Below are 288,358 nucleotides of genomic sequence, written 5' to 3'. Positions count from 1 at the left end.
GCTAGTGTTGATTCATCCCTGCTCTGAAATGTTGCAGAAATCAGTGCTACATGATATCTAGAAATGTGAAGTCGAGCAGAGGTCAGAAGGATAGGGTTTTGATTGAACGAAAATACTTCCAAGCACATGATCAATCTCCCCATCCTCTACCCTGACCTCTAACTATTCCATAGCGATCTGAAAAGCCCAGCTAACCTCCCTATGCTTGCAGGTCAGCGTACAGTATGTCTGCAGTGTGCTGACGTTGAACAGAGCAGAGCAGGGGAGCATTGTGTATATCTGAGCCCTGGCAACACAACACTGACTCATTGAGGTACCAACCCGCATGACATCATCCAATCCCCACTCTCTTGCCTCTGGATCTCACCTAAACTCACAAACACACACACACTCCCGTTGTCTGACATGTCTCCTTACATCATCACAGAAGCACACACGCACGCACACACTCTCCCTAACAAATCTGACACGAAGCCATTGTAATCTTAGTAGAAGATGGCTCCGACATATATGGCAGCTCTGCTTCTAGCTCCTTAGCAACTTTGCAGTATTTAGTTTTTTTGTGTGTGTTATTTTACAAGCATTTCGCTATACCAGCAATAACATCTGCTAAATATGTGTATGTGACCAGTAAAATTGGATTTGATTTGATCTTGCTCACCCCCTCACCGTGCGTACTGATCTTGTCCGCCTTGCCCTCTCTGTGTTATTTATTCCCTGTATCAGTGTTTTATTTATTCACAGCAGCCATGTAAGTGATCAGGGAGTCTGTGGCGGCGTGCAGTGACAACCAGAGCCGGTGATATCCAGCCTATTAACTTGTTGACACTTTGGGGTCAGGCTGACGCTGGGCTAATGTCGAGTGTGACAGAGTGGAACCTCTTCATTATCCCACTGTATTGTTCTCATTGCTGAGGGCTTGCTCACTGCCTCTCCTTTCTCTCTCCTCTCTTTCTATCTCTCCTTCTGTCTCTCTAACTCTTTTTCTCTCTCTCCATTCATCCCTGCCCCTCTCATCTTGCCCATCTTGCCTCTTCATCTCTCTGACTGGGTAAAAGTGAGTGTCTGCCAGGTACTCTTTTTTTTAACTCACTTTTTCCACTTTCCCTCTTTTCCATCCAACCCATCTTTTTTACTCTCTCCATCCCTCCCTGATTCTCTCCATCATTTCAGTCCCTTATTTCCTCATCTTTCGCTCGCCTACTTTCCCTCGTTTTGCTTATTCTCATTTTGCTTTTCCCGTCTCTGCCCTGGGATGGTCCCGTCAGTCTGCTCTCTACCCTGGGATGGACCCGTCAGTATAATCTCTACCCTGGGACGGTCCCGTCAGTCTGCTCTCTGCCCTGGGATGGTCCCGTCAGTCTGCTCTCTGCCCGGGGACGGTCCCGTCAGTCTGCTCTCTGCCCGGGGACGGTCCCGTCAGTCTGCTCTCTGCCCTGGGACGGTCCCGTCAGTCTGCTCTCTGCCCTGGGACGGTCCCGTCAGTCTGCTCTCTGCCCTGGGACGGTCCCGTCAGTCTGACAGGACCGTCCCCGGGCAGAGAACAGTCTGCTCTCTGCCCGGGGACGGTCCCGTCAGTCTGCTCTCTGCCCGGGGACGGTCCCGTCAGTCTGCTCTCTGCCCTGGGACGGTCCCGTCAGTCTGCTCTCTGCCCTGGGACGGTCCCGTCAGTCTGCTCTCTGCCCTGGGACGGTCCCGTCAGTCTGCTCTCTGCCCTGGGACGGTCCCGTCAGTCTGCTCTCTGCCCTGGGACGGTCCCGTCAGTCTGCTCTCTGCCCTGGGACGGTCCCGTCAGTCTGCTCTCTGCCCGGGGACGGTCCCGTCAGTCTGCTCTCTGCCCTGGGACGGTCCCGTCAGTCTGCTCTCTGCCCTGGGACGGTCCCGTCAGTCTGCTCTCTGCCCGGGGACGGTCCCGTCAGTCTGCTCTCTGCCCTGGGACGGTCCCGTCAGTCTGCTCTCTGCCCGGGGACGGTCCCGTCAGTCTGCTCTCTGCCCTGGGACGGTCCCGTCAGTCTGCTCTCTGCCCTGGGACGGTCCCGTCAGTCTGCTCTCTGCCCTGGGACGGTCCCGTCAGTCTGATCTCTGCCCTGGGACGGTCCCGTCAGTCTGCTCTCTGCCCTGGGACGGTCCCGTCAGTCTGCTCTCTGCCCTGGGACGGTCCCGTCAGTCTGCTCTCTGCCCTGGGACGGTCCCGTCAGTCTGCTCTCTGCCCTGGGACGGTCCCGTCAGTCTGCTCTCTGCCCGGGGACGGTCCCGTCAGTCTGTTCTCTGCCCTGGGACGGTCCCGTCAGTCTGCTCTCTGCCCTGGGACGGTCCCGTCAGTCTGCTCTCTGCCCTGGGACGGTCCCGTCAGTCTGCTCTCTGCCCTGGGACGGTCCCGTCAGTCTGCTCTCTGCCCTGGGACGGTCCCGTCAGTCTGCTCTCTGCGCTGCTCCCCCTCTATTATTTGTACATATTTTTCCCGTCTCTCCTCCTGACCTAACACTCTCTCTATTTGTCTGCAATTTTCTCTTTCTTTCTTTCTTTTTTCTCTCTTTCTCTTCCCCTCTCGGTGCAACACAAAACACTCACTTGGAGGTCTGATAACAAACTCACCCCAGCCTGCTCTCCAAACCCCCTGTCCCAAAGCCTTCTCCAGAATTCCAAACCCTAATGCTTTTTTGTGACTGGCTGTATGTCTGTGTGCATTGGCCAGCTGCTGTAGAACCTACGGAGAGAGTAAACAATAGCAGAATCAGTATGCATTACAAGCACAATGAGTAATTCTGAACTGCCAAGATAAATCTTTCACTCTCTCGCCACTTCCTCTCCTGCTCTGTCTCTCTTGTCACTTGTTCTCTCTTCCTATATGTCCTGAATGATGCAGGCATAAAATGTCCACTTTTTTCATTTTCAACTTTTTTTGTAAAACTGTATGTCAATGTTTTGTGCAGTTTTCATTGTGTGTGTGAGAGAGAGAATTTGTTAGGTTGCTGCAACACAACAAATATCCAGTAGGGCAGATGATTCTACAATGTTTCTTTTAGGGTGCAAAAAACCTTCACCTTCATTGCAAGAACGTTTCCAGAACACATTTTGTCTGTTCCTTAAAGGTTCCCAGAATGTTTCATTAGGTTGTGGGAACATTGTGGGGATATGACAAGAGATAGTGTAGGTTCCCAAAACACTAAAACTGTCCAGTTCTGCTGACATTCTGTCATAATCGTGTATGTAGGTGGCAGGGAAGTCAGGCGCAGGAGAAACCAACTTGGTTAAACTGGAGTATTTAATAACAAAAAACAAACTCCAAAACCAAAGTACAAAAATAACATGGGTAAAAATAACCCGTCGCACACCGATACAAAATACACACGTACATAACATCACAAACAATCACCGACAAGGACATGAGGGGAAACAGAGGGTTAAATACACAACATGTAATTAATGGGATTGGAAACAGGTGTGTAGGAAGACAAGACAAAACCAATGGAAAATGAAAAACTGATCAATGATGGCTAGAAGACCAGTGACGTCGATCGCCGAGCACCACCCGAGCAAGGAGCGGCATCCACTTCGGCAGAAGTCGGGACACATTCAGATAATATTTGTATCAGAGTGCAAAAAACATTCCTTTGATGTTGCAAGGATGTTGATAGAACAGCCTTTCTGAGTTCTTTAAAGGTTCCCAATTGGATACATTACTAGAGATAAGTTCCCAAAACACAAAATATGCTCAAATATACATTTGACCTCGTCTTGGAGGTCCTCAGAACATTTCAAGAACATTTAGTTTGACATAATATTACCACAACAGGTTCAGCATTCAAATCTGTAGCTCCTTAAAGCAGATTAGATTACATCCCCATTATGTTTCTCTTCAGATTTAATGGCAATTCACATTTGAGAATTGTATTGCAAGCCCACTACAAGGTTATATAGACACACAGCATTTTAATTTCATTAAAATGCAACCATATTTTTACACTTCAGGTGTTGACATTCTGCACATCATTTAAACAACAATTAATCATACAAATGCAACCATATTTTTACACTTCAAATGGTGACAATCTGCACATCATTTAACTCATAGGAAATTAGAACAGCATTTCATCATACAAACACATTTTTTTACACTTTATATGTTGACAATGATCACGTGGGATTTGAAACTATGATGTATGGTTTCCAAGCCAGGTTTTTCATCATCTGCGCCACCAGGGAAGCTCACTTACATCTTATTTTTTCAGTTTATAGCCATGGCAGTATGGTCAATCAGGAAGTCCATGGTTCCTTTTTAACCTTCTTAGAGATAACTAACCCTGGTATTGTCGTGGAAAGTTTTACACAGAGACACTCAAAGTCAATCTTAACTGAATCATTCTTTATTATCGGCACACTGGAGAGGTTCCAACTCAGTGCACCAAGTACACATGTCGATCAGGAGCTCCGTCGTGGCAGTCCCGTTAGTTCTCTTATATACAGACAAGTTCTATTTGCATGATTTAACTTATTCATCATTCATAATTAACTCATCATTAACATTTTCTTCATTCATATGACCGACCAATACTGGGTCATGCATGTGACAGACCAATACCTCATGAGGCTTCTTCTCTCTAAGCTGAGACCTTGAAACTGAGATATCGTTCTCAAAACAAGGGTCTGGGCATACTGCCAAATTGCTGATACTGATAGTGAGGATTCGTTCAATCAGTCACATGCATGAACACAGAAATTGGTTATTAGAAAAGCACACTTAGAAATGTCCATCACATTATGTAGGGTGGCAGGTAGCCTAGAGGTTAGAGTGTTGGGCCAGTAACTGAAAGGTTGCTGGTTTACATCCCAGAGCCGACAAGGTGAAAAATCTGTCGATGTGCCCCTGAGCAACGCTCTTAACCCTAATTGCTCCAGGGTCACTGTTGATAATGCCAGGCCCTGGCTGTGACCCTACTCTCTGAGGTTCTCAGGGAGAGTGGGATATGCAAAAACATGATTTCCAAATCACACAAGTGTATTAATACACACTTGTACATGTGTGAAATAGGACAAATATAAGCACCCACCTATTTATTATTACACCCCTGACTTAGAGTCTCCCTTCCCTGTACAAAGTCTCCTTATCTAGTTGGCCAGGGCACCAGTCCAGTGAGAGTACCTGCAGTACTCCCCCCCCCCCCCCCCCACCCCCCCAGCAGTGGTCCAGTGTGAGGATGGGTGTGTGTGAGCTGTGCTCTCTGCTCGTTTGGGGCAGGGACAGGGCCGATGGGTTATTCATTAGCGTAATGAATTAGGTGTCAGAGTCGTTCAGCTCCGCCGTCATCCAGAATGATTTCTCTCATTCTGCCTCCACCCTGCCACACGCAGCCCTTATTGATTATGATGAGGTCATCATCTCTCCAATTATTAAAATATTGATCTCTGGAAAATGGTCGAAGAGGAGTGTGACTGGAGATGGAAGAAGTTCTGGAAGGGGAAGCGGAGCCAGGCCTACTGAGGGGGAGTTGGATAGATGGTATGGGAGGAAAGCACACAATCAAAGGAGGGTAGGGTAATAATGAGTCAGTGTGTGGGGCAGGCCTGTGGTGATGTGACCAGGGAACAGAAGTGTAGATCTGAGTAACTATGGATTGCAGTACTCAGTTTCCTTCCAGTTTGCCGGTAAATGCATCATGTCGATGTGCCCTTGAACAAGGCACTTAACCTGAAGTAGAGATGGCACCGACAGAGAGGGTCGCCTCGCTTCTAGTCCTTAGGAAACTTTGCAGTATTTTGTTTTTTGTTTTTTGTTTTTATTTCTCACATTGTTAGCCCAGAAAATCTTAAGTGTTATTACACACAGCCGGGAAGAACTATTGAATATCCGAGCGACATCAACTTACCAGCACTACGACCAGGAATACAACTTTTCTGAAGAGGATCCTTTGTCTGAACCACCCAAGGCATTTGAACTGATTCCAGAGGCTGACCCAAAACAACGTCGCCGCAGAAGAGGGAGATGGAGCAGCCTTCTGGTCAGACATCGGAGTCGCACACACCACCCACCGCTTCCGAGTATATTACTCGCTAATGTCCAGTCTCTAGGTTACAAGGTAGACGAAATTAGGGCAAGGGTTGCTTTCCAGGGAGACATCAGGGATTGTAACATACTCTGTTTCACGGAAACATGGCTCTTGGGATATGCTGAGTCGTTACAGCCACTTCTTTGTGCGTCATGCCAACAGAAATAAACATCTCTCCGGGAAGAAGAAGGACGGAGGTGTGTTCCATGATTAATGACTCATGGTGTAATTGTAACAACATACAGGAACTCAAGTCATTTTGTTCACCTGACCTATAATTCCTCACAATGAAATATTATCTCCCAAGAGAATTCTCGTTGGTTATTGTCACAGCCGTGTATAAGCCCCCTCAAGCCGATACCACGACGGACCTCAAGGAACTTCACTGCTCTATGCAAACTGGAAACCATATATCCTGAGGCTACATTTATTGTAGCTGGGGATTTCAACAAAGCAAATTTGAGAACCATGCTACCTAAATTCTATCAGGTTATTGATTGTAGCACTCGCGCTGGCAAAACACTGGACCACTGCTACTCTAACTTCCACAATGCATACAAGGCCTTCCCCCGCCCTCATTTCGACAAATCTGACCACAATTCAATTTTGCTCCTCCCTTCCTATAGGCAGAAACAGGATGAACCCATGACAAGGACTATTCAACACTGGTCTGAACAATCGGAATCCACGCTTCAAGATTGTTTTGATCACGCGGATGGGAAAAGTTCCAGGTAGCTTCAGAGAATAATATTGATTTATACGCTGATTCGGTGAGTGAGTTTGTAAGTGCATAGGAGATGTTGTACCCACTGTGACTATTAAAACTTACCCTAACCAGAAACCTTGGATAGATGGCTGTTTTCGCGCAAAACTGAAAGTGCGAACCACTGCATTTAACCATGGAAGTTGACTGGGAATATGGGCGAATACAAACATTGTAGTTATTCCCTCCGCAAGGTAATCAAACAAGCAACATGTCAGTATAGGGACAAAGTGGAGTTGTAATTCAACGGCTCAGACACGAGATGTATGTGGCAGGGTCTACAGAATGACTATTGCCCCCGTAGCACTCACTTCTGTAATCATGAAGTGCTTTGAGAGACTAGTCAAGGATCATATCACCTCCACCTTACCTATCACCCTAGACCACTTCAATTTGCATACCGCCACAATAGGTCCACAGACGATGCAATCGCCATCACACTGCACACTGCCCTATCCCATCTGGACAAGAGGAATACCTATGTAAGAATGCTGCTCATTGATTACAGCTCAGCATTCAACACCATAGTACCCTCCAAGCTCATCATTAAGCTTGAGGCCCTGGGTCTCAACCCCGCCCTGTGCAATTGGGTCATGGACTTCCTGACGGGCCATCCCCAGGTGGTGAAGGTAGGAAACAACACCTCCAGTTCGCTGATCCTTAACACTGGTGCCCCACAAGTGTGCGTGCTCAGCCCCCTCCTGTTCTCCCTGTTCACACATGACTGTGTGGCCATGCACGCCTCCAACTCAATCATCAAGTTTGCAGACGACATAACAGTAGTAGACTTGATCCTCAACAACAACGAGGCAGCCTATAGGGAGGAGGTGAGGGCACTCGGAGTGTGGTGTCAAGAAAACAAACTCTCACTCAACATCAACAAAACAAAGGAGATGATCGTGGACTTCAGGAAACAGCAGATGGAGCACCCCCCTATCCACATCGACGGGACAGCAGTGGAGAAGGTGGAAAGTCCCTTGGCTTACACATCACGGATAAACTGAAATGGTACACACACACACAGACAGTGTGGTGAAGAAGGCGCAACAGCGCCTCTTCAACCTCAGGAGGCTGAAGACATTTGGCTTGTCACCTAAAACCCTCACAAACTTTTACAGATGCACAATTGAGAGCATCCTGCTGGGCTGTATCACCGCCTGGTACGGAAACTGCACCGCCCATAACTGCAGGACTCTCCAGAGGGTGGTGCGGTCTGCACAACGCATCACCGGGGACAAAATACCTGCCCTCCAGGACACATAAAGCACCCAATGTCACAGGAAGGCTAAAAAGATAATCAAGGACAACAACCACCTGGGCCACTGCCTGTTTACCCCGCTACCATCCAGAAGGTGAGGTCAGTACAGGTGCATCAAAGCTGGGACCAAGAGACTGAAAAAAAGCTTCTATCTCAAGGCCATCAGACTGTTAAACAGCCATCACTAACACAGAGAGGCTGCTGCCCACATACAGACTTGAAATAATTGACCACTTTAATAAATGGATCACTAGTCACTTTAATAATGTTTACATATCTTGCATTACTCATCCCATATGTATATACTGTATTTTATACCATCCATTGCATCTTGCCTATGCCACTCGGTCATGGCTCATCCATATGTTTATATTTTCTTTTTTACCCCAATTTCACGGTATCCAATTGATTGTTACAGTCTTGTCCCATCACTGCAACTCCCATACAGACTCAGGAGAGGTGAAGGTTGAGAGCCGTGCGTCCTCCAAAACACAACCCAGCCAAGCCACACTGCCCGCTTAAACCGGAAGCCAGCCACACCAATGTGTCAGATAAAACACCATACACCTGGCAACCGTATCAGCGTGCATTGCACCCAGCCCGCCACAGGAGTCATTGGTGCGCGATGTGACAAGAACATCCCTGCCTGCCAAACCCTCCCCTAACCCGGACGATGCTGGGCCAATTGTGCGCCATCCCGTGGGTCTCCCGGTCGCAGCTGCCTGCGACAGAGCCTGGACTCAAGCCAGGATCTCTAGTGGCACAGCTAGCACTGCGATGCAGTGCCTTAGACCACTGCGCCACTCGGGAGGCATATGTATATATTCTTATTCCATCCCTTTACTTAGATTTGTGTGTATTAGGTATTTGTTGTGGAATTGTTCGATAACTTGTTAGATATTGCTGCACTGTCGGAACTAGAAGCACAAGCATTTCGCTACACTCGTATTAACATCTGCTAACCATGTGTACGTGGCCAATAAGATTTGATTTGATTTGATGTCTGGGGAGGATGTCATCTTCATCTCCTTCATTCATATGTGTGGCTGTTTGCTCTCACCTGAGCTCAGCGAATCAGAGAGCCTGTCTCCCTCCAAACCCAGCCTCCCCTGGAGTGCGACCTCAATTACAGAGGCGGGCAGATTAGGGGCCAGAATTAATACCACTTTTAATCTGTAAACACCCTCGTCTCGCTCTCCAGCTCCCTCTATCTCCCCCTCCTCTATCGCAACTTCATTGTGAGCGTGTCGATCCAATGCCAGTTTCATTCAGTAAACAAGAGATAGCTTGACCGCTCCATGCACTCTCCCTCCTCAGCCCCTCCATCTATGCCCACTTCCTCTACCATGTCTCTGTCTATCACACACACACACACACACACACACACACACACACACACACACACACACACACACACACACACACACACACACACACACACACACACACACACACACACCTCTCCACCCACCTCCCCAAACTTTTTCTCCTCCAACACCCTCCGCTCTCCTCTAACCCCCCGCTCCTCCATAACCCCTCCCCTCTCATCCAACCCCCTCTGTTCTCCTTCAACCCCCTCCCCTGAGCTCAAACCCCCTCCTCTCTCCTCCAACCCCCTCCTCTCTCCTCCAACCCCCTCCCCTCTCCTCCAACCCCCTCCCCTCTCCTCCAACCCCCCCCTCTCTCCTCCAACCCCCTCCTTTCCTCTCCAACCCCCTCCCATCCCCTCTCCTCCAACCCCCTCTCCTCCAACCCCCTCCGTTCTCCTTCAACCCCCTCCCCTGAGCTCAAACCCCCTCCCCTCTCCTCCAACTCCCTCTCCTCTCCTGCAACATCCTACCCTCTTGTCCAACCCCCTCCTCTCTCCTCCAACCCCCTCCCCTCTCCTCCAACCCCGTCCCCTCTCCTCCAACCCCCTCCTTTCCTCTCCAACCCCCTCCCATCCCCTCTCCGCCAACCCCCTCTCCTCCAACCCCCTCCCCTCTCATCCAACCCCCAACTCTCTCCTCCAACCCCCTCCCCTCTCCTCCAACCCCCTCCTCTCTCCTCCAACCCCCTCCCCTCTCCTCCAACCCCCTCCTCTCTCCTCCAACCCCCTCCTCTCTCCTCCAACCCCCTCCTCTCTCCTCCAACCCCCTCCCCTCTCCTCCAACCCCCTCCTCTCCAACCCCTGCAGCTCTTCATCTTTCACTCATTTTCTCTCTCACACTCTTACACCTACAGACAAAGGTCTCCACATAGCATACACACACAGAGACACAACAAACTCACACACACACTTTGTCCCTGGCTTTGCCTGTGACACAGGCCACTGTTGTGTGCCATGGGCACCCAGGCAGCGTGAGAGTTGAGAGGAGAGGAGAGCTATTAAAACATGACACCATCCATCAGAGACGCGTGTTGTGTTCCCGACTTATCTCCCTGCTTTCATCTCTCTCCGCAAACCGCATCACTATAAAACAACAACACTGGCAACCATGAATAAAGAAGAGAAATGTCACCGCTTTGGGGAATGTCAAATCAGAAAGTAATACAGTCAGGTTCAAACATGGAGGCAGAAAACTGAGTAAAGAGATGAAACAGGAAGGGGCAAATAGGTGTGGAATATGAAGCGACACAGAAAGGTAGAGGGAGAGAGAATGACACCATGGGATGTTCTGAGAAAAACAAAAAATAAATGTTTTTTATGTGTCTCCATCTTCACAGGAGAGTAATTACCCCCCCCCCCCCCCCCCCCCCTCACCACCACCACCACCACCGATACACACACACTATCACCAGTCGTCGGCCTTCCCCCCTATCCATTCCCTTGGGCCGTAATAAAAAAGTAAGAGCCTGGAGGGAGAGGAGGAGGAGGAGAGGAGTGGAGGAGGCAGGGGAGATGGAGAGTGGGAAGCAATGCTCTTAGTACATTTTTTATTTCCAATTAATGTGCATAATAGATCAACTGCTCCCTCTCCTTACACCTTTTCTTCCTCAATTTCTCTCTCCGTCTCACCCATTCTGTTTTACTCCCAGTCACCTCTCATTCTCCCTTTCCCAGTATTTCTCCCCACCCTCTTTCATTTGAGATGAGCAGCACCAATCTGTCCTTTTACTAATTGAATCAACTCTTATCCACTCATCATGTGTTGCTGCCAGGGCTCCCAGTGCCAACCCAAATATTATTACTGACAGAGACGTTATGTACAGATTTACAGGCCAGAGGGCATGGGTGATATATGTTGATGTCATGTCTCCCCAGAGAGGTGGGAATGCACGCATGGTGACACCAGAGGCAGACACACTGGGGGGACGACAGGGTGGAGATGGGGTAATGTAGCTTAATGGCATACAATACACTGTTGCTGACCCCAGTCACAATGGTTATTACCTCTCTTCAGTCTGGACTGAATAGGAGCTCCTAACTTATTGGTTTATTCCTTGGCTCAACAAACCGTCCTTTGTCAAACCTCCAACCACAGAGGAAATCACTAACACATACATCAGATAAGCATAGCTGAATTCAAATACTCTTTGGATTATGTCAGCACACTTGCATGACATTTGTATACTGTGAAGAACTCCTTTCAATCATCCTAATTACCTCTGCGACCAGCTGGTAGATGTGGTGTGACTGCACACATTGTTCTCATCTGTGAGCAGGTCATCATGACCAAGACAGCTCTGCTCCACAGCCATATGAGGCTCTGCTCTTCCTTTATGGTGACCCTAGTCTCTGTCCCAAACACCACTACCAGTCATTCACCTACCTTTACCTGGGCTTCTAGCCAAACACTTACATATGAATGATTATTGGGCATATGGAGATGAATTCTCTCTCTCTCTCTCTTTCCTCTGCTCTCTATAATTTTGTCAGTGTTTTTTATGTCAGGGCTATAGGAGATGAAAGGTAATGATCAACAGCTGTTTCTCGGCGTTATCACTGCTTAATGTTTACTTCATTCACTTCACACAGAATTCAATTTGAAAAACCCTGGGGTGTGGTCTATATTTAATAAAGTTGCATTTGAGAGTGAGTGTCTCTGGGTGCGTAAGATGTGTGTGTGTGGGTGTGTGTGCGCTGTCTGGGTAATGGAGTGACCAAGCAGGCCAAACCGGGGCAGGGATTCAATTACTTCAGTCTGGTATCCTTCATACAGCAGGCCTCCCAACGCTACCCATCCTGCCCAGCCTACCCATTCTACCCATCCTGCCCAGCCTACCCAGCCTGCCCAGCCTAACAAGCTTGCCCAGCACTACCCAGCACTACCCAGCACTACCCAGCACTACCCAGCACTGCCCAGCATTACCCAGTACTACCCAGCACTACCCAGCCTGCCCAGCCAGCCCAGCACTATCCAGCACTACCCAGCACTAGCCAGCACTACGCAGCCTGCCCAGCACTATCCAATCTGCCCAGCACTACCCAGCACTACCCAGCACTACCCAGCCTGCCCAGCCTGCCCAGCACTACCCAGCCTGCTCAGCCAGCCCAGCACTATCCAGCACTACCCAGCACTATCCAGCACTACGTAGCCTGCCCAGTACTATCCAACCTGCCCAGCACTACCCAGCACTACCCAGCACTACCCAACCTGCCCAGCACTACCCAGCCTGCCCAGCACTATCCAGCCTGCCAAGCACTATCCAGCCTGCCAAGCACTACCCAGCCTGCCCAGCACTATCCAGCCTGCCAAGCACTATCCAGCCTGCCAAGCACAACCCAGCCTGCCCAACCTGCCCAGCACTACCCAACACTACCCAGCCTACCCAGCACAACCCAACCGACTGAACACTACCCAGCCTATCCAATACTACCCAGCTGACCCAGCACTACCCAGCCAGCTCAGCATGCCCTGCACTACCCAGCCCACCCAGCACTATCCAGCCTGCCCAACACTACCCAGCCTACGCAACACTAGCCAGCCTACCCAACACTACCCAGCCGAACCAACCTGCCCAGCACTAACCAGCCTGCCCAGCACTGCGCAGCCTGCACAGCACTATCCAGCTTGCCAAGCACTATCCAGCCTGCCCAGCACTACCCAGGACTACCCAGCACAACCCAGCCTACTGAACACTACCCAGCCGACCCAGCACTACCCAGCCAGCCCAGCACTACCCAGCACCACCTAGCCTGCCCAGCACTATCCAGCCTGCCCAACACTACCCAGCCTACGCAACACTACCCAGCCGACCCAACACTACCCAGCCGACCCAACACTACCCAGCCGACCCAACACTACCCAGCCTGCCCAGCACCACAGGGACAGGAGAGGATCTCTGCCTCATCTCAACTGCTCCAACCCTTTGTTTTAATTCAACCAACTGAAACACAACTCATCATATCATTGACGTTTTCTACTCTTCTTACACAGGATGTTAGAGTGTGTGTGGGATTGTGTGTGTGTGTGTGTGTGTGTGTGTGTGTGTGTGTGTGTGTGTGTGTGTGTGTGTGTGTGTGTGTGTGTGTGTGTGTGTGTGTGTGTGTGTGTGTGTGTGCAGCGTGTGCAGCGTGTGCAGCGTGTGTATGCATACGTGCAATATATGGACTTTATGGATGGGAGTTGAAAGTATATAAAAAGCATATAAAGTATATAAAAGCATCAGCAGATGGATGAAGGTGAGGATAAAAACATCAAACAGAGAGGGACTTAGGAGAGAGGAGAGAGAGAGAGAGAGAGAGAGAGAGAGAGAGAGGACAGTGACAACAATCAAAATTGAATGTGAGCTAAAACATATAGCAGATTTGATCATCCATCCAGGAATCAATACTTGTCGCTAGCGAGCCAGCACAGAGAAAATTACATTTCCATTGAAGAGGCATCGCTATTTGTTGCGTTTTCATTTATATGGTTTTAACTTCATTACTATGAGGTCTTACAATAAAAGGGCCATCGCTTCCAGTAATGTCCATGAGAGGCACATTGTTTCAGAACATCCACCCACTCAGAGCAGTTAGGCTCAGGAGTCTGTTTGAGCAACCCTGATCTGTTCTATTATGGGGACAGTGTTCTAGTAACAGGTCATCAGCTACACACTCTATAACAACTATTAAACATCTGTATGAACTATGGAATGTCTAGGAGCATTACATTTCAGTGATTTAGCAGATGCTCTTATCCAGAGCAACTTACAGTAAGTAGTGTGTGAATACATTTTTCATACTCATCCCTTGTGGGAATCAAACCCACAACGCTGGCATTGCAAATGCTACGCTCTACCAACTGAGCCACACGGGAATGTATGGCTTCAAGAAGATAGAGGATTACCCAGTGGCACAGTCCTAATCTAATGTGCCACATTTTGATCTTGTGGGCCTAAAGTTTTCAGCTGTATTTGAATGACATGCAGAAACAGCAAGGGTAGGGGTGTTTTTATCCATTTAGCCTATTTCTGGCACAAAGGCAGTAGCTAATTACTGGAGATGTACCTTAAGCAGGTTAGTCCAGGAGGACCGGGAACACCTGACCACATCTACAGCAGGCAGCCCTGGAGACATGCTGGGAGGATCTCAATGAACTTCATAATGGACATAAGCTTTCTGGTCCAGTGTTTTAACCACTGGTATTGACCACTAGTTTGTTGTGTAGTTTGGTACTTCAGATTAAAGGTATAAGGTCATCAGACCTCAGATAATGACACCAGCGCAGAGCTCCACTCTCTTTTACCATCGACTTGAGAACATTTTTCTGCTTCTCCTAATCCTTTTGTGCCCCTCCATGCGAAAGTGCAAGATGCTTATGGGCAGTGTAGAAGTGTAATGTGTGTGTATGTGTGTGTGTGAGAGAGACAGAGAGACAGACTTCTCGGCAGGATTACGTCTCTAAAGCCCCTGGCTCCATCTTTACCCCTGAGATACCCCATCTCCCCTCCTCCTTCCTCTCTCTCTCTCCCTTTTTTGCATCCCTTCATCCCCCTGCAACCCTCTATAATCCCCAAAAATGCGGTGCTTTCTCTCCATCTCAACTTAGAAGCACAGAGACGCGTCTATTAAATTGTTTAATTTACCCACAAAGCAAAAAGTCAAAAAAATGGCCACTTCCATTCAAATGAGTGCATTTCACTACTGTAAATGTGCTTTTGTGCACCACTCACCAAGCTAGGCAGGAGGATTTAAGGTGTAGCATTAAGGCCAAACCTCAGACATGGAAGCCAAATCCCCACCCGGCCACTCACCCCATCTTCACAGAGTACGTAATGCTCACACAGAGATTAAATCACTTATGGCCCAAGTTTGGCACAAATTGATTTCACAATAGAAAATCATGGGGTGTACAATAGCAACATATCCTTAGAGCAGTTTAAGGAAAGTGTGTGTGTGTGTGTGTGTGTGTGTGTGTGTGTGTGTGTGTGTGTGTGTGTGTGTGTGTGTGTGTGTGTGTGTGTGTGTGTGTGTGTGTGTGTGTGTGTGTGTGTGTGTGTGTAGCACATGGGGCTGTGTGAAACTCCTCAGCCTGAAATGTCCCCACTTCCGCCATCAAATGCTAGATTTTCGCGCGGTGCCAACTGATAAGACGCTTCAGGAGAGCGGTTAGGTAATGTGCTAGCAAGGTAACGGTCATGGGTTCGAGCCTTGGTGTGAGCAAAATCAGTGGTCCTCGCTAAACAAGCAGTGTGATGTCCTTTACATATGTATACTCTTGTATAGTAGCGTGAAATCTTTGGTAGCAGGATGGCGCTGGCGTTCCCGTGAAACACATTCCAATAGAATCAAATGCACCATCACACTGGCCTTTAACCATACCGTCACTCACACTGGCCTTTAACCATACCATCACTCACACTGGCCTTTAACCATACCATCACTCACACTGGCCTTTAACCATACCATCACTCACACTGGCCTTTAACCATACCATCACTCACACTGGCCTCCTCCTCACACGGCCACCTACCATCACTCACACTGGCCTTTAACCATACCATCACTCACACTGGCCTTAAACATACCATCACTCACACTGGCCTTTAACCATACCGTCACTCACACTGGCCTTAAACATACCATCACTCACACTGGCCTGAAACATACTATCACTCACACTGGCCTTTAACCATACCATCACTCACACTGGCCTTAAACATACCATCACTCACACTGGTCTGAAACATACCATCACTCACACTGGCCTTTAACCATACCATCACTCACACTGCCGTATTAACCATACCATCACTCACACTGGTGTACTTACCATTCCATCACTCACACTGGCCTTTAACCATACCATCACTCACACTGGCGTATTAACCATACCATCACTCATACTGGCCTTTAACCATACCATCACTCACACTGGTGTATTAACCATACCATCACTCACACTGGCCTATTAACCATACCATCACTCACACTGGCGTATTAACCATACCATCACTGTCCGTGTGTATGTGTGTTCTTGTACACGTGAGTGTTGTGAAAGTTACCATAATAACAGAAAGTTACCATAACAACAGAAAGTGCAGTGAAGAAAAACAATGGATAGGCATGAGGAGTGATAAAATTATAAAACAGAGGAGATGAGGAAACTGGCTGATTACATCTTCATCCAGGACTCTCTACAAAATGAAAGACTACACGCCGTTTTTCTAGTCAGGATGCGTCAAGGTCAGATCATAGATAATGTAGTTAAATTACATTTTGACTTCACATCATTAGTCTTCAACTTCAACCCAAAATACAGTTGAAGTTGGAAGTTTACATACACCTTAGTCAACTACATTTAAATTCAGTTTTTCACAATTCCTGACATTTAATCCTGTCTTAGGTCAGTTAGGATCACCACTTTATTTTAAGAATGTGAAATGTCAGGATAATAGTAGAGAGAATGATTTATTTCACCTTTTATTTCTTTCATCACATTCCCAGTGGGTCAGAAGTTTACATACACTCAATTAGTATTTGGTAGCATTGCCTTTAAATTATTTTAATTTCAGGTAGCCTTCATCAAGCTTCTCACAATAAGTTGGGTGAATTTTGGCCCATTTCTCCTGACAGAGCTGGTGTAACTGAGTCAGGTTTGTAGGCCTCCTTGCTCGCACACGCTTTTTCAGTTCTGCCCCCAAAAAATTCTATAGGATTGGGGTCAGAGCCTTGTGATGGCCACTCCAATACCTTGACTTTGTTGTCCTTAAGCCATTTTTCCACAACTTTGGAAGTATGCTTGGGGTCATTGTCCATTTGGAAGATCCATTTGCGACCAAGCTTTAACTTCCTGACTGATGTCATGAGATTTTGCTTCAATTTATCTTCCTCATGATGCCATCTATTTTGTGAAGTGCACCAGTCCCTCCTGCAGCAAAGCACCCCCACAATATGATGCTGCCACCCCCGTTCTTCACGGTTGGGATGGTGTTCTCCGGCTTGCAAGCTTCACCCTTTTTCCTCCAAACATAACGATGGTCATTATGGCCAAACAGTTCTATTTTTGTTTCATCAGACCAGAGGACATTTCTCCAAAAAGTACGATCTTTGTCCGCATGTGCAGTTGCAAACCGTAGTCTGGCTTTTTTATGGCGATTTTGGAGCAGTGGCTTCTTCCTTGCTGAGCGGCCTTTCAGGCTATGTCAATATAGGACTCGTTTTACTGTGGATATAGATACTTTTGTATCTGTTTCCTCCAGCATCTTCACAGGGGCCTTTGCTGTTGTTCTGGGATTTGCACTTTTCGCACCAAAGTACGTTCATCTCTAGGAGACAGAACGCGTTTCCTTCCTGAGCGGTATGACAGCTGCGTGGTCCCATGGTGTTTATACTTGCGTACTATTGTTTGTACAGATGAACGTGGTACATTCAGGCGTTTGGAAATTGGCCTTGGCTGATTTCTTTTGATTTTCCCATGATGTCAAGCAAAGAGGCACTGAGTTTGAAGGTAGGCCTTGAAATACATCCACATGTACACCTCCAATTGACTCAAATGATGTCAATTAGCCTATCAGAAGCTTCTAAAGCCATGACATCATTTTCTGGAATTTTCCAAGCTGTTTACACGCACAGTCAACTTAGTGTATGGAAACTTCTGACACATTGGAATTGTGATACAGTGAATTTTAAGTGAAATAATCTGTCTGTAAACAATTGTTGGAAAGATTACTTGTGTCATGCACAAAGTAGATGTCCTAACCGACTTGCCAAAACTATAGTTTGTCAACAAGAAATTTTGTGGAGTGGTTGAAAAATTTGTTTTAATGACTCCAACCTAAGTGTATGTAAACTTCCCACTTCAACTGTATATTATGATCAAGGCCAAGATCTACTGTATGTCATAAATCGGCAGGTTTAATTTGGCTTTATTTTGATGAAAAGAAGTGAATCATTCAAAACAAACTTCCTATCTGAACAGCGTGACATTATTCTACTGACTTGGCAGGAGACCCAGACTGCTGAAGAGGATGATAGGTAGAAGTAGAGGCCCAGACCCCAACAACACTGCTGTCTGTGGTAGAAGTAGAGGCCCTGACTGCAACAACACTGCTGTCTGTGGTAGAAGTAGAGGCCCTGACTCCAACAGCACTGCTGTCTGTGGTAGAAGTAGAGGCCCTGACTCCAACAACACTATTGTCTGTGGTAGAAGTAGAGGCCCTGACTCCAACAACACTGCTGTCTGTGGTAGAAGTAGAGGCCCTGACTTCAACAGCACTGCTGTCTGTGGTAGAAGTAGAGGCCCTGACTGTAACAACACTGCTGTCTGTGGTAGAAGTAGAGGCCCTGACTGTAACAACACTGCTGTCTGTGGTAGAAGTAGAGGCCCTGACTGTAACAACACTGCTGTCTATGGTAGAAGTAGAGGCCCTGACTGTAACAACACTGCTGTCTGTGGTAGAAGTAGAGGCCCTGACTCCAACAACACTGCTGTCTGTGGTAGAAGTAGAGGCCCTGACTCCAACAACACTGCAGTCTGTGGTAGAAGTAGAGGCCCTGACTCCACAACACTGCTGTCTGTGGTAGAAGTAGAGGCCCTGACTCCACAACACTGCTGTCTGTGGTAGAAGTAGAGACCCTGACTGTAACAACACTGCTGTCTGTGGTAGAAGTAGAGGCCCTGACTGTAACAACACTGCTGTCTGTGGTAGAAGTAGAGGCCCTGACTCCACAACACTGCTGTCTGTGGTAGAAGTAGAGGCCCTGACTGTAACAACACTGCTGTCTGTGGTAGAAGTAGAGGCCCTGACTGTAACAACACTGCTGTCTGTGGTAGAAGTAGAGGCCCTGACTCCAACAACACTGCTGTCTGTGGTAGAAGTAGAGGCCCTGACTCCAACAACACTGCAGTCTGTGGTAGAAGTAGAGGCCCTGACTCCACAACACTGCTGTCTGTGGTAGAAGTAGAGGCCCTGACTCCACAACACTGCTGTCTGTGGTAGAAGTAGAGACCCTGACTGTAACAACACTGCTGTCTGTGGTAGAAGTAGAGGCCCTGACTGTAACAACACTGCTGTCTGTGGTAGAAGTAGAGGCCCTGACTGTAACAACACTGCTGTCTGTGGTAGAAGTAGAGGCCCTGACTGTAACAACACTGCTGTCTATGGTAGAAGTAGAGGCCCTGACTGTAACAACACTGCTGTCTGTGGTAGAAGTAGAGGCCCTGACTCCAACAACACTGCTGTCTGTGGTAGAAGTAGAGGCCCTGACTCCAACAACACTGCAGTCTGTGGTAGAAGTAGAGGCCCTGACTCCAACAACACTGCTGTCTGTGGTAGAAGTAGAGGCCCTGACTGTAACAACACTGCTGTCTGTGGTAGAAGTAGAGGCCCTGACTGTAACAACACTGCTGTCTATGGTAGAAGTAGAGGCCCTGACTGTAACAACACTGCTGTCTGTGGTAGAAGTAGAGGCCCTGACTCCAACAACACTGCTGTCTGTGGTAGAAGTAGAGGCCCTGACTCCAACAACACTGCAGTCTGTGGTAGAAGTAGAGGCCCTGACTCCACAACACTGCTGTCTGTGGTAGAAGTAGAGGCCCTGACTCCACAACACTGCTGTCTGTGGTAGAAGTAGAGACCCTGACTGTAACAACACTGCTGTCTGTGGTAGAAGTAGAGGCCCTGACTGTAACAACACTGCTGTCTGTGGTAGAAGTAGAGGCCCTGACTCCACAACACTGCTGTCTGTGGTAGAAGTAGAGGCCCTGACTGTAACAACACTGCTGTCTGTGGTAGAAGTAGAGGCCCTGACTGTAACAACACTGCTGTCTGTGGTAGAAGTAGAGGCCCTGACTCCAACAACACTGCTGTCTGTGGTAGAAGTAGAGGCCCTGACTCCAACAACACTGCAGTCTGTGGTAGAAGTAGAGGCCCTGACTCCACAACACTGCTGTCTGTGGTAGAAGTAGAGGCCCTGACTCCACAACACTGCTGTCTGTGGTAGAAGTAGAGGCCCTGACTCCACAACACTGCTGTCTGTGGTAGAAGTAGAGACCCTGACTGTAACAACACTGCTGTCTGTGGTAGAAGTAGAGGCCCTGACTGTAACAACACTGCTGTCTGTGGTAGAAGTAGAGGCCCTGACTCCACAACACTGCTGTCTGTGGTAGAAGTAGAGGCCCTGACTGTAACAACACTGCTGTCTGTGGTAGAAGTAGAGGCCCTGACTGTAACAACACTGCTGTCTGTGGTAGAAGTAGAGGCCCTGACTCCAACAACACTGCTGTCTGTGGTAGAAGTAGAGGCCCTGACTCCAACAACACTGCAGTCTGTGGTAGAAGTAGAGGCCCTGACTCCACAACACTGCTGTCTGTGGTAGAAGTAGAGGCCCTGACTCCACAACACTGCTGTCTGTGGTAGAAGTAGAGACCCTGACTGTAACAACACTGCTGTCTGTGGTAGAAGTAGAGGCCCTGACTGTAACAACACTGCTGTCTGTGGTAGAAGTAGAGGCCCTGACTCCACAACACTGCTGTCTGTGGTAGAAGTAGAGGCCCTGACTGTAACAACACTGCTGTCTGTGGTTGAAGTAGAGGCCCTGACTGTAACAACACTGCTGTCTGTGGTAGAAGTAGAGGCCCTGACTCCAACAACACTGCTGTCCGTGGTAGAAGTAGAGGCCCTGACTCCAACAACACTGCTGTCTGTGGTAGAAGTAGAGACCCTGACTCCAACAACACAGCTGTCTGTGGTAGAAGTAGAGGCCCTGACTCCAACAACACTGCTGTCTGTGGTAGAAGTAGAGGCCCTGACTCCAACAACACTGCTGTCTGTGGTAGAAGTAGAGGCCCTGACTCCAACAACACTGCTGTCTGTGGTAGAAGTAGAGGCCCTGACTCCAACAACACTGCTGTCCGTGGTAGAAGTAGAGGCCCTGACTGTAACAACACTGCTGTCTGTGGTAGAAGTAGAGACCCTGACTCCATCAACACTGCTGTCTGTGGTAGAAGTAGAGGCCCTGACTCCAACAACACTGCTGTCTGTGGTAGAAGTAGAGGCCCTGACTCCAACAACACTGCTGTCTGTGGTAGAAGTAGAGGCCATGACTCCAACAACACTGCTGTCTGTGGTAGAAGTAGAGGCCCTGACTCCAACAACACTGCTGTCTGTGGTAGAAGTAGAGGCCCTGACTCCAACAACACTGCTGTCTGTGGTAGAAGTAGAGGCCCTGACTCCAACAACACTGCTGTCTGTGGTAGAAGTAGAGGCCCTGACTCCAACAACACTGCTGTTGTTGAAGTCACTATTGTTATTCACTGCTGCTCTTTAATTATTTGTTTTTCTTATCTCTTACTTTTTTTGTGCTTTTCTTTTGTTGGTATTTTCTTAAAACTGCATCGTTGGTTAAGGGCTTATAAGTAAGAATTTCACTGTAAGGCCTACACCTGTTGTATTCGGCACATGTGACAAATACAATTTGATTTGATTTGTCTGTGGTAGAAGTAGAAGCCCTGACTCCACAACACTGCTGTCTGTGGTAGAAGTAGAGGCCCTGACTCCACAACACTGCTGTCTGTGGTAGAAGTAGAGGCCCTGACTCCACAACACTGCTGTCTGTGGTAGAAGTAGAAGCCCTGACTCCACAACACTGCTGTCTGTGGTAGAAGTAGAGACCCTGACTCCACAACACTGCTGTCTGTGGTAGAAGTAGAGACCCTGACTCCACAACACTGCAGTCTGTGGTAGAAGTAGAGGCCCTGACTGTAACAACACTGCTGTCTGTGGTAGAAGTAGAGACCCTGACTCCAACAGCACTGCTGTCTGTGGTAGAAGTAGAGGCCCTGACTCCAACAACACTGCTGTCTGTGGTAGAAGTCAGAGGGGGGACAGGGTTGGGAGCCCTGGACGCAGGGCAGGCACAGAGAAGCCTGCATTCCAAACACAGCTGCCCACTGAATAAGTCAGGACACCCAGAGAATTAGAGGAGCAAAACATTTCCACATACTATATTAAAACAACAGCATGAGAGAGAAAGAGTGGGAGGGAAATGAAAATCTTCTCTGTTTCTCAGACATTCATCAATGCAGTACATTGCCTCTGCATATACAGGTCACCAAAGGTACAGATGTACCTAGTGAAAGACTAGCAGGAAGAGTTAATGAGACACGAGAGAGAGAAGAGAAAGAAGTGATGGCATGAGAGGAGTGAGAGACATGAGGTGACAGATGAAGTGAAACTAACCAGAGGGCTGACAGAGAGGTGACTCTCCAGAGAGAAAGCAAAGGAGGGAAAGAGAGAGTAAAGGAGTGAGCAAGAAAGAGAGAAAGAGAGAGAGAGTAAAGAAGAGAGAGAGAGAGAGTGAGTAAAGGAGAGAGCGAGTAAAGAGAGAGAGAGTAAAGGAGAGAGAGAGAGTGAGTAAAGGAGAGAGAGAGTAAAGAGAGAGAGAGTAAAGGAGAGAGAGAGAGAGTGAGTAAAGGAGAGAGAGAGTAAAGAGAGAGAGAGTAAAGAAGAGAGAGAGTGAGTAAAGGAGAGAGAGTAAAGGAGAGAGAGAGAGAGAGTGAGTAAAGGAGAGAGAGAGTAAAGAGAGAGAGAGTAAAGAGAGAGAGCGTAAAGGAGAGAGAGTAAAGGAGAGCGAGAGATTGAGACCTAGATGTAGAATTATACAGAAAGGGAGAAGTCACAGCAGGTGAGACAGATCAGGTGTGTGAGTAGCGGAGAGAAAGAGACTAAATCATAAATGTCCTAAATTGTTAGAATAGATTTGTTTCACCTTATTACACACACCAGAGGAAGAGAGCTTATTAAGAGGAAACAGAGCTGGTGGAATGCGTGGGAGACGAAGTATGTTTGTTTTTGAGACAGCAGGTGTTATAAACAAACACTTGAGAGATTACAGGGGTTAGCAAACACTCCAGAATTTACAATCTTAATAAAAAATACCTGTCACGATAGGTGAGTTGTAATGATGGGGAACAATCTTGTGGCTCTGCCAAAACATCTGCAAATTGACAGCTTGATCGACTCCTGTTCCTATGGAGTGACTTGCCTCTACTCTTGTGCTGATACATTTATGAGTCATATATCTAGACACCTAGCAATAGAGTTGTTTATGTTGAAGCCAGTATTGCGATATTACTATAACAATATCATAAGTAGCTACTCTGAGCTTGTATTAATAAACGGTTGTGGCAGTAAAGTAGTAGTACTATAATGGATGTGTTGTAATCAGATTAATAGATTTATAATAAGGTAGGCTAGTCTTTAAATTAAGCAAGTGACAGACAGCAATCGCAGAGCTCTACAGCTCATGTAATCAGAAAATTGCTAAAATGCAGAAAGCACCATTTGGTAAATACTGCAAGAGCAGAGCCTGGTGTAGCAGTGATGGGGTCATCTGAGGGGACGGAACTCAGGTCTGGACACAGATTGGAGGTCATCACCCTCTAATTGAAAAATATATTCTATTCCAACCCAAGTCTTCTTTTGTGGGGGATTTGTATCTTGTCCAGGCAAGAAGGCAATCTGAATGTGCAAAACATGGTTTTCTCCTGTTCACTGGTATTCACCTGTTTAATCTCCTCTGGTTGAGTTTACAACACTCCAAAATAGGAATCAATATTATGGAAGTTGGAAAAGAACTGAGTCAGAGGTAAAGAGTCCATTCCAAAAAGCAAGAGGAGAAGAAACTGCTTGCTTTTCATGATTGTTGTAAGGGCTGTCGTCGCAAGAAAACCAAGATGCAGCGGAGGTTGTGGATTCATTATGAATATTTAATAAAATGAACCACTATAAACAAAACATAAAACAGCAACGACAGCAAACAGTCCTGTCTGGTCAAAAATGAACGAGACAGAAAACAATCACCCACAAAACCCAAAGGAAAAATAGGCTACTTATGTGTGACTCCCAATCAGCAACAACGAACTTCAGCTGTGCCTGATTGGGAGCCACACACGGCCCAAAACAAAGAAATACAAAAACATAGGAAAATGAACATAGAACACCCATCCAATGTAACACCCTGGCCTAACCAAAATAAAGAACAAAAAACCCCTCTCTATGGCCAGGGCGTTACAATTGTAGACATGACTTTTAGCTCTTGGCCAGTGGAGAGTTTTATTGAGTTTTAGTATCAGGCATCCACTCAGAAAAGCATTAGCGGAATCAGAAATTGTCATCGCTGTAGCTGTACTCAAAGATCATAAGATTTATCAAGTGACAGAAAAACTGACCAAAAGCATGGGAAGTGGCTGTTACAAGTGGCTGTTACAGCCCATCAAAACAGAACTGTGCTCTGTTGGGTATTACACATCCAGAGTAATGTGTGGCTAATTCAGTGTTGCCCCCATAGGAGAACCATTTGAAGAACCCTTTTTGGTTCCAGGTAGAACGCTTTTGGTTCCAGGTAGAACCCTTTTGTGTTCAATGTAGAACCCTTTCCAAAGAGAGTTCTACATGGAACCAAAAAGGTTCTCCTATGGGGACAGTCGAAAAACCCTTTTGGAACCCTTTTTTCTAAGAGTAGCACAGCATAGGAGCCACTCGGCTACCATCAACCAGCACCCAAAGGGTTACACCTCATCCTTCATATCGCTTTCTCCAGGCCCTAGCGGCCCTCTGTACTCCCCTCACTCCTCACCCCTCACCCAGCTCCCTCTCTAAAGTAAGTTATTCGTTCACTTATTTATCTTTTTCTGCTTGCTCCAGCAGGTACATTTAATTTCTTTACATTTTATCAATTTTGTTTTCTTCTGAGAATTTGTAAGGGTTTCACTTGGCGACTGCAAGGATAGATAACTCTCAAACCCTTTCACGTACACACATGCAGGGCACATACTCACACACGTGCCACACACACACACACATGAACACACCCACGCGCACACACACACACACACACACACACACACACACACACACACACACACACACACACACACACACACACACACACACACACACACACACACACACACACACACACACACACACACACATGAACACACCCACACACACAGTTCCCCTTGCTTTCTCCCTGGGACATGCATTTCCTGGTGGGAGTCGGTCTGTCTCTCCTGATGTGATACAAAACATGTGCAGTTCTAAAAACTTCTTAAGACATTCACTCAATTTAAGTTAAAGTGGAAACAACCCACTGGGCACACACTGATTGAATCAATGTTCTTTCCATGTCATTTCAATGAAATTACTTTGAAACAACATGGAATAGATGTTGAATTGATGTCTGTGCCCAGTGGGAATCTTTTACACGTGTGCCTCCCAGCCATTTCTGCCTGCCGTCATGAACAAGGGCTATGATCACACTACCCTCATCCTTTAACCTTCTTCTTTTTTCCTGATTCCACTTTTAGTCTTTTCTGCATCCTGAATTAGCTTAAACAAAAATGACGATATGAGCACTCATCCAAAAGGATACTTTGGAAGCTATGATTTGTATAGAATAGATAGGCTCACCTATATTCTCATTGAAATGGGGGGGAAAGGGATTAGCCTAGCACCTGGACACACCACCTCATTTCAACGTGAATAATATTTGTTTGAGATGTTGATCAATGTGAATACAACCTCTTTTCACCCACTCAAAATGTTGTTGAATTCCCAATGTGTTACCACTATGATTTCAACCATCTAAAAGCAAAACCAAATTCTAATTGAAAATCTTTTTTTATGATTACATAAGAAGACATTTATTGTTACAGTAACCTCAAAAGTTGGCCTTAACTGTAAGATGGCCTTAACTTTAGGCTATTTACTGTATTACAAAAGTAATATTGAATTGTGTTTGGTTGACAAAGCAAACAAATATCAACATTTAAAGGAGATGTAGCCACTGCTTGAATGGTTCCATCTGAGCCACTGGCTTAATCCCATTCTTTACCTTTTATTTTTGGTTGAGATGGAGATGTGAATCCAACATATCATTTGTTGTATAGCTGACAAGATAATAGGCTATTTACTGTATTGCAAAAGTGATGTTGAATTGTGTTTCGTTGTCAATGCAACAAAATATCAAGATTTAAACAATATGTATTTTCTGGTTGGATAGTTCCATCTGTGCAACTGAGTCTGGCTTTAATTCCAATTTGTCTACAAATGAATAATTGATATGATGGATTCACGTCTCCATTACAACCAAAAATCAGAGTAAAATCTAAATCAAATCAAAAATCAAATCAAACTTTAAATGCACTTTAGATACAGGGAATGCTGCTGTTTTACGGGCTCCTAACCAACTGTGCTATTTTGTGTGTCTTTTCGCATTGTTTGTAACTTATTTTGTACATAATGTTGCTGCTACCGTCTTTTATTACCGAAAAGAGCTTCTGGAAATGAGAGCAGCGATTACTCACCTCGAACTGGACGAAGCAAAAGATATACTTCTCCCCCGAGACTAGGCCCAAATCCCTGTTATCGCGTGAAGAAAAGACGGAGATACAGGGGGCGGAGGTCGGGGTGCCTTGTGAGAATTCGTCGGCAAGTGGGTAAACCGCCTCTACCATCTGTCCTATTGGCCAATGTGCGATCACTGGGAAATAAACTGGATGATCTACGATTAAGACTATCCTACCAATGGTACATTAAAAACTGTAATATCTTATGTTTCACCGATGGATAATATAGAGCTGGCTGGGTTTTCCTTGCAGCTACATCTGGTAAGATGAGGGGCGGGGGTGTGTGTCTATTCATCAATAACAGCTGCTGTGCAATGTCTAATATTAAAGAAGTCTCGAGGTATTACTCGCCTGAGGTAGAGTACCTCATGATAAGATGTAGACCCCACTATCTACCGAGAGAGTTCTCATCTATATTATTCGTAGCCGTCTATTTACCACCACATACCCATGCTGGCACTAAGACCGCACTCAACAAGTTGTATAAGCCTTTAAGAAAACAAGAAAATGCTCATCCAGAAGCGGTGCTCCTAGTGGCCGGGGATGCAGGCAAACTTAAATCCGTTCTACCTCATTTCTACCAGCATGTCACATGTGAAACCAGAGGAATATTCATTCTAGACCACCTTTACTCCACACACAGAAATGCATACAAAGCTCTCCCTCGCCCTCCATTTGGCAAATCACACCATAATTCTATCCTCCTGATTCCTGCTTACAAGCAAAAACTAAAGCAGGAAATACCAGTGACTCACTTAATACGGAAGTGGTCAGATGACGTGGATGCTACGCTACAGGACTGTTTTGCAAGCACAGACTGGAATATGTTCTGGGATTCATCCAATGGCATTGAAGAGTATACCAACACAGTCACCGGCTTCATCAATAAGTGCATCGACGATGACGTCCCCACAGTGACCGTACGTACATATCCCAACCAGAAGCCATGGATTACAGGCAACATCCGCACTGAGCTAAAGGCTAGAGCTGCCGCTTTCAAGGAGTGGGATACTAATCTGGACGCTTATAAGAAATCCCGCTATGCCCTCAGACGAACCATCAAACAGGCAAAGTGTCAATACAGAACTAAGAGTGAATCCTTTTACACCATCTCTGAGGCTCATCAGATGTGGCAGGTCTTACAAACTATTACGGACTACAAAGGGAAACCCAGCCATGAGCTGCCCAGTGACGCAGCCCCCAGGTGGTAAGGGTAGGTAACAACACATCTGCCACACTGATCCTCAACACTGGTGCCTCTCAGGGGTGGTTGTTTAGTTCCCACCTGTACTCCCTGTTCACTCACAACTGCGAGGCCAAGCACAACTCCAACACCATCATTAAGTTTGCTGACAACACAACAGTGGTAGGCCTGATCATCAACAACGATGAGACAGCCTATAGGGAGGAGGTGAGAGACCTGGCAGTGTGGTGCCAGGACAACAACCTCTCCCTCAATGTAAGCAAGACAAAGGAGCTGATCATGGACTACAGGAAAAGGAGGATCGAACAGGTCCCCATTAACATTGACAGGGCAGTATTGGAGTGGGTCAAGAGTTTCAAGTTCCTTGGTGTCCACATCACCAACAAACTATCATGGTCCAAACACACCAAGACAGTCGTGAAGAGGGCACGACAACACCTTTTCCCCCTCAGGAGACTGAAAATATTTGCCATGTGTCCCCAGATCCTCAAAAAGTTATACAGCTGCACCATCGAGAGCATCCTGACCGGTTGCATCACTGCCTGGTACGGCAACTGCTCAGCATCCGATAAGGCGCTTCAGAGGGTAGTGTGTACGGCCCAGTACATCACTGCGGCCAAGCTTCCTGCCGTCCAGGACCATATACTAGGCGGTGTCAGAGGAAGGCCAAAAAAACTGTTCTCTCTGCTACCCCCCTTTGTTTTTACACTGCTGCTACTCGCTGTTTTTTATCAATGCATAGTCACTTTACCCCTACCTACATGTACAAATTACCTCCTCTAACCTGTACCCCTGCACACTGACTCGGTACTGGTACCCCCAGTATATAGCCTCCACACTGACTCGGTACCGGTACCCCCTGTATATAGCCTCGTTATTGTTATTTTATTGTGCTACTTTCTTTTTTTTTTACTTTAGTTTATTTAGTAAATATTTTCTTAACTCTATTTCTTGAACTGCATTGTTGGTTAAGGGCTTGTAAGTAAGCATTTCACGGTGGTATTCGGCGCATGCAATCAATCAAATTTGATTTGATTTGATTTATTAATTTTCTTAGACTTATGTTTGAGATGGAGATGTGAATCCAACATATTTATCATTAACTTGTAGATTCCATTTGAAATCATCTAAAGCTTGAAAACCTAGGCCTACAGTATATGTATTGTCTATTTTTAGATGAATCCTGAGCTGAATTTAAGAAAATTGCTGTTGATAACTCCCAAAATGCTATATAGGCCTAAATAGCCTCATTGATGATATATGATTGATAAAGTATGGTTACATTTCATTTGCTCTGTTAAACCTACCCTTTGGAATTACTTTGATAGCAACAATTAATCTATTAAGTGGAGATTTCGCAACAATCATTTTCACGATAGCACATTGGTAATAGTCAGTGACAAATATCAATGCTGAGCTTGGTTAAAACCCTGGATGGGAGACCGAAGGGATAGCTGTAGATAGATCGACTCTCCAGTAGGAGGTGCTGCCCAGCCTATTGTTTTTTTTTATTATAGTGGATATTACATTGAAGATCTGATGTTTTTTCAAGGGTAAAATTTCAACATATTTTATACAAGGTTTGCCTATATTGAAAATTGGGTTCCATGTTACATAATCCTGTGGTTGAAATTTCACCCTCAAAACAACAGTCGATGGCTTTCCAGTGTATTTTCCACGTAGATTCCATGTCACAATACGGTGGCAAATTAAGTTGAAACAACATTGATTTAAACAGTTTGTGCCCAGTGGGTACTGTGTCTAATGTCTTCAGCGAAAGAGCCTGCAGGTGATGCAGATGATTCTAAGTGATGTTTTCCTCCATCCACCCGTTTAATCAGGCCAACTCCAACTACAGATGTGCAGCAGGGATCATGCATGCCTCATTCTCTTGTACACACCTGGCTGGTTGGCTGGCTGGCTGGCTGGCTGGCTGGCTGGCTGGCTGTGTGCCCACCAATCCTTGGACTTTCCTCACCTCGGGCTGATAGTACAATATCTGTACAGACAGACATGCTGTCACAATAAAACATGTTTTAGGGAGTTATTTACCCAGTCTCACACCCACATTTGAAAATCCCTACAATATTTGGGCTAGGCTACTCCTTATGTGGTCACTCCCCCACCCTGCATGCATCAGAAAATGTATAGGCCTATTTGAATCCCAGAGAATGATATGCTCTTATTAAGGATATATAACCAAATAAGGGCCTATAACCTACATTAGGCACGTGATGTGGCTCTAAGGCCTACATCTAGTCTGAGAATTCGTCTCACAGATGCAGGCAGCTCTGATAGAATGGCGCCCATTACACAAAGCCATTAACGGATTAAAAGCTTTCCGTCGTCTTCTGGTTGCGTCACCAACCTCGTGCTTTAGCGCAGTCAAAGTAGAAGATGGACTCCCCGGAGAGTTGAGCAAAAAAGGAATCAGAAGATATTTCACTGTGAGCGAGGTGAAGACTGTTGATGGCGGGAGTGAATCCGCTCGAAAAGGGCGGGAGAGATCCCAGGTGTGGAGGCTCTCCCGTCTAGAAAATTACCATGGTAAGTACTTATCAAGCACTTTCGCAGGGTAAATCATCGTTCCCCACCATGGCAGCGATATAGACGTGAGGAGATGCTCAGTAGTTGAATTAAATCCAGCTTCTCTGCATTCTAGAGCTATGGGTTGTGGATTGGGTTAGACTACTAGCAGAGTCAACACTTTGGGTACATCATTAACTTTTTCGTTTTCTACGTGGTTGAATTTGACACAAATTAACAGAGGCTTTTTAGGTTGTTGTCAGTGCTGCACTGGCCAATAGTCATGGAAACAAACAGGATTTGTTCTACACCTAGACTAGTTCTACACCTAGGCCTAAATAGGGTATATTTCATTTTAGAGCTTAAGAACCAGTCAAGGCTTTGGTTATTAACAACAAACATATTAGTCAAGGCCTTGATGATTAACAGCAAACATACTAGTCAAGGCCTTGATGATTAACAGAAAACATACTAGTCAAGGCCTTGATGATTAACAGCAAACATACTAATCAAGGCCTTGTTGATTAACAACAAACATATTAGTCAAGGCCTTGGTGGTTAACCACAAACATATTAGTCAAGGCCTTGGTGGTTAACAGCAAACACACTAGTCAAGACCTTGGTGATAAACAAAAAGAATACTAGTCAAGTCCTTGGTGATAACAGCAAACATACTAGTCAAGGCCTTGGTGGTTAACAACAAGAATACTAGTCAAGGCCTTGCTGATTAACAACAAGAATACTAGTCAAGGCCTTGGTAAACAAACATACAAACAACCATTGGCAGGAAGTTAATTCTCTGTATAAGTAACAAACCACTTTTATTTTCACTCTCCAGTACTGGAAGCTTACCTAAACATTTCCAGTTGTTTTCTGTTTTTGTTACCACAGGATATCTACGTTATGAGATTCCCTGATCAGCAACAATATGTTTCCCGTGCAAAACAATAATTCTATAGGGCCCTCAAACTCAACTCTGGACCTCGAAGCCAGTTCCACTGCGTTTTTTCATTGTTGCTTTCTAATCAGGGACTCGTTTAGACCTGGGAATGGATAGAGTTAGGGTTAACTTTTTCGGCCAAAACAACAGGCTACAAACCATAGACAACAGAATATGAGCTGCATGTATCACTCTGGTCTGGCCATATCTCCTGGTGACCAGGCCAGATTCATACTGGGTGTCAGTGAGAGACCGTATCTCCTGGTGACCAGGCCAGATTCATACTGGGTGTCAGTGAGGGACCATATCTCCTGGTGACCAGGCCAGATTCATACTGGGTGTCAGTGAGGGACCGTATCTCCTGGTGACCAGGCCAGATTCATACTGGGTGTCAGTGAGGGACCGTATCTCCTGGTGACCAGGCCAGATTCATACTGGGTGTCAGTGAGGGACCGTATCTCCTGGTGACCAGGCCAGATTCATACTGGGTGTCAGTGAGGGACCGTATCTCCTGGTGACCAGGCCAGCCGGGCGCAGCCAGGGTCGCCCGCCAGCCGGGCGCAGCCAGGGTCGCCCGTCAGCCGGGCGCAGCCAGAGTCAGCCGCCAGCCGGGTGCAGCCAGGGTCACCCGCCAGTCCTCCGGCGCAGCCAGGGGCGCCACCTAAGTGGGCTAAGCCGAGGGTGGAGCGGGGTCCACGACCCGCACCAGAGCTGCCGCCATAGGAAGGCCCACCCGGACCCTCCCCTTTAGTGTCAGGTTTTGCGGCCGGAGTCCGCACCTTTGGGGGGGGGGGGTACTGTAACGCCCTGGCCATAGAGAGGGGTTTTTAGTTCTCTATTTTGGTTAGGCCAGGGTGTTACATGGGTGGGCGTTCTATGTTTATTTTTCTATGTTGGTTTGTTTCTTTGGTTGGCCGTGTGTGGCTCTCAATCAGGAACAGCTGTAGTTCGTTGTTGCTAATTGGGAGTCATACATAGGCAGCCTGTTTTTCCTTTGGGGTTTGTGGGTGATTGTTTTCTGTTTAGTGTGTAACCGGACAGAACTGTTGCTGGTCATTTTGTTTATTTTGTAGTGTTCATGCGATTTATTAAAATTCCTAATGATGAACACATCCTCCGCTGCACCTTGGTCTCTTTCTGACGACGGCCGTTACACCCCCCCAGGGGCAAACCTGGTGTTTTTAGATAGAATTCAAGCTATATTAGATGAAACCCAGACAATAACTATTATTTTGGCAGGTGACCTAAATCAAGCGTTCAGCAAGTTAGACAGACATAGCAATAAAAAAGGGAAATTCAAGGAGGCTCCAAAGAGGCTGAATATTTTCATCTCTACATATAATTTACAGGACATCTGGAAATTATGATTCCCAACTACAAAAGACTATTCCCTTTTTTCTCAAAGTAAGAAAAGCTATTCAAGAATTGACTACATTTTTATTTCCAAAAATTTTAATGGTAGGTTTATTTGAACAGTGAGAGACAGAATAACAACAAAAAACTCCAGAAAAACTCATGTCAAAAATGTTATAAAATGATTTGCATTTTAATGAGGGACATAAGTATTTGACCCCTCTGCAAAACATGACTTAGTACTTGGTGGCAAAACCCTTGTTGGCAATCACAGAGGTCAGACGTTTCTTGTAGTTGGCCACCAGGTTTGCACACATCTTGGGAGGGATTTTGTCCCACTCCCCTTTGCAGATCTTCTCCAAGTCATTAAGGTTTCGAGGCTGACATTTGGCAACTCAAACCTTCAGCTCCCTCCACAGATTTTCTATGGGATTAAGGTCTGGAGACTGGCTAGGCCACTCCAGGACCTTAATGTGCTTCTTCTAGCTAGTTTAGGGGTGTTTTTGGATTATTGTTTCTTTCCTTGGGTCCACCTTTTCTCACACCCCACACCCTCATCCCCCCTAGACTGCCGGGCCAAAGGGATTCGTAACACACTCCTTTGTTTCCTTGGCCATGTGTTTTGGGTCATTGTCAAGCTGGAATACCCATCCACAACCCATTTTCAATGCCCTGGCTGAGGGAAAGTTCTCACCCAAGATTTGACGGTACATGGCCCCGTCCATCGTCCCTTTGATGCGGTGAAGTTGTCCTGTCCCCTTAGCAGAAAAACACCCCCAAAGCATAATGTTTCCACCTCCACGTTTGACGGTGGGGATGGTGTTCTTGAGGTCATAGGCAGCATTCCTCCTCCTCCAAACACGGCGAGTTGAGTTGATGCCAAAGAGCTCCATTTTGGTCTCATCTGACCACAACACTTTCACCCAGTTGTCCTCTGAATCATTCAGATGTTCATTGGCAAACTTCAGACGGGCATGTATATGTGCTTTCTTGAGCAGAGGGACTTTGCGGGCGCTGCAGGATTTTAGTCCTTCACGGCGTAGTGTGTTACCAATTGTTTTCTTGGTGACTATGGTCCCAGCTGTCTTGATCATTTACAAGATCCTCCCGTGTAGTTCTGGGCTGATTCCTCACCATTCTCATGATCATTGCAACTCCACGAGGTGAGCTCTTGCATGGAGCCCCAGGCTGAGGGAGATTGACAGTTCTTTTGTGTTTCTTCAATTTGCGAATAATCCCACCAACTGTTGTCACCTTCTCACCAAGCTGCTTGGTGACGGTTTTGTAGCCCATTCCAGCCTTGTGTAGGTCTAGAATCTTGTCCCTGACATCCTTGGAGAGCTCTTTGGTCTTGGCCATGGTGGAGAGTTTGGAATTTGATTGCTTCTGTGGACAGGTGTCTTTTATACAGCTAACAAACTGAGATTAGGAGCACTCCCTTTAAGAGTGTGCTCCTAATCTCAGCTCGTTACCTGTATAAAAGACACCTGGGAGCCAGAAATCTTTCTGATTGAGAGGGGGTCAAATACTTATTTCCCTCATTAAAATGCAAATCAATTTATAACATTTCTGACATGCGTTTTTCTGGATTTTTTGTTGTTGTTATTCTGTCTCTCACTGTTCAAATAAACCTACCATTAAAATTATAGACTGATCATTTCTTTGTCAGTGTGCAAACGTACAAAATCAGCAGGGGATCAAATACTTTTTTTCCCCTCACTGTACCTGTATTGTATGTAGACGTATGCTGTAGTTGTTCATGCTCATAGATACATTGAGTTTACAAAACATTAGGAACACCTGCTCTTTCCATTACATTTAAAAAATGAAAATAATAATTTAACCTTTTATTTAGAAAGTCAGTTAAGAACAAATTCTTATTTACAATGATGACCTAGGAACAGTTCAGGGGCATAACGACAGATTTTTACCTTGTCAGCTCTGGGATTCAATCTAGCAACCTTTTGGTTACTGGCCCAACGCTCTAACCCCTAGGCTACCTGTCGCCCCTGACCAGGTTAATTCAGGTGAAGGCTATGATCCCTTATTGATGTCACTTGTTAAATCCACTTCAATCTGTGTAGATGAAGGGGAGGAGACAGGTTAAAGAAGGATTATTAACCCTTGACACAATTGAGAAATGGATTGTTTTTATTTTATTTCACCTTTATTTAACCAGGTAGGCAAGTTGAGAACAAGTTCTCATTTACAATTGCGACCTGGCCAAGATAAAGCAAAGCAGTTCGACACATACAACAACACAGAGTTACACATGGAGTAAAACAAACATACAGTCAATAATACAGTTGAAAAATAGGTCTATATACAATGTGAGCAGATGAGAGGGAGGTAAAGGCAAAAAAGGCCATGGTGGCAAAGTAAATACAATATAGCAAGTAAAACACTGGAATGGTAGATTTGTAGTGGAAGAAAGTGCAAAGTAGAAATAGAAATAATGGGGTGCAAAGGAGCAAAATAAAGAAATACAGTAGGGGAAGGGGTAGTTGTTTGGGCTAAATTATAGATGGGCTATGTATAGGTGCAGTAATCTGTGAGCTGCTCTGACAGCTGGTGCTTAACTTCTATGGGCTAGGTGGGACGTGACCGTCCCACCTGCGGGACACACTATTCAACAGCCAGTGAAATAGCATGGCGCGAAATACAAAACAGCAAAACCCTCATAATTTCATTTTCTCAAACAATCAACCATTTTACACCATTTTAAAGATAAACTTCTCGTTAATCTAACCACATTGTCCAATTTCAAAAAGGCTTTACGGCGAAAGCATAAAATTAGATTATGTTAGGACATAAACTTCACAAGAAAAACCACACAGCCATTTTCCAAGCAAGGACATGAATCACAAAAACCAAACATACAGCTAAAATATTCACTAACCTTTGATGATCTTCATCAGATGGCACTCATAGGACATCATGTTACACAATACATGTATGTTTTGCTCAATAAAGTTCATATTTATATCCAAAAAACCCATTTTACATTGGCGCGTGATGTTCAGAAAATGTATTCCCACCAAAACACCCGGTGAATGTGCACATCAATTTACAAAAATACTCATCATAAATGTTGATGAAATTTACAACAGTTATTGAAAGAATTATAGATATACTTCTCCTTAATGCAACCGCTGTGTCAGATTTTAAAATAGCTTTAGGGAGAAAGCACATTTTTCAATATTCTGAGTACATAGCTCAACCATCAAAGCAAGCTATACAGATACCCGCCAAGTTCTGGGGTCAACTAAACTCAGAATTAGTATTATAAATATTCTCTTACCTTTGCTGATCTTCGTCAGAATGCACTACCAGGACTCCTACTTCCACAAGAAATGTTATTTTTGTTCAAAATACTCCATATTTATGTCCAAATACCTCCGTTTTGTTCGTGCGTTCAGATCACTATCCAAAGGCATAACGCGCGAGCCCAGTACCAGAGACGAAAAGTCAAATAGTTACATTACCGTTCGTAGAAACATGTCAAACCTTGTTTACAATCAATCCTTAGGGTCTTTTTTAACATAAAACGTTGATAATATTCCAACCGGACAACAGCGTATTCATTCAAGAAGAAAAAGAAGGAGGGGTGCGCTGGAGGGCTCGCGCATCACCAAGTCCTTTGTTCTCAGGTAGTCCACTCATTGACTGAGCTCCTATTTTCTGCCCAGTAACAGGAGAAGGATGAAACACGTTTCTAAAGGCTGTTGACAGCCAATGGAAGCCTTAGGAAGTGCAACGTGACCCCACAGACACTGTAGTTTCGATAGGGATTCAAAAGAAGAACTACAATTCTCAGATTTCCCACTTCCTGGTTGGATTTTTCTCAGGTTTTTGCCTGCCATATGAGTTCTGTTATACTCACAGACATCATTCAAACAGTTTTAGAAACGTCAGAGTGTTTTCTATCCAAATCTACTAATAATATGCAAATATTTGACTCTGGGCCCGAGTATTAGGCAGTTTACTCTGGGCACGCTTTTCATCCGAAAATGAAAATACTGCCCCCTATACCTTAAAAAGTTAAAGCTAGTGAGGGAGATAAGTGTTTCCAGTTTTAGAGATTTTAGTAGTTCGTTCCAGTCATTGGCAGCAGAGAACTGGAAGGAGAGGCGGCCGAAGGAGGAATTGGCTTTGGGGGTGACCAGAGAGATATACCTGCTGGAGCGCGTGCTATAGGTGGGTGCTGCTATGGTGACCAGCGTGCTGAGATAAGGGGGAACTTTACCTAGCAGGGTCTTGTAGATGACCTGGAGCCAGTGGGATTGGCGACGAGTATGAAGCGAGGGCCAGCCAACGAGAGTGTACAGGTCGCAGTGGTGGGTAGTATATGGGGCTTTGGTGATAAAACGGATGGCACTGTGATAGACTGCATCCAGTTTATTGAGTAGGGTGTATGTGTGACGTTCTGAGGACAATCGAGAAATGGGTTGTGTATGTGTGACATTCTGTGGGTGAATGGGTCCCGTGTGGCTCAGTTGGTAGAGCATGGTGTTTGCAACGCCAGGGTTGTGGGTTTGATTCCCACGGGGGACCAGTACGGAGCAAAAATATGTATGAAATGTATACATTCACTACTGTAAGTCGCTTTGGATAAGAGTGTCTGCTAAATGACTAAAATGTAAATGAATGGGCAAGACAAAAAAGTGTATTTGAAGGGGGTATGCTGGGTTTTTCACACTCAACAGTTTCCTGTGTGTATCAAGATTTGTCCCCAACCCAAAGGACATCCAGCCAACTGGACACAACTGTGAAACACTTTCGACACCTTGTAGAGTCCATGCCCCTGACAAAGGAGGAGGGGGGGTTGTTCTTAATGTTTGGTACACTCAGTGTATATTACATACAATGTAGACACATAGCTTTTAAATAGGTTAAAGGTCCAATGCAGCTATTTTTATCTCAATAAAATGTTGGGGTAACAATTAAGTACCTTACTGTGATTGCTTTCATTTAAAATTGTCACAAATAAACAAAATAGCTTCTTAGCAAAGAGTCATTTCTCAAGCAAGAATTTTGTTAGGACTGTCTGGGAGTGGTCTGAGTGGGGAGGAGGAAACTGAAAACTAGCTCTTATTGGCAGAGAGGTTTGGAATTCTTTCTTATTGGTCTACTGATGATGTCACCAGGCAGGCCAAAACTCCATCCCACAAAACAGGCTAAAGGTTTTAGGCTTTTCAAACAGCTCTTACACTAAAACAATTTCAATTTGACAGTATTATTTCAACCTCATAGTGAGGAAATATTTTATTAAATCTCATTTTTGACTGCACTGTGCCTTTAATAACATTTATTTGATCTATCATCATGCCAATACTGGTCCTATTCATTAGGGCACACTGTAGCAAAACATTTTACGGAAAACAAAAATGAGCATTTCTTATTGGACATGTTCAGGTAGTCCCTCCCTGTTTCTGCCAGTTTCGTTCTGTTTGGTGCCTGTTATTCGCTATTCACTGATGTCATCACCAGGCAGGCCAAAACTCCATCCCACCAAAACAGACAGAAATTGCAGGTGGTCTTTTCAAACAGCTCTTACACTAAAGGGGCATTATCATCATTTTCACAATTTCACAGTATTATTTCAACCTGATACTGTGGAAATATATAAAACACAGGGCAAATCATGTCAAGGCTTTTAAATATCAATTCGATTTTTTTTCATGCGTTAACAGGGGGCAACAATGTGAATGAAAACAGTGATTTTCCTGGAGGTCCTAAGATCATTCCCAAAACCAAAATAATTTGCTGAAAAAAATGTTGGGTCCTTACTGCTATTAGCCCATACAAACGCATTGAACAACAGATTCAATACATGGAACAACAGATAGTCCCCCACAAAATCTAAAGGACGTTTGTTCTGAAGTGTCTGTCCTATTTTTTACATGTATTTAACCCTTTCATTTTGTCACGAAACATTCTCCATATACAGTATACCTCCATTCATTTCTTTACAGATACAGATGTTGGCAGATCGGCTGTACAAACTTCAGACGAGTCCCAAGATGCTTGTGCGGATCGTAGAGCAATAATAATAGTTTGAAGGCCAAACCGTTCCGACTCTACAGATGATTTTGTGAGAAGACCGATTTCGGGATGTCTTATAGTCTGACAAACATCGCTCTAGCTCACCTTTCACCGCAGATATGGAAGTGCATCCAATGCAACAAAAAAAAGATATCTCTAGCTTAAACTGATGGATTTTAAATGGAGATTTTTTATTATTATGCTAATGAAATTTCCGTGGCGGCGGGGACATCGAGTCTAGGGGGTTCTAATAAATGTTTCTTTGTGCGTTAGACCATGAGTTCGTTCAACCAGTTATATAACAGTCACCATCTGGAAACCATGAATAATGGAAACAGCCCTAGAGGAAAAGCATAGTTAGGATTTCTAAGCAGATATTATTGTTGGAATGACATTTATACCCATCGTTGACTGACTCCAGAGGAGTCTGATAATTATTACCAGAAGAAGAACTTTCAGTGTACTGTAATTCATTACTGCGATTTCCTGTTTTTTCCTCCATATCAGTCTTGAATGGTATGATAATGTTTCCCAAGCAGAACAACCAAACAGGCCATGACAATATTAGAGCATAGAACAGCACAACAACGACTTGCCAAATGAAGTGCATTGAAAACAAGATAAATTGGTTAGCTGCAGCATCCTCTTCACAATCGGAGAAAACATAAGCATATGTGCTAAAGTCAACTGGCAAAAACTATTCTCCGGTTTGTGGTCTTTGTCATGACAGATGCACCATTGAGAGCATCTTGACTGGCGGCATCACTGCATGCTATGGCATCTGCTGCGCCATCGATCACGTGGGGCTACAGAGGGTAGTGAAGACAGCCCAGTACATCACTGGGGCCAAGCTCCCTGCCACCCAGGACCTCTATGTCAGACAGTGTGAAAGAAAGGCCCGGAAATTTGGCAAAGACTCCAGACACCCAAGCCATAGAGTGTTCTCTCTACTTCCGCACGGCAAGCAAGCGGTACAAAAGCAACCAGTCTGACACCAACAGGCTCCTGAACAGCTTCTGTCCCCAAGCCATGACTGCTAAATAGCTAACAAAATGGCTACATAGACTGTCTGCATTGAGCCTTGTATTTTTTTTTGCACTGACTCTATGCACATCACAGGACTCTACACACTCACTCACACACACTCACACTCCAACACACACACACATAATACGCACACATATTCATACTGACTCTACACACACACATGCTCACACACTCACATACAATCATCATATACGCTGCTGCTACCCTGTTTATCATATATACCGATGCCTGGTCACCTTACCCCTATACATATCTAACCCTACCACTCCAGTATCCCTGCACATTGTAAATATGGTATTAGCACTGACTCTGGTACTGACCCTGTATTTAGCTACTGACCCTGGAAGTGACCGAGTATTTAGCAACTGACCCTGGAACTGACCCTTTATTTAACGACTGACCCTGGAACTGACCCTGCATATAGCTTACTTACTTTCTCATGTTCTTCTTATTTCTATTTCTCGTGTGTTTTTGTTCTCCTTTACTTTATTTTATAGTATAATATTTTTACTACTGATATTGATTACTGCATTGTTGGGAAGAAGCTTGCAAGAAAGGCAGCTGGAGGCAAGGCTTTCTCCTATAGAGCTACATTTTTATGGAATGGTCTGCCTACCCATGTGAGAGATGCAGACTCGGTCTCAACCTTTAAGTCTTTACTGAAGACTCATCTCTTCAGTGGGTCCTATGATTGAGTGTAGTCTGGCCCAGGAGTGTGAAGGTGAACGGAAAGGCTCTGGAGCAACGAACCACCCTTGCTGTTTCTGCCTGGCCAGTTCCCCTCTCTCCACTGGGATTCTCTGCCTCTAACCCTATTACAGGGTCACTGGCTTATTGGTGTTCTTCCTTGCCGTCCCTAGGAGGGATGCGTCACTTGAGTGGGTTGAGTCACTGACGTGGTCTTCCTGTCTGGGTTGTGCCGTGGCGGAGATCTTTGTGGGCTATACTCGGCCTTGTCTCAGGATGGTAAGTTGGTGGTTGAAGGTATCCCTCTAGTGGTGTGGCGGCTGTGCTTTGGCAAAGTGGGTGGGGTTATATCCTTCCTGTTTGGCCCTGTCCGGGGGTATCGTCGGATGGCGCCACAGTGTCTCCTGACCCCTCCTGTCTCAGCCTCCAGTATTTATGCTGCAGTTGTTTATGTGTCGGGGGGCTAGGGTCAGTCTGTTATATCTGGAGTATTTCTCCTGTCTTATCCGGTGTCCTGTGTGAATTTAAGTATGCTCTCTCTAATTCTCTCTTTCTTTCTTTCTCTCTCTCGGAGGACCTGAACCCTAGAACCATGCCTCAGGACTACCTGACATGATGACTCCTTGCTGTCCCCAGTCCACCTGGCCGTGCTGCTGCTCCAGTTTCAACTGTTCTGCCTGCGGCTATGGAACCCTGACCTGTTCACCGGACGTGCTACCTGTCCCAGAGATACTCTCAATGATCGGCTATGAAAAGCCAACTGACATTTACTCTTGAGGTGCTGACTTGTTGCACTCTCGACAACTGTGATTATTATTATTTGACCATGCTGGTCATTTTTGAACATTTTGAAGATCTTGGCCATGTTCTGTTATAATCTCCACCTGGCACAGCCAGAAGAGGACTGGCCACCCCTCATAGCCTGGTTCCTCTCTAGGTTTCTTCCTAGGTTTTGGCCTTTCTAGGGAGTTTTTCCTAGCCACCGCGCTTCTACACCTGCATTGCTTGCTGTTTGGGGTTTTAGGCTGGGTTTCTGTACAGCACTTTGAGATATCAGCTGATGTAAGAAGGGCTATATAAATACATTTGATTTGATTTGATTCTTGTCGACATGACAATAAAACTTGAAACTTTGTCCAAAGTTTCCTGTCAATCTCACTCAATCTTCTTCAACAACATACAGTACATATACAGTACATGTCTGAGTAATTATTTTTGGGTCATCATTTCTCACTGTTTCAATATTCATAATGTAAAAATGAAAGGAAAATATGTGTTATATCAAAGGCGTCCAACAGAATTCAGTAGTGAACTGCTACCTACAAATTAAGAAAGAGTCAACTTCAAATGTTAACATTTTCAGCCACAATGACAGATAACACTTGACTTAACTTTTTGTTCTTACTTTCCGTAGGTTTGACCATGGAGAGTAGAATCCTTATCCAGTCTCTCCTGTTGTTCTGTACCCTGACTACCCTCTATTCATACCCTAATAAAACCCTCGACTAAATCCAAGATCTAAAGGACTTAGATTTTGATTATCCCATCCCCCCACCTTGGCTCAGTTTGCTCTACTGGCTCACCAGCAACATCAACTACATATACAACAACAACATCATGAAACTCAATTTTGAGCCAACCAGAGGAGACTATGGCTCTCATTATTATGGAAACATAGAAGAGGTGTTTCCTTCTCTTTCTAAGAACATTGGACCATACTACTCCCTGGGAAAATTCACATTTGAAAACTCTACAATTCCCAGATTATGTCACTATAACATTTGACCATTCAGAAAGACCTGCTGAGAGGTTACAGAACAACAGATGCAGGCTCATCCTCAGAGTCAGAGAAAGAGGGAACAGAAAGAGTGATCAGAATACATTGATGTTCATCACAGTAGATCAGGTCTACCTCACTCGGCACTATCCACCCAACTGGGGGAGAGGTTCTGCATACGACCCAGATAACACCTACCGCATCACCCCCAACCTCCTGAGAGAGATCCAGACGTTCCAGACCCTCTCGGCGACTGATATCCAAAACCAATACGGCATACATATAGGCCCAACATATCAAATCAAAGACCCCTTGAAGAGATTAGTATTATTTCTCAATATTATATATCATTTAAAAAAAGATGTTGTCAGTAAGTGCTATTTTAATCCTGGGCAACGCCGTCACCATGCAGTGAGTAATGAAGAGTGTGATGATTTGAAGATTAAGCTGGAGGTAAAGACCACAAGTGAAGGGACAGCCAGGATCAGCTGGGATGACATCCCTAAGAAGCACTTGAACCAGGATGTGTTTGTGGTGCTTTATCAGAACAAGGACAGTGAGATACAGCTAGCCAACACCAAGATAATCGAGGCCTCTGGGAACCAACACCACTGAAGTGCTGAACCCTGGCCTGCAGGTCAGGCTTCACAAGAGCAAAACCAACTGTAAGAGACAGAAAATTGCCGGGGAGGAGCTCTGGAGAGGTCTTGAGTTTCACGACACCAACAGGGAGATTCCTGTTGACATAAGAGGTTATGACGCCAGTCTGCAGCTCTACGTTAAAGACAGCAAGGCCAGCGCTCACTCTTTCACTGACTATTGGGTTTAAGAGCTCCTGGGTTGGTTTCTACTCCAATGGAAACACGGCACCTCTAAGTGTTATACGTGGCAGTGGGCTGTGTATTTCTCCAAGGAAACCCGCTCCGACATACCAGAGTATGATGTGTATGTGTATCAGTCTAGTATGGCCACGTCTCCTGGCGTCCATGCTAGATTCATACTCTGGAGAAAATCTGGAGAAAAAGCCCGTACCTCAGACTGGGAAATACAGAGATCTGCCAATACAAACACTGATATAAACGGTTACCACGCCAGTTTGCAACTATTTGTTAGAGAAGGTTATGCCTGCGCTCGCCTGTACATCAAGAAGTCCTTCAGTGATTGGATGGATGTATTTCAGAACTCCTGGGTTGGCTTCTAAAGGCACCCGGGATACCGAGCAGTGGCAATGGACTGAGTATTTCTCCATGGAAAGCCAGTCTGACATAACAGACCATGATGCTTATGTATACCAGTCTGGTACGGCCATGTCCCCTGATGTCCAGGCTAGATTCATACTGGATGACAATGAAATGGCCCATACTCTACCCTGGGAAATACAGAGACCTGCTGATAGTAAGTCTCCCATTGATATAAACGGTTATGATGCCCTTCTGCAGCTCTTCATTAAAGACAACAAGGCCTGTGCTCGCCTGTACATCAAGAAGTCTTTCACTGACTGGGAGAGTAAGTTTTACTACTCCTGGGTGGGTTTCTACTCAGATGAAAATACATCTAAGCATGACTCCAAACACTGGCGATCAGTAAAGAACTTCTCCAAGGAAACCCGCTCTGACATACCAGATTATGATGCTTATGTGTATCAGTCTAAAATGACCATGTCTCCTGGTGTCCAGGCCAGATTTCTACTGTCTGACAAGATTGAAAAGGCCCGTACTCTACCGTGGAAGAATTAGGGCTTGATTGAATCTGTATGACCAAAGTTCAGCGCTAATGCGCAATATGAATTTAAAGGTAACTTGCGATTGAGCCCACAAATGCAGTGTTTACTATGAATGCAAACTCCGCCAACTTTGCCTTTAAATTTATATTGCGCATTAGCACTGAACTTTGGCCATACAGATTGAATAAAGCTCTTAGAGAAGTCACTTAGTGAGAGAGATGAGCTGTAGCCAGAGAATCAACAGATCTCCAAACCAGTTCCCAACTGGCTCATTCAAACCCTCTCTTTCCTGTAACGTTTTTATTTCTGACATTTCAATGTATTTTATTTTCAAGCATTAAAATTATCAGAACTTGCTGTTTTTTAAAGTAACTTATCTAGATTCAGAATGTGCAAGTGTGTGAGAAATGTACGCTTGCTACGAGGACAATGAGTAGTCGCAGATTATCCTTGTATCACATTTTTTTATAATTTCATAGATTTATTGATTTTTTTTTTTTTTTCTATCTCAGCACTCCATGTGTATTACTCTCATTATATTCATATTGCAATAACTGTTTATCTGATGTTAATTTGTATTTGGAGCATATTTTAATTACATCTTAATATCACTTCTGTATCATTTGTAGTTGATATTCATGTTAATGCATTCATTAGTCAATAGATCATTATAATTTATATTCTTTTTTTAATGTTTAACAGATTTCCTTCTTTAAAAAGTGAGGCGAGCGAGCAAATACAAAATTATAAGTAGACCCTCATTTTAAAATACTATAACAACCTTAGTTCAGCACCAAAACCTAATCAAGAGATTTTAGCCTCCTGGGAAAGCTAAAATAGGCATAGTTCAGCAATAATCCAAGAGGTAGTTGTGTATCTCTTTAATGGAAATTTGAGGGCATTCTTTTTGCAATTATCATGCAATTTTCCAGTCCAACTTTTGAAAGGTGACAAAGCTAGAGCGATGTTTGTCAGACCAAGAGACATCCCAAAACTTTTATTTTTGAGTAAAGTGAAGATGGGCTTCCGTTTAAAAAATGCAATAATATTAATTTACCATTTTATAATTGACAGTGATTTAATTACAATGTTGTAGAGATAACAGTTAATGCGTTAAAGGCAGATAACAATAGATAATAATAGATAACAGTAGATAACAGCAGATAACAGTATATAATAGTAGATAACAGCAGATAATAGTAGATAACAGCAGATAACAGTAGATAATAGTAGATAACAGCAGATAACAGTAGATAATAGTAGATAACAACAGATTACAGTAGATAATAGTAGATAACAGCAGATAACAGTAGATAATAGTAGATAACAGCAGATAACAGCAGATAACAGTAGATAACAGCAGATAACAGCAGATAACAGCAGATAATAGTAGATAACAGCAGATAACAGTAGATAATAGTAGATAACAGCAGATAACAGTAGATAACAGCAGATAACAGCAGATAACAGTAGATAACAGCTGATAACAGTAGATAACATCAGATAACAGCAGATAACATCAGATAACAGTAGATAATAGTAGATAACAGTAGATAATAGTAGATAACAGTAGATAATAGTAGATAACAACAGATTACAGTAGATAACAGTAGATAATAGTAGATAACAGTAGATAATAGTAGATAACAGCAGATAACAGCAGATAATAGTAGATAACAGCAGATAACAGTAGATAATAGTAGATAACAGCAGATAACAGTAGATAATAGCAGATAACAACAGATTACAGTAGATAATAGTAGATAACAGTAGATAACAGCAGATAACAGTAGATAACAGCAGATAACAGTAGATAATAGCAGATAACAGTAGATAATAGTAGATAACAACAGATTACAGTAGATAATAGTAGATAACAGCAGATAACAGTAGATAATAGCAGATAACAGTAGATAATAGTAGATAACAACAGATTACAGTAGATAATAGTAGATAACAGTAGATAACAGCAGATAACAGTAGATAACAGCAGATAACAGTAGATAATAGCAGATAACAGTAGATAATAGTAGATAACAACAGATTACAGTAGATAATAGTAGATAACAGCAGATAACAGTAGATAATAGCAGATAACAGTAGATAATAGTAGATAACAACAGATTACAGTAGATAATAGTAGATACCAGCAGATAACAGTAAGTGGGGACATTTAAGGCTGAGGTGTTTCACACAGCCCCATGTGCAACACATACACACACAAATCAGTGAATCTCATTGGTGTATTTCATTGCTAACTAAGGCCAGAGAGAGAGAGAGGGAGAGAGAGCAAGCAAGTGGGAGAGGGAGAGAGAGGGAGAGGGAGAGGGAGAGAGAGAGAGGGGGAGAGGGAAGGGACAGGAAGAGGGAGGATGTACCAAAACCACAAAACCCTATTTAACCTCTAACCTTCACCACATCACATTTTGCTGTTGTTTAATTGGTGAAGAACCTGCTGGGTCCAGGTGTTCTATCATACAGGCAGTGGGACAGGTGTCCCAGCAAACATTACCCCATTTGCCCCATGTGGGTATTCGGTGGGCAAGGTGGGCACGGGCTAGCCCAGACCAAGCCCACGCCATCCCAATACGTGGTTACTACGACCACACAAAGCCCACACCAGCCCGACACAGGTTTCCACTAGATTCTATCACCACAAAGTTAGATTCCACAGCCACAAAGTCAGATTCCACAACCACAAAGTCAAAATTGGTTACATAACTTGGCTTTTTAGTCTTAATTTAAGGTTAGGGTTAGGCATAAGGTTAGCAGTGTGGTTAAGGTTAGGGTTAAGGTTGCGGTTTAAAATAAACGTTAAGAAGATAAATTGTATAAATGGGCAAGGTTTATGACTTTGTGGCTATAATAATAATAATAATAAATATAGCTGTGATCAGCAATGAATGGGGTTCACAGGATGACAGATAGGGCACAAGATCAGTTGGATAACGAAGCAAGCACTATCATGTAGGAACTATCTTCCTTTATATATTTTATATATTCACCTGTACATAGCCCATCTATAATTTAGCCCATAAAATTCCCTCTTCCCCTACTGTATTTATTTATTTATTTATTTATTTAGCGCCTTTGCACCCCATTATTTCTATTTCTACTTTGCACTTTCTTCCACTGCAAATCTACCATTCCAGTGTTTTACTTGCTATATTGTATTTACTTTGCAACCATGGCCTTTTTTTGTCTTTACCTCCCTTATTTCACCTAATTTGCTCACATTGTATATAGACTTATTTTTCTACTGTATTATTGACTGCATGTTTGTTTTACTCCATGTGTAACTCTGTGTTGTTGTATGTGTCGAACTGCTTTGCTTTATCTTGGCCAGGTCGCAATTGTAAATGAGAACTTGTTCTCAACTTGCCTACCTGGTTAAATAAATAAAAATATATGCAATCATGAGTCTAACTAAAAAATCTGGAGTGAATCTGTCTCCAGATTATGTTTTTTTTTTACCATTATTTAGGCAGGAAGTAGATAAGCAGAAGATGATTACAGATTATTTTGAGCATTAGCTTTAGATATGCAAAGAATGGGTTGTTAATAGTTTCCTTGATATTTGATTTTTGAGATATCAATACCAAATTCAGTGTGGTTCATCATAGGTGTCACGTCCTGACCATAGAAAGCTGTTATTTTCTATTGTAGAGTAGGTCAGGGCATGACAGGTTTTTTTTCTAGTTTGGTTTTTCTATGTTGTGATGTTCTAGTTTTGTATTTCTATGTTGGGCTTTGTATGGGATGATCTCCAATTAGAGGCAGCTGGTCATCATTGTCTCTAATTGGAGATCATACTTAAGTAGGTGTTTTTCCCACCTGGGTTTGTGGGAGATTGATTTTGAGTATGTGTATGTTAACTCTTCGTCACGGTTTGTTGTTTTTGTTCGTTCAGTTTATTTTTGTATGTATTGCATAATTTCACCATTCAATGAAATATGTGGAACGATAATCACACTGCACTTTGGTCCGCTTCATCCTACGACAACCTTGACAATAGGGTCATCCATGATTGTGATGACAAGTTTTAAGTTGATAGACCACTGAGGAGTGGATTTTCAGTGGCTTAAATGGACACATCAAATCTGACTTTTGACCAATCTCTTAGCTTTTCTCAAACTAAGTTAAGACATGTACTATGGGCCTACATTCCACATTTGCCGTCTTTTCGTCCTATGATTCACGAGAAGAAGCATATTTTCAGCATATTAGCATATGTACTAATTTGCATCTACTGGTATATAGGTTGGCCATTTTTTTATACATCAACGTTATTTTCTCTTTAGGGACTATTGTGTTGAGGCCAAAGACCAAATTTGGAGTGAATGTGACTTTTAGTCCATAAGAACATTTTTGATGATTATTTTAAGCATTACATAGTCAAAACACTGAATTGTTAATAGTTTCCTTATTTTTCTAAACTTAACATGATTCATTATGGTAATGTCTTTGATGATCCCAAAAAGTTTCAAGTTGATAGGCCATTGTGAAGTGTATTTACAAAGGATTTCATGGACACATAAAATCAGATTTAAAAACTCAGCCATCTCTTAAATAATCCCACCGATAGAAAAATTGGAGTCATTATTTTTGACCAAGTTACTTATGGCCTCTATTCCCTGTGTGCCAAACTACAGAAAAAAAGAAAAAAAATGTACAGTATGCTTGAGTTATTTGACCATTAAAAGCATCTTTATAAAAGTGTGGGATTTCAAAAGAGGCACTGATAGAAGCTAGTCACAACCACCCGACATGGGCCCGCCCACAACAATCCCAACACAAGCTAGCCCACACCAGGCCCAGCGTTGTGGGCGGGGCTTACCTGCCTTACCGTACCTTCTTGCCCGTCCAAATAAAATACATGTTTGAATGACATTTTGCGCACTGTATAATATATAACCCATTTAAAGTTTAAATTACCCCAAAAATATATATTATTAGGCCTAAACTAAATGTAATATGGCTCAAGTAATTGACTGGGTTTTAGATCTACCATAACTAGGTAACTAGGTCATAACGGTAAACTATAGGCCTACATAACTATAAATGTTGGCGAGCATCAACACTAGAGTAAATGTACAGTACACCCATGTCAATCAACTAATCATGTTCAGTTGGGGCGATTGTGATAATGTAATTTTATACCCTGGAAAAGTTAAATGTTTGCATCAAATTTCCGACTCCTTGAAAGTTGTGTATTGATTATATACAGTTGAAGTCGGAAGTTTACATACACTTAGGTTGGAGTCATTAAAACTCGTTTTTCAACCACTCCACCAATTTCTTGGTAACAAACTATAGTTTTGGCAAGTCAGTTAGGACATCTACTTTGTGCATGACACAAATTATTTTTCCAACAATTGTTTACAGACAGATTATTTCACTTATAATTCACTGTATCACAATTCTAGTGGGTCCGATGTTTCCATACACTAAGTTGACTGTGCCTTTAAACAGCTTTGAAAATTCCAGAAAATGATGTCATGGCTTTAGAAGCTTCTGGTAGGCTAATTGAGTCAATTGGAGGTGTAATTTGAGTCAATTGGAGGTGTACCTGTGGATGTATTTCAAGGCCTACCTTCAAACTCAGTGCCTATTTGCTTGACATCATGGGAAAATCCAAAGAAATCAGCCAAGACCTCAGGAAAAAGATTGTAGACCTCCACAAGTCTGGTTCATCCTTGGGAGCAATTCCAAACGCCTGAAGGTACCACGTTCATCTGTACAAACAATAGTCTCCTAGAGATGAACGTACTTTGGTGCGAGAAGTGCAAATCAATCCAAGAACAACAGCAAAGGACCTTGTGAAGATGCTGGAGGAATCAGGTACAAAAGTATCTATATCCATAGTAAAACGAGCCCTATATCGACATAACCTGAAAGGCCGCTCAGCAAGGAAGAAGCCACTGCTCCAAAACCGCAAATAAAAAATCCAGACTGCGGTTTGCAACTGCACATGGGGACAAAGATCGTACTTTTTGGAGAAATGTCCTCTGGTCTGATGAAACAAAAATAGAACTGTTTGGCCATAATGACCATTGTTATGTTAGGAGGAGAAAAGGGGGAGGCTTGCAAGCCAAAAAACACCATCCCAACCGTGAAGCAAAGGGGTGGCAGCATCATGTTGTGGGGGTGCTTTGCTGCAGGAAGGACTGGTGCACTTCACAAAATAGATGGCATCATGAGGGAGGAAAATTATGTGGATATATTGAAGCAACATCTGAAGACATCAGTCAGGAAGTTAAAGCTTGGTCGCAAATGGGTCTTCCAAAAGGACAATGACCCCAAGCATACTTCCAAAGTTGTGGCAAAATGGCTTAAGGACAACAAATTCAAGGTATTGGAGTGGCAATCACAAGGCCCTGACCTCAATCCTATAGAACATTTGTGGGCAGAACTGAAAAAGTGTATGCGAGCAAGGAGGCCTACAAACCTGACTCAGTTACACCAGCTCTGTCAGGAGGAATGGGCCAACATTCACCCAACCTACTGTGGGAAGCTTGTGGAAGGCTACCCGAAACATTTGACCCAAGTTAAACAATTTAAAGGCAATGCTACCAAATACTAATTGAGCGTATGTACATTTCTGACCCACTGGGAATGTGATGAAAGAAATAAAAGCTGAAATAAATCATTCTCTCTACTATTATTGTGACATTTCACATTCTTAAAATAAAGTGGTGATCCTAACTGACCTAAGACAGGGAATTTTTACAAGGATTAAATGTCAGGAATTGCGAAAAACAGAGTTCCAATTTATTTGGCTAAGGTGTATGTAAACTTCCAACTTCAACTGTATAGCATTTGCCTTTGTGATGAATGACAATCGCGGGCAATCAACTGCAGTATCATATTATTACCCCATATCATGGAATTGTTACATCTGCTCCTGCCACGCCCTCTATTTCTCATCCTGGACCTCCCTAACCTGCCACCACTCCCCCAGTGAGCTCTCTCTCTCTCTCCCTCACTCTGTTTGTGAATGTGATTGTGTGAGTGGAGACAAGTGTGCTGGAAGCAGAGCAAATTCCCACCAGCTGCAACCTGTTCCATAATCAAGAACCCTACAAATACTCATCCCTGCCACTTCCACACTGCCATATTGTAACCTCTACTCAATCAGTCTGCATTTCTAGCTGTTTGTTCCTGCATAGATTTTGTTATCCTGTTGTGCCTGGTTTCCCTGACCTTATGCTGCTTTTTCTCTCCGCTACAGTCCATCTGCTCTGACTCTGGTACCTGTCTCCAGTCCATCGTCTCCTCAGTCCTGCTTCCCTGCCCTGGATCCCCGCTCTACTCCTTCATTGGATTCCGCTCCAGACCTGCTTACCCGGTTCCTAATCTCCTTGCTCCCAGCCTCAGCCTCAGTCCGGATTCCCTACTACAAAAAGTTGAAAAACATTCGGAGATTGTCAAGCCAAGCCTTTGATACTGGATAAATCTGTAAGGTAGGGAGGATGTATTTTCTGTTTGTCATGAGCTCGTCTATGGTGGTCAGCTTACCCTCAACCTTCTGGGCCGTAGCCCTGCGTGGCATCAACTGCGCCACAAAAGCATGCTGAAGTAGCAAAGTCAATTTCAATGTTTGTAAACACAGGGTCACCACAGTTATTATTTGTGATCGTAAACATTATTTTGAGTTCATTCAATGAGGGGGAGGGTGTTCCATGTATTTTACAGTACAAGGGGAAATATGTGAAAATAATTGTAACGTTGGGAGGGGGTATATTTATTTTAATGACACCTTGAGTTGGACCCCACACCAGTAAATGTCAACATGTCCCTAAGCCCATGCAGCCATGCAATCCCCTTTGGTTCAGAGCATGTGTTCATTACATGACAGGAATGAGCATGTAGCTCTCATGCACTAAATGATGGCAGGTTAGAATGTAAGGATTCAGTGTCTTTTTCTGTTGGGAGAAGACTGTAGCGCGTTTATTATGCATGTATTAGCCATACATTGACCCTTCGAGTCCAAAACGGGAAGTTTTAAAAAATGAGGTTGTTTTCAATCCTCCAGAGTATCTCTAATGAGTGGGTAATTCTTTAATGCATGAATCTAAACTGATGTCCTTGAGATTTGTTCTTAAAGCTTTTTGAAATATGATATTTCTCAGTTCATAGATTTTTGGGTTTGGCAAGGTCTGTCCCCGCCTTTGTCCTGATTAGTGTACTTAATGCACCTGCAATAAAACTGCATCACCCAGTCAACAAACCCATCAATTCTTCTGACATTTCATCTGCTCAGATAAGACTGCAAATCAGTGTTGATCTATGTTCCAGAGAAATGGGTAGGAATGTTGGTAAAAACATGAGCTTCAGATCACCCAAAAAGTGTAGACATGCAAAAGAATGCACATAGAAAACATGAATTGAAGATTCTTTTATTATTGTATGTAGTCGTTTTTTCACACAGCATTGTACATTTCTCACTCTTGATGAATAACCACAGAGCTCACACCTGATTGTAAACCCATTTCACCAGGTAGGAATCAGGCTAGGCTGAACTCATGGCCAAGGAGGTGGTTGGATGGTGACACAGGTAGGGGTGAGCAGTGCACTGTGTGGCTTAAAACAGCGCTGATGGCTGGGACATTTTGGCATTCCTGAACTTTCTGAAAACCTCATTATCAAAACAAGGATGAATGTTTCTGCTAATCCAGTGGCTGTTACATGTTCAACTCAGACCACCTAGAGTTCTTCGTTCCTCGCTCCAACTGAAGTCTTCATAGGCACTTCAGTGCAATGCGCTTTACTATGTTACATGTATCATTTAAGTCTTTCACTGGCCTCAGCCATAAATAACAGGTCCATTTTCTAAATGTCGACCATTTTGATACTAATGGACAGAGCCCAGAACTGTTCTAGAAGGCTGCCAGAGAGGAAGGCAACTGCTCAAGTTGAACGTATTAACCAGCTTGCCAACTGAGGATCATGTTCAAGAAATGGTCTTACACCATTTCCACAGAGTGCAACAACTCTCAGGAGTGGTGTGATTCAGACAGCTAATCCTATTTCACACGACTGAGAGGGGCTTGGTGGCATTGGCTGAGTAAACGAGCAGTTTGATTCTAATGTGGAACATGATGATCATCATATACCTGACTAAAAATGACCATCAACATCAAGGTCAAGTTATGGAGGTGCTGTCGTTACTGTTTTATACCTGTGCCAACGCCAGCAACACAAACAGAACACTGCAGAACAACAGGGTTACACTGTTACAGACAGAGAGACTGACAGATGCTTGACCATAATCAATGCATATAAACACTTACAAGAGGAATTACATAAGATCCGATATGTGATGTAACAGGGAAGACACAACCCTATATGGCACAGCCCACTCTCAAGGATTATAACGACAACAAGAGAAAACAAAACCATACAAATGTATATACATTTTCGGTTTAAAGTGTACATACCAACAATAACAAAACAATCTTTGCACGTATTTGATGGTACAGTGTTGTTTCCACATGAAAGGAAAAGATGAGCAGTAGTAGACGTAGAGGCATGTTGTCTGAGGGGTAGCAGTTGATCGTAACATGGACCTGAGGACAGACAGTGATGGGAATGTACAGTATGTATAGGAGAGTGGCGCTGTCTGTCTGTGAGGAGAAACTGAGGTGAAGGCACATCAAAGCACAGCAGTAGTGCAGTGGAACAGACACTCGCCTCGTAGCCACAGGCACGAAAATACATCTCAGAGGCTTGACTACAACACTAATGCCACTGAGAGCCTTAGGAGCCATTGCCGTCTTTCTCTCTCTCACTCTCTAAGTCTCTCTGCATCTATGTCGGTCACTCTCCCAAATCCCCCACTGTCTCCCTTTCTCATTCCCTCCCTCCCCACCTCTCTCTTTATCCGTGGATTTATTTTAGTACGAAAACACTATATCAACTCTGCATTGGGTATGGTAATAGAACGCAAAATCAGACATCTTTGGATATTATTAAAAGCGTTTGTGCCGGGGAGGGAAATATGTGTACAGCTGTACAAACAAAAACAAACGTTAAAAATTCAGAGTTGGCACGCTCGATAACTCTTGCTGTTTGCTTGTTCGGCTTATGCTCATATTTACTTAGGATGTTTCAGTGTGTAAATCAAGGCTTGCCGCTCCCATATCCTCTCTGGTGCTGTCACTCACTTTGACGATCACTACCATAAGGATCCATTGCCAAGGAGTGAGAAATTACTGCCTATTAAAAAACAACAGTCATCATGAACGTCACTGTCCAGATTGGAGAGGGTGTTGGGCTCCACTAATGCCATCTTGCCTGCTTAATTAACACTCAGAATGAAGTCACAGCTACTCCCCTCACCCTGGTCCCATCCAGTCTTAGACACTGGTGGCAGATGATGCAATTATTTATTTATTGACCCTTATTTTACCAGGTAATGTGGCTCTCCGTAGCCGACGTGAGTAAGACCTTTAAACAGGTCAACATTCACAAGGCTGCAGGGCCAGACGGATTACCAGGACGTGTACTCCGAGCATGCGCTGACCAACTGGCAAGTGTCTTCACTGACATTTTCAACCTCTCCCTGTCTGAGTCTGTAATACCAACATGTTTCAAGCAGACCACCATAGTCCCTGTACCCAAGAACACTAAGGTAACCTGCCTAAATGACTACCGACCCGTAGCACCCACGTCTGTAGCCATGAAGTGCTTTGAAAGGCTGGTCATGGCTCACATCAACAGCATTTTCCCAGAAACCCTAGACCCACTCCAATTTGCATACCGCCCCAACAGATGATGCAATCTCTATTGCACTCCATACTGCCCTTTCCCACCTGGACAAAAAGGAACACCTATGTGAGAATGCTATTTATTGACTACAGCTCAGCATTCAATACCATAGTGCCCTCAAATCTCATCACTAATCTTAGGACCCTGGGACTAAACACCCCCCTCTGCAACTGGATTCTGGACTTCCTGACGGGCCGCCCCCAGGTGGTAAGGGTAGGTAACAACACCTCCGCCATGCTGATCCTCAACACGAGGGCCCCTCAGGGGTGCGTGCTCAGTCCCCTCCTGTACTTCCTGTTCACTCATGACTGCATGGCCAGGCACAACTCCAACACCATCATTAAGTTTGCTGATGACACAACAGTGGTAGGCCTAATCACAGACAACGATGAGACAGCCTATAGGGAGGAGGTCAGAGACCTGGCCGTGTGGTGCCAGGACAACAACCTCTCCCTCAACGTGATCAAGACAAAAGAGAGGATTGTGGACTACAGGAAAAGGAGGAACGAGCACACCCCCATTCTCATCGACGGGGCTGTAGTGAAGCAGGTTGAGAGCTATAAGTTCCTTGGTGTCCACATCACTAACAAACTATGATTGTCCAAGCACACCAAGACAGTCATGAAGAGGGCACGACAAAACCTAATCCCCCTCAGGAGACTGAAAAGATTTGGCATGGGTCCTCAGATCCTCAAAAGGTTCTACAGCTGCACCATCGAGAGCATCCTGACTGGTTGCATCACTGCCTGGTATGGCAACTGCTTGACCTCTGACCGCAAGGCACTACAGAGGGTAGTGCTTACGGCCCAGTACATCACTGGGGCCAAGCTTCCTGCCATCCAGGACCTCTGTACCAGGCAGTGTCAGAGGAAGGCCCTAAAAATTGTCCAACTCCAGCCGCCCTAGTCATAGACTGTTCTCTCTGCTACCACACGGCAAGCAGTACCAGAGTGTCAAGTCTAGGTCCAAAAGGCTTCTCAACAGCTTCTACCCCCAAGCCATAAGACTCCTGAACAGCTAATGAAATGGCTACCCAGACCCCTCTTTTACGCTGCTGCTACTCTGTTTATTATCTATGCATAGTCACTTTAAATCTACCTACATGTACATATTACCTCAATTACCTCGACTAACCAGTGCCGCCGCACATTGACTCTGTACCGGTACTCCCTGTATATAGCCTTTTTTACTGCTGCTCTTTAATTATTTGTTACTTTTATTTCTTATTTTTTACTCATCTATTTTTTACTTAACACATATTTTTATTAAAACTGCATTGCTGGTTATGGGCTTGTAAGTAAGCATTTCACTGTAAGGTTATATTCGGCACATGTGACAAATACAATTTGATTTGATGGCATGACATTGGGAATTTAGCCAGGACACCAGGGTTAACACCCCTACTCTTACAATAAGTGCCATGGGATCTTTATTGACCACAGAGAGTTAGGACGTTTTAAAGTCCCATCCAAAAGACAGCACCACATGCAGGGCAATGTCCCCTTCACAGCCCTGGGATCTCCTTAGAGGGAAGAGCTCCCCCTACTGGCACTTCAACACCTCTTCCAGCAGCATCTGGTCTCCCATCCAGGACCAACCCTGCTTAGTTTCAGAGGCATGCCAGCAGTGGGATGCAGGGTGGTATGCTGCTGGCGTAGATATCTGTAGCACTGATATGCCCAGTAAATATTTATCTCTTTTAAGCATCATGTATTATCTGTGAGAACATGAGTCTTATCTAACATCTCCCTCAAGAAGGGAAAGATGTCGATGAATAAATGTCACGTTCACAATTCCACAGTAAAGTAGGTCTCCCTTTAACCATCACCAACAGTATTTTACCTACTTCCCCTCAGGTGGGAGCTAATTTTCCAAGTTCACAAGAAAATGAGTGATGCAAGAAAAAAAACCATTAAAATCAGCAAAAGATTTATCAGGCAGAGAGAGAGCGAGAGAGAGAAAGGCTCAATGTGATGCTCAATGATCAGAGATTTATCAGGCAGAGAGAGAGAGAGAAAGAGAAAGGCTCAATGTGATGCTCAATGATCAGAGTTGCCAGAGGCTCTATAGTACCCCATCTCCCCACTTTCTCCCTGATCAAACACAGTCAGGAAAAGGATGGCTAAGTGTGATATTGTCTCTCCAAAACTATAACACCTAGAGACAGAAAGCATTTGTGAACCTCAGACAGCAGTAAATTGGTTCCTCTCTCCCCTGAGCCCAAACCCAGACGGCCTCAGCACCTGCCCGCTGAGCTATCTGATTTCATGTTTTATTGCTTATTCCGTTTTCCACGACCATTGTCATTACTAGAATTTTGTCTCATTGTGCCTGTGGTGGATTTTTCAGACCTCCTCAATATGTGGTGTATGAACTAGAGAGGGGAAACAACGGGCCAGTGGCATCTAGTCTGAAGTGGTGAAGAAGGAAGCAAACAAAGGGAGCAACATAGAGATAGGAGGAAGAACTACAGAACTACAAAACAACATCATCCCTCAATCTATCTTTTCTTTAGTTATTGGCTTATGGCAAAGACAACATAGACAAAGTGGCTTACCCAACAACCCTACTATCCAAGGGAACATAGCATGATGAAATAAGGGAAGAATACAAAGGAGAGAGAAGATATGAGGCATGGCCCGAAAATCAAAAGGAATGAACTATCATGGTTCCACCAATCATTGGTCATGTTTTCTTTGAGATAGGTGCTGTTACTGGCCTTGGGCGATGTGGGCTCCTCATGAAGAGGGAGAGTGGAGCTGGATGCCCAATCTTGAGGCAGGCACTGGACAGACAGCCACATCGATTCATCCAGACAGACCTTATTAATTCATCCATTTATTTATTTATCTGCACAGCTTGTTCAACTCCATGTGTACTGATGTGAGAGAGAAGAGCTAAGAGATGGGCAGCTAGGACTACTAAAGATCATGAGCAGTCTGAGCAGGAGAGATATAGATTGCAGAAACATTATGATGGAAAGTAACAAAGGAAAACAGAAAGCATGAAACGAATGTAAGACAGAGTGCCATAGGAGAAAGGTGTGAATGTCCATTTCCTCATTGTGGTTGTTCTTCCCTCAGCCTTAAGTCTCCTCATCAGTCTCAGTGCCATGGTGGAGGTGACCCAGTGAATGTGATACTGTAGCTGATCGTAAGAGGGGTAGTATGGGGGCTCGTTATACCGGACACCACCAGCCCAGCATAGCAGCAGGCAGCAGCAGCAGGGGCAGCATGGGTGCTGTGTGGCTTGCCGCTCCTCTACGGCCTCCTCGGGTCCCAGAGCCCACACTAGACTTCTCCTTCTCAGAATACAGTGGGATAACATTGAATTCCTGGCTTTCCTCCTCTACCTCCTCTTCCTCACTGTCCTCCACCTGAAAGACAGAGGGGATGTAATATAATAAATCATTTGTTATTAAAGTAACTGCCCAGTGAAAATCTCACTTTTAATAGTTGATATTCTGTTAATTCATATCCAAATAATGCTCATCCTATACTCGTATTTGTGGCCAAAGCATAAATTGGAGAAAAACCACATCAAAAACCCCAACTCAAACATGTATCTCAAACTGACCATTTAAAAAATGTTTGCTATTTCCTCATAGAACATGTCATCTCCCTGAGGAGAATGAGTTGGCCAATCAGCGGTCTAGAGGATGAGCTGCCCAATCAGTAGTCTACTCGCATTAATATTTTTAATGACTGGTATACGCCCACAACATTCCAACACAGAAAAGCTGCTTTTTATTTCATGGAAATCTGGAAACACTGGGCAGTTACTTTAAAATAAAGGGAGCAGAACTTGCAGGTAACTACCGCACATTGTGCATGCTGTATCTGCTTGGTAGAACTAAATAGTGATAGACAATTGGATTAGAAAATCAAGCTTGGAAGAAAATAAGATCCATTATTTGCAGTGAGTAGTCATGAGCTTCCTAACAGACACGAATGGCAACTCAGCATTAAACAAAACATGTTGTACTTAGGTGTTGAATTCAGAATCCAAAAGGTGTCAGCATCTTTTTTTATTAGAAAGAAAGGTGAGAATCTTGGTCATGGTATTGGATCAACAGAGTGAGAAGTGTATTACAAAGGAACATCTTGAACCTGCACTCAGGGGGAGGGAGGCTTACAGCCTCTTCACACTTAATACACTAGTAGGGTAAAAATACCATCGGCTACACATATTACTCAAATGTAAACTTGCGTACTTGCTATGTCTTGAACGATACCGCCGAAGGTAGTGCACGACACTCCCCCAACAGTTGCCCCCTTGAAGCAGGGCAGCGTAAATAGAATTGTCTCATTGAGCCAACACTCCTACAGTATAAATGGTAAAAGCAGAGCAATGTTTTTGAAACAGCAGCAATGTTTAGACAATTTCCGTATTTTTGAGACTTGTTTTTCATTTGTAACATTGTGTGGTGATTTCAGAGTTGGCAGGTCCTGGAGCGGTAGGGGGGAAATTGTTTTCCTGGGACCTAGCATTTTTCCTGATCTGTTAGTAGGCTAACTTAACCAACTCCGGACCCTAGTTGCAGCATAGGTCATAGTAATAAATCAGCGGTAAAAAAAAAAACAGTTTTATATGGGTTATGATATGGCCTATGATATGGGCTATGATGGGACCAGATTACTTTTCTAATCAGGTTATATGGTTTTTAAAAAACTACTGGAAAAACTCCTCGTCCAAGGGAGGATGAAAACATTAAAACCCTTTACACAGACGAAGAGACAACAATTTCTATCGGACAAAAACAAACAAAAAACGAACAGGGCTGTCAGGGATTTCTTCGTCGGAGGACGATATTACGAAATCATCGTCGGAAAAAGATGACCAATACGCAGCAGAGTCGATATAGTTCCTTTTTGAACATTTAATAAACTCAATATGGATATACAAAAATAACAAAACAAAACTCACGATAAACTGACAGTCCTGTTAGGCTTACTTACACTATACACGGAACAATCACCCACAAATAACAAACACAAACACACCCTAATATATGGGACTCTCAATCAAAGGCGGATAGACAACACCTGCCTTCAACTGAGAGTCCCAACCCCAATTAACCCAACATAGAACCAGACATACTAGACTGAACATAGAATACATGGAAACCAAACAGTGCCCAAAAACCCCGGAATACTAAATCAAATGCCCCTTCAACAAACACACCACCACCACCCCGCAGTCTGGCCACTCCGGCAGTTCAGGGCAGTCTGGCCACTCCGGCAGTTCAGCGCAGTCTGGCCACTCCGGCAGTTCAGCGCAGTCTGGCCACTCCGGCAGTTCAGCGCAGTCTGGCCACTCCGGCAGTTCAGCGCAGTCTGGCCACTCCGGCAGTTCAGCGCAGTCTGGCCACTCCGGCAGTTCAGCGCAGTCTGGCCTCTCTGGCGACTGTTGACTGGCGGGCAGCTCTGACGACGACTGTTGACTGGCGGGCAGCTCTGACGACGACTGTTGACTGGCGGGCAGCTCTGACGACGACTGTTGACTGGCGGGCAGCTCTGACGACGACTGTTGACTGGCGGGCAGCTCTGACGACGACTGTTGACTGGCGGGCAGCTCTGACGACGACTGTTGACTGGCGGGCAGCTCTGACGACTGTTGACTGGCGGGCAGCTCTGACGACTGTTGACTGGCGTGGCTGGGTTGACGCACTTGAAGGCTAGTGCGGGGACGCACTTCCGGGTCCGCACGAGAGACAGGAGCTGGAAACCCAGGGCTATGGAGGCGCACAGTCGGTCTCGATCTTACCTCCTGCACAACCCGTCTTGGCTGGATGGAACTAGTAGCCCTGTACGAGCGGGGTGCTGGTACAGGGCAGACTGGGCTGTGCAGGGGCCTGATGGTAGCCGTGCGTAGAGCGGGAGTTGGGTAGCCTGGTCCTCGGAGGCGTACCGGTGACCAGATGCGCTGCGCAGGCATCCTCCTACCAGGCTGGATGCCCGCTCTAGCACGGCACCTGCGAGGGGCTGGAATAACGCGCACCGGACTGTGCGTGCGTATGGGTGAGATAGTGCGCTCCTCAGCGAAACATAGCGCTCTCCACCCCATACGCTCCTCCATATAACCACGGGTAGCTGGCTTCCGGCTCTTCCTACGCCTAGCCAAACTACCCGTGTGCCCCCCCCAAAAAAATTATTGGGGGTGTCTCTCGTGCTTCAACGCCAGTCTTGATCCTCGGAAACGTTCCCGGTCCTTTCCAGCCATACTCCATGGGCCTTCTCCGGCCATAACCTGCTCCCATGTCCATCTCTCCCCATAGTCCGTATCCTGAGAGTGCTGCTCCTTTCTCCGCTGCTTGGTCTTGGTTTGGTGGGTGATTCTGTCAGGGATTTCTTCGTCGGAGGACGATATAACGAAATCATCGTCGGAAAAAGATGACCAATGCGCAGCAGAGTCGATATAGTTCATTTTTGAACATTTAATAAACTCAATATGGATATACAAAAATAACAAAACAAAACTCACGATAAACTGACAGTCCTGTTAGGCTTACTTACACTATACACGGAACAATCACCCACAAATAACAAACACAAACACACCCTAATATATGGGACTCTCAATCAAAGGCGGATAGACAACACCTGCCTTCAACTGAGAGTCCCAACCCCAATTAACCCAACATAGAACCAGACATACTAGACTGAACATAGAATACATGGAAACCAAACAGTGCCCAAAAACCCCGGAATACTAAATCAAATGCCCCTTCAACAAACACACCACCCCGAACCACATAAAACGAATACCCTCTGCCACGTCCTGACCAAACTACAATACTAATTAACCTTTATACTGGCCAGGACGTGACAAGGGCTGAGCTGGCTGTATGCAGGGTTGCATCGTTAGGTCTTTGATGGGTAATTAAAAAGACACTCATACAGTATGTCATCACTATTGTGTTGATTGATTAATTCAATCTAATAATTATGACACACCCCTCACTATTGTCATTGGTTGCACTGGTTGCACAAGCACTCATGACATCACCCTGAAGAAGGCACAGTGATGCCGAAACGTTGGTGATTTACCCAATAAATTACTGGGAGTTATATATATATATATATATGGAGTGTGCGACTCTCTTTGTTTTTTTATAGCTTACGATTGATTAATTCCAGTCAATAACTTTGTATTAAAAAAGGCCTATGTCGCCTAGCCCCCCGAAGTGTGAATATAAACCACATTCACATTTCTCAGAATACAAATAACTGGGCCTATTTTAAGCTATAAATACATACAGTTGAAGTCAGAAGTTTACATACACTTAGGTTGGAGTCATTAAAACTGGTTTTTCAACCACTCCACAAATTTCTTGTTAACAAACTATAGTTTTGGCAAGTCATTTAGGACATCTACTTTGTGCATGACACAAGTCATTTTTCCAACAATTGTTTTAAAGACAGATAATTTCACTTATAATTCACGGTATCACAATTCCAGTGGGTCAGAAGTTCACATACACTAAGTTGACTGTGCCTTTAAACAGCTTGGAAAATTCCAGAAAATGATGTCATGGCTTTAGAAGCTTCTGATAGGCTAATTGACATCATTTGAGTCAATTGGAGGTGTACCTGTGGATGTATTTCAAGACCTACCTTCAAACTCAGTGCCTATTTGCTTGACATTATGGGACAATCAAAAGAAATCAGCCAAGACCTCAGAAAAAAAATGCTATGTCTTGTTCATCCTTAGGAGCAATTTCCAAACGCCTGAAGGTACCACGTTCATCTGTACAAACAATAGTATGCAAGTATAAACACTATGGGACCACGCAGCCGTCATACCGCTCAGGAAGGAGACGCGTTCGGTCTCCTAGAGATTAGCGTACTTTGGTGCGAGAAGTGCAAATCAATCCCAGAACAACAGCAAAGGACCTTGTGAAGATGCTGGAGGAAACAGGTACAAAAGTATCTATATCCACAGTAAAACGAGTCCTATATCGACATAACCTGAAAGGCCGCTCAGCAAGGAAGAAGCCACTACTCCAAAACCGCCATAAAAAAGCCAGACTACGGTTTGCAACTGCACATGGGGACAAAGATCGTACTTGTTGGAGAAATGTCCTCTGGTGTGATGAAACAAAAATTGAACTGTTTGGCCATAATGACCATCGTTATGTTAGGAGGAAAAAGGGGTAAGCTTGCAAGTCGAAGAACACCATCCCAACCGTGAAGCACGGGGGTGGCAGCATCATGTTGTGGGGGTGCTTTGCTGCAGGACGGACTGGTGCACTTCACAAAATAGATGGCATCATGAGGAAAATGATGTGGATATATTTAAGCAACATCAGTCAGGAAGTTAACCTGTTATGCAAGGGGGCAGTATTTTCACGTCCGGATGAAAAGCGTGCCCAAAGTAAACTGCCTGTTACTCAGGCCCAGAAGCTAGAATATGCATATAATTAGTAGATCTGGATAGAAAACACTAAAGTTTCCAAAACTGTTAAAATAATGTCTGTGAGTATAACAGAACTCATATGGCAGGCAAAAACCTGAGAACAATCCAACCAGGAAGTGGGAAATCTGAGGTTTGTTGTTTTGCAAGTGATTGCCTAGCCAATATCCAGTGTAAATGGGGTCAGATTGCACTTCCTATGGCTTCCAGTATATGTCAACAGTCTTTAGAAAGTTGTTTCAGGCTTCTATTGTGAAAGGGGAGAGAATAAGACCACTTACAGTAAGTGCCTCAACTGAAAGCTATGAGTAGTTTATCGCGCGCAGCCGTGAGCACGAGCTCCGTTCCCTTTCCTTTCTAATGACAAAAGGAATTGTCCGGTTGGAATATTATTGAAGATTTATGATAACATCCTAAAGATTGATTATATACATCGTTTGACATGAACTTTAATGGACCTTTTTTGACTTTTCGTCTGGACTTAGTGCCCGCGCTTTGTGCATTTGGATTAGTGAACTAAACGCGTGAACAAAAAGGAGGTATTTGGACATAAATATTGGACTTTATCGAACAAAACAAACATTTATTGTGGAACTGGGATTCCTAGGAGTGCATTCCGATGAAGATCAGCAAAGGTAAGTGAATATTTATAACGCTATTTCTGACTTTTGTTGACTCCACAACCTGGCGGGTATCTGTATGGCTTGTTTTGGTGGCTGAGCGCTGTACTCAGATTATCGCATGGTGTGCTTTCGCCGTAAAGCTTTTTTGAAATCTGACACAGAGGTTGCATTAAGGAGAAGTTTCTCTAATCCTATGTATAACACTTGTATCTTTCATCAAAGTTTATGATGAGTATTTCTGTAAATGGATGTGGCTCTCTGCAAATTCATGAGGCAAAACATTACTGAACATAACACACCAATGTAAACAGAGATTTTTGGATATAAATATGAACTTTATCGAACAAAACATACATGTATTGTGTAACATGAAGTCCTATGAGTGCCATCTGATGAAGATCATCAAAGGTTAGTGATTTAATTTTCTCTATTTCTGCTTTTTGTGACTCCTCTCTTTGGCTGGAAAATGGCTGTGTTTTTTTGTGACTAGGCACTGACCTAACATAATCGCATGGTATGCTTTCGCCGTAAAGACTTTTTTTAAATGGACACTGTGGTTGGATTAACAAGAAGTTTATCTTTAAAATGGTGTATAATACTTGTATGTTTGAGGAATTTTAATTATGAGATTTCTGTTGTTTGAATTTGGCGCCCTGCAATTTCACTGGCTGTTGTCAAATCGATCCTGTTAACAGGATTTTAGCCAAAATAAGTTAAAGCTTGGTCGCAAATGGGTCTTCCAAATGGACAATGAACCCAAGCATTCTTCCAAAGTTGTGGCAAAATGGCTTGAGGACAACAAATTCAAGGTATTGGAGTGCCAATCACAAAGCCCTGACCTCAATCCTATAGAAAATTTGTGTGCAGAACTGAAAAAGTATGTGCGAGCAAGGAGGCCAACAAACCTGACTCAGTTACACCAGCTCTGTCAAGAGGAATGGGCCAAAATTCACCCAACTCATTGTGGGAAGCTTGTGGAAGGCTACCTGATACGTTTGACTCAAGTTAAACAATTTAAAGACAATGCTACCAAATACTAATTGAGTGTATGTAAACGTCTGACCCACTGGGAATGTGATGCAAGAAATAAAAGCTAAAATAAATCACTCTACTATTATTCTGACATTTCACATTCTTAAAATAAAGTGGTGATCCTAACTGACCTAAGACAGGGATTTTTTACAAGGATTAAATGTCAGTTCTTGTGAAAAACTGAGTTTAAATGAATTGAGGCTAAAGTGTGTGTAAACTTCCGATTTCAACTGTAGCTTAGGCTATAAAAACATGACATTACGTTTCCCCTGGCCAGGCCCAGATGGGATCAGAGTGCCTAGGCTTCTCTAGGATGCCTGCAGCTGTAGTTGTTATCAGTAGGCTACAGTTGATCAGACTGAATCACAGACTAATTGTGCAAGTTGGCAAATCATGAGGTATTTTATTTATATTTTTGGTGGCGGGTATGGGCTGCCGTATAAACGAGCTTGTCGTGGTGAATTCACTTATACCCATGTTTTCAGTCACAATTTGCTTTTACCACATGTAATGATTTGCATGATATTTTTCATTTTACCTTTATTTAACTAGGCAAGTCAGTTAAGAACTAATTCTTATTTACAATGACGGCCTACCCTGGCCAAACCGTAACCCAGACAACGCTGGGCCAATTGTGCGCCGCCCTATGGGACTCCCAATCACGGACGGTTGTGATACAGCCTGGAATCAAACCAGGGTCTGTAGTGACACCTTTAGCAATGAGATGCAGTGCCTTAGACCGCTGCGCCACTCGAGAGCCCTATATTATTGAAAATGAAGCCTGGTTTGTTGTAAGGTAGGCCTACTGTACTTTTCTAGTCGTGTGATCAATCATGATCAATCAATCATTCATTTTTGATAGGCTAACCGTACTTGATGAAGGCTGTCATAGTAACTCTGTGCTTTTGTCTTGAAGTTAAAATGTAAAGAGTGTAGCCTACAGACAACAAAAATAAACCCTTTAATTGTCTGCACATACATGCTTTGAATTATTGCATTATTGAAGAGTGTAATATGGTTTGGTTGCATTATTCAGTAGTGTAATATGTTTTAGAAGATAGGTTTCTGTCATTGTTGAATAGTTTGTGCTTACTGGCTAGTGGCTACTGTGATATTTACAGTCAATTTGAGCTGCATACCAAGAATGTTGTGTTGCCAGCGACAACGAAAGGTAAGGCAAGGATGTAATGTGAATTCAAAAGTAGAATTCTCTTTCGCCACCCAGCTCCTCAGACGCTCCTTCATATCTTGTTGTGGGAATAGAGACTTAGAGGTTAGCAGTAGAGAAGAGAGAGAGGGAGGGATTGGAACTGTGTAAAGGAGAGGAGAAAGGGAGTGAGGAGGATTAGGATGGCAAGAGAAAGGAGGATAGGAGAGATGGGTGTGAATAAATGAATATCAACAACTCAAGAGGATTTATGCTCCCTCCTGCAAACACCTCTGCCTAATCCTCACACACTGTGAGAGAGAGGGAGTGAGAGGAAGCTAGGGACAGAGAGATAGTGAGAAAAAAGGTAAGGAGGAAATCCTGGGTCTCTGTTCAATGCGTCAGTAATGTGTTGACTGTGAGCCTTGTGTTGAGACAGATGTGTTGGGAGTGTATCTCAGGTCAGGTCTGTGAGTGAGCTTCGACACTCAGGCAGCACCGTTGGCGCTCATGTCACACCATGGGTCATCATGCAGTTCACAGAGCATCTCTGACCCAGTGAGAACCCACTTTAGAAAAACCCACGGAACAAGCATTTTGTCCACCATTGTTTTTAAGTTAATGTACAGCCTTTATGCAGACTGGGTTTGGTAAGGCAATGAAGAATACTTACGCTCACACTGTTGCGTTCTGATAAAATGTTGACGTTGACATTGATCTTGTCCTTGTCCTGAAAGATGTGTGGAGAGGGGGTGGCTGATGCGTGGTGACGAGGGGGCAGGGTCGTGCTCTCCACAGGGCGAGGGGAAGAGCCACCCAAATAACTGATAGCATTACCTGAGACAACAACAGACATCATCATTATCATCACCATCATTATCATCATCACCATCCATCATCACAATATCATCATCACCATATCATCACCATCATCACCACCATCCATTATCACCATCCATCATCATCACCACCATCCATTATCACCATCCATCATCATCATCATCACCATCCATCATCATAATCCATCCATCATCAACATCCATCATCACCATATCATCATCACCCATCATCATCACCATCCATCATCATCATCATCACCGTCACCATCCATTATCATCGTCACCATCACCATATCATCATCACAATATCATCATCACCATATCATCACATCCATCATCATCATCATCACCATCCATTATCATCATCACCATCACCATCCATCATCACCCTGTCATCATCACAATATCATCATCACCATATCATCACCATCCATCATCATCATCACCACCATCCATTATCACCATCCATCATCATCACCACCATCCATTATCACCATCCATCATCATCACCACCATCCATTATCACCATCCATCATCATCACCATCCATCATCATCATCACCATCCATCACCACCATCCATTATTACCATCCATCGTCATCACCACCATCCATTATCACCATCCGTCATCATCATCACCATCCATCATCATCATCACCATCCATCATCATCACAATCCATCCATCCATTATCATCATCACCATCCATCATCACATCCATCATCACCATCACAATCCATCACCATCCATCATCATCACAATCCATCCATCCATTATCATCATCACCATCACCATCCATCCTCACATCCAACATCACAATCCATCACCATCCATCATCATCACCACCATCATCATCGTCACCATCATTATCATCACCCTCACCATCGTCATAATCATCATCGTCACCATCATCATCACCATAATCATCATCACCATCATTATCATCATCGTCAACATCATCACCTCTATTTTACCCACTGCTGATGGTGCAAATGTCCTCAAAATTAGTCATAGTAGTCATGAATTTATTAATCAACTGGGCATTGAACCCTTAAAGGTGCGGGGGGGGGGGGGTTAATGGGTGTGTTCACTCTTGTGTGTGTGGCAAGCATTTGTACATTCACTCTGCCTAAACAGTACACAGTAAGTCATTCACCCTTCTAGATAACTTGAAACAGTCTAAACAGGTCTTGCGTCTTGAAGTCGCCAAGGATAGCTTGTGATAGCCAAATTCCTTGGCCAATTAGCTTCAGCTGGCTGGTGTGTGATCGTGGCAAAGTTGGTTTAACATTGGATAGTCTATCTCTGGGGCTAGTCAGGTACCGTCAATGTAAATGAGACAATGTTTTCATATTGCACATCTTTTGGTTGTCTCATTAAATCCTTTAAATATTTGTATATGAATTTCTACAATTTATAGTTGGTTTGAGATTTTCATATAAATTTGGAGCTATTGACATTTAAAAATATGTACATTGTGTAATTGTCCCTAACGAGCCCCATAGGGATATCCTATGTCAAACCAAATTGACCATGGGCATTATGATCCGGTCGTGTACAGCTGCACTCTGAATTGATTATTATTTGAGTGCTGCCAGCTGTGGGCATGTGGGCAGGATTTAAATAAACCCAACCAAAGAAAAACTGTCACGGTACTCTTCATTCTGTTACAGTACCCTTCATTATGTTACGGTACCCTTCATTATGTTACGGTACCCTTCATTCTGTTACGGTACCCTTCATTCTGTTACGGTACCCTTCATGCTGCTACAGTACCCTTCATTCTGTTACAGTACCCTTCATGCTGTTACGGTACCCTTCATTCTGTTACGGTACCCTTCATTCTGCTACGGTACCCTTCATGCTGTTACAGTACCCTTCATTCTGTTACAGTACCCTTCATTATGTCACGGTACCCTTCATTCTGTTACAGTACCCTTCATTATGTCACGGTACCCTTCATTCTGTTACAGTACCCTTCATTATGTCACGGTACCCTTCATTCTGTTACGGTACCCTTCATTATGTTACGGTACCCTTCATGCTGCTACGGTACCCTTCATGCTGCTACGGTACCCTTCATTCCGTTACGGTACCCTTCATTCCGTTACGGTACCCTTCATTCCGCTACGGTACCCTTCATTCCGCTTCGGTACCCTTCATTCCGCTACGGTACCCTTCATTCGGCTACGGTACCCTTCATTCCGCTACGGTACCCTTCATTCCGCTACGGTACCCTTCATTCCGCTACGGTACCCTTCATTCCGTTACGGTACCCTTCATTCCGTTACGGTACCCTTCATTCCGCTACGGTACCCTTCATTCCGCTACGGTACCCTTCATTCCGCTACGGTGCCCTTCATTCCGCTACTGTGCCCTTCATTCCGCTGCGGTACCCTTCATTACGCTGCGGTACCCTTCATTCCGCTGCGGTACCCTTCATTCCGCTGCGGCACCCTTCATTCCGTTGCGGCACCCTTCATTCTGTTGCGGCACCCTTCATTCTGTTGCGGCACCCTTCATTCTGCTGCGGCACCCTTCATTCTGCTACGGTACCCTTCATTCTGTTACGGTACCCTTCATTCTGTTACGGTACCCTTCATTCTGTTACAGTACCCTTCATTCTGTTACAGTACCCTTCATTCTGTTACAGTACCCTTCATTCTGTACATACAATTTTTTTCTATCATCTTATAAATCTCCGTTTTGGAAGAGACTGACTTTATGACCAAATTGAACCCAATTACTACTTGTAGCACATTTGGACACTAGAATAAATATTTCTGACTCATATCATTGCCACACAGGCCGTTTTTCAATATGAGAAGTCGCTCTTTAATAAGGTACCCTTCATTCCCTTCATTCCGCTACTGTGCCCTTCATTCTGTTACGGTACCCTTCATTCTGTTACGGTACCCTTCATTCTGTTACGGTACCCTTCATGCTGCTACAGTACCCTTCATTCTGTTACAGTACCCTTCATGCTGTTACGGTACCCTTCATGCTGCTACAGTACCCTAAATCTCCGTTTTGGAAGAGACTGACTTTATGACCAAATTGAACCCAATTACTACTTGTAGCACATTTGGACACTAGAATAAATATTTCTGACTCATATCATTGCCACATAGGCCGTTTTTCAATATGAGAAGTCGCTCTTTAATAAGGCTTGGCAATAATTAAGTTATTTAGTTATTTACCTCATTTGCATGCTCAATATGTAAAATCATATGTGAATAAAACGTTTTCATTTAACAACGCTGTCCATCAACATTTGTAATTAAGCGCTGTGCAACAGTATACCATACAGAAAAAGTAAGCAGCTCTCTAGGGCTACTGGGCTACAGACCGCCCGCTAATGTATTTGTGTAATCTGCTGATTTCAAGTAGGCTCACAGGACCAATTTATAGTTGGTTTGAGATTTTCATATAAATTTGGAGCTATTGACATTTAAAAATATTGTCCCATGTACATTGTGTAATTGTCCCTAACGAGCCCCATAGGGATATCCTATGTCAAACCAAATTGACCATGGGCATTATGATCCGGTCGTGTACAGCTGCACTCTGAATTGATTATTATTTGAGTGCTGCCAGCTGTGGGCATGTGGGCAGGATTTAAATAAACCCAACCAAAGAAAAACTGTCACGGTACTCTTCATTCTGTTACGGTACCCTTCATTATGTTACGGTACCCTTCATTATGTTACGGTACCCTTCATTCTGTTACGGTACCCTTCATTCTGTTACGGTACCCTTCATTCTGTTACAGTACCCTTCATGCTGTTACGGTACCCTTCATTCTGTTACGGTACCCTTCATTCTGCTACGGTACCCTTCATGCTGTTACAGTACCCTTCATTCTGTTACGGTACCCTTCATTATGTCACGGTACCCTTCATTCTGTTACAGTACCCTTCATTATGTCACGGTACCCTTCATTCTGTTACGGTACCCTTCATTCTGTCACGGTACCCTTCATTCTGTTACGGTACCCTTCATTATGTTACGGTACCCTTCATGCTGCTACGGTACCCTTCATTATGTTACAGTACCCTTCATGCTGCTACGGTACCCTTCATTCTGCTATGGTACCCTTCATGCTGCTACGGTACCCTTCATTCCGCTACGATACCCTTCATTCCGCTACGGTACCCTTCATTATGAGAAGTCGCTCTTTAATAAGGCTTGGCAATAATTAAGTTATTTAGTTATTTACCTCATTTGCATGCTCAATATGTAAAATCATATGTGAATAAAACGTTTTCATTTAACAACGCTGTCCATCAACATTTGTAATTAAGCGCTGTGCAACAGTATACCATACAGAAAAAGTAAGCAGCTCTCTAGGGCTACTGGGCTACAGACCGCCCGCTAATGTATTCGTGTAATCTGCTGATTTCAAGTAGGCTCACAGGACCAGTGCTCTTGCTGCAGCAGCCTGTAGGGGGTGTCATTGTGGGTGGGGGAGGGAGGGAGTATGACTCACGCAGACAGACGTTTCTGTGGAACATGTTCATGATGCGCAGACAGTCCTGCCATTGGTTCCCACTTCCCTCACAGGTGCACCACTGGGACACGTCCATACTGAGATTGTTGGCATAGTTGGGGGTCATGATGGTGCCTGGTTGACAAAGACACACACAGGAGCAGGTTGGGGTCACAGAGATGTGTCAGCAGACCTGACTTCCATACGAACTTGGAGCGAATGATGAAAAGCCAATTGGCAATGAAATGAGTGCCTACCTACACCTTAAGGTTAGCAAAAGCTAACAACAATGACCTGATTAAAAGGCCCTTGGAGTCAACTCAGCACTTCTTCTCTAATATTGTAACTTCCTTGTGTTGTTAATCCCTCTTCCATCCTCTCCTTTCTGCCTCCCCCTCAATCCCTTTCTCTCTCCAGCTCACCTATGAGCCCGGCGTAGGCCTTAAGGCAGACGGCTCCACTCTCTCTCATGCAGCCAGAGGGAGAATGTGACGAGGGCTGGCAGTTGTGCTGGAAATCAGCCAGACGAGATCTGATAGACACACACACATTCACACAAGCACACACCCATACACAAACACACAAAGGGAGAAAAACATAATTGTACACAGGTGCCAAGACTGGGTTGGCAACTTGGCAGTGTAATTTTCTGAGGGCATCTTTACAATTATGTTTTTTGGATGCAGTACCTATCGAAAGGCAAAATCCGAAGCACATGAAAGCATAGAGGAGAACGTTCCAGCTTGGAATCGTGTGAGCACCCGCAATGTTTCTTAATACACATTTTTCAAAACATTGACCTAAAACATGAGACTCAAGGTGCTGCAATATTATTCTGAATATTAGATTTTTTCCTGTATATATATCATATTTTCTGAATATAGACTTGCTTTTAATTATTTGTTACTTTTATTTCTTATTTTGTAGGTATTGTTCTTAAAACTGCATTGTTGGTTAAGGGCTTGTAAGTAAGCATTTCACTGTAAGGGCTACACCTGTTGTATTCGGTGCAAGTGACAAATTACATTTGACTTGATAAGAACAATGGGACTTGTCTGCTAGTCAAACCCAGTTGTGTATTCATAATTCCCATCTAGGTCACATTAACACCTCTCACCTGCTCCACAGGCATACTCAACCATACAAAACACCACTGAGCAGCCAGTGGAATAAAAACACTGCAGCCTGGGTCAGAGTAATCGCAGAGCCTTATCGACATATCATTGGTCCTTATTATTCTGGATGTTATCAATGATGAAGATTAGTGAACAACTTCTTCCCTATAGGGAACTCAAACCTTGGAACTATTTGTACTGTAACTATTTATCTGAACCTCTTGCGCTGAGAGGATTGAAAACATTCAAATGGTTGATGAAATAGGGACATCCAGTCATCTCCACCTCTGTCTGACCTCACACTCTATAACCTATTTGCATTGTGATTAGAACTGTTCATGTGCCTCGATACAGGACTTAATGTGGAGTGGAAAAGTTTAGCCTGATGTCACACACCTCCCAGAATCCATGTTTCCCCAGCCAGCTCAGCTCACCTACACAGCTCATCCCTGGCACAGTAGCCCTGCAGGCTGAGGCAGTTGGGTTTGCCGTCTCTCTCCTCATAGGAACACGACGGTACGATGGTCTTCCGCCGGCGCTCCCCACAGAGGGCATCAGAGCAGGGACAGAATAGCAGGGCGAAGCTGTACTCCTCTGGTACCCGCTCCAGGAAGCGCCGCAGCGCCCGGTGGCACTTCTGTCTGTTACAGCTGCCGTCGGAGCCCGGAGCCCGCTTGGTGCAGGCCACAACATACTCTGACCTCAGAGAACCACATTTCTCATACAGACCACAGTCCTGGGCTGCTTTCAGACACTGGTTCTGCCCATCCAGAGGAAGAGAGGAGGCTGGGTGGAGGGAGGAGTGGTAGGGTGAGGAGAGGAAGAAAACAGAGGAGAATGGAGGAAGGTGGGGTTTTGGGAAAAGGGGCAATAAATAAGAGAGAAAGAAAGACAAAATCATAAGACATGATTCTGGACATCCCAGACTATCCTAGTCATTATTCAGAGAGGAGGCAGATGTTCCAATAAGAGCGAGCTGTGTAGTGACAGGAGTGAAGCAGTACCTGCCATGATGGAGGCCATGCGTGACATCTCTATGTGCCTCACAAACTCCACCTCCAGATCCTCATACGGAGACACCTCGTACTCATCATACACTGCAGCAACAACACAGAGACATTCAAGAGAAAAACATCTCACACAGAGATACAATGAAACACATAAAAAGACAAAAAACACACAGTGAAACTCACCAGCGAATCTGACGGTCCAGTAGACCCTGAGGCACAGCTCCTCCCGGCGGGAGCCGCGCTGGCACTTGCAGGCCTGGAGGGGGCGGTACTGCTGCAGGGTGCTCTGGGCCTCCAGACACTCCCCCCGGGCGTCTGGGCCTAGGGGCGACACGGCCTCCTCAGCAGCACAGTACTCCAGCACCCTGTACACTGCCGTACAGTCCTGATCCTGTACACAGCCTCGCTCAGCCTCCTGACAGTCTATGGAGCCTGACAGCACGCTGCCTGGAAGAGGTGGAGGATGGGGAACAAGATTATAGTTGGTCACCGGTGGTCCTGACCAGCTATTTTTACAGTTTCGTTCTGTCAGTTAGCACCTGTTTAACAAAGAGCTTCAGTGCTTATTTGGTGAAAAGCAAGAGCCTCACGTCAGAGATGGAGTCGAGTGACAGTGTACAAAACACTTTAGAGTATTGATTATGTTCTGTGAAGAACTGGCAGCCCCATCAGTTGTCAGGATAAAGGCCAGGCAGAGTCACAGACTGAAGAGGTTAAGTAAGAGTGGATAGCAACGTTGTTTAATTCACAACTGTCCATTTTCAGTTAAGGGGAACTTCAATTCAGCTCATTCGTGGTAGTATTGAAATAGTTTGTGCCAAGTGGCAAATGCAGCTTTTTCCCAGATGGTTTTAAAGGTCCGACTACAAATGGGATCCGGATTTGCAGCTATGCAGCTATCAGCCATTCAAAATGTTATTCAGACTCTTTGTCTCTCTTGCTCACACATACCTGCAAACAAACAAACCATGTATATAGCTATAGGCCCACACACACACGCTCCTACACACACACACACACACACACAGACACACACACACTAAGGGGCATCCTGATTAAATGGTCACACGCTTCAATTAAGCCCATGCTGGCTGGGAGCGCACAGTACAGCTGAAATCAGATTCCAGTGGCGTGTGGTTACAATCACAGACGCCCCATGAGGTCCACATCTCAATCGGGCAGGAGACACATCAAAACCAGAGGGATACGGTCCGTCACCGCAGGCAGGGGACCCTCGCAGACGAGACTGGCAAGGCAAGCGCTTAAACTCTGGATCTCTCACCAAGATACAGGACCACGAGCCATGTAACGTTATATGGTAATGAGATCAAGAATGTAAGTTTACCGGATCATATTAAGAACACCAAGCACTTAAATACATTAATATTAAACTAACTGCAAAATGTGCATTTTTATGAACATCTAGAACGGCATATACATCCTAATGAAGCACAGTCAATTGAATAAATCACATGCATTCTAAGCTCATTTGATAGGTTGGGGAATGTGGAGTCCTGTGGGGCAGCCAGCATGTTCATACAGATAAGAGCGCTGCCCTTTTCAAAGTCCTCTGGTTACAGAGAGAAGTTATTGAATAAATTGAAATGTGAAGAACATTAATTCCCAAAGAGTTTAACTCGTCAGTTTGGAGAAGACATTGTTATTGTTGTCTTTTAGCTACTGCCATGTTCATGTCCCCATGAAAAATGTGGTGGATGAGGAGTATTAGGAGATGTGGCACACACACACACACACACACACACACACACACACACACACACACACACACACACACACACACACACACACACACACACACACACACACACACACACACACACACACACACACACACACACACACACACACACACACACAATAAAGTAGAATCACAGAAAAGCAGGCATGGCCCCCGGCTGAGGTTGTGCAATTAAACAGCCTGCCAGTAATCTCCATTATGGCCAGTGGTTTGTACATTACTCTCCACTCCAGCATGTACACTCCCTAAGGCTGACCAAGACCAAGATAGACACCATCAGCAACTTTTGTTTCAGAGGGCCTATCTTAATACACAAACACATCATTACAACCCATATCAGGTACAGACCAGCTCGGTTAAATCTTGTCAGGCAGAGAAGTGATAATTATGGTAATGACCTGAGCGTTCTTTATTGACACAATGATGAACAGTCGCCACGCTACATTGGGCAGTTTCACCGACGACAAAATGGGTGGAGGGAGGAAGGGGTGTGATGGGTGAAAGGTAAGGCGTAAGAGGAAAGGACTGAAAATCTTAAGAGTGAGGAGGAGAGATGAATACCTGTGATATGTAAGGCGTAATGCGCTCTATTGATTTCTCAGTGGGGCGAGTTATAGAATTTGTGAGGCAAGGCTGATGGCTTTCTAGCTCAGTGACCCGCTTGAGGTTAATGTCATAAGAGCAGCCACAAACCACATATCAACACACACACACTGTTCCACATCATTTGAAGTTCACACACATTTATTTATTCATCCATTCTCACCCATACACAGTAAGTTAAACACACAAAACCCCTACACTGCCTAGTCACAGAGGGAGTAGTTCTGCAACCTGTGGATTCTACCATCTAGCTTCTCTCGTCTACAACAATTCCTTAGAAGGCATCTTGGTAACCATTTTGGAAACACTGGAGGAGTTTCAGGATCTAATATGCTCAGTGCACACCAGCCTTGTTGTTCTGGGGTAATTCAGGGTTGACTACTGGATAATAACTGCTACAAACATACGGTGAAAGAGAAACAAAATGAAAGAAATTCGCTCAACTTTAGTGAACTCTGTAAAGTGGTGATGATGACAAAAATGTTGGGAGGGTCCACTTCAGAGGTTCCCACTCCCGGGGTTTACATATCACAGGGCTACAAGGTCGGCCCAGTATAAGGTTTCAAAAACAACTCTTTGCCGTGGGGAAAGACATAGAAATACAATAATGAGCAGAACAAGCAGTACTTCCTCTTATAGCAAGCCTTCAAATATCTGGGGTGAGTTGAGTTATTATGTTTCAAAAAGAAAAGCAAAGTAAAGTAATTAAACCTGTAGACATATACAAAAAGGTAGATCACTTGTTTTGTCATTTTGACCAGAACCATAAGTACGTTGAAAAATGATTGAATGAAAAAGAAAACAGCATCCTGAAATCACTGATCATTCATTTTATTTTGCAGGCAAAGCCAAGATGGCCTATTTGCTTATTCATACCGACAAACAAAGACCGAAGGATGAAGATAAGAGGGACACAGATAAGAGGTAGGGTAAAAAGATAATTACTCCTTTACTTTGTGTTCCTAACGGTCTTTAAAAAAAGGGGAGAAAATATGCAATGATTAGTCAGATGAAAAGAAACATGAAAATACATCTACTGGGATTTGTGGAAGTTGGTCTTGTGCTCTTGTAAGTGTTATATATTTTCAAGACTTGTAGTTTTAATAAGACTGACCAGACATGTGCAGAAGCCCTTGATAGGGCAGGGAATGACGGGTGCATCTTGTGGGGGGGGGTCATACACAGCCAAATACTGGCACACACTCACAAGAGCGCACACATTCTCACCTAGGCTAAAACTGTGAGCTGTGTTTGATGTGCACAAATACATACACGCAAAGATGGCAAAACATCTCTCAGAAAACACCTGACGCACAAACACATAAAAATGCAAGACACACACACACAAGGTACACACACACACACACACACACACACACACACACACACACACCACACACACACACACACACACACACACACACACACACACGGCCACTCTGGGCTACCCTCCCAACCATGGATAGAGCTCTGTGCCATCTGCTCCTGGAGTTCCAAATCAAGGTTATCAACAAAATACACACGCAAACGTTCCCTCTATCGACTGAATGCCTGACTGACTGTATGTCTTTTTCTCTCTACTGGTTAACTCTCTACTGGTTAACTTTCAAACATCTGCGTTTATTGGTTTTACACATCATGTCAACATTACTGCCAGCTGCCACCCAGTTTGTGACTCAGTGGTGTCCAAGAAGTCTGTGATGGCACTCTTTAAAGGTGACATCATTCTGTGTATCAATCTCCAGAGATTAGTGCATATTGTACATGGCTCCTGGTAGCGTGCAGTGAAGTAATTATATCACAGTGTGTGTGTGTGTGTGCACCCCACCAAACCAACATTTGACATGTCCTGTCTGCGATAGACAAAGGGGTTTACGGATGGGATTTTTAGTCACTACGGCTGCGTTTAGACCGGCAGCCCAATTCAGATGTTTTTTAACTAATTGATATTTTGATCAATCAGATCAGCTCAGAAAAATATCTAATGTTAAAAGATCTGATGTGATTGGTCAAAAGACCAATTAGTGGGAAAAAAAGATCAGAATTGGCCTGCCTGGATGAATGCAGCCAGATTACTGTTTAACAACAACAACAAATAGATTTCTGTACAGCACTTTGAGATATCAGCTGATGTAAGAAGGGCTATATAAATACATTTGATTTGATTTGAAATAGATACAAAGGAAGTCCTCATCGGATACGACAGACTAACATAAGCAGCAGCAGCAGTGTGTGTCCACTTTTCTGTAACAGGTTTGACTTTTAGAGATATTGACAAGACACACTTACAGTATGTTGTTGTGGTGTTATTCTGACGGTGTACTGAGGTGGTAGTGTAGTTGTGGTGGTGTTCTGACGGTGTACTGAGGTGGTAGTGTTGTGGTGGTGTTATTCTGACGGTGTACTGAGGTGGTAGTGTTGTGGTGGTGTTATTCTGACGGTGTACTGAGGTGGTAGTGTTGTTGTGTTGTTATTCTGACTGTGTACTGAGGTGGTAGTGTTGTGTTGTTATTCTGACTGTGTACTGAGGTGGTAGTGTTGTTGTGTTGTTATTCTGACTGTGTACTGAGGTGGTAGTGTTGTGGTGGTGTTATTCTGACTGTGTACTGAGGTGGTAGTGTTGTGGTGTTGTTATTCTGACTGTGTACTGAGGTGGTAGTGTTGTTGTGTTGTTATTCTGACTGTGTACTGAGGTGGTAGTGTTGTTGTGTTGTTATTCTGACTGTGTACTGAGGTGGTAGTGTTGTGTTGTTATTCTGACTGTGTACTGAGGTGGTAGTGTTGTGTTGTTATTCTGACTGTGTACTGAGGTGGTAGTGTTGTTGTGTTGTTATTCTGACTGTGTACTGAGGTGGTAGTGTTGTTGTGGTGTTCTGATGGTGTACTGAGGTGGTAGTGTTGTTGTGTTGTTATTCTGACTGTGTACTGAGGTGGTAGTGTTGTGGTGGTGTTCTGATGGTGTACTGAGGTGGTAGTGTTGTTGTGTTGTTATTCTGACTGTGTACTGAGGTGGTAGTGTTGTTGTGTTGTTATTCTGACTGTGTACTGAGGTGGTAGTGTTGTGTTGTTATTCTGACTGTGTACTGAGGTGGTAGTGTTGTTGTGTTGTTATTCTGACTGTGTACTGAGGTGGTAGTGTTGTTATTCTGACTGTGTACTGAGGTGGTAGTGTTGTGGTGGTGTTCTGATGGTGTACTGAGGTGGTAGTGTTGTTGTGTTGTTATTCTGACTGTGTACTGAGGTGGTAGTGTTGTGTTGTTATTCTGACTGTGTACTAAGGTGGTAGTGTTGTGGTGGTGTTCTGATGGTGTACTGAGGTGGTAGTGTTGTTGTGTTGTTATTCTGACTGTGTACTGAGGTGGTAGTGTTGTTGTGTTGTTATTCTGACTGTGTACTGAGGTGGTAGTGTTGTTGTGTTGTTATTCTGACTGTGTACTGAGGTGGTAGTGTTGTTGTGTTGTTATTCTGACTGTGTACTGAGGTGGTAGTGTTGTTATTCTGACTGTGTACCTGAGGGTGGTAGTGTTGTGGTGGTGTTCTGATGGTGTACTGAGGTGGTAGTGTTGTTGTGTTGTTATTCTGACTGTGTACTGAGGTGGTAGTGTTGTGTTGTTATTCTGACTGTGTACTGAGGTGGTAGTGTTGTGGTGGTGTTCTGATGGTGTACTGAGGTGGTAGTGTTGTTGTGTTGTTATTCTGACTGTGTACTGAGGTGGTAGTGTTGTTGTGTTGTTATTCTGACTGTGTACTGAGGTGGTAGTGTTGTTGTGTTGTTATTCTGACTGTGTACTGAGGTGGTAGTGTTGTGTTGTTATTCTGACTGTGTACTGAGGTGGTAGTGTTGTGTTGTTATTCTGACTGTGTACTGAGGTGGTAGTGTTGTGGTGGTGTTCTGATGGTGTACTGAGGTGGTAGTGTTGTTGTGTTGTTATTCTGACTGTGTACTGAGGTGGTAGTGTTGTTGTGTTGTTATTCTGACTGTGTACTGAGGTGGTAGTGTTGTGGTGGTGTTCTGATGGTGTACTGAGGTGGTAGTGTTGTTGTGTTGTTATTCTGACTGTGTACTGAGGTGGTAGTGTTGTTGTGTTGTTATTCTGACTGTGTACTGAGGTGGTAGTGTTGTTGTGTTGTTATTCTGACTGTGTACTGAGGTGGTAGTGTTGTTGTGTTGTTATTCTGACTGTGTACTGAGGTGGTAGTGTTGTGTTGTTATTCTGACTGTGTACTGAGGTGGTAGTGTTGTTGTGTTGTTATTCTGACTGTGTACTGAGGTGGTAGTGTTGTGGTGAAGAATGTGTACTTTTATTTAACCTTTCATTTTGACAGGGAATCGATGCTGAGACCAAGGTCTCTTTTCCAGATAAGCCCTATACAGCACCACAACACACATTAAAATACAATATACTCATTAAAACTACACCTTCATATACACAAGAAAATCAACATTATTATACACAACATAAGTTAAGCAAACATAATCATAAAAAACTGAAACATTCTTCAGTAAAAATGTCCCCTAAGTGTATTGTCTATCATTCCAAATGTAAGGTGCAAGGAAATGAAAGGCTGAGATACCTTCCTCTCCAGACACCAAAGGAGTCTCCAAAGTTAACCAACCCTGTGAACGGGTTTGATAACTTGTCATTTCAAATCTTAACAGTGATGTTAGGGAAGTCTGAAGTTTGTGGAGCAGGACTTTGTAAACAAAGGTGGTAGTGTTGTGAGGTTATTCTTTATTTTAATTTTTGTTCTTTTTACCCCTTTTTTGTGGTATCCAATTGGTAGTTACAGTCTTGTTTCATCACTGCAACTCCCATACGGACTCAGGAGAGGCGAAAGTCGAGAGCCATGCGTCCTCCGAAACACAACCCAACCAAGCCGCACTGCTTCTTGACACAATGCCCACTTAACCCGGAAGCCAGCCGCACCAATGTGTTAGAGGAAACACTGCACCTGGCGACCTGGTCAGCGTGCACTGCACCCGGCACGCCACAGGAGTCGCTAGTGCGCGATGGGACAAGGACATCCCTGCCGGCCAAACCCTCCCCTAACCCGAACGACGCTGGGCCAATTGTGCGCCGCCCCATGGGTCTCCCGGTCGCGGCCGGCTGCGACAGCCTAGACTCAAACCAGGATCTCTAGTGGCACAACTTCACTGTGATGCAGAGCCTTAGACCACTGATCCACTCAGGAGGCCCCACATTACAACTGGGTTAACCGTATTGGTGCGAACGGTGTTTGCATTTTACACCAGTGACCCGGGTTTGCGCCCCACTCCCGCTGTTTGCTATATTGGTGTCAGAAGTGGGATGGTGGCCATGGGCCCATGGGAATGCACAGCCTGGGTTGTATGTGGGGGCTGAGTTTAGTCGAAGCACGGGGACGTGCCTTCCCGTTTGGAGGGATTCTAAGTTTGATTCAAGCATACTTCTAACTTTATTATATTGATCTCAGAGTAGGATAGTGACTGATGACCAGATCAATGAACAATGACAACGACAACAACATGGTTTATTGTTCAAGACAAATTTTATTCATCCCAAGAGAAACGTCCTGAACAAACACAGCAATTTGAATACTCTGATTGAAATATGTGAATGTTGAAGAGATGTGATTTATGATGATTTATTGGGTCATTATAATGCATTCTTCACAGGGCTGTATTAATAGCCACAATCTAAACAATCAGTCTGGCAAGAGCCTGATAGCAGGGCTACCAAATAAGTTTGTTTTGGGGTGGCAGGTAGCGTAGTAGTTAAGAGCATTGGGCAGTAACTGAAAGGTTGCTGGTTCAAATCCACAAGGTGGATAAATCTGTCGTTCTGCCCTTAGCAAGGCAGTTAACCCATGACAAAACATTTATTTTTACTGCTCTAATTATGTTGGTAAGCAGTTTATAATAGCAATAAGACACCTCTGGGTTTGTGATATATGGCCAATATACCAAGGCTAAGGGCAGTATCCTAACACTCTGCGTTGCTTCATACATAAGAACAGCCCTTAGCTGTGGTATATTTATACCACACCCCCTCGGGTCTTATTGCTTAATTATACCAGCCTTCTGGCTCACACCTTTGTGATAATTTGTCTCGGAAGAGCAAGCCAGTGTTTTTTCCAATAACATCACAATTAACTAAGGTAGGTGTACAATGTTGATATCTATCTGGAAAGGTAAAACAACGCCATGAAAACAAGACAGGAAAGCACTGTAAAACGGTTAAAGGATGAGGCAGAACACTTGTTCCTGTCTGGTTGTGTAAGGATAAGAGCAGGATAAGACCTCCAAAATGATGTCATCGAGCTATGGTCATAACTATATCTATAACCATAGATCTCGCGCTCTCGCATGCCTTGATTTAAGTGCTTCCGTTTCAGGTACAGAGTCTTGGTATGAAAGATGACGTTTTATAGGACCAGCAATTAAATATATAGCTCATTTGTCACCAATAGAAAGAGAGGACACATATATGAGTTTCCTAGACATGAAATATGCTAAATTAAAATGAGCACAATAGTGAATGGAATTTTGTATTTGCATCATGAACTTGAAACTAAGGACAACACTTCATGCAATTCTTTAGTGACTTGCAATTTCCTTGAAAAAAACACGTAACACTTATCCATATTGCTCCTAAAAAGAGTACAAATTATAAAGCTTATTGATTTAAAATGACAAATTATAAAGCTTATTTTTTTTTAAATGGGCGACTGGGCTGAAGTTAAATTGATTTTGGTTTAGCTAAGACTAATAATCGGTCTAGCCTACTGTAAATTATTCATATTGTCTTACTATAAAGGATTGTCAATACTCTAGCCAGGCCTGCATTGTTTAAAAAGTCAAGTAAAACCATTGTAGACTATTTAACTTTTTGTCTCATCCCAATGAGTGCTTTCTGAACCAATGACCTGCTATATTTAGAAATAGAAGCACCGCAATTATGATCTCTGGAGATCCCTTAGAAAATGAAGTCCCCTGACCGACTGTCCGTCGATTGAACCCCTATATTCGAAAGTGACAGACAACCAGAAATGGTGTTAAAGGCTGTTACAGCGTAAGTTTAGGAGAGACTGGCTTTTCTCAACAAGGTGCACAATGAAGTGCAAAATGCGCCGGGTAATTTTTTATCAATTCAGAATACACTAGTACAAGATGGAGAATTTTTTTTTCTTTGTGGTTGAGTGTGTCGAATTTCGCTTACCATGACTGAGGACATTCATAAGTATTCCAAGGACAATCATCATGCACGGCATCAGGTAAGAGAGGTCGGGAGTTGGGGACTTCGTAGAGGTACTTGGTCCTCGCGCTCACTGACCCGCCGCCTGCAACATCCAGCCACACCGCGTTTGTCCCAGGATCGACTGAAACAAGGTAGCCGATACTTGCAAATGTGTGACAATTCCTAAACCTGGACTCGCAGGAAGGTAGTGATTGCAGTTGTCACGTGTTTTTTTTAAGAGAGGGTGGCAGTAAAATAAATTACATGTATATTTTGATTGGCCTGCAGTGGTCAAGAATACTCAAAAACCCGTGCAAGCGTTCCGTGGTCTTGTGTCACCACCAATTTAGAAAAATGTCCCTCCAAAGTTTCCAGAAGCTGTCAAGCGACACAGAGGCCAGTCCACTTGAATTAGTTTTGAATAATTATCAATTGCACTTATGTCGCCTTGCGTCGTCGGTCCTTAGTTGCGTTTGCAAGAGTTGAAAATAGATTACTCAGACTGCATGGCGCATCTCAAACATCAAGCAGTGTTGTGATTGGCCCCCAAGTAAATGTAATACACAGACAGAAAAAGTGTGCATAGCCATACCCCGATGTGCATAGCCATACCCCGATGTGCAGCCTGGTCTCATAGACTAGACGTAATATAGTAAATGTAAATCCGGAACATTCAAATTTGTATGATATGTTACATTTGGTATGGTTGCATGAGATAGATAGTTACTTAAGGCAAAAACTAAAGTAGGGTGGTTGGTCAAGGTATAACGGGAACATCTAGCAACCCAAAGGTTGGGAGTTCGAATCTCATCACAGACAACTTTAGCATTTTATCAACTACTTGCTACTTTTTAGCTACTTTGCCACTACTTAAGCATGTTAGCTAACCCTTCCCCTAACCCCACCTATTTTAGCCAATTGTGAAAAGTACTTGAGTAAAAATACTTTAAAGTACTACTTAAGTAGTTTTTGGGGATATCTGTACTTTACTATTTATATTTTTTACAACTTTTACTTTTACTCCACTACATTTCTAAAGAAAATAATGTACTGTTTACTCACATTTTCCCTGACACCCAAAAGTACTAGTTACATTTTGAATGCTTAGCAGGATAGGAAAATTGTCTAATTCATGCACTTATCAAGAGAACATCCCTGTTCATCCCTATTGCCTCTGATCTGGCAGATTCACTAAACACAAATGCTTTGTTTGTAAATGACGACCGAGTGTTGAAGTGTGCCCCTGGCTATTCATAAATAAAAATAAGAAAATCATGCCGCCTGGTTTGCTTAATAAGGAATTTGAAATTATTTATACTTTTACTTTTGATACTTAAGTATATTTTAGCAATTACATTTACTTTTGTTCTGAAGTACATTTAAAACCAAATACTTTTAGACTTTTACTCAAGTAGTATTTTACTGGGTGACTTTCACTTTTACTTGAGTCATTATCTTATTAATCTATAATTATTTGAATGACAATATTACATTTTAACAATGTTTTCGAATAGTAATTTTGTAAATTGTAGCGCTGATTCACCGGAAGCATTTGAGGGAAAATATTTTCCGAACGTCACGAGCCAATGTAAAATGCTGTTTTTATATATAAATATGAACTTTATCGAACAATAAATGCATGTATTGTGTAACATGATGTCCTAGGAGTGTCATCTGATGAAGATTGTCAAAGGTGAGTGCTGCATTTAGCTGTGTTTTGGGTATTTGTGATGCATGCTAGTTGCTTTGAAAATGGCAGTGTGATTATTTTTGGCAGGGTACCCTCCTAACATAATCTAATGTTTTGCTTTTGCTGTAAAGCCTTTTTGAAATCGGACAACGTGGTTCGATTCAGGAGAGGTGTATCTATAAAATGGTGTAAAATAGTCATATGTTGAAGTTATAGCATTTATGAGGTATTTGTATTTCGCGCAACGCGATTCCACTGGCTGTTGACTAGGGTGGGACGCAAACGTCCCAGGTTCCCCGACAGGTTAACCTCTTACATCTAGACGTTCCGCCAGCGGAACACCTGCTCCAATATCCAATGATAGGCGTGGCGCGAATTACAAATTCCTCAAAAATACAAAAACTTCAATTTTTCAAACATATGACTATTTCACAGCATTTTAAAGACAAGACTCTCCTTTATCTAACCACACTGTCCGATTTCAAAAAGGCTTTACAGCGAAAGCAAAACATTAGATTATGTCAGCAGAGTACCAAGCCAGAAATAATCAGACACCCATTTTTCAAGCTAGCATATAATGTCACAAAAACCCAGAAGACAGCTAAATGCAGCACTAACCTTTGATGATCTTCATCAGATGACACACCTAGGACATTATGTTATACAATACATGCATGTTTTGTTCAATCAAGTTCATATTTATATCAAAAAACAGCTTTTTACATTAGCATGTGACGTTCAGAACTAGCATACCCCCCGCAAACTTCCGGAGGAATTTGCTAACAATTTCCTAAATTACTCACGATAAACGTTCACAAAAAGCATAACAATTATTTTAAGAATTATAGATACAGAACTCCTCTATGCACTCGATATGTCCGATTTTAAAATAGCTTTTTGGTGAAAGCACATTTTGCAATATTCTAAGTACATAGCCCAGGCATCACGGGCTAGCTATTTAGACACCCGGCAAGTTTAGCACTCACCAATATCAGATTTACTATTATAAAAGTTTGATTACCTTTTGTTGTCTTCGTCAGAATGCACTCCCAGGACTGCCACTTCAATAACAAATGTTGGGTTGGTCCAAAATAATCCATCGTTATATCCGAATAGCGACGTTTTGTTCGTGCGTCCCAGACACTATCCGAATGGTAAAGAAGGGTCGCGCGCATGGCGCAATTCGTGACAAAAAAAATCTAAATATTCCATTACCGTACTTCGAAGCATGTCAACCGCTGTTTAAAATCAATTTTTATGCCATTTTTCTCGTAGAAAAGCGATAATATTCCGACCGGGAATCTCCTTTTCGGCAAACAGAGGAAAAAATCACAAAGACGGGGGCTGCCAGGTCACACGCGTAAGCCCACAGTCCCTTGATCGGCCACTTGAGAAAGGCGATAATGTGTTTCAGCCTGGGGCTGGGATGACGACATTCTGTTTTTTCCCGGGCTCTGAGCGCCTATGGACGACGTAGGAAGTGTCACGTTAGAGCAGAGATCCTTTGTAAAAGATAGAGATGGCAAAGAAGTTCCAGAAATGGTCAGACAGGCCACTTCCTGTAAAGGAATCTCTCAGGTTTTGACCTGCCATTTGAGTTCTGTTATACTCACAGAATACCATTCAAACAGTTTTAGAAACTTTAGGGTGTTTTCTATCCATATATAATAAGTATATGCATATTCTAGTTACTGGGTAGGATTAGTAACCAGATTAAATCGGGTACGTTTTTTTATCCAGCCGTGAAAATACTGCCCCCTAGCCATAAGAGGTTAAGGTATCTTTACTTTTACTCAAGTATGACAATTGGGTACTTTTTCCACCACTAATTTTAGCTAACCATTTCCCCTAACCTACCTTCTAAACTTACCCTAACCTTAGTGTTAGCCACCTAGCTAGAATTCGTACTATCATACGATTGTACATTGTGCAAATTCGGAACATATAATACAACTTGTAATTCGTAACATATCATACGAAATAGGTGATGGACATCCACAAATTAATACATACCATATGATACGTAACATATACTAAATGGAATGGCCCGGATTTACATACAGAATAATACGAAATGCTCTGAGACCAGGTTGCAGCGTGATGCACAATGATGCTGCAGGCCTGTCTGTGTGTGTTTACTTAAAATAATGCTACACATTTTTGTTATAACTGTAATTACACTAAAGGAAAACAGATGTACCGCAATACTTCAGAGAGGGTTGAGTAAGCTACATATGTGCTTCAGCATGATTAGCTGGAATTATTTTATTTTTTTCATCGACCAAAGGCCTCCATTGCGCATGCATATATTGTGTACAGTATGTTTGGAGAAAAATATTAAAAATATGACAAATCGCAAACCCATGTCTGGAAAACGAATTTCCGAAAAAAGACATGATTACTACACCTCAAATATCCACCTCACACACACACACACTAACTGACTGAATAACATGATTCTCACACACTTCAAATACTTCGACAGAGACCACAGGGTCTTTCCATGTCATTTCAGCAAACCATGACATTCACCATCTCAGATTGTTCTGAAATTGTTGCTGTAGTTAGAAACAAATAAGCATGACGGAAACATTATTTTGTTGAAATATAATTTGATCTGAGAAAGTAAACGAACGATTGCACTCAAAGGCAATTTTAATATGATTGTACCTAACATCCAATTTGGACAACATTTTTTTTTTAACAATCAGTTAGACATGAAGAATCCAATGTGGTCAAAAGCCATCCACGATCCCCCACACCAATCCCACCCAAACAAAGTGTATATAGTATCAGTTCTCTATGTTTGACAAGTAGTATGCCGCTGCGGCTCAGAGTATTGAATCCAACAACTTCAATTACTAATCTCTCTGAACGGGGGGGGGGGGGGACATCACCAAATTCACTAAGAATGCATTACATAGTATGAAGAAACAACACTCAGAGCCACAGCTCTATACTACTTGCCAAACAGGGAACCGAGACGATATATTCATTGTTGAGGTGTGATTGACATGGGGTGTGGAAGTTTCCGTGGGTGGTTTTTTACCATTTCTTTGGATTCTTCTGGACTGTCTAACTCATTGTTAGAAAAAAAGTGTGGTCCAAATCAGATGTTAGGTAGTATATTAATTGAATATTATATGAAACCTATAAATTAAAAATGGCCAATTTGGGCACAATCAATTAGCTTAATTTATCAGAGATAGTTATATTTCAACAACAAAAATGTTGCAGGAATGATAATCTTATCGGTTTCTAACAGAAACAATTTCAGAACAATCTGAGATGAAGGGTGTGTAAATACTTTTTCTTGTGCTTTTTGAGGTGGAACTACCATACAGGATTATCACAACACTGCCACCAATCAACTAGTGATTGAGGTGTAACAGCAAGAGCAGGGCTTGAACCTCTTGGCAGAGGCCATAGTAAAATCTTACATACGGGATGTCCACAATTATTACAAACATGATGGCCTTCTCTATTGAAATGTAATTAGACCTTCTTTTTTTTAAATAGCAAATTGTAGTCAGCTATTAGGTTGGATTTCCTCTCACTGTTAGCAGTTGGGCTTTTCAACTGGGCTTCCCGCATATTGTGCTGATGGACAACAACTAATCTCTCCCTCACCGCCACGGTAATAATGCCACTTTAATCAAATGGATCATTTCACTTTCCCTACTGCTCCATTCTGGACTGCAGGCCATGTAGACCAGGGATTAAGCAACTCTCAAAATCCACTGGCTCAGTGGAACTCAGCTTGTATATTCCATACATTACACTATGCCAAAAAGCACTATTAGACAGACAGCCATGGTAGCCTACAGGATGATTTTGTTGAGCAGGTGGCTTTTGAAAGCTGCATCTTGAGACCCCCAATTGGACATAAAGGTTGATAACATGTGATTTCTTAATCACATAGCCTGGGACTCGGAGTTGTTGCTGCCAGTGACTTTTGGCAGCAATCAGGGATCAGAGTATGTAGGCAGCCCCATTGGTGGTATTAAAAAAAAGTTCTGACTGTCAAAAGGCCCACCACTCCAACAGCCAGCACCACTTCATTCCTCCTGGGACAGGTCTGAAGTCTGACCCATGGCCATTCCCACCCTATCCGCTTTCAGAAGCCAGATCCCACTTTCTGGGGCCTGTGAAATCCCACAGTTCCGCATTACAGCTGCTGTGCAAAGAAGGGGGGGGGGGGCTTTTAACAGAGAGGGGCATAGAGTTAACCCAGCTGTGTGGGGGGTGAAATCACAGCTGCAGCACTGGCAGGGAGGGATCAGGACTCAGCATATTCACACAGGCTCTTCAAAAATACCACTCAAGATTTTTCTCCATTATGTTATGGTTTCTACAGTCCAGGGACCATTTCATATGATACCCATTAAAATAGTTACATTTTGTTGTGTGTTTTTTAATTATACATCATTGTTAATGCAGAAATTAATTAATTTTCAACTACCTGACAATCAAAACATTAAACTAAGTTATTTAAAAACATATTCAACCTAAACTCCAAGGTCATTCACCCTGGTTAAAAAAAAAAAAACAATTTAAAAAAGTGTTATTCAGAACAGTTCAAATAAAATCATGATCCCCAATAATAATAAATATATATCCATGATTGACACTGGAAATAATGCCACCCTTTCTGCTCTACAATGTGGAAATGAAATTAAAGCAATATCAAATGCTGAAAAATGAAAGCCCTTAACCGGGGGACTCTACTGTAATTAAAAGACAGTGAGATCAGTGGATTACATATCCTGTTCAACTGGCAGGCAGTAATGAATATGCGTGGACAGTGTTGTTATTATTCATGGCCATCCAAAGAAAATAGACAAAACTAGGCAGCAGTGATCACATATGCACAGTTTCCATGGCAGCATATGAAAAAGGTTATATTTGGAAAGCTGTCAAACAACAAAAGGCCAATTTGTTATCACACATTCTTTTGACAAAGATAATTAAATTGACAATCTTTAGGTCACCGTTTGGACTCAGCTGTCCCTCTGAGTGGCTGTTCCCCCCCCCCCCCCCAACATGACTGCCTCAGAGTTTGAGTTTGACGAGAGTTTGAATGTGGTGGCGTCTGCGGCGCTCCTCGGCCAAGGCTCTGCTGTGTGTGCGGCACCGCAGAAGCTCCTCTCTGTGGTCCTCGTGGTGCATGGGGCAGTAGGACTGGGGCTCACAGTGCTCCTGAAAGACACACAGACAGAGGAGACCAGGGGAGTGAGAAATAAACTGACTACAGCCTAGCCCAACCGACCACAGTCCATTTCCGTATTGTCAGGTTCATACCTGGTGAGAGTGATAGAAGTCTCTGTAGCCACCCTTGAGGACATAGAGCTCAGGGTAGTGCAGGGCTGGGTACTCGTTCATACTGCGGTCCACACTGCGCAGGAGGTGACACCTACAGAGTGAGACGGACACTCGCTCATGAGGAAGGACTTAATCTCAAATGGAATACATGCAGAAAGCCTAATTTCTGCTGATTTCACTCACACACACACACACACACACACACACATGACTGAAAGGTCTGCATGTCTCACGTTCTGGGTGCTCTTTCGGAGGAGAATTCACAGTGCAGCACTAGCACAAGCCTCTTATCAGGAGAGTGGGCTTTTAGCCTCTGGGATAGCAGTTGATCCACTGCCTTGTCTGTGTTGGGAAGGCTCAGCGCCCCCTGCAGGTGAAGTCAGGGATAACACTAACTCAGAAGAACACAGTACCATCTCCCACATCGAGATAAAAAAAATGTCAGAACTGTCCAGGGACTAATTCTGTTCATCTCTCACCTTAATGTGTCCTCCCTGATACTCATAAGGGTAGCGGCAGTCCACCACGACAAAAGACTCAACCAAACAGCTGAACTTCCCTTCCAGAAGAGCACTCATCTGGGACAATGAGAGAATTGCGATTTTGTTGTTAATATAATTGCTCTTCCTGTAACATGCACTGTTTGGCACGCTACATATCATTGGGCTTACTGTGTCAACCGTGATGTACTTCAAGCCTTGATGTCTCCCTGTCACAGTGGGTAGGGCATGCACCTAAAATGCAACAGTCATTTTAATTCACAGGACCATGTGATTGTGAAACTGTTTTTAGTGTGGATAACTAGTTGTAGTCTCAATATACTACCTTGCTGAAGTCTCCAATGAGTTCTGCATTGATCCCATCCCCACCCAGCTGCTGCTCCACGTCACACAAAGAGTGGGTCCTCTTATGCAGGTGCTGCTAGTGAGCGGAATACGAGTCAGAAGAGAAACTACCCTCCTCCCCACTACCTTCACAACCACCCTCCTCCTCTTCCCCCCTCCGTCTAGCTTCACAACCCTCCCCCCCTCCGTCTATCTTCACAACCCTCCTTCACCCCCCCCTAGCTTCACAACCCTCCCCCCCCCCCCCTAGCTTCACAAGCCTCCTTCACCCTCTAGCTTCACAACCCTCCCCCCCTAGCTTCACAAGCCTCCTTCCCCCCCTAGCTTCACAACCCTCCCTCTACCTCCACAACCCTCCCTCCCCCCCTCTACAACCCTCCCCCCCCCCCACAACCCTCCCTCCCCCCCCTCTACCTCCACAACCCTCCCTCCCCCCTCTACCTCCACAACCCTCCTTCCTCCCCTCTACCTCCACAACCCTCCTCCACAACCCTCCCCCCTCTACCTTCACAACCCTCCCCCTACCTTCCTTCCTCCTCCCTTCACAACCCTCCTCCCCCCCTACCTTCACGACCCTCCCTCCCCCCCTACCTTCACAACCCTCCCTCCCCCCCCCTACCTTCACAACCCTCCCTCCCCCCCTCTACCTCCACAACCCTCCTTCCTCCCCTCTACCTCCACAACCCTCCTCCACAACCCTCCCCCCTCTACCTTCACAACCCTCCCCCTACCTTCCTTCCTCCTCCCTTCACAACCCTCCTCCCCCCCTACCTTCACGACCCTCCCTCCCCCCCTACCTTCACAACCCTCCCTCCCCCCCTCTACCTTCACAACCCTCCCTCCCCCCCTCTACCTTCACAACCCTCCCTCCCCCCCTCTACCTTCACAACCCTCCCTCCCCCCCTCTACCTTCACAACCCTCCCTCCCCCCCTCTACCTTCACAACCCTCCCTCCCTCCTCCCCTCCACCTCCACAACCCTCCTTCCTCCCCTCTACCTCCCCCCTCTACCTCCACAACCCTCCTTCCTCCTCCCTTCACAACCCTCCTCCCCCCCTACCTTCACGACCCTCCCTCCCCCCCTACCTTCACAACCCTCCCTCCCCCCCTACCTTCACAACCCTCCCTCCCCCCCTCTACCTTCACAACCCTCCCTCCCCCCTCTACCTTCACAACCCTCCCTCCCCCCCTCTACCTTCACAACCCTCCCTCCTCCCCTCTACCTCCACAACCCTCCTTCCTCCCCTCTACCTCCCCCCTCTACCTTCACAACCCTCCCCCTACCTTCCTTCCTCCTCCCTTCACAACCCTCCCCCTACCTTCCTTCCTCCTCCCTTCACAACCCTCCGCCCCCCCTACCTTCACGACCCTCCTCCCCCCTACCTTCACAACCCTCCCTCCCCCCCCTCTACCTCCACAACCCTCCCTCCCCCCTCTACCTCCACAACCCTCCTTCCTCCCCTCTACCTCCACAACCCTCCTCCACAACCCTCCCCCCTCTACCTTCACAACCCTCCCCCTACCTTCCTTCCTCCTCCCTTCACAACCCTCCTCCCCCCCTACCTTCACGACCCTCCCTCCCCCCCTACCTTCACAACCCTCCCTCCCCCCCTCTACCTTCACAACCCTCCCTCCCCCCCTCTACCTTCACAACCCTCCCTCCTCCCCTCTACCTTCACAACCCTCCCTCCTCCCCTCTACCTCCACAACCCTCCTTCCTCCCCTCCACCTCCACAACCCTCCTTCCTCCCCTCTACCTCCCCCCTCTACCCTCCTTCCTCCTCCCTTCACAACCCTCCTCCCCCCCTACCTTCACGACCCTCCCTCCCCCCTACCTTCACAACCCTCCCTCCCCCCCTACCTTCACAACCCTCCCTCCCCCCTCTACCTTCACAACCCTCCCTCCTCCCCTCTACCTCCACAACCCTCCTTCCTCCCCTCTACCTCCACAACCCTCCCCCTCTACCTTCACAACCCTCCCCCTACCTTCCTTCCTCCACAACCCTCCTCCCCCCCTCCAACTTCACGACCCTCCTCCCCCCCCTACCTTCGACCCTCCTTCCTCCCCTCTACCTCCACAACCCTCCTTCCTCCCCTCTACCTCCCCCCTCTACCTCCACAACCCTCCTTCCTCCCCCCTCTACCTCCACAACCCTCCTGCCTCCCCTCTACCTCCACAACCCTCCTCCACAACCCTCCCCCCCTCTACCTTCACAACCCTCCCCCTACCTTCCTTCCTCCTCCCTTCACAACCCTCCTCCCCCCTACCTTCACAACCCTCCCTCCCCCCCCCCTACCTTCACAACCCTCCCTCCCCCCCTCTACCTTCACAACCCTCCCTCCCCCCCTCTACCTTCACAACCCTCCCTCCTCCCCTCTACCTCCACAACCCTCCTTCCTCCCCTCCACCTCCACAACCCTCCTTCCTCCCCTCTACCTCCCCCCTCTACCTCCACAACCCTCCTTCCTCCTCCCTTCACAACCCTCCTCCCCCCCTACCTTCACGACCCTCCCTCCCCCCTACCTTCACAACCCTCCCTCCCCCCCTACCTTCACAACCCTCCCTCCCCCCTCTACCTTCACAACCCTCCCTCCTCCCCTCTACCTCCACAACCCTCCTTCCTCCCCTCTACCTCCCCCCTCTACCTCCACAACCCTCCTTCCTCCTCCCTTCACAACCCTCCCCCCCCCCTACCTTCACGACCCTCCTCCCCCCTACCTTCACAACCCTCCCTCCCCCCCTACCTTCACAACCCTCCCTCCCCCCCTCTACCTTCACAACTCTCTACCTTCACAACTCTCTACCTTCACAACCCTCCCTCCCCCCCTCTACCTCCACAACCCTCCTTCCTCCCCTCTACCTCCACAACCCTCCCCCTCTACCTTCACAACCCTCCCCCTACCTTCCTTCCTCCACAACCCTCCTCCCCCCCTCCAACTTCACGACCCTCCTCCCCCCCCTACCTTCGACCCTCCTTCCTCCCCTCTACCTCCACAACCCTCCTTCCTCCCCTCTACCTCCCCCCTCTACCTCCACAACCCTCCTTCCTCCCCCCTCTACCTCCACAACCCTCCTGCCTCCCCTCTACCTCCACAACCCTCCTCCACAACCCTCCCCCCCTCTACCTTCACAACCCTCCCCCTACCTTCCTTCCTCCTCCCTTCACAACCCTCCTCCCCCCTACCTTCACAACCCTCCCTCCCCCCCCCCTACCTTCACAACCCTCCCTCCCCCCCTCTACCTTCACAACCCTCCCTCCCCCCCTCTACCTCCACAACCCTCCTTCCTCCCCTCTACCTCCACAACCCTCCCCCTCTACCTTCCTTCCTCCACAACCCTCCTCCCCCCCTCCAACTTCACGACCCTCCTCCCCCCCCCTACCTTCACGACCCTCCCTCCCCCCCTCTACCTTCACGACCCTCCCTCCCCCCTCTACCTTCACGACCCTCCCTCCCCCCCTCTACCTTCACGACCCTCCCTCCCCCCCTCTACCTTCACGACCCTCCCTCCCCCCTACCTTCACGACCCTCCTCACCACTGCCTTTACAACCCTCCTCCCCTACTAATATACAGCGTAGCACTCCTGACCCACCCTTACCCTCCTATCATTGTTGATTCCAGCCCCTTGGTCTCCCTCTCCCTGGCCCACCTCCTCTGAGACGGCGGAGAAGGTGCAGTGTCGTTTGAGTGGCCGGGGGTTGGCTGGGGAGGGGGAGGTGGAGGTGCGTTTCAGTGGACGTGCCAACCGCTCTGGCATGGAAGGGGATCGGAAGAGACGGCGTCCCTCCTGGCGACACACTGAAACCTAGTGAATGTACATGACCGGTTACTCCTCGCGCCCAAGTAAAGTTCAAATCAACTGCAAGTTTGTGGATGTGAGTGATGATGGGAGAAGAGGAGACTTACAGAGGAGAGATCCACTTCCTGGTTCATGAGGGGTTCAGACAGCAACTGTGCCATGCTACATGACATGGCGACAGCAATAGAACCCTGGGGGAGAGAATGGACATGAGGAAAGCGCAGTGGAGATATTTAAAATAAAGAAAGGAGTCATGTTGGAAGACAAAAAAAAAACATAAGTAGTAGGGAGCATTAAAGATGTAGCAACCGAGATTGAACTGTGCATTGAATACAGGAGCAGGAGTCACACTGGTGCAGACCTCGCTGCATGAACCGTTCAGTGACATGGATTAACAGAATGGGACAAGAGGTAAAGACGTCAGTCTATGAGATCCAAATCACCTCATCAGCTTCCTGCTCCAGGATTTCCATGAATCCATCTGCATCCCCTGGGGAGTGCTGGGTTCGGGAGGGAGGTGCAGGGAAGATGGGGCTCCCCAGGGCACAGGGCTCACCATCACCTTGGAGCTGGGAGTCTGGAGCAGGCAGCAAACACTCTGGCTTGCCTTGCGCTCTCTGCCCTGGGGCCACCTGAACATTAAAAAAAAAAACACAGCAGTGCAGTAATTGTAATTCAGGTGAGAGAGAGAGAATGTGTTGAGTAACTCCTCAAAAACACATCCACATGCAATTCTCTGTTACATGCAACCTGTCTCTAGAAAAACTGGTTGCCTCCCACAATGTTACAGCATAGTGCTGTTGCTCTACGTCTGGAAGTTACATGGCTATACAAGAGCAAGAGGTGAAGAAAATTGAGCAATCGCATACTGTCGTCTAGTGGCCATAATTGAATAAGCCACAAAGGGCACTGAGCTGTTACTAGACACTTTGTTTAACTAGGCAAGTCAGTTAAGAACAAATTCTTACTTACAATGACGGCCTACCGGGGAAGAGTGGGTTAACTGCCTTGTTCAGGGGCAGAATGACAGGTTTTTACCTTGTCAGCTCGGGGTTTTGATCCAGCAACCTTTCGGTTACTGGCCCAACGCTCTAACCACTAGGCTACCTGCCACCCCCTTTATAGATTTCACAAATCTTGTACGGTATATGCCCTTGAGAGCTGCAATCTCTGATGGCACAATTGAAATAGGGTATTGTAGTAGAAGAAACTGGACAGCATTTGCATGTGAATATAAGTTAATCATGCATAACCCTGAATGTGAAAATACATCCACTCACATTCTCCTTGTAACTGAATGGATGTTCACTGGGGTGAAACTTTGGACTGCTACACAGCAACCTGGGCTAAGAGACAGAAGAAATAGTGTGTTAATTTAACTCACACTGAGATAATCATACAAAACCCATTGATATGGAGAGTAAATCCATAGACTGTTCTTTACCAGGAAGGACTGCAACATCTTCATGCGACTGTTTCTGGAACAAATGAGAACATTACTTTGGATGATGCAGGTAGCAACACAGTACCACTGTCATCCACAGGGCCCATGGGGAGCAGGTACTCATCCCTCCACAAATCATAATCATATTTGTGTTTCCAGAATGTTTGGAGCATGGGGATTGCAATGCCAGGTTTGTGGGTTCAACTCCCGGGGCCACCCATACGTAAAATGTATGCATGCATGACTAAATCACTTTGGATAAAAGTGTCTGCTAAATGGCATATATTATTTTAAACACAGGGTTCAAGTTGGTGTCCTTGAAGGTGAGAGGAATAAGCCTGGTACCTTGGTGCGGGAGAGTCCAAGGCCACTGGAGAAGTAGGCTTGTCTGCAAACCAGCAGGAAATAATGTGCAAATAAAAATGGTGAGGACGGGGTGAAAACAATATGTTGCGATGGGCTCAAAAATGCAATGACAATCAAAGACAAACAAAAGTTTAAAAGCAGTGTCAACTGAAATTAAAAATGGTGCAAAAAGTAGCTGAAAGTGAAAAGCCTCTGCTACAGTACCTACCTAAGTTGGTGGAGAGAATATGCATTGCACACCAGCATAGATAAGATAGTCACACTCTGAACTTCAACCCAGTCAAGAGGAGCCTGGTTTTTCCTTGCCATTGTCGCCTCTGATTTCTCTTTGGGGTGTCCCCCTGAGTTGCTTTTTGTTGTTGTGAATGACTATACCTACGGTATGCAAAAAGCATTGCTCACCTTTGTGTGGTGATCCCTGTGCAGCGGCATCGTCTACACTCCCAGTGCTGAGGTTGGACAGGTCCAGACATCTCCGAGGAGTGTCACTGAGTAATGCAGGTGATGTATAAGATAAACATGGGTAAATATAGTAGTATAATGACCATGAGTGCAGTTTATTTCTGCAAGGCATTTTGGACTCTCAATCCTTGCCTAATCTTATTCACAATCCATGTAAACATGGCACATGATCATGGCAGAGTATGAGTGTCCGGTAGCCTTTCCCTCGAGTGTCAGATAGCCACCCACACATGAAATCAGCCAGCCAACTAATGTAGTTCAAGGATAATAGCTTTTACCCTGTGTGAAAGGCGCTGAGTCCCGTAAAGCAGTTGGCGAGTTCTGACATTGGGGAGGCATGGTAGTCCGGTGAGTGAGGGCCAGGCATAGATAAACTGTAACCATCCATCGGTAGGCTACGTGGGAGGGGGGAAACACATGATGTTGTTAGCTAAATATTTTCATTAGAGCAGGAGCAGACCTACATCAGTTAAACGTAGATAGATACTGAGTGATGTAGTTAGCTACCGTTAGCTAGCTACTGTAGATGTTTTATGTTGTTGTCTAGCTATTTAGCTAGCTAGCTAGAGATTATTAGCGCGCTACTATAGCTTACTCATCATGACACACAATTATTACATAAGACGTTAGTTATGTTATCTAACAAAAAACTATACATAATATATTTAGCTAAATAACTTACGATTCAACAATATCCGTAGCTAAAGAGAGTAGACAAATGGATTTTAAATGTGTCGCCAAAGAAACAACCAATGGCATGACGTCAAACGTCACTTCCGTGTTGCCGACTCATCGATTTGTCAGTGAAAATCGCTCATCAAATCAAAAATGTGTCCAAAAAAAGTTTTACAATGTACTGTTATAAGCTAATGGTAAAAATATGCATAGGCTATTTCAGGCAGTGCTGTCCAATCTCTAAAATGTGCAGTCTTGTGTTTGTTAGAGACTGTCACAAAAGAAGCAATAGACTCTCATTCTATATTGAACCAAAATATAAATGCAAAATGTAAAGTCTTGGTCCCATGTTTCATGAGCTGAAATAAAATATCCCAGAAATGTTCCATATGCACAACAACAAAAAGCTTATTTCTCTCAAATTTTGCAAACAAATTTGTTTACATCCCTGTTAGTGAGCATTTCTCCTTTGCCAAGATAATCCATCCACCTGACAGGTGTGGCATATCAAGAAGCTGATTAACCAGCATGATCATTACTCAGGTGCACATTGTGCTCGGGACAATAAAAGGCCACTCTAAAATGTGCAGTTTTGTCCCACAACACAATGCCCCAGATGTCTCAAGTTTTGAGGGAGCATGCAATTGGCATGTACACCAGAGCTGTTACCAGAGATTTGAATGTTCATTCACTACCATAAGCAGCCTCCAACGTCATTTTAGAGAATTCGGCAGTACGTCTAACCGGCCTCACAACCGCAGACCACGTGTAACCACGCCAGCCCAGTACCTCCACATCCGACTTCTTCACCTAATCGTCTGAGACCAGCCACCCGGACAGCTGATGAAACTGTGGGTTTGCACAACCGAAGAATTTCTGCACAAACTGTCAGAAACCGTCTCAGGGAAGAACATCTGCGTTATCATCTTCTTCACCAGAGTCTTGACCTGACTGCAATTCGGCATTGTAACCGACTTCAGTGGGCAAATGCTCACCTTCGATGGCTACTGGCATGCTGGAGAAGTGTGCTCTTCATGGATGAATCCTGGTTGCATTTTATTGATGGCAATTTGAATGCACAGAGATATCGTGACAAGATCCTGAGGCCCATTGTCCTGACATTTATCTGCCGCCATCACCTCATGTTTCAGCATGATAATGCCTGGCCCCATGTCACAAGGATCTGTACACAATTCCTGGAAGCTGAAAATGTCCCAGTTCTTCCATGGCCTGCATACTCACCAGACATGTCACCCCTTGAGCATGTTTGGGATGCTCTGGATCAGCGTGTTCCAGTTCCCGCCAATATCCAGCAACTTCCCACAGCCAAAAGGAGTGGGACACCATTCCACAGGCCACAATCAACGGCCTGATCAACTCTATGTGAAGGAGATGTGTCGCACTGCGTAAGTCAAATGGCGGTCACACCAGATAAGAACTGGTTTTCTGATCCACGCCCCTACCATTTTTAAGGCATCTGTGACCAACAGATGCATATCTGTAATCTCAGTCATGTGAAATCCATAGATTAGAGGCTAATTAATTTATTTCAATTGATTGATTTCCTTATATGAACTGTAACTCAGTAAAATCTTAGAAATTGTTGCATGTTGCATTTATATTTTTGCTCTGTGTAATTCTGTGGGTAGAAGTCTCTACATGAAGGATGAGCAACTTTGATGGGGGTGGGGGCCACAAACAATCCTACATATTTTGCCATGTGGTGTAGAGAAAATGTTGCCATTTATAAGCTACAGTGTAGTGTTCTGCAATTCCACACATTTTTCCACATTTGCCATCAAAAGGGGGGCACGGGCCACCAGTCGCACATCCCTGCTCTAAACTCTAGCAGGAAGGAAAGGTTCAGGTAGGGCTACAGTCTGGTCCTCAAATCAAATGAAATTGCATTTGTTAAATATTTCGTAAACAACAGGTGTAGACTAACAGTGAAATGCTGACTTACAGGTCTTTTTTCAACAATGTAGAGTTAAAGATTTTTTTTAAATAATTGAAATAATGACACAATGAATAAATACACAGTGAATAATGAATAACAATGACAAGTAAAAAAATAACATGGCTATGTACAGGGAGTACCAGTACAGAGTTGATGTACAGGGGTATGTGGTAATAACATGGCTATATACAGGGAGTACCAGTACAGAGTTGATGTACAGGGGTATGAGGTAATTGAGGTAGCTATGTACATATAGGTAGGGTTAAAGTTACTAGGCAACAGGATAGATAAGACAGTGGCAGCAGTAGGTAGTAATTCGATTAGCTATTTAGCAGTCTTGTTTAGCAGTCTTATGGCTTGGGGGTAGAAGCTGTTCAGGGTCCTGTTGGTTACAGACTTGATGCACTGGTACTGCTTCCTGTGCGTTATCAGAGACAAGAGTCTATGGCTTGGGTAGCTGGAATCTTTGACCATTTGTTTAGGCCTTCTTCTGACACCACCTGGCATAGAGGTCCTGGATGGCAGGGAGCTCGGCCACAGTGATGTACTGGGCCTTACTCACCAACCTCTGTAGTGGCTTGCAGTAGCCATACCAAGCGGTGATGCAGCTAGTCAAGATGATCTCAATGGTGCAGCTGTAGAACTTTTTGAGGATTTGAGGGCCCATGCCAAATCTTTTCAGCCTCCTGAGGGGGAAGAGACGCTGTCGTGCCCTCTTCACAACTGTGTGGGTGTGTGCGGACCATGTTAATTCCTTATTTATGTGGACACCGAGGAACTTGAAGCTCTCTACTTGCTCCACTACAGCCCCATCGATGTGGATGGGGGTGTGCTCGCCCCTCCGTTTTGTGTAGTCCACAATCAGCTCCTTTGTCTTGCTGACGTTGAGGGAGAGGTTGTTGTCCTGGCCTCCTCCCTATAGGCTGTCTCATCATCATCATCTGTGATCAGTCCTACCACCGTTGTGTGGTCAGCAAACTTGATTATGCATTATGGGTGGGTCTTAGGGGGCCTTGTCTGCCCTACCATACCTTCTTGCCCATTCAAATAAAATGTTGATCATTTATTTGACCGCGCCAACATAAAGACGCATCAATCTTAGTTTAAGTATCCGGACGAGCGAAACAGCGCCCCTCTGTCTCAGTATGTGTAGACCATATCTGGCCAGCACAAATCAGTTGAATGAGCCGTTGATTTCCATAGGCGGGCACGTTTTTCACTTTGTTTGTTGTTGATGGGTGTTATAGTAAAGACCAGGCAGCTCGTGAATTTCAAGTTTGGAGAAGCTTACAACTTATCCTACCATTTCTAACGATCTGAGTGCCAGTTATGATTATTTTTATATATGCATTTTCATGGAACAACTTAATTTCAATAATACAATTTACATTTCTCAAAATCATTGTCACGTGGTTAATAATAAAAATCTGAAGTAAATGATAAAAATCTCTAAATTAAAATTAATCTAAGGCAAGAGCACCAACCTCTGCCATATGGACACATTGATACACTGTGATCCATCTTCAACTAAAGCCTAAAGCTGACAAATAAAAACAGTAGAAAATACCCTGATGAAAATTCTGTCTCTTTCAATCACATTCATCGCTCTACTCCACCTGTCTGACTTCCTTTCTCTCTTTCTTGACTTGAGCTATTGCTAGTGAAGTGCAACATTGTTTTAAATCATCAACTGGGTCCAGCCTGAATTTGTCACTGTAGCGAACTTGCAACATTGTATCAACTAGCCTATTCCGGGCACTCTGAGTTTCCCACACCAGTGAGCTCAGGACAGCTGGTTTTTTTTTAGGAAGTTTTCGCTGGATATATGGAATCATCAGATCAATATATTTTGCTCTTTCACACCGAGACTTGGTGTTGGAAAGATTTTTCAAATACTGAGGAACTATCATTGCCAATGGATGTTAAAAACAAACAGACTTTGTTGATTTACTGTGTGAGGTGAAGAAAAAATTATTGAGAAGCTCATCTTATTAGTGGTGGACGTGGGGAGTTATGACAACCAGAAATCAGACATTGCCTCATACTAGTACATGGGAGTATGGCTAGACGGTACAGTGTCCTTCTCTCAGCTCATATCAAAGCTGCAGGCTAAGGTTAAATCTAGACTTGGTTTCCTCTATCGTAATTGCTCCTCTTTCACCCCAGGGGCCAAACTAACCCTGATTCAAATGACCATCCTACTCATGCTAGATTACAGAGACGTAATTTATAGATCGGCAGGTAAGGGTGCTCTCGAGTGGCAAGATATTCTTTGCCATTCGGCTATCAGATTTGCCACCAATGCTCCTTATAGGACACATCACTCCACTCTATACTGGTCATCTCTGTATACCCATCGCAAGACCCACTGGTTGATGCTTATTTATAAAATGATCTTAGGCCTCACTCTCCCCTATCTGAGATACCTACTGCAGCCTTCATCCAACACCCGTTCTGCCAGTCGCATTCTGTTAAAGATCCCCAAAGCACAAACAACCCTGGGTCACTCCTCTTTTCAGTTTGCTGCAGCTAGCAACTGGAATGAGCTGCAAAAAACACTCAAACTGGACAGTTTTATCTCTTCATTCAAAGACTCAATCATGAACACGCTTACTGACACTTGTGGCTGCTTCGCGTGATGTATTGTTGTCTCTACCTTCTTGCCCTTTGTGCTGTTGTTTGTGCCCAATAGTGTGTGTACCATGTTTTGTGCTGCTACCATGTTGTGCACCTGCCATGTTGTGTTGCTACCGTGTTGTTGTCATGTGTTGCTGCCGTGCTGTGTTGTCTTAGGTCTCTCTTTATGTAGTGTCTCTCTTGTCATGATGTGTGTTTTGTCCTTTTTTCTTCTTTTTTTTATCCCAGCCCCGGTCCCAGCAGGTGGCCTTTGCCGTTTGGTAGCCCTTCATTGTAAATAAGAATTTGTTTTGAATAAATAGTTAAATAAGAATCACATTTTAAAAAATGGGCACTTTCCTACTTTTGTATGCAGCAGGCCTACTTCTGTGCGTGCTCAGGCGCACACACTCCCTCAACATTATTAGGACAGAGAAACCAGACATTGTTAAAGCATCAGAGCAAGGGAAACGGCACCCCTCTGTCTCAGTATGTTTAGACAATGTATCTGATGCTGTCTGGACCAAAAGAGTCAGAATTGGAAAAGATAGTTAGCGGGTGCACAGTGCACTGTCAGGATGCTGGATTGCCGTAAAATAAATGGATGTTTCGCCAAAATTATATAATTACTCCTGTCTAAATAAAATCATTCAAAATACTTCACCAGGTAGGATGACTTAGCCAACACTCCCAACCTCGATAATCACCAAACCTCAGTGGGAAAGACCAAAATATCAGGAGTGCATTATAACTGCAGTATGCTGCAATTTTTTTACTGCAGTAATTTCGATATGACTGTGTCCAAAATACCACAGTCAACTGCAGTTAGTGCACTTTTACTGCAGTTTCAAAACTAGCTTTTTTGTACGGGATATATCCAGTGGAAACGTCATAAACACATGTCTGTCCTGAGCTCACTGACACAGGAGACTGAGCGCCCGGAATAGGCTAGTTGAAAAAAATGTCAAATTTGCTAGCGACAGCTTCCGGCGAACCCAGTGAATATTTATTACAATGTTGCACTTCACTAGCAATAGCTCAAGTTAAGACAAATAGAAAGGGAAGTAGACAGGCAGAGTCGAGAGATGAATGTGATTGAAAGAACCATAATATTTTCTGTTTTTATTTGTTTGCTTTAAATCAAATCAAATTTATTTATATAGCCCTTCGTACATCAGCTGATATCTCAAAGTGCTGTACAGAAACCCAGCCTAAAACCCCAAACAGCAAGCAATGCATGTGAAAGAAGCACGGTGGCTAGGAAAAACTCCCTAGGAAAAACTCCCTAGAAAGGCCAAAAACCTAGGAAGAAACCTAGAGAGGAACCAGGCTATGAGGGGTGGCCAGTCCTCTTCTGGCTGTGCCGGGTGGATATTATAACAGAACATGGTCAAGATGTTAAAATGTTCATAAATGACCAGCATGGTCAAATAATAATAATCATAGTAGTTGTCGAGGGTGCAACAAGCACGTCCGGTGAACAGGTCAGGGTTCCATAGCCGCAGGCAGAACAGTTGAAACTGGAGCAGCAGCACGGCCAGGTGGACTGGGGACAGCAAGGAGTCATCATGCCAGGTAGTCCTGAGGCATGGTCCTAGGGCTCAGGTCCTCCGAGAGAAAGAAAGAGAGAAAGAGAGAACTAGAGAGAGCATATTTCAATTCACACAGGACACCGGATAAGACAAGACAAATACTCCAGATGTAACAGACTGACCCTAGCCCCTCGACACAAACTACTGCAACATAAATACTGGAGGCTGAGACAGGAGGGATCAGAAGACACTGTGGCCCCATCCGATGATACCCCCGGACAGGGCCAAACAGGCAGGATATAACCCCACCCACTTTGCCAAAGCACAGCCCCACACCACTAGAGGGATGTCTCCAACCACCAACTTACCGTCCTAAGACAAGGCCGAGTATAGCCCACAAAGATCTCCGCCACGGCACAACCCAAGGGGGGGGGGGGGGGGGGGGCGCCAACCCAGACAGGAAGACCACGTCAGTGACTCAACCCACTCAAGTGATGCACCCCTCCCATGGACGGCATGGAAGAACACCAGTAAGCTAGTGACTCAGCCCCTGTAATAGGGTTAGAGGCAGAGAATCCCAGTGGAGAGAGGGGAACCGGCAAGGCAGAGACAGCAAGGGCGGTTCATTGCTCCAGCCTTTCCATTCACCTTCACACTCCTGGGCCAGACTATACTTAATCATAGGACCTACTGAAGACATAAGTCTTCAGTAAAGACTTAAAGGTTGAGACTGAGTCTGCGTCTCTCACATGGGTAGGCAGACCATTCCATAAAAATGGAGCTCTATAGGAGAAAGCCCTACCTCCAGCCGTTTGCTTAGAAATTCTAGGGACAATTAGGAGGCCTGCGTCTTGTGACCGTAGCATACGTGTAGGTATGTACGGCAGGACCAAATCGGAAAGATAGGTAGGAGCAAGCCCATGTAATGCTTTGTAGGTTAGCAGTAAAACCTTGAAATCAGCCCTTGCCTTAACAGGAAACCAGTGTAGGGAGGCTAGCACTGGAGTAATATGATCACATTTTTGGGTTCTAGTCAGGATTCTAGCAGCCGTATTTAGCACTAACTGAAGTTTGTTTAGTGCTTTATCCGGGTAGCCGGAAAGTAGAGCATTGCAGTAGTCCAGCCTAGAAGTAACAAAAGCATGGATACATTTTTCTGCATCATTTTTGGACAGAAAGTTTCTGATTTTTGCAATGTTACGTAGATGGAAAAAAGCTGTCCTTGAAACAGTCTTGATATGTTCTTCAAAAGAGAGATCAGGGTCCAGAGTAACGCCGAGGTACTTCACAGTTTTATTTGAGACGACTGTACAACCATCCAGATGAAATGTCAGATTCAACAGAAGATCTCTTTGTTTCTTGGGACCTAGAACAAGCATCTCTGTTTTGTCCGAGTTTAAAAGCAGAAAGTTTGCAGCCATCCACTTCTTTATGTCTGAAACACAGGCTTCTAGCGAGGGCAATTTTGGGCCTTCACCATGTTTCATTGAAATGTACAGCTGTGTGTCGTCCGCATAGCAGTGATATTTAACATTATGTTTTCGAATGACATCCCCAAGAGGTAAAATATATAGTGAAAACAATAGTGGTCCTAAAACGGAACCTTGAGGAACACCGAAATTTACAATTGATTTGTCAGAGGACAAACCATTCACAGAGACAAACTGATATCTTTCCGACAGATAAGATCTAAACCAGGCCAGAACTTGTCCATGTAGACCAATTTGGGTTTCCAATCTCTCCAAAAGAATGTGGTGATCGATGGTATCAAAAGCAGCACTAAGATCTAGGAGCACGAGGACAGATGCAGAGCCTCGGTCTGACGTCATTAAAAGGTCATTTACCACCTTCACAAGTGCAGTCTCAGTGCTATGATGGGGTCTAAAATCAGACTGAAGCGTTTTGTATACATTGTTTGTCTTCAGGAAGGCAGTGAGTTGCTGCGCAACAGCTTTTTCATATTTTTTTGAGAGGAATGGAAGATTCGATATAGGCCGATAGTTTTTTATAGTTTCTGGGTCAAGATTCGGCTTTTTCAAGAGAGGCTTTATTACTGCCACTTTTAGTGAGCTTGGTACACGGCCGGTGGATAGAGAGCCGTTTATTATGTTCAACATAGGAGGGCCAAGCACAAGAAGCAGCTCTTTCAGTAGTTTAGTTGGAATAGGGTCCAGTATGCAGCTTGAGGGTTTAGAGGCCATGATTATTTTCATCATTGTGTCAAGAGATATAGTACTAAAACACTTTAGTATCTCCCTTGATCCTAGGTCCTGGCAGAGTTGTGCAGACTCAGGACAATGGAGCTTTGGAGGAATATGCAGATTTAAAGAGGAGTCCGTAATTTGCTTTCTAATGATCATGATCTTTTCCTCAAAGAAGTTCATAAATGTATTACTGCTGAAGTGAAAGCCATCATCCATTTGCGAATGCTGCTTTTTAGTTAGCTTTGCGACAGTATCAAAAAGAAATGATGTATTGTTCTTATTTTCCTCAATTAAGTTGGAAAAATAGGATGATCGAGCAGCAGTGAGGGCTCTTCGATACTGCACGGTACTGTCTTTCCAAGCTAGTCGGAAGACTTCCAGTTTGGTGTGGCGCCATTTCCGTTCTAATTTTCTGGAAGCTTGCTTCAGAGCTCGTGTATTTTCTGTATACCAGGGAGCTAGTTTCTTATGACAGATGTTTTTAGTTTTTAGGGGTGCAACTGCATCTAGGGTATTGCGCAAGGTTAAATTGAGTTCCTCGGTTAGGTGGTTAACAGATTTTTGTCCTCTGAAGTCCTTGGGTAGGCAGAGGGAGTCTGGAAGGGCATCAAGGAATCTTTGGGTTGTCTGACAATTTATAGCACGACTTTTAATGCTCCTTGATTGGGGTCTGAGCAGATTATTTGTTGCAATTGAAAACACAATAAAATGGTGGTCCGATAATCCAGGATTATGAGGAAAAACATTAAGATCCACAACATTTATTCCATGGGACAAAACTAGGTCCAGAGTATGACTGTGGCAGTGAGTAGGTCCAGAGACATGTTGGACAAAACCCACTGAGTCGATGATGGCTCCGAAAGCCTTTTGGAGTGGGTCTGTTTCCATGTGAATGTTAAAGTCACCAAAAATTAGAATATTATCTGCTATGACTACAAGATCCGATAGGAATTCAGGGAACTCAGTGAGGAACACAGCATATGGCCCAGGAGGCCTGTAAACAGTAGCTATAAAAAGTGATTGAGTAGGCTGCATAGATTTCATGACTAGAAGCTCAAAAGACGAAAACGTCATTGTTTTTTTTTTTGTAAATTGAAATTTGCTATCATAAATGTTAGCAACACCTCCGCCTTTGCCGGATGCACGGGGGGTATGGTCACTAGTGTAACCAGGGGGTGAGGCCTCATTTAACACAGTAAATTCATCAGGCTTAAGCCATGTTTCAGTCAGGCCAATCACATCAAGATTATGATCAGTGATTAGTTAATTGACTATAACTGCCTTGGAAGTGAGGGATCTAACATTAAGTAACCCAATTTTGAGATGTGAGGTATCACAATCTCTTTCAATAATGGCAGGAATGGAGGTCTTTATACTAGTGAGATTGCTAAAGTGAACACCGCCATCTTTAATTTTGCCCAACCTAGATCGAGGCACAGACACGGTCTCAATGGGGAAAGCTAAGCTGACTACACTGACTGTGCTAGTGGCAGACTCCACTAAACTAGCAGGCTGGCTAACAGCCTGCTGCCTGGCCTGCACCCTATCTCATTGTGGAGCTAGAGGAGTTAGAGCCCTGTCTATGTTCGTAGATAAGATGAGAGCACCCCTCCAGCTAGGATGGAGTCCGTCACTCCTCAACAGGCCAGGCTTGGTCCTGTTTGTGGGTGAGTCCCAGAAAGAAGGCCAATTTTCTACAAATTCTATCTTTTGGGAGGGGCAGAACACAGTTTTCAACCAGCGATTGAGTTGTGAGACTCTGCTGTAGAGCTCATCACTCCCCCTAACTGGGAGGGGGCCAGAGATAATTAATCGATGCCGACACATCTTTCTAGCTGATTTACACGCTGAAGCTATGTTGCGCTTGGTGACATCTGACTGTTTCATCCTACATATACGTTATAGCCCTACTGCTGCATTGGCCATAGGCTATCTCTGAGTTCTATGCTCTTATTTCTTTAGCCGACAATGGATCACAGTGTATCAATGTGTCCATATGAGTCTGGTTCTCTCGGCTTAGTTGAATTTTAACTTTCCGATTTTTATCATTTGACTTCAGATTTTTATGATTAACCACGTGACAATGATTTTGAAACGTTATTATTGAAATGAAACTATTCCACGAAAATGTGCATATAAAAATAATCATAACTGCCACACAGATCGGTTGAAATGGTAAGATAAATTGTAAGCTTCCACAAACTTGAAACTCAGGAACTGCCTATGGTCTTTACTATTACATCCATTTAAAAAATGGTGAACCCGCAAGCAAGCCTGTGCACACATAGGAGGTCCCGTGAAAAAATGTGCCACCTATGAAAGTCAAAGGCCATTCCAACTGATTCGTTCTGGTGCATGCTCTGTGTTTGATTGATGTGGCCATGCAGTCGTGGGTGAACAGGGAGTGCAGTAGGGGACTAAGCACACACCCCTGATGTGTTTCTGCCCACCCTAACCGCCTGAGGGCGTCCTGCCAGGAAGTCTAGGATCTAGTTGCAGAAAGAGGTGTTCAGTCCCAGGGTCCTGCGCTTGGAGGGGACTATGGCGTTGAATTCCTGAGCTGTATTTAGTCAATGAACAGCATTATTACATAGGTATTTTGTCCAGATGGGTGAGGGCAGTGTTGGTTGCAATAGAGATTACATCATCTGTGTTAGGGTGGTATGTGAATTGGAGTGAACGGGTCCAGGGTGAGGGTGTTGATGTGAGCCATGACCAGCCTTTCATGGCTACCAATGTGAGTGCGTTCTTGGGCACGGGACTATGGTGGTCTATGGTGGTCTGCTTGAAACAAGTTGTGTACTAAATATGTTTATTTTTTATTTATTTTCATATACACTGGATAGGTGCAGTGAAATGTGTTGTTTTACAGGGTCAGCCATAGTAGTACAGTGCCCCTGAGGCAAATTAGGGTTAAATGCATTGTTCAAAGGCACATCAACAAATGTTTCACCTTGTCAGCTCAGGTATTCGAACCAACAACCTTTTGGTTACAGGCCCAACACTCTAACCTCCAGGCTAGTCTCCCTAGGCCTAGGCAGAAGGACTGGCTCCCACATTAACAACGTTACAGGTTAGGCCTCCCGAGTGGCGCAGTGGTCTAAGGCACTGCATCGCAGTTGCTAGCTGTTCCACTAGAGATCCTGGTTCGAGTCCAGGCTCTGTCGCGACCGGGAGACCCATGGGGCGGCACACAATTGGCCCAGCGTCGTCCGGGTTAGGGGAGGGTTTGGCCGACAGTGATGTCCTTGTCCCATTTGCTCTAGTGACTCCTGTGGCAGGCTGGGCACATGCACGCTGACACGGTTGCCAGGTATACCAGGTGTTTCCTCCGACACATTGGCTGGCTTCCGGGTTAAGCGGGCATTGTGTCAAGAAGCAGTGGTTGGGTCAAGAAGCTTGTTTCGTGTGTTTCGTGTTTTCGGAGGACGCACGCCTCTCGACCTTCGCCTCTCCCGAGTCCGTACAGGAGTTGCAGCGATGAGACAAGACTGTCCAAGACAACCAATTGGATACCATGATACCACAAAATTGGGGAGAAAAAAGGGTAAAAAAATATAAAAATAAATAAATAAAAAATAAGAAAAAAACTATTATATAAAATTCTAAAATAAAAATAACAAATAAAATAATGTTACAGGTTTGAAATTTCCGAGACGGACCCTGTACAGGCCAGGGCTTGCACATAAAGGTCAAGACCTCTTAGAGGGCATAATGTTCTTAACCATTTTCTCAATATCATATGCATCTACTTTTCTTTCATTTTCAGAATCTGTGTAGGTAGGGCATCATATTCAAATAATAAAGATAAATAAATAGCCTGAGCTAGGAGGATGTGTAAGTCTCCATGACAACACCACGTGATTTAAAAGAATGGAAAAGGGAGATAGGGCAGCCTTTTTCAGTGCTGCAGAGCAGCAAGTTATACTTCAGCGGTTTGAGGACCTAAAACATATTTTCAATCACAAAAATAATACAACTGCTGCTGGTAAAGCGAGACAGGCAGCATGGCAGAAAATTGCCGATTCAGTCAACGCGTAAGTAACGTTAGCTGCCATATCATTTAAATACAGTACCCAGTGAGTGTAGCTAGCTAACTAAGTTAGCTAGTGATGAATTGGTTGATAGCTCTCTGGGTAAAGAAGTGGGCTGACTAACAAGCTTGTTACTCTAGCTACGTTCAATAGTTAGCTACCTACAGTACAGTCTGACAAGGAACCATGAATGGCTTTGTAATTCCTGTCTGATAGCAAATTTAGCTAACTAAGTTAGCTGTCTGACCAGCATCTTCGAACAGCTGGTATAGCTAGCTAGCCTTATTCTAAAGATAACGGTAACTGATAAGGTTACTTGCTTTCCCTCATCCATGGTTATCCATTGAAATTGCAAGATGTCAACCAATGGCTTGCGACAATATTGCAATTTCAAGTCAAACAGTCAGTGGAGATGAAAGTTACAAACACAAAGTAAACAATCCAGTTTTTGGATAGGCTATTTGTTGTGTGTAGAGAAGATGTTGTAACTACTCATTGATTCAGATTAAACTATTTCACCTACCTGACAGGGTTAATCCATCTGGAGTAAAACGAAGTTGGCTGCAGGTCAAGGTGAAATACAAGAACATGGTACAAACAGGTGAGCTGCACAGTCCGTGCACTGCCCCATAGACTCCACTGTGACATTTTGTCAAGATACTAATTTACAATGTAATCTCTGATTCCAGCCAAAAAAGCAGATAGGCGGAAGACCAAGGAAGGCCCACTGCAACCTGTATTTTCTGCTGCAGAGGACCTGATGGCTGAAACCCATAAATTCTGTTCCACTATAGACAGTATCACAGAGGAAACCTCTTCCACAGAACTCGAGTCAACACTCTCCTGCTCAAACTTTGTGAGAGGCAAGTCTAATCCATTGGGGTCACCACTGCGTCTTTTTAGATCTGGCATTGACCTCACCATTGTTTTAACACAAGCGTTATACATTTGCAGCGCTAGCAAACCACATGACATCAGAGGAGATCACAGCAGAATCTGGGTCCGAAGTGTCATCGAATAATGTGAGTTGTCGAAAGCTACAGAAAACATTCAAGCAGTTGTTTCTCAGCCTACCATACTTTTGTTAATTTGACTACTTTGTATGTTTCAGGTACCAGTCGTATACATTGACAATGCAGAAGAAATCACGTCAGATTCCTCTATACATGAGGTAGGCCTAATATGGTTTATTCAGAAAAGATGTGTGGTTGGAAAATGTTCAAGTGGAATTTGTTAAATTAATGTATTTGATGCGTATACAGTTATTATATAAAGTGAAAAAGTATTCTGGAAGTGGCCTAATCAGTTATCAGACCTCATTGATAAAGATAATGGCCTAAACATTACACCTCCATAGGGTCCAGGCATAAACGAGACCACACGTGAGGCCACACCATCCACCTCTAAAACATGGGACAGAGAGGTAAGATAACGCAAAAATATTTATTTTTTTGCCATGTAAGGTCTAATATTTCTACATTATGAATACAATATACTGAGAAAATTATGGGTGTAATGGCAGCCGTTAATACAAATTATGCATTTGATTAAATCTCAATGTTTTTAAGGGGGACAAACCAAGAAAGCCCTCAAATGTCAAAGTGAAGGACTTGTATATGAAATACTTGCAACAGGAGATTGACTACAGGAGATTAAAGATGCAAAAGATGTCCTTGGAGATGAAATTACTTGAGAAACAATTAAATGTAAGTTCCACTTGAGAAACAATGAAATGTAAGTTCCACAACTTAATGTTTACAAGATGTCATGTCATGTCACACAAACAGCATCATCTTAGTAGAATTGTAGGACAGTTAAATAAACAATCAACTTAGAACTTTCGCATAAACAAAGTCAAACTTGGTGGTAAAAGGCCCAGGATTGGGGAAAACTAACAGGATAGCTGTTCAGAATGTAAATTAACCTAAAACCATCCACATCACTTCAACAACCAGTTGTCATATTTCTAATTTAACCAATTTTGGACTTATTCTTCATGAAATTTCTTTCAACCTTCGCTCATGTTTACATGTTTCTCTTTTCTTCGCAGTCATGAACGGAAATGAATCATGCTTATGTACAGTTATTGCAATCTTTCAGTTTTACTTTTTGAATAAATGTTCCTCCCCCCCAAAAGTGTCAGATTCCTTCTTCCGATACCATTTACTGATCTCTGGAGGGCATATCTCTGGAGTGGTACAGTGTCTATACGTAGTCAGTGGCCTTTTCTCATTTGGGTAAAAGTCTAACCTCCTCCCGTGACCCAGAAAGTGGTTGAGGAGTGTGTTCATTTGTTAGTAGGCAAACGGAAGACTGTCCTCCCCTCCTCAATAGCCTCCTTTTGGCGAGGAAGCACAAGTGTATCCTACCAGAGTCCTTTACAGAAGAGTTTTTTTTTTTTGGGGGGGGGGGGGGGGGGGGTTAAAATGTAATTGTGTGAAATTGTCATAACACCTGGCTGCATGACACAAAGAGCTCAGCAGCAATGCTATCCCTGATTGCTGTACCATCTTGGTATTCACAGTGAACAGGCTCTGGGTTTTTCCAGGGTATCCAACTGAAACAGGGTGGGGCCTCCTAACGAATGATGGCAACATTATGAAGGACCATGCATCCCACTATTATGTCACACGTGCTCTGTGGCGACACTCGGAGACCCTTCAAACAACTAAATCGGGACCTTAACGTAGTGAATGTTGTCTTAATGCATGCTCTTGTCTCGTACAGTACCTCATTGAAGCAGCTCTCTGCACCTGGTTTTGGATTCAGGTATGGCGTCATCAAGAATGGAAGACAGGGATACTCATTGTCAGCCACAAGCTGCCCATCAAAACAACCTGAAGTAGGGGAGGTAAGAGAGACATGCTGAAATCATAGAACTTGGAAGTTGTAACATTTGTGATTGTGTAATGTTGTCACCTTGCTGAAACTGATGGTACAGCACACTCTTTTGGAGTATGTGGAAGTCATTGACAGATCCAGGCCACTTTGCCTCAATGTTTGTGATGAGACATTGCGAATCACAAACCATCTGGAAAAGATTTACAATGCAGTGAGTTTCCAAATGAGATTCTCTAGGAATATATTTTTTTAATATAGAATTTCTTTATCACAGTTATGCATTTACACCTTCCCCAATATTACCTGCACATTTATGCTGTAAAATGATCTCTGATTAGTATAATCAGATGCCTCTGGTCCTGAAGGCGCTTTGATGGGTATGTGAGTGGAGTCCACCACACCAATTACATTAGGTAGTCCTGCAACGATCACAGGCGTTGAATTATTTAGCTAGTTTACAGTCTAACTTACTAGTACTAACAAAAGCATTAGCCTAGTATGAAAGAATACATAACCTGCTATTCTATAAAAGCCGTCTTTAACTTCTTGTTGAGAGCAATGACCAGGGAACTTCACGAAATCAGGGAGAATTCTCGCCAGTGCGTTGTATACTCTCCGTATGGCTCAACAAACTGTGGATTTGCTCAAGTTTTCAGCGTCACCGACTGCATGCATATATTCTCCACACGCGAAAAAATGTAAACCAATGCAGAGTGTTTGCATTACTGTAAGCGCACAGCTGCGGAGTGTATCGTTGCTCAATGAAGGTGTCAACAGATCGGCCAGGTATACTATACAATGAGACGAGAAGTGATACCTCTCGTTAATGTATTCTTAGGAAAAACTTAGAGGATTTTGTCTGTCTTTGAACAAACGCTTAGTTCGTATTGTTTTTCTCACAACTTGTGCCCCGATGTCAATTGGATCTCGTAAAAAAGGGCACGCCATCGTTCAAAGCAAAATTCTTGGATGGAAGAAACGTTCATTTGTTTTCTGTGCTGACGGAATATCCGGAATGACATCTTCAAAATAAAAGCCCCCAAATTAAAAAGCCATAAGATCCGAATATAAAATGGTGAATTCAACAATAAAAAAAATCTATTAACTGTAATAATTGTGTCAACTATTAAAACAATCACAAATTAATAATAGCAATAAAAATATATATATATTCAGTTTGTTTTCCCATTCACTTCAGTGTAAATACTCTCACTTGAGTCCAGAAATAGTGGAAGATTAGCTAGCTACATGTTATTTTCTCCCCCAGTCCCCATGAGGGATGTATTTTGAGTATTTGTAAATACCAATGGCATGAATTGCTAACTTGAAATTGAAATACTGTTTGTCTCTGAATATGTAGTAATTGCATAACTCTGCATGAGCAAGGAAAGCTGTGGTGACTGAATGCAATCAATACGCGTTGGCATGATCATCAATGGTTTTTGCTCTCAGCTGTTAATGAAGGAAATTGCGTACTTACGGTTATGATTAGTGGACAACGCATACAGTGCCTTCAGAACGTATTCATACCCCTTGACTTATTCACATTTAGTTGTGTTACAGCCTGAATTAAAAATGTATTAAATATTTTTTCCCCACCGATCGATACACAATATCCCATTACGACAAAGTGAAAACATGTTTTTAGAAATGGTTGCAAATTTATTGAAAATGAAATACAGAAATATCTCATTTACATAAGTATTCACACCCCTAAATCAACACTTTGTAGAAGCACCTTTGGCTGAGATTACAGCTTTGAGTCATCTTGGGTATGTCTGTATCAGCTTTGCACATCTGGATTTGGGGATTTTCTCCCATTCTTCCTTGCAGATTTTCTCAAATTCTGCTAAATTAGATGGGGAGTGGCAGTTAACAGCAATCTTCAAGTCTTCCCACAGATTTTTTATAGGATTCAAGTCTGGGCTTTGGCAGGGCCACTCAAGGACTTTCACATTCTTGTTCTGAAGCCATTCCAGCGTTGCTTTGGCTGTATGCTTGGGGTCATTGTCCTGTTGGAACGTAAATCTTCACCCCAGTCTAAGGTCGTTTGCACTCTGAAGCAGGTTCACATCAAGGATTTGCCTGTATTTGTCTCCATTCATTGTTTTCTCTATCCTTACCAGTCTCCCAGTCCCTGCCGCTGAAAAGCATCCCCATAGCATGATGTTGCCACCACCATGCTCCACAGTAGGGATGGTGTTAGATGGGTGATGTTGTGCCTGTTTTTTTCCAGACATAGCGCTTGGCATTCAGGCCAAATATTTAAATGTTTGTCTCTTCAGACCACGTAATATTTTGCCTTATGCTCTTGAGTCTTTCACGTCCTTTTTGCAAACTCCAGGTTTGTTGTCATGTGGCTTTTTCTCAGGAGTGGCTTCTGTCTGGCCACTCTCCCATAAAGCCCAGATTGGTAAAGTGCTGTAGAGACTGATGTCCTTCTGGCAGGTTCTCCCATCTCTGCCAAGGAACTCTGTAGTGGTCATTGGGTTCTTGGTCACCTCCCTGACCAAGGTCGTTCTTGCCTTGTTGCTCAGTTTGGTCGGACAGCCAGCACTAGGCAGAGTCTGGGTAGTTCCATATTTTTTTTCAATTTCCCAATGATGGAGACCACTGTGCTCTTGGAACTTTCAACACTCTAGAAATATTTTTAAACACTTCCACAGATATATGCCTCATCACAATCTCGGAGATATACAGTACCAGTCAAAACTTTGGACACACCTACTCATTCAAGGGTTTTTATTTATTTTTACTATTTTCTACATTGTAGAATAATAGTGAAGACATCAAAATAAGGAAATAACACATAGGGAATCATGTAGTAACCAAAAAAGTGTTAAACAAATCAAAATATATTTTATTTTTGAAATTCTTCAAAGTAGTCACCCTTTTTATTGATGAAAGCTTTGCACACTATTGGCATTCTCTCAACCAGCTTCATGGGGTAGTCACCTGGAATGCATTTAAATTAACAGGTGTGCCTTGTTAAAAGTTAATTTGTGGAACTTCTTTCCTTAATGCATTTGAGCCAATCAGTTGTGTTGTGACAAGGTAGGGGTGGTATTTGGTAAAAGACCAAGTCCATATTATGGCAAGAACAGCTCAAATAAGCAAAGAGAAAGGACAGTCCATCATTACTTTAAGACATGAAGGTCAGTCAATCTGGAAAATTTCAAGAACTTTGAAAGTTTCTTCAAGTGCAGTTGTAAAAACCATCAAGCGCTATGATGAAACTGCCTCTCATGAAGACCACCACAGGAAAGGAAGACCCAGAGTTACCTCTGCTGCAGAGGATAAGTTCTTTAGAGTTACCAGCCTCAGAAATTGAAGAAATTCTTTAGTTGCCAGCCTCAGAAACACAGAGTATGTGAACGGATTATCTCCGCATGGGTGCTTACCACCATGAAGCATGGAGGAGGTGTGATGGTGCTTTGCTGGTGACACTGTCTGTGATTTATTCAGAATTCTTAACCAGCATGGTTACCACAGCATTCTGCAGCGATACGCCATCCCATCTGGTTTGCACTTAGTCCCACTATCATTTGTTTTTCAACAGGACAATGACCCAACACGCCTCCAGGCTGTGTAAGGGCTATTTGACCAAGAAGGAGAGTGATGAAGTGCTGCATCAGATGACCTGGCCTCCACAATCACCTGACCTCAACCCAATTGAGATGATTTGGGATTATTTGGGGTGCAAAGTGAAGGAAAAGCAGCCAACAAGTGCTCAGCATATGTGGGAACTCCTTCAAGACTGTTGGAAAAGCATTCCAGGTGAAGCTGGTTGAGAGAATGACAAGCGTGTGCAAAGCTGTCATCAAGGCAAAGGGTGGCTACTTTGAAGAAACTCAAATATAAATTATTTGTTTAACACTTTTTTGGTTACTACATGATGCCATATGTGTTATGTCATAGTTTTGATGTCTTCACTATTATTCTACAATGTAGAAAATAGTCAAAAATAAAGAAAAACCCTTGAATGAGTAGGTGTGTCCAAACTTTTGACTGGTACTGTGTGTACAGTTCCTTGGACTTCATGGTATAGTTTCTACTCTGACAACTGTGGGACCTTCTATATAATAACAATTTGGGGGGTGCTTATATCTGTCCTGTTGCAGGCAAGTGTGTAATCTAAATGTTGTTTTTTTTCCCGCCTCCCAACTCCCCGAGACACCCGCAGGGAGTGGGGTCACGGTAAGGGTAGCCATTGTACAGTGCCCCTGGAGCAATTGGGGTTAAGTGCCTTGCTCAAGGGCACAGTGACAGATTATATATTTTTGACCTTGTCAGCTCCAGTATTTGAACCAACAACCTTTGGTTACTGGCCCACGCTCTAACCTTGCACGACAGGTGTGATTCTTTCTAAATCATGTCCAAACAATTGAATTGGACTCCAATCAAGTTGTAGCGACATCACAAGGATGATCAAAGGAAATTGGATGCACCTGAGTTCAATTTGGAGTGCCATAGCAAAGGGGTGTGAATACTTACATATTACTGTATTTCATTTTCAATACATTTGCAAAAAATTCTAAAAACATGTTTTCACTTTGTCATAACGGGGTATTGTGTGTAGATAGGTGAGGGGAAAAAATATTTAATCCATTTTGAATTCAGGCTGTAACACCAACAAAATGTGGTATAAGTCAAGGGGTATGAATATTTTCTAAAGGCACTACATGTGTGTCATATTTTGGGCCTTGTTGCTAAAGTGCATTTGTCAGAGCAGAACAGATGTTGAGGATTAGGTTCATGTGTCAAATAAAGCCACTGCCCCATGGCTGCTCCACGGGGAACCCAGCAGTGCATCAAGACTGTCCACCGAGGTATGCAGTTCCGTGAGGAAAGTCTTCCAGTTTCCTAGAATTAGCTGACAGAATGACCGTGCAAATGCCTGACCATCCATGAGACATCTAACTAATAAGGAGGGGGAGCAACCTTGCTGTTATGTAAACCCGGCAACACCACTACATAGTACACAACACTTGAGAGAAAGTAACATAATTGTAGTACAGTACTATTGATTCTGGGCCTGCAATTTTTTTTTTTTAAATTCCAGATACTAAAAATGCTTTTTATTCCGCATGTAAAAACTATAGATAAATGTTTTACTTTACAGAGTTCATGCATAAAGATAATACATATCATTAGAATATTGCATTATCGGGTTCATGTTCACACTGCTTAAGTTAACATTCAACTAGCACCATCTTGTATAAAAATTGATTTGAAATGAATAAAAACTAAACACATTATCTTTAGTAAGAAAAATGGAATCTGTCCTTTAAAAATTGCTTTCGTACATGAATACTTTTAGGCAGAAAACTTGAAAAAAGGGCAAATTCAGAAAGTTATGAAATCAGTTTAAGTTGTTTTACCCCTTGTGTAAGTAAAACATCCAAACCCTGGTAGTTGTCCCAACATGCACAAAACAAAGAAATTAAGCATAAGGTTGGAGGGATATTGTTGCCGCGTGTAGCTGACAAACCAGGTCTTGAACCCTAACCGAAACATTCTCCAGGCCTCTCTTTCATTGTAGCTAACATAATTATTTGTTTGAAGTCATCCCATCAAGTTGATGCGGGTGCTTAAATGACTGATTTTAATATTACAGCAAAGTTATAACTTGGTTTAATTTACTACTGCATTGAGCCGGCTCTGACGCTGCTGTCCCGTAAAGAACACTTCACAGTTTGTTCTTCTTCAATGGTTGCGGTTGGTCCATTTCTGACCTGTCGCCACTGGCAGTGAAAGGGATTCTTTGGTTAACTCTTTTCCCAATAGTCTCCACCTGGAAAGGACAAAACAATTACTTTGGAAAAGTGGACTGTCTATTACTCAACTTTTTTCAAATACTAATGGGACTCACTAAGCATGCTGCTGTGAATGGATCTTTGGCTTTTTGCCAACACAGCCTTCCAAAAGCAAAGACAACCTTTTTTTTGGTCCTAGGGTGTTTTCATAATCTCATCAGAAACCTAGACATTGTTCACAGGTAGCCTAGCGGTTAGAGTGTTGGGCCAGTTCGAAAAGGTGAAAAATCTGCTGATGTGCCCTTGACTAAGGCACTTATCCCTAATTTGCTCCAGGGTTTGCCATACTACTATGGCTGACCCTGGAAAACAACACATTTCACTGCACCTATCCGGTGTATGTGACAAAACATATATTTTTTAGTGTGGCCGTGGTTACTCGCCTGGAAGCCAATATGCTGGAGTTGGTCGTGCAAGCTGTCCAAGATCCTTCTGCCGTCAAAGATGAAGGCGGGTTTCAGCATGGCTTTATGGATCCTCTCATAGTCCAGCTCCTGCAATACAAATATAGACTTCATGTTTTACATTGAGAGCGCCCTTTCATCAATGAACTGTGCAAATACGTTATGTTATTATATAAGTGGAACCAAAATATCTGTGTGGTCAGAGTCATCTCCTTGCCATTTGATGAGTGAGTAGCTTAAAAAATTAAATACACACCGTGAACATATCCCACTCTGTGCAGATCACAATCGCATGGGCGTTCTCACAAGCCTTGTATGGGTCTGTGACGATGGTGACTAGACGAGAAACTAGGATGAGTGAGGATAAACAAGGATTACTTCATGCATATAAATACAACTTTTTCACACAATTGTACAACAAACATTAATCCCATCTCATTAGAATGAGCAAAAAAAGTCTCCCACGTTATGGCAACTAACACCTAACGCAGAGAACAGAACACCCCTTGAAATATCATTATGCATTCAATAAAGGTATTCATGTTAATCTTCTTGATGATTTACTATTATATTAATTTACAGAAAGAACACTGTGGCTACCTGTGGCAGTGTCATGTCTTTCTGAGGGTGTGGGCTTAGTCAGGTCCTGCATGATCTGCTCAGCTTTAACCTTTGGGTCATAGATGTGTAGACAGGCTCCCTCCTCCAGCAGGTAGCGACTAATGTAGATACTAGAGGATTCCCTGAAAACAAAATGCACACAAGGATATAAGTATATGAGCTTGGAGGGGGCAACAGGACAATACGCTCAGAGCTTTGGATGTAAGCAGAAAAATATTTTAAATGCCCCTCCATACCTTGTATCACCAGTGTTTTTCTTGAAAGCGAATCCGAGCAAGGCTATCTTCTTGTCTGTCACTGTGTTGAAGAGGCAGTTGATTATCCGTGAGGAGAATCGTTTTCGCTGGTAGTCGTTTATCTCTATAACCTGGGAGATGCAACAATGAGATGTTCAACATGTCATTGTGATACTGTATTTACTGACTGTAAAACAAAAAAGTGGTACAGGAATGTCTTATCAAATGAGAAGCGAGTTCTGTATTACACTACTTTGAGTTGATGATAAAAGCACACCTGTTGCCAGTATCTTGCAACCTCGGGTAAGTTCACCGACTCGCATAGGTACACAAGATTGAGAACGTCTTTCTGGAAACAGCTGCCACCAAATCCTGTGAAACAAACACAGAATGTATCATGACTGAACTCATCCACTCATATCCCACTTTTCCATAACTGAAACCCAATCACTCAGTCATCCAATGATCTCATCTAACCGCTCAGTCATCCAATGATCTCATCCAACCACAACTTAACTGTTACTGCCCCACAACTCAACCACTCCAGCCTTGCTTCTCTCCCACTCACCTACGCTGGCCTTCAGGAAGCGGCTGCCTATTCTCTGGTCTGTCCCAATGGCATGCGCCACCTCCTCCACATCAGCACCGGTTACCTCACAGAGGGCACTGATAGAGTTGATGCTACTGATACGTTGGGCAAGAAAGGCATTGGCTGCCTATGGAAAAACCAGGAAACATTGCAGGAGGTGTCTCAGATCGTAACGCTGCTGACCTGAGATTGTTATACAGTAATGTATAGAAGGACATATAAATACCAGCTTGGAAAGCTCAGAGGACCAGGTATTGGTGGTGATGATCTTGTTCTTGGGGACCCAGTGTTCATAGATGCTCCGCAAGGCCTGAATAGCATGTTGGCCCTCGGGGGTCTCATCCCCCCCAATCAATACCCTGTCTGGATTCTTCAGATCAGTGATGGCTGTTCCCTCAGCAAGAAACTCTGGGTTTGAGAGAACCTGCAGGAGAACAAGATCATACTTTTAAAGACCTGAAGACATGGCAGGTAGATGAAAGTAGACGTTTGATACGCAGTCCATCCACCCATGCAAGCCTGTCCCCTGAAATCACCTGGAAGCTGAGGCTACTCTTGGTGTTGGCATTGAAGATGCGGCGGATGCTCTCAGCAGCACGTACAGGAACTGTGCTTTTCTCCACAACAATCTTACAGCCACTGGAGACATCGGCAATGCGCCGGGCACATGCTTCTATGTACTTCAGGTCCGCTGCTCGACCCTTACCAATCCCAAACGTCTTGGTAGGTGTATTGACCTGGCAAAGGAAAGGGGAAATGTTTCAGGTGGATTCAATCATGGATCTTTTTTCATCACTGCATTTTGGGCGGCAGGTAGTCTAGTGGTTAGAGTATTTGGCCAGTAAACTAAAGGTCACTAGGTCGAATCCCCGAGCAGACAAGGTGGAAAATCTGTCTGTGCTGTGCCCTTGAAAAAGGCACTTAACCCTAATTGCTGACCCTGGTCGTGACCCCCAGAGGTTGTCTTAGGGGGAGATATGCAAAACAACATTAATCTTTTCTTTTTTTAAATACACACGTGTGAAGTTTGACAAATATAAGCAACCACCAAATTATTACTATTACCTTCAAAGAAAGCAAAACTGAGACGCATGTCTCAACAATACTTCACATAAGAAAGGAAAGTGTTGAAAAGGAGTATTTACAGATATGAAGACCAGGTCTGCATTTTTTATGGCCTCATCAATGTCTGTGGAGAAGAAAAGGTTGACCCCGCGGCATGAGTCCACCACTTCCTGGAGTCCAAGCTAGAAAGAGAGAGAGGTTGTTAGAGCACAAGTGTCAAAAGTATCATGAGAGCTCAAAAGTCAAGTGGCCAAAATGAATGACTTTACGTGGCAACACTAGTAGCTGGAAATATTGGAAAGACCAATACAAGTTAGGACAGATCTTTGAGAAACCTGGATATGAATGAATACAGTTTTACTTAATTTCCTGCAGTTGAGACAAGTTCTACTAAGTTGAGATCTATTCCGATAGTTTCTTGTACTAATATTGTCTCCCACTCACCTCAAAGATGGGAAGGCTATCAGAATTCCAGGCACGGATGCGGTCCTCATTCACATCAACCACGGTAACCGTCACTTCAGGGCACATCTGGGCGATGACGCTGCAGGTGGGACCGCCCACGTAGCCAGCCCCAATACAACAGATCCTCCTCACCTCCATCATTCTCCCTCTCGAGAAAGAAAATACAATCATGTAAGACGGGGGTCTACATAGTATTTTTTTCAATGAATTGAGTGATAAAATAGCAATTTCTTCCCCAACATTTCCATTTAACAGAAACTAAGCAAATACAGATGGGTCTGTCATTTATTTTAACTCCTGGCACTACTGACATCCTTTACCAAGCAGGGTGTCAGTTACATACAGTGAGGGAAAAAAGTATTTGATCCCCTGCTGATTTTGTACATTTGCCCACTGATAAAGAAATGATCAGTCTATAATTTTAATAGGTTTATTTGAACAGTGAGAGACAGAATAACAACAAAACAATCCATAAAAACGCATGTCAAAAATGTTATAAATTGATTTGCATTTTAATGAGGGAAATAAGTATTTGACCCCCTCTCAATCAGAAAGATTTCTGGCTCCCAGGTGTCTTTTATACAGGTAACGAGCTGAGATTAGGAGCACACTCTTAAAGGGAGTGCTCCTAATCTCAGTTTGTTACCTGTATAAAAGACACCTGTCCACAGAAGCAATCAATCAATCAGATTCCAAACTCTCCACCATGGCCAAGACCAAAGAGCTCTCCAAGGATGTCAGGGACAAGATTGTAGACCTACACAAGGCTGGAATGGGCTACAAGACCATCGGCAAGCAGCTTGGTGAGAAGGTGACAACTGTTGGTGAGATTATTCGCAAATGGAAGAAACACAAAAGAACTGTCAATCTCCCTCGGCCTGGGGCTCCATGCAAGATCTCACCTCGTGGATTTGCAATGATCATGAGAACAGTGAGGAATCAGCCCAGAACTACACGAGAGGATCTTGTCAATGATCTCAAGGCAGCTGGGACCATAGTCACCAAGAAAACAATTGGTAACACAATACGCCTTGAAGGACTGAAATCCTGCAGCGCCCGCAAGGTCCCCCTGCTCAAGAAAGCACATATACATGCCTGTCTGAAGTTTGCCAATGTCACAACGTCTACAGACATGGCGCCTCTCCCCGTTCGGGCGGCGCTCGACGGTCATCGTCGCCGGCCTACTAGCTGCCACCGATCTCCTTTTCATTTGGTGATGTCTGTTTTATGTTAGCACCTGTTTTGAGTTAGTTCGTTAGTGGGGGTATTTAGTCTGTCTGTTTAGGTTTGGGATTGTGCGGGATTATTTGTGTCTACGTTTGTAAGGTTGGGGATTGGGTTTTCCTCTGCCGTTTATATATTTGGGCATACGGGTTTCGTGGGCTGCGTTCCGACTCAGTTTGAGGGCTCTTGCCTATTACTGGATGTATTGTACCCTGCCTTGTATTTTGGCATTTTTTGGACTGGTGTCTATTAAACGTGTTTTCACGTACCTTGGTCTCCTGTGCCTGACTTCACCCCTCCTGCATGTTAGAGAATCGTGACAGCCAATTAACATCTGAATGATTCAGAGGACAACTGGGTGAAAGTGTTGTGGTCAGATGAGACCAAAATGGAGCTCTTTGGCATCAACTCAACTCGCCGTGTTTGGAGGAGGAGGAATGCTGCCTATGACCCCAAGAACACCATCCCCACCGTCAAACATGGAGGTGGAAACATTATGCTTTGCGGGTGTTTTTCTGCTAAGGGGACAGGACAACTTCACCGCATCAAAGGGACGATGGACGGGGCCATGTACTGTCAAATCTTGGGTGAGAACCTCCTTCCCTCAGCCAGGGCATTGAAAATGGGTCGTGGATGGGTATTCCAGCATGACAATGACCCAAAACACACGGCAAAGGCAACAAAGGAGTGGCTCAAGAAGAAGCGCATTAAGGTCCTGGAGTGGCCTAGCCAGTCTCCAGACCTTAATCCCATAGAAAATCTGTGGAGGAAGCTGAAGGTTCGAGTTTCCAAACGTCAGCCTCGAAACCTTAATAACTTGGAGAAGATCTGCAAAGAGGAGTGGGACAAAATCCCTCCTGAGATGTGTGCAAACCTGGTGGCCAACTACAAGAAACGTCTGACCTCTGTGATTGCCAACAAGGGTTTTGCCACCAAGTACTAAGTCATGTTTTGCAGAGGGGTCAAATACTTATTTCCCTCATTAAAATGCTAATCAATTTAACATTTTTGACATGCGTTTTTCAGGATTTTTTTGTTGTTATTCTGTCTCTCACTGTTCAAATAAACCTACCATTAAAATTATAGATGGATCATGTCTTTGTCAGTGGGCAAACGTACAAAATCAGCAGGGGATCAAATACTTTTTTCCCTCACTGTACAGTGCATTAGGAAAGTATTCAGATCCATTTACTTTTTCTACATTTTGTTAAATTACAGACTTTCTCTAAAATTGATACAATAATTCTCCCCCTCTCAATCTACACACAATGCCCCTTAATGACAAAGCAAAAACACTTAAGTTTAAAAAAATGGAAATATCACATTTACATAAGTATTCAGACCCTTTACTCAGTACTTTGTTGAAACGCCTTTGGCAGCCTCGAGTCTTCTTGGGGATGGTGCTACAAGCTTGTAGCGTTCAAGTCTGGGCACTGGCTGGGCCACTCAAAAACATTCAGAGACTTGTCATGAAGCCACCCCTGTGTTGTCTTGGATGTGTGCTTAGGGTCGTTGTCCTGTTGGAAGGTGATCCTTTGCCCCCCAGTCTGAGGTCCTGAGCAGGTTTTCATCTGCCAAAGAGTTCAATTTTGGTTTCATCACACCAGAGAATCTTGTTTCTCGTGGTCTGAGAGTCCTTTAGGTGCCTTTTGGCAAACTCCAAATGGGCTGTCATGTGCCTTTTACTGAGGAGTGGCTTCTGTCTGGCCACTCTACCATAAAGGCCTGATTGGTGAAGTGCTGTAGAGATGGTTGTCCTTCTGGAAGGTTCTCCCATCTCCACAGAGGAAATCTGGAGCTCTGTCGGAGTGACCATCGGGTTCTTGGTCACCTACCTGACCAAGACCCTTCTCCCCCGATTGCTCAGTTTGGCCAGGCGGCCAGCTCTAGGAAGAGTCTTGGTGGTTCCAAACTAGAGGTCGACCGATTAATCGGAATGGCCGATTAATTAGGGCCGATTTCAAGTTTTCATAACAATCAGAAATCTGTATTTTTGGACGCCGATTTTTTTAGACCTTTATTTAACTAGGCAAGTCAGTTAAGAACACATTCTTATTTTCAATGACGGCCTAGGAACGGTGGGTTAACTGCCTTGTTCAGGGGCAGGACGACAGATTTCTACCTTGTCAGCTCGGGGATTCAATCTTGCAACCTTACGGTTAACCAGTCCAATGCTCTAACCACCTGCTTTACATTCCACTCCACGAGGAGCCTGCCTGTTACGCGAATGCAGTAAGAAGCCAAGGTAAGTTGCTAGCTAGCATTAAAGTTATCTTATAAAAACAATCAATCAATCATAATCACTAGTTAACTACACATGGTTGATGATATTACTAGTTTATCTAGCCTGTCCTGCGTTGCATATAATTGCTTGGGTACACGTTGCTCCAACCATAAACATCAATGCCTTTCTTAAAATCAATACACAAGTATATATTTTTAAACCTGCATATTTAGTTAATATTGCCTGCTAACATGAATTTCTTTTAACTAGCGAAAATGTGTCACTTCTCTTGCAAACAGAGTCAGGGTATATACAGCCGTTTGGGCCGCCTGGCTCGTTGCGAACTGTGAAGACTATTTCTTCCTAACAAAGACAGCCGACTTCGCCAAACGGGGGATGATTTAACAAAAGCGCATTTGATAAAAAAGCACAATCGTTACACGACTGTATCTAACCATAAACATCAATGCCTTTCTTAAAATCAATACACAGAAGTATATATTTTTAAACCTGTATATTTAGCCAAAAGAAATCCAGGTTAGCAGGCAATATTAACCAGGTGAAATTGTGTCATTTTGCGTTCATTGCACGCAGAGTCAGGGTATATGCAACAGTTTGGGCCGCCTGGCTCGTTGCAAACTAATTAGCCAGAATTTTATGTAATTATGACATAACACTGAAGGTTGTGCAATGTAACAGGAATATTTAGACTTAGGGATGCCACCCGTTAGATAAAATACGGAACGGTTCCGTATTTCACTGACAGGAAAAACGTTTTGTTTTCGAGATGATAGTTTCCGGAATCGACCATATCAATGACCTAAGGCTCGTATTTCTGTGTGTTATTATGTTATAATTAAGTCTATGATTTGATAGAGCAGTCTGACTGAGCGATGGTAGGCAGCAGCAGGCTCGTAAGCGTTCATTCAAACAGCACTTTCGTGCATTTGCCAGCAGCCCTTTGCAATTCTTCAAGCATTGCGCTGTTTATGACTTCAAGCCTATCAACTCCCAAGATTAGGCTGGTGTAACCGATGTGAAATGGCTAGCTAGTTAGCCGGGTGAGCGCTAATAGCGTTTCAAACGTCACTCGCTCTGAGACTTGGAGTAGTTGTTTCCCTTGCTCTGCATGGGTAACGCTGCTTCGAGGGTGGCTGTTGTCGATGTGTTCCTGGTTCGAGCCCAGGTAGGAGCGAGGAGAGGGACGGAAGCTATACTGTTACACTGGCAATACTAAAGTGCTTATAAGAACATCCAATAGTCAAAGGTATATGAAATACAAATCGTATAGAGAGAAATAGTCCTATAATTCCTATAATAACTACAACCTAAAACTTCTTACCTGGGAATATTGATGACTCATGTTAAAAGGAACCACCAGCTTTCATATGTTCTCATGTTCTGAGCAAGAAACTTAAACGTTAGCTTTTTTACATGGCACATATTGCACTTTTACTTTCTTCTCCAACACTTTGTTTTTGCATTATTTAAACCAAATTGAACATGTTTCATTATTTATTTGAGGCTAAATTTGAGTTAATTGATGTATTATATTAAGTTAAAATAAGTGTTCATTCAGTATTGTTGTAATTGTCATTATTACAAAAAAAAAAAAAAAAAAAAACGTCCGATTAATCGGTATCGGGTTTTTTTGGTCCTCCAATAATCAGTATCAGTGTTGAAAAATCATAATCGGTCGACCTCTATTCCAAACTACTTCCATTTAAGAATGATGGAGGCCATTTTTGGTATCCTTCTCCAGATCTGTGCCTCGACACAATCCTGTCTCAGAGCTCTACGGACAATTCCTTTGACCTCATGGCTTGGTTTTTGCTCTGACATGCACTGTCAACCTTTATATAGACAGGTGCTTGCCTTTCCAAATCATGTCCAATCAATTGAATTTACCACAGGCAGACTTCAATCAATTTGTAGAAACATCTTAAGGATGATCAATGGAAACAGGATGCACCTGAGCTCAATTTTGAGTCTCATAGCAAAGGGTCTGAATACCTATGTAAATAAGGTATTTCTGTTATATATTTAATCAATTTCCAAAACATCCTAAAAACGAATTTGCTTTTTCATTATGGGGTATTGTGTGTAGTTTGATTAGGAAAAACATTTATTTACTACATTTTAGAATAAGGCTGTAACATAACAAAATGTGGAAAAAGTCAAGGGGTCTGAAGACTTTCCGAATGCACTGTAAATGCATTTTCTTATAACTTGCCGTAATTGTACAGTTTACAACAATAGTAAAGTTTAGTTTGTCATGGTGTACAACATTGGAATCTAAGAGCTGAATTGCAGTGTACAGTCCATACCTTAATAATTATATAAACAAAGCAATAAACTGTCCTTGTGAGGAGGGAGGGAGCATCACGGTCATAGCCAAGGGAAAGCCTCGAAAATATATATTTTTTAGACCAGCACATCAACCCATGGTTTCAGTCAAGCCTTTGAGTTTTTCCTTTCCCAAGGATGTCTGGTATCCAGCATGTCATTGAGAAGGGCTCCAGCCTCGAGGTCAAAACGTTGGCAGGGTTCTCACCGGGATTTTTTTAACAAGGTGGTGCTGCCGAATATAGCTGGGGTGGAGGCCCGAGAGATTTGTGTTTTTGAACACCTGCCATCTACAGCAAAAAAAATTGCCTTATGACAAGTAAAAAATAAATATATGTTTTACATAGTGGCACAGCCAGTCAAAAAGGTGGCACAGTGCCTCTCATTTTTGGGGGAGAACCCTGGTTGGCTTTATGTGCTGTGCTATTTGAAAGTCAATACTGACTATCAAAACAAAAATTATTTTCAAAGCATAATCTGAATGTTTCATGGCAATACCTTCAAGATTGAGTTGGATTCCCCAGTGGGTATCAATGGAAAATTCTGTGTAGCAAATTAAGCCACCTCTATTTGACCAGTTTTCCCCTCACTCTACCTATGCTGCCACGCTGTCTCTAAATCACAGAGGGCTCTATGTGCAGTCAGATGGAACTTCCTGGGACTACTGTCAGTCAACACACGAGCGTGCGCACACATAATTGGCCCCTAGCCCTCCATCGCACTAGATACAAATTATACATTATTCCCAACTTTTACCATGTACAGGATCTGCCAGATATGAGTATAAACATGTGCAACTGGCCGCCGTATGCCCTTTATCAGTAGTAAATCAGTTATTATTATTTATTTATTTTTTATTTAACCTTTATTTAACTAGGCAAGTCAGTTAAGAACAAATTCTTATTTAAAATGTAGGTCTACCCCTAACGACACTGGGCCAATTGTGCGCCGCCCTACGGGACTCCCAATCACGGCCGGTTGTGATACAACCTGGAATTGAACCAGGGTCTGTAGTGACGCCTCTAGCACTGAGATGCAGTGCCTTAGACTGCTGCACCACTTGGGAGACCAATCATCACAGTAACCAGACCAAAGTCAAGAATCTTTAGAGGGATGATTAGGAACAGATCTGGATATTGAACGACCAAAAGAAACCATAGAAAAGTATTCTGTGAATAAAACTGCATTTCACAATCAGAACCCCTTTTGTGGCTGGTGAGGAACCAATAACCCAAAGCACACAACAAAATCTACAAAGAATGGTTCATTGATCACAAAAATCAATATTTTGCTATGGTTATTTGTCTCCGGACTTGAACCCCACTGAAAACCTGTAGTATGAATTGAAGAGGGCAGTCCATATGCGCAGGCGAAGGATATCAAGGATCTGGAAAGATTCTGAATGGTCTAAGATTTCTCCCAATGTGTTCTCCAATCTCATAAAACCTTTAAGAAAAAAGCTCAGTGTGGTTGTCCTCGTAAGTGGAGGGTGCTGAAGTATTGATTACAGGAGAGACTCTTAACTTGTTATACAATTGCTCTGAGAAAGATTTTGTTTAAGTATAAAATAACTTTTTTTGAGCATACAATATAGCTACTGTAGCTCAGTATTTGTATTTATTTTTTACAGTCTTATTTCAACATCTTTATCAAGGGATCCAATTCCGGAACAAACTAAAGTCTGTAATGTATAGACGTGGGGGTTTAAAACTTCCCACACGGTAATTTAGAAGGTTTAGAACTTGGCCACACGTTTCAGTGGGAGCAAACACTTCGATGTTATTTGCTAGCTAGTTACCTAACGGTATCTCGGTAACTTGCGCCTGTACACCAGTCACATATAATTTATCCATACCTGTTATTTACATGAATGTATCCCCATCTAGTCGATCATCAATGTGTTTAGCTAGCTAACGTTACAAAGCTTATTTTGGGGGGGCTAACTAGCTAGCCCACTAACCACAAAACACTTACCAGTGTTTAATGATGGGTGCGCTGTTCAACCGAATACAATTTCACAGACTATCAACCACAAAGTGATCCCGTTTTATTTTCTTCCAGGGGTATGATTGCTGGTCTGTGGTGATGATGATCAGAAGTGGTGTGGACGCTTGCTCCAGTGAAAAGAGTTTGGTATGCTGAGTACCACGGTGAGACTTCTATCTAAATCTCAAACAGAGGGCAGGGTTTCACATTCCTTTAACGTCACATCCCCACTGATGCTTACCAGAAATGTGTTCATTTAAGAAGACGCAACCATTCAGTCTATGGCACCAAGTTACAGAAGTTCATATTATACAATTTATTACAGGGTAAGTACATTGTTATGCCAATGTGTGGCTGAAAAATCTTGTTGTTCGAAGGGGTTTAGGATTTAGTTCTTTGAGATCCAATTCATGTAGGCGAAGTATTGATTGCCTATCACTAGTTAGTACATGGGTGTGACAGAAACATTTGCAAATGTAATGAAAACACATTATTTCACATATTGAGTATTATTTATAAACCTTGGAGACAAAACATGAAGCTGAGCAAAAGACAGCTATAGCAGAAGGCATATGATGAGATTTGTCTGGGAGAGGTGGTGGGAGTGTACTACAATCTATTAGTCCAATGATAATACAATTCCATCACACTGACGGATGAATGGAGAACAGCATAGAAAAACATACAGTGGAATTTGTAACAGTGTCACAAAAGCAATCCACTCATCGTAATGATTTAATCGTAAACCCCTGAGGCACAACCCAGCTCAATTTGAGATCAAACATGCACAGACCACAGCTGCGGGAGTGTCCATCCACGTTGTTATTATAGCGCGAGTAACTCAGCTGGGTGAAGAGAAAAACAGTACGTTTCGTATCCAGTTTTTTTTATTCTATATTTTCCTTTCTGCATTGTTGGGAGGGGCTCGTAAGTACGCATTTGTAATTTGCAAATAAAAGCCATGGGAATAGTCTCACAGCCCAATCGTAGTCTCTCATTCCATACACATTACCGTAGTGTTATGCTAAGAAACCGTGGTGCTGTTCAATAAGGATATTCTAAAACACTCATTGCTGACGTGTTACGGTGCGGGGTAATTTCACTAGTCCGTCCCCCTCAGCATCATGACTGCTGTCTTTGTGCTGTGTTCCTAAGGAAACAAGGCGAGGGTCCACCCACTCGTCAGATTAAGTCATACCCAGCTCCCCCAAATCGTTACTAACCCAGGAAAAGTTAGGAGTCATTACACACAATCAAAGCACTCTACTCATTCACTTCCCTCTCTCTATCCACCCTCAGGGCAAATGTAATTACCTTAGCCTACTTTTAGGTGCCCCTTTGTCCTAAGCAGAGAGCAGTGCTGGAACAAGTACCCAATTGTCATACTTGAGTAAAAGTAAAGATACCTTTATAGAAAATGACTCAAGTAAAAGTGAAAGTCACCCAGTAAAATACTACTGGTGTAAAAGTCTAAAAGATTTTGGTTTTAAATATACTTAATTATCAAAAGTATTTGGAACAGCTCAAATATACAGTCCTTAAGTATCTAAAGTAAACGTATAAATCATTTCAAATTCCTTATATTAAGCAAAACCACATGGCATAATTGTCTTATTTTAATTTACAGCTAGCCAGAGGCACACTCCAACAGACATAATTTACAAATGAAGCATGTGTGTTTAGTGAGTCCGCCAGCTCAGAGGCAGTAGCGATGACCAGGGATGTTCTCTTGATAGGTGTGCGAATTGGACCAGTTTCTCTCCTGCTAAGCATTCAAAATGTAACGAGTACTTTTGGGTGTCAGGGAAAATGTATGGGGTACATTATTTCCTTTAGGAATGTAGTGAAGTAAAAGTAGCCAAAAATATCAAAGTACAGATACCCCCAAAAACTACTTAAGTAGTACTTTCAAGTATTTAAAAAAATATATATAACTAGGTAAGTCAGTTAAGAACAAAATTCTTATTTACAATGTTAGCCTACACTGGCCGAACCCAGATGACGCTGGGCCAATTGTGCGCTGCCCTATGGGACTCCCAATCACAGCCAGTTGTGATACAGCCTGGATTCGAACCAGGGTGTCTGTAGTGATGCATCAAGCATTGAGATGGAGTGCCTTAGACCGCTGCGCCACTTATTTTTACTTAAGTACTTTACACCACTGGTAGAGAGTATCCACTAGACACCCCATTCTTGAGAAACATCTGTTCTAGTTAACATTGGTCAAACTTCCCTCAAAAAAGAGCTGTGTAGATTAGACAAAACAGAAAATTTGATTTACGATGCCGCCTTAACAAATTCTGGGCCACGTAATACAAACCAAGATGGTGAGACGCTCTATTGAGGGAGCCTTATGGGACCATTAAAATGCTGTTGTCCTGTAGATCCCAGAGTTTGTGTCCTCTAAGGACTGGTTGTGTCAGTTTGTCTATCTGCACAGACAAAGCTCTTGGAATGTGTTTCCTATTCTGGCACTGCTCTCTTTAGTACTATTGCGGTCTCCAATTGCCAACAGAACACCAAACTTCTGCCATCACTTTACCTGGTCCCTAAATTGTAAATAATATTTTGTACAAGATGCCAATGAGTGATATACTTTAAAACAGGACATCAATCGAATCGAATGTAAAAATTGAACATTTTATTTCCATGTCTTTTTAAACGATGTTATGCTGTACATTACATACATGTACATGATGTCATGCTACTATACTGGTAATAAGGCAAAGATACTACAGCAAACCAGGCCGAGGGGTTTCCTCTTGCAAGACAAATCTGAACAGTGACACTTGACCTCTGACCCCATAAGCAGCCCCAGACTCTTCCTTGATCCTGAGTTTCCATAGCTTAGCTCTCCAATGGCAGAATCCAACCAGATCTATGGGACTAATTTCTAAGGGCTCTACATTTAACAAATGTGTTTTACAACATAACATATTTTAACCTGGGATTGCACCAGACTTTTGAAGAGTCATGTTTCAGGAGAAAAACACACTGCAAGCAGTGGATGAAACAGGCTGTTCTCATCTCCAAGGCTATGCCCCAAGCATACGCCATCTAAAGCTTCCACTCTGCCAAGATGCCTCTTTCAACAGTGCTGGCTGAGAAGAGTTTATTGGTGCAATGGCCAGGAGTTGTTTGACCAATAGCACACAACACCTCTGGCAACACATGATGGGCATGACTTCCACAAGTATCTTTTAATCACTGTCGCTGTCACTGTCTCCTTCATCCTCTTCCTTTTTTGCCTCAGTCTCTTCCATCAGTCCAGAAAAGAAATCATCCCCACCCCCATAGGCTTTCTTGCTGAGGGACTTGAGGTTCCCATCTTTCTTCTTCCGCTTCCGGTAGTCACTGACTGTCATGTCGCGGAGACTTGAAATGTCCCAGAACTTGATCATCTGGTCGTGGGCACAGCTCGCCAGGAAACGTGAGTCGCGAGAGCGGGCAATTTGCTCAATAGGCTCCCCAACATGCTGCCCTATGCAGCCCAGTACCCGATTGGGCAGGAGGTTTATGGCACTGTCAAGAGGGAGAGATAGATTCTAATTAGTCTAAGTAAAAACTTCAGTACTGTATCACTGAAAACTAAAAATGGTCCTAAGGAAAAATCAAGCCATGTCATAAGTATATTTGGCATACTCTTGCCCTCTATAGGAGATTTGAAGAACACCACCTTGCAAAAGAATCTTCCTCAAATCTGTGCTTTGCATGTTATCATCTAATGCAGACGACAACTAACTTAACATACTACTTCTAAATAATTAAAGTCTCCAAAACCATTAAACTCTTTAGATCCTATATAAAATCCAACTGAACACTTACCGTATAACTCCATCCATGGAGGCAGCACACAGTATACTGTCTGTAATGGGAACAATGCAGTCCACAGATTCTGCCTTCACAGCGAAGCGGTCACTGGTGGCTCCAAAGCCATTCCAGTTGAAGATGTACATAGTCCCTTCACTGGAGCCACACACCACCTTCTTCCCTCGCTGTGTGATGAGGCAGAGAACAGTGGACAGCTTAAGTTATTGACTCAGAACGTCTTTTTAGATAATGCAAGGATTTCAAGTGTCTCAGCCAGTAGACTAGCCAGTCCTGAACCGTCAGATAAAGAGGATGAGACACTCACTTTCATAATGGCCACCGAGGTAAGGTCCCCACTCTGGAACTCTGACAGGAGCTCAAATCGCCGCCTCTTGATGTTGAAGACCCCCATCGTCCCATCACCACTGTGACATAAAACATAATTCATGTCAGTTGACAAGTCACAGCTGTACATGCTAGTCTCAATGAATAGAGCCACTGAAAACACTTATTCAATTATCCATCCCCATCCCGTGTCTGAACTGAACTCTCACCTGGAGGTGAGAAGCATTCTCTTGGCCTGGTCAATAGCAATGCCGCTGATATAGTCATCATGATGCTTCAGGTCCATGAACGATGTGCCCTTCCTCATGTCCCAAACCTTCAGTGTCCCCCCATCATCCCCGGTGGCGAGCACATTCTCATCCACCAGCAGCAGTGCATTGATTGGGACACTGGTCAAATATGGGTGAAGGTGAGGAACACAGACATTGCAACCACAATAGTGCAATAGTATCATTAGGCTCTCTCTGCTTTGGACAGTCTCAGAGTTAAGCAATTGGACAACAGAACATGGATCAAGTGAGGGTGTAGAAAGAAAAAAATTAAGAGCCCTAAACTAGTGACATCAATGAACTAAAGAGACTTTACCTGTGGGCTTTGGCGATGCGTGTGACAAGTTTTCCCCCTTCCACATCCATGAGATGGACTGACTTGTCTTTTGAAACGCTGAACAGTTCTACATACACAGAAAAGGAAATACTGGTTGATGTTTAACCATTTAAAACATAACATTAGACAGAAGGGCCCAGCAAGTTGTGTGGACCAACATGATGATAAAAATGTATCACAAGCTAAATAAATGCAAGGCAACCAAACCCTACCAGTGATCACACTTACTCTGTCCATCATGAGAGAAAGCAACTTCCCTGCAGGACTTGAGGTGATGTCCAGACGACCATAGCTCCTTGCTCTCCCCCTCTGTGCACGAGTAGGAGTATCTGGGGATGCAAAACAATGACGTTCACATCCACAATGGCACTTACATTTATGTAAATGTTCATAAGCATCACAAGTGGTTGTATTTCTTACACGTAAATATCACCGTCAATATCCCCGGCAGCAAAAATATCTTGTTTTGGATGGAAGGCCAATGTGTTGACAATTGCGTCGAGTTTGATGTCCTCTGGCGTTTCACGGATCCTTGGCTCTCTTGGTTCCTCTGCCGGTTCGTCTTCCTATGAGAATATGATAGAGAAAAGACTACTATAATAGGCTGTCATTAAATGTGATGATACCGAAGCCTTATAACCTAGTTGCATGCATGATTGTTAATTACCTCAGAATCTTGATCTTTTTTCAAATCATATTTTGTTTCCTCTGCCGACTCATCCTATAGAATGGGATAGAAAAAGACTGTCAGATTGGCTTAATAAAATAGTTGAAATGTGGTGATGTACACATTCGGACTAGAGCTGAAGCATGTATGAATGGTTAGCTAATTTAGCTACCCCGGTATCTTCTGTTCTAAAATCATCCGAACCAGTCATTATCGAAATAGCCCCGACTTCCTGAATAATGTAGGCAAAAACAACACCATTGATAAGTCACAATCACGTTTAGCCATTGACAAAAACTTGTTTAAAGAGGGCTAACTCCAGAATTGTCGTATGATAAAGATACTCGTGGTCTCACCAAGGAAGCCGCCATTATGCATTCTGTAGACGTCAACCAAGCCAAAGATGCATTCAAACGCGCACATTTTGCAACGTTTCTAATGTTGCGAAATTAACCAAAACGTTGCAAAATGAACCAGGCATACCCTCGGTTGGGCCAAAAGCGGACAATGCCCATTAGGGCAGCAACAAACGCAAACAGAAGGAAAAAAAATGTATTTCATAAAAATACATTCAGCTAAATAAATGTATCTAGCTAGTTACACTGAAATAAAACATTGAAACTTTTTTCGAATGACTCCAACACATAGACTGTAAAAAGCTCCAACGACTGCCACACGAGGTCTCCCTCTGCCAAATCCTACACAATTTTATACTGTTGCAATGGTGGATTACATTTCGTTGCTGAGGTTCATATCACATCCCTTTGCTCCTCATGTAGCCTACTGCTCTACAGATCATGGGTCCCCAGATCAAGGTTTTTAGTGGCCCTAAAGCAAAATTTGATCTTTGGGCCCAACACCTTGTGACATCAACCATTGATCTCGAAAGGTTGCTGGATCGAAACCCCAAGCGGACAAGGTAAAAAGCTGTTGTTCTGCCCTCGAGCAAGGCAGTTGACCCAGTGTTCCCCGGGCACCGATGATGTGGTTGATTACGGTAGCCTCCGGCACCTCTCTGATTCAGAGGAGTTAGGTATCCCTTTTTCCTTTCCCTTTATTTCTTGCAGACACCCATTTGGGTCACGGCGCCATGTGACTGACTGCGGTTCTAACCAGGATCTCCTGTGCGCCACAAGTCTGCTGAGCTAAAGGCAAGGCATCATCTCAGGGAGCTAACACAAGTCTTCAGGTCTCAGACGAGGTTAATTACCAGAGCATTATTCACCGAACAACTTCTGTTAATGACTGGGTGCACATTTGTGTTTTTGCCCTAGCAGTACACACCTCTCCACAGGAACAGGATTAAGAAACACTTCTGTAGCAAATGGTGGTGGGAGAGTGTATATTGCATTAGCGAGAATTATAATTGATTGATTAATGTTGATCACATCTCTGAAAAATAGCTGCCATGAGAAAACACATTGTGGATATTATTATTATTATTTTGTTTTATGTTTGTATTCTGTTTAGGCTATCTTCATTTGGCTATCACATCCCCCCAATAGAATCCCCATACTTTAACGATGACAGCTTCTCCATCCTAGAGGGGGAGAGCAACAATTTCCTGCCCCAGGGACACGTACTAGTCTGTGGCGACCTAAATGCCAGAACTGGACAAGAACCTGACACCCTCAGCACACAGGGGGACAAACACCTACCTGGGGGGGGCAGCATTCCCTCCCCCATATGGGCCCCTAGACACAACTACGACAACATAACAAACAAAAACGGTCACAACTCATGCAGCTCTGTTGGACGCTGGGTGTGTACATACAGTGGCTTGCGAAAGTATTTACCCCCCTTGGCATTTTTCCTATTTTGTTGCCTTACAACTGGGAATTAAAATTGATTTTTGTGGGGTTTGTATCATTTGATTTACACAACATGCCTACCACTTTGAAGATGCAAAATATGTTTTATTGTGAAGCAAACAAAAAATAAGACAAAAAAACACAACTTGAGCATGCATAACTATTCATCCCCCCCAAAGTAAATACTTTGTAGAGCCACCTTTTGCAGCAATTACAGCTGCAAGTCTCTTGGGGTATGTCTCTATAAGCTTGGCACATCTAGCCACTGGAAATTTTGCCCATTCTTCAAGGCAAAACTTCTCCAGCTCCTTCGAGTTGGATGGCTTCCGCTAGTGTACAGCAATCTTTAAGTCATACCACAGATTCTCAATTGGATTGAGGTCTGGGCTTTGACTAGGCCATTCCAAGACATTTAAATGTTTCCCCTTAAACCACTCGAGTGTTGCTTTAGCAGTATGCTTAGGGTCATTGTCCTGCTGGAAGGTGAACCTCCGTGAAAGTCTCAAATCTCTGGAAGACTGAAACAGGTTTCCCAAGAATTTCCCTGTATTTAGCGCCATCCATCATTCCTTCAATTCTGACCAGTTTCCCAGTCCCTGCCGATGAATAACATCCCCACAGCATGATGCTGCCACCACCATGCTTCACTGTGGGGATGGTGTTCTTGGGTGATGAGAGGTGTTGGGTTTGCGCCAGACATAGCGTTTTCCTTGATGGCCAAAAAGCAACATTTTAGTCTCATCTGACCAGAGTACCTTCTTCCATATGTTTTGGGAGTCTCCCACATGCCTTTTGGCAAACACCAAACGTGTTTGCTTATTTTTTTCTTTAAGCAATGGCTTTTTTCTGGCCACTCTTCTGTAAAGCCCAGCTCTGTGGAGTGTACTGCTTAAAATGGTCCTATGGACAGATACTCCAATCTCCACTGTGGAGCTTTTCAGCTCCTTCAGGGTTATCTTTGGTCTCTTTGTTGTCTCTCTGATTAATGCCCTCCTTGCCTGGTCCGTGAGTTTTGGTGGGCGGCCCTCTCTTGGCAGGTTTGTTGTGGTGCCATATTCTTTCTATTTTTTAATAATGGATTTAATGGTGCTCCGTGGGATGTTCAAAGTTTCGGACATTTTTTTATAACCCAACCCTGATCTGTACTTCTCTGTAACTTTGTCCCTGACCTGTTTGGAGAGCTCCTTGGTCTTCATGGTACCCCTTGCTTGGTGGTGCCCCTTGCTTAGTGGTGTTGCAGACTCTGGGGCCTTTCAGAACAGGTGTGTGTGTGTATATATATATATATATATATTATATATATATATATATATATATATATATATATATATATACTCAGATCATATGACAATTAGATTGCACACAGGTGGACTTTATTTAATGAATTATATGACTTCTGAAGGTAATTGGTTGCACCAGATCTTATTTAGGGGCATCATATCAAAGGGGGTGAATACATATGCACGCACCAGTTTTCCATTCGTAATTGTTTTTAATTTTTTGAAACAAGTAATTTTTTTAATTTCACTTCTCCAATTTTGGCTATTTTGTGTATGTCTATTACATGAAATCCAAATAAAAAATCAATTTAAATTACAGGTTGTAATGCAACAAAACAGGAAAAATGCCAAGGGGGATGAATACTTTTGCAAGGCACTGTAGTCAATGTTAGGCTTCGAGGGGACTCCTATGGTAGGTACACATATAGCTCATCACTTGGCAGTAGTACTGTAGGCTACTTTATCACTGACCTCAATCCAGAGTCTCTTACAGCATTCACAGTCAGTCCACTGACACCCCTATCAGATCACAGCAAAATCACACTCTACTTGAACAGAGCTTTGCTCAATCATGAGGCATCAAAGCCAAAGGAACTGAATAATATTAAGACATGCAACAACAAATTCAATCCCTTCTAGACAATTTCCCAGACAAAATGTTTCACTGTAATAGTGAAGGTGAAAACTTAGAAAACCTAAACAGGGAAGCTGAGAGGTCAAATATACTATCAAATCTAAAAATGTCAAGCAGACAACCTAAGAAAATGAACAACAATGACAAATGGTTTGATGAAAAATGCTAAAACCTAAGAAAGAAAATGAGAAACCTGTCCAACCAAAAACATAGAGACCCAGACAACCTCTTTGAATCAAATCTAATCAAATCAAAGTTTATTTGTCACATGCACTGAATACAACAGGTGTAGACCTTACAGGGAAATGCTTACTTACAGGCTCTAACCAATAGTGCAAAAAAGGTATTAGGTGAACAATAGGTAGGTAAAGAAATAAAACAATAGTAAAAAGACAGGCTATATACAGTAGCGAGGCTATAAAAGTAGCAAGGCTACATACAGACACCGGTTAGTCAGGCTGATTGAGGTAGTATGTACATGTCGATATGGTTAAAGTGAGTATGCATATATGATGAACAGAGAGCAGCAGTAGCGTAAAAGAGGGGTTGGCGGGTGGTGGGTGGGACACAATGCAGATAGCCCAGTTACCCAATGTGCGGGAGCACTGGTTGGTCGGCCCAATTGAGGTAGTATGTACATGAATGTATAGTTAAAGTGACTATGCATATATGATAAACAGAGATTAGCAGCAGCGTAAAAAGAGGGGTTGGGGGGGGCACACAATGCAAATCGTCCGGGTAGCCATTTGATTACCTGTTCAGGAGTCTTATGGCTTGGGGGTAAAAACTGTTGAGAAGTCTTTTTGTCCTAGACTTGGCACTCTGGTACCGCTTGCCATCCGGTAGTAGAGAGAACAGTCTATGACTGGGTGGCTGGGGTTTTTGATAGGTAGACAAGTGAAAATTATGGTCAGTAAAGAAAACTTTAAGTTCGTCTCGTCATACAGAAGTGCACTGGTTATCAAGAGGCAAAGTATTGACACGATTTTTTGAATTGATGTAAAAGCGTTACATGGTCGCTGCCCATATCATTGCATAATGCAGAAAATACACAAGAGTTCAGGGGCCTTGCTTTAACAAAGTTAACCATTTTCACTGTAGTGTCCAAAACGTCTTTCAAGCTGTCAGGCTTTCCCTTGGCAGCAAGAGTGTCGTATGGATTAGACCAACACGCAGCGGGAATGTGTATACTCATCTTCTTTTTATTAGGTAGAAAGAAGGAAAACCGAAACAAAACACACGTATACAAAAACACAACACCGATAACAGTCTTGTCAGGCACACAGCTAAACAAGAAACAACTACCCACAAAATCCCACAGCAAAACACCCCTCTTAAATAGGACCTTCAATTAGAAGCAACTAGGAGCAGCTGCTTCCAATTGAAGGTCAACCCCATTAACTAAACATAGAACTAGACATACTAGAAAAACGTAGAAATATACTAACATAGAACATAGCCCAACAAACCCCGAAACACTCTAAACAAACACACCCCTGCCACGTCCTGACCAAACTACAATAACAAATAACCCCTTTACTGGTCAGGACGTGACAAAGAGCCTCTCGGTGGATGCTGCAGTGTACCCAAATGGCGTCGGGAGCAACTGCTTGCACGCTCGTTACCACTCCACTATGTATTCCTGTCATGGCTTTTGCGGCATCAGTACAGATACCAACACATCTTGACCACCAAAGTCCATTTGATGTCACAAAGCTGTCCAGTACTTCAAAAATATCCTCTCATATTGTCCTGGTTTCCAGTGGTTTGCAGAAGAGGATGTCTTCCTTAATTATCCCCCCATAAACTTAGCAGACATATACCAGGAGCTGTGCCAGGCCCGCCACGTCTGTTGACTCATCCAGCTGTAACGCATATAATTCACTGGCTTATATGCGAAGCAGTAATTGTTTCAAAACATCTCCTGCCATGTCACTGATGTGTTGTGAAACAGTGTTGTTTGATGAAGGCATTGTCTGTATAGTTTTTTGGGCCTTTTCTCCCAGCATTGTCCCTGCCATATCTGCGGCAGCAGGAAGAATTAAGTCCAATAGTATGGGGCTTGCCTGTCCTAGCCACTCGGTAGCTCACCATATAAGATGCTTATTGTCCCTTCTTATTATTGGTATCTTTTACTTTTATACATGTCTTACTACTCAAAAGTCATCTGTATTCTCGCAAAAAAAACTCCTATGGCTTATTTTTCAAATTGTCATGTTTAGTTTCTAAATGTCTGCACAAGAGTGAAGGTTTCCCACGAGAGAGTAACGGTTAATGTGATTGGATGTTAATTATTTGACTAGGCTACCTGTATTTGACATTGTGTTGTTATTTCACTGAACACTAGATGGTTTAATTTTATTTTTGGCAGTGAAACGAGGCTACTCAGGCGAGAAAAAACCTCACCCAAATGTATAGCCCCGTTGGAAAATATAAATGTACTGTTTGAAAATGTGAAGAAAATGTTATAAATAAAAATGTGAATCACATTTTTATTTGGCATTGCGAGTACCCCAGTTTGGCAATACCTGCCCTAGAGCACACAAAAAACGATACATACCTCGGCCTAAACATCAGCGCAACAGGTAACTTCCATAAAGCTGTGAACGATCTGAGAGACAAGGCAAGAAGGGCCTTCTATGCCATCAAAATGAACATAAAATTCGACATACCAATTAAGATCTGGTAGACCTGGCTCTCAAGAGAAGACAGGCTATGGAAACTGAGCTGCACTTCCTAACCTCCTGCCAAATGTATGACCATATTAGAGACACATATTTCCCTCAGATTACCTCAGACTCACAAATAATTTGAAAACAAACAATTTTGATAAACTCGCCATATCTATTGGGTGAAATACCACAGTGTGCAATCACAGCAGAAAGATTTGTGACCTGTTGCCAAAAGAAAAGGGCAACCAGTGAAGAACAAACACCATTGTAAAAACAACCCATATTAATGTTTATGTTTAACTATTTGCGCAGCACTACTACGCTGTTTATAGATATAATATGACATTTGAAATGTATTTATTACTTTAATGTTTACTGTAAATTTGTTATTGTTTATTTCACTTTTGTTTATTATCTATTTCACGTGCATTGGCAATGTAAACATATGTTTCCCATGCCAATAAAGCCCCTTAAATTGAATAGTTAAAATACAAGGACTTGTGAAGGCACTAGGACCCAGGACCTTTTGTTTTGCCTTTTGAATGCCACTGAACTAGGAGGCGGGTGTTGTTGGGAAAGAGGTGGGCTGTCTGTCATAGAGGTTACTATCATCAGTTCGTGATAATTAGCGGATTTTGATGACTTGATAATGGCAGAGGTGTTATCAGGCACATGATATGTTATAGGCTTTTGCTATTCGGCAAACACTGGCGGCCGGACAAGGTCGAAAAACGGAAAAATAGAGCACGCATCTAATTTACACCATGGCTACTGAGTTGACCATTTCAGAATCAGCAGTCCCGTTGAGTGAGCCCCATCAGGTTGAAGACGAAGAACACTGGCTGTATGGGGGTGAATATACAATGTATCCAAATGGATACACAAGGCATGCGCTAAACAGTTCCCTCAGATGTTGATCAAGATTAATTGATACAGTTAACAAACGCACAACACCAACCACCGGCTTCACCGATGATGCTTGGTCCAAAACACATAGGAATTCTGCGTAACGCACATTTTTGCACATCTAGTGGTGTCTTTTTTGTGGAGTGTTTTGATTTATCTTAGGATGCACACCTAAGATGATTTTATCATGTACATTTTCCCCTGCAAAATCTGCAGTGTGGTTTGGCAGCTCAGACCAAAACAGATTAGCTCCAAAACGCTCTCGTCTTTAAATGCTAGGCGACTGTCATCATATGCCATGATGGCAATAAATGCATCGACCTTCAATTATCATGTCATCTTTTCTTAGGGGAAAACACCAATAAACAAAATGCCCCCGAGGGTTTGCCTGGGTAAGAATGTATCTTTCCTGCTCACTTGATCCTCTCACCCAAATTCACTCAAGGCACATGATGTTCCAAATATTATTTGACATGCTATTACAATGTAACTACAATAATTTCCCCCTCTGCTTATTAGGCCTGGTGACTCCCTTCAGCTGACTTCAATGGGCAATACCGAAGAGAAGGATGCTGCATCACAGGCACGGCATGGGGGCAATATCATCTACATGTCTTATCACATAGATAAATAGTTCGTTCTAAAACGTTTTCACAATGTAGGCTGAAGAGTAACCATTGTATCTTAACAGCTGTTGTAAGTTGTTACATAATAGTACACACGGTGTTATTAGTTGCATAGCTTTTCTCTCTGAGAAAATGGATATTCCAAAACCTCTGATGGTTCATTCATACAGTAACACAGCGATGAGATCCAACCAATGGAAATAGAGGAACCTCTCATAGGCAACCAATGAGGTGTGTGTTGGTTAACGTAATGGTGTGCAGGTGTGAGCGTTCATTTTGTAGCGTTAACCCTATCAGTCCCGAGACTCCAGCAAAAATCTGCTTATCTGACTTTCGTTTATCTGCATGTCCAGACTTTATATTTAGCCACACAATTAAGTGTTTTATCATTTTCTTTTCAGGACAACCAGGGCTATAAGTAGAACACAAAACGATTTAACATAAACAGTTGTATTCATGCGTTTTATTGACAAATGCAGGTTTGCAAAAACCTGAATAAAATGTATTTAAATGAATGCTGTAATTACAGAAATGGTTTGCTTACTGGGAAATGAATATCCAACTTGTCAGTGACAACTGTGTGGAGTTTGGAGTTCATGACAGCAACTATATGTGAGCTTATTACAGTATTATAGACCCTATGTCCTTGGATTTCCTATGATCTATGTAGAAGAACCCCTTACCTTCTAACGACTCTTCCCTTACGAAAGAATATTGTAGTTAGAGTGCAGTGTAACTGCAGTATGCTGCAAATACTGCGTCCAAAATAACACAGTTTTTTTACTGCAGTAATTTTGCAGTGTAACTGCAGTTAGAGTGCAGTATAAATGCAGTTCAAGTGCAGTGTAGTTATTTTGCAATTACTGCGTCCAGAATACCACAGTCGACTGCAGTTACTGCACTTTTACGGCAGTTTCAAAACTGCATTCTTTGTTTGTAAGGGTTGTGTAGCTTGTTAGCGTCACAGAGCAAAACATGCTTGTGTTTGTGAGAGTCTCATCTTTTCATAGATAGCTTTTAATAGTTTGTAGCATAAACCATTCGGACCAATCGGGATCTGCCCTTTTATCAGAAACACTGCTTTAGCTCAGCCCTCGTTAATCACACAGACTAATGGTTGGTATCTACAGATGCAGAAGAAATAGACTAATCCAATGGTACAACCTACTGCAGCTCAAACACACAATGTTTAAAAGGGGCTAGAAATCCAAAATGGGCGACTCAACGGGGTTAATGTTACTATGCTCCTCCCTTTTTTCAACAGGAAGCCAAAGGTACTGAAGGTGAAGAGGAGGAGGACAGTGACAGTGATGACGATGATGATGTCAAGGTCACCATTGGTAACATCAAAACTGGTGCACCTTCCTACATGTAAGTGTACTTGCGGATCCCGAGAGACAGTTGCTTTTCCAAAAAACTGTGTTAAGTCAGAGGGTTAAATACAAAGCCTTCAGAAAGTATTCACAGCCCTTGACTTTTTCCTCATTTGTGGTGTTACAGCCTAAATTTAAAATTGATTAAATTTAGATTTTGTGTTACTGGCCTACACTCAATACCCCCATGATGTCAAAGTGGAATTATGTTTTTAGACATTTTTACAAATTAATACAAATTTAAAGCTGAAATGTCTTGAGTCAATAAGTATTCAACCCCTTAGTTATGGCAAGACTAAATAAGTTCAGGAGTACATTTTTATCTGTAAGGTCCCTCAGTCGAGTAGTGGATTTCAAACACAGATTCAACCACAAAGACCAGGAAGGTTTTCAAATGCCTCGCAAAGAAGGACACCTATTGGTAGATGGGTAAAAAAAGCAGACATAGAATATCCCTTTGAACATGATGAAATTATTAATTACACTTTGGATGATGTATCAATACACCCAGTCACTACAAAGATACAGGTGTCCTTCTTAATTCAGCTGCCGGAGAGGAAGGAAACCGCTCAGGGATTTCACCATAAGGCCAGTGGTAACTTGAAAACAGTTTCAGAGTTTAATGGCTGTGACAGGAGAAAACTGAGGATGGATCAACAACATTGTAGTTACTCCACAATACTAACCTAAATGACAGAGTGAAAAGAAGGAGGACTGAACAGAATAAAAAATATTCCATAACATGCATCCTGTCTGCAATAAGGCACTAAAGTAAAACTGCAAAAAATGTGGCAAAGAAATTAGTGTTATGTCCTGAATACAAAGCATTATGTTTGTGGCAAATCCAACACCACACATCACTGAGCACCACTCTTCATATTTTCAAGCATGGTGGTGGCTGCATCATGTTATGGGTATGCTTGTCATTGGAAAGGACTAGGGAGTTTTTTTTATAAAAAGAAAATGGAATAGAGCTAAGCACAAGCATAATCCTAGAGGAAACCCTGGTTCAGTCTTTTTTCCAACAGACTCTAGGAGACAAATTCACCTTTCACCAGGACAATAACCTAAAACACAAGGCCAAATATAGAGTTGCTTACCAAGATTACATGTAATACTCCTAAGTGGCCTGGTTACAGTTTTGACTTAAATCAACTTTAACATCTCTGGCAAGACATAAAAATGGCTGTCTAGCAATGATCAACAACCAACTTGACAGAGCTTGAAGAATTTTAAAAAGAATAATGTGCAAATATTGTATAATCCAGGGGTGCAAAGCTCTTACAGACTTACCCAGAAAGACAGCTGTAATCGCTGCTGAAGGTGATTCTAACATGTATTGACTCAGGGGATTGAATACTTACGTAAATTAGATATTTCAGTATTTCATTTTAAATACATTTGCAAAAATGCCAAAAACATGTTTTCACTTTGTCATTTATGGGGTATTTTGTGTAGACAGGTCAGGGTAAAAAAATGATTTAATACATTTTGAAATCAGGCTGTAACACAAGAACATTTGGAATGTCAAGAGGTGTGAATACTTTCTGTGGGGCTGTGTATACTGCTGTAATGAATAATAAAGACAGTATCACACTTGATTTAAAATCTGGGGGACTAATGAAGGCCACAAGATACATTTTAAAGAAATCTTTCTGAATCTCTGCAGGGGAACGGGCATGAACCTGAGCTTGAAACCAGCTCGTGGCTATGCCTCAGCAGCCAGTGAGTGAACTCGTCCTGTTTTGGAGGATTATTTAAGGTGGGCAATAATGGTTTTATTCTATTTGTTGACTAATTCATGATGTTACTGTTTTGCTACAAGTTAAGCTGCAGTCCAAAGGGATAGATATAGAGACACTAGGGGCCTTCAATGGTGCACCAGTTGTGGAGGTGGAAATGGACATCTTTGAGGACAAACCATGGAGAAAGCCAGGTAAGGGTTTTGCTTACGTATACTGAACTGACCGTTTGAATCTTTGAAATAAAATTGCTGCAGATTGCTACAACATCAATTCATTGTTTTGTATGTTATTCTGTCTCTAGGTGCCGACCTCTCAGACTACTTCAACTATGGTTTTAATGAGGAAACGTGGAAGGGATACTGTGAGAGACAGCGCAGACTACAGCTTGGCCTGGAGCCCAGTGCTCCTCTCAGTTTTGAAAACAAGATAACAGTGAGTCCTCAAAACATTGATTAATTATACCAACTTTTCACACTACTGGAAAACTTTGTGTTTGTCTCCAAACAGTGATGGTTAAGAGTAATTAACCTTTAAGCTAGAATCCTTAAGTGATACATTAATAAAGAGCCACCCTGCCTCAGTTTTGGTAAAAAGCTGAGAGATGGGCCTGGAGAAATGTAACCACTCTCAAATTCATAGACAAAGCTACAAAGTTATTATTACAAATTATATTTTAACAATGTTTTCAGGCTATGTAGTATTTGTTTACATTTACATTCTTTACAAACACTGGAGTGAAACAAGCTTATATTTTGGGTTCTGATAGGGTATGACAGTTGAACTAAGCTCATGAGGCATTTCTAAGTTATATTCTTCAAGAATGAATGGGTATATACAGTGCATTCATAAAGCATTCATACCCCTTAACTTTTTCAAAATTTTGTTGTGTTACATCCTGAATTTAAAATGAATTCAATTGAGATTGTTTTTGTCATTGGTCTACACACAATACCCCATAATGTCAATGTGGAATTATGTTTTTAGATATTTTTACAAATTAATAAAAAATGAAAAGCTGAAATGTCTTGAGTCAATAAGTATTCAACCCCTTTGTTATGGCAAGCCTAAATAAGTTCAGGAGTAAAATTGTGCTTAATAAGTCACATAATAAGTTACAGGGACTCACTCTGTGTGCAACAATAGTGTTTAACATGATTTTTGAATGACCACCTCATCTCTGTACCCCACACATACAATTATCTGTAAGGTCCCTTAGTCGAGCAGTGAATTTCAAACACAGATTCAACCACAAAGACCAGGGAGATTTTCCAATGCCTTGTAAAGAAGGGCACCAATTGGTAGATGGGTAAAAATGTAAAAAAGCAAACAGTGAATATCCCTTTGAGCATAGTGAAGTTATTCAGTACACTTTGGATGGTGTATCAATTCATCCAGTCACTACAAAGATACAGGCGTCCTTCCAAAGAGGAAGGAAGCCGCTCAGGGATTTCACCATGTCAATGGTGACTTTAAAACAGTTCCAGAGTTTAATGGTTGTGATAGGAGAAAACTAAGATGGATCAACATTATCATTACTCCACAATACTAACCTAATTGATAGAGTGAAAAAAGAAAGCCTGTACAGACTAAAAATATTCCAAAACATGCAGGCGCTAAAGTAATTCTGCAAAAAAAATGTGGCAAAGTAATTCACTTTTTGTCCTGAATTCAAAATGTTATGTTTTTGGAAAATCCAATACAACACATTACTGAGTACCACTCTTCATATTTTGACGCATAGTAGTGGCTGCATTATGTTATGGGTATGCTTGTAATCGTTAAGGACTGGGGAGTTTTTCAGGATAAAAAAGAAACGGAATGGAGTTAAGCACAGGCAAATCCTAAAGGAAAACCTGGCTCAGTCTGTTTTCCACCAGACACTGGGTGATGAGTTCACCTTTCAGCAGGACAATAACCTAAAACACAAGGACAAATCTACACTGGAGTTGCTACCAAGAACACGGTGAATGTGTCTTAGTGGGCGAGTTACAGTTTTGACTTAAATCTGCTTGAAAATCTATGGTCAAGTCTTAATGGTTTTCAGCAATGATCAACAACATTGAAGAATTTTGAAATTTAAAAAATAATAATTGGCAAATATTATACAATCCAGGTGTGCAAAGCTCTTCGAGACTTTTCCAGAAAGACTCACAGTGTGTAATCGCTGCAAAAGGTGATTCTAACATGTTTCTAACACTCAGGGGTGTGAATACTTATGTAAATAAGATATTTCTGTATTTAATTTTCAATAAATGTGCAAACATTTCTAAAAGCATGTTTTAACCTTTTCATTATGAGATATTGTGTGTAGATGGGTGCGAAAAAAATAATATTTCATTCATTTTGAATTCAAACTGTAACAAACACAACAAATGTGGAATAAGTCAAGGGGTATGAATACTTTCTAAAGGCACTGTATCATTAATTTATAAGTAAAAAATGTATGTAGCAATTAAGGATTCTAGCTTTAGTCATCAAGAAAGACAGGAAATGTAATTATGTGAACTGAAATAAAATAGACTGGCCCAGCCAAGGAAAAGCTGCTGTTTCCTGTGTCAGATTTCTCATCCCACACTTAAATAAAGACCAGACCCCACTGTATTTGGCCCCAAGTCAAATAATACATTAATAATTCCATTGCTATAATATTACTAACGTTAATATAAAATAATAGTCTATCTTATTTCTAAATATGATACAGTACTAACATAGATTTGATTATATTAACAGTGATATTTTGTGGGTGGGAAATAATTGGATAATTGTTTTATTTTCGAGGTTCAGCAGGGAAGGGCAACCACTTTAGAAAAGGATACAGAACCGTCTTCCATCAAGCCTGATTACAAGCCAGACTTTCTCCCTGCTTCAGTCCTGGCCCTCGCCGCCAACAGACTGAAGGCAGGACCCCCACCTAACAGGTAAACATGTAAGAGGGGTTCAGACTGTTAAACAGCCATCACTAACAGAGAGAGGCTGCTGCCTACATACAGACTTGAAATAATTTGCCACTTTAATAAATGGATCACTAGTCATTTTAATAATGGCACTTTAATAATGTTTACATATCTTGCATTACTCATCTCATATTTATATATTGTATGTTATACCATCTATTGCATCTTGCCTATGCCGCTCTGTCATTGCTCATCCATATATTTCTATGTAAACTCAGCAAAAAAAGAAACGTCCCTGTCTTTCAAAGATAATTCGTAAAAATCCAAATAACTTTACAGATCTTCATTGTAAAGGGTTTAAACACTGTTTCCCATGCTTGTTCAATGAACCATAAACAATTAATGAACATGCACCTGTGGAACAGTCGTTAAGACACTAACAGCTTACAGACGGTAGGAAATTAAGGTCACAGTTATGAAAACTTAGGACACTAAAGAGGCATTTCTACTGACTGAAAAACACCAAAAGAAAGATACCCAGAGTCCCTGCTCATCGCGTGAACGGGCCTTAAGCATGCTGCAAGGAGGCATGAGGACTGCAGATGTGGCCAGGGCAATAAATTGCAATGTCCATACTATGAGACGCCTAAGACAGCGCTACAGGGAGACAGGACGGACAGCTGATCGTCCTCGCAGTGGCAGACCACGTGTAACAACACCTGCACAGGATCGGTACATCCGAACATCACACCTGCGGGACAGGTACAGGATGGCAACAACTGCCTGAGTTACACCAGGAACGCACAATCCCTCCATCAGTGCTCAGACTGTCCGCAATAGGCTGAGAGAGGCTGGACTGAGGGCTTGTAGGCCTGTTGTAAGGCAGGTCCTCACCAGACATCACTGGCAACAACGTTGCCTATGGGCACCGTCGCTGGACCAGACAAGACTGGCAAAAAGTGCTCTTCACTGACGAGTCGCGTTTTTGTCTCACCAGTGGTGATGGTCGGATTTGTGTTTATCGTCGAAGGAATGAGCGTTACACCGAGACCTGTACTCTGGAGCAGGATCTATTTGGAGGTGGAGGGTCCGTCATGGTCTGGGGCGGTGTGTCACAGCATCATCGGACTGAGCTTGTTGTCATTGCAGGCAATCTCAACGCTGTGCGTTACAGGGAAGACATCCTCCCCCTCATGTGGTACCCTTCCTGCAGGCTCATCCTGACATGACCCTCCAGCATGACAATGCCACCAGCCATACTGCTTGTTCTCTGCGTGATTTCCTGCAAGACAGGAATGTCAGTGTTCTGCCATGGGCAGCGAAGAGCCCGGATCTCAATCCCATTGAGCACGTCTGGGACCAGTTGGATCGGAGGGTGAGGGTTAGGGCCATTCCCCCCAGAAATGTCCTGGAACTTGCAGGTGCCTTGGTGGAAGAGTGGGGTAACATCTCACAGCAGGAACTGGCAAATCTGGTGCAGTCCACGAGGAGGAGATGCACTGCAGTACTTAATGCAGCTGGTGGCCACACCAGATACTGACTGTTACTTTTGATTTTGACCCCCCCTTTGTTCAGGGACACATTATTCCATTTCTGTTAGTCACGTCTGTGGAATTTGTTCAGTTTATGTCTCAGTTGTTGAATCTTGTTATGTTCATACAAATATTTACACATGTTAAGTTTGCTGAAAATAAATGCAGTTAGGACATTTCTTTTTTTTGCTGAGTTTATATATTCCAGTCCTTTACTTAGATTTGTGTGTATTATGTAGTTGATGTGGAATTGTTAAATTACATGTTAGATATTGCTGCACTGTCAGAACTAAAAACACAAGCATTCCGCTACCATCGCAATAACATCTGCTAACCATGTGTATGTGACCAATAACATTTGATTTTATTTGAAGAAAACCTGTGAATAAAGTTATGCTTAAATATGGAAGTACTAACCTCTACCTGTTCAAGCATCACACCAACTCAGTCTTGTCTCCCACAATATTCCAATGTTCCAGCTTAACAGTACAGTGGGGGAAAAAAGTATTTGATCCCCTACTGATTTTGTACGTTTGCCCACTTACAAAGAAATGATCAGTCTATCATTTTAATAGTAGGTTTATTTGAACAGTGAGAGACAGAATAACAACAAAAAAATCCAGAAAAACGCATGTCAAAAATGTTATAAAATGATTAGCATTTTAATGAGGGAAATAAGTATTTCACCCCTCTGCAAAACATGACTTAGTACTTGGTGGCAAAACCCTTGTTGGCAATCACAGAGGTCGGACGTTTCTTGTAGTTGGCCACCAGGTTTGCACACATCTCAGAAGGGATTTTGTCCCACTCCTCTTTGCAGATCTTCTCCAAGTTATTAAGGTTTCGAGGCTGACGTTTGGCAACTCGAACATTCAGCTCCCTCCACAGATTTTCTATGGGATTAAGGTCTGGAGACTGGCTAGGCCACTCCAGGACCTTAATGTGCTTCTTCTTGAGCCACTCCTTTGTTGCCTTGGCCGTGTGTTTTGGGTCATTGTCATGCTGGAATACCCATCCATGGCCCATTTTCAATGCCCTGGCTGAGGGAAGGAGGTTCTCACCCAAGATGTGAGGGTACATGGCCCCGTCCATCATCCTTTTGATGCGGTGAAGTTGTCCTGTCCCCTTAGCAGAAAAACACCCCCAAAGCATAATGTTTCCACCTCCATGTTTGACGGTGGAGATGGTGTTCTTGGGGTCATAGGCAGCATTCCTCCTCCTCCAAACACAGCGAGTTGAGTTGATGTCAAAGAGCTCCATTTTGGTCTCATCTGACCACAACACTTTCACCAGTTGTCCTCTGAGTCATTCAGATGTTCATTGGCAAGCTTCAGACGGGCATGTATATGTATTCTTGAGCAGGGGGACATTGCGGGCGCTGCAGGATTTCAGTCCTTCACGGCGTAGTGTGTTACCAATTGTTTTCTTGGTGACTATGGTCCCAGCTGCCTTGAGATCATTGACAAGATCCTCCAGTGTAGTTCTGGGCTGATTCCTCACAGTTCTCATGATCATTGCAACTCCACGAGGTGAGATCTTGCATGGAGCCCCAGGCCTGGGGATATTGACAGTTCTTTTGTGTTTCTTCCATTTGCGAATAATCGCACCAAATGTTGTCACCTTCTCACCAAGCTGCTTGGCGATGGTCTTGTAGCCCATTCCAGCCTTGTGTAGGTCTACAATCTTGTCCCTGACATCCTTGGAGAGCTCTTTGGTCTTGGCTATGGTGGAGAGTTTGGAATCTGATTGATTGATTGATTGATTGATTGCTTCTGTGGACAGTTGTCTTTTTTACAGGTAACAAGCTGCGGTTAGGAGCACTCCCTTTAAGAGTGTGCTCCTAATCTCAGCTCGTTACCTGTGTAAAAGACACCTGGAAGCCAGAAATCTTTCTGATTGAGAGGGGGTCAAATACTTATTTCCCTCATTAAAATGCAAATCAATTTATAACATTTCTGACATGCGTTTTTCTGGATATTTTTGTTGTTATTCTGTCTCTCACTGTTCAAATAAACCTACCATTAAAATTATAGACTGATCCTTTCTTTGTCAATGGGCAAACGTACAAAATCAGCAGGGGATCAAATACTTTTTCCCCCCACTCTATGTTTATAACGTCAGTTTAGCATAGAGGAAAGGGCGGAGTTGGGACATTCGGCTTTCTTACGTCACTGCCTTATCCGCTTTTTGCGTTATCAGCTTGTTGCCCTAACGTAAACATTCCCTGACACAAAATAGTAGCTAGCAAGATGGAGATCACAGGGGTTATTTTTAATGAGTGCATTTCGCAAGTGGCTAGTTTGCATCAACCACCTTCACTAAAACCACTGCAAAGGTTTTGCCTGCAAACTTTGGTTTCGAATCGTAACATTCTGGCATATCTGCCTCGTGATTTATTGGCTTTAAAAAAAAATTGTCTCAATCATTAATCCCAGACCAAGTGCTGTTGCTGCCCTAGGTCCGGAATCTCCGAGACTAACTCAGATCTTGTACAACATTTTCCTCAAAAGAACTGGATTGTAAATAGCTACGCTTGTTAAATACTTATTTTACACTTGGTAGAGAAAGCATGTGAAGCATAAATGGCTCCTGCCTGCAGTGAGAGAGAGTACAGATGTCTGTCATCTTTTTCTGTAGGAAATTGGGTGGAACTATTGATGTGATTGGTGGACAGACAGGAGCCATTCGCCGGGTTGAAGGCCGAAGGAGGGAAATGCAGGAACAGAATCCGATCCAGGTTAATCTGTTCACACATTCAGTGATTTTATTTGATGAAGTCAAAGATGACTGCAGGCTAAGGAGTGTAAGACACACACCTACACCTATTGTTCTGCATCATTCAATGTTCTCAACAACTCTGCAGGTGCTCGGAGACCATGGTAACAAGGTACAACCCTTGGTTCCACCATCAGGACCTCCCCCTCCTCTTCCTCTTCCAATGGGTATGCCCCCACCACACTTCCTGCATCCTCCTCCACCAGTATCTGGTATGCCCCCACCTCTTCACCCCCCAGGTAAGGTATCATCCTTTATCCAGACCATGAATGAAAGCATACCAAATGCATAGTCTTGTGATTATGATAAGGAGAGCCATGAGGAATTATAACATAATGTTATAATACCTTTACATGTTTGGTCTCATTCTCAGGTATACCCCCACCTTCCATTACAGGTAAGTTTTTATAACTGGACCACAAAACTCTGTGTAGTCCTTAGTTTCTCAGAGGATGCAAGAGAAATGCATTTTCATTGTAGTATGATAATATTATACAACATGCTTTGAAATGTCTGTAAACATACATAACCATTAATCTAGAAATGTCATCTGAATGTGTATGCTACATAGTTATACTAAAGATCAAATATTTGTTGTTGGTGATGATTACATACTGCTTTTCCCCTAGGCCTGTTCCCACCTCCCCTTGCTCCTCCCCCTACCTTGATGATGCCACCTGTGGATAGGTATGTGAGAGTCAATAGACTAATTAAAATGTACTAATGCATTAATAAAGCAATACGTTCAGACGCTGCTCTAAAGCCACGCCCAACTCCAAAATGTCTGCAAACCGGTTTGACGGGCCACACTTTTGATGATAGGACAGGTACCTCTTCTGTGCTATTGACCATAGCCACGGGAAGTAGGGGTGCTGAGGGTGCTGCGGTACCCCCTGAAATGTTCTTTCTCTCACAAAAGTAGTGCACTGGGCATTTAATAGTCCTGTATTAGCATACCAATATAGCAGTCTGTAGCGCATGCTAAAAAATCTATCTGAAACAATTCGCAGCACCCCCACCCCCAAACATCTTCCTGCAGCTCTGCTATGGACTGCAGTGGGGCGTCAGACTCAGAGAACTTCTGTTTCATAAGCAGTACCAGTCAGAGCCTCTCTTTACTCTGCCGCGTTTGTGTGGATGTTTAAGTGATGGTCTTAATCCTGACAATTTGTCCCTCCCTGAATTACAGCAGTAGAGCCCCTCTTCCTTTTGGATACAATAGTGGAGGTATGTGTCGTGGTTACCTGGCAGGTTCAAAATACAATTGTCATGCCTTATTCTCCACACATCAAATAACTTCCCCTTGTATTGCAGTTAATGCAGTGTATTTTCTTTCAGAGTCAAGCTTCATTAGCTACCCTCCAGTCTCATCATCACACATGCCTTGGGGCTCTGTGCTGGAGAAGGGGGGGGAAGACAGAGGACGAGGGCATTGGGAGTACCAAGGAAGTCATAGAGAAAGAGACAGAGAGAGGGATCAAGAGAGAGATCATACTCCAACCACCAGCGAATATAAGTGCGTAAACAAAGAAAAAACATGTTAAACAGTGTGGATACAGATCCATTTGCTTATGTTTTGTGGTGAAATTGAACCTTTTGCATGCCTTAACTTTCTCTCATCTGTCCTGATATCTGGCCTAGTGAGGATGACCGTTACCACTACTACAGCCATGATCGAGAGAGTGAGCGAGAATTTGAGCACAGTTACCTTCATGTTCACGACAGCAGCGGTGGACGTAGCAGGGAGAGGGAGGAGCATCAGCGAGACAGACGCCATCGTGACAAGGAGGAGAGTGGTAAACACAAGTCTTCCAAACGGTGAGGGAAAGTTAGTATTGTCAGATTTGAGAAAAAGGAAAATGCAGTAGGACAGACAATTTGTGGTTTATTGCAAATATATTGTGCACACTGGTTAGGTTTTACTTTACTGGCCTACATTTATGAGATTGATGAACATAAGCTCCATTGATAAGCTTGTGGTTCTTTTTAACTAGCAATGTGTGGTTACTCACTTTAAGACTTAATATAAACGCTTACAAAAAATGTTAACAGAATTATATTATATTATTAATTTCCTTACAGCAAGCAGCATGATGATGAGGGGGAGGGGCATCGCAGACACAAGCACAAGAAAAGCAAACGCAGCAAAGAGGACAAGGATGTCCCAGAGGATATGGTGGGGCGTGGGGAAGAGCACAAGGACTGAAAAAAGCAGAACATTGCGGCTCCATGGCGAGTTCTTAATCTTTGTAAAAAGAAAATGACCATGGCTAGACAATTTTGATTTCTTGTAAGGAAAAATTGAATATGAAATGTCCATTTTAAGTGAAGTGATTGGAATCAAAAGAAAGAGATTCCAATCTAATGGCTTCTTAAGTTGTTTCAATGGTGTGTAGCCTAAAATACAAATGTTATCATACTAGAATGATGATTTTTACTCATGCATTGATCATGGACATTCTCAACTGCATCATTACATTGTCCAGATTCATAATTGTCACTGTTAGGACAGGCCCCATCTTGCTTTGTCATATTGTAAATATATAGAATGTAATTTCTTTGCCAGAAGCCATTTCAAACACTGTGTTGATACCACTTTTTCTATAAACAATATTAGTTGATACAGATATGTCATCATGTAGATTAGATTCAAACTATAAAAATGTGTCCTATCTTCTGACATTCTGGCACAGAGTAGCAAGGTATAATATAATGTAATACTGTATACTGTTGCCTCTCTTTACATTAAACTAAATCCTGACCTGGGCTTTACTATTTTTTTGTAATCTGTGACCATCGACCACTTAAACTATGCGTAGCGTAGTTTGTAATCACAGCAGGGTTTGAGGCCTTGCTTTATTGCATGGATTTTTCCCACAATTCACCCAATAAAAATGCAGCAAATTCAAATTTTGGCAATGTCCAACAATTGCATGTAAAGTAGTGGTGATGAACCATCAGGTCATGGTACTGTAGACTTCTCATTTGACATTTGTTACATTTTGAAGGGTGCTATGACAATGTTGACTAGGCATATTCAAATTGATTTCATGGGGTTTATATTATAATAGGAAATCATGTTGCATTTTATCTGCAATGTTTAAAATGCCTGTGCCCCTTCTGAATAAACCCCTTATTACAAAGGCATTCGGGGGAGGTAGAAGTTGCACCTTCCACTGATACAGGGTCAGATATATTTTAGGTCCCATTGATTGTTGAGATTAAGGATGGGTATGACGATCTAATCCTAGATCTGGGTTGTCACAAATTACCACAGCCACAAAATCGTAAAAAATCATGAAAACAAAATGTTCCTTTTTTTCTCTTCAGTTAAAGTCAGGGTTAGGCATAAATTTAGCTGTTTGGTTAGGTTTAAATCAGATTTTAAGAAGATAAATTGTAGACATAATTATGATTTTGTTCTTGTGGTAACTAGTGACGACCCTAAATCTGTGATTGCGGATAATTTCTCCCCTGCGCCTGTCGTCAGATGACAATGGAATATGAGTTCCCGCTGTGTCTCGCGATCTGCTGAATTCATAAAATTCCTACGCGTCTATAAAATCGGCCATTTCGTGGTAGGCCATCCGCTGTTGCAGGGCAAGTGTTCTTCTGTCTGCTAGTCAATTTATAACATCGCACAATGAATGAGACCGCAGTTTCATTTGCCAAGGATTTCTTGGCTGGTGGCATCTCCGCTGCCATCTCCAAAACGGCGGTTGCTCCCATCGAGAGAGTCAAGCTTCTCCTTCAGGTAGCTATTGGTCCATGACTAGCTAAAGTTATGCCGCCTCTGCTGCATGGCAAGCATCAGCTAGCTAATTTAGCTGTTATCACTGGCTAGAGAAATGCACGCTGCTTATCACCCTTGCGGCAACTTACATTTCGCTAACTATGTCTTTTCAATGTCTTAAGACTGTTATATTGATTTGATATGTTTAATAAACGCAGGATGGTTATCTAGCATCTTCTGCTGGTTGCCATAATTCGAGGTCATGAGATGTTTCAAATGACCTACACGCTAGCCGGCTGGCTAACGCAGTCAGTCATTAGCACAGGTTGGCTAGCTCGGCCATTCAATGCTAACGTTAGCTAGCTAACAAAGCCAGGGCCAGTCTATGACATTGGGCAATTCCTCTTTCTGGATGGCACCTGATATAGCTAGCTACACAACTCATTTACATGTAACAATTTAGTTACGTTACTCGACTAACTAGCTTGATTTCGTAGTAAATCATACCAGTAAAATATACATTATCACGAATTGAACAATCGAGCAGTTGGGTAGGTACTGCAGCCACAGTGGTAGAACGGAGGTTAAACTAGGTACCTGGCTGGCTTTGAAAGTCTGCATGGTAATTGACCGGCAAACAGTAACCAAGTGTTGGTCTGTCTTGTTCAATTAAATAGTTGATGCAAATCGTTAGCAACCAGAAAGACCGGATTTAAGCAGGTGGCAAGGTCGAGACGAGCAGCGCTCAGGGATGACTGCAGGGCAGAAAACGTCACTTTACCAGCATGCATTTAAAGGTTTATATATTTTATCATAGGTGTAATTCAAGTGTTCTCCTATTCTTAACAGGTCCAACATGCCAGCAAGCAGATCAGCAAAGAAATGCAGTACAAGGGTATCATAGATTGTGTTACCCGCATTCCAAAGGAGCAGGGCTTCCTTGCCTTCTGGAGAGGTAACCTGGCTAATGTCATCAGATACTTCCCCACCCAGGCCCTCAACTTTGCTTTCAAAGACAAGTACAAGAGTGTCTTCCTTGACGGTGTAGACAAGCGAAAGCAGTTCTGGAGGTACTTCGCTGGCAACCTGGCCTCTGGTGGTGCTGCAGGAGCCACCTCCCTTTGCTTTGTCTACCCTCTTGATTTCGCCAGAACCCGTCTGGGAGCTGATGTCGGAAAGGCTGGTGCGAGGGAGTACAACGGTCTGGCAGATTGCTTGGCGAAGACGTTCAGGTCTGACGGTATGAGGGGTCTGTACCAGGGCTTCGCAGTCTCTGTCCAGGGCATCATCATCTACAGAGCTTCATACTTTGGAATTTATGACACAGCTAAAGGTATAGACTTTAACACTGATGACAGCTTTTCACAGAAAGTTGTTGGTTTGTGCGATATGCATATGTAATATGTGTGGTATGTAACAGGTATGCTGCCAGACTCCAAGAACACTTCCATCTTAGTGAGCTGGGCAATCGCTCAGTCTGTAACTGCTGTGGCCGGCCTGACCTCCTATCCCTTCGACACTGTCCGTCGTCGTATGATGATGCAGTCTGGACGTAAAGGAGGTGAGTTTTCCTCGTCACCCAAACCATCCAGTGTTGCCATGTTTAAATGGTTAGGGAGAAATTGTACATCTGGAAGACTAGTAGAAACATGCAATTCCAAATACAACTAAATTGGCATTATGTCCTAACTTGCGTCTTTTTTTTCTCCAGCTGATATCATGTACTCTGGTACCATTGACTGCTGGAAGAAGATTGCTCGTGATGAGGGTGGCAAGGCGTTCTTCAAGGGAGCCTGGTCCAATGTTCTCAGAGGCATGGGTGGTGCCTTTGTGCTGGTCTTGTACGATGAGCTAAAGAAAGTCCTTTAAATTATTGTTTTTTAACATCACTGTTGAATTTACATTAAATGGCTAAATGTAACATAACTTTCCACTCCTATGGATCCTGCATTCTGCCTTATTTATGTGAACCAGCTAGTGGTCTGCTACTAGTTGAGGGTGGCGGCTGTAAGTTGTGCATTTTATCTTTCAAACGTTCCATTCTCATTTACCAATGTCATTCCTGTATAAGAAACCTCAAATACTACTCCTGTCCTCCAGCGGGTATGTTTCTAACCACCACTTGAATAAATTCATTATAATGGACAAACCTACAATGGAATGATGTCAGTGGTGTTTTTGTTTTAATGCCTGGGTTTTAGGTTGTGTGAAATGTGCACTGATTGGATAATCAAATGAATGATGTGGATTACACCACTTACAGCTATAGTTGTGTGCTTATCAACTACTTAGCCTTATCGCCTACTTAGCCTCTGACTTAAGGCTATGGTTATAGTCTACTACAATTTAAATGAAATGACTTTACCAGCGTTGTAGCATGTAATACACTGTTCCAGGATGTTTTCAGCAGATGGAATGTGAAGATTTTGAAACATCAGGAGACTTTGCAATGTAAACTGAACCTTTTGCATGAATTTGCACTACCTGGTTTAACTGGTCTGTTGCCCTACGCATAGTCATTCATACTTGGATTTGGTTGAGTTACGGTGTAATGATCCAAGAAGTGAAATATAGTAGCTGACAAGTGTGGACAGACTTAACATAATATTTAGTTCGTGCCAATAGTGTCCGGTGCCTTGTTGGCTAGTCTTGCTATAGGCATGTTATATGATCCCAGCACACTCCATTTTGGCTTGTGACAGCACAGTTCTCAATTCTACAGTTGTAGTTTAACTCCTGTCCACAATTTGTTGTACTTTACTCCATTAGAACTGAAGGAGTCTGGTGGGAAATCTGATATTGTTGCCTTACATATGGTAGGCAAAGTGCCCTCTAGTGTAAACCAAACTCATTGTCCAGCTTCCCCCATTTATACCTGGTTCTATGCTCACGTTTTTACATGGGTGTAGACTAAAAGACATTGAGGTATTTAAATAATTATGTGCCTTCAAACAAATTGACAAGTGCCACCATTGACTTGTTAATCTGTTTGGGAAGGTTAAAATAAATAGCATACAAGGTGGAACCATGAAATCTGGTCACAATGCGGACACAGTGGACAGAAATTTCATTTTAATGCAGTGTGTAGACATATTTCTGACAATCTGGGCACAATCAGAAACTGGACAATATCAGGACACACGTTAGCAAGTATAAGTGAGGTTATAGTGACGTAAAATAATTAGAATGGATTTTAGTCCCCAATTGAATGAAGACAAAGCAAATGTATCACAAACGGCTGCATGATACTGCACCTTTAATCAGTAAAACGTTTCTATGGAAAGTACTTTTTTCTAATACAATATATATTAATTATGCAATCAAAATATTTTTTGCAATGAAAGCGGGTGATGCAAGCTGCTTTGGTAGAATCAAAATGGAATGGAACTATCTTGGGAGCATCTGTGACACCAGCATACATAAGGCAAGGAGCAGCAGAAATCCGTTACTGGCCATCCCTGGATTTCCACCTGTAGCCAGACCAATGCCCTCTGATCCTGAGACACAAGATACAGTAGAAAGAGGTCAGCACAGACCCCTGGAAGAGAAAGTGAAATGGATCATAATCTAATTTACTGTAGTACATTCACACCCACCTTTGATCAAAGTTCCTGACCTGATATTCAACCAGTAGACAGTGCGCTGTTGGGCTACAGTGGCCCTGAAAAAAAAAGTGCAATGCAGATTAATGAACGCTTGCATGTCAATGTGCTGTGTGTGAGAGAAACAGATTTTTTTTTTGCTGACTTTTTTTTGCTGTACCTTTATTCTTTGAATTCTTATAATACATGACATTAGTTAACATTGTCATATCATTTGTGTAATACGTGCGGAGCAAAACGGATCATCTAGTTTTATAGACTCATAAAGGGTTCAAGATTAGATTTAGGGCTCTATTCAATCTGGATCGCTGAAGCCTAAGGATTGCGCACTGGAAATGTAAAGATTATTCCCGATTGAGCAGACATATGCAGTCTTTACCGTAAATGCAGTCTCCGCTAACGCCTGAACATTGCTTTTAACATTTCCTCTGGAGGTAGTGGTCGAGATTTAGCAAATACGCAAGTTTACATTTGAGTAATGTGTGTAGCCAATGGTATTTTTACGAAAAGTGTAGTAAGGGTGATGAGGCTCTAAACTTAATAATGTAACACTGAACTTCAGCTATACAGGTTGAATAGAGCCCTTGGTGTTATGTTCTTACATGAAGTAGATAGTGTTGGTGTTGTTGGGTGGTATCCAGGTAAACACAGTAGTGTCATCTTTTAAGTTCGTATTGGCATGGGTGATGGCACCTTCTTTATTTCCTGAGCACTTGGAGACACAATCATTTTTGTCAATCTCTTTCTAGAATGTTTAGTTTACTCGTGGAATTTTCACCCCAATTAGGTTATACATGGGAAGCTATTAACTTACCTGCAGGAATTTGGTATCTGGAGGAGGAAGTTGCCAACTTCCTAAAGCATTAGTGCTAGCGCTGGCTGCCGATCGGGCCTCCAGAAGCACGCCTCTGTAGTTTGTTCCAGTTATGGTCACTTATGGGGAAATACACCAACAAACAGTACAGAGTGATACAAATGTGCTATTGCGTTCCCCTTCATCTGCAGAAATGTGGTATCTTGAATCAATGTTAAGGCATGATAACAGAAAATGTAAGAAGCCTCAGACACACTGTCTTACTTAAAAGTGCCTAGTTGTGACCATTGTCACTGGCCTGCCTTATCCCTTCCACTATGAATTAAGAACTGTAATTTTTAAGACCACACATTTTTCTAATTTGTGAACTATTTGTTAGGGTTATTTCATAATGTCAGCAGATAAGTGTTACTGGTCCGATCAAATTAGAAATCACATCTAGTTCCTTGGGCATGTCCAAAGCTGTAAGGTGTAGGTAGAATGTCCAACATCTTACCTGTAATGGGCTGGCCAGTCTGAAGGGTCCTGGTGCTGGTGAGGATGGTGTAGGGTGCTGGGGTGGGCTGTGGCTGCACCCCAGTGTGGCGAGGAACCATGTCATCACAGGCGGAGGTGGGTGCACCGTTGGGAAAGCCAAAGCAGGGAGAGATCCCTTGTAGAAGGACCAGACCAAACATCAACAGCTCCATCAGGTCAAGTCAAAGTAATCCAGCACAGCAGCACTACATACAGAGGGCAGGTGGGGGAAGAGTGAAATGGGAGCCTTGAATCAAGAGATGGTCTTTTGAAGCAAATTACTGCTGAGTCACTCATGCACATGCCTGTGCACTAACAGGGGTGAACCCTTGACATGCGCAAGAGCAACAGTCCCCATATTCTATTCCCCCCCCCAAAAAGGTTTATTTTCTTCTCTTTTCATGGCAAGACAAAGCAACTCTTCTCCACACACTGCTGTGAAAAATGAAAATTTCTCACCAGACTCGTGCACATGCCCATGCACCAACAGGGGTGTCAGGTGAACCCTTGACCACATGCAAGAGCAACAGTTTCCCATTCTATTTCCCCAAAAACATGTTTTTCTCTTTTCATGGTAAAACAAAGCAACTTTTTCTTCTCCACATACAGCCATGAAAAATAACAATTATGCTCACCAGACTCGTGGCTTGATGTCAAATTCTCTGAACTGCAATGGAAAGTTATTGTGCAATGTGACCAAGTAAACTATGTTAAATCTCCTAGTCATGTCATCAAGCTTTTACACCATGAGTAACTCTAATCTATGGATTACTGACCATTGCTCTGGATGAGTCGAAAAAGTATTTTGCTACTAGTGGAATATCTCTCAAGAATCAACCTTTTCCAGCAAATGCACTCCATGTAGCAAAATGTTATAAACATAATGGTAAAAGAAAACAGCACCTCATACAGAACAGTCCTGAAAGGGCCAGACAGAGATTTATTAGGTTTCATTTGTCTTTTATTAAGCACTTTAAACCAACAAAACAATCTCATAAAAATATGTTTTCCTATGAAAGTTTACTTTAATATCCTCCGTTTGAACACCGGTTTTGTGTTGATATATCAGTTTCACAATATTTCATGACATCATGGCCTCATTTCAAGGTTTTATTTATTAAAAAAAACAAAAAAAAAACTATCAGGAGTGAACAACTCCCCAAGAACCATCAGATCAACTGGCTTTCCTTACAGTGGCAGGTATGGTAATTAGTCAGAATTGCCCAGAAAGCGCACAGCTTGGTTCCCCTCATCGGATTCAACCACTAAAATAGACATAAATCAGTAGACACAGAACCCTCTATTCAAATTCAACCGGACGGCTTGATTCAATCTGTAGCATGATTGACATTTAAAAGGCAACGTGTCTGCGTTCACAGAGACGGCATATACGATAAATGCTGTATGTCAGCTCAATTGGAAATTAACTTGACATTTCAAATCGCACTATAGCGCTGAACTTCAGCGATACGGATTGAATCAAGCCCCTAACCTAATGAGTTCTTATCAACAGTCTCAGACATTTCAGCGATGACAACCAGTAGGACCATCAGTTTTTTTTGCGTTTGTGTTTCTTCTTTTGCTGCGAGCGTCTTTTCTTCTGAGGGCCTTGGTCTGACTCCAGGTTAATGCTGGTTCCTGTGACTGCCTGTCTGTTGTCCTTTATTAAGTCCTCCCGAGCAATTGGCTCAATGATGGCACCTAACTGGGTGACGACCTTTGGCGCTGTGATCTTCTGCACTGTGTTTTGGGTGTTCCAGGTGCGGCCAACAGGAGAACGGATGGTGCGCTCGAACTGTGTGGGGTTCTCAAATGGGAACGGTAACTGACACACCTGCAAGAGATGAAGAAAGAAGTTAATACAGAACTCATTATCATACTTTTTTTGGGGGGGGGGGGGGGGGGGAGACCATCCTCATCTGACAACGTCATATCTTTGTAGTAAATAGTACGCGAGCTAGGTCACCTGGTGTGCAGCAATGGAGGAATCCCGCTTCTCTGAGATTATGATGTTAGGGAGCTTTTGGTCTTGTCTTGGTGGAGGTGGAGCAACTTTTACCCGGAATCTTAAGTCGGTGAAAACGCAAACCACGTTAGGGGGACAAACTCAAAAATACCTTCACTAAGCCTGCATGATACTACTTGGAGCAGTTTGTCAAAAGACCACAATTCAATACCTTTGCCATCTACTTACCTCTTGCGTTTGCTACGAGAAGGTTGGAGACCGAGGCCCCCCCACTCTCCCCATCCAGGCAATGTCAGGTCAATAACCTTTGGCCTTCCTGCCTCCTCCTGTTTCCTTTTGTCCTTCAGGAAGTCGGAGACAACATCATCCCCTGCAAAGGCCTCTTTAATGATGACCCTCTGTTCCTCCTTGTCCTGAGATGGCAATACATGACAGAAAAGGCAGAGTTTCATTTCCCAGGTAACAGCATAGGATACATAAAGATCTTTTTGCAGGAAGGTGAGCTGATTGATGCATTGAAGTCTCCTGCAGATCGGAGGGCACTCATTTCAGATGCGCCTTGAAAAATACATGTATTGGTCTTTGAACTGTGTCCCTTACCTCAACATCCTCGACAGTTGTTGGAGCCAACGTCATTTCGATGACCTTTGCTTCCTTGGTCAGAACCTCATTGGGATCAATCATTTTCTTTCTCTTTCTCTTTTTGTCTGCCTGTTGAGTTGCAGACTGAGTGTCTGTTTCGTCTGTGCCCGGAGTCTGGGTGGTCAGAAGTGCTGTGTCACTGGCAGAGATGTCCTGACTGAGCAGCTCCACATCCTCCAGGGTCCTAACCCGCACCAGGCCCTCCTCCAGCAGGGCAGGGCTCTCCCCCTGGCTTACACCTGGGCCTGCCTTGGGCTGGTCAGCTGAAGGCTCCATGTGGTTCTTCACTAGCCCATGGAACAGGCTGGTGAACTTTGAGAGCCCAGCCTCATCAGAGATCTCTACAGCCTCTTCGTCATCTGAAATCTCTACAGCCTCTTCGTCATCGTCAGAGAACTCTAAAATCTCAGCTTTCTTCCCATCTGGAGTTTGAATGGAAAAGGAGTTGTACTTTGTGAGAGACAACACAAACACAAAACTGGGAACTTGTCCCACGGACATTTCACCCCTGATCATGATAGAGTGAAACTAATCTGCAAAGACCTGATGCTACATTGTGACACACTATATCAATCACTTGACCTTACCGTCATTCTCCTCCATAGACATAGGTGCAACCTCAACATCTTCAGTTTGACGCAATTTCCGCCTCTCCTCAAACCCTCTTAAAAGTGATTCTTCTTCAGTTTCCTCCATCTGCTCCTCATCCTCCTCTTGGTTGTCCCGTCCTTCCCCTGGTTTTCCCACTTCTCTGGGCCAAACAGGAGGATCTAAACGGTTGCTTTCCTCCTGCACCATAGGCTCTGTAGAAAGCTTGCCTCTCATCCATGGATTCACCTGGTCTAGTATGGGCTCTACGTCATTCACAAAGTCTGGCAAGGTCTCTGCTGACTCCTCTTCATCCTCCTCGTCTTCGTCAGCAGGGATTACCAACTTCTGGGTCAGATCTTTGTTCACTTCCAGCTGTTTCTGCATGGCTTTGCGAGCCTGGGGACCAAGAGAAACCAAATTAGTCTCCAATTTATTTCAGTCTCATGACACATACCTATGGCGATATATTTTTAACATTTTGATAGAAATGAAAGTAGTGAGTCAAACAAAAGTGTTGTGCAAATATAGAATGCAACTTTTAAAAAAAATATCTGTAAATTTGCCCGTATATACACACTGAACAAAAATATAAATGCATCAATTTAAGATTTTTACTGAGTTACAGTTAATAAAAAGGAAAATAATCTGTCAATTGATATAAATTCATTAGGCCCTAATTTATGGATTTTGGGTCACAGATACACTATACTTCTTTTTAAAGGTATCTGGTGTGACCACCATTTGCCTCACGCAGCATGACATCTCTTTTGCATAGAGTTGATGAGGCTGTTGATTGTGGCCTGTGGAATGTTGTCTCACTCCTCTTCAATGGCAGTGCGAAGTTGCTGGATATTGGCGGGAAATGGACCACGCTGCCGTACACGTCGATCCAGAGCATCCCAAACATGCTCAATTGGTGACATGTCTGGTGAGTATGCAGGCCATGGAAGAACTGGGACATTTTCAGTTCCCAGGAATTGTGTACAGATCCCTGCGATATGGGGCCGTGCATTATGCTGAAACATGAGGTGATGGCAGTGGATGAAAGGCACAACAATGGGCCTCAGGATCAGGATTGCTGTACATTCAAATTGCCATCGATAAAATTGTTGCCTCCCGATTGGCACCGTAGTCTAAGGCACTGCATCACAGTGAAGCTATGCCACTAGAGATTCTGCATCACAGTGAAGCTGTGCCACTAGAGATTCTGCATCACAGTGAAGCTGTGCCACTAGAGATTCTGGGTTCGAGTTCAGGCTGTGTCGCAGCTGGCCGCGACCGGAAGACCCATGGGGCGGCGCACAATTGGCCCAGCGTTGTTCCGGGTTAGGCCGGCAGGGATGTCCTCGTGCACTAGCGACTCCTGTGGCGGGCCGGGCGCAGTGCATGCTGACATGGTCGCCAGGTGTACGGTGTTTCCTCCGACACATTGGTTCAGCTGGCTTCCAGGTTAAGTGGGCATTGTGTCAAGAAGCAGTGCGGTTTGGTTGGGTTGTGTTTCGGAGGACGCACGGCTCTCGACCTTCGGCTCTCGAGTCCATACGGGAGTTGCAGCGATGAAACATGACTAACTACCAATTGGATACCACAAAATTGGGGAGAAAAAGGGGTAAAAATAAAATAAATAAAATGCAATTGTGTTCGTTGTCCGTAGCTTATGCCTGCCCATACCTCACCGCCACCATGGGGCACTCTGTTCACAACATTGAAATCAGTAAACCGCTCGCCGACACAACGCCATACACATGCTCTGCGGTTTAGGCCAGTTGGACATACTGCTAAATTCTATAAAACGTCGCCTCACACATCTTATGGTAGAGAAATTAACATTAAATTCTCTGGCAACAGCTCTGGTGGACATTCCTGTCAACATGCCAATTGCACGCTCCCTCAAAACATCTGTGGTATTGTGTTTAGAGTGGCCTTTTATTGTCCCCAGCACAAGGTGCACCTGTGTAATGATCATGCTGTTTAATCAGCTTCTTGATAGTCCTTCCACCTGACAGGTGTGACATATCTTGACAAAGGAGAAATGCTCACTAACAGGAATGTAAACTAATTTGTGCACAACATTTGAAAGAATTCAGCTTTTTGTGCATATGGAACATTTCTGGGATCTTATTTCAGCTCATGAAACATGGGACCAACACTATACATGTTGTGTTTATATTTTTGTTCATTGTAGTTTCACAGTATATCATGATCCAAAAGCCAAGGAGTCATCATTAAGGAAAACAGATTAGCAAATAAATGCAAGATAGCTTTTTTTCCTGGCTAATACAGTACAATTTACAAACATATTTCTTACTTTACAAACACAAGTGATCGAATATGTTTTTGTGAATGTGACTCCACAGATTACTTGTGTGACCGGCATTTTACATATTTGAAACTGGCATTACATTTTGACTGCCATTCCATATTTGTGAGTTTGTGCAGATTAAAAGCACAGCATCTATATTAGGGCTTCCTCAGGTGGGAGCCTTCTGGCAAAAGCAGTGCCCACAGAGCTGGAGTGGGCCCCATATTGGACAGGTCAGAGGTCAGCCCTCACACACACACACTTTTTAATGAAAAAAAAAAACCTACAGAATTTTAAACTAGAAATGAAATTGCCATCAACTTTGGTGACTGATTACATTATGTAAGATTGATAAAGAGTAGTATAAACAATTTACCGTTTGACCAGTCAGCATGTTTACATGCACACCATCTTTGCATTTTCTCATTGTCATTTGCAGATTATATTGATTTTAGTCTTGAAAAAAACGTTGGTATCTTTGTGACTCACTACTTATATTATAAACATTTTGATAAATTTCTATCTCCATATGATACCGCTCTTTTCTGAAAACACCAGTTCTCTCAAACTGCCCGCCATTAAAAAAAAATTGCTAATAAAATATTGCGACTGGTAACGTAATATCCTTTAAACAAACATCTAAAAACGGTTTAAAAGCACATTACCCCATCATCATATTTTGCCATGATGGCCTTGGACTTGGCCCATTTGCCACTGTTCTGGTGCTTCAGAGACATTCGCTCCTGTGGGAATAGAGATGAAACAGAAAAAATAAGCAGGTTTAATGCTAATAATCAGTTTATTCTTAGGTTCTTTCAAGTTGTTTCCATCACTCTCTTCTTTCATGTAAAGGTCTCACAAAGCCTACTACCTTCATTCTTGACAGTTCCATCTTCTTCAGTTCCTCCAAGGCAGCAGCAGGGTCTGTCTTAATCATTTCATCAAACTGTTTTAGATACTCCTTACGCATCACTTTCTTCTGTACCCGGTGGTATCTGGGGAAGAAATGGGAATGTTATTCATCCTGTAGTGCCTCTGATGTTCCCTTGCAGTGATGTTACACCATTCACATGCCACCTTCCTTCCACCATCTCAGTTAATCAACCTCCTCCTGGATCAGCTTTTACTTCGCATTGCTCATCCTCCAGCAGAATTTACAGCTACAGAAGTTAGGAATTTCTTCTCACCGCACAATTTAGGAAAATCACTATTGTAGTGCAAAATAAATAAAGCGTCAAACCCTCGTTAATATAGGGAACTACATGGTAAGGATATCAAACCCTCATTAATATAGGGAACTACATGGTAAGGATATCAAACCCTCATTAATATAGGGAACTACATGGTAAGGATATCAAACCCTCATTAATATAGGGAACTACATGGTAAGGATATCAAACCCTCATTAATATAGGGAACTACATGGTAAGGATATCAAACCCTCATTAATATAGGGAACTACATGGTAAGGATATCAAACCCTCATTAATATAGGGAACTACATGGTAAGGATATCAAACCCTCATTAATATAGGGAACTACATGGTAAGGATATCAAACCCTCATTAATATAGGGAACTACATGGTAAGGATATCAAACCCTCATTAATATAGGGAACTACATGGTAAGGATATCAAACCCTCATTAATATAGGGAACTACATGGTAAGGATATCAAACCCTCATTAATATAGGGAACTACATGGTAAGGATATCAAACCCTCATTAATATAGGGAACTACATGGTAAGGATATCAAACCCTCACTTTTTGCTTTTTATTTTTCTTTCCCTTTTGGCTTTTGCTTCATAATAAGACTGTAGTACTCTGGCTTTTTGGAGTTCTGCACGACGGATCTTGGCCTGCAAAAAAACGTAATGATGTATTATATATTGGTTGTAGATATGTGACAACCAAAAACCATTTAGAAAAACTCCCCAATTTGTACACCGTTGTTTTTCAGTACATTGTCCGTTTTGTCCACATACAGAACGAGGTCAATATCAGTAGTGCATGCAGGCCTTTGTCCTTGCCCAGCACCAACACACCATATTCAGATTATTTTACGCATCTGACCACATACTGGATGTCATGCTTGAGGCGGGGACTCACCTCCTCCAGACTCATGGCCCTGAGAGAAGCCTCGTCAGTGGGCGTCAAGACAGGGTCATTGAGAGGCTGCTTGTTCATGCGTAGGAGGCTGAATATCTCCTGTTCTAGGGGGGTTTGGGCCTTGAACATAAAATATGAATCTGAAATTAGTTTATAATCATGTTACACAAACAGAAAAATCGAAAGGATCTTTTTACACCCACCTTCCATCCAGCCACCACCTGCTCTATGCGTTTGGGGCCAGAGGGCTCCTGGTTCAGTGGGAATACCAGCTGTTCTGCCTTCTGGTTCTGTAGGACCACACTCTGCCAGCGAGACACCTCTTTCGACGTTTTCTCAAAAGCCACTTCTCTTTGGATCTGTACAAGAATATTTGTTCAACCCTCTGAGTTGTGAACAGTGGCCTGCATTCAAGACTAGACATCCAGCCTCTGTCGGTGGTCTTACCTTTTCTGTCTCCTTCCTGGTCAGGGGCGTCTCCATGGTGCTCTGGTTGTGTTGAAGGTTCTTCAGCTGCTTCTTCGTCTTGATTAAGGCACTGGGGGTCTTATCCAAGGTTCCAATGAGGTCAGACAAATTTATTTTGTCTCCTTCACCTGTCAGTCATACAGTTCAGACTCAGCTTATTGTTCAAACACATTTTGGATTTCCATCACGGTTCCTGGATCCTGTCATTACAGACATTTAACTTTCACAAACTGGCAAAAAATCTTGATAAATGCACAAGCCATTTTCAAATAAGTAAATCAGGTACATTTAGCATCATTTACCTTCGGCATTGACTGTGAATTCTGACACCTGAATGCTTGCTTCAGACCGTTCAGTAAGCTTCTTCCTGATCATAAGAACAATGCACATCAGACAAAAACCGGATCAAACATGACTACAAAAGCAATACAAGTAAAAATGTAACATTACATACTGGTGAATAATATAATGAATTGGTGGGCCAAATTCTCCAGTCCTCATTTCTCCTATATAACTCAAGAAGCCCAACTTATCTGGGAAGGTACTATAGGAGCACAATTTTCTGACATCTCTCACCTCTTCTTCCCCCCAAGCGAGCTGATGGCCTCCAGCAGCTTACAGTGTTTCCTCTCATCATCGCTGCCTCCCTGTATCAGACAAAACACACAGCAGGGCTCTACAGTCGTCCATTTTACTCGCATATGCACGTAAATATTTTGCAGTGCGACCCGGAAATTTCATTTAGGAGCACCAGTGAGTCTAAGAAAATGAAGGATTCTAGCGTTATTACCTGGAGACATTTTTTCCCGTGCTCCTAAATGTATTTCTGTATGCATACATTTTCAACTTAGGCGCACACATGCTCCTTGTACCCAAAATGAACCGACCAATACAGAATTCATGTGCTTTGAAAAGTCAGCTCATACTGATTCTCAATATAGTGACCTCCTCTTGCATGTTCCTCCTGCATGTTTCAAAAATTCCAAATAGACAGATAAGCTCCCGGCTTATCATTGCTCAAGATAATTACTGCAGGTGTGTGTGTGTATCCTACCTCATCCTCACTAGCACTAATGATGTCATCTGCCAGTGCACGTTGAAGCTCCTCGTCATCCTCGTCATCCATCCCCTGGACCACCGTCTCACGGGAACTGGAGTGGGGGACAAGAGCTACCTGTTATTTTGCACTTAGTGATCTTTTTATTCCATCAATATTTGACTAATCTACCAAAGACCATCATCATTAGCCCTGGAGTTCTGTGCAATGTGTAGTTAGCTAGCACACACACACACACACGTGGACACCCCTTCAAATTACTGGATCTGGCCATTTCAGCCACACCTGTTGCTGACAGGTGTATAATAATCCAGCACATAGCCATGCAATCTCCATAGACAAACATTGGAAGTAGAATGGCCTTACTGAAGAGCTCAGTGACTTTTAACGTGGCACCGTCATATGATGGAACAACTCAGTTCATCAAATTTCTGCTCTGCTAGAGCTGCCCCGGTCAACTGCAAGTGCTGTTATTGTGAAATGGAAATGTCTAGGAGCAACAGCAGCTCAGGCGCGAAGCGGTAGGTCACACAAGCTCACAGAACAGGACCACCGAGTGCAGAAGTGTCACAAGCTCACAGAACGGGACCGCCGAGTGCAGAAGTGTCACAAGCTCACAGAACGGGACCGCCGAGTGCAGAAGTGTCACAAGCTCACAGAACGGGACCGCCGAGTGCAGAAGTGTGTAGTGCGTAAAAATGGTCGGTCCTCGGTTGCAACACTCACTATCAATTTCCAAACTGCCTCTGGAAGCAACATCTGCACAATAACTGTTCATCCGGGGCTGCATGAAATGGGTTTCCATGGCCAAGCGATCACCATGCGCAATCCCAAGCGTCGGCTGGAGTGGTGTAAAGCTCGCCGCCATTGGACTCTGGAGCAGTGGAAATACTTTCTCTGGAGTGATAATCACGCTTCACCATCTGACAGTCTGAAGCTCCTCGGTTTGGTGGATGCCAGGAAAAGAGTGGAGGCTGTTAGAGCAGCAAAGGGGGGGACGCTTTGTTTACATATCTTGCACTACTCATCTCATATGTATATACTGTATTCTAAACTATTCTACTGTATCTTAGTCCGTTCTGCTCTGACATCGTTGTCCAAAGACAGTCTTAATTCATTCCTACTTAGATTTTTGGATACGTTGTGCAATTTGTTAGATATTACTTGTTAGATATTACTGCACTGTCGGAGCTAGAAGCACAAGCATTTCGCTACACCCGCTATAACATCTGCTAATCACGTGTATGTGACGAATACAATTTGATTTTAACTCCATAGTAATGCCCATGATTTTGGAAGGAGATGTTCGAAGAGCAGGTGTCCACATACTTTTGGTCATGCAGTGTAAGAAAAAAGTGCGACTAATTACTTGAAATGGAAGGTCGAGAGCCACTGATGGTGCCAAATACACCAAATCACGTTAGTTAGCTAAAATTAGCGATTTGGCTAATATTGTTTGCGGTCATGGTATGCTGTAGCGTTAAGGTTTTCCTTCACTGGAACTAAGGGGCATAGCCCCAACCATGAAAACAGCCCAGACCATTATTCTTCCTCCACCAAACTTTACAGTTGGTACTATGCATTCATTCGGGCAGGTAGCGTTTTCCTTTGGTGAGCCAGTTAGCTAGCTAAAACGCAAACGTTAGCTACTTAACGTAATTTGGTGTATTTGGCACCATCAGTGGCTCTCGACCTTTCATTTCAAGTAATTAGTCGCACTGTAAAGAATATCATTAGAGGCCGGAATTATTGAAAATGTGAGTTCAGTGCACAAACCTTGTCATCTTCATCGTTTCTCCACTCTTTCGTGCAGCTTTTGACTTGGCCATTTTGACTAGCAACTAGCTAGAAACACACGTGCAATGTAAATGCCGTATGGGAGTCAAGTCTGTCGTACGCTGTCGTAAAAGCGCCTGCTCCACAGCTGGCATGTTCGAGGACATCAATGCTGCGTACTACGCAGTTGGCACTCGTGGCCCAGATCTGCTGAAAGTGACAAGTGTGGGTAACTGGATATTTGGAGCACAGGTAGAACAATGAGGTTAGTTATAAAAAAATATTTGCTTGGAGTGTCTGAAAGTTGGCGTTGCAAAAGAAGTTGGTGGATCAACAGCGATGGGTGTAACACAAAAACAACAAAAACACATCAGTGGCTGGATCAACAGTGATGAGTAGCTTAATGTTTACATATCAGGCTAAGAGATCTAACGTAGCAGGTTAGGATAATTAAGGTGGTAGGTTAAGGTTAGGCTTAGCTAAAAATGATAGTTTTCAACAATCGACTAGTCATGCAGACCAATCAGCCACGCAAAACGGTCTTGAGTGACAACAAATCTGCCCAATTAGCTGATTCGCTTTCCATACACCCACTTCTCTTGATCCTCCCACTTTTGTTGACACGGCCACTTACAGACAGACACACTCCATTTATGCAGTTACCCATGACCCGAAGAATAATGCCAGGCTCTAATCATGACCATCCAGTTCAGTTTTTTTTTAAACGAGGCAAGTCAGTTAAGAACAAATTTTTATTTTACAATGACGGCCTACCCTGGCCAAACCCTCCCTTAACCCAGACGACACTGGGCCAATTGTGTGCCGTATGGGACTACCGATCACAGCCAGTTGTGATACAGCCCGGGATTGAACCAGGGTCTGTAGTGACACCTCCAGCACTGAGATGCAGTGCCTTAGACCGCTGCGCCACTCGGTAGTAGTAGTTCATAATTAATGACTTATCTTCTTCTGGAACACGAATTCCCACAAGTTTTTCCCTGAACTCTATCCTACTTACCACCAGTAGCGATTTTAGCATGTCAATCTTGGTGGGGCAAACTCAACAACAACAAAAAATTAAGATGCATGCCAGCAAAGCCACTACACAACACTAAACAATACATTAATTGCACTATACGGTGACAAACGGTGCCCACAAACTGTTAGGGCCTACATAAAGCTATCCCAACAGCAGAGCTTTCTTTTCAGCACAATGGAGTGAATCCTTACCACTGCTACACCTTGCTATCAGCGGAGCCTTGTCTGGCAGCGAAACAGTTCATATAGCTTCATTTACTGCCTTTTTAAAAAACATAGCTGATATGGCTGACTTGCCTAAACAAATGTGGTTTCTACTGACAATTGAGATGTACAAACTATGGCATAAGAGGACGACGAGCGCATAAGAGGCAATCCATCATTTCGATGAAGACATTAATGAGCAAGCTGGGATGGACGTAGTTATAGCTATTTGTTCAAAACTTTTGAAATGTACAGTGACAGAATTCAGAACATGGGCAATTCTTACAGTATTCTCCCTGTACACCAAGTCAGAACCGTAGGATAAATAAAGGGGGCATATAAGCAGACAATGAAAGCTCTTACAATATTCGATGATTACATTTCTCTAAAACAGGCTATAGGCAAAATGTGCACCACCAAGTCAGAACAGTAGGCTAAGTTATGAGGGGGAAAGGGAACAAATTATTAGGGTGAGGCACATGGGCTACTAACAGTTTACTACAGAACATACACTTAGTATTAATTTCTTAGTTACAGTATACATATCTCCCTGGCATATTACATAATTTATGCAGTAGCATAAAATACATTTTTGGACTCACCTTGTTGTGCTGTACTCACTTGAACAGAAAGGTGGCACGGAAGTCCTTGTGGGCAAATTTTGTCATCAAAGTCTGGCATTATCTGAATTTATGGTGTTTTCAAGACAAGTGGGAACTAGGAAAAACACAAGGTCGAATCATGATGTCAGTGATCTTCAGGTCGGAGCTCTAGAAAGAGGCCCGAGTTCCCGACTTGGAATTCTGAGTTGGATGACCGTTCAAAACGTATTTTCCAAGTCGGAGCTAGTTTTTTTCACAGTTCCCAGTTGTCTTGAACTCACTGAAGTCATGCTGGATTGACTGCATGGCCAATGTATTCAAACTTTTCTGGCCCATGGTGTTGAATGTTTATCCTTTTAAGCTTGGAAAAGAGACCAATAAACCCAGACTTGGACCACACTCCCACAACACTGAATAGCAGGCTAGTGATTGCTTTGCAACACTCGGAGTTAGCCACTGATTCCTTCCAAACCACTCATTGTTGAATTTGCGATTTCCAACTTGTTGTGTAACGTTTGTGTCCAATGGGCGATGAGCACAGATACGTTTTATCTATAATGTCCTCTTTATATGACAAGGTTTGAAAACGATTTGCCAGTAGATTGTCAACATGATTCATGATGATGACTGCTTGTCTAGCTTGCTAGCTAAGATTTTGAAAGTATGATGTTGACATGATCAGTCCAATCAAAGCTAAGGTACATATAATGTGATTTCCTCCCAAGTGGCGCATTGATCTAAGGTACTGCGTCGCAGTGCTAGAGGCGTCACTACAGATCTGGGTTTGATCCTGGGCTGTCGCAGCCAGCCGCGACTGGGAGACCCATGGGGCGGCACACTATTGGCCCTGTGTCGTCCAGGTTAGGGGAGGGTTTGGCCGGCAGGGATGTCCTTGTCCCATCACGCTCTAGTGACTCCTGTGGCGGGCCGGGCGCATGCACACTGACACGGTCGCCAGTTGGACTGTGTTTCCTCCCGACACATTGGTGTGGCTGGCTTCTGGGTTAAGCGGGCATTGTGTCAAGAAGCAGTGTGGCTTGGTTGGGCAGTGTCTTCGCCTCCCCGAGTCCGTACGGAGTTGCAGCAATGAGACAAGACTGTAACTACCAATTGGATACCACGAAATTGTGGAGAAAAAAATAAATAAACATACCCAGTTGTAATGTGGCTCATATAGTGAGGATAAATATAATAGTTGGGTTGTTTTCATGTCTTTTTGTACATAGTTTGTGTGGTAAAACAATGTATACAGCCATGTGATGGCTTTGAATTAATTCCATCATTTAATTCTGGAGAGGTATATAGTTTCCTGAACAGTTATATATAGCCAACTAGAAGGTATGATAATGCAATCAACAATAACTAATGTCTTGAATCATAAAATGTTTATTTTTTCTTGAACTAAAGATTTGAACTTCTATGGTCTGTGGATTTTTTTTTTTAACATGATCAAAACCACACTCTGCATAGGCTGACCATCAAAGAGTACATTTCACTAGTTGAAATTTTTTGGAAATCAGTGGCTTTAATGTAGTATGGACCTTTGAATTATTGAAGCATCAGGTAGCAACATATGGCTGGTCCACTAAGCAAATCCTTTAATGAAATAAAAACACAACATTACTTTCTGTGAAGTACAGGAAAGTACTAGTTTTTATTCCTTCATAATCAAACTTCACAAACAGCGTGAACTTGTACAATACCTCAGAGTGAAAATTACAAAAAAAGTGCTGGTAACATTTACAAAAAATCATCCTTACTTAGCAACAATCAGTTTATTCTTCCTCACTTTTTTTAGTCTTTTGTATTAAGGCTTAATACTTCTGTATAAAGTATATGCAAGATAAGTCTTCACAGTTTTTCGAAAAAAGTCACAATATTATGTAACATAATGAAGCTTTACGGCTATTTTTCTTTATAATAACAAATACACATCACTGGTAAATATACGTGAAATACAGGGCTTACTGTAAAATGGCAGGTAATGATACTGTTTGCTGAAATAACTTGCTTTCACACATTGATAGGAAAGGTTTGACATACCATTGTGATAACTGAAGGAGGAAGAAAGAACAAATAATTAGCATAAAAACTTGGGAGATCGCCTCCAAACTTTGGCACATCCCTTTAAACATTTTCACAAAATATATAAGGTTTATTTTGGAAATCATATGCACGGAAGAATAGCAAAACTGGCATAAGTGAAAACATGCTGTGTAGTAAGGTGATAAACCAGAGATATTACATAGCCAGTCTTTTCCACTCAGACTGACATGAATAAGGTGCATTTGTAAGACTCAAAGCATGTACTGTAGGTCTTTCTCTTAGATTTAAACAAACAAAAATAACTTAGAAATAGAAACTTTCAAAAAACATAAAAATAAAGTTGACCAAGTCTCGAGGCGACCTCTTGTAATCATGCATCTCCATGGGTTGAGAGAATGGTTGAATATCTCTTACTACAGTAATGCAGCTGTTCAGCTGTGGCATATGAAAAAAATTTTTAAAAGGAGAGCTGTATTTTATTTCTTATGTTATTTACTTATCTTTTAGAGTGTGGATATTCCACAGAGACGATTTACTGTGGAACATGTGTCTGTGATAATTTAGAAGAGTAATGAATGAGATGGAATCAAAAACTGAACGCAGTACAAAGCTGATATGTTCAGGGGATTCCCTAAGCTGCACTAGTTCAACAGATGGGAGCTCTAGCCCTATCACTTACCAATTTCACCCTCATGCATACTGTACGGTTAAAGTGACGCAAAACAAGCTTGCTTTAAATAGCCTACATCACAAAAGCAATTTGGTTTTAGTGCAAACACAATTGGCTGGCTTAAGCTTCTCAATAATAACAAGCTCACCAAGGAGATTACAAGAAGGCACATACTTATGCTTCCTCTAACACGCAACCTATTTAGACAAACTGCAACACCACAAAACGGTAGGCCTAATAACAGGAAAGCTAATATTTCCAGATACCAAAAATCATAGTTATCATGATTGCTATCATAAATGATTGATGATTTAAAATGATCAATAAAGAACATTTAGGCTTCAACAATATTTCACCCCACTACTCTTGCTGTCTATTTTCTTATGGATAATTATGAATTACAATATATGTGGGTGGACTTTGACTCTTTGGATGGCTAAACTGATGTTACAATTGACAAGGAAAGTTGCATTTCCCATCCATCAGTGTTTTACTTCACAAATGTTGTAGTCTTTTTTTCACAACTATTTTTAATCAATAATTTCCTAATGAACTTTGAACTGACCTTGAATCTTTACAGATCATATGAGTGTTTTAAAACAAAAATGACTAAATCAGTGAAGAAAACTGTATGTTTTAACATGGAGGAAGTTTAATGTCTTATGTTGGAATCCTTTGAAAAATAAATGTGTCTACATAACATAAACCTTTTTTACCTTTTGTTCAGTTATCTTTTTGATGAGGACATTTTACAATGATTGCATGTTTATGGGATATGTTGTAACTCTCCTCTCCTTCCTGTCCCTCATTTAGGGCTAGTAAGAGCCGTTTCATTTTCTCCAACACAATCACAAGAGGAAACTATGCACCTCAGACTCGGACACTTCTGATTGGTCAAATATGTCAACTCTAAACAACAATGTGTGCGTGTCCAAGTTCATAATGTGCGTCTCAAAGACAAGTTTCCATTCTGTACCTTTACACAATTTTTTTTCCCAACAAACTTTTCAAATATCACCTTTTACACAGCATTACCCCTGTGCACAGACAGCTCTCTTATTTCAGATACTGTGGCTTGAAGAATGTGTCAATTGTTCTGTGTCATATTGCTTTCCATCAACGAAGACCAAAATATGTTTAGTGCAAATCTCTTTTCTGGTTTGATAAGTGGTAGTTGGCTCTAAAAAAAGACTTTGACATTAAGGTCACTACAGGGTTCAATCTATATGTTTGATTGACATAGTAAGACAACATATACCGAGTGGTTTCTTTTGATTAATGAATTGCTATTAAGTGGTATCCCTTTTGATATTTTAGCATTTACTTATTTTGTTAGAATAGGGAATTTTGAAATTGTTATTGTATAATTATGATGGCCAGATTTTATAAGCCTGACAAATGCAACATTTTGGCAGATATATTTCAGCACCTTAATATATTTCAGCACCATCGATTAAATGGTGGAAATATCATTTCCAATCAGAGAAGTCACTATTCCTTCTCTAGCAGGTTGGACCCTCTCTGTCTGTCAGGTAATGGGTGCGATAAGGCTGTATTCTGTGCAGTCGGATAATGTCTCTCATATAATAGCTCTCAACTTGGAAATGTTGGAAAACTCACTCCAGTCCAGTGTTTGACAAGTCAAAGTATGAAACGTCCTTGTAGCCTACCTACATACATAAAAAACTCATCACCTATTTCAAAACAGCAGTCATACATTTCAAACAACGTTGTTTCATAACAGTAATAAAAATACCAACCAACTTGGAGCACACATAAAAGAAAACAAACTGAAAAAACAACATTACTGCAGCATATAAATCAGGGTTGCTTATTTGTGATGTTAACTACCTTTACTACAACAGCTCCACTTCTGCCAAGTTTATTATTCTAATATATAAGGAGTATTTCATCAGGAAGATAAAGAAATCACAAGCCAAAGCAGGCAACAAAACCTAACAAAAGATTCTTAATTAAATACATGTTCATACACACACACACACACACACACACACACACACACACACACACACACACACACACACACAACATATATATATATATATATATATATATATATATATATATATATATATATATATATATATGTAAGTGCAACTTATTTTTCACTGCAGGTACATTTCTTAAATAAACAGCTTTAAGATATGGCAGGAAAAAGCTTGAATATCTGATTAAAAACCTAAGCTTTCTGTAACATAAATCTACACATGTACTGTGGGAGCATACTGACTTTCTGATTCATCACTGAGTGGATCTTACAATGTCCAATGTAGACACTGACTTTATGCAACTACCACACTAAAGAAGCATAGCCCAAATAACTAATCATATTTCAAACATCCAGCTTGAAAAAAAACTTTCAAATTATGTCATACCTCCACAATAAGTGACATTTTACTAATACAAATTTTCCAACGGGTTACATTTTTCTTTGATATGAACAATTCATATTACAACAAATATATCATGTAGTAATCAACATCATGTACTGTATGCTACCAACTGATAAGAAATTTGGTCCAACTCATCAAAGATGTTAATACAACTCAATTAATAGTAATATCTTTACACTGTTTTGTTGTTTATGCCTTAATTATTCATCAAATGTCAGCTGGCTTTTGGGTTTAATGCTCTCTGGGGCTAATGTATCTGTAGCAGGCTCTAGGTAAGCCATCAAAATGTTATAATATCGTATTGTGGGATAAAACATTTGCCCTTAAATCAGATTTAGGCCTCTTTGTGTTGCTTGGTTCGGTTGTTATGGGCAGCGGCAAGTTTAATCTTTCTACTCTTTTACTCAATGGCATCAACACATTGCAAAACAAGTATGTGCAAAAGCAACTAATATTTTGGTCCACCTCAAAGTTTGAAAAAACAGTCTAAATTCGGTATGGATCTTCCACTATATGTTTGAATAACATTTTGAGACAGATGTCTTTAGAATATTAGTCAGACAAATAGATAAATTGTGCATGGCATGTTAATTTAGTATCAGTTCTCCACTAATCCAGTGCATTTAGTTTATCAGAGAATAAAAGCTTTGAAATCAACAATACGGCAGGAAGAAATCAATTACTGAAAACTGGAATAACAGACAAACGGATTAAACAAAGATAAACGGATCAATCAAACAAAATCAAATGTGTATTGGAAAGGCCTAAATCAATTTGCTAAGTGTGTGTAGAAAAAAGAACTCATGGATATTGAGTATTAATTTTAAGCAGAGGAACAATGCAACATTTACAATCTTATTCATGTTATAACATGCTATAGTTCTACAACAACTACTACGGGTCAGGTTTCTTTTTATATTTTGCTGAATTTCTTTAGAAAAGCTATTTTGGTCTACAGTAGGCACATTAACACAACAATTAAACTACAGTCTACCAATAGTGATCAGAGGACAAAACGCAGAAAAGCATTTTCACAAGCATCCTGTCTTGAGTATCAAAGAAAATATCATTTTAGCTATCTTGCCAGATTTTAACAAATACACATTTTTAGGAACTTACATCTTGGTAGTCTTTGTTATCCTTACACAACAGATAATGTTCTTTCTGCTTTAAATTCAGACACTGTGATATTCTTATCATTCTTTGGTGTTTACAGAAACAAGCATATGTCATCCAACATGTTCAACAGCCCCCTGATGGTTTGGTTCCATATCACAACAAATCATTACTTCCACCGGCACCTTTAACAACACCAAGCAACGTATTGTAATGGAAGCTCTGCATGTCCAAACTAATTATATATGATTGCATGCTGATTGAGACCACAAGTATGTGTGGAACACGGCAGAAAGTGGGCAGAAATATGTTCACCAAACCTATTAGGTAAAAGAGAGACAAACGTAGAAAAACATATGGGTAATACAGTGCAGTGCATGTTGCTTAGTCTCACCATAGACATAAATTATCTTTTGGACATGTGAGAAGTGCAAGAGACCTGCTGAAAGCCCCAAGACAATTATTCAAGGTGCTAAGCAAGCTACTGTTGAGGCTCTTTTATTCAGCACCTTCTGGATGACTCAGTATTCTCCGTAACTAAGAGACAACATTTAAGGGAGAGTTTGAGATATATTGCATATGAAACACAATCCGATAGGTAGAAGGACACACCATGTTCCAGAAGAACACACCATGGTAGCAAGCAGGCCATTTTCCTTTATGCAGGGGCATATTCTGCACTATGGTTAGAAGCTAAAAAAAATCCAATGATGGGACCATCAATGCCAGAGATGCTGAGCAGTGCTTTTCTGAGACGGATCTGCAATCATATACAGTTTAGCAAGCCAGTGACACTACAATAAACATAAATGTGAGGATGATTATTGTGGAGATTCAACTAAACGTTGAACTTAGAGGAGAAAATGTCACATGACAAAATAACCAGCAGAACAGAAAGTAATGAAAAGGAAGTCATTGATCTGTTGTCCTGGTAAGGCTATTGGGGTCACATCATTTGTTACAGTCTGAAATAATCGACAACATAATCTCGTAGAGTGAGGCCAGACTAGGTACAGGAATGTTCTGGACATTACAGGAATGTGCATATTTCAGATATGCTTCGGGTATTGGGTCCTAATAATTTATGACACTAACTTTCCTTATCAATTCAAGGTAGATAGACACACAATTGGTGAATATTGATTCCAAATCATATTGTAGAGTAACACTCTCATACAACGATAGATTATGACAAGACTGCTGAAGAAGCGGGGTAGCGATCTGATTCTTGTTTACAAGGACACTTTTAATCACAGCTAGCACTCAGACAAAATGCTTGGTACTCTTCAAGTAAAACTTGATTGCACTTTCTAACTGATATTGCTGTGGTGTTGTAGGCTGCAGTAGCTGAAGCAAATATAGCACTGCACTGATGTCACTGATCAAGTACAGTAACATAGCGCACACGTGTAGCTAGCTGCAGGGACCGAGTAGCATCATTGATTGCTAGGTCTGAAACATTCCGACCAGCACAAAGACAATAGTATAAACTTTATCCATCATTATGAGCTACTACCAGAGAACAAACACAAGGAATGTGCTCAACTGACTGCCATGTCTTATGTGAGATCATAATCACTGTATTCTGATAGAACAGCTAGGCTATGTCTAAGGGCAACATTTGATTGTGGTAGGTATTTTGCATCAAAACAAAAATCGAAAGCTAAGAAAATAAGTGGTTTAGTGACTACTATTTATATTATTTTTAACAGCAAAAGCCCCCCAAATGTAATTATAGACATTCAGTGTGGCAGAAGAATGATAGCTAGTCCTGATAAGCCAGAAGTCATGACAATGTCGGTGTGCTTACAAACCTGGGCAAACTACGCAAAACTATTTAAAATCCTTCGGATCACACACCTGTAGTTTTAGACGAACAAAACAATGTTGTGTTTTTGTAATGGCAAACATGAAGATAGGGACTAGCTACTATATCATATTAATACACATGCTTACTCATTGTTTTAATGAAGAAGAGTTAGTTGAATGCCTCATGGCTAGGCCCCTTAAAGCAAACCTGTACTACAGTTAATGAAGTCCAGTTGTTTATCTTCGCTGTTTTCTCCTATGTACTAGTTACAAAACTAAGTATGTCAGCAGGAAATAATAACAAATCTATCTTATATAAATAGAAGATTTGAGGCGGATAAAGATATTTTAAAGGGCTTTCTTAGGATGCACTGTGTTATGACTGTGACCAACATTGCTGTTATAGTAGTATAAATATTGTTATCATTTGTGTATAGATTATCATGTGTATATAGCTACTGTATATATTTGGAAAATGTATGGTAGGAGAGCAAAACTACTTTATGAAGATTTAGTATAGTAATGTATAAATAGGCACTTGATAGCTAAGCATACTCCTTATATCCCTCAAAGCATATTCCTATAGTTACAGTTCTGTCTGTATCTCAAACGCTTTCCATTATATGTGTTAAAGTTGTTGATGAAGAACATTTTGATTAAAAAAACTGTGTATATATACTTTAGATTCAACTTATATTATGTAGTTGGACTGTATCTGTATAATGTATGCCAGCAGGTTTACTGTCATGGTAATTGTTAGTTTCTATCTGAGTTACTATGTGTTACTACTCTAGGTGAGTGAATAAAATGAATGTGAGGACACTGAAGGAAAGTAAATCGGGAGCTGTAAGATAAACAGCATGGGTATTTCTCTAAAAGCCTGCTTAGTCACAAGAGCTATACTAGTAACTGATCACATCACATTAGTCTTAGCACTACATTTGTTATATTTTCCAATTTTTTTTCCAACTGAACGTATAGTATCTCCCATTTGAAAAGAGGGTTCATGTCCAAACAAAAGATAGGCGCTTCTGACCAGCTATGATGTCTTACTGAATGGCTGTCTATCCTTTGTCCACTAACTAAAAACTATTTACAAACGCACTGGTACATAATGGTTGCAAGAAAAACAGGCAAATTAAAGCCCTGGAACACACAAGCACATAGAGGATTCAAACACACTGCAAAACTGATCCTGTGTCTCTACACTTAAGTAAAAACGTGAAATATAAGAACATGACAGTTAAAACACCAAACGAAAAGCTGTAGGCTTAATTCTAAGTAATTCTATACCTGTGAATATATTGTATAGCTGAAAAATACATTATGTTATAGTAATCTTACAAACATAAATTCTAAATTCTTTCTTGACTGTATAGTATATAAACCAAGGACAACAACGACAGGGGCGTATTTCAGGGTTGCATTGCATGTTTTCCCAACTTTTTAACTGACTATTAATTGAACACAATGACATCAGCCACTGGTACAATAAGTTAATCAAACAAAAGAGAGATATGACAAGAACGGCCAGGGAGGGACTGCCGACAAAACATGGCGTTGTCGGAAAACAAATCCTGGAAAGTTCTTATGTCATGTCAATTTATAGTATCATAAGATGATACTAATGCTAAACGTCTGCTTGTAAGTCACACACAGGTATAAGTGTGGTCAACCATCTATGGGCAGGGGAGAGCCAACAGGCCTATACCTCAGTATTGTCAAAGATTATGTTATGTTTCCAATGAACCTTTCTCGTGAGCTGTGTGATAATATGGATGATTTATATAGCCCAAATCCACTCGCGAGATATCTCAAAACCAACATTAAACTATTCCTTTGCTATTATCTTTTTTCACAACCTATGACAACGAGAAAATGATGTACTTTAGAAAAACATCTACAGTCAATAGTGCATTTGATTAATTTATTACATAAATATCATTTAGGCTGACTGTAAGAGAGTGGTCAAAATAATGCTAGATTATCTCACTGATAATACATTTGGAAGCAACTATAGTCTGGTCTTGGTTTCATAAGAAATAAGTGATGGTTAAATTGTTTAGCATTCATTATTCTGTTTCTGAAACTGAAGGTTGGACTTAGTTCACAGTGCATGGTTCTTACTGTGTTTACTGGGACTAACTTGATGAATGTACTGCTCTGCCTAGCTGGTTGACCATTTCTATATTATTCCATAGAGCAGACAACACCACCACCACAAGCAACACCACCACCACCTCCACCACTACTACCTCTACCACCACCACCACCACCACTACCACCACTACCACTACCACCACCAACAACAACTGTATGCCAGAGCAATAACATGTGATCAAAATAGATCTCAGCAGTTCCTTACATACTGTAACCATCTGTTAAGGACTTTGTCTCATCAAACATGAGACTACAGAGTCCTCTAAGACTACAGACACAATTAACCTTGTATGCAGCCATGCAGTTCCTGGTCTTTCAGAGTAGCAATGGGAGCAACAGAGTAGAAGCATTTCTAGGCTTGTGTTCCCGATAGAGACCTCTGCAGCAGAGGATAACAAACTGCGGCCCAGTCACAAGTCACATATATTGTTCCCTTTACTTGACAACCACATGCTATTTCAGTGACCAGATGGAAACTCTATGAAACATAATACAAGGCCCTCGCTCTGATGATATGAGGAAACTCTGGGATTGATTACTAACTAATAGCCCTCATCACTTCCTTGTTTTCAATTTGAAAGAGACAAAGATAGAATACAGTGAAGATGATAGAAGAGTATTATTAGGTAGGCCTTATCCAAATATCAACCAGCTGAAGCTAACTAAAGCACTAGGCACAAAATGCCATGCACTTCTTCCACTCGGGGCAATGTATTTACCACTATCAATATTTGATCAATAGATGTCTTTGTAAATGTGCACAACAAATGTGTTTATTAGCCCAAGAGGGTTAGCTAAAGCTGCGTCTCACAGTACCTGCACTGCATATTGCAAAGGAAGCCCTACAGTTCAGGTATTACACCTCCACTTGGGACACCAACAGTTTGATTATACAACACACAAACACTCACACAGACAAACACAAGAGATGCAGACTTGTGTACAATTTACAAATAGCAAATAATAGCTGCGTACAATCTCCCACCCACCCTGTAATTCCTAAAGAAACTTGTTCTAAAAAAACACATCATTTATGTCCACGGACACTATAAAATATTTTTTTCTTTTTGGGGAGGGATTTCGTTTGGCATGAATGCTTTTGTATGAAAATTCAGCATCTGTTCTAATGTATGCAATGGGATGACTGCTGTTGAAGGGGATTACCTCTTGAAAAGAATACATTAACAGGATGAAAACAGAGACAAGCTCACACGATGGATCACATTTAAATAGAACTAAACGCTTGTACAAGTAGATAGATATAATAACAAGAGATAACAAAAGCTAAGAAACATAAAATGACCTTATCGTAAAATGGAATAAAGCTATTCTAACACGTTCATTCTACAACAAATTATTAGATAAAAAATGATTATTTTTCTCTAAAACTATAACATCTCTGGTAACAGTAGTGCACTTATCGGCTCAAGCAGTGCAACATATAGGCTATGCAAGAAAATAATGCAGTCCTCTTATCAAGCTTTTAAGAAAGATGTTTTCCTTTAAAAAATGAACAAATGAAAATAATAGAATTTCATTTATTAAGTAAAACAATAAAATATTAAGCACAGGCATTTGAAGAAAATGTGCAAAGCAGCACTTTGTTTTTATCTACAACATATTGTTTTCAGACTGTACTGTAATTCTGGTAAGTTACTATCTCGTCATGGTAACTAAAAAGGTGTGTCTACTCAAAGAAATGAGCAAAATCTTCAGATTGCAGTTGCAGGCAGACGTGTTTGTCTTATTTTGGATAAAATGCATGAACAGTAAGCCAAATATCAGAGCAGAGCCTTTGAGTGACGTTACACTTGAATGACATCCCCTTGCCTTACTCCCAAATCTATTCTGTACACACTGTGTCTAGGTATCTGTGAAATCAGGAATGTATCTTATTGTCTTGGAAGTCCATCTGCAAGTTGTGTTATATTATGAAGTAATTATTGACCAGGGTATATGTTATTGTGGTTTCTTTTGCCTCGTCTGTCTCGGTGTCTGTATTAAATGTCCGAACGTGACATGCCATTTGGGCCACCAGGTGGAGCTAACATTTCAGGAGTAGTGCATTTTAGTTTCTCCACCTGCTCAAATAGCTGTGTCATGTCCATAGGAACAGGATATACAGAGATTTAGGACATACAATTATATTTTTGTCCAATGCAAGTTCACAGAATCACTCAATTTACCGGTAATCTATTTGACAGCTGTCTTCAACTATCCTGGTAAACCATTCCATTATCAAATAATATATTTTAGTTTCTTAATTTAAACGTTAATAGTAAAATTGACCAATCATGTTGTAATCTACAGCTGATAACAGTCTGGTGCAAATTGCGAAGCAGCAGTCACGATGAGTCTGGTGGCATACTCAATCAAGCCTGCTACAACTGCACATGTCAAATCCTCTTCATAGAACTAAACAATCATTTATAACCTCATTAAGTCAAGAAGAACCTTTAGTCTTTTGTTATGTCACATGTTGTAAATGGAAGAGGTCTAATAGCCTTAACAGTCTTCTAAGATATTAGTGGCAGTGTATGCAAATGAAATAAACTCCTAACAATATTACATTTTTGCTCAAATACTGTCTTATCAACAACCCTAATTTTGTAAACTTAACCTGAACCATTAAAATGCATGGACAATAACACATATACTAAATACCCATTTCTATACCCACTCACAGGAAGTTACATCTCAGTACAATTATTAATATAAATTTGTACCTTCACAACAGCTGTATTGTAATCCCTCAATACCTTAATAATAATAAATAAAAACCCAGTGTCAAATTAATTACTCTCCTTTTCTTACCCTACAGAAGAAGGCAAACTTGTGACCAACAATATTTTTTAGAGGGAATCTTTAGCCCAAGCCAGATTTTTTATATTTTTTTGTGAAAATTATACCACAGTAAGCTTGGACTCCTAATAGTGTCCAAAACGGTCAATATGGGATTACATTTACCATGTTCCAAATTCCATGGCAATGTTTGCACACGCACACACACGCACACATACAAATACACACGCACAAGTACACACATACACAGATTAACACATACACTCATACAAAGATATATTTATACTGTATATAGGTGTGTGAGTTTGAATTTGTGTATGTGTGTGTGTTTCTTTCATAGGCCTTTCGGTAGTGTTCAACACATAAATCAGTATTTTAGGAAAGCATACATTTAGAGGCCTGTAGTAAGGATCCATCCAGTGGATCAATATCAAACTACAAAGCCTTAAGGCCACCATCTTGTTTTTCTTTTAGAATAACAAAAAAAAACTCATTTCTGGGAAACTTAATGTGCCAGTGTCTATACTGATTATTCTTCATGCCTCAAAATAAAAAAAAATCTAGTGCCATTTTTCTTTTTCATTTAATATTTTTTAAAGAAGTGTATCTATTTGTACTTATCCATCGGAGACATGCATTCGCATGTGGTCATTGAAGTGCTCAATTTGGTCGAACTTGGCAGGGCAGACGGAGCACACGTAGGTGGTCCCTTCTTGGCAGCTTGCCTCCGCAGCCACACCCACTCCTGGTCCGACCCCACCCCCTACTCCTGCGCCACCGCCGACGGGCATGGCGAGGGCCACCACGCCGGCGCCAGGTTCGGGCACGGGCATGGGAATGGAAACGGGGCCACCGGCGCCTGCTGCCCCAGACAGCCCTGTGACGGCGCCCCCTGTGCTGTGCAGAGCCATGTGTCTCTCCAGCAGGGTCTTGTGAGAGAACTTCTTCTTGCAGATGTAGCACTCATAGGACTTCTCTCCACGGTGCAGCCGCATGTGGACGTTGAGGGAGCTCTTTTGGGTGAAGCGTTTGTTGCAGATGCTGCACTGGTAGGCACGCACCCCTGTGTGAGTGACCATGTGTTTGATTAGGTAATCCTTCAGGGAGAACGAGCGCCAGCAGATGCTGCACTGATGTGGTTTCTCACCTGGATGTACAAAGAAGTCACAGTCATTAGGAGGAAAAAGGAGACAGAAAAAAACAAAACCCTGCTAAACAACAAAGAACACTGACTGACAGTGAAGCTCCATTCTTCGAATGTTGCCTTGAGAATGTTGCATGATTTTTGCTAATTAACGAGGACGGTGCCCATCACAAAACAACAGTAAACCCAACACCTCAGTCCATGAACTCACTGTCAAGCAGCCATTGTTTATGGGCACGCTCATCCTCCAGTGTCTGATTCGTTACATTTGAATAGGCACCGATATTTCCCTCTTACTCATTAACATATTATCAGTGTATGAACAGTATCTCAGTTTGAATATATTTTCAAAACTAATCAAAAACAATATCATTTTTAATATTCACTGCTCTTTCATTCTGCTCTTAAATGGCTCAATTATGAATTCAGGTCAAATTTGAACCCCTTCCAACATCCTGCTCGGTGTTGTCTTCCCTATTTTTTTACTTTTAATATTTATGCACCAACCACCCACTGATACAACTTTAAAATGACAAATAGTACCTAATCAATGTGTGATATCTTACAGAACAAGCTTAATGGGCAACCATACAGGGCTTTATATTTCACCCACTATAATGTCATCAAAAACATAATATCAGCTACATGATGCAGGTAGCCACAGTTCACTTTTCAATGTGACAAAGCCTTATAACTAATTTGGATAGATCAGCTGAATCTAAATCAGGGATTGACATTAAGGTAACCTAAAACAGATATTTCTGGTACCTCCCCATTTTTTAAGTCAGGGGTGTCAAACTCCTTCCACTAAGGGCCTAGTGTCTGTGGGTTTTTGTTTTTTCCTTTCAATGAAGACCTAGACAGCCAGGTGAGGGGAGTTCTTTACTAATTAGTGACTAAGTACAAGGGAGGAGTGAAAACACTTGGCCCTCCATGGAATGAGTTTGACATGTGGTTTAAGTGGAAGACAATTTATGACATTTCTGTGTGCAAACAGCTAGAGCCATAAAGTGCCATAAATTGTCTCTCTTTCACTTAAACAATTGTGAGGAACAAAAAATACACGTTTTAGGCTACTGGAAAGTTTGGTTGTTTTCACCTGACCAATGGGGAAACCACAGAGAAGGCTCAACTTGCCCAACTGCCATTCCTTCCATAAGGGTAGCTCAGCTGGTAGAGCATGGTGTTTGCAACGCCAGGGTTGTGGGTTCGATTCCCACAGGGGGCCAGCACAGAATATTTTTTTTTATGAAATTGTATGAAATTCACTACTGTAAGTCGCTCTGGATAAGAGCGTCTGCTAAAATGACTAAAATGTAAAAAATGTAAACCAGAAAGTTCACTTGCCTGGCCAATAGGACAACCTTTAATGTCAATCCCTGAAAATCACTACTTCTTTCATGCACAGAAAACAAATATACTGTATAAAGGGAAAGTGGGATACCTAGTCAGTTGTACAACTGAATGCATTCAACTGAAATGTTTCTTCCGCATTTAACCCAACCCCTCTGAATCAGAGTTAGCCATCCATCCATCAAGAAATAGCCTATCAAGCAACTAAACAAAATACACATTTATTAGGAGGGAATTCAAAAGGCTGATCGAGGACCTTTGTACTGAAGATGTTTGTTCTCTATGATTGTGTTGATGCTTTTCAGGGTATAGATGTGAATATTGTTGTGTATATTGATGGGTATAATGATGTGTATAGTGTGTATTGATGTGTATATTGACGTGTATAGTGTATATTAATGTGTATACTGTACATCGATGTATATCATGTATATTGATGTGTATAGTGATGTGTATAGTGTATATTGATGTGTACAGTGATGTGTATAGTGTATATTGATGTGTATAGTGTATATTTATGTGTATAGTGATGTGTATTGTGTATATTGATGTGTATAGTGTATATTTAAGCAATAAGGCTTGGGGGGGTGTGGTATATGGCCAATATACACCGAGATGCGTTGTGCCAAAGAACAGCCTTTTGCAGTGGTATATTGACCATATACCAGAAACCCCAGAGGTGCCTTAATTCATTTTTACATGTTTTGTTTGAGCTGCTTTTGAAAGCAAAAGTCAAATTGAAAATAGTATTGGTATTGTTGAATTCGAAAAAGTAACCAATTGTCATACTTGAGTAAAAGTAAAGATACCTTAACAGAAAATGACTCAAGTAAAAGTGAAAGTCACCCAGTAAAATTATACTTGAGTAAAAGTCTAAAAGTATTTGGTTTTAAATATACTTAAGTATCAAAAGTAAATGTAATTGCTAAAATATACTTAAGTATCAAAAGTATAAATCATTTCAAATTCCTTATATTAAGCAAACCAGACGGCACCATTTTCATTTTTTTACGGCCAGGGGCGCGCTCCAACACATAATTTACAAATGAAGCATGTGTGTTTAGTGAGTCCGCCAGCTCAGACACAGTAGCGATGACCAGGGATGTTCTCTTGATAAGTGTGTGAATTAGACAATTTTCCTGTCCTGCTAAGCATTCAAAATGTAACGAGTACTTTTGGGTGTCAGGGAAAATGTGTGGAGTAAAAAGTACATCATTTTCTTTAGGAATGTAGTGAAGTAAAAGTTGTCAAAAATATAATTAGTAAAGTACAGATACCCACAAAAACAACTTAAGTAGTACTTAATTACTTTACACCACTGGTTTTCATAATAGCAAGCTAGCAAGTCTGTTTGTTTGGTTACCACAGCAACTACTGTAGTTATCTAGTAAACTTGCTAGCTACTTCAGTGGATGTTGAACACATGTCTACTGGCAAATGAACCTCATTTCTAGTGGCAAATGTGTGAAATTATAGCCATGGTATGAAATAGATAATCAACTCAGGACTTTTGGTTACTACATGATTCCATATGTGTTATTTCATAGTTTTGAATGAGTAGGTGTGACCAAACTTTTGACTGGTACTGTACATAAGGGATAATCAACGAGGGGCTATGTGTTCTATGGAAAATAATGCAAATCCATGGATGGTCAGTTCCACTCCGCGTCTTGGAACACACATTCCACCTCCTTCATTATTTTCCATAAAACGCATAGCCCCTCGTTGATAATCCCTTATGTACAGTACCAGTCAAGCGTTTGGTCACACCTACTCATTCAAGGGTTTTTCTTTATTTTTTACTATTTTCTACATTGTAGAATAATAGTTTAGACATCAAACTATGAAATAACACATATTTATTTTACCGTTATTTTACCAGGTAAGTTGACTGAGAACACATTCTCATTTTCAGCAACTACCTGGAGAATAGTTAGAGGGGAGAGGGGATGAATGAGCAAATTGTAAACTGGGGATGATTAGGTGGCCGTGATGGTATGAGGGCCAGATTGGGAATTTAGCCAGGACACCGGGGTTAACACCCCTACTCTTACGATAAATGCAATGGGATCTTTAACGACCTCGGAGAGTCAGGACACCCGTTTAACATCCCATCCAAAAGACAGCACCCTACACAGTGTCCCCAATCACTGCCCTGGGGAATTGGGATATTTTTTAGACCAGAGGAAAAAGTGCCTCCTACTGGCCCTCCAACACCACCTGGTCTCCCATCCAGGGACTGACCAGGACCAACCCTGCTTAGCTTCAAAGCAAGCCAGCAGTGGGATGCAGGGTGGTATGCTGCTGGATATGGAATCATGTAGTAACCAAAAAAGTGTTAAACAAATCATTTATATTTGAGATTCTTCAAAGTAGCCACCCTTTGCCTTGATGACAGCTTTGCACACTCTTGGCATTCACTCAAGCAGCTTCATGAGGTAGTCATCTGGAATTAATTTCAATTAACAGGTGTGTTTTGTTAAAAGTTAATTTATGGAATGGAGTGCTGCATCAGATGACCTGGCCACCACAATCACCTGACCTCAACCCAATTGAGATGGTTTGGAATGAGTTGGACCGCCAAGTGAAGGAACTCCTTCAAGACTGTTGGAAAAGCATTCCAGGTGAAGCTGGTTGAGAGAATGCCAAGAGTGTGCAAAGCTGTCATCAAGGCAAAGGGTAACTACTTTGTAGAATTTCAAATATAAAATATATTTTGATTTGTTTAACCTGTTAAGGCTAGGGGGCAGTATTGACACGGCTGGATAAAAAACGTACCCGATTTAATCTGGTTACTACTCCTGCCCAGTAACTAGAATATGCATATAATTATTGGCTTTGGATAGAAAACACCCTAAAGTTTCTAAAACTGTTTGAAATGTGTCTGTGAGTATAACAGAACTCATATGGCAGGCAAAAACCTGAGAAGATTTCATGCAGGAAGTGGCCTGTCTGACAAGGTGTCGTTCTTCTTGTCTCTGTTTATTGAAGAGTGAGGATCTTAGCTGTCCCGTGACACTTCCTACGGCTGCCATAGGTTCTCAGAAGGCGGCAAAACGCTGAATCGTGGCTTTGCATGCTCTGGCTGAAACAAAGTAGCGCGTTTGGGTAGTGGCTGGTTACAGTACTGTGAGACTCAGGCTCGTGCCCGCGTCGACCGAAAGCTTTGTTTTCTTTCCTCTGTTTAGCTAAATGGACATTCCCGGTTAGAATATTATCGCTTTTTTACGAGAAAAATGGCATAAAAATGGATTTTAAACAGCGGTTGACATGCTTCGAAGTACGGTAATGGAATATTTAGATTTTTTTTGTCACGAATTGCGCCATGCGCGCGACCCTAATTTACCATTTCGGATAGTGTCTGGGACGCACGAACAAAATGCCGCTATTCGGATATAACGATGGATTATTTTGGACCAAACCAACATTAGTTATTGAAGTAGCAGTCCTGGGAGTGCATTCTGACGAAGACAACAAAAGGTAATCAAACTTTTATAATAGTAAATCTGATATTGGTGAGTGCTAAACTTGCCGGGTGTCTAAATAGCTAGCCCGTGATGGCTGGGCTATGTACTTAGAATATTGCAAAATGTGCTTTCACCAAAAAGCTATTTTAAAATCGGACATATCGAGTGCATAGAGGAGTTCTGTATCTATAATTCTTAAAATAATTGTTATGCTTTTTGTGAACGTTTATCGTGAGTAATTTAGTAAATTGTTAGTGAATTCGCCGGAAGTTTGCGGGGGGTATGCTAGTTCTGAACATCACATGCTAATGTAAAAAGCTGGTTTTTGATATAAATATGAACTTGATTGAACAAAACATGCATGTATTGTATAACATAATGTCCTAGGGTTGTCATCTGATGAAGATCATCAAAGGTTAGTGCTGCATTTAGCTGTCTTCTGGGTTTTTGTGACATTATATGCTAGCTTGAAAAATGGGTGTCTGATTATTTCTGGCTTGGTACTCCGCTGACATAATCTAATGTTTTGCTTTCGTTGTAAAGCCTTTTTGAAATCGGACAGTGTGGTTAGATTAACGAGAGTCTTGTCTTTAAATAGCTGTAAAATAGTCATATGTTTGAGAAATTGAAGTAATAGCATTTCAAAGGTTTTGAAAATCGCGCCACAGGATTCAACTGGCTGTTACGTAGGTGGGACGAATTCGTCCCGCCTGCCCCAGAGAGGTTAACACTTTTTTGGTTACTACATGATTCCATTTGCGTTATTTCATAGTTTTGATATTTTCAATATTATTCTACAATGTAGATAATAGTAAAATAAAGAAAAACCCGTGAATGAGTAAATGTGTCAAAACTTGACTGGTACTGTATATTGATCTGTATAGTGATGTGTACATTGACGTGTATATTGATGTGTGTATTGATGTGTATAGTGTATATTGGTTTGTATATTGATGTGTATAGTGTATATTGATGTGTATAGTGTATATTGGTTTGTATATGGATGTGTATAGTGTATATTTGTGTATAGTGTATATTGATGTGTGTATTGATGTGTATAGTGTATATTTGTTTGTATATTGATGTGTATAGTAATGTGTATAGTGCATATTGATGTGAATAGTGTATATTGATGTGTATAGTGTATACTGATGTGTATAATGATGTGTATAGTGTATATTGATGTGTATATTGTATATAGGATGTGTGTCTATATTGACCCCTTGCACAGTGAGGAGGGTGGTTTGAGTGGCCCAAAAATCTCCAAGGATCACAGCTGGAGAATTGCAGATGTTAGTTGGGTCTTGGGGTGAGAAAGTCTCCAAAACTACAATCAGACGCCATATACATAACCACAAGTCGTTTGGGAGGGTTGCCATAAAAAAGCCTTTGCTCTCATCAAACAACAAACTCAGGCGCCTACAGTTTGCCAAACGTTGCTGGAACTTTCAATGGGACCGGGTTCTATGGTCAGATGAGACCAAAATAGAGCGTTTTGGAAACAAACACCAGAGGTGGGTTTAGCGTAGACATAAAGATAGTCAGGCAGAATAGTACCTCATCCCCACTGTGAAGTATGGTGGTGGATCTTTGATGTTGTGGGGCTGTTTTTCTTCCAAAGGCTCTGGACAACTTGCTAGGATATATGGTATCATGGACTCCATCAAGTACCAGCAGATATTAAATTAAAACCTGACTGTCTCTGCTAGGAAGCTTAAACTGGGCCGTGGTTGGATCTTCCAGCAGGACAATGATCCAAAGCACACCTCAAAAATCAACACTACGTTATACACATGATCTCCTATTGGGAGTTTTACTCTCTGTACCAGTCTTGACAACAGGAGTTCTTTATCATAACCACGGGGGGCCATTATGAAAAAAAAAAGAAATGTATGCATTCACTACTGTAAGTCGCTCTGGATAAGAGCGTCAGCTAAATTACTAAAAAAAATGTAAAATGTAAACACTAAAATGTTTCACTGACCACAGAATCAAGGTTTTCCCATGGCCATCCCAGTCCCCTGACCTAAATCCCATTGAAAACCTGTGGGATGAGCTAAAGAGGAGAGTCCACAAGCGTGGACCTCGGAATCTGAAGGATCTGGAGAGATTCTGTATAGAGGAATGGTCTCAAATCCCTTGCCATGTGTTCTACAACCTCATTACGCATTATAGGAGAAGACTCAGAGCTGTTATCTTGGCAAAGGGAGGTTGCACAAAGTATTGAATGAAGGGGTGCCAATAATTGTGGCACACATATATTTGAGGAAAATATTTGTTTCATGATAATAATTGATCTATTTCAATTATTTTACTTTAATTAAAGGTTAGATTTTTTGGAATATTTTGAATGAAAGACCAAGAGGATAAACAATAAAGACATTTTTTTCACAGCCTGTTTTGCTCCTATTTACCAAGGCTGCCAATATTAGTGGAGGGTATATTGATGTGTATAGTGTATATTGATGTTTATAGTATATATTGATTTGTATAGTGTACATTTCTGTATATATTGATGTGTATATTGATGTGTATAGTGTATAATGGTTTGTTATTGGTGTGTATAGTGTATATTCATGTATATTTAATGTGTTTAGTGTATAGTGATGTTTATATTGATGTGTGAATTTATGTGTATAGTGTAGTTTATAGTAGTTTATATATTGATGTGTATATTAATGTATATATTGATGTGTATAGTGAAGAGTATATTGATGTGTATAGTGATGTTTATATTGATGTGTGTAGTGTATATCGATGTGTATAGTGTATATTAATGTGTATAGTGTATATTGATTTGTATAGTGTACATTTCTGTATATATTGATGTGTATATTGATGTGTATAGTGTATAATGGTTTGTTATTGCTGTGTATAGTGTATATTCATGTATATATTCATGTGTTTAGTGTATAGTGATGTTTATATTGATGTGTGAATTTATGTGTATAGTGTAGTTTATATTGGTCTATATATTGATGTGTATATTAATGTATATATTGATGTGTATAGTGAAGAGTATATTGATGTGTATAGTGATGTTTATATTGATGTGTGAATTTATGTGTATAGTGTAGTTTATATTGGTTTATATATTGATGTGTATATTAATGTATATATTGATGTGTATAATGTTTACTGATGTGTATGTTGATGTGTATATTGATGTGTAGTGTTCAGTGATGTGTATATTGATGTGCATATTGATGTGTATAACGCATATTGATGTGAATATTGGTGTATAGTGATGTGTATAGTGTATATTGATGTGTATAGTGTATATTGACGGGTATATTCATGTGTATAGTGTGTATTTCTGTGTATAGTGATATGTATACTGTATATTGATGTGTATAGTGTATGTTAATGTATATATTTACGTATTTAGTGTATAGTGATGTGTATATTGATGTGTATAGTGTATATTGATGTGTATAGAGTAAATTGATGTGCATATTGGTGTATAGTGTATATTGATGTGTATATTGCTGCGTATGGTGAATAGTGATGTGTATAGTGTATATTGCTGTGTATAGTTTATATTTCTGTGTATAGTGATGTGTATAGTGTATATTGGTGTATAGTGTGTATTGATGTGTATAGTGTATTTTAATGTATATATTGATGTATTTAGTGTATAGTGATGTGTATATTGATGTGTATAGTGTATATTAACGTATATATTGGTGTGTACAGTGCATATTGATGTGTATATTGCTGTGTATAGTGATGTGTATAGTATATATTGATGTGTATATTGATGTGTATAGTGTATATTGATGTATATATTGACGTGTATATTGTATATTGATGTGTATAATGTATATTGATGTGTATAGTGTATATTGATGTGAATAGTGTATATTGATTTGTATATTGATTTGTATAGTGTAGTGTATTGTGTATATTGGTTTGTATATTGATGTGTATTGTGTATATTAATGCATATATTGATGTGTATGGTTATGTATATATTGATGTGTATAGTGTATAGTATAAATTGATGTGAATATTGATGTGTATAGTGTATATTGATGTGTATAGTGTATAGTGATGTCTATATTGTATAGTATATATTGATGTGAATATTGATGTGTATAGTGTATATTCATGTGTATATATATGTGTATAGTGATGTGTATAGTGTATATATGTGTATATATATGTGTATATTGATGTGTACAGTGATGTGTATAGTGTATATTTGTGTATAGTGCATATTGATGTGCATAGTACATATTGATGTGTATATTGACATGTATAGGGATGTATATAGTATATTGATGTGTATAGTGTATATTGATGTGAATAGTGTATATTGATGTGTATATTAATGAATATATTGATGTCTTTAGTGTATAGTGATGTGTATATTGATGCGTATAGTGTATATTGATGTGTTTATTGATTTGTATAGTGTCGTGTATTGTGTATATTGGTTTGTATATTGATGTGTATAGTGTATATTAATGTATATATTGATGTGTATAGTGATGTATATATTGATGTGAATATTGATGTGTATAGTGTATATTGATGTGTATATTGATGTGTATAGTGTATATTAAAATGTATATTGATGTGTATAGTGTATAGTGATGTATATAGTGTATATTGATGTTTATAGTGCATGTTGATGTTCATTTTGATGTGTTTAGTGTATATTGCTGTGCAGAGTGACGTGTATAGTGTATATATATATATATATCTGTGTACAGTGATGTGTATATTGATGTGTATAGTGTATATTAATGTGTATAATGATGTGTATAGTGATGTGTATAGTGTATATTGATGTGTATAGTGATGTGTATAGTGTGTATTGATGTCTATAGTGTACATTGATGTGAATATTGATATTTATAGTGTATATTGATGTGTATAGTGTATATTAACGTATATATTGATGGGTATAGTGTATATTGATGTGTATATTGATGCGTATAGTGTATATTGATGTGTTTATTGATTTGTATAGTGTAGTGTATTGTGTATATTGGTTTGTATATTGATGTGTATAGTGTATATTCATGTATATATTGATGTGTATAGTGATGTATATATTGATGTGTATAGTGTATAGTATATATTGATGTGAATATTGATGTGTATAGTGTATATTGATGTGTATATTGATGTGTATAGTGTAGTGTATATTGTATTGCATATATTGACGTGAATATTGATGTGTATAGTGTATATTGATGTGTATAGTGTACATTAATGTGTATAGTGTATATTAATATGTATATTGATGTGTATAGTGATGTATATAGTGTATATTGATGTTTATAGTGCATGTTGATGTTCATTTTGATGTGTTTAGTGTATATTGCTGTGCAGAGTGATGTGTATAGTGTATATATATATATCTGTGTATAGTGATGTGTATAGAGATGTGTATAGTGTATATTGGTTTGTATATTGATGTGTATAGTGTATATTGATGTGTATAGTGTATATTGATGTGTATAGTGATGTGTATTGATGTCTATAGTGTACATTGATGTGAATATTGATATTTATAGTGTATATTGATGTGTATAGTGTCGGGTGTAGTGTATATTGGTTTATATATTGATCTGTATAGTGTATATTAATGTATATATTAATGTGTATAGTGTATCGTGATGTGTATATTGATGTGTATAGTGCATATTGATGTGTATAATGTATATTGATGTGTACATTGATTTGTATAGTGTATATTGATGTGTATAGTGTATATTGATGTGTATATTGATGTGTATAGTGTATATTGATGTGTATATTGATGTGTATAGTGTATATTGATGTGTATAGTGTATATTGATGTGTATAGTGTATAATATGTGTATAGTGTATATTGATGTGTATATTGATATGTATAGTGTATATTGATGTGTATAGTTTATAGTGATGTATATATTGATGTGCATAGTGTATATTGATGTGTTATTGATGTGTATAGTGATGTGTTTAATGTGTATTGATGTGTATAGAGGGCTCATCTGTGAAAGAGACCTTGGTCTCAGCCTAGTAAAAAGAAATCCATTGCTACATCTAAACTAAAATAATTATTCATTGTGTTTGTGTCTTTTATGTTTGCAAATGTATAGGGAAATTATTTGAAACCCCACTCATGGCAATGGGGAGCCAGTGTACTCACCAGTGTGCACAAACATGTGTTTGACGTAGTTCTGTTTAGCAGTAAAGGTTTTAGTGCAGAGAGTGCACTCATAGGGCTTCTTCTCCCCCTGTCCCATCGAGGCCGCCTGTTGCTGTTCCCGCGCTGCCTGTTGCTGTACCGTCAATTGCTGAGGGAATGGGGGCATACTAGGGGTAGGCCCGGACACAAACTGGGGCTGCTGGCCTCCCATGGACTGCTGCAGGCTGAAGAGGAAGGGCTTGTTGTTGCTGGCCGACTGTGTGGGAAACAGAGTGGGCAGGTAGGAGTTGCCAGCCATGCCCATTACCTGGGTGTTGCTGGTCATGGTGAGCGGCATCCTCAGGTTGCTGGTGTGAGATTCGGCCTGACGCATATAGAGTAGGGCACTTGGCAGAGACTGGGCCATGATTGGGTTGGGCAGGGGCTGCAACATGTTACTGTCGCTAGTGCTGTGGGATGTGCCCCCTTCCTCCGTCTCATGAATCTGCTCTGGGGAGGAGTCATCGACCTCAATCTGCACTGGGGTCCCCTCTCCACCTCCTTCCCTCCCAAAGCCCACGGGGTACTGGTGCTGGTCCACGGAGTCTGGCTCAGTACCAATGGAGGAGCTTACCCCTGAGTCAAAGCTTTCACCCTTCGGTTCAGTCTCCACACCCTCAACGTGGTCAGTGTCCTCTGTGCACTCATCCATACCATAGCAGCTGTACTCATCCTCTGCTTCCTGCTTTATGTGAATGCCTCCTGTCTGTATGCGTACCGGTCGGGGCTGCTTGCGGCAGTGGGTGGTCTCAGGGGTGGATAGGAAGCGTTCCATCTGCTGTGACCTTTCATGGATGCGGGTGATCCACGGCGGGTCCTGGTCGTGCTGGTCCTTCTGCATGCTAAGGGCTGGGTCGTAGCTTGTTGTCATACTGGTTACGTAGTGGGAGCGCTCACGGGTTCCATTCTGCAGTGAGAGGCCTGAGTAGGAGTACAGCGATGTGTACGCACGCTCAAGGCTCTGCTGGGATGTGGCCTGCATGTACCCTGACTCCGCATCGCTGCTGGGCCCAGAGGTGCCTGACTCAGGTGTGCCCCGGGGCGTCTCCTGCCCAGAATCCCCTGGGTTGACAGGGAACCCCCCTGGACCAGCCAGGCCCACATTCTGGGACACGATGCGGGTGCACTCATCGATGACCGTCTTGATCTGCAGGATACTGGCAGCAGTGAGGATCTGGAGAGCCTCCGATTGGGACACCCGCAGGACCCCGCTGTACATGAAGTCTATCAGCTTCTGGATGGACTGCACCGAGACCACCGAGGGGATCTCAATGTCACTGTAGCCCAGGAGCAGCTTGTCCTGGAAGAAGGGGCTCCCAGCGGCCAGCACGCAGCGGTGGGCTCGCAGCATGCTTCCATGGATCCGAACAGTCACGTCACAGAAGTGCCCGCGGTTGCGCTGCTCATTGAGGGTCTCAAGTACAGAATTGCTGAAGTTGTGGAGATTGATGTTATGAATGCGCTCGGTCATCCCCTTGCAACAGATGTCACCTGGACACAGAAGAAAAAAAGGCTTAATGTTTTAAATAATTAATAAACCTTAAGAAAGTCCAAATGTGGGCCACATGATGAGCACTATCTAATACAAAAAAAATTATAATGATTATAAAATACAAGATGAAACATAGCTGCACTGCAGGGACATAATCAGGATATTTAGCACAGAAATGCCAAGTTTAATCAATTTCAACAAATGACCTTCTCCATCCACCCCATGTGCTTTCCTCACATTTCAGTGGTCATCTTATTTTCATAAGATGTTGGCATTTGATATTGAAACAATCAGATTAGTCAAGGTAAACTAGCTAGCTGGTTAGTAGTTGGATGAATGTCTGCACAAAACTGCACAACAAAGGATCTGTAGCGCGATAGAGGGAAAGAGACAATCAAGATGGATCCCCATCTCATTAGTTTTGTTCCCATCTTACAAGTCTGGTGGTAGATTTTCTCTGAGACTCTAAACCACCAGTAGGTGGTGCTCTGGGTTTAAACCAATAGGCTTAGCTTATCAGCCGTCCACCTGCGTGCTCAATGATGGTGCTCCCTAACTATCTTACCTCTGCTCTCCAAGTGATGGTGCTCCCTAACTATCTTACCTCTGCTCTCCAAGTGATGGTGCTCCCTAACTATCTTACCTCTGCTCTCCAAGTGATGGTGCTCCCTAACTATCTTACCTCTGCTCTCCAAGTGATGGTGCTCCCTAACTATCTTACCTCTGCTCTCCAAGTGATGGTGCTCCCTAACTATCTTACCTCTGCTCTCCAAGTGATGGTGCTCCCTAACTATCTTACCTCTGCTCTCCAAGTGATGGTGCTCCCTAACTATCTTACCCTCTGCTCTCCAAGTGATGGTGCTCCCTAACTATCTTACCTCTGCTCTCCCAATTTTGGGACATTACACAAATTAAGCTGGTATTTGCGCCAGAGTCCTTTGCTAAAATTTGGTCTGACAATGTTTAGGCCACCCTCATGAATGGATTTGTGGCTGCCCTGAACACAAACTGTACCTGAAACTCATATCTACAAATTGGCTCAGCAACTAAACAAATCTTCAAAGATAGCTCCATTATATTCCAAGCGTAACAGTATTGCGCTCAATTCATGCAATGTTAAAGCTCCTCTTAGACATCTAAATGTAGTATTAACAAAATGCTACAAAGACAATATACAACTGACTTGTTGAATATTGCTTGACTTTTCTAGCTGACATTTGAAGATCAGTTGAAAAAGACTGGATATGACAATGAAAGACAATGGCATCCAATAGCTTTGTCATTCCACACATGGAATCTAGATTATTTAAATTGGTTTTCTACCATTTCACCATAATAACATATTTTATTAACCACTTTGATAGCAGAACAAGTATCAAATCACGAAATATTATTTATCATTAGCCCTCCAGCAAACAGCCTCTACATTATACTGTCCTTAAAAAAACATGAATGGCTTTTCTGGAAGACTGAACACCTGTTCATACAATCGTATACGTTTTACATAATTTCATTCATCCACATAACCCACACCCAGAGTACAGGGGTTCTTAAAACCACTGCTATTATACAGTACCTCCCCTTTTACCCTCTGGGTACATACCGTACAGACACACACACACGCACGTACGCACACGCACGCACGCGCACGCACGCACGCACGCACGCACACACACACACACACACACACACACACACACACACACACACACACACACACACACACACACACACACACACACACACACACACACACACCACACATTTATTCTTATAGCACCTGACCCCCTTTCACTACTATCACCCTTGTAATTATCATATGCAATAGCAGTAAAACTACAATTAAATCAGACTTCTCTCCTATGCAGTCGTAAAGGAAAGGTGGCATGATATAGAATATATTCCACAAATCTAACAACTATCTAAGTGCACCGGGCCATGCAAAACTAACTGGCCCACTCAGATCTAACATGGTGTTTGGGGATGGAATAAGCTAACTAGCTAGCTAGCTAGCAAGCAAGCTACAACAACCCCATCAACACTGTACGTTTTGCAGAAATGAATGGTCAAATACCAATCGGATTAATGTCATTATTTATTTCAAGGTAGGTCTTTATTTTAGCTGAACTGCCTGATCTTTCTTGGCCGATATTACTTGCAGGATATCATGGTAGCCAATGTTTGTCCATTATACCTGGATTTACTGTTACTGTTGCTAATAACGTCAGTAACGTTAGCACTCAGGTTAGCATGTGGCTAGCTATAGCTACCATTGGCCAATAGTTTTAGCCAGTTTGGTTATAGACTTTCAATGTCTACTATGATGGTAAAGGTTTATCTTGATTTTGTGTAACAGTATGAGAAACGCTGGACTTGGTATAATGGGGATCCTTACCGTCTTATGTGGACACTGGCTTCACTCCTGCTGTGTACTCACTTGTGTCCTTCTCTTAAAGTCACTTTTCCGAACGCTTTTCCGACATGACCTCGATCAAATTCGGATAAAATATAAATTTGTCTCAAAATAGAAATGTAAAGTGATATGTCGTATTGGGACTTTTAGTTGGAAGGATGAAATCAATCCGAATGTTCAACAGCAACCTAATTCTGCAATCTTCCCGTTAATGTTAAACACAATCATCAAGATCTTCCTAGATAATGTTAAACACAATCATCAAGATCTTCCTAGATAATGTTAAACACAATCATCAAGATCTTCCTAGATAATGTATAATGTATATTCATGGCCATGCCTTGCTTTTAGGTCAAGTGATTACCTTTGACCATCTGCCAGAGAAAATAAAAGCCTTGAATCTACAGTATGTCTATTTACTTTAATGTTTTATATAAGACTTGCTATCAAAACCAAGGGAAGAACTAATGAACACCATTTAGTTTTATTTAATCTTGGGAAACCAATTGATCGAAAGCATTATAATAAATAAAAACGGGGAAAAAAATTAAAACAAACATCCTCTAATCACAGCCATTAGGCTTAATACAATCAGAAAGAGAAAAACGGGATGACTGCAACATGCCGTGACAGCAGGACAGCTTTGGTATATATTTACAAAACCATATTGAATGTCTGTTAATAAATGACAAACACACCCATGTAGCTAGAGAAACAGTGGCCAGAGTAGCCTAACTGCCGACAGACTGACCAACTGACCGACCAACTGACCAACCACAGAAATATACTCACAGTCAGATGACTCTTTGTTGGGAAGATGTGTGTGAGGCTGGTGATGAGGCACAGGGCACACTGCTACAGGTTGCTGGTGAAGGTGGCTATGGAAAGACCAGTCCTAGGCTGTCCCTTCAGTCCTCTCTGCTGCCACTATCATAGGTCGCTCTGCCACAGGGCCACAGTGGTCTCTTCAATACCACCCTGGGGGAAAAAGAGAACATGTTCATTCTGAGAAAGAAATGTGTAGGTGTCTAACCTTCATACATAGATAATGAAGTGAGCAATGCAATCTGGATGTGTTATAATTTCCAAGGTAAAGAGTGAGTGGACCTTCTAGACCAATTTAAGGCAGTTTACTCTAGTGGACACTTGACCGCCAATTATATGTCAAGGTTAGAAATCATATGGTCACAGGGCCAAATCTCTTTTCAGTCGTTATCTAAACTACTGGTCAGTGAACCACACCCTGCAAAGGGGATCCTTCCACATTCCAGTCTGATTTACCCACAAAGATATTATACTTCTCATACTGTATCATATTTTCCCATTTTGAATAAAAGGACAAAGGTCAAAGGCTATATACATATGTTCAAGATCTCATAGATTTATCAGAAAAGCACTGAGAGAGAGCAGAAAATTCTACAACATGCCTTGAGAGGGCCTAAAGAGGACTCAGGAGCTTGATTTATTTGAATAAAAGATTGCAACAATGGCGAAAGGACTGTTCTCCAATACAAAGGACTCCAACAGTGTGTGTGTGTGTGTGTGTGTGTGTGTGTGTGTGTGTGTGTGTGTGTGTGTGTGTATACACAATCATCAAGATCTTCCTAGATATGTGTGTGCCAAGATATGTGTGTGCCAAGGCAGTACTGAATGTGATTTCAAATGTATGTTTATTTATTTTTACTCCTTTTTCTCCCCAATTTCGCGATATCCAATTGGTAGTTACACTCTTGTCCCATCGCTGCAACTCCCGTACGGACTCAGGAGAGGCGAAGGTCGAGAGCCATGCGTCCTCCGAAACACGACCCTGCCAAGCCGCACTGCTTCTTGACACACTGCTCGCTTAACCCGGAAGCAAGTCGCATCAATGCGTCGGAGGAAACACCGTACAACTGGCGTTTGAAGTCAGCATGCAGGCGCCTGGCCCGCCACAAGGAGTCGCTAGAGCGTGATGGGACGAGGACATCCCGGCCAGCCAAACCCTCCCCTAACCCGGACGACGCTGGGCCAATTGTGTGCCGCCTCGTGGGTCTTCCGGTCGCGGCCGGCTGCGACACAGCCTGGGATTGAACCCGGGTCTGTAATCAAATGTATTATAAAATATATTTTGATTTGTTTAACACATTTTTGGTTACTACATGATTCCATATGTGCTATTTCATAGTTTTGATGTCTTCACTATTATTCTACAATGTAGAAAATATAAAAAATAAAGAAAAACCCTGGAATGAGTAGGTGTGTCCAAACCTTTGACTGGTACTGTATATCAATACTAAAATAGACAACATGGGGTTACTATGGAGCACCATAGTAAGACCTTACGATCAGTAACAGTCAACTGAGAAATACTGTAACACAAGGCATTCTTGAAGAAACACAAAAAGGCATTTAACTACACCCAGGGTGTGATTCTCAGGTTTACAGAGACTCTAAGCCATACATATGTGTGCATGGCCATAAACTGTAAAAGGCCAACTGTAGACGATGTGAGTGAGCATCCTCAGGTTTGTACTGTAGGTCCTCACAACTGTTCACAAAATGGAGGAAATTTCCATATATCAAATTCAAATAAAGTTTCCTAAAGGATAAATACCCATATTTGCTTTGAACCGTTGCACTGTGGTTTCCTCTTTTTGATGGTGGACAGTGCCTATAGTACAATACAAACAAATGTCTTCCTATTTTTTTGTCTTCCCTTTTCTTGCCATGTATCTTTCATCTATTGCAATCTATTTAATGAATGATCTTCATGAACATGATCATACACTATACTGTAGGAATATCATGTATTTGGTATTTTATTCGGATCCCCATTAGCTGTTGCTGAAGCGACTTTTCCTTGGTTAAAGCATTAAGCTTGATTAAACAGTAAACATTAGAAGAGGGGGTAACCAACAACCATTTTAATCATTCCAAGGAACCTTTAAAATATTTGACTCTGGGAAAATGTACTGGCATCAAGTAAAACAACTTGTATTAACTTTAAGAGTGACTAATCAAAAGGTAATGACTGCAACAGACAAACAAGACATAGCATGTGACGGTAATGAATACCGAATTGTCTCCATAAATGCTTTATGTCATTTATCTATTCATCAGATTTATTCTCTGCTTTTGGTTATCTTTCCCAGAGCAGCTCTGAGCATAGATATTTATTTTTCTAAAAAGGGCTTTATTTATCCTTGCATACTTTCCATTGTATTAGTAGGCCTATGCCTCTGGCAGACCAGCCAGATTAATGTAATTAAACACTGCTTTGTATAGATGTAGGATCTTAATTTGAGCCAGTATGCTACAGCAGGAAAATAATACAGCTGCAACAGGAAATATGAATTATTATGTGGATTATAATGATTGGACATTTTTGTAGGGGTTGATAGGAAAGTTATCCTGCAACAGGGTGATCAAATTAAGATCCTACATCTGTAGATGCACAGAAGCAGTCAAATACAACCTTTGGAAAAACAAAATATCATAAACTAAGAAAACACAATGTAACGTACAACCAAACGTTTCTTCTGCTGTCCACATATGATAAACCTTTTAGGCTCCACGTAGAACCCTCTGTGGAAAGGGTTATACAGTACATGGAACCCATATGGGTTCTACCTGGAACCAAAAGGGTTCGACCTGGATACATGCAGTGCTCCATTGCGAAAGAGATTCTTAGTTTCAATGGGACTCCCTGTTAAAATAAAGGTAAAATAAAGAAATGTGGACCTCTTCAACCTGTTTCCTAACAACCAAATACCTGTGGTTACACCACAGAAGTGACATACAGCGTCCCCTCTATGCCAATAGTTGTGATCCCCGCCATGAATAATGTTTGTTTCTCTATTGTTTTATCGAATTATAGTTTGAGGCACAGTAAATATAGCTATAAGCATGTGTTGCTGTTTGTTTTCCATATTGGACAAAATGGCACCATGTTTCCATAACGAGCCACTGCTGTGGTTTTAGGTCAAACAGCTCAACAGAAACAAGCCTTGGTTAGCCTAACCAACTACGCCACCAGCCATATTATTTTAATTTAGGGACTTTGCAAAACACCTTCCAATGATGCTAAGAACTAAGTCTGAAGCCATTGCTATTAGGGATGTGACAAGTGGACCATTTTTCTTAACGTTTAAACTGCAATTTTTGTATTGGGTTTCTTTTAAAACCATAAGAAAAAAAACATACAATTCCACGTCAATTCACAATGCAGAATAATGGTCCTATTACGTATGTAAGACCATTAGGGCCGGGCAATGAAGTTATATCTACCACAACCCTTTACAGACATAGAACACTGCTACAGTAGCATGTCAATAATTGATAACTTTTAAGACAATTTCAAAAAGTGCAGCATCAGAAGCATCTGTATCTTTTCAGACAGAATTCTGCCCTGGCATATAATGTTCTATTGTTTCCCTGACAACAAGACATGTTGCTGATTGATGTTCAGCTGTGTTGTTTATGTTTTTTTTATGGTAAGTTATGGTAACTTTAAAGTACTTTTTTAGGAAAGAGTGGTCTGTGCTCAGGCAGCAGGCAGGCTAGGATTGACAGGTCTGGTCGCTTAGTGATGAAAGTTAGTCCCGCTTCAGAAGCGGCATTACTTTACAGACAAGTAAAATGCCATTCATGTCTCCAGAGAAGGTTTTGTGTCAGCGTTGAAGAAGCCGTAGTGTTGCCTGCCCTAACAGGCAAGCAAACATGCTGTAGCCGGGGCGCTTTCAAGGGGCCACATACCATTATATCTGAAAAGGGTAATTGATACAGGCTACAGTATACCGGTAGCCTACTGTAATTTCATATTATGAGACAAAAACACCCCCACCCACTCAGCAACGAAGTGTAGCCTACACCGTGCTCGCAAGACTGGCCCGAATATACTGTATCAGTTCATGAATAGCCTAAGCTAGGATTTTCTACACGCAACAGACCGTATACTGAACACACACTAGTGTCATTCACGAAAAGAAGGAGCAGGCTGGCCAGCATGAGGGAGAGAGAGGAGGGGCAGACAGAACCGTGTGCATATGTCTTGGTAATCTGCATCTCGCAATGTCTTAATTGTATTGCATGCCTCGCAAATTCACCAAAGTAGCTTAAAGTTTGCCTCTTCCTCTCTGGTTTTATTTAAATTACACAACTTTCCCCAGGCCTTTATAGCCATATAGTCTAGTCAGGCTATAACACGGAAAATCATGTTTTGTGATAACTGCAATGTGATTTTAATTATGTGGAGGAAAAAACATCGTTTTTCGGTTTGGGATTTTTCTTAACGTTAAGGATCTCAACTCAATTTAAACGTTCACACCCCTAATTGCTATGCAACTGAAAAGATTTTGAGTGTTGCGTGGCAACAGCTGGAACAAACCAATGCAACACCCTAAATTGTCTTCTGACCCCTAATAATCCATACAATCACAATAAGATCCCAGCAGCTACCCTTGCGGACCCCTGATAAAGTTTAATGTGTAAGCACACTTGCCAGGACCGTAGTCACTGGTTAACATCTATGTGCGTACACTGCCTATACAGTATGCTCATTACCCAACACTGAGCAACTAAATGTCAGACCTATTCCTTTAGAATTTGAATTCAAGTACAATAGTACATTCTATAATAAAGAACATCATAGAGATGTACCATTCATCACACACACACATACACGCACAGTATGCACTCCCTCACTCACTTTTAACTTTAGCAAAATAATAGAAAGAACATTAAGGGGCCTTTTTCTAGTTATTTTTTAAAAGTGTCACAAAGTGCTGAAATCAAGAGGGAAATTTCACTAGTTTACAAAAGCCAGTGAATGCAGGTTTAATAGTGTGTTAACGTCAGGTTAGTGTCATTCTATGGTGACCTGATGACAAAGGCCTCTCCAGGGCCAGTTTTAGACAACACAAGCATATTTACTTCCTCCCTGGTCTCAGTTGCAATCTAGACATGTAAATCCACCTGCCTGAGCGTTGAAGTGAGGTGAATAGGGGCACAAAGGAGCAGACTAAGGGAAGCAGACTTCTGCTGCCCAGACTGCCACTCACAACAGTGATTCCATTTTAGCTGTGACACAGTGGGTGAGCAGCAGCCAGCTCCTACCTGCAGTGAATGCTAATCAGTCCAGGGGTCTCCCTCCTCCCTCCCCTGCCTTGGACGAAAGGGGCTGATGATGATCCTTCAAAATTAATTAGATCCTTTTTGGAGGCAGCCATTTTCTTCCACTACTTATGCCTCTGCCAAATCTGTATAATTTTGTATTTTCATCCCTGTTCAGAGGGAATCAAACTATACTATTATAATGCATTTATGTGTCTGATATTGATCTTCCCCAAGCCTTTCCACAGCTCTCCCTTTCTCTTTCTCTCGCTCTCTCTCTCCCTGCACTGCACTGTGTCCCTCTCTGTAGAGTTAGCTGTCAATAAGTCCCCAGAGGTCAGTTCGTCTGCTAGAAATCAGACACAATGCTCCAGACTGCCAGTGCCATGCCCTGCTGCCACAACAAAGACCACAGGAGGAAAAAAAGGAGGAGAGAAGGGAAGAGAGCAGCATCACCAGTCTGACTTCAGGTTAATCAGAGCTGCCTAGCCTGCCTTAATTAGTTGGCAACCTCATGAAGAATACTGCGCCAAATTTGGAAATCAGTTTAATCTAGGGGGAAAATGAAAAGAAGGTGGGGGTGCGGGATGGGGTTGAGGACAGAGATGAGAGGCGGGTTTGTGAAAGGAGACGATGTTAGCCATGTGAATAATATACATCTTGAATATGCAAATGTGACTTACAATACACACCACAAGCATATATTTTCTCCTTGATACATGTGAGCCTACAGAGGGATTTTAATGGAAATGAACCAACCCATTTGTTTCCTTGGGCGATGAATAATCTGCGATGTGTATTGTGTTGTGCCTACTGTACCATTCAGAAGGATATTCTGGCCTATTCTGATTCTATTTAGTGTTAACAGCAAACAGACAACGCAGCATGCAGTGTTTTGCTACTTTTTGTTGTGGCACATGAATACTATCAATAACTGTAAAGTAAAAGGAAATCTATCAAATCTGTAAAAACAATCTGGTTCAACCATCATTTCATCACGATTGTTATTTCTACTGCCAAAAATGAAGCCTAAGAAAAATGGGTCAGCTTTCAACACTTATGAATGGTAGGGTAAGTATTTGAACACTGACAAAATTGCCCCAAAACCTTTTTCACACCAGATTAAATAATTATAGTCACAAATGTCATAAGAGTAGCAAATGTGATTTAGACTTTAAAAAAAATTCTGTTACAATATTGTTGCTGTCACTGAGGTACAGTTTGACAGAGGTCAAACCCAGTGGGCAGCAGGCTTACTGTTTCATCACAGCCTTTCTATAGTTTGACATACATACATTCCAAAATGATTTGAATAACTTGAATAACAAAATACACATAGGTCTACATCTATTCATTCACCGCAGGGAGCCACATTGTACATCATCTGAACAATATGTATACCTCATCATCTGAACAATATGTACACCTCATCATCTGAACAATATGTATACCACATCATCTGAACAATATGTATACCTCATCATCTGAACAATATGTATACCACATCATCTGAACAATATGTATACCACATCATCTGAACAATATGTATACCTCATCATCTGAACAATATGTATACCACATCATCTGAACAATATGTACACCACATCATATGAACAATATGTATACCACATCATCTGAACAATATGTATACCACATCATCTGAACAATATGTATACCTCATCATCTGAACAATATGTATACCTCATCATCTGAACAATATGTATACCACATCATCTGAACAATTTGTATACCACATCATCTGAACAATATGTATACCACATCATCTGAACAATATGTATACCTCATCATCTGAACAATATGTATACCACATCATCTGAACAATATGTATACCACATCATCTGAACAATATGTATACCACATCATCTGAACAATTTGTATACCACATCATATGAACAATATGTATACCACATCATCTGAACAATATGTATACCACATCATCTGAACAATTTGTATACCACATCATCTGAACAATTTGTATACCACATCTGAAGAATTTGTATACCACATCATCTGAACAATTTATATACCACATCATCTGAACAATTTGTATACCACATCATCTGAAGAATTTGTATACTACATCTGAACAATACTGCAAATGCCACTCTGATCTGAATAAATTATTGGCAATTGAATGTTCAGTTCTCTCCCAACAACATTCTGTTGGGTAATTAAATTAATGAGCAATATACAGTACTACATCTCTTATTACAGTTGAGTGGTTTAAAATCAAGCCCTTGTGCTATTAACTATAAACATGAAAATGACCTGATAATACACTCAATGCACCCATACTGGAAAACAACAACTCAATCTCAGGTTTTAATTGATTAACCTTTGGTCTGCATATGAACTCTGATGTCAGAAAATCCATCAAACAACATTAACAAAACACCTACACACAGCTTCAAAATATATAAAAATACCCCCCAAATAAGGCCACATTGTCGTGATGTGCTGTGTAGTCTAACATTCCTTACAAATGTTTCTAATTTTAATAACGTGTTGGCCAAAACGAAGTTGAAACATACACGATTGGCATGTTTATAAAGGTATAGTAATTGGTACAGTACGTGCCAATACTACAGGCCATTTAAGTCAAAGCAATACCACCACTCAAAACATGAGAATGATTTCATAAATGATAAATGAGATGATTGCCGCCCCCGCCCCCAACAAAAAGAGGGTTAGGTCATGATTGCCCCTGCCCGACCCCTGAGGGTTAGGTAATGATTGCCCCTGCCCGACCCCTGAGGGTTAGGTAATGATTGCCCCTGCCCGACCCCTGAGGGTTAGGTAATGATTGCCCCTGCCCGACCCCTGAGGGTTAGGTAATGATTGCCCCTGCCCGACCCCTGAGGGTTAGGTAATGATTGCCCCTGCCCGACCCCTGAGGGTTAGGTAATGATTGCCCCTGCCCGACCCCTGAGGGTTAGGTAATGATTGCCCCTGCCCGACCCCTGAGGGTTAGGTAATGATTGCCCCTGCCCGACCCCTGAGGGTTAGGTAATGATTGCCCCTGCCCGACCCCTGAGGGTTAGGTCATGTTCTAATCTAAGGTAATCTTACTCAATTGTTAATGTTCTTTGGTCATTTGAATCTTTGAAAACAATGTATAGCTTCAAAAAAAATGTTTTATCATTAGCACTGTCAATCCATGCATCCATATCTATGAATGTCACAGCGGTTACATTTCCCTGGTCAATCCCTCAGATTACCAAACGAAGGCAGGGTGAGGCTGTTGATATGACTGACTAGAATTACAACAAAATGTTAGGTTAGGAACTCACCAAACATTGTAGAAAGCTATTGCCATAGCATCTCAGAAATGAAGCCCTACTGAGAAGTTACGTTATGCATCAATCTATAACATATTCACAACCCTTGACTTTTTCCACATTCTGTTTTGTTACAGCCTGAATTTACAGCCTGGATTACGTTTAGATTTTTTTTTGTCACTGGCATACACACAATACCCCATAATGTCAAAGTGGTATTATGTTCTTCAAAATTTCTACAAATTAATTACAAATTAAAAGCTGAAAAGTCGTGAGTCAATAAGTATTCAATAAGTATTCAACCGAGATACTGACAGGTGCATGGATACCAACGTTCAGAGTTGGTATCCATGCAATACCTGCATGGATAGCTTCCAGATAATGAGAAACGTATCTCCTGATCACCACATGGACACAGTTTCCCATGATCTTGAGATAACAAAGGTAAAGAGTCGTTTGTTTGAATGGCCATATTAAAAGACTTCAGTAGTGATGTCAACACTTGATGTTCCACCAGGGGGCAGTGTAGCCAACGTTTTTTATTTAACCTTTATTTAACTAGGCAAGTCAGTTAAGAACAAATTCTTATTTACAAAGACAGCCTCGCCCGCCAAATCCTAACCCGGACGATGCTGGGCCAATTGTGATACAGCCTGGAACTGACCCAGGGTCTGTAGTGACGCCTCTAGCACTGAGATGCAGTGCCTTAGACCGCTGACCCAGGGTCTGTAGTGACGCCTCTAGCACTGAGATGCAGTGCCTTAGACCGCTGACCCAGGGTCTGTAGTGGCGCCTCTAGCACTGAGATGCAGTGCCTTAGACCGCTGACCCAGGGTCTGTAGTAACGCCTCTAGCACTGAGATGCAGTGCCTTAGACCGCTGACCCAGGGTCTGTAGTGACGCCTCTAGCACTGAGATGCAGTGCCTTAGACCGCTGACCCAGGGTCTGTAGTGACGCCTCTAGCACTGAGATGCAGTGCCTTAGACCGCTGACCCAGGGTCTGTAGTGACGCCTCTAGCACTGAGATGCAGTGCCTTAGACCGCTGACCCAGGGTCTGTAGTGACACCTCTAGCACTGAGATGCAGTGCCTTAGACCGCTGACCCAGGGTCTGTAGTAACGCCTCTAGCACTGAGATGCAGTGCCTTAGACCGCTGACCCAGGGTCTGTAGTGGCGCCTCTAGCACTGAGATGCAGTGCCTTAGACCGCTGACCCAGGGTCTGTAGTGACGCCTCTAGCACTGAGATGCAGTGCCTTAGACCGCTGACCCAGGGTCTGTAGTAACGCCTCTAGCACTGAGATGCAGTGCCTTAGACCGCTGACCCAGGGTCTGTAGTAACGCCTCTAGCACTGAGATGCAGTGCCTTAGACCGCTGACCCAGGGTCTGTAGTAACGCCTCTAGCACTGAGATGCAGTGCCTTAGACCGCTGACCCAGGGTCTGTAGTAACGCCTCTAGCACTGAGATGCAGTGCCTTAGACCGCTGACCCAGGGTCTGTAGTAACGCCTCTAGCACTGAGATGCAGTGCCTTAGACCGCTGACCCAGGGTCTGTAGTAACGCCTCTAGCACTGAGATGCAGAGCCTTAGACCGCTGACACAGGGTCTGTAGTAACGCCTCTAGCACTGAGATGCAGTGCCTTAGACCGCTGCGCCACTAGGGAGCCCAATGTGACTTGCTACTCAAGCACAAAGTGGACGTAGGCGTTCTTCTTGATCAACTTGTTCCTCCACATGCCAACCCCACTATTGAATAGGACTAATTTAGTGGCGTAAAGTACTTAAGTAAAAATACTTGAAAGTTATACTTAAGTAGTTTTTGGGGGTATCTGTACTTTACTATTTATAATTTTGACAACTTTTACTTCACTACATTTTTAAAGAAAATGATGTACTTTTTACTCCACTAATTTTACCTGAAACTCACAAGAACTCGTAACATTTTGAATCCTTAGCAGGACAAGAAAATTGTCTAATTCACACACTTATCAAGAGAACATCCCTGGTCATCCCTCCTGCCTCTGATCTGGTGGACTCACTAAACAGAGAACATCCCTGGTCATCCCTCCTGCCTCTGATCTGGAGGACTCACTAAACAGAGAACATCCCTGGTCATCCCTCCTGCCTCTGATCTGGTGGACTCACTAAACAGAGAACATCCCTGGTCATCCCTCCTGCCTCTGATCTGGAGGACTCACTAAACAGAGAACATCCCTGGTCATCCCTCCTGCCTCTGATCTGGAGGACTCACTAAACAGAGAACATCCCTGGTCATCCCTCCTGCCTCTGATCTGGTGGACTCACTAAACAGAGAACATCCCTGGTCATCCCTCCTGCCTCTGATCTGGAGGACTCACTAAACAGAGAACATCCCTGGTCATCCCTCCTGCCTCTGATCTGGAGGACTCACTAAACAGAGAACATCCCTGGTCATCCCTCCTGCCTCTGATCTGGTGGACTCACTAAACAGAGAACATCCCTGGTCATCCCTCCTGCCTCTGATCTGGTGGACTCACTAAACAGAGAACATCCCTGGTCATCCCTCCTGCCTCTGATCTGGAGGACTCACTAAACAGAGAACATCCCTGGTCATCCCTCCTGCCTCTGATCTGGTAGACTCACTAAACACAAGCTTAGTTTGTAAATGATATCTGATTGTTGGTGCGTGCCCCTGGCTATCCGTCAATTAAAAATAAAAAGATGCCGCCTGGTTAGCTTAATACAAGGAATTTGAAATGATTTATACTTTTACTTTTGACACATAAGTATATTTTGGCAATTACATTTACTTTTGATACTTAAGTATATTTAAAACCAAATACTTGTAGAGTTTTACTCAAGTACTATTTTACAGGGTGACTTTCACTTTTACTTGAGTCATTTTCTATTAAGGTAGATTTACTTTTACTCAAGTAGGACAATTGGTTACTTTTTCCACCACTGGACTAATTCTCAGCACAAAGACTACTAGACCAAGCTACGTAGTAGGCTACATGAGGTATGTGAACAGGGCTGCTGTACATTTCATTTGAATGCTCTTACTTGCGATGGATATATTGCTATATATATTGGAATTATTGGATTACCAGTCTGATGTTGAAAAACTGTTCACGTGAGCTTCCAAGTCGGAAATACAAGTGGGAGAATCTGGTATCATCTTTGTGCCCCTAGTTTACAAGTCGTGACGTTTCATGATAAGATAGCTAATTCATTAACCAACCTCAGCTAGCTGGCTAACTCACTGTTATTGTCAATCTCATTGATCCAAAATCATTCAGACTTCAAAAGTACTTCAACACAATGAAGTCTAATGAATAACTTAATAACTTTAAATTACACCCTGAAGCAGATAAGTCTGTATTGCTGAATTATTTTCCTTAATTACAGTCTCCAATCCACCATTACTGTATAGTTAATTTGCAAAAATTTGGTAGATAATAGCTGATTTTGCTGTTTTTTCCAACAATGACCAATGCAAATGTTTGCAAGAAAAACAAGATAAAGGTACAGAACTCGTCGAAAATATTGAAAATACTAAGATGATTACGTGACACAGATATGCTATTATAGTGAACTATTCCTTTAAAAGCACATAGATTAGGTCAGAGTTCGACCAAAATGAGCATCTATATAGTGACAAGTGACTGGAATAAATTTCCACAAAGGCAGAAAGCAGGCGGGAGGAGGCGGGAATATTTTAGCCAATTCGCAGGTTCGCATGTGAACAACAGGCACAACAACAGGCACAAAGTTGCAACCTAAAAATGACAAAACTTCTATTTGATCAAATAAGTTTCATGTAGCAAATTAGCAATTACATTTTATGATGACAAAACTCGACACTCTCCCATTGACCTGCAAAGCAAAAAATCCCCACTTCTACTTGATAACGGTTTATTTTCATGGTGGAAAGATTTTGGGCGAAGTCAGCCCTCTTGCTTCGCCTCTTCCTCTCTGGCTTCCCCAGAATCTCCTCATTGCCACCTATAAAAATGTACCTACATTTAGGCTACTGTTTATTTGTGTATTTCACACTATGTTGGGGTAAAAATCTGATAATAATGCTTGTATGGATGTCGTCCCCAATACCTGCATTATACATAAAAAAGGTGCAACTTCCACCAATCGATTTCAAGCTTATCCAAACGGTAGTTAGCATTTAGCAAAAAAAAAAAAAAAAAAACACCACCCAAAATGGACAACATCTAAATTTCATGCTGCAAAAACAGCAAAATATATCCAAATCGGATTTTAGTAACCACATTCAGATTTGGGTTCAAATACTATTTAGGGTATTTCATAGACATTTTGGTTTAAGTATTTTGTTGTTTCTTCTTTGAAAATACAAGTAGTTGAATATTGGATTGTATTTGTAGATACACTTGGAAAGTATTGGCATATTTGAAAATACTCAAATACACAGACAAGTGTATTTTCAAATAAAAATATTTAAATACTACATGCATTTGAACCCAGGTCAGTTTGCTCCTAGGGGTATTTGAAATAAGTCTTTGGAAATAAGTATTTGAAAATCGTTTTGGCTATTTATAGAAAGTTATTTGAAAATATTTTCAAATACTTCAAATAGAGGTAGCTCAGTGGCAGTCGGTGCCTTACAAAATAAGGAAGGACAATTTTTTGTTGTTGATGAGATTGGCCTCATTTCTATTACAGCATATTTCTATTATTCCATTCACCCAGTTCAATTAATATCGATAGATTTAGGCTACTACATGATATTCAAATTTTCCCTTTACCCATCATGAAGTTTCTACAACCTAGCCTATGAATGAAAGTTTACAACCTCGGTGCACACAGGTTGAGAGCATACACCCCTGATCACACATAAACACAGTTCACTTTCATAGCAGCCACATTGTATTCCTTCTCGCATCAGCTGTATATGACAAGGAGAAAAAAAACTTTTCAAGCCAAACCAAGCCATTGTCAACATAGCTAAGGCGTTTGTAAACCCGTTACAGTGTATAGTCAGTAAGCAGTTTATCAGTTAAATCGGTGGGCCCCGGTGGCAATAACACCCCTTGTACTTTGTTCCTAGTATTAATTAATTCGCATTCATGACATTTTATCATAAATACTTACGCATATCTCAATTGTCTTGAATATCTTAACAATCATTAAGATCTGAACTCAAAACAAAGTTGAGGCTCAACCATTAATTATTGTCAAACCATTGACCAAGTTAATCTTGCAGTAGGCTTACTACATACTAGTAAAACCAGTCAATATCAGGATGCTGTTTGAATCCCATGATTGGTTGCCTTTCAATATGCTAACTTTATTGGGTTTGGGTTTTTCACAAAGTCATTCAAAAGATTAAGCATTTGACCATTCATGGACAGTCTTTAAAATACTTTAAGTCAGAAGCAGATAGTTGCACAAATAAGTCTTATTATTTAGGCATGGCAGGTGTCCATAGCAACGGCTAAATTTGGAGGGGGAAAAAAAGGAAAATATATATTCAAGAGAAACAGTAATCACTTGTACTATAGGACGTAATGAGGAATCTGAAAAAACAATCATAGATTTTACATTCAAAGCGCGATGTCAATGCTTTACACCATACCACACTCCAAAGCCATACACAACATAGACTTCTGAAGACGGGTATGTTGTATGAAAGAGATACAGTGCCACTGTATCTTGTTAGCTCTCATAACCTTTGACCTCTCTATAATTGTTATGCTTGCAGATGAAATCTCGCCTTACTTTGGTGCCAATGGCCTGCTGGCCAGTTTCTCATGCAGCTTCTGTAACGATCTACAAAAGTTTAGTCCCAATTACACATTGCATCAGAGATAGAGAACATTTAAAAACACACATACACAAACATACACTAATAAAGTATTTGTCATTCAGGAAACAAAGGTATTGTTTTCTGTTATTGCAGAATGGGTAGATGCATACTGACAATCTGAAAATATAAGGTCTTTATAAACTTGACCCATAGATTAATAACTGTGTTGCAAGGGTAACTTGTTAAGAAAGCCAGCTATTTCACAATAATGAAGCCACGAGCCAGAAGCTCATTGCTTGTTTCAGAAAATAGCGCCGTGATTTAGGCTAATAGCAAGGGTGAACTATCAAGAGACAAACATACTGTATAATCTGTGATGACTACAGTGTTGTACTAAAAGTTTACTAATCCATTAAACCATAAACCAATTTATAATGACAGAGGGACTCTTAAAAAGTCCCTAAATAAGACAAATTTGACAAACCTGGTAAAATAAAGTTTAAATTATATTATATAAAGAGGTATGTAGGCTAATCGTGAACACAAATATTTTGTTGTTGATCAACAGAAACTGTTAAGAAAAGCGCAACAACCAAATTATGAAATAGTTTAAGTCTAGCTGCTATCATCTTCACAAGACGACATGCCAAATGTACTGTATTTCTTAAATCAATACATTTAATGACAATACATTTGAGTGTGATTTAGGCTAGGTAGCAAAATACTATCATTTGCACAACCACTGGATAATGTGTAAGGCCGTTGCAGACACAAATAGTCAGTGAACAAATAAAACCTTGACCAGCTACATGTACTGCACCTTCAGAAAGTATTCATACCCCTCACCTTATTCCACATTTTGTTGTGTTACAGCCTTACATCTATTCACACTGTCAATTAGGTTAGTATTGTGGAGTAAGTACAATGTTGTTGATCCATCCCCAGTTTTCTCCTATCACAGCCATTAAAACTATGTAACTGTTTTAAAATCACCATTGGCCTCATAGTGAAATCCCTGATGCGGTTTCCTTCCTCTCCGGCAAATGAGTTAGGAAGGACGCCTGTATCTTTGTAGTGACTGGGTGTATTGATACACCATCCAAAGTAGAATAAAAAAACTTCACCATACTCAAAGGGATATTCATGTATTTTTACCCATCTACCAATAGGCCCCCTTATTTGTGAAAATGCCTCACTGCTTGACTGAGGGACCTTACCGACAATTGTATGTGTGGGATACAGAGATGAGGTAGTCATTCAAAAATCATGTTCAAAACTATTATTGCACACAGAGTGAGTCCATCGAACTTATTACATGACATGTTAAGCACATTTTTACTGGAGGCAAAAGAAATGAACACCTGTTTAGGCAAGGTGCTGGCTAGCGGGGTAGAACACCTGTTTAGGCGAGGTGCTGGCTAGCGGGGTAGAACACCTGTTTAGGCGAGGTGCTGGCTAGCGGGGTAGAACACCTGTTTAGGCGAGGTGCTGGCTAGCGGGGTAGAACACCTGTTTAGGCGAGGTGCTGGCTAGCGGGGTAGAACACCTGTTTAGGCGAGGTGCTGGCTAGCGGGGTAGAACACCTGTTTAGGCGAGGTGCTGGCTAGCGGGGTAGAACACCTGTTTAGGCGAGGTGCTGGCTAGCGGGGTAGAACACTTGAAAAAGAAAAGGAGAGGCGCACACTCTAGGAGCTCAGATGCAAAAATGTAATAACCTAATAACTAACGTTTCAACAGACAAGCTGTCTTCATCAGGGTATAATGACAAACACTGCAGGTCACTAGTTTATATCGTTTCAAAGGACACACAGGTGTCTTTAATCATGGCTGGGTGTGGCTTGATTTCATTGGTTAATTTACAGATATAAATAGAACATATAAAAAGCATGAATGGATAACATATGATCATAGATACAATTTGGCTACATAAGACCACAAACATTTACAATGGATAGCAAAATCACAATAATCTAAATGTTTACTCCTGAACTTATTAAGGATTGCCATAACAAAGGGGTTGAATACTTATTGACTTAAGACATTTGAGCTTTTCATTTGTTATTCATATGTAAAAAAAAATATTCAAAAAACATAATTCCACTTTGACATTATGTGCTATTGTATGCAGACTAGAGACAAAAAAATCTAAATGTAATACATTTTAAATTCAGGCTGTAACACAACAAAATGTGGAAAAAGTAAAGTGGTGTGAGTACTTTCTGAAGGAACTGTATATGTCATTATGCCAAATATTTCCTTGGGCTAAATGTAATTGTCCTTTTCAGTGTAAAATGTCCTACAGCAGGCCACCATAGCTTGCATGAACATATTGCCATTAATTATCCCACACAGCAAAACAATCGATAAGAGATTAAACACGTAAGACAAGCTGCTTTTACTGTGCAAGACATGCAAGTTGATACAACATGTAAAGGCAAGTAGAGAGCAGAAATTCTTAGAAACAAACATGGTTCACTTGAAAGAAAAATAACAGTGTGTCTGGATCGTAAGGCCATATCCCCATTGTTACCTGTTCTCTCTTACCCTTACAAGAAAGCACACGTGTCAAAATCTGCCTAAAATGTTAGCTACCTAGATGTTTAATTGTCTGAATCAGTCAGCACACCTTCCTAAAAATAATACCGGGAAGCAAGCTTCTATAAAGTGTCTATGATCAGTATAATTTGATAATCGTGATTCATTTCATGCAGGAAGTGTTCGTAAAGAACAATAATGCAGAAATCGGAGACCGTCTGTTTCTTCAGTGGATACTCATTAGGAAAAGATAGATTTGTTTGTGCATAAACAAATAGGATTTCATAATAATAGCAGGTCTAACTGTTTTCATGGGTAAAACAAAACATCTAAAGATATGACTGTCAGCTATTTCCAAAAAAACGAATTGCTACCCTATTAATAATAAAGTAACAATGAGGTGTGGAAAGTCCTAATAGCCTTTACTTTTGTGGGTCAACTCTGGCTTTACAACACAAATGCCATTGTGTCGATAATACGTCTCAGGTTTTTCCACTGCACACCAATGTCACTGTGCCTTTTTTAATGACCTGTAGGCTAGTCCGTCATACAATTTTGGCCACTATGCTGAGTGTTTTTCACTAGCATGGGGCCTAAACGTCTTTTCAGGAGGCCTAGGTGTAAACAAATAGAATATAAACTTACTCTGGCATTATCCACAAAAAGTTACAGAAGAGTCTCTATTTTATTTATTTTCTTAAACCATCTCCAGATACTTTCCCTTTTGAATACACAGTGATCTAACCATGACTTGTAGAAAACCATATGGGTAGAAGGGTTAGCTAAGGACACACATGCACCTTGGCAAACATACAATTTCCCTATTAGAAACCAAGATATATTTTTGGCATCAGTGAAATTCCTGAGCCCTTGTGTATGTTTAAAGAGTAAGATGGAGAAGAAAGTATTTACATGCCCCTGTCTTTAGCCCAAATAAAATACATGTTTAAGGAATTCAAGCACATCACAATACGTTTGACAAAGAAAGTACAGAGACACTACCGTACAGGATAAAATAGATTCTGAAACAATAAATGGCTGTACGTTACAAAGTCCTTAGATCTTCACATGAGAGAAATGACAATCTACCTTAAAGTTCACTAAATATTTTAACAAGTGTTAGTGCTATGTTTGCCAATCCTATGACACCCCCACTGTGGTATTTTTTTTGGGGGGGGGAGTGCTGAGAAAATGCATGGTTTGAATAATAATGTTTATTTTTTGTTTTTTTTACTCAAACTTGTCTAACAAATCACATTACATAAAAAAGGAAATGTTATTTTCCATGGTGCGGCTTGGCTGCAGCGTGGGTTTGGTTGAATTCACCCTATCTATCTGACGATCAAGCCGATTCACTGTACATTTTAAGAAGCAGTCACCTTAGATCTGGCACAGAAAACTGACTGACAGAGTACTGGCAAATAAATAAACTAGAATATTGCCTAACTGAAATCCTTTCAACAAATTCTCACCGATACTTGATGAACCAGTTGGGTTTTGCCATCTCAAGTATTATTTGAGTTATATGACCATTTCTCAGGTCAGGATTAGACGGCTAAGTGACTGTCACAGGGTAAGAATGTTAACAGCAGCCAGCAATCTGCTCAGATAGCTTGAACGCCAACTAACCAGTCAATTACCAGAGTTTGGTAGTTTACAAGCTTGTCACTATTGTGAAGTTTAATAGTTTTGTCAAATAAATGATCAAGCCTAGTGATCACATAGTGTTGTGGTTTTACCCTCCTCCATATTTTCCATCAGTAACATGTGTTAACGACTCTACTTCCTGTGAAAATAGAGTAACTCCCATAGCACTGGTTGTAGTACACTTAGCAATGGAAGGCACATACCCCTCAACTTTCTTTCCAACACTTTCACATGACGTAGACACACGCTTATTACCTCCTTGGCCTACTAGGCATATGTCCTTGGCAGTAGTCAAATAATGGTTGCTAATGGCAACGACACTACAATACGCTAAGTACAAAAGTTTTAAACAGCAAATACAAAACTAGGAATGTTTAAATAATTACAAATCATATCAACAGCCAAAATACAAGTCCACCAACTTCTATGTAGCAGAGTGTGGCAACATTTCTGCATGTAGGCTAGGCCTGTGAGAGAAATCTGTGTCACACAATGTAGGGAAAATAGCACTATTAAGCTTAAATCATTTCATAGAGGATATGCTCAGACAATTACTACTGAATAAAATATTTTAAGCTCACTTTTCCTCCTCTGCTTGAACTTTAGGTAAAGGCTACTCTTTACATGTTCATATTCCAAAGGGCTGCTACTCTGTTCTTTATTTGACTCTTATTATTATCTATCCTGATGTCTAGTCACTTTACCCTGAATGCATGTACATATCTACCTCAAATACCTTATTATTATCTATCCTGATGTCTAGTCACTTTACCCTGCCTTCATGTACATATCTACCTCAAATACCTTATTATTATCTATCCTGATGTCTAGTCACTTTACCCTGAATGCATGTACATATCTACCTCAAATACCTTATTATTATCTATCCTGATGTCTAGTCACTTTACCCTGAACGCATGTACATATCTACCTCAAATACCTTATTATTATCTATCCTGATGCCTAGTCACTTTACCCTGAACGCATGTACATATCTACCTCAAATACCTTATTATTATCTATCCTGATGTCTAGTCACTTTACCCTGAACGCATGTACATATCTACCTCAAATAGCTTATTATTATCTATCCTGATGTCTAGTCACTTTACCCTGAACGCATGTACATATCTACCTCAAATACCTTATTATTATCTATCCTGATGCCTAGTCACTTTACCCTGAACGCATGTACATATCTACCTCAAATACCTTATTATTATCTATCCTGATGTCTAGTCACTTTACCCTGAACGCATGTGCATATCTACCTCAAATACCTTATTATTATCTATCCTGATGTCTAGTCACTTTACCCTGAACGCATGTACATATCTACCTCAAATACCTTATTATTATCTATCCTGATGTCTAGTCACTTTACCCTGAACGCATGTACATATCTACCTCAAATACCTTATTATTATCTATCCTGATGCCTAGTCACTTTACCCTGAACGCATGTACATATCTACCTCAAATACCTTATTATTATCTATCCTGATGTCTAGTCACTTTACCCTGCCTTCATGTACATATCTACCTCAAAAACCTTATTATTATCTATCCTGATGCCTAGTCACTTTACCCTGAACGCATGTGCATATCTACCTCAAATACCTCGTACTTCTGCACATTGATCTGGTACTCCTTGTATATAGCTCCACATTGATCTGGTACTCCTTGTATATAGCTCCACATTGATCTGGTACTCCCTGTATATAGCTCCACATTGATCTGGTACTGGTACTCCCTGTATATAGCTCCACATTGATCTGGTACTCCCTGTATAGAGCTCCACATTGATCTGGTACTGGTACTCCCTGTATATAGCTCCACATTGATCTGGTACTCCCTGTATATAACTCCACATTGATCTGGTACTCCCTGTATATAGCTCCACATTGATCTGGTACTGGTACTCCCTGTATATAGCTCCACATTGATCTGGTACTCCCTGTATATAACTCCACATTGATCTGGTACTCCCTGTATATAGCTCCACATTGATCTGGTACTGGTACTCCCTGTATATAGCTCCACATTGATCTGGCACTCCCTGTATATAGCTCCACATTGATCTGGTACTCCTTGTATATAGCTCCACATTGATCTGGTACTCCCTGTATATAGCTCCACATTGATCTGGTACTGGTACTCCCTGTATATAGCTCCACATTGATCTGGTACTCCCTGTATAGAGCTCCACATTGATCTGGTACTGGTACTCCCTGTATATAGCTCTACATTGATCTGGTACTCCCTGTATATAGCTCCACATTGATCTGGTACTCCCTGTATATAGCTCCACATTGATCTGGTACTGGTACTCCCTGTATATAGCTCCACATTGATCTGGTACTCCCTGTATATAGCTCCACATTGATCTGGTACTCCCTGTATATAGCTCCACATTGATCTGGTACTCCCTGTATATAACTCCACATTGATCTGGTACTCCCTGTATATAGCTCCACATTGATCTGGTACTGGTACTCCCTGTATATAGCTCCACATTATCTGGTACTCCCTGTATATAGCTCCACATTGATCTGGTACTCCCTGTATATAGCTCCACATTGATCTGGTACTGGTACTCCCTGTATATAGCTCCACATTGATCTGGTACTCCCTGTATATAGCTCCACATTGATCTGGTACTGGTACTCCCTGTATATAACTCCACATTGATCTGGTACTGGTACTCCCTGTATATAGCTCCACATTGATCTGATACTGGTACTCCCTGTATATAACTCCACATTGATCTGGTACTCCCTGTATATAACTCCACATTGATCTGGTACTGGTACTCCCTGTATATAGCTCCACATTGATCTGGTACTGGTACTCCCTGTATATAGCTCCACATTGATCTGGTACTCCCTGTATATAGCTCCACATTGATCTGGTACTCCCTGTATATAGCTCCACATTGATCTGGTACTCCCTGTATATAACTCCACATTGATCTGGTACTCCCTGTATATAGCTCCACATTGATCTGGTACTCCCTTATATAGCTCCATTCTCGTGTATTTTATTTTATTCTTCTTGTGTTACTATTTTCTTTTTAAAACTCTGCATTGTTGGGAAGGGCTCATAATCAAGCATTTCACTGTAAAGTCCTCACAAGTTGTATTCGGGTGCATGTGACAAATAAAATTATATTTTTTAAGTATCATTAAGAGGACATGATATGGTAATGTATACTTGTTACTGAATTTTACACATCTTCAAATTGTCAGGATATATTTCAGGACTAAAATGAGCTATTTCCAGCATGACATCTTAAAGCGTGCTCCTGAAAGGCCTATAATGGGCTTTCAAAAAAATGACCAATATTGTCATCCGTGCCCCAGATTACACACGATTATACGTTTCTTAGTTGATTATAGCCTAATGCTCAAATATCATTACATAATGTGTCGGGGAACCTCAGTCTCACATTTACTGATTTACTCAGCCAATGAGAACAACACTGCTGTTGTTTAGCTAATTGAGGGTTTTCTATGTCTTCAGTTTAAAGGCTTGCTGTGCTGAAGAGAAGGGGAGGCCCCAGCGTTCTGCGGAGGGGAGGCACTATAAGAGTGGGTCCTCCATTTACAAATATCTCAATATGTCAATATTTGAGTGACCAGTTGCCAGAGAGATGACAGCTGGGCTTGCTAACCCTGGAGAACACTCTCTGCAAGGAGGCAGCTTTGATTGAACATCAGGCTTCTAAGTTGGTTGGACGTTGGAACTATGAAAACTGAGAGGCTGAAACCTTTCTATGTGCTTGAGCAAAAGAGGAGAGGAAGTCATACTAAAACTGCAAATACATTTTTTCCTCTAGCTTTGTAATAGTTACAATCCATTAACAAATACATTTCTAAACAAGATTTGGAACCCATTGCTTGATTATGGAATGAACTACACAAACAAGCACGTGGTACCCTTGAGAGCTGAAGGGTATACCATTACATTTTCATCATACTTTTGTTCTGTTAGCACAAATAGGCTACATGGCTTACCTTTCAATTTAAACTGGACGCCTCCGAAACCTCCCCACCTGGCAATGACATCCCAGATCACATTTGATGTCCTGGCAGTGCCTTCGTGAGCCAATCCAGAACTATCGCTATGGACAAAATACTGAATCAATTATTGCATTTAATAGTTTTTTTGTTGTGATTGCTCATATGAAGAGTTCGTGTAAGACATTGGTTTGCAAACAAACTCCTTGAACTCTGCTAGCCTCTCTAAATTGTAGCCAGAAGAAACAGGTTTTTCCTTCACAAACTGAAAATATGTTGTGATAGTTGTAGGTACTATGTAACGATGTGCATGTAGTTACACTGTTATTGTTATTACAATTACAATGGGACAACTGGGCCAGTTTACTATCTGTTGTGGTTCAATTAATACACTCTGTATGAAAATCAGATTCAACAGAAATGGAACAGCATAGATGGATGTTGGATGCCAAACTCTCTCTAAAGAATAGGCCTAAATGAGCCAGTAAACAACAACCAATTGCAATACTTCACGATACTGGCACTTATTACAACAACTACAATTTCATCCATCATAGCATACTCTGCACACATCCTCAAATCACTACAATAGTGGATGTTTTCAGTCCAAACTTGCCATATCAAACCAAAATAGTTAACATAAAATAGCATCTCTCCATCTCATCATCAAAGCGAAAATGGATCATGATACAGAAAAATTAGAGGGTACAATTATTCTTTAGAATGTACATTTGAGTTATGAGTTTTATCTTAGCTCAAGATGTGTATCAGTAAGCTCCTTGTCAACAGGCATTTCAAACAAAGGATACCTCAATGTATGTTTGCTATACTACAGTTCAGCACACATGATACTATTCTTCATCATGTATATAGAAAACAGCCTATGATTCACGTGATCATTTAGTGAAGATCTATTAGCCATATGTAGGACTATACCAATTTCAGGATTCTGTGAAGGGATTGTTATCCAAAGTTTGCAGGACTTAGGCCTCCAATGCAGCATAGGCCCAACAATGAGACATGATGGCATCAGTCCAAAGAAAGGCTGCGAATTAATCTTGAATATGTTTTCACTTCATAAAGGCCTGTGTAAGATTTAGGTTACACCTGTCAACTATATAACCTCATGAAAATCACAGAGTTATAGGTGCTTAGCAATTCACACCTCTCTGAAAGCACAGACTGCATACCAGCAATTTACGGCACCCTCAATAATATTAATACTAATAATAATAATAATAATAGTAATTGAACATCCATAGTGATACTTCTGAGCCCAATTGTTTTTATATATCCACAAAATATCTGATCGCAATTTAACGTTCATTGGGTGTGGTCTATGACGTCACAAGAACGACCAAATTACATGTATTTAGGAGGAGATGCGACACGCAACACACGCATGTCAGTAGCAGCCAGTGTACATGTGCGGTCAAACGTGTGGCCGGTCATCCATCACAACTCACAGTGCCAAGCAAAGTTTCTGTTGTGGAGTTACCGGTATATCAAGCTATATAAAGTAGGCCTATTATATATAGTCTATAGGACAGAAAATACTCAATAGTAGTCTATAACCATTAGTAAGTAGGCGGTGAATGGGATACAAGCCGAACCGAAACAAGTTCTACTTAAAAATGTAATTATCCGAAAAGGACATTGTGAACAATCTCTAACTGATTCAATAAAGTTTGACATAATGGACGACGTGATATAGCCCTACAGTAGCCTATTATTCACCCAAAAAACCCTTCAACCTGCAACATTTGTACCATTATGGAAAATTGATATTTCAGCGAAAAAAATGTAGATGTTAGATATGATCATATAGTGTAGTCCGAGTTTGGTCTAATATTGAGCAAGTCAACACATAGGCCTACCGAGGAGGCTCATACTGAGTCAATCGTGCCTCCAAGGTCATCTCTTTGAGTGTTTCAAATGTGCTGTCGTGAGTCCTATCTTTTGCAATCACCTCAAAAGATTCGAAGATTGATGTTTCTCTGCCGTTTCATTCTAATAGGCTATACTCCTAACCTTGACCAGGTCTGCTGCTGAAATCCACATGCGGCGCTGAGGCAACAGTCTCAACAACTTTGAGAGATGGACAGGATGTTTTGCCCAAGTGATCAACTGTCTAATCAACCGTCACTAAAATTGTTAAAACTAATAAAACTGTTTGTGTTTTCGGGGCTAGGCCCATATCTCAGTGGATAAGACAACCTCTTGATGAACCAATTCACTGTCTCAAGCACCCGTGTGCTGTCATTTATAATACAAATCGGACGGTCTCTCATAAGCCACATTTATGGGTGAAATGGTGAGAAGTAGATTATAAACTACTCATATCTTATTTCTAGATTCAAATCTTTTTAAAATGGTCCCTCTTCTAATTTCCTATACGGTCATGTGCGTTAAAATAGCCTAGCTGGAATTGCGCAACACAGATCGTGACAATAAAAGAGGGCATTCATTTTGTAAAACATGGCACCAAAATCCAGAGCAGATGGACAATCTTTCTTTTATCGGTGAACTAAATCAGCACTGTCTTTTATACTTTTAGCGGAGGATATTGGCTCAAAATGTAGGCTATCTTTGTGAGTCAGGCAGATGTTAATGTATAATTTAATTTGACAAATGTCAGACACCATGCATCCTAATTTTAACTTCTGGTACAGCATGTGCCAAAAGATTGGTTGGAGGGTTTTATTGCGATTTTACTTCTATTTCGTGCCAACAAGTGTTGACTTGATAAAGGTTGGGCAAATTTGGGCATAGTCCGAGAAAATAGCCAACAGACTGAGTTACATGGTGGTTTTAAATTGCATGCCCGCTCCTTCTCATTCACAAATTAAAGACCATTATAAATGTGTTTATTCCGCTTTCCTTACTACACCGCCTGCACTGGACTCCAGATGTTTCGAGCAAATTATCCTTATTTTGTCTCACTTGTCTCATCCATTTTTAACCATGGCGTCTCATTCACAATGACGTTTTCAAACAGACAGAAGTAGAACTGAGTCAACACAATTCATATCTCTGTCAAAAATCGGAAGGAGTAAAACTAAGGAAATAAGCATTGATGTTGAGAATAATGACAGATGACAACCTGGGACGTCATGACAGTGTGCAGCGCGTCTTTTTTGTCGGGTGCAATGTAAACGGACCAGGCTATTGTAAAACTAGACTGTCTGCAATCAATAAACCCCACAATAGCATATGTCATTCTGCATTTAAGTTCTAATTCAATGAGCCTCTGGAATTAAATAAAGTTTTTGATTCTGATGTATATTTTGGTGGGAAATCAAGAAATGGAGGCAATGGAACTCAGCGAAAAATGTTCCGTAGGCTGTTCTAAGCTTCACTTCCTATTAAGTTTTGTATATCTCATATATTGGGAATAACTGTCGTTTCTCTTCTTATAAATAGCCTAACATAGATACTATTAACACCCGCCCCTTCCCTCACTTTTCCTATTTCTTACCTGCTGTCCTAAGCTTGTTCTCCAGTGGCGACAGCGTTTCGCAGCTTCCCCGGTTTTTCCCCGGCAAGGCTTCGAGTTTTTTAATATTTTCCCTTACTTTGTTTCATTTCTCACTTCCATCTTCTTTCATCTCATCAATAAACACACGCTGCAGCCTACCTTCATAGAGGACCTAAACGAGTTTAAAATGTACCCACCCATTTTTTAACTATACGTTGAATATTTTGGACAGGCACGCCTTTTCACTTACGATTGGAACAGAGAGCCATCTCTTGAGCGGTGTAGGTTGGAAGATATATCGGTCAGCGTGGTTTTGCCCCAATCATTGAGTCGTATACCCTCTCTACGGAGCGCGGTGGGACGGTGAAACTGGCTCCATTGGGGCTCTGAAGTAGTAAATGTTCCTCCTACGCAGACGGGGAAGTTTTTTGATCCAATATGGACAACCGAAGGCTGTAGTTTCTTAATTAAATTCTGCTCTCTGGGTCTTGAAATGCTCATCCATGCAGAATGTATGTCTTGTTCGCAGAATGTTCTCTAAGGAAATCATTGTTATAGAGGTCATCAAGTGTTCATTTCGTCTTACAAGCTTTTATCCGAAAATATAATGAAGCAGGCCTATATTGGAATTATTACTCTTGGTCTATAATTTAAACAGAAGCACTCTCTCAAGTCTCAATATTCCATCCTCGATCAAAAGGGCAGTCAATTGAGAAAAATGTCGATCATGTGTCTGTACTTTGCATTGGACAATGTCGTTGTCAGTAACCGCTACCGATTGGTTTGCAGCTTTATATTGGATGACGTACCCGCCTATCATTTTTAGCACCAACAAGCTAGATTGCCTGCCGTGTCTTTTACTTTCTACGCATTTCTATTTTCTCATTTATTTATTTTTCAACGTCCCTAGCTGACCTCAAGCCAAGTGGGGGGAAAAATGCTGACGGTTTAGCTGGCCAATCAGATTGAGTAAAGCAATATTAAAAAATGTTGTTCTCCAATGCGTTCACATATAGACAGACCTACATTATGTTCTGACTGGCAAGAAATAAAGAATAGTGACCCCCCTTCCTCGTACCCCCTCCGTGTGCCCCCTCCTCGTCTAGACAGTGACAGGTGTGTGTGGTGTGTGCGCGCGCGCTTGTCTGATGTCTAGACTGGAATAATCAACCTTAAACTGAGCTGAAGTTAATGTTTATTGTATATTCTAAACGTGGGGTATTAGTTGCAGGCAACACCACGACGTAGAACGTATCTGCAAAATCCCAAGTGTCATCTACGTTCTCATACTTATCAGGAGGTTATGTTTCATGAATAAAGCTATGTTGTAAGATAATTGGGCTACGTGTGTCATAGCATAATAACAATAATGCGCGTGCTTCGGCCTACTATATTAGATTATGAAAGACAACATGGAAGAGAACCATTGAGAAAATGTAGCCCATTAAAATGATATAAACGTATTTCCTTTTTCGCTTAGTACAGTAAGACAAATCTCATAACTACAAACAATGTACAGTATAGCTGGGTGTTGCGTCAAACAAACGCCATTTCTCATGGCAGTAGCCTAAATGTTCTTCCCGATTTGTAGATTTCCGGATATTGTGAGACGTGTACTTTTAGTTGATTACGAGCGCCATCTGGCGGATATTTGTATGTCATTTTATTATGGGTTCAGGTTCAGGGGAGGACACTCAGTATCACAGGGGCTGTTAACTGCTAGACTATTAACCTACATATAAAAACAATATTCGGTGATAGACATGACACCAACTGAATACAACGATCATTCTTTTGAACATGTCCTAACACTTTAAAATCAATTAGTCATAGCAGGCATATTTATGGATTCATCTGGTCTAAATCGTTTTTATGGATTAATCTGGTCTAAACCGTTTCTACAGTTACTTATTATTTTAAACAAAGCACCATTTATTGATGCAATGAACAAAATTATTTCAGCAATAAGTGGAATTTGTAGCTGTTCCATGAATGATTGATATAATAAAACATTGGGAGAATATTGCTAATTGCTAAGGTATCTCGTATCCAGCCCTTCTCTACTACTAGGCAGACTGGTGTCTTTAGTTCAAATTCACAACTGGGCGCCTTTCTATACTGTTGAAAACTGTATACATGACTTCACAAAAGCTCTTGTTTACAGTTGCTGGGGAAACGTCTAACACCCGCCCCGGGGAGGTTCACATTCAGCTACCACTGCGCCTAAAGATCAGTGGCATTGACATTTTGTAGTAACTGAGGAAAAACAATAACTTGTCATACGAAAAGGTAGGTGTTTGTCAATTAATTTCAGTCATTTCGTTTTACTGTTCATAAAGTTATGTGCTGATATAGGGTAATGAGAGAAAACGCAATTAGAGACCTACGTTCTATTTTCTTCATTTCTCACAACCTGTCACTTTTTTATTTTATTTGTTTTTATTTCACCTTTATTTAACCAGAAAAAAAGTCTATATACAGTATGTGCAAATGGCGTGAGGAGGTAAGGCAATAAATAGGCCATAGTGGCGAAGTAATTACAATTTAGCAAATTAACACTGGAGTGATAGATGTGCAGATGATGATGTGCAAGTATAAATACTGGCGTGCAAATGAGCAAAAAAGTTAATAAAAACAATATGGGGATGAGGTAGGGAGATTGGCTGGGCTATTTACAGATGGGCTGTGTACAGCTGCAGCGATCAGTTAGCTGCTCAGATAGCTGATGTTTAAAGTTAGTGAGGGAGATAAGTCTCCAACTTCAGCTAGTTTTGCAATTTGTTCCAGTCAATGGCAGCAGAGAACTGGAAGGACAGGCGGCCAAAGTAGGTGTTGGCTTTGGGGATGACCAGTGAAATATACCTGCTGGAGCGCGTGCTACGGGTGGGTGTTGTTATCGTGACCAGTGAGCTGAGATAAGGTGGGGCTTTACCTAGCAAAGACTTATAGATGACCTGGAGCCAGTGGGTCTGGCGACGAATATGTAGCGAGTACCAGCCGACGAGAGCATACAGGTCGCAGTAGTGGGTGGTATATGTGACTTTGGTGACAAAACGGATGGCACTGTGATAGACTACATCCAGTTTGCTGAGTAGAGTGTTGGAGGCTATTTTGTAAATTACATCGCCGAAGTCGAGGATCAGTAGGATGGTCAGTTTTACGAGGGTATGTTTGGTGGCGTGAGTGAAGGAGGCTTTGTTGCGAAATAGGAAGCCGATTCTAGAATTAATTTTGGATTGGAGATGTTTAATATGAGTCTGGAAGGAGAGTTTACAGTCTAGCCAGACACCTAGATATTTGTAGTTGTCCACATATTCTATGTCACATGCGTCAAAGTGAGTAGACCAAGGTGCAGTGTGGAATATGTTCATCTTGTAGTTTAATGAAAATAGAATAAACACTTTACAAATAAACAAAATGACAGCAGACAGTTCCGTCAGGTACTTACAACTAAAACAACTACCCACAATAAACAAAGGAAAAACAGGCTGCCTAAGTATGGCTTCCAATCAGAGACAATAATAGACACCTGCCTCCGATTGGAAACCATACCCGGCCAAAACATAGAAAACTAATCATAGAATGCCCACCCACCTATCACACCCTGGCCTAGCTAAACAGAGAAAACACAGCTCTCCTAGGTCAGAGCGTGACAGTACCCCCCCCCCCGCCAAAGGTGCGGACTCCCGGCCGCAAATCTGAACCTATTGGGTAGTGTCCGGGTGGTCATCTATAATTGGCGGCGGCTCTGGTTCGGGGCGTAGCCCCCACACCGCCCGCTGATCCCCCCGCTTCTGTGTCGCCGGAGGAACCAAACCGTGGATCAGCACCGGAGGCTCTGAACTGCCGACCGCCGCTGAAGACTCTGGGTTGCAGGCCGCCGCTGAAGACTCTGGGCTGCAGGCCGCCGCTGAAGACTCTGGGCTGCAGGCCGCCGCTGAAGACTCGGGGCTGCAGGCCGCCGCGGAAGACTCGGGGCTGCAGACCGTCGCTGAAGACTCCGGGCTGCAGACCGTCGCTGAAGACTCCGGACTGAGGAGCGTCGTTGGGGGCTCCGGGCTGAGGAGCGTCGATGGAGGCTCCGGGCTGAGGAGCGTCGCTGGAGGCTTCGTGTCATGGATCATCCCTACAGGCTCCGGGCCATGGATCATCACTGGAGGCTTCGTGCCATGGATCATCCCTACAGGCTCCGGGCCATGGATCATCACTGGAGGCTTCGTGCCATGGATTATCACTGGAGGCTTCGGACCATTGATCATCACTGGAGGCTTCCTACGGGGAGCTGGAACCGGTCTCACCAGACTGGGGAAATGCTCAGGACACTGGGTGCGCAGAGCAGGCACAGGGCACACTGGGCCGTGGAGGCTAACTGGAGGTCTGGTGCTTGGGCTGGCACAACCCGCCCTGACTCGATGTTGACTTTAGCCCGGCAAGGGCGGAGCGCTGGTACAGGACGAACTGGGCTGTGCTGGTGAATGAGGGGTACCGTGCGTAGAGCAGGCGCAGGATAACCTGGGCCGAAGAGACGCACTGGAGACCAGATACGTTGAGCCGGTGCACTTCTCCCTGGCTGCCAGTCAACTCTAGCACGGCCACGGTGAGGAGCTTGCACCGAGCGCACCGGGCTGTGAGTACGCACTGGCGACACAGTGCGTATCACCGCATAACACGGTGCTTGCTCGGTCACTCGCTCCCCACGGTAAGCACGGGGAGTTGGCTCAGGTCTTAAACCCGCCTTTGCCAATCTACCCGTGTGCCCCCCCCCCCCCCCATTTTTTTTTTGCGCTGCCTCTCGGGTTCCTCCCAGTATCGCTGTTTCGCTTTCGCTGCCTCGATCTCCCATTGTGGACGGCGATACTCCCCAGGCCTTGTCCAGGGTCCTGCCCCATCCAGGATCTCCTCCCAGGTCCAGTCATCCTGCCCACGCTGCTTGGTCTTCTTGTGGTGGGTAGTTCTGTCACAGGCGTCAAAGTGAGTAGACCAAGGTGCAGCGTGGAATATGTTCATCTTGTAGTTTAATGAAAAAAGAATGAACACTTTACAAATAAACAAAATGACAGCAGACAGTTCCGTCAGGTACTTACAACTAAAACGGAAAACAACTACCCACAAAAAACACAGGAAAAACAGGCTGCCTAAGTATGGCTTCCAATCAGAGACAACGATAGACACCTCTGATTGGAAACCATACCCGGCCAAAACATAGAAAACAAGACATAGAATGCCCAACCACCTATCACACCCTGGCCTAGCTAAACAGAGAAAACACAGCTCTCCTAGGTCAGAGCGTGACATTCTAAGTCAGAACCGTCCAGAGTAGTGATGCTTGTCAGTGATGCTAGTAACCTGTCACTATAAAAAACAGGTTATGGATAATTTGCCAGACCATTTCACTTTTTCATTCTTCAGAGGTCCTTGTTCATGCCAATTTCATCACTGAAACTCCTCCTAGTCCTGTATACAGGTTTTTGGAGTGTCATATCATGCAGTATGGAAAAATGACAATGTAATAATTTCTCTACTCAGATGGCAGACCCAGCAACAGACAAAGTGCTTATAACAGAGACTGCTGAACTGTCTTCATGTTCTGTGCCATCCTACTTGGACCCCTATGAGCGCTCTGTAAAATACATGGAAAGTCATCAAATTCTTCAGATCTTTCAGGTGAGAAAAGCACCTTACTTCTGAAGTGAAACAAAAGTTGGTGATCATGAAACATGGGCATAGAGTGTTTCCAATCTAATCATCTTTTTGTGTGATCTTTCTACAGGAGATTGCTGAGAACCTGGTTTTTGACAGGCCAGACGATCCTCTTCAGTTCATGTTAGAACAGGTTAGATGACTCCTTTATGTTTTTAGATAAAGGCCTAGAGACCATACAGATATAATAACAAGGCCTATTAAATGTTTTGCCTGGCCTCTTGGCATCAAGGCAGTAATACTGCCCAGGCAACCTGAACCCTTTTAAATCCTTTCATTGCTCTTTTTTTTACCCTGTGTGTATTGCCACATATAAACAGAGGATGAGAGTTGGGTTGTTTAGCAGAGGTGGTGGGTTGTTGTTGGGTCCCTGTGATGTCACCATGAATCCCCCTCACTATGTAGCCTACATTATAAACTGGGTGGTTCGAGCCCTGAATGCTGATTGGCTGACAGCCGTGGTATATCAGACCATATACCACGGGTATGACGAAACATTTATTTTTACTGCTGTAATTACGTTGGTAACCAGTTTATAATAGCAATAAGGCACCTCGGGGGTTTGTGGTATATGACCAATATACCATGGCTAAGGGCTGTGTCCAGGCACTCCTTATCCTAAGAACAGCCCTTAGCCATGGTATATTGGCCATGTATCACACCCCCTCGTGGCTTATTGCTTAAGGATATAACTGCTCAGTAATGGAAAGTCCCCCTTTTTCCTGCTCAGGTACAATTGAAGATTCGAAACAGAGAAGAATCCAACAGCAAAGCAGAGAAAATAGAGTAGGCTAGCAGCCTGTTCTACCATGCACTGCAGAAGACAACTGCATCATTCAGTCATGAGTAAAACGTAATTCATTGCTCACAGTGTCGTCTGTATATCTCCGGGGGGACTCCAAATCACCAGCTAGCATAGGCCATTCACAGGAATACACATAGGCTATGTTACACTATAAACTGCCTCAGCAATTTATAGACCAAGTCTTGATTGTGAAGTAGGCTAGCTATTTTATAGTCCAAATTACAATTTAGCAAGACCAGACATACAAACAACCTTGTGATACAATTTTGATATCTCAATTGCAGAATAACTTCAATGCAACAGAAGTATACAAAACAAATATTTCTTTTTTATTTTGTATCCCAGGCAGACTGTTCAATGCTCAGCCAGTCACCAAATAGGCTATTCAGATGAGCCACTATAATGAAGCAATCTGGGTTTAGACGTTTTCAAGACATTAAGTCAAAGTTTCATAAATTGTAGGTTAAAGCTCATTAAAAAGCATTAACGACATGAATCAAATCAAAATGATTGATTCTCAAAATTTTTTTGAAGGATTTTTTTTCTCTGGCTATCTCTATAATGTAATGCTATCATCTGGGCACCTGGCCTTTTCCCGCCCTCCCTTCTAGCCTATTTAATCTCAGAAAATAACCTATATGCTTAATATAATTTTTCCCACTTTCTTCCTCCACTTTTTCATTTTAGAAAAACATACTGTACTCTGCCTGTGAAGGAATGGCCACTACAGGCCCTTGTGCTATCTGTCTGCCACAGCTACACATCGACCTTGAAACTCCTGATGCGTTTCATTTCATTTGAGTAAGCCCCCGTGGCACCACAGCGTTGTAAATAATGAGACTCTGGGGAAACAATAATTCTTCAGAATTTGAATTCAAAGTAATTCTTCAGAATTTGAATTCTATCCTCTTTAAGCCCATCACTGATAATAGATAGGACCATGGTAACTAGGTCTGTTAGCCACCATAGCAAGAGGACTGAAGAAAGTGCCATGTTATGTCACCATGGAGACAGACCGGTACCATGTGTAGTTTACATAGTGATAGATCAAGCGACGCACACTATCTGATCTATGCTTTTCATGTTTCAAGATGATTCTCCAATCATTGTAAAGACTGCAAGCCATTGGCAGATCGAGAAAACAGAAAAACATAATGCTATGGTTATAACGAGTGATCATCCAGTTATGACATACTGTATGCAGTGGATAAACTTTAAACCAAGAACATGGTCATAGTTTCCCATTTGGAATAGGCCTAGGCATACTCAGTTGCCACTTGGCAGAACTGTTATAAGTGAGCAGCCTACATGAAATCTAGCAACAATGACAACACTTTTTGGACCAGTTTCCCAATTTGGTGGTCCATTAAGTTTTGGTTTTGCGGAAATACAGTCATTAAAGTTGAGAATCAACTGTCTGTTCCAAGGTGTTATCTTGGGTCACTTTTGTTTGTAATGACTCAGGATTGTCTTGCTTTTACAATAAACATTCAAAACTAACCAAACAGGTTTCACAATCTCATGTTACTTCAATGAAAGACCAGTCGCGGGGAGCGTTCATTCTTTATTTGGTTGTGGATGTCTCTCACAGGTCACTCTGTTTACCAAGGTAAGCCTTTATCTGTGTTTGTTTTCACATCTACTACACATATGACGCTTCAGTGATATTTAAAATACACTCTTAGAAAACAAATGGTGCTATCTAGAACCAAAAAGGGTTCTTCGACTGTAGCCATAGGTAGAACCCTTTTGGGTTCCATGTAGAACCTTTTCCATTGAGGTTCTCTTATGTGGACAGCCGCAGAACCCTTTTTTGTAAGTGTACCACAATAATGGGATACTCATGAAGGTCAAGAGTTCTGTGAGTTGATCTAGAATGTACCTCAGTTTTGCCTGGGCTACTGGTGTTACCAAATACATCTTACTGTAAACATAATAGTTTTTGCAACTTGCATGACAATTTTTAAGTTTCATTTAGTAGGGTCTTCACTTGTATTGTGGTTTGCAATGACAGGGCACGGATCAGTTCCCTACTAACACTGTTATTTACAGGATTTTGTATGAAAATTAGTGATTTTGTCTGACTGATAGAGCTAGTATTCAGTCTGTCTGAAAGAAGGTTGTAGACCGTTATTAATCATACTGGTCGGTTTTATAGTTCTATTTTCTTTATGAGATTCTGCTGTCACACAGATTCCTGTCTGCCTGAGAACAACAACACCTCTCAATCTGACACCATGTATATTTGATCCACACCTGTATTTACAGGCCACAGTGTCACCTGAATCATCATAACACATTGGGTTTTAAGTCCAGTCTGGTCTTGTACTTTTAGAATTTACTTGTTGTTCATTAATACATTTATAGATGTACAAATGTTTATGCCACTACCTTGACTATAGTGACTGGTTTAGTTTATAACTGTCTACGCACAAATGTTAAGCACATTACTCATTTATGTTTTACTTTTGATACAGAGAAGAAACATGACACCTGATTTGGACACCAAGGACCGCTGCTTTAGAGCCTTGATTATCTGGGGCAATTTGGTTATTGCAGTAAGTTTGACTAATATGAAATAGTGAGGGCCGGCAGGTAGCCTAGTGGTTGGGCCAGTAACCTAAAGGTTGCTGGATCGAATCCCCGACCTGACAAGATAAAAATCTGTTGTTCTGCCCCTAAACAAGGCAGTTAACCCACTGTTCCCCGGTAGGCCGTCATTGTAAATAATAATTTGTTCTTAACTGACTTGCCTAGTTAAATAAAGGTTTAAAAAAATAATTGAAAAAAAAATGTATTTACCTGTGATTTCATTTGTCTCAACTACTGACTAGGTATCCCCCTTCCCCTTTCCCCTCTGTTTTCAGTGCTGCGGGATTGCCTTGATGGCCATGTGTATCTTCTTCATATCGGATCGGGGCGGATTGTATGTTTTAGTGTATGCCACAGGAAATGACAGCATCTGGAGGGGAGCCTGGATAGGCCTTTTCACTGGGTTTGCCCTTTTCTGCACGTCGATCTTGGGAATGCACGCCATAGTTGTGTCCAAAAGAAACATCCTACTAGCTGTGAGTTGTTCTGCTATACCCGTCACATCTCCAACAATAATATTTTAAAGGCATTCTATGCCTGTATACTTATGCTATTAAAGGCATTCTAATATTATCCTTTTGACTGAAAAACATAATTGGTTTGGCCTGCTGGAACATTTGGCCAGAAAACTCATGACTCAGACATGTTTTTGTTTTAACTGTAGTACATCCTCCTGATGGTGATCATATATGCATTTGAGGTGGCATCAGCTATTACTGCTGCAACACATAAAGACTGGGTAAATCATTAAGATTAATATATTGTTAAAATGGTCTTGGCATATTATTTTTCAGATTTTGCTACACTCAATATTATGATAAAAAATGGAATAAGGGATCCCGAGTGGCACAGCAGTCTAAGGCACTGCATTGAAGTGCTAGAGGCATCACTACAGACCCTGGCTCGATCCCGGGCTGTATCCCAACCGGCCGTGATCGGGAATCCCATAGGGCGGCGCACAATTGGCCCAGCGTCGTCCGGGTTAGGGGAGGGTTTGGCCGGGGTAGACCGTCATTGTAAATAAGATTTTACTGTTACCTGACTTGCCTAGTTAAATAAAGTTGAAATAAAAATGTTAAATAAAACCAGTGTTTGGCTATCTTCTCAACATTTTGATGCATCTCCTCAGTTTGTCCCCGACCTCTTCCTGAAGCAAATGCTACAGAACTACAACAAACCACTACCAGATAATCTGCCCAGCACCCAGGACCAGATCTATGTAATCAACAGGGTAACAGAAACATGGAACCGGTTCATGACTGAGGTAACTAGGCCTACTTCACTGGTCACAGACATCAGTTCACCATTTAGTTTTGATTTGCATTTGGTTGAGTTGACAACTAACATGAATTCAATGTGAAATCAACAACAAATGTCACCATGTTATTGGATTTAGGTTAAAAGATGGGCGAGAAAAATATGAAATGTCCTTACATTGATGCCTTTTTGCAAATCCAATCAGTTTTCCATATTGATTCAACATCAAATTTTTGGGTTGAAATGATGTGGAAACAACGTTGATTCAACCAGTTTTTGCCCAGTGGTACTGACTACTTGATTATGATTTATTATTTACTTACTGTTCTATACTACCACAGTTTGGTAATGTAAAATCGTTTATGGTCTTGAACTGTCCCTATTAACTGACGCATTTTAGTAACCAGAGTGCTCCTCTTGCAGTCTAAGTGCTGTGGAGTGTACGGGCCAGAGGATTGGGTGAAGTATGAGTCCCACTTCAGGCAGCAGAACACAGATGCTGATTATCCTTGGCCCAGACAATGCTGTCAGCAGGACGCTATGGGAGCCATCAGCCATTTAGATGCCTGCAAAATCGGGGTTAGCCCTTTCCTGCATGCACAGGTAATTCTCAAAGCTGACTTTGTCAATGACCACACTGAAATGTTCACCATCCCCTCATTATTGAGTGCCCCACAAACCCCTAAACCCCAAAAGACTGAGGGAGTGCAGCAAAAATGGTTTAGCAAAGGGTTCCCTAGCTAACAAGCTGGCTAGCAGTAAATAACGTTATCTAACGTTAGCTAGGATTGCTAGCGTGATAGATCATTTCATGTTCAAGTTACCATGAAAATACATATCTAATTGTTAATTGAAAAAATCATAAGTAATATTTTTTATAAAGTGACTTACCAAGTTTTTATTGTGAATAGTTCTTCCATGAACGGACAATGAAGAACCATTTAATAACCTTTTTTATTTTTTTTAAGCTTCGATCTGAATAAAGTGTGGTTAAATGATGGAGGTGCCTAGAGGGGTTATGCTGCATTAAACAGTACAGCGCTCTAATATAAAATGTAATCTATCTTTCTTTTAGGGTTGTTATGATTACATTGCGGGTCCTTTGATCAGACACGGCTTTGGAGTCTCATGGTTTGGATTCGCCATATTGTGTTGGACAGTGAGTAAAGACTTCCTTATCCATAAGCATGAAATGTGTTTTGTATGCAATAGTACAGTATTCAAACAAATCTGCACTGCAGAAACAAATGTAGTTGCTCTAGCATTGAGACAATGTATGCATTAATCAAAATAAGTTTTGTTTCATCATGTAGGCCTAAATATTGTAAGATGGCATTACTTAAAATTCCCCTTAAAAGGGCCAATCAGCAGTAGAAACAATATCAATGCATGTCCCCACCACTGTTTCGATAAAAAAAAGTGAAGGATAGGGCTGGAGAAATATAATCACTCTTAAATTCAGAAACAGAGCGATGGATGCAGACCTGACCATCCATGACATAAAAATGAAAGTTCTAACCATGTTTTGAGGCTATACAGTGTTTGTTTACATTTACTTTGTTTACAAACACTAGTCATTTCACCCCTACCTACAAGTACAAATTACCTCAACTAACCTGTACCCCCGCACATTGACTCGGTACCGGTGCCCCCTGTATATAACCTCGTTATTGTTATTTTATTGTTACTTTTTATTTAAAAAAAATTCGTTTATTTGGTAAATATTTTCTTAACTCTTTCTTGAACTGCATTGTTGGTTAAGGGCTTGTAAGTAAGCATTTCACGGTAAGGTCTACCTACACCTGTTGTATTCAGCGGATGTGACAAATAAAATTGGATTTGAGTTAAACAAGCTTATATTTTGGGTTCTGATGGAGTACAACAGTTAAACTAAGCTCATGAGTCATGAGAATCAGTGGGTACATATAGTGAATTTATAATCTCAAAAATTGATGTAGCAACTGTTGATTGCCCCTTTAAATGTGGTGGAAATTTTTTTGAAAAAAGCGATATGGAGAATTGGATCAACGGTTTTCTTTGTTTTTCCCTGCAGTTCTTTGTGATACTGGGAGTCATTTTCCACTACACTCAGTTGGATTTCTGAGGATGACCAACAAAGAAATCTTCAAATAAACTTCAGTTCAGACCTACCAGTAAAGAAGTAATGCAAATATAACACTTTTTTGTTCTGATCAACAAATGACCTTACAATTCATTACATTTTAATGTCTCTAATCAAAATTAAGAGAACCAATAAATGTACTAAATAGAATTTTATTTTTCAAATTACCTTTCTCAAAAAAGTTTGGAAATTGTCCCATACAATAATCTGTACTCTTCATTTTTTGTTGCTATACATAATACATTCAATTTTGCTCAATACAAAATTGTACAGGTTACAAGCGTAGTATTATGTCAACACAGCTGCAAACAACCAGAATCCCTGTTCTGATATCTTTTTAAATCTTCACAACATTTAATGCATAGTGTTTGAGTCCTCTTTTTCACAATCTACACCATTATAAGTGCCAGCACATCCATTTCCCTCAATTCCTTTTGATTATAACTCAAAACATTTCTCAGCAAAGCTTCGTTTTTAAGATAAAATTATCACATCAGACACTTTAGGTATTTCTGTCATCTGGCCTCCTCATTCTAAAAGCACATCGGACTTTACCAAAACATTACTTTACAAACCAATAAAGAGAACACACTCTGTCCATCTTAAAAGTAACAACAAAAAAACAACTAAGAATTGGTCAAGTGTGTTAATGACTATCTATAGATTAATAGTTGGATAAATAAATACTATTAGTGTCCATAATACAATTAAAACTAAAAGAGCAGTTTTCTGCAGTTCTCATTACGTAGAATGTTGAAAAAACACTACCCTGATACTGTTATGATAAAAGTTGATCACAGTGACAATAGCTGGACGTCAGCGGGTTCATACTATATGAAGTCATTATTCAGTTCGCAAACATATTTAAGACATAAGGTATAACTAATAACAAAGTAGCTAGCTAGTACTGAAGGTACAACTGTCTTTGCCAAAAGGCAATCTTGTGATTGCTAATGACGAGATGTAAACAAATAAACTACCGGTACATGGCTTCTCTGAAATACCAATGGCAATATGGGTTGATGTAACATTTTCCTCTCTTTGGCTGTCTATCCTTCATATGCACATTACAAAATATGTCTAACATTTGAATAAAAAAAATATAATTTGAATATTGATAATTACTGCATATGATTTGGGCTAAAATACACACATCTTCACATACCACGAGTCCAGATTACTTATTTTAGTGCAGGATAGAGAGGTGATTGGTGGAGCATTGGAAACAAAGAAACTGTTATTTTCCCCAAATAGTTTCATATCAAAGGTAGATTTATAGACCCAATATTGCTCAAATCATTTACATTAGTCCAAGAACAGGGAGGATGAAAAGGAGGATAACCAGAGTAGTGTTGAGAAACATAGTCTGAGGGGCATGTAGCTACATGACTGGTTAAACTGTCCGGTGTCTCATTCAATCTGCCTGTGGTTTCTGCTGTCAAATATCATGGACCTCCTCTGTGGCTGATAAAAGCAGCTGGTCGAGGTCTCCAGTCTCTGTCCACTCTTGGGTATTGTCATTTTGTTCCGCAGGGTCACCCCCTCTGGGGTCCTGAGGTTCTCTGCCATCTCTTTTGAAAAGACATCAAGTGCTGATGTTTCAGTTGGACTTCTGATGGGCGAGAGGATGAGCTTGGCATCATCCCCCAGCGGTGGGTGATCCATGATGGGAAAGGGTGGACTGAACAAGATGAGGCTCTGTGGTCTCTGGCGGTTCCTAAAGGATGGCCTTTGTAGAACCGTAGACCGTTCAGGTCTTGGACAATCAGAAAAGGCCTCTGCATTGGAGGAGCGTTTCCTCCTCAGCACCGGGGGGTCTGAAGTAGCTGTAGTTTTATTAGTCTCTGTAGATTTCTCTGCAATAGGCTGCCTTATTTGGGATTTGGGCACTGGCTCCTTATTCTCCAACTCCTCCTTTAGATCCCTCATAGAGGGAAGAAGAGGTACAGGATCTAGTTTATCTCCCCTGGTTTTTGTGAATTCTTTCTCTGGTCCCTTTCCTGCACCAGAGCCCTTGTCTTGCCTGGGATGAGGTATGTGGCTGTACTGCACCTTGGGGGGGATGACAGGCACGGCTTTAGCCTGACACGTTTTTACCATGAAGGCCGTCCTGACAGACGACACACTGACGGGGGCCGAATTCCGGCGCACAGGGGCCTGTCGATGGCTCAGGAACAGCTCCAGTTCCTGGGACAGGCCGTTGGATTTGGTCTCAGACGGTGTCACTGCCCCTCTCTGAATGGAGGACAACTCAGCTGATTCAAGGTTTTGCTGATTAGAAATGTCTCTGATGCGTCGATGTCCTAAATCCAAATTGAGTGAGTAGGGCCTGTGTTTGGAAAAGCTGTTCTGCTCTATTTTTTCTGAATGAGATGCTTCATAAGACATCTGTCTGTGAAACCTCTGGGAGGAGGAGGTGTTTTTCTGTTTGGCTGTGCAGCTGTTTCCTCTTAGTGTTCTCGTTGCATCATCACCGACCAGGGTGGTTTTGGAGGGTAAGGGAAGTAGATGTGTGATTTTGGTCTCTGTTTTGCTGCTGCATGCCTGAGAGCTATTTCCTGGGAACACTTCTATGCTCCTAAAAGGACATGATCCATTTGTTGATTTGTCATCTCTAGATAGAGGAGGAACGTTTAGTTCTTTGGAGCTCAAACCTTCTTCTGCAGAACAAGACGATGACACATCTAGATTTCCAAACAAATCCTTAAGTGTGGGTGAATGGAGAGGACTGGTTACCCACTGTTTGGTGGAGCGGAAGACCTCCTCCCAAGGTTCCTCCTCCAAGTCCTCCAACTCGGAGTGTCCTCCACATCCATCCTCATCGTCTTGGTGTGGTAGCCCCAAGGTGTGGTGGGGTCTTTCTTCCAAACATATTGAAAGCCTCTCAATGCCTCCCATGACAACTGACAAAGCATTCTTTCCATTGTCATGGAAAACCCCTTTGACCCCATCTTGACTTTTACTTTTCCCTGATGGCTCTTTTCCTTTCTCTGCTACAGGCATGCCTATGTCTGTTACGACATCCCTTGGCTGCAAACTCTTTGTGACCTGGCTTTGTTGAGTAGAATGTAAACTTGGCTCTGCGAGGTGAGTAACCACAGGCCGTGGCTTGACGAAAGTGGGTTTATCGGTTTCTGGGAGCTTAGATTTTGAGCAAGTGTGTAGTTTGTTTTTTGTTTTATCTGTTGAATCAGCAGCGTGTAGAGGTGTATTTTTCATATCTGTGCCGACCATGAAATGTAACATTTTGTCATTTGGAAATTGTGTGTCTGAGGAGTGCTTTCTTGCTGTATGTGCTACTGTGTCAGCACCGTGATAGGTCAGTGCAGGCCTGACGGGCATCAAAGGCTGTCCCTTATATAATAACGAGTGAGTTGGAAGGCTGCTTCTTCTTTTTGCTGGAGCATCTGGCATTGCCTTAACATCCTCACAAGTTTTCTTAGTGGAACAGAAAACAGGCATAAACTCCTCGTCCATAATGTCAATCTCAGGCTCAGTAATTTTCAGCTCAAGATGGAGGTCAGACCACAGCTCTTCCTTGATAGGTAAAGATCCCATATCCTGCAAAACATGAATTACAAATGCTTATTAAAGCGACAGTCATTGTCATTGTGTTATTCTTTGTATATTATCTGTGATGAAGCACAGTGTTAAACTGGAGAGTAAACATACCAGTTGTGTCAGTTCTTTTGGCTCATACTGTGGTGCTGGCGGGTTGTCCAGTTGTTTCCCAGGAAATTGCTGTTTCTCTTGATCTTCCTCTCTTGTGGTGGGAGTGGAAGACTGTCTCCGGTCAGATACTTCCACCTTCCCTTGAACACCATTCACCTCTCCTTCACTTCTCGAAACTAATAAAATAAATAGATATGTAATTATTTTATTAATAGACAATATTACCATGGATGATGAGGAAGGTTTTTAATCTGAGCACACACAGGCTTTTTTTCTATGTAAACAGGTGAACATTACCTACCTTCTGTCACCCTTTTGAAAACTGCCTCCTCTCTGCTCCTCTCCTCTGCTGGTCTCTCCTCCTTTTCCAGAGGGGTTGAGCTGCTGTTACTGTAGATAATGCTCTCACTCACAACACTGCTCTCTCCAAGGGGGTGCTCTCTGTAACTTGAGCTGGCACTACTGTCACTCTGTTCTGACTGAGAGGTCTCTCTGCTTGGTTTCAGAGCAGCTGCAGCAGGCCTCTCCTTCCCTTGTGCCCTGCAGGGAGTGCTGTTGGAGCTGATGACTGCAGACACCCTCAGGGGCACAGACACAGCAAAGGGCTCTGATATGTTGAGAGCCTTGCGCTGATGCCTGGGGGAGGACTCTGGAAAGAGACTTCCAGGGAAGGAGGGCCTGGATGCACTGCTGTGGGTGGAGCCAGAACACAGCATCCTCCTGTTCTTAGGGGAGCTGGGCTGGCAGCTGCTGAGGTCATCATCGCCTTTGAAAACCTTCAGTTGTTCGGGTAGAGCCTTCTGCTGTGGTGGTGAGACGCGTGGAGAGCCCCTTCTCTTCATGTTAGGGCTGCTGCCACCTGTGGCCTCGCTCGATCTCTTCATCTCAAACTCCCGCCCCTGGTCCTGTTCACTGACATCATGGAGCGTGTCAGATTCAAGTGTTCTGGATTTTATGCCGGGCGCAAAGAAACCGTTGGCCCCGTCTGCAGAGCTGAATTTTCCTGCCTTGTCATCATCTGTGTTGGAAATCAAACGAGAAGCAAATTGTTAGATACACATCGTCTCAGCCTTATTTACAAAGCAAATGAAGATTTGTTTATAGGAGAGAGAACTGCTGTGAGTAGATTTAACGATGACACAAGTGTTTTGTATACAATGTTGTGCATTCAGCCCCACCTGTCTGCAGAGAGCACAAAGAGTCCATGCTTCTCGCTGGTCGGATAGCTGCCTTTTCTGTGAACGAACAATGTAGTCATGTTATTTTATTCTGTATCATAATCTCAATTATTTCAAGTAGCATGTTTATTTATGTGATATTAATTTTCATTTGATCATTTAATTTATCATGGGAAACATAGTAAGATAGTACACATTCTATTGCAACCTTGATATATCATTTAGCCTTAGCAGTGAAATGGGTTCACTATATTGGTTGATAAGCATATTCATCATGCTTTACCTGTGATGTTCTGTGCTTTCATAAACACGCTCCCATTCCGGCTCAGTCTTCCCTTAGAGTCCGTCACAGACTTGCCCAGGTTGAAGATGAACTTCCACTTCTTTGATTTCCCAGAAACCTTTCCTCTGACAGACAGGGAGATGAAGTACGTTAACAACATGGCTTGTTTGGATGTTATTTGTTGAAGTTCAATGTGTGCATTGAAGAGCAAAAGCAAAATGTACAACAAAACAATACAAATGAACATACATATTGCTAAAACAGTACAATCAACCTAGACTTATTTGCAGGGTATTTTACTGTGTACTCTGTTTCGGGGTTATTGTTAGATTGTATAGTATGTTTGACCAGGTGTTTTTTGATTCATGTTTTCACTGCCAAATGTATCCAGGTGCCTGGCAGCCCAGAGGATGTGTATTAAGCATGTTTGTTAAGTATACTAAATAAATCAGTCAGTTGAATTCTCATCCATCTCACTTGGTATCCGATATGTCTATGACGGTATGGTACAGTGTGGCAGTGCTGGTGTAAGGTAGACTGTTCTCCCGTTGTCGCTCTTTCCGTGCTGGGTGGTTAGGGCTCAGGGAGCGGGCCTGGGCCTCCTCTAGGCTCATCAGCTTCATTGGCCCACCCTGGCCACTGATAGGAAGAGTGGCATACTTCTCCCCACACATCAAACTGGGTCCTGTAGCGAAACAATGTCTTTAAAAAAAATCCTTTTGGCATCAGGTAGAAAGGAGGACAGTAAATACAATGTGTTTTCCAATGGCAACATAAAATTAGGATAAGAGGGCAACATTCAGGAAGTCTCTAAATGCACACAATCAACACTTTCAAACAACGTACCTTCTTTCGTTTTTATTGGTGCAGCTGCATGGTTGAAGATCTGCTCAGTGTGATTTAAAATGAACTCAACCACAGTCTGCTGAACCCTCACCTGCTGGAAAGCCATGTCCCCATTGCAGGATGTAATTTCAATATCTTTCGAGCTACAAAACACATAGCCAAACGAGAAAGTAGAAATGCTTTCAGTCACAACCAAGGAGGTATTTTACATTAAATATCAGCTGGAGTATAACTCAAACAAAATGGAAGAACAAAATATAGTTATCATATAAGTGTTTTAGTATGTTCTTGGATAAGGTAATATTGGGTTGTGTACAATTAGTGTAGAGCTCACCGCAATAGGTTTGGAGCCCATACCAAGGCCAGGTTGCGGGTGTGCATGTTAGTCTGGGGACTTAAGGTGGCCAGGTGGGCCAAATGCTTGGTAAGATATTCCAGAGTCCTGAAGAGAGAGGACAAACACAATTTGTTTAGCTTTTTAACCACATATAAACAATGGAAAGGTACATCACAGAGGCAGCAAAAGGGCTGACGTGAGTTTTACCTAAAGTGGGGGAGTGGTAGCTCTTTAATGACGTCCTGGATATGTTGTAGCCTTTCATGGTCCTCCTGGACTGAGACGGTGTCCTACACAGTAAAAGTCAAGTATTATCAATGTTGCATGTCATTCTTTCTTTGAATGTGACTCACTATTAAAGGACTCATTCCTAATATAAATCAAAGAGACATTCTGGTTAACAAAGTGGGCGCATTACGGACAGGTAGAGACCCTACCTCTTTGAACAGTACTCACAGTGAATTTCTTGTAAAGCTCATAAGTGAGCAGGGGATTGGGTAGCTCCCTGAAGTACAGCTTGCACAAGGAGCCCACACAGTGGATGTCCTGGAGGTACACCTCCTTTGTGAGGTCAGGGCACAACTCAGAGCAAAATTCCTGTCTGTAAGTAAGCACACAAACACATGGTTATGTACAGCTGGAGACGTATGACGCTTCCACACTCCTCTAGTAATGTATATGTATGTTTTGTAAGATTGAAATGTAGAAACGTGTGTTTATATTGGATAGACATAAGTTGTCCAACATGGTATGTTCACAATGGCCTAAATCTATAAACTTACTGTTCAAACATGCTAAGTATAGAGCACCAAACACCAACTTTGACTTCCTTGTCCTAATACTTTTGGAAGGCACTTTATGTGGCTAAAATAGTTACCTTAGTCGCTGGATATTTGAGGTGACTCCCGAGAGCCTGTATATTCCATCCACAACACCATGTTTCTCAATGAACTCTGCACATGTCCTTAAAACTTGAGGAACTGAAAAAAAAAGATTGAAAAAAAGATTGTTTTAACCATACATTCGACATCAAAAGACACACATACATAGCAAACCAAATAAAAACAATTGGAGGGTCCAGTCTGGCAACATACAGATTTTAAGAGGTGAAGGTCAACATATAACACTGTCGTCACTAGGATTTTGTTTACTAAGTTATGTTAATAAGCTATGATTTATGAGAGAAATTGTAATATAGGTTTTCTGTAATAGGCAACTTTTTCAGTCTAGGGAGGTGAATGGCAAACGTGGCAACTTGGGTTTTAGCAGTTAGGAAAATTCTGGCATTCCATTTCAACTGCTGACATGAAGCAGAAAGAGGAGTGCCTCTGTGAACTAGACAGGGTCAGTTTAAAGGTCCAATGCAGCCATTTTATCTCAATATCAGATTATTTCTGGGTAACGATTAAGTACCTTATTGTGATTGTTTTCAATTAAAATGGTCAACAAGAAACAAAAATAGCTTTTTGGCTAGGACTGTCTGGGAGTGGTTTGAGTGGGGAGGGGAAAACGGAAAACTTGCTGTTATTGGCAGAGAGGTTTGGAACTCTTTCTTATTGGTCTATTAACTAATTTACCGACTGGTGAGACCAAAACTCCATCCCATCAAAACAGGCAAAATTTTCAGGCTGTATTTTCAAAAAGCTCTTACATTAAAAGGGCATAATCAATAATTTTCAGAATTTCACAGTATTATTCCAGCCTCGTAGTGTGGAAATACAAATAAACCACACGAAATCACGTTTTTTGACTGCACTGGACCTTTAATACTGTGTGTGCTATAAACAGAATCTGGATCTTTGGCTCATTCTTTGAGTCAACCCTTTTTTTCCATGACAGAGAAGGATAGAGAAGGGCAGTTTGGGAGAAACAGATTTCCATTACAATAAATTGTATCAGTACTTATTTATTCTAAACATACTTTAGACAGTAGCTCTGCTTTTTATTCCATAAGGTTGTTGATTGTGAAGAAGGTGGAATTTCTCAGGAAGTTAAACATGGTTTGTTTGTTTCAGAGGAAGGTGGACACACCCAATCCTTGCAGCTGGTATTACTTGTGACACTTCCTCTAATAGAAAATGGCCTTTCAAAATGTTACCACCCAATTCTCTATTGCTTTTGAAACTTTATTCCCTAGTGGGGTCTCTTTTCTTACATTTACATTTTAGTTATTTAGCAGACGCTCTTATCCAGAGCGACTTACAGTAGTGAATGCATAAATTTCATTTAAAAAAAATGATCCGTACTGATCCCCCGTGGGAATCGAACCCACAACCCTGGTGTTGCAAACACCCTGCTCTACCAACTGAGCCACACAGGAAAATATGTTATCTACAATTCTGTATTCAGGAGGAACGTAGGGTCGCTTTCTACACTAATATATTATTGGAAATCAAGGGACACCTTTATATTACATTTAAACTGAAAATAAAATATGTATAGCTCCTCTTTTGCACAGTATAGCATAGACTACAGCAGTTAATATGTTAGTCTACCTCCTTGCTATGCTGAAAGAAAAACTAACAGATATAGCTAACTTCGTTTTGCCAAAATGATTCCACTCTGGACTGAAATCGGCAAACCATTATATTCAACAACCTTAGAAGAGAAATGTAGCCTTGTTTAGGTGCAGAACGACAGATCTTTTACCTTGTCAGCTCGGGGATTCGATCTTGCAACCTTTCGGTTACTAGTCCAACGCTCTAACCACTAGGCTACCTGCCGCCCCATGACGAGGCCCTTCCCAGAACTCTTTACAATGGGATGAGGAACCATCTGGCCAGTGGCATGGCCCAGTGACAGTGGATTGTTTAACATTTTAGCCACACAATGACAAGCGTGGATGTCTTGTCCCCAGAGAATGCAGAGCTATTGTATATAAGCTATACAATACCTTATAGTGGAACAGTGGCATGGATCAATGTCAGCTTAAACATCGTTTCCCTTACTTTCAGACTCTTAACATATCTCATGAACAACAACCTGAACAATAAAATCAGTAAGCACGTAGACATGAGGATGTCGCTGATATGCAGCTGAACATTAGCCAAGCAAAACGAAAACAATTCATTCCAGCTTTGGAGCTTTGAAACAATCTGCCCAGAGGTTCCCATGGGCTGTATGAATGAAAGTCTGTTCTCCCACATCTGAACAGACACTCGCAGTGACATGCCTGTGGTCAAAATGGTAGCTGCCTGGTCCGAATGGGATTTGATTCACCATTACTTTTGAGTATTTGCTCAGAACGAAACTCCTGCTTGCCTGGAAATCTTCTCGTGGATTCAAAAGGAATCTAAGAATACGGCTTATTGAATGAGATGCTGTTGATTGTTAAATTGGATAACATCCTCGTAGGTAAATTGTCTGTGTAAATGAAGTCATTATAAACATTCTTTCTCTTCCCTATCTAGGGTCAGACAGAGTTAGTGACAGTCAACAACAGCTGATATTGCAGTGTCATGTCAACAAAAGCAGATATCATCACAAGCCACTTGTAATTGACAAATAAAAACTAAAAGTATCATATTAGCCATATACATTAAATTATAGTCCCTTCTCCCCCTGTAACAGAAACATGTGTCTTGTGTAAAAAGGATCTACTTTATCAATTCTGTTTAGCTGTTAAATCGGTTCCATCTGTTCAAAGTAAAAGGTTTCCAAGTCACATCGCATGACCTCACTTCATACAACTATTTTTACCTCCATTCAAATACTATCTGGGTAAACACACCCATCCTCAAATTGTTGTCTGAATTCTGATCTGTCGGCTGCTACTGCCCCTGTGAACAGTGTTGCCCACCCAGAATCCTCACACAGAGACAGAGAGAGAGACAGAGAGCGAGAGAGAGCAAGACGCAGGCCTCTTGGTGAGAAGTTGACAAAAACACCAGGAGCCACACCCTAAGTAACAAATCCCCTCTGTGGGTGCGTAAAGGACTTCATGAAATGTAAAACATATGTCCATTGATGTCCAAATTGCAACATATATCTGCATCACACACCTGATTAAACTAAATAATGTACTGTCTAACTGTTAACTATCTAAACAGCTGGGATCTTTCCTAACCAATTTCTCACACACACAAGTTTACCAAATCATCCAAAGCAGAGGTTTAACATATTCTTTGCCCGAAAACATAGGTGTTGAATAAGGCTCAATCTAATTAACATATGTGTTGAATAAGGCTCAATCTAATTCCGAATTCTCCTAAAACCTTAAGAGGTGTTCCATACAGAACATGTATTGATAATTCAACTGCACCATTACATATCCTGTATCGAACAGTCATCGAGAATTCGCTGTGAATTTAGGAAAAGCTGTTCTCAGACTAAAGTACCAACATTGTAATAGCTCAATAAAAAATTAAAATGTCTACCTAATCTAGACCAAGTTGTTAAATTGTTAAGTGTTTGGTCTGAGAACACCTTTTCTCAATGTAGGTGGATTTGGAAAAGTGTTTTCTAAATCATCCTGTATTATTATTTTAACATTATCATAACTATTATTATTTGTTGTTTATTCAGGTTATTACTATGTTTAATAAATCTGAAAACATGAAATATGACGATGCCCACAATAAATCCAGTACACATTAAATAATGATGGACCAATAATTGGGCTCTGTTGCTGTAACAGTTTGTTTGCATTCTGAATTCATGAGGTCATTATTATGGGACATGATGAAATCTGCTGAAATCTGCTAGAAAAGGGAAGCAACATAATAAACATCGAAAGAAACTAGTTTACCGTCTTTTCCTGAATTCTGTAGATGTTCTGTCAAGTCACAGTCAAATGCATTCTCACTTCCTTTCTTTTTGGACCTCTGCTTGGCTCCTTTATTCTTCATCTGGATCCAGTTATTAGTCCAGGAGTTCAGAACAAACAAATCCTCAAATATACAACCATTGATCCAACAGACCCTGGGAAAGGCTAAAATTGAAGCCCAAAAGTAAAAATCATACAAACCGCCCAAAAAGGATTCATCCACTCACATCTTGACCAACAACACTAACAGTTTGGGAGACTGAAAAGTCCTTGTGAGAAGAATAAAGTTGACGTCACTTTTCCTTTTAGCTTCTTAGTGCTTTATACATTTCCAATCAATCTATCAAAAATATAAGGGAAAAACCATAGTCAGTTATAATTGTGAAATATCTGGAAATGTGGATTGGGAATGGCAGTCCTCTGAAGTGATTTATCCCAGAAGGATTTGCAGAAACAGCATCAGAATTAGTTGGTTTCCTGTTGTAGTTTTTTTACTCAGTCTGCCTGTCTTTTTTCGCTCCTCTTTTCCTCCCGCCCAGACAATCTCCCTTTTCTTTGGCTCCCCTGTATCTGTGGAGATGTACCCAGTGAGGCGCAGGAATATTGTTTCTGTGTTTGTTTCTTTATCCTTCTTGCTTCCAGTTTTCAATTTATCCATGTTTCGAAGGTCATGGTAGTTGTGGCACTGGAGTGGCATGGAGGTTTGAAATTTCAAGACTGTGAGAAGGGGAGGGAAGTGAAGTCAGGGGAGGGGAATAGCTGACTGCTGTTTCTCTGGTTTAGAGATTACTGACCCCTTTTATCCACACTTTTTTTGTTGACATATTCCTAACAGGAAATGTGCTCTCTGCCTTCCTGAATGCTCCCAAAGTACACAATTTCCTGTACAGAGAGCCTTGTTTGGAAAACAAAAACAGTTCTGAAGTAAGAGGGAAGTGGGGGGGCGTGAAATGAGGGCTTGAAGGGCGCAGATGGGGAAAGGGGGGGTGGACACATGGTTCTTGTTACTGACTGCTTAGCTGTTTCATAATTTTCCCTCTACAGCAGACTGAAGCTTTCCAACCACGTGTTTAAAGCACGCTTCCTATCGAAATAAATGTTCAACTGGTAAGAATGAACCAATACTTTAAAAAACAACATTAATACAATTAAGTAGGCCAAAATACAAGGCTACTGGGTAGGTTGAATGACATTCAGGGTTTTCATTTAATTTTGAAGCATACAGCTGGATCTATAACACTAATGGCGTAGGATGTGGACTACTCAACATTAGACCATTTGAAGTCTGAAAACAGACTTGAATGAACAATAACTTTAACGAACTGCTATAGTTATACATTTGTTTGATTTAAATTGTTTCTTGGAAATCTGTAGATCTGCTCAAAGTCTTGTTGCCCTCCTTGTTCAAACAAGAAATGAGTGCACTACCAAATTAATTCATTTTACATTACATGTGTCACTTAGCAGACACTCTTATCCAGAGCAACTTAAAGGAGCAATTAGGGTTAAGTGCCTTGCTCAAGGGCACAGCCAGATTTTTCACCAAGTCAGCTCTGGGATTCAAACCAGCAACCTTTCGGTTTTTGGACCAACACTCAACGGCTAGGCTACCTGCCACCCTATTGACACACCCTTGATGTTTCTTAGGTAGTGTCAGAGCCACACTGTATATAGAGTATGGCCATATTAGCAACTTTATACAAAAAAAAAAATGGTGTTGTAACAATACGAGAATTCCTCCCTCAATACCCTGTGACTTGACCCACTGTAAACAAGCAAAACAGAGCAGTGAATTTAACAGACATTTTTTATTGATTAACATTCAGAATAATGTGTATCCAAGTCTGTAGCGTGTTGTGTTAAAAAATGGCATATTTGCTTTCACTGGACATCTTCATAGGTTTTGAAAACTATCAGAAATAAACAGCACAATGCAGAAGTGTCAATTATCACTGAGCAACAGCTATGGAGTAGAAAGTGGCACTCATAGGAATGTTCAGACAGAAACCGTAATGAGTCATAAAAATATATATACAGTTGAAGTCGGAAGTTTACATACACTTAGGTTGGAGTCATTAAAACTCGTTTTTCAACCACTCCACAAATTCCTTGTTAACAAACTATAGTTTTGTCGGTTAGGACATGTACAAGTAATTTTTCCAACAAATGTTTACAGACAGATTATTTCACTGTATCGCAATTCCAGTGGGTCAGAAGTTTACATACACCAAGTTGACTGTGCCTTTAAACAGCTTGGAAAATTCCAGAAAATAATGTCATGGCTTTAGAAGCCTCTGACTCAAATGATGTCAATTAGCCTATTGGAGGTGTCCCTGTGGATGTATTTCAAGGCCGACCTTCAAAATCAGTAACTCTTTGCATAACATCACGGAGAAATCAAAAAAAATCAGCCAAAACCTCAGAAAAAAAATTGTAGACCTTCACAAGTGTGGTTCATCCTTGGGAGCAATTTCCAAACGCCTGAAGGTACCATGTTCATCTGTACAAACAATAGTACGCAAGTATAAACACCATGGGACCACGCAGCCGTCATACCGCTCAGGAAGGAGAAGCGTTCTGTCTCCTAGAGATGAATGTACTTTGTTGCGAAAAGTGCAAATCAATCCCAGAACAGAAGCAAAGGACCTTGTGAAGATGTTGGAGGAAACAAGTATAAAAGTATCTATATCCACAGTAAAACGAGTCCTATATCGACATAACCAGAAAGGCCACTCAGCAAGGAAGAAGCCACTGCTCCAAAACCGCCATAAAAAAGCCAGACTACGGTTGGGAACTGCACATGGAGACAAAGATCGTACTTTTTGGAGAAATGTCCTCTGGTCTGATGAAACAAAAATAGAACCGTTTGGCCATAATGACCATCGTTATGTTTGGAGGAAAAAGGGGGAGGCTTGCAAGCCAAAGAACACCATCCCAATCGTGAAGCACGGGGGTGGCAGCATCATGTTGTGGGGGTGCTTTGCTGCAGGAGGAACTTGTGCACTTCACAAAATAGATGGCATCATGAGGAGGAAAATAATGTGGATATATTGAAGAAACATCTCAAGACATCAGTCAGGAAGTTAAAGCTTGGTCGCAAATGGGTCTTCCAAATGGACAATGACCCCAAGCATACTTCCGAAGTTGTGGCAAAATGGCTTAAGGACAACAAAGTCAAGGTATTGGAGTGGACATCACAAAGCCCTGAACTCAATTCTATAGAACATTTGCTGGCAGAACTGAAAAAGCATGTGCAAGCAAGGAGACCTACAAACCTGACTCAGTTACACCAACTCTGTCAGGAGGAATGGGCCAAAATTCACCCAACTTATTGTGGGAAGCTTGTGGAAGACTACCCGAAAAGTTTGACCGAAGTTAAACAATTTAAAGGCAATGCAACCAAATACTAATTGAGTGTATGTAAACTTCTGACCCACTGGGAATGTGATGAAAGAAATAAAAGCTGAAATAAATCATTCTCTCTACTATTATTCTGACATTTCACATTCTTAAAATAAAGTGGTGATCCTAACTGACCTAAGACAGGGAATTTTTACTAGGATGAAATGTCAGGAATTATGAAAAACGGAGTTTAAATGTATTTGTCTAAGGTGTATGTAAACTTCCGACTTCAACTGTACACACACACACACACACACACACACACACACACACACAGTGCCTTTGGAAAGTATACTGACCTTGTCTTTTTCTACATTTTGTTACGTTACAGCCTTATTCTAAAATGGATTAAATAAAAACCAAATCCTCTGAAATCTATACACAATACTCCATAATGATGAAGTGAAATTATGTTTTAATTATTTTTATAAATAGAAATATCAAGCCATGAGGTTGAAGGAATTGTCCGTAGAGCTCCGAGACAGGATTGTGTCGAGGCACAGATCTGGGGAAGGGTACCAAAACATTTCTAAAGCATTGAAGGTCCCCATAAACACAGTGGCCTCCACCATTCTTAAATGGAAGAAGTTTGGAACCACCAAGATTCTTCCTAGAGCTGGCCGCCCAGCCAAACTGAGCAATCGGGGGAGAAGTGACCAAGTGCCTGATGGTCACTCTGACAAAGCTCTAGAGTTCCTCTGTGGAGATGGGAGAACCTTCCAGAAGAACACCATCTCTGCAGCTCTCTACCAATCAAGCCTCTATGGTAGAGTGGCCAGACGGAAGCCACTCCTCAGTAAAGGGCACATGACAGCACGCTTGGAGTTTGCCAAAAGGAGAGACTAGTCAGGATTGAGGCAAAGATGAACAGAGTAAAGTACAGAGAGATCCTTTTTATTTATTTATTTTACCTTTATTTAACCAGGTAGGCAAGTTGAGAACAAGTTCTCAATTACAATTGCGACCTGGCCAAGATAAAGCAAAGCAGTTCGACACATTCAACAACACAGAGTTACACATGGAGTAAAACAAAGATACAGTCAATAATACAGTAGAAAAATAAGTCTATATACAATGTGAGCCAATGAGGTGAGATAAGGGAGGTAAAGGCAAAAAAGGCCATGGTGGCAAAGTAAATACAATATAGCAAGTAAAACACTGGAATGGTAGATTTGTAGTGGAAGGAAGTGCAAAGTAGAAATAATGGGGTGTAAAGGAGCAAAATAAATAAATAAATACAGTAGTGGAAGAGGTAGTTGTTTGGGCTAAATTATAGATGGGCTATGTACAGGTGCAGTGATCTGTGATCCTTGATGAAGAGCGCTCTGGAGCAGTTTAGGATCTCAGAGTGGGGTGAAGGTTCACCTAACAAGACAACGACCCTAAGCACACAGCCAAGACAATGCAGGAGTGGCTTCGGGAGATGTCTCTGAATGTCCTTGATTGGCCCAGCCAGAGCTCAGATTTGAACCGATCGAACAGCTCTGGAGAGACCTGAAAATAGATGTGCAGCAACGCTCCCCATCCAACCTCACAGAGCTTGAGAGGATCTGCAGAGACGGGAAGAAACTCCACAAATACAGGTGTGTCAAGCTTGTAGCGTCCTACCCAAGAAGACTCGATGCTGTAATCGCTGCCAAAGGTGTTTCAACAAAGTACTGAGTAAAGGGTCTGAATACTTACGTAAATAGGATATTTCAGTTTTTTACATTAACAGTCAAAAGTTGACACCTACTCATTCAAGGGTTTTTCTTTATTTTTACTATTTTCTACATTGTAAAATAATAGTGAAGACATCAACACTATGAAATAACACATTGAATCATGTAGTAACCCCCCCAAAATTGTTAAACAAATCAAAATATATTTTAGATTCTTCAAGTAGACACCCTTTGCCTTGATGACATCTTTGTTCACCTTCCACAGGACAACAACCCTAAGCACACAGTCAAGACTAGAGGTCTACCGAATAATCGGAATGGCCGATTAATTACGGCCGATTTCAAGTTTTCATAACAATCGGAAATCGGTATTTTTGGACATCGATTTGGCCGATTTTTCTTTTTTTATATATATTTTTTTAGACCTTTATTTAACTAGGCAAGTCAGTTAAGAACACATTCTTATTTTCAATGACGGCCTAGGAACGGTGGGTTAACTGCCTTGTTCAGGGGCAGAACGACAGATTTTTACCTTGTCAGCTCGGGGATTCAATCTTGCAACCTTACGGTTAACTTGTCTAACGCTTTAACCACCTGCTTTACATTGCACTCCACGAGGAGCCTGCCTGTTACGCCAATGCAGTAAGAAGCCAAGGTAAGTTGCTAGCTAGCATTAAACTTATCTTATAAAAAACAGTCAATCAATCATAATCACTAGTTAACTACACATGGTTGATGATATTACTAGTTTATCTAGCCTGTCCTGCGTTGCATATAATCGCTTAGGTACACGTTGCTCCAACTATAAACATCAATGCCTTTCTTAAAATCAATACACAAGTACACTGCTCAAAAAAATAAAGGGAACAGTTAAACAACACAATGTAACTCCAAGTAAATCACACTTCTGTGAAATCAAACTGTCCACTTAGGAAGCAACACTGATTGACAATAAATTTCACATGCTGTTGTGCAAATGGAATAGACAACAGGTGGAAATTATAGGCAATTAGCAAGACACACCCAATAAAGGAGTGGTTGTGCAAGTGGTGACCACAGACCACTTCTCAGTTCCTATGCTTCCTGGCTGATGTTTTGGTCACTTTTGAATGCTGGCGGTGCTTTCACTCTAGTGGTAGCATGAGACGGAGTCTACAACCCAAACAAGTGGCTCAGGTAGTGCAGCTCATCCAGAATGGCACATCAATGCGAGCTGTGGCAAGAAGGTTTGCAGTGTCTGTCAGCGTAGTGTCCAGAGCATGGAGGCGCTACCAGGAGACTGGCCAGTACATCAGGAGACGTGGAGGAGGCCGTAGGAGGGCAACAACCCAGCAGCAGGACCGCTACCTCCGCCTTTGTGCAAGGAGGAGCACTGCCAGAGCCCTGCAAAATGACCTCCAGCAGGCCACAAATGTGTATGTGTCTGCTCAAACGGTCAGAAACAGACTCCATGAGGGTGGTATGAGGGCCCGACGTCCACAGGTGGGGGTTGTGCTTACAGCCCAACACCGTGCAGGACGTTTGGCATTTGCCAGAGAACACCAAGATTGGCAAATTCACCACTGGCGCCCTGTGCTCTTCACAGATGAAAGCAGGTTCACACTGAGCACATGTGACAGACGTGACAGAGTCTGGAGACGCCGTGGAGAACGTTCTGCTGCCTGCAACATCCTCCAGCATGACCGGTTTGGCGGTGGGTCAGTCATGGTGTGGGGTGGCATTTCTTTGGGGGGGGCGCACAGCCCTCCATGTGCTCGCCAGAGGTAGCCTGACTGCCATTAGGTACCGAGATGAGATCCTCAGACCCCTTGTGAGACCATATGCTGGTGCGGTTGGCCCTGGGTTCCTCCTAATGCAAGACAATGCTAGACCTCATGTGGCTGGAGTGTGTCAGCAGTTCCTGCAAGAGGAAGGCATTGATGCTATGGACTGGCCAGCCTGTTCCCCAGACCTGAATCCAATTGAGCACATCTGGGACATCATGTCTCGCTCCATCCACCAACGCCACGTTGCACCACAGACTGTCCAGGAGTTGGCGAATGCTTTAGTCCAGGTCTGGGAGGAGATCCCTCAGGAGACCATCCGCCACCTCATCAGGAGCATGCCCAGGCATTGTAGGGAGGTCATACAGGCACGTGGAGGCCACACACACTACTGAGCCTCATTTCGACTTGTTTTAAGGACATTACATCAAAGTTGGATCAGCCTGTAGTGTGGTTTTCCATTTTAATTGAGTGTGACTCCAAATCCAGACCTCCATGGGTTGATAAATTGGATTTCCATTGATTATTTTTGTGTGATTTTGTTGTCAGCACATTCAACTATGTAAAGAAAAAAGTATTTAATGAGATTATTTCATTCATTCAGATCTAGGATGTGTTATTTTAGTGTTCCCTTTATTTTTTTGAGCAGTGTATATAATTGAAACCTGCATATTTAGTTAACATTGCCTGCTAACATGAATTTCTTTTAACTAGCGAAAATGTGTCACTTCTCTTGCAAACAGAGTCAGGGTATATGCAGCAGTTTGGGCCGCCTGGCTCGTTGCGAACTGTGAAGACTATTTCTTCCTTACAAAGACAGCCGACTTCGCCAAGCGGGGGATGATTTAACAAAAGCGCATTTGCGAAAAAAACACAATCGTTGCACGACTGTACCTAACCATAAACATCAATGCTTTCTTAAAATCAATACACAGAAGTATATATTTTTAAACCTGCATATTTAGCTAAAAGAAATCCAGGTTAGCAGGCAATATTAACCAGGTGAAATTGTGTCATTTTGCGTTCATTGCACGCAGAGTCAGGGTATATGCAACAGTTTGGGCCGTCTGGCTCGTTGCGAACTAATTTGCCAGAATTTTACATAATTATGTCATAACATTGAAGGTTGTGCAATGTAACAGGAATATTTAGACTTAGGGATGCCACCCATTAGATAAAATAAAGAATGGTTCCGTATTTCACTGAAAGGAAAAACATTTTGTTTTCGAGATGATAGTTTCCGGATTCGACCATATTAATGACCAAAGGCTCGTATTTCTGTGTGTTATAATTAAGTCTATGATTTGATAGAGCAGTCTGACTGAGCGGTGGTAGGCAGCCGCAGGCTCATAAGCATTGATTCAAACAGCACTTTCGTGCGTTTTGTCAGCAGCTCATTGCGCTGTTTATGACTTCAAGCCTATCAACACCCAAGATTAAGCTGGTGTAACCGATGTGAAATGGCTAGCTAGTTAGTGGGTGCGCGCTAATAGCGTTTCAAACGTCACTCGCTCTGAGACTTGGAGTAGTTGTTCCCCTTGCTCTGCATGGGTAACGCTGCTTCGAGGGTGGCTGTTGTCGATGTGTTCCTGGTTCGAGCCCAGGTAGGAGCGAGGAGAGGGACGGAAGCTATACTGTTACACTGGCAATACTAAAGTGCCTATAAGAACATCCAATAGTGAAAGGTATATGAAATACAAATCGTATAGAGAGAAATAGTCCTATAATTCCTATAACTACAACCTAAAACTTCTTACCTGGGAATATTGAAGACTCATGTTAAAAGGAACCACCAGCTTTCATATGTTCTCATGTTCTGAGCAAGAAACTTAAACGTTAGCTTTCTTACCTGGCACATATTGCACTTTTACTTTCTTCTCCAACACTTTGTTTTTGCATTATTTAAACTAAATTGAACATGTTTCATTATTTATTTGAGGCTAAATTGATTTTATTGATGTATTATATTAAGTTAAAATAAGTGTTCATTCAGTATTGTTGTAATTATTACAAATAAATAAATAAATAAAAAAATCGGCCGATTAATCGGTAGCGGCTTTTTTTGGGGGGAGGGTCCTCCAATAATTGGTCGACCTCTAGTCAAGACAATGCAGAAGTGGCTTCAGGACAAGTCTCTGAATGTCCTTGAGTGGCCCAGCTGGAGTCCGGACTTGAACCCGATCAAACATCTGGGGAGACCTGAAAATAGCTCTGCAGCAACGCCGCCCATCCAACCTGACAGAGCTTGAGATGATCTGCAGAGAAGAATGGGAGGAACTCCAAAAATACAGGTGTGCAAAGCTTGTAGCGTCATAACCAAGAAGACTCGCTGCTGTAATTGCTGCCAAAGTTTCTTCAACAAAGTACTGAATAAAGGGTCTGAATACTTAAGCAAATGTGACATCAGTTTATTTGCAATAAATTAGCAAACATTTCTTAACCTCTTTCTTTGTCATTATGGGGTAGTGTGTAGATTGATGAGTGGGAAAAAAACGATTTAAATCAATTTTAGAATAAGGCTGTAACGTAACAAAATGTGGAAAAAGTCAAGGGGTCTGTATACTTTCCGAAAGCACTGTATGACTGTCAAGTAGGATCAAACAAGGGTGTTTATAGTTATAGTAGTTGTAAGTTATAACTCGGGGTCCATAGCTTTTCCAGGTGAGGTCATGTCAGGACCCTTACTTTAGCACCAGGTCTTTAACCATAAGGGTTATTTAATGGAACATTTGTTTTTGCTTAAAAGAAAGTTTCCAGTCAAGTGACCAGGCCTGCTGAGCCATATCTAACAACCCACACAGGGAGTCAACAGTTCCGACATATCCCATTGCCTTCATTGGTATTTTTTCCAAGGACAGCTGACTAATAGTACATGTAAGTAGGAGGTATTGCCGTGGTGTTATCCTTATTCTAAGCTCTTGATGTCAGCTGTAGTGTGAAGTTGGCTTACATTTCAAATCCTACATCCTATGGTATCATGTGATATCTTGTTTGCTGGGCTCAAAGCTTAATGTTTCCAATGATGCTCTGGCCATCCTGGCCTCCACTGAACTGCTTTCTTTCTGCACAACAGGAAAAAGGGATGACATAATTTTGTCCATACAAATGCTCAGACATCACACTCCTTCCCCTCTTCGAGTCCCTCCACAAGACTATACTGGTGAAACCAGTGTTCCTTTCAGAGCACATCCTTCAAACTTGTAGTCAAAATACTAGATACAAATGTTTTACATTGCATAGTGTCCATCATATGGAGAGCAAAGCAAAGTGGGTAAAGAACAGGTACTTCTGTTTAATTCTACTAAGTACCCTACTTTATGAATCAATCAATCAATCAATCCTTTTAAAAAACAAAAAACAACTTTACACTAGGCTACTTGAAGCCATGTTGCAAAAAAGCTACATTGCAAATCAAAGACTATCCCTAACTGAAACACAGTTGATAATTACCTTTCGCTGATAATTTATTTCTATCTTGAATTCACAACTTCCATCTTATTCATATGGGTTAACCCACCATATGTGACAGTATTGCTTCCGTCCCTCTCCTCACCCGTGCGCACCCCGCTAACTAGCTAGCCATTTCACACCGGTTACACATACACCCAATGAAAACCTACAAGACTAAACATGTGGTTTTTAAAGTCAATACTGCCCCCTATCCTTAAAAGAGCTGTAAGAGGTTAAAGGAAATGTACAAAAAAATTCAAAACAGAAGGGCCTCACCCAACATGGCACTCTTAATGAATCAGTCACTATGGCATCCCTAAATATTTTCTAACATGAATCATTCACTATCATTCAGGTAGAGTAGGACCACAGAAACAAACCAAAACAATGAATTACTTATATAGCTTTAACCTCACACTATTCAAATATCAATGAGGCATAACTTACAGAATATTTTATTTAACTAGGCAAGTCAGTTAAGAAGAAATTCTTATTTACAATGACGGCCCAAACCCAGACAACGCTGGGCAAATTGTGCACTGTTTTATGGGACTCCCAATCACAGGCGGATGTGATACAGTTTGGATTCAAACCAGGGACTGTAGTGACGCCTCTTGCACTGACATGCAGTGCCTTAGACCGCTGCGCCACTCGGGAGCCCAAGCATACAGTTCCAGTCCAAAGTTAGAACACACCTACTCATTCCAGGGTTTTTCTTTATTTTTACTATGTTGTAGAATAATAGTGAAGACATCAAAACTATATAATAACACATATGGAGTCATGTAGTAACCAAAAACCCCCAAAAATGTGTTAAAACAAATCAAAATATTATAATATTTAGCCACCCTTTGCCTTGATGACAGCTTTGCACACGCTTGGCATTCTCTCAACCAGCTTCGTGAGGTAGTCACCTGGAATGCATTTCAATTAACATGTGTGCCTTGTTAAAAGGTAATTTGTGTAATTTCTTTCCTTCTTAATGCATTTGAGCCAATCAAGTAGTGTTGTGACAAGGTAGGGGTGGTATACAGAATATAGCCCTATTTGGAAATATTTTGCAATATTATGGCATGAACAGCTCAAATAAGCAAAGAGAAACGACAGTCCATCATTACTTTAAGACATGATGGTCAGTTAATCCAGAAAATGTCAAGAACTTTTAAAGTTTCTTCAAGTGCAGTCGCAAAAACCATCAAGCGCTATGATGAAATTGGCTCTCATGATGACCGCCACAGGAAAGGAAGACCCAGCGTTACCTCTGTTGCAGAGGATAAGTTCTTTAGAGTTACCAGCCTCAGAAATTGCAGCCCAAATAAATCCTTCAGAGATCAAGTAACAGACACATCTCAACATCAACTGTTCAGAGGAGATTACGTGAATCAGGCCTTCATGGTCGAATTGCTGCAAAGAAACCACTACTAAAGGACACCAATAAGATAAAGAGACTTGCTTGGGCCAAGAAACACGAGCAATGGACATTAGACCAGTCGAAATCAGTTCTTTGGTCTGATGAGTCCAAATTTGCGATTTTTGGTTCCAACTGCCGTGTCTTTGTGAGACGCAAAGTAGGTGAACGGATGATCTCTGTATGTTGTTCCCACCGTGAAGCATGGAAGAGGAGGTGTGATGGTGCTTTGCTGTCAGTGATTTATTTAGAATTCAAGGCACACTTAACCAGCATGGCTACCACAGCATTCTGCAGCGATACACCATCCCATCTGGTTTGAGCTTAGTGGGACTATCATTTGTTTTTCAACAGGACAATGACCCAACACACATCCAGGCTGTGTAAGGGCTATTTGACCAAGAAGGAGAATGATGAAGTGCTGCATCAGATGATCTGGCCTCAACAATCACACAACCTCAACCCAATTGAGATGATTTGGGATGAGTTGGACCGGAGAGTGAAGAAAAAGCAGCAAACAAGTGCTCAGCATATGTAGAAAATCCTTCAAGACTGTTGGAAAAACATTCCAGGTGAAGCTGGTTGAGAGAATGCCAAAAGTGTGCAAGGCAAAAGGGTGGCTACTTTGAAGAATTTCAAATATAAAATACATTTTGATTTGTTGAACACTTTTTTGGTTAGTACATGATTCCATATGTGTTATTTCATAGTTTATGTCTTCACGATTATTCTACAATGTAGAAAATAGTAAAAAAAAAAAAAAAAAAAATGTAATGAGTAGGTGTGTTCAAAGTCTTGACTGGTACTGTATATGTGAAAGAGCAGGCCATACCAAATCCATCATATATATATATTACACACACAATAGTCCTATTTCATTGGATAACATTTTTAAAATAGAATGTATTCTTGGTTTATGCCTATCAAAAAGGTGTCACATATAAAGGGAGTGTGTGGTTCATAACAGCCTAAATGGGACAACCCACAAGGAACTATGAATCAGCAATAACAAAGTAGACCTCTGGTTCTATTAAAAATGTATTATTTAAATATGCACTATGAAGAAATCACTCCGCTATTTCCTGTTTGCAAAAATTCTAATAATTTGTTTTGTCACAAACTGAAATTATGCAATCAAAGTATAGTGTAGAGAATCATTGTACATCTAAACCACTGAAATATATTTTCCTTAACCAAAAATATTGTAATTTCAGCTGGTGTACAAAACCAAAAGTAAAAGACAAAACGAAACTTAAGAACAGGAAGCATACAAATTGCACACAGAGCAGATCTGCCGCTTCTTAAGACTTGCTTTCAATGCGAATGACAGATCTATAACACACATTTCTATTTGAATGTGGTCAAGTCGCCCAAAAAGTTACATATTGCAGCTTTAAGGCAACAGAAAGTATCATACAGTATTACACATTTGACATCTGTATGAGTTACTTCACAAATCTTGAATAAGCATATCCAAAATGTTGATCCAAAATATCAAACTTGTGATAAGTGTATAAAATGAAGCTCATTTGACAACAAGAGATTTTAAGAAATGACCAAATCCAGGTCTAACACCCAGGATTCTTTAGAATCAAAAACACGACAACATACTATATTCGAATACATATATTCGAATACATATAACTTGTTGAAACAATCAAGTAACAACACACCTTAGCGGGAAAATCCTTAGTTGAAACAATAACAAAGCGCCACACCTGACTCTGTTTTGGCAAAAAGCTGAGTGACGGGCCTGGAGAAATGTAAAACATTCAAATTAAATCGGCAGAGCAAAGTACTGACCGTCCAAGATATCAAAATTATAGTTTTAAGCATGTTTTGAGGCTATACAGTGTTTATTTACATGTACAATGTTTAAAAACATTGGCATAAAATAAGCTTATATGTTGGGTTCTGATGGGGTACAACAGTTGAACTAAGCTCATTAGGCATTTATAAGTTACATTCTTCAAGAATCAATGGATAAATGTCATTAATTTATAAGTCCAAAAATGAATGTAGCAATTGCAGATTGCCCCTTTAAGTCTAGGACAAATCAAATAATGCTATCTTGTAGACAAAAATATATAGTTTGGTCTTACTCTCACCCCTAGAACCTGGTCACCAGGTTTGACTGTATAGGGCTTCCAGACTTACATTATGTGTACCTAGCAATTTTACATGCCCTGCTTGGAATGGTTTACAGTGAAAACTGAGTAGATCACATGAATTATGGTCAAAAGCTACTGCCACTAACCTTCTGTTTGCGACCCTCTGGTAAGTAACATGTAGGCATGGACATACCAGATCAATAATCCTGTACACACTGCGGTAAACGAAGAGAGGTGCTCTGAAGCCTCAGTGCATTGGTTCGCCAATGTCAACGGTGACATTAATGTATAGAGGCGACCTCTCAACTGATAGAGTACTGTAGGAGCAGGTGTTAAGGCCATCCTTTCTCCAGACTTTAGGTGTCCGTCCTAGCAAACGCATCCTGTGAAGGAGAAATTATTCCAGAATGAAGTGAATTCAACGACTAATAATATTTACAATACAGCAAGCTATTTATTATTGATGTGTCCACCGTGACTCACCTGTCTTTATTGATTTCATTGCCGCTATCTCTTTTATGAAATACCATGGTATAGCGTGCTATGAGAGGGGGGGGGCGTATAATTTCCATTTTCTGGAGCTCCACCCTACCAGAAACAAATTAAATCAATCAATAACATTCCGTATTGACTAAGATGTAATGAGAGATATGGAGAGAGGTCCAACATTTAGCAGTGGTCTCACCTGATGCGAAGGTCATCATCCTCCCCACCCCATCCCCAGTAAGTGTTTGAAAAGCCGTTCACTTTGTGAAACTGGTCCTTCATCATGGCCGTCACCCCTCCAAAGTACCCTTTGTATCGCAATCTTCGACAGCAAAAAGACAAAAAACAAGACATTACAGACCTATCCCCAGAACACAATTAATACCGTAAATTCCGGACTATAAGCCGCAACTTTTTTCCCACGCTTTGAACCCCGCGGCTTAAACAATGACGCGGCCAATATATGGATTTTTCCCGATTTCTATTTTTCCCCCCCCCCAAAAAAACACATTATGTGACGTGCTCAGTTTTTTGGCGGCATGAAGCTTTCATTAGACCAATGAAATTGCTGAACGGGTTAAGGTCAAACAACTTTTTGTTTACTGTTTAGATTCAATCGAGCGCTCTCAAACTTCCCATCATTCTGATTACGGTAGTCATTTTGTCACCCTCATCATGGCAAAGACACGGAGAAATGCATATGATGCAGCTTTCAAGTTGAAGGCGATTGATTTGGCTGTTGGAAAAGGAAATAGAGCTGCTGCACGGGAGCTTGGTCTTAATGAGTCGATGATAAGACGTTGGAAACAGCAGCGTGAGGAATTGACTCAGTGCAAAAAGACAACTAAAGCTTACTGCTAATTTCTTATTTTTTGTTACAAGCCGTGTTTCGTTAAAGCCTATTTATTTTTGTTACAAGCCGTGTTTCGTTAAAGCCTGTGTAAAGTTCATTTGTTTCAATGTACCGGTAGGCACCTGCGGCTTATAGACATGTGCGGCTTATTTATGTTCAAAATAAAAAAATATATTTTTTTAAATTCAGTGGGTGCGGCTTATATTCAGGTGCGCTTAATAGTCCGGAAATCACGGTAACTGAAATGTTTATCTTTGGACTTGGCTAATGAATACTTATATTGATAGCGGCAACATCACTTTGTCATACAAAAGCATGGATGCTGTTTTGATGGCATATAGACATTTACCTGCTTTTAGATATAGGTGGATATGAGTTGAGAGCTGAGAAACTTACTTGTACCCTGTGGCGTTCCTGCCGACCACTAAGTGTTTGGGCTGTTGGTCACACTTGTATAGGTTGTAGTCGTTCTCTGGAACCAGATCCACATCATGAAAAACGAAGCAATCCCAATCGTAGTCCTTGAGTGCCTCCAAGTACCCAACATTAAGTAGCTTGGCACGGTTAAACGTCACCTCTCCAGCCTGTCAAAACAAACAAATCAACTACAAACATCAATTTCATATCAGGCTCAAAATCAGTGCAGCACTTTCCTCCATCAATATTCTCCAGTCAAGTGAAACATGTTGAACATTTAAATACTCATCATGAAACGGTTATACAAATTTAAATTCACTCACAAATGATTAGTGAAACTGACATAATTTACTGTTACTACACATCATGAGAGAAATACCTGGTGGATGACGTAGATGCTGTAGTGCAGCTGCTGCCTCTGAAGGAAGGGGTGCAGGTGATGCAGGAGGTAAAGGAGGTGTTTCTCTCGCTTACGATGGGGAATGAGGATAGCCACACTCTGCTTGGCGAGGCAGTCTGGAGGCTGGTATTGGCCCTCAGCCACTCCACTGTTCTCACTCTCCACCTCCTTCAGCGTTAGAGAGTCCTCAAATGTGAGGTTTAGGGCTCCCTCTGTAGATAGACAATAGTAGGCATAACGAATAGAGGCCGACCAATTAATCGGCTTGGCCGATTATGGCTGATTACATTGCAATCCATGAGGAGACTGCATGGCACACTGACAACCTGTTACGCGAGTGCAGCATCAAAAGGACCTTGTGGCGTCAAGGAGCCAAAGTAAGTTGCTAGCTAGCATTAAACTTATTTTATAAAAAACAATCTTCACATAATCACTAGTTAACTACACATGGTTGATGATATCACTGGGTTAACTAGCTTGTTCTGCATTGCATATAATCAATGCGGTGCCTGTTAATTTATCATTGAACCACAGCCTCCAACTTCGCCAAACGGGTGATGATTTAACAAAAGCGCATTTGCAAAAAAAGCACAATCTTTGCACAAATGTACCTAACCATAAACATCAATGCCTTTCTTAAAATCAATACACAAGTACATTTTCTTAAACTGGCATATGTAATTAAAATAAATGTATGTTAGCAGGCAATATTAACTAGGGAAATTGTGTCACTTCTCTTGCATTCAGTGCAAGCAGAGTTAGGGTATATGCAGCAGTTTGGGCCGCCTGGCTCGTTGAGAACTGTGTGAAGACCATTTCTTCCCAACAAAGACCGTAATTAATTTGCCAGAATTTTACATAATTATGACAAAACATTGAAGGTTGTGCAACGTAACAGCAATATTTAGACTTAGGAATGCCACCCGTTTGATAAAATATGGAACGGTTCCATATTTCACTGAAAGAATAAACGTTTTGTTTTTTAAATTATAGTTTCCGGATTCAACCATATTAATGACCAAAGGCTCGTATTTCTGTTTGTTTTTATTATAATTAAGTATATGATTTGATAGAGCAGTCTGACTGAGCGGTGGTGGGCAGCAGCAGGCTCGTAAGCATTCATTCAAACAGCACTTTACTGCATTTGCCAGCAGCTCTTAGCAATGATTGATGCACAGCATTGTTTATGACTTCAACTCAACTCCCGAGATTAGGCTGGCAATACTAAAGTGTCTATAAGAACATCCAATAGTCAAAGGTATATGAAATACAAATGGTATAGAGAGAAATAGTCCTATAATAACTACAACCTAAAACTTCTTAACTGGGAATATTGAAGACTCATGTTAAAAGGAACCACCAGCTTTCATATGTTCTGAGCAAGGAACTTAAACATTAGCCTTTTTACATGGCACATATTGCACTTTTACTTCTTCAACACTGTGTTTTTACATTATTTAAACCAAATTGAACATGTTTCATTATTTATTTGGGAATAAATAGATTTTCTTTATGTATTATATTAAGTTAAAATAAGTGTTCATTGTTCATTCAGTATTGTTGTAATTGTCATTATTACAAATATATATATTTAAAAATCATCCGATTAAACGGTATCGACTTTTTTTGGTCCTCCAATAATCGGTATCAGCCTTGAAAAATTATAAAATCGGTCGACCTCTAATAATGAAAATACAGACAACCAAATAGTAAAGCCTTCTGGACAAATTCATTATCTGTGCTTTAATCAATCAACTCCATAGCAATATTTTTACATGGCACTAGTTTCCTAAAAAAAGTATCTAAATATTATGAACTGCAAATCATTCCTAGTTAAATAAAGGTAAAAAAATGTATAATAATAATGCATAGTCTGGACCAGGGCTGTTACTGGAGCGCTACCGTCCTCTAGGTTCACTCCAACCCTAATGTAACACACAACTGGGGTTGGAGCGAAAACCCACAGGAGTTTAGCTCTCCAGGAACAGGGTTGTAGAGCCCTGGTATGGACAGATGATTACAAACACGTCTGAGCGCATTTTGTTTGGGCCACTGACAAACACAAACTGTCTTCAAACTTGAATGTGTTTATGGAAACCCACTGTAATGCTGTGCAATCTGCATCCCATAGGTGTAGGCCTATAGATTGGTTTCATATGAAACCAGGACAAAAAAAGACAATGATTTGGGGGATTGTCACAAGATTTAATCTATAGAATGGTCCTTTGGAGGAAGGATTGTTGACATTTGTATCTAAAAGCAGAATAATAATACATTCTTTTAAATCCAAGTTGGCATATTTATGACATGTGGGCCTTACCCACCTTACTTTTAGAGTTATGATCCAATTTGTACGCATCACCAACAGAGTGAATGTGAAAATGGATTCAAAATGGTCACCCTATGCTGGTGAGTTGTATGATGTGTAATGATACAAGTAACAGGAGGGCTGTGATTGGTTACATTGTATACTACGCCAATTTCTCTGTATAAAATAGTCCAGAGATCTCACCCTGGAACTTTGATATGGCTGTAGAGTATCTTTTGTTCAACAATATATTCAACAAATTGGGGAAATCATTTTCTTTTTCAAAATTCATGTTTATATTTTTTAATATTCATAAATGAATGTAAGAAAATTGTTATTGAATTGAATCCTACTCATATTACAGAGCAAGCAGTAAAGCTTCATATACCACCAATCTATGAAACATTACGGAGTCTTAAGTGGCCTCGGTTAAGTCCACGTCTCATAAATATGCCAACTTGAATTATTTCTCAATTATGCTTTTAGATGCAAATGTCAAATGCATGTCAACAAACCTTCCAAAAATGTCTATGGAATAAATCTAGTAAAAATCCAAAAAGTAATTGTCTTTTTTTGTCCTGGTTTCATATGGAATCACTCAATACAACAGCTGTACACTTCCTGTCAACAAGGAGCCGTTGTATGTCGGGTACATGCTAATTGTTACCGCATCGGTAACCTCATCCCCAAGCTATTGCGCACAGTGCATATAGCCTTGGATATCAACCACTCAAATTTAGCCTTAATGGGAGTGACCATATAATTATATGGGAGTGACCAACTTAGTACAGTACTTGTCATCATATAATTTTTGCAAATCACACGACTGAGGCGTGGTTCTGTGCTTGTGGTGTGCTAGAGTACAAGGAGGGTTACACGGAACCCAAACTGGCTGTGCGCGTGCGCCATCGTGCATAAATTAATTTTGTCCCCCCACACCAAACGCGATCACGACACGCAGGTTAAAATATCAAAAACTCTGAACCAATTACATTAATTTGGGGACAGGTCAAAAAGCATTAAACCTTTATAGCAATTCAGCTAGCTTGCACATGCTAGCTAATTTGTCCTATTTAGCTAGCTTGCTGTAGCTAGCTAATTTGTCCAGGGATATAAACATTGAGTTGTTATTTTACCTGAAATGCACAAAGTCCTCTACTCCGACAATTAATCCACCCATAAAATGGTCAACTGAATCGTTTCTAGTTATCTCTCCTCCTTCTAGGCTTTTTCTTCTCTGGACTTTATATTGCGATTGGCAACTATCATAAATTAGGTGCATTACCGCCACCGACCTGTTTGTCTTTCAGTCACCCACGTGGGTATAACCAATGAGGAGATGGCACGTGGGTACCTGCTTCTATAAACCAATGAGGAGATAGGAGAGGCAGGACTTGCAGAGCGATCTGCGTCAGAAATAGAAAGGAGTTATTTTTTAGTCCTTGGCAACGCAGACGCTCGTTGGCGCGCGATTTCTACATTTATTTTGCAATGCTCGCGCACGTGACGCGAGCGGTGTAGTCAGCCTGTTAGGGGTAGTGTTGTAGGAGATGATTAAGCCAATGCCTACATGCCGGGAGATTCTCATGGCTCTCAGTATTGAATAACCAAGGCCACATTTGTTGTGTTGGTCCACCATACTGGGAATGAGATTATCACAGATTGCTACAGTATGTGAAAATAATAAAAATGAGCCATTGCCTAGCAGTGTTTAGGAGTAACAAATGCTTGTTACACAATCCCTACATAAAACATTAAAGTATTTACTTGATTACCAATGTTATTCTCTCCACATTAAGCCACACCGTACATAATGTTCTTTAAAAGGAATGATATAGTAACATGGCATTATCATCATTCTTTACAAGGAATTATACACTAACATGGCATCATCAGTATGTAGTTTATAGAAAGGCTTGTATCAAGCTTACAATTACATCTGTGGATACTCTGAGTCTGTACTTACGGAGCAGTGGCGATTTCTCAGGACAGCTTTGTTTTGGTGGTGAGGTGTCAGGGAGAGGATTGGAGAAGACCTGTATCACTGATCTCCACAAGTTTCCTTCTCCCCCACTCAGGACCTCAGTATTATCAGCAAGCGTTTGCTCTGGTAAAAGGGTTTCCTGAATTGCTTTCACTGTTTCACCGGCAAAAGTGGCGTACCAAGCCAAGACGGAGACAGAGAGCAACAACAGTATCATATACTTGCACTTCCGGAAAAACATGGACACAGCAGGACAGATTCCCATGGTTTCTCAGTTGTAGATGTTCAGCGTCAAATGCCCCAAAATGTGGTAGGCTTCAGTCTTGGTTTACGACATCTGGTTCTCTGCAGCAGCCACAGGCGGAATAACTGGGTAGAGAGCACCAGGACCCCTGATCACTCATCCCATGATGACACAACATTCTGGGGAAGTTTCATAATCATTGTCACTAATGTAAAAAAATAAAAATAAAAAAAGCATTAGACCTACTTTGAATTATTTTGTTGATTTTCCACTGGTGCAAACTTTAAATTCAGAGAAAAGCCAGTTGCATGTGAATGAAGGTAGGTCACTTAAAAGGAACTCAATTCTTCTGCACGCTGTACCTGAATTAAGAAATACTTACATTTTCATCAACACTACCTACTTGCATTTATAGCATTCCACCAGGGCATTATGCCACAACTAGCCTTGGGCACCCAGGCTTCAGTGAATGCCTGTGACAGAGGCTAGGCCTATGCGACAACAGAATTCACAGTAGGCTACTTTACCTTGGCTGTACACTCACTGGGTGTTTAATCTATATACTCCCGCCACCCAAAAGGAAAAGTAACTGAAGTGGAACGATTCTCTTTTCCTCTTCACTCATACCTGTTTGCTCTTTGGTTTCATGTTGTTGACACAGCTTCAAGCCATTGTCTTTCAATGCACACAATTCATGGATGTCCTGGATAGTAATCCTAGGCTGTAACTGTAGACTGCTTTTGTGTGAGTTTAGCTTAAACACATCACATTCCCAAGTTGTTCTTATTTCTCCTTCTCTTCACATAACCAAAATGGGATACCTATAATCCTAATCTAAACTGTGTTTAGACTAGCTAAAATAACTAAAGAACAGGCCCATGACAAAAAACAGCCAGTTGATGTAAAATGGTAACTTAACAAATTAGCAGCTAACTTGTTAGCTAGCTACCTATTAGGTATTGTGGAATTGAAACATGACATAGCCAGTAGCCTTCTGCCCAACTGTAGTGACAGTGAGTGAATGTATTTGTTTTTTGAATGCTGCCTGCTACACATTCAATGTTACTCAAACTGACTGTAGCTAGCTAACATTGACTAGATTGGTGCCGACATATTTTTGGGTGGTCAAAGTTGGAAAGAGTTGATTAAGCACCACGCAAAATTAAATACTACGTTCACCTGATTTGCACACTCTGAACAGTAACACATACTTTAGAAGATGACAAATGGCTAGTGTTATGCAACCAAGAGGCTAGCAGGTAGGTTGCTAACTAGCTAGCAGTAAGTAGCTCGTGAAGTGTATCGTTATCCAATGCAAATAGCATTGTAGTTAGCTAGCCAGCTAACAGCTACTGCGACCATTGTGTCAGATAGCTATCAAGGTAGAAATTAAATCCCAAAATACAAGTTAAAGTTTACAAAGCATTTGCCGTTTTTAACGACAAATACTTTTTCCTTGGAGAAGGAAGATGTCTTGCCTGTGAGATGCCTCGAGTTCTGATGTTGTTTTGGACTGGATCCTGGCTGGCTACTACTTTCGCAAACACCGTACGTGGAAGGATATGAGCGTTTGGACCAGGTTCAAGACTCATGCCGGGTTCAAAACAACTGGGAACTCGGAAAAATAAGTGGTCAAATCTGTGATCTTCAGGTCGGAAAGTCGGAGTTCTAGAATGATTTGTAATTCCGAGTTGGATGACCGTTCAAATCGATTTCCCAGTCGGAAGGCAGATAATTCCGAGTTCCCAGGTGTTTTGAACACGGCACCACAGGTGACATAAAGGGGATATGGGATTATAATGACGACAGAACTACCTGAGTTTGTATTTTGAAATTCGTGGTTGCAAGCACAGTTGGCGAATGTGTCATTTAATTTTGCAAGCTTGTATCATAATGCGTGAAAAATTTAACAACGATCACAAACTTGTAACTTTACATTTGAATTCATTCAATAAGATTTGTAAGGATAATTTAAAGAATTAAAAAAAAACATTTACGAGTTTGAATATTCTGCTGTGAATAAAAAATACACTTGCAGATTTTGAATCTGCGCACGCTCTGAATTCTGTCACATTACCTTTACTTAATTCCACTGTTTATTGATTAATTGGTGACTGAAAAAGTTGGCATGGTGGAGAAAGGCTGCTAAAGGCTGCTTTAAACATGTTGTCAGATGTTTAAATTACCATAGTAGTTAGTAAAAATTAGAAAAACAATAGGCGTGCGAGTTTCCGTGGCCTTACAGGTTCCTTACAAAATAGAGGTGCGATCAGCACGGCAACTAGCGAGCTTGGCTAACTTTAGCTGATTAGCTGCTTGAACAGATGCTTTTTTTTACCGAGCGCCGCCCCAAACTTCAGAAAGATTGTGAAAAAAACACGTTTACGGTCATTACTATTACTGTTTTTATTTGTTCAAGATATAAGAACTTTCCTGTGACTGGAATAAGAATTGGATCATTTATTTTGGCATGTCCATGCGAAGTCGTGACAAAAAAAGGAAGAAGCTAGCCGTTCTATGGCTAATCAAGAGAGAAACGTGCTTATAGACAACTGCCATAACTACGCTTGCCCTATGGGGAATATCATACTTTCGAATGCTGATGAAGATGAAGTATCCCCCTCTTTACCGGTTACTCCGTGCAAACCTCCACCCTCCAAAAAACCCAACGTGAACTCTGACATCGTGGCTACCCTCTCCTTACTCATCAACTCCAGGTCTGACGCCATTGAAAAAATGGTAGGCGCGAACACCATGGTTATCGAAGGCTTGAAAAAGACTGTGGAGTTAGCATGTGGTGAAATCAAGGATGTGAAAACGAGTGGCAAAAGTTGAAAAAAGTGTGGAAAAGAATAACAATGTCTACCATAGACATCTCACTGATCTGGAATAATACACAAGAAGATGGAACCTGAGACTCTAACATGGAACCCAAAACTAACTCTGAACCAATTACATTAATTTGGGAACAGGTCGAAAAGCATGAAACATTTATGGCAATTTAGCTATCTTGCACTTGCTAGCTAATTTGACCTATTTAGCTAGCTTGCTCTTGTTAACTAATTTGTACTGGGATATAAACATTGAGTTGTTATTTTACCTGAAATGCACAAGGTCCTCTTCTCCGACAATTAATCCACACATAAAACGGTCAACCGAACCATTTCTAGTCATCTCTCCTCCTTCCAGGCTTTTTCATCTTTGAACTTATATGGTGATTGGCATCTAAACTTTCATAGTATTACTACACCGACCAGCAACACAGTTCATCTTTCAATCACCCACGTGGGTATAACCAATGAGGAGATGGCACGTGGGTACTTGCTTCTATAAACCAATGAGGTGATGGGAGAGGCAGGACTTGCAGCGCGATCTTCGTCAGAAATAGAAATGAGTTCTATTTTAGCCCTTGGCAACGTAGATGCGCGTGAGCAGTGTGGGTGCAATAATTGAATTACATAGATTTCTACATTTATTTTGCAACGCGACGCGAGTGGTGTGGTCAGCCTATGAGGCGTGCCAGAGGTGGAGAATGAGGATGTGCGAGGAGAGGCTATCCGCATCTGCCAAGAAGTTATGCCTGCAGAGAAGAACAAAGTTGGTGATACCATCGACGTTCTGCATCGCCTCGGCAAGAAGCAATAGCAAAACGATTCAAGGCCAAGGGGTATCATCATCCTCTTCACTACCAAATTCTACAGGGATGCTGTCTGGAAAGCTGCTAGGAAGAACCCCTTCCTTCAGAGCCATGGTATGTGTTTCGCCGAGCATCTCAGCCCAGAGGACATAGAAAGAAGGAACAAGTTGTGGCCAACGATCAAGAAAGCACGAAATGAGGGAAAGGCTGCTTACTTCGTCGGAGGACGAGGCTTCATCAACGGTTCAGAAATCCATATTCCTCCCTAGAACCTCACCAGAAGGAACAGATTGATGGTTTCGGCCATGGTATTCTCATTTTCCTTGTATTGAATAACATTGCCTAACAAGCATCAGGTGACTATTTTTCAGAATACTCAGGTTCCTCAATTTATCAGTTTGTTCTTGTATGACCAGAAGGCCTATTTTATTTACAAACTTACGAAGAAGACTGAAAGTTGTATTTATTTTTTATGTATACAGTAACTAAGATACTGTTTTAAAGGGCATACAGGTCGGCTCTGACTTTACATGGTTATTGTTCTATTTAGTTATTAATACTTATTTCCAAGTGAAAAAGGTCTTAGGAACATGTATATGTAAAACATTTTTTATTCCATTTTTTTATGATCAGTTTTCATATGCGCTTAAAATACACTGCTCAAAAAAATAAAGGGAACACTTAAACAACACATCCTAGATCTGAATGAAAGAAATAATATTATTAAATACTTTTTTCTTTACATAGTTGAATGTGCTGACAACAAAATCACACAAAAATAATCAATGGAAATCCAATTTATCAACCCATGGAGGTCTGGATTTAGAGTCACACTCAAAATTAAAGTGGAAAACCACACTACAGGCTGATCCAACTTTGATGTAATGTCCTTAAAACAAGTCAAAATGAGGCTCAGTAGTGTGTGTGGCCTCCACGTGCCTGTATGACCTCCCTACAACGCCTGGGCATGCTCCTGATGAGGTGGCGGATGGTCTCCTGAGGGATCTCCTCCCAGACCTGGACTAAAGCATCCGCCAACTCCTGGACAGTCTGTGGTGCAACGTGGCGTTGGTGGATGGAGCGAGACATGATGTCCCAGATGTGCTCAATTGGATTCAGGTCTGGGGAACGGGCGGGCCAGTCCATAGCATCAATGCCTTCCTCTTGCAGGAACTGCTGACACACTCCAGCCACATTGTCTTGCATTAGGAGGAACCCAGGGCCAACCGCACCAGAATATGGTCTCACAAGGGGTCTGAGGATCTCATCTCGGTACCTAATGGCAGTCAGGCTACCTCTGGCGAGCACATGGAGGGCTGTGCGGCCCCCCAAAGAAATGTCACCCCACACCATGACTGACCCACCGCCAAACCGGTCATGCTGGAGGATGTTGCAGGCAGCAGAACGTTCTCCACGGCGTCTCCAGACTCTGTCACGTCTGTCACATGTGCTCAGTGTGAACCTGCTTTCATCTGTGAAGAGCACAGGGCGCCAGTGGCGAATTTGCCAATCTTGGTGTTCTCTGGCAAATGCCAAACGTCCTGCACGGTGTTGGGCTGTAAGCACAACCCCCACCTGTGGACGTCGGGCCCTCATACCACCCTTATGAAGTCTGTTTCTGACCGTTTGAGCAGACACATGCACATTTGTGGCCTGCTGGAGGTAATTTTGCAGGGCTCTGGCAATGCTTCTCCTGCTCCTCCTTGCACAAAGACGGAGGTAGCGGTCCTGCTGCTGGGTTGTTGCCCTCCTACGGCCTCCTCCACATCTCCTGATGTACTGGCCTGTCTCCTGGTAGCGCCTCCATGCTCTGGACACTACGCTGACAGACACAGCAAACCTTCTTGCCACAGCTCGCATTGATGTGCCATCCTGGATGAGCTGCACTACCTGAGCCACTTGTGTGGGTTGTAGACTCCGTCTCATGTTACCACTAGAGTGAAAGCACCGCCAGCATTCAAAAGTGACCAAAACATCAGCCAGGAAGCATAGGAACTGAGAAGTGGTCTGTGGTCCCCACCTGCAGAACCACTCCTTTATTGGGGGTGTCTTGCTAATTGCCTATAATTTCCATCTGTTGTCTATTCCATTTGCACAACAGCATGTGAAATTTATTGTCAATCAGTTTTGCTTCCTAAGTGGACAGTTTGATTTCACAGAAGTGTGATTGACTTGGAGTTACATTGTGTTGTTTAAGTGTTCCCTTTATTTTTTTGAGCAGTATAGTAGGTAACCTTTTATTTTAATTATTATTTTGTATTTTATTTCTCAGAATAGTTCCTGATTACACTAAAGAGGGTTTTTAGTCCCTCTTACTACAAAGAACCCTTGGTTTGGTCTTGAACATAATTTTTTGTTGAGTTGAATTTCAAAAGCTGGATAACATCTAGTTCAGAGTTTATGGAATAAGCAATTTTCACTTTAAGTTGACTTAAATGGTGCAGATCTCGGTTCCTTATCGCTTACGTTCACTGTTCCTACGTTTGACTCATCCTACTACAGTTTATACTTTTATATAATCTTTGTTGTTTTGTCTTTGTCTGTAGTTTCCCTTAATGCTTGGGGGGGTTACGAAACAATGTGAAGCGCAAGGCCTTATTTTTTTATTTGCTGAACAATTTCAAACAGATTTCTGCTTTTTTCAAGTCTCACTCAATTTCGGCTGATGCCAACTTCTGGAGGTCACAGTTGGGCAACGATATTTGGTTTTCCCATGGATCTGAACGCTTCGCTGGTGTCACTACAATGAAAAATACCTTTGGTGGTAATACTCTACACTCAGAATGTGACCCCTTTGGTCACTTTATTTGTCTTGTGATCAGTTACAATGACATTGCGCTCATTACTGTAAACTTCTACGGGTACAACACCAAACATGAGAATGATGAGTTGCTTGAATCTATAGAGAAACATATACTTCATTGGTTATCTAAATTTCCGAATTCGTTATTATTGATAGGAGGGGACTTTAACATTACTATAGATAATTCAACTGATAGATGGCCCCCAGGTAGGCCAACCAATCAGAATTTGGGTTTAACCTGTTGGGGATAGGGGGCAGTAATTGCACGGCCGGATAAAAAACGTACCCGATTTAATCTGGTTATTACTACTGCCCAGAAACTAGAATATGCATATAATTGTTTGATTTGGATAGAAAACACCCTAAAGTTTCTAAAACGGTTTGAATGGTGTCTGTGAGTATAACAGAACTGATATGGCAGGCAAAAACCTGAGAAGATTCCTTACAGGAAGTGCCCTCTCTGACCATTTCTTAGCCTTCTACACTCTCTTTATTGAAAACTGAAGATCTCTGCTGTAACGTGACACTTCCTAAGTCTCCCATAGGCTCTCAGAAGGCGCCAGAACGTTGAATGATGACTTTGCAGCCCATGGCTGAAAAACAGTAGCGCATTTGGATAGTGGTCGATCTGAGAACAATGAGACGGGCGTGCGCGTGCACGTGAGTCCATTTGAGATTTTGAGTCTTTGAACGGAAAGGACGTCTCCCGGTCGGAATATTATCGCTTTTTTACGAGAAAAAATCGCATAAAAATTGATTTTAAACAGCGTTTGACATGCTTCGAAGTACGGTAATGGAATATTTAGATTTTTTTTGTCACGATACGCGTCCGCGCGTCACCGTTCGGATAGTGTCTTGAACGCAAGAACAAAACAGAGGATATTTGAACATAACTATGGATTATTTTGAACCAAAACAACATTTGTGGATGAAGTAGAAGTCCTGGGAGTGCATTCTGATGAAGAACAGCAAAGGTAATCCAATTTTTCTTATAGTAAATCTGAGTTTGGTGAGTGCCAAACTTGGTGGGTGTCAAAATAGCTAGCCCGTGATGGCGAGCTATCTACTCAGAATATTGCAAAATGTGCTTTTGCCGAAAAGCTATTTTAACATCGGACACCGCGATTGCATAAAGGAGTTCTGTATCTATAATTCTTAAAATAATTGTTATGTTTTTTGTGAACGTTTATCGTGAGTAATTTAGTAAATTCACCATAAGTTTGCGGTGGGTATGCTAGTTCTGAACGTCACATGCTAGTGTAAAAAGCTGGTTTTTGATATAAATATGAACTTGATTTTACAAAACATGCATGTATTGTCTAACATAATGTCCTAGGAGTGTCATCTGATGAAGATCATCAAAGGTTAGTGCTGCAATTAGCTGTGGTTTGGGTTTTTGTGACATATATGCTTGCTTTGAAAATGGCTGTGTGATTATTTTTGGCAGGGTACTCTCCTGACATATTCTAATGTTTTGCTTTCGCTGTAAAGTCTTTTTGAAATCGGACAATGTGGTTAGATTAACGAGAGTCTTGTCTTTAAAATGGTGTAAAATAGTCCTATGTTTGAGAAATTGAAGTTATAGCACCACTGGCTGTTGACTAGCCCAGACAGGTTAAGACTCTGTACAAATGGTAGCAGCTCTATCAAATTGAAATATGGCACCTCACCTAGATTTGAGTTAAAGAGAGGAATTAGGCAAGGTTGTCCTATCTCTCCGTACCTGTTTTTATTAATCACCCAACTTCTTACAAATTCTTTAAATAATAGTCCTGTACAAGGTTTTTCCATAGCTGGTAAAGACATTATTATAAGCCAGCTGGCTGACGATACTACACTTTTCCTGAAAGACGCTAACCAAATTCCCATATCGATCAATGTGATACAATCCTTTTCCAAAGTGTCTGGTCTATATCTTAACATTAATAAATGTGAATTCATGGCTGTTAAAGATTGTGTGACACCTTCATATTATGGTATTTCAGTAAAAGAAGAACGTACGTATTTTGGCATTACCATTACAAAGGATCAGAAGACTAGAGGCTTACTAAATGTTAACCCTCTTATTAAAAAACCCCAGAAGAAGCTAAATAAATGGTTACAGAGGGACTTAGCTCCACCCTTGGTTATTAGGACTCTTCTTTTTAAAGATATCTCTAGACTAACATATGGCGCTAAATCTTTATATCTTGACGGTAAAATAATCAAGGAGATAGACCAGATGCTTTTCAACTTTCTGTGGAGAAACCGTACCTATTACATTAGGAAAACTGTTGTAATGAACACTTATGAGAATGGCGGGCTCAATTTTCTGGACTTTACTACCTTAAATAATACTTTTAAGATCAATTGGATAAAACAATTCCTAAGAAGACCCACTTCTATGTGGAATTGTATTCCTCATCATGTCTTCTCTACTTTTGGTGGCCATAACTTCATGTTAGTTTGCAATTATAATTCTGACAAAGTTCCAGTGAAACCTGCTGATGAAAAGCAGAAAGTTTTCTTGTCATGGTCCTTAATTTATAAGCATAATTTTTCTCCACACAGATATTATATATGGAATAATCGGGATATATTATATAAAAATACTTCTTTGTTTTTAGAATATTGGTTCTGAAATAATATCCTATTGGTGAGCCAACTGGTAAATGCAGAGGGTCTTTTACTTAGTTATAAGGAATTCTTATCACTTTTCAAGGTCCCTGTAACACCTAAAGATTGTGCAATTGTTTTAGATGCCATTCCCTCAGATGTTACTTTATTATTCAGGAATGTGTCAAGACCTGACCCTCAAAGCCTGCCTTCCATTGACCCTGTTGACTCATCAGTAGGAAAGATTTGTTTCTCTTTTGGTCCATTCAACAACAGAGCGATACGAACCTTGTTTCAGCAGGATGTTGTATCTATGCCTTATTGGAATGGATTTATTGATAATATCTGTTGGAAAAAAAGTTTGGATGTTGCCACACACATACCTACTTGTTAACAAAATTAAGTAAGTTTCCTTTAAAATTATTCATAAATATTATCCTGCCAACCACTATATGAAGAAGTTTAAGGAAAACATCAACTCAAATTGTTCCTTTTGTAATGACCACCCAGAAACAGTGTTGCATCTTTTTTGGCATTGTATTCATGTAAGAAAACTGTGGCAAGACATCAGTAGATTTATAATTGAACACATTTATGAAGATCTTACACTATTGTGGAAAGATGTACTGCTTGGATTCTTTACCTACGATAGAAATAAGATGAAGCATTTTTATGTAATTCATTTCATTATTCTTTTGGCCAAGTTTCATTCACAAATGTAAATTTACAAACAAAACACCACATTTTCTTACCTTACAAAAATAAATTGACCTGTAATTTAAGACAATTAAATACTCTACTAACAAAAAAGCTGTTAGAATAGTAAGTGTATGTATGTCCCTTAAGGTCCTTGTGTAATGTGATATTGTACCCCCTAGCCCAATTGTCCTTTGTATATTATTTATATATTCTTGTGTTCCCACATGTACTTCCTGTATTGATTTGTTGTTAATAAAAACTTTTTTTTTATTTTTTTTTTAAAAGAAGCTGGTTAGCTGCCTGGGAAAATGGAGGGAGAAATCGAACAACCCGGGAACAGCAATCAACAACCACCAACCGACTGACAGCCGGTGGTGGATTGACCGGCCGGTGTTGATTCCAGAATCTTTCAAGGGGAAAGAAGGCGAATGGCTGTTTGGATTGAACAATTTGAGTTAGCTGCGCAAGTGAATGGATGGCGCGCGGCAGATCGTTTGAACTTTCTCATACTGTTGCTGAGAGGAAATGTGCTGCGATGTTGTAATTCTTTACCTCAGGATACCAAGAACAATTACAACAGCGTGAAAGTGGCTTTTGCAGAGGCATTTTGAGTCACTGGAACATGCTGACGTGAATCGTGCATTTTTTTCAGAACAGAAAACGTAAAGTGGGTGAGTGCATTCGTGACTTTTGGCATGAATTATGCAGGCTTCAAAGGCTTATCCAGATTATAGCGCGAGCACACGTGATTCGCTGGCATGAGACCATTTTATTACACACATTGGGTGCAGTGATTTTTGCATGCACCTGCGCAAGGCAGTACCAAAAACATTGGAAGAGGCAATTCGCATTGCTACAGAGCTTGATCAGATAAGGCAGCTAGAAATGCTGGAAAGCAAAGACACTGCACAATACAAAGTGAACATGTGTGGGACAAGCAAGGTTACTCTGCCTCCAGATGGAGACAATGTCAGAGTTCCAAAAGAGATGTTCGAGTCATTGTGTGAGAGCATTGCAGTTTCGGACCAAGGTGCAGTATGGAGGCAGCCACATCAGAGGGAGACATACCAAAGCAGTAGAGTGTTTCCAGGGTCTTCTACAGTAGCAATAGCAGACGAGGGAGGATACAGACCGGACCAGGGGAGAGGGAGATCTAGGTTCCCCGAGAGCGACAGAGGACAATCTACGTCGACCAATACCAGGGCCTGCTGGCACTGTCGTTGCACATAAAAAAAACTGTCCTGGATCTGGTCCACAGTCGTGAATATTGATGGTTTGAATCTGACCTGGGATTTTGTAGTCGCTAGTGACGCAGACAACTGTGCACTGATCGGGACAGACTTCCTGATAAAATATTTGATTTGAGAAAGAAAATGTGTTTTGGGGAAGCAGATTCCGTTGATTTTCAGGGAGGGGCAGGGGGAGTGTGTAAAGTGGTGGTGATGAATGACACGATTATCCCCTCTAGAAGTGAAATCTTTATAACTGGTAAAGTTGAGGGGACAGTAAACAATAACAAAACTCACGGTATTCTTGAGCCCTGTGTTAAAGTCACTGATACAAGTAACCTGTATCAGGGCTCTATGCCAACTTTTTTCCCAAGGAGTACATGCGCTTCTAAATGAAAAAATGTTGGAGCACACAAAGACATTTAGGAGCACAGTGAAAAATGTAACACAGAGTTTATTAACAAACAATTTATTACATACATATTTATACTGCGTGTGTGAGTGTGTGCGTGTACTAAGGGACACACATCTGTGGAACAGCACATACCACCAAAATCACACATTGACCCATGCCTACTAGACGCAAAGGATGTCAGTTGTCCAGCTGCTTTTGTATGTTGGCAGTCTAGCACGCTTAGAGGTCAGCTAGCGGTCCACGGCAGGAGTGGGATCGAACTTCTCGACAGAAGGCCCCTCCAGGCTAATCCTCATCAGGTCTTCGGTGGTGGAGACCCCAAGGCAGCTTCTTGTCGAATTCTTAATCCGGTTCTGCGCAGAGAAGCCTCGCTCACACTGGGCGGCTGAAATGGGCAGCACCAGCATAAGGTGCACCAACTCCAATATGTTCTAGGGAAAAGATTATATCTTTCAATTTCATTTAAACTCTTACCATTAACTTATCAAACCAACCATAGGATACCATACATAACCACTCAGGACTGTTAGCCTACCTTGTAATCGTGCCTGTAGGGGTCCTTTGTCAACATGGTATGCAAACATAACATTGTCTCATATGGCAATGCAGTGTCAAATAAATTCTTACCTCTCTAGAGGCTCCTTGAAATGCCTCATCAGGTATGCTACACCATCATCGACAAAGGTGAGAAGGCTGGCCTGGTCTTCTGGCCATGTGTCAGGGTTTAGCACTCTGAAAGACTCCACTGGGGTCTGGACACCCTCATCCTTTAGCAAACTACCAAACCTGGCTTTGAGATCATCCACGCCGAAGTTGATGGCCGCCTCCATGTGCTGCTTCAGCTGGGAATTGGTGAGGTCCATGAAGCCTTTCAGATTCCCCTTCAGTGTTATTCCCTTTAAAAGAAATAACACACGCACACACACACAGAGACTCACAATGAAATGTCTGGCCATTTGTCTGTCTCCCATCAAACTTTTTTTTTAAAGACTTCTCAACTGCATTTCCCTCCGTATTCTCAAATCGTTCTATTGGGCAACGAATACATTGATTCTCACACTGAGAATCTGTCTTAATCATCAATTTTAATAATTGATTTCTCTTACATCCTAACAAGCTCTCATCCTAACACACCTGGGATCTCCTCTCATCACCCTGCTGCTGAGCAATTATGGTGTGGATCTTCTCCAGCATGCCTCCTGCCTTTGCCCTAAGCTTTAGTGCTTCCAGTCTGGTCACTGTCTTCCTCAACTCTGATGTGGCTTGGGGGAGGATCAGGTCATTCCTCTGCAGGGTGAGGCTAACTGAGGATAGCTCCACAAACATATCTGAAAGAAAATGGCAGAATACACAAAAGAGTGCATTCTCCATTTCCCGCTTTATCTGTTAAGAAGTGAGTTAATAAACTGTCACCTGTCATTTACTTGATTCTGAAAGTTAATTTGAGTCTTGAACCTATTTTTTAAAACTAGTGTGGTATTACATTTCCTGTGTAAAACTGCCCTTCTCTGCCCGCCCTTGAACTTCTGCTGTTGTTGATGCTACAGCCAGGCGCTCCATGTGCTGCAGAACAACGGAGTACTGGCCTTCGTCAGTGGCAAGGTCCTTGTCTTGTCCATGCCGTAGGAACACTTTGAGGGCTCTGTGGACATGGGGGATCCAGCGAATTCCCTTGACGCTAGTCAGTGTGCAAATATCCACACCGAGCTCTTGCCCGAGAACATAGAGCTCTCGTTTGGATTTTCCGCTGAAGTGATACGTCTTCCATATCAGATTCAGAAGATCGTACACTACAGACACCTTTGGCTCTTTCTTCTGAATGGTCAGTATTGCCAGCTCTAGTCTGTGAAAGTCAGAACAGAATCTTCCATAGAATTCACCGTCTCCTTCCCCCCTGTCTCTTGTGCCAACAGAAAACAATAATTCTGTGGTATTTACCATTCCAGCACTTATCGCATGCACACAGACACACACACACACACACACAATATTGTTTAACATTCTCTGCTAGCAAATATAACTAAATCA

At 41.9% G+C, this 288,358-nt stretch overlaps 14 protein-coding genes across 25 annotated transcripts; 5 read left to right on the top strand and 9 right to left on the bottom strand.

The window, feature by feature from the left end:
- Positions 1-52,514: 52,514 nt before the first annotated feature.
- On the bottom strand, positions 52,515-83,760 carry LOC106563620 (GDNF family receptor alpha-4). Its single transcript, XM_014129359.3, has 8 exons — positions 83,131-83,760; positions 73,753-74,016; positions 73,564-73,656; positions 72,994-73,345; positions 71,867-71,976; positions 71,445-71,579; positions 66,792-66,955; positions 52,515-58,277 (listed from the first exon to the last, which is right to left on the bottom strand). The coding sequence occupies exons 1-8, from the start codon at positions 83,180-83,182 to the stop codon at positions 58,080-58,082; spliced, it is 1,368 nt and encodes a 455-aa protein (XP_013984834.2). The 5' UTR covers positions 83,183-83,760; the 3' UTR covers positions 52,515-58,079.
- A 5,471-nt stretch (positions 83,761-89,231) lies between these two features.
- On the bottom strand, positions 89,232-113,939 carry LOC106563618 (M-phase inducer phosphatase 1-B). Of its 6 annotated transcripts, XM_014129354.3 has the most exons (18): positions 113,451-113,939; positions 113,239-113,354; positions 113,014-113,125; positions 112,825-112,931; positions 97,355-97,471; positions 97,017-97,102; positions 96,594-96,636; positions 96,249-96,282; positions 96,085-96,150; positions 95,248-95,436; positions 94,912-94,995; positions 94,604-94,810; positions 90,986-91,081; positions 90,832-90,894; positions 90,640-90,738; positions 90,394-90,527; positions 90,140-90,251; positions 89,232-90,037 (listed from the first exon to the last, which is right to left on the bottom strand). In XM_014129354.3, exons 4-18 carry the CDS (start codon positions 112,827-112,829, stop codon positions 89,891-89,893), a joined length of 1,482 nt encoding a protein of 493 aa, XP_013984829.1. In that variant the 5' UTR covers positions 112,830-112,931; positions 113,014-113,125; positions 113,239-113,354; positions 113,451-113,939; the 3' UTR covers positions 89,232-89,890. The 6 variants fall into 6 exon arrangements, with proteins under 6 accessions (XP_013984829.1, XP_082814378.1, XP_013984824.1 ...); XM_082958252.1 differs by lacking the exon at positions 113,451-113,939 and having other exon boundaries at positions 113,239-113,437; XM_014129349.3 differs by lacking the exons at positions 112,825-112,931; positions 113,014-113,125; positions 113,239-113,354; positions 113,451-113,939 and adding an exon at positions 97,759-97,931.
- Positions 109,864-112,230, top strand: si:ch211-107p11.3 (GT1 domain-containing protein). 2 transcript variants are annotated; one of them, XM_014129358.3, is made up of 8 exons: positions 109,872-110,097; positions 110,625-110,695; positions 110,784-110,957; positions 111,049-111,116; positions 111,206-111,265; positions 111,452-111,517; positions 111,663-111,800; positions 112,145-112,230. In XM_014129358.3, exons 1-8 carry the CDS (start codon positions 109,934-109,936, stop codon positions 112,148-112,150), a joined length of 747 nt encoding a protein of 248 aa, XP_013984833.1. In that variant the 5' UTR covers positions 109,872-109,933; the 3' UTR covers positions 112,151-112,230. The 2 variants fall into 2 exon arrangements, with proteins under 2 accessions (XP_013984832.1, XP_013984833.1); XM_014129357.3 differs by having other exon boundaries at positions 109,864-110,097; positions 111,663-112,230.
- A 4,023-nt stretch (positions 113,940-117,962) lies between the features above and the next one.
- On the bottom strand, positions 117,963-130,103 carry LOC106563617 (UDP-glucose 6-dehydrogenase). Its single transcript, XM_014129348.3, has 12 exons — positions 129,900-130,103; positions 122,111-122,279; positions 121,747-121,848; positions 121,138-121,338; positions 120,828-121,025; positions 120,581-120,728; positions 120,290-120,384; positions 120,013-120,143; positions 119,756-119,898; positions 119,412-119,503; positions 119,135-119,245; positions 117,963-118,729 (listed from the first exon to the last, which is right to left on the bottom strand). Exons 2-12 carry the CDS (start codon positions 122,270-122,272, stop codon positions 118,625-118,627), a joined length of 1,488 nt encoding a protein of 495 aa, XP_013984823.1. The 5' UTR covers positions 122,273-122,279; positions 129,900-130,103; the 3' UTR covers positions 117,963-118,624.
- Positions 130,104-132,532: 2,429 nt separating this feature from the next.
- On the bottom strand, positions 132,533-135,744 carry wdr55 (WD repeat domain 55). 2 transcript variants are annotated; one of them, XM_014129346.3, is made up of 10 exons: positions 135,696-135,742; positions 135,512-135,571; positions 135,340-135,393; positions 135,093-135,238; positions 134,901-135,001; positions 134,652-134,739; positions 134,276-134,455; positions 134,047-134,146; positions 133,737-133,906; positions 132,533-133,433 (listed from the first exon to the last, which is right to left on the bottom strand). In XM_014129346.3, the coding sequence occupies exons 1-10, from the start codon at positions 135,708-135,710 to the stop codon at positions 133,112-133,114; spliced, it is 1,236 nt and encodes a 411-aa protein (XP_013984821.1). In that variant the 5' UTR covers positions 135,711-135,742; the 3' UTR covers positions 132,533-133,111. The 2 variants fall into 2 exon arrangements, with proteins under 2 accessions (XP_013984821.1, XP_013984822.1); XM_014129347.3 differs by lacking the exon at positions 135,512-135,571 and having other exon boundaries at positions 135,696-135,744.
- A 6,544-nt stretch (positions 135,745-142,288) lies between these two features.
- On the top strand, positions 142,289-156,354 carry LOC106563615 (uncharacterized). 2 transcript variants are annotated; one of them, XM_014129344.3, is made up of 16 exons: positions 142,289-142,588; positions 142,992-143,034; positions 143,162-143,225; positions 144,533-144,639; positions 146,311-146,366; positions 146,467-146,577; positions 146,688-146,818; positions 149,171-149,304; positions 153,450-153,549; positions 153,676-153,826; positions 153,961-153,984; positions 154,217-154,274; positions 154,777-154,814; positions 154,926-155,103; positions 155,229-155,405; positions 155,670-156,354. In XM_014129344.3, the coding sequence occupies exons 1-16, from the start codon at positions 142,501-142,503 to the stop codon at positions 155,791-155,793; spliced, it is 1,584 nt and encodes a 527-aa protein (XP_013984819.1). In that variant the 5' UTR covers positions 142,289-142,500; the 3' UTR covers positions 155,794-156,354. The 2 variants fall into 2 exon arrangements, with proteins under 2 accessions (XP_013984819.1, XP_013984816.1); XM_014129341.3 differs by having other exon boundaries at positions 149,165-149,304.
- A 723-nt stretch (positions 156,355-157,077) lies between these two features.
- Positions 157,078-159,476, top strand: si:dkey-251i10.1 (ADP/ATP translocase 2). Its single transcript, XM_014129340.3, has 4 exons — positions 157,078-157,341; positions 158,170-158,653; positions 158,741-158,881; positions 159,032-159,476. Exons 1-4 carry the CDS (start codon positions 157,231-157,233, stop codon positions 159,187-159,189), a joined length of 894 nt encoding a protein of 297 aa, XP_013984815.1. The 5' UTR covers positions 157,078-157,230; the 3' UTR covers positions 159,190-159,476.
- A 901-nt stretch (positions 159,477-160,377) lies between these two features.
- On the bottom strand, positions 160,378-162,509 carry si:dkey-251i10.2 (Reeler domain-containing protein). The gene is made up of 5 exons (XM_014129398.3): positions 162,233-162,509; positions 161,737-161,855; positions 161,525-161,634; positions 160,917-160,981; positions 160,378-160,817 (listed from the first exon to the last, which is right to left on the bottom strand). Exons 1-5 carry the CDS (start codon positions 162,423-162,425, stop codon positions 160,708-160,710), a joined length of 597 nt encoding a protein of 198 aa, XP_013984873.1. The 5' UTR covers positions 162,426-162,509; the 3' UTR covers positions 160,378-160,707.
- A 682-nt stretch (positions 162,510-163,191) lies between these two features.
- si:dkey-251i10.3 (U3 small nucleolar RNA-associated protein 14 homolog A) lies at positions 163,192-173,318 on the bottom strand. The gene is made up of 15 exons (XM_014129339.3): positions 173,166-173,318; positions 171,387-171,483; positions 170,909-170,979; positions 170,635-170,699; positions 170,312-170,460; positions 170,068-170,223; positions 169,865-169,984; positions 169,520-169,614; positions 168,625-168,748; positions 168,419-168,496; positions 165,448-165,847; positions 164,819-165,282; positions 164,447-164,631; positions 164,219-164,318; positions 163,192-164,086 (listed from the first exon to the last, which is right to left on the bottom strand). The coding sequence occupies exons 1-15, from the start codon at positions 173,216-173,218 to the stop codon at positions 163,802-163,804; spliced, it is 2,442 nt and encodes an 813-aa protein (XP_013984814.1). The 5' UTR covers positions 173,219-173,318; the 3' UTR covers positions 163,192-163,801.
- A 3,315-nt stretch (positions 173,319-176,633) lies between these two features.
- Positions 176,634-231,116, bottom strand: zbtb20 (zinc finger and BTB domain containing 20). Of its 2 annotated transcripts, XM_014129335.3 has the most exons (5): positions 230,909-231,115; positions 227,428-227,534; positions 204,875-205,060; positions 200,139-201,668; positions 176,634-189,173 (listed from the first exon to the last, which is right to left on the bottom strand). In XM_014129335.3, exons 4-5 carry the CDS (start codon positions 201,646-201,648, stop codon positions 188,644-188,646), a joined length of 2,040 nt encoding a protein of 679 aa, XP_013984810.1. In that variant the 5' UTR covers positions 201,649-201,668; positions 204,875-205,060; positions 227,428-227,534; positions 230,909-231,115; the 3' UTR covers positions 176,634-188,643. The 2 variants fall into 2 exon arrangements, with proteins under 2 accessions (XP_013984810.1, XP_013984812.1); XM_014129337.3 differs by lacking the exon at positions 227,428-227,534 and having other exon boundaries at positions 230,909-231,116.
- A 1,943-nt stretch (positions 231,117-233,059) lies between these two features.
- tex55 (testis expressed 55) lies at positions 233,060-238,918 on the top strand. Its single transcript, XM_082958251.1, has 4 exons — positions 233,060-233,197; positions 236,435-236,572; positions 236,679-236,741; positions 237,339-238,918. Exons 2-4 carry the CDS (start codon positions 236,435-236,437, stop codon positions 237,396-237,398), a joined length of 261 nt encoding a protein of 86 aa, XP_082814377.1. The 5' UTR covers positions 233,060-233,197; the 3' UTR covers positions 237,399-238,918.
- A 57-nt stretch (positions 238,919-238,975) lies between these two features.
- Positions 238,976-243,740, top strand: upk1b (uroplakin 1B). Its single transcript, NM_001141263.1, is given in 8 exon segments — positions 238,976-239,022; positions 239,891-239,971; positions 240,281-240,481; positions 240,670-240,744; positions 241,135-241,269; positions 241,686-241,865; positions 242,338-242,421; positions 243,316-243,740. Coding segments are annotated over 7 exon segments (798 nt in total). The 5' UTR covers positions 238,976-239,022; positions 239,891-239,899; the 3' UTR covers positions 243,367-243,740.
- On the bottom strand, positions 243,521-255,248 carry arhgap31 (Rho GTPase activating protein 31). The gene is made up of 12 exons (XM_014129333.3): positions 254,448-255,248; positions 250,578-250,680; positions 250,157-250,301; positions 249,908-249,990; positions 249,698-249,805; positions 249,364-249,506; positions 248,995-249,202; positions 248,518-248,642; positions 248,235-248,291; positions 247,358-248,074; positions 247,057-247,232; positions 243,521-246,945 (listed from the first exon to the last, which is right to left on the bottom strand). Exons 1-12 carry the CDS (start codon positions 254,545-254,547, stop codon positions 244,795-244,797), a joined length of 4,116 nt encoding a protein of 1,371 aa, XP_013984808.3. The 5' UTR covers positions 254,548-255,248; the 3' UTR covers positions 243,521-244,794.
- Positions 255,249-263,683: 8,435 nt separating this feature from the next.
- On the bottom strand, positions 263,684-276,716 carry b4galt4 (beta-1,4-galactosyltransferase 4). Of its 3 annotated transcripts, none has more exons than XM_014129331.3 (7): positions 276,431-276,716; positions 274,691-275,131; positions 270,396-270,628; positions 269,996-270,183; positions 268,946-269,068; positions 268,744-268,848; positions 263,684-268,643 (listed from the first exon to the last, which is right to left on the bottom strand). In XM_014129331.3, the coding sequence occupies exons 2-7, from the start codon at positions 274,971-274,973 to the stop codon at positions 268,508-268,510; spliced, it is 1,068 nt and encodes a 355-aa protein (XP_013984806.1). In that variant the 5' UTR covers positions 274,974-275,131; positions 276,431-276,716; the 3' UTR covers positions 263,684-268,507. The 3 variants fall into 3 exon arrangements, with proteins under 3 accessions (XP_013984806.1, XP_045546044.1, XP_013984807.1); XM_045690088.2 differs by having other exon boundaries at positions 274,691-275,157; positions 276,431-276,699; XM_014129332.3 differs by lacking the exon at positions 276,431-276,716 and adding an exon at positions 275,199-276,415 and having other exon boundaries at positions 274,691-275,077.
- Positions 276,717-288,358: the final 11,642 nt, after the last annotated feature.

This window comes from Salmo salar, chromosome 11, assembly GCF_965601325.2.
Source record: "Salmo salar chromosome 11, fSalSal1, whole genome shotgun sequence".
NCBI lineage: Eukaryota > Metazoa > Chordata > Actinopteri > Salmoniformes > Salmonidae > Salmo > Salmo salar.
The sequence above is the reverse complement of the archived record's forward strand: the minus strand, read 5'-3'. Positions and strand labels throughout refer to the sequence as shown.

What these genes read in the sequence shown, in the direction of transcription:
- si:dkey-251i10.2 (XM_014129398.3), bottom strand. Translation starts at nt 162,425, where the DNA reads ATGGAGCTGTTGATGTTTGGTCTGGTCCTTCTACAAGGGATCTCTCCC. An exon ending in CAGATACCAAATTCCTGCAG is followed by an intron (nt 161,635 to 161,736) that starts GTAAGTTAATAG and finishes TGTGTCTCCAAG; the next exon opens with TGCTCAGGAAATAAAGAAGG. An exon ending in GTCAGGAACTTTGATCAAAG is followed by an intron (nt 160,818 to 160,916) that starts GTGGGTGTGAAT and finishes CTTGTGTCTCAG; the next exon opens with GATCAGAGGGCATTGGTCTG.
- LOC106563620 (XM_014129359.3), bottom strand. Translation starts at nt 83,182, where the DNA reads ATGCCGTGCATGATGATTGTCCTTGGAATACTTATGAATGTCCTCAGT. An exon ending in GCCAGGGATGAGCTGTGTAG is followed by an intron (nt 71,977 to 72,993) that starts GTGAGCTGAGCT and finishes TGTGTCTATCAG; the next exon opens with ATCTCGTCTGGCTGATTTCC. An exon ending in CCACAGAAACGTCTGTCTGC is followed by an intron (nt 66,956 to 71,444) that starts GTGAGTCATACT and finishes TTGTTGTCTCAG; the next exon opens with GTAATGCTATCAGTTATTTG.
- si:ch211-107p11.3 (XM_014129357.3), top strand. Translation starts at nt 109,934, where the DNA reads ATGGAAAAGGGAGATAGGGCAGCCTTTTTCAGTGCTGCAGAGCAGCAA. An exon ending in CTGCTCAAACTTTGTGAGAG is followed by an intron (nt 110,958 to 111,048) that starts GCAAGTCTAATC and finishes ATACATTTGCAG; the next exon opens with CGCTAGCAAACCACATGACA. An exon ending in CTAAAACATGGGACAGAGAG is followed by an intron (nt 111,518 to 111,662) that starts GTAAGATAACGC and finishes AATGTTTTTAAG; the next exon opens with GGGGACAAACCAAGAAAGCC.
- zbtb20 (XM_014129337.3), bottom strand. Translation starts at nt 201,648, where the DNA reads ATGACCGAGCGCATTCATAACATCAATCTCCACAACTTCAGCAATTCT. An exon ending in ACACATGTTTGTGCACACTG is followed by an intron (nt 189,174 to 200,138) that starts GTGAGTACACTG and finishes TTGTACATCCAG; the next exon opens with GTGAGAAACCACATCAGTGC.
- si:dkey-251i10.3 (XM_014129339.3), bottom strand. Translation starts at nt 173,218, where the DNA reads ATGGCCAAGTCAAAAGCTGCACGAAAGAGTGGAGAAACGATGAAGATG. An exon ending in TTAGTGCTAGTGAGGATGAG is followed by an intron (nt 170,980 to 171,386) that starts GTAGGATACACA and finishes TGTCTGATACAG; the next exon opens with GGAGGCAGCGATGATGAGAG. An exon ending in ATTCACAGTCAATGCCGAAG is followed by an intron (nt 170,461 to 170,634) that starts GTAAATGATGCT and finishes TATGACTGACAG; the next exon opens with GTGAAGGAGACAAAATAAAT.
- LOC106563615 (XM_014129341.3), top strand. Translation starts at nt 142,501, where the DNA reads ATGGCTACTGAGTTGACCATTTCAGAATCAGCAGTCCCGTTGAGTGAG. An exon ending in ACTGGTGCACCTTCCTACAT is followed by an intron (nt 144,640 to 146,310) that starts GTAAGTGTACTT and finishes GAATCTCTGCAG; the next exon opens with GGGAACGGGCATGAACCTGA. An exon ending in CCCACCTCTTCACCCCCCAG is followed by an intron (nt 153,827 to 153,960) that starts GTAAGGTATCAT and finishes TCTCATTCTCAG; the next exon opens with GTATACCCCCACCTTCCATT.
- tex55 (XM_082958251.1), top strand. Translation starts at nt 236,435, where the DNA reads ATGGCAGACCCAGCAACAGACAAAGTGCTTATAACAGAGACTGCTGAA. An exon ending in AAATTCTTCAGATCTTTCAG is followed by an intron (nt 236,573 to 236,678) that starts GTGAGAAAAGCA and finishes ATCTTTCTACAG; the next exon opens with GAGATTGCTGAGAACCTGGT. An exon ending in TTCAGTTCATGTTAGAACAG is followed by an intron (nt 236,742 to 237,338) that starts GTTAGATGACTC and finishes TTTCCTGCTCAG; the next exon opens with GTACAATTGAAGATTCGAAA.
- b4galt4 (XM_014129331.3), bottom strand. Translation starts at nt 274,973, where the DNA reads ATGGGAATCTGTCCTGCTGTGTCCATGTTTTTCCGGAAGTGCAAGTAT. An exon ending in TGAGAAATCGCCACTGCTCC is followed by an intron (nt 270,629 to 274,690) that starts GTAAGTACAGAC and finishes GTCTATCTACAG; the next exon opens with AGGGAGCCCTAAACCTCACA. An exon ending in GCATCTACGTCATCCACCAG is followed by an intron (nt 270,184 to 270,395) that starts GTATTTCTCTCA and finishes TTGTTTTGACAG; the next exon opens with GCTGGAGAGGTGACGTTTAA.
- wdr55 (XM_014129346.3), bottom strand. An exon ending in AGAATGCTTCTCACCTCCAG is followed by an intron (nt 134,147 to 134,275) that starts GTGAGAGTTCAG and finishes TTTATGTCACAG; the next exon opens with TGGTGATGGGACGATGGGGG. An exon ending in CCTCGGTGGCCATTATGAAA is followed by an intron (nt 133,907 to 134,046) that starts GTGAGTGTCTCA and finishes CTCATCACACAG; the next exon opens with CGAGGGAAGAAGGTGGTGTG.
- LOC106563618 (XM_014129349.3), bottom strand. Translation starts at nt 97,835, where the DNA reads ATGCCATTGGTTGTTTCTTTGGCGACACATTTAAAATCCATTTGTCTA. An exon ending in GCTACGGATATTGTTGAATC is followed by an intron (nt 97,472 to 97,758) that starts GTAAGTTATTTA and finishes CCTCCCACGTAG; the next exon opens with CCTACCGATGGATGGTTACA. An exon ending in ATCAGGGAGGACACATTAAG is followed by an intron (nt 90,528 to 90,639) that starts GTGAGAGATGAA and finishes CTTCACCTGCAG; the next exon opens with GGGGCGCTGAGCCTTCCCAA.
- arhgap31 (XM_014129333.3), bottom strand. Translation starts at nt 254,547, where the DNA reads ATGAAGAATAAAGGAGCCAAGCAGAGGTCCAAAAAGAAAGGAAGTGAG. An exon ending in ACAGAATTCAGGAAAAGACG is followed by an intron (nt 250,681 to 254,447) that starts GTAAACTAGTTT and finishes TTTTTTTTTCAG; the next exon opens with TTCCTCAAGTTTTAAGGACA. An exon ending in AGCTTTACAAGAAATTCACT is followed by an intron (nt 249,991 to 250,156) that starts GTGAGTACTGTT and finishes TTTACTGTGTAG; the next exon opens with GACACCGTCTCAGTCCAGGA.
- LOC106563617 (XM_014129348.3), bottom strand. Translation starts at nt 122,272, where the DNA reads ATGATGGAGGTGAGGAGGATCTGTTGTATTGGGGCTGGCTACGTGGGC. An exon ending in CCTCTGAGCTTTCCAAGCTG is followed by an intron (nt 120,729 to 120,827) that starts GTATTTATATGT and finishes GTTTTTCCATAG; the next exon opens with GCAGCCAATGCCTTTCTTGC. An exon ending in AAGACATGACACTGCCACAG is followed by an intron (nt 119,504 to 119,755) that starts GTAGCCACAGTG and finishes CACTCATCCTAG; the next exon opens with TTTCTCGTCTAGTCACCATC.
- si:dkey-251i10.1 (XM_014129340.3), top strand. Translation starts at nt 157,231, where the DNA reads ATGAATGAGACCGCAGTTTCATTTGCCAAGGATTTCTTGGCTGGTGGC. An exon ending in GAGTCAAGCTTCTCCTTCAG is followed by an intron (nt 157,342 to 158,169) that starts GTAGCTATTGGT and finishes TATTCTTAACAG; the next exon opens with GTCCAACATGCCAGCAAGCA. An exon ending in GCAGTCTGGACGTAAAGGAG is followed by an intron (nt 158,882 to 159,031) that starts GTGAGTTTTCCT and finishes TTTTTTCTCCAG; the next exon opens with CTGATATCATGTACTCTGGT.